At 32.1% G+C, this 248,060-nt stretch overlaps 13 protein-coding genes and 2 long non-coding RNA genes across 29 annotated transcripts; 9 read left to right on the top strand and 6 right to left on the bottom strand.

The window, feature by feature from the left end:
• The first annotated feature begins 2,735 nt into the window (after positions 1–2,735).
• Positions 2,736–6,898, top strand: LOC140047234 (ADP-ribosylation factor-like protein 3). Its single transcript, XM_072092125.1, has 5 exons — positions 2,736–2,778; positions 3,544–3,748; positions 3,977–4,083; positions 4,958–5,146; positions 5,512–6,898. The coding sequence occupies exons 1-5, from the start codon at positions 2,776–2,778 to the stop codon at positions 5,554–5,556; spliced, it is 549 nt and encodes a 182-aa protein (XP_071948226.1). The 5' UTR covers positions 2,736–2,775; the 3' UTR covers positions 5,557–6,898.
• A 344-nt stretch (positions 6,899–7,242) lies between these two features.
• LOC140047233 (ADP-ribosylation factor-like protein 3) lies at positions 7,243–11,434 on the top strand. The gene is made up of 5 exons (XM_072092124.1): positions 7,243–7,380; positions 7,998–8,202; positions 8,612–8,718; positions 9,034–9,219; positions 9,986–11,434. Exons 1-5 carry the CDS (start codon positions 7,378–7,380, stop codon positions 10,031–10,033), a joined length of 549 nt encoding a protein of 182 aa, XP_071948225.1. The 5' UTR covers positions 7,243–7,377; the 3' UTR covers positions 10,034–11,434.
• Positions 11,435–11,499: 65 nt separating this feature from the next.
• On the bottom strand, positions 11,500–17,489 carry LOC140046274 (isocitrate dehydrogenase [NAD] subunit beta, mitochondrial-like). Its single transcript, XM_072090854.1, has 10 exons — positions 17,361–17,489; positions 16,894–16,962; positions 16,466–16,608; positions 15,944–16,078; positions 15,409–15,541; positions 14,779–14,912; positions 13,822–14,071; positions 13,445–13,539; positions 12,850–12,910; positions 11,500–12,251 (listed from the first exon to the last, which is right to left on the bottom strand). The coding sequence occupies exons 1-10, from the start codon at positions 17,391–17,393 to the stop codon at positions 12,174–12,176; spliced, it is 1,131 nt and encodes a 376-aa protein (XP_071946955.1). The 5' UTR covers positions 17,394–17,489; the 3' UTR covers positions 11,500–12,173.
• A 306-nt stretch (positions 17,490–17,795) lies between these two features.
• Positions 17,796–21,567, top strand: LOC140046275 (uncharacterized). Its single transcript, XM_072090855.1, has 4 exons — positions 17,796–17,893; positions 18,792–18,968; positions 19,237–19,467; positions 20,046–21,567. Exons 1-4 carry the CDS (start codon positions 17,834–17,836, stop codon positions 20,307–20,309), a joined length of 732 nt encoding a protein of 243 aa, XP_071946956.1. The 5' UTR covers positions 17,796–17,833; the 3' UTR covers positions 20,310–21,567.
• Positions 21,568–21,862: 295 nt separating this feature from the next.
• LOC140046277 (ciliary microtubule inner protein 2B-like) lies at positions 21,863–27,082 on the bottom strand. Its single transcript, XM_072090858.1, has 7 exons — positions 26,854–27,082; positions 25,996–26,071; positions 25,413–25,593; positions 24,885–25,112; positions 24,330–24,510; positions 23,889–24,019; positions 21,863–23,570 (listed from the first exon to the last, which is right to left on the bottom strand). Exons 1-7 carry the CDS (start codon positions 26,943–26,945, stop codon positions 23,461–23,463), a joined length of 999 nt encoding a protein of 332 aa, XP_071946959.1. The 5' UTR covers positions 26,946–27,082; the 3' UTR covers positions 21,863–23,460.
• Positions 27,083–27,317: 235 nt separating this feature from the next.
• On the top strand, positions 27,318–37,149 carry LOC140047238 (transient receptor potential cation channel subfamily V member 5-like). The gene is made up of 14 exons (XM_072092138.1): positions 27,318–27,813; positions 27,907–28,080; positions 28,320–28,509; positions 28,912–29,065; positions 30,151–30,402; positions 31,013–31,171; positions 31,699–31,791; positions 32,661–32,765; positions 33,154–33,308; positions 33,822–33,931; positions 34,177–34,331; positions 34,876–34,992; positions 35,127–35,258; positions 35,527–37,149. Exons 1-14 carry the CDS (start codon positions 27,501–27,503, stop codon positions 35,773–35,775), a joined length of 2,358 nt encoding a protein of 785 aa, XP_071948239.1. The 5' UTR covers positions 27,318–27,500; the 3' UTR covers positions 35,776–37,149.
• Positions 37,150–39,736: 2,587 nt separating this feature from the next.
• Positions 39,737–47,815, top strand: LOC140046278 (uncharacterized). The gene is made up of 7 exons (XM_072090859.1): positions 39,737–39,755; positions 40,199–40,411; positions 41,566–41,709; positions 42,438–42,596; positions 44,666–44,815; positions 45,979–46,128; positions 46,292–47,815. Exons 2-7 carry the CDS (start codon positions 40,204–40,206, stop codon positions 46,810–46,812), a joined length of 1,332 nt encoding a protein of 443 aa, XP_071946960.1. The 5' UTR covers positions 39,737–39,755; positions 40,199–40,203; the 3' UTR covers positions 46,813–47,815.
• Positions 47,816–54,931: 7,116 nt separating this feature from the next.
• LOC140047235 (protein phosphatase 1 regulatory subunit 3B-like) lies at positions 54,932–58,347 on the bottom strand. Its single transcript, XM_072092126.1, has 2 exons — positions 58,215–58,347; positions 54,932–57,901 (listed from the first exon to the last, which is right to left on the bottom strand). Exon 2 carries the CDS (start codon positions 57,879–57,881, stop codon positions 56,952–56,954), a length of 930 nt encoding a protein of 309 aa, XP_071948227.1. The 5' UTR covers positions 57,882–57,901; positions 58,215–58,347; the 3' UTR covers positions 54,932–56,951.
• A 3,006-nt stretch (positions 58,348–61,353) lies between these two features.
• Positions 61,354–100,444, top strand: LOC140047237 (prominin-1-A-like). 9 transcript variants are annotated; one of them, XM_072092129.1, is made up of 25 exons: positions 61,354–61,535; positions 74,005–74,400; positions 76,240–76,304; positions 76,547–76,752; positions 77,828–77,951; positions 78,139–78,202; positions 78,580–78,675; positions 79,261–79,451; positions 79,923–79,994; positions 80,108–80,248; positions 81,056–81,153; positions 81,707–81,856; positions 82,312–82,435; positions 82,655–82,837; positions 83,448–83,609; positions 84,078–84,149; positions 84,647–84,733; positions 85,261–85,467; positions 86,179–86,268; positions 86,693–86,876; positions 88,967–89,056; positions 90,407–90,472; positions 94,891–94,935; positions 96,136–96,248; positions 96,631–96,747. In XM_072092129.1, the coding sequence occupies exons 2-24, from the start codon at positions 74,115–74,117 to the stop codon at positions 96,219–96,221; spliced, it is 2,889 nt and encodes a 962-aa protein (XP_071948230.1). In that variant the 5' UTR covers positions 61,354–61,535; positions 74,005–74,114; the 3' UTR covers positions 96,222–96,248; positions 96,631–96,747. The 9 variants fall into 9 exon arrangements, with proteins under 9 accessions (XP_071948230.1, XP_071948229.1, XP_071948233.1 ...); XM_072092128.1 differs by lacking the exon at positions 96,136–96,248 and having other exon boundaries at positions 96,631–100,444; XM_072092132.1 differs by lacking the exon at positions 94,891–94,935.
• Positions 100,445–100,616: 172 nt separating this feature from the next.
• LOC140047236 (MMS19 nucleotide excision repair protein homolog) lies at positions 100,617–112,601 on the bottom strand. Its single transcript, XM_072092127.1, has 22 exons — positions 112,515–112,601; positions 112,020–112,068; positions 111,770–111,873; positions 111,068–111,153; positions 110,590–110,734; positions 110,227–110,352; positions 109,958–110,106; positions 109,008–109,160; positions 108,506–108,644; positions 107,959–108,113; positions 107,349–107,635; positions 107,121–107,218; positions 106,864–107,004; positions 106,218–106,458; positions 105,411–105,513; positions 105,117–105,315; positions 104,596–104,711; positions 103,683–103,920; positions 103,062–103,312; positions 102,464–102,523; positions 101,464–101,564; positions 100,617–101,112 (listed from the first exon to the last, which is right to left on the bottom strand). The coding sequence occupies exons 1-22, from the start codon at positions 112,594–112,596 to the stop codon at positions 101,085–101,087; spliced, it is 3,051 nt and encodes a 1,016-aa protein (XP_071948228.1). The 5' UTR covers positions 112,597–112,601; the 3' UTR covers positions 100,617–101,084.
• Positions 112,602–112,810: 209 nt separating this feature from the next.
• Positions 112,811–118,403, top strand: LOC140047239 (ubiquitin domain-containing protein 2-like). 2 transcript variants are annotated; one of them, XM_072092139.1, is made up of 3 exons: positions 112,811–113,021; positions 114,828–115,064; positions 117,024–118,403. In XM_072092139.1, exons 1-3 carry the CDS (start codon positions 112,946–112,948, stop codon positions 117,410–117,412), a joined length of 702 nt encoding a protein of 233 aa, XP_071948240.1. In that variant the 5' UTR covers positions 112,811–112,945; the 3' UTR covers positions 117,413–118,403. The 2 variants fall into 2 exon arrangements, with proteins under 2 accessions (XP_071948240.1, XP_071948241.1); XM_072092140.1 differs by having other exon boundaries at positions 112,811–112,991.
• A 3,563-nt stretch (positions 118,404–121,966) lies between these two features.
• LOC140047252 (uncharacterized) lies at positions 121,967–162,764 on the top strand. 6 transcript variants are annotated; one of them, XM_072092160.1, is made up of 2 exons: positions 121,967–121,984; positions 160,441–162,764. In XM_072092160.1, the coding sequence occupies exon 2, from the start codon at positions 160,537–160,539 to the stop codon at positions 162,619–162,621; it is 2,085 nt and encodes a 694-aa protein (XP_071948261.1). In that variant the 5' UTR covers positions 121,967–121,984; positions 160,441–160,536; the 3' UTR covers positions 162,622–162,764. The 6 variants fall into 6 exon arrangements, with proteins under 6 accessions (XP_071948261.1, XP_071948260.1, XP_071948259.1 ...); XM_072092159.1 differs by lacking the exon at positions 121,967–121,984 and adding an exon at positions 123,829–123,911 and having other exon boundaries at positions 160,441–162,763; XM_072092158.1 differs by lacking the exon at positions 121,967–121,984 and adding an exon at positions 135,480–136,170 and having other exon boundaries at positions 160,441–162,763.
• On the bottom strand, positions 122,666–204,649 carry LOC140047254 (uncharacterized). Its single transcript, XR_011844919.1, has 3 exons — positions 204,140–204,649; positions 136,587–136,663; positions 122,666–124,754 (listed from the first exon to the last, which is right to left on the bottom strand). It is a non-coding gene; the product is annotated as an uncharacterized lncRNA (long non-coding RNA).
• Positions 204,650–215,789: 11,140 nt separating this feature from the next.
• On the top strand, positions 215,790–222,594 carry LOC140046281 (uncharacterized). Its single transcript, XR_011844752.1, has 3 exons — positions 215,790–216,268; positions 220,156–220,182; positions 222,217–222,594. It is a non-coding gene; the product is annotated as an uncharacterized lncRNA (long non-coding RNA).
• Positions 222,595–226,602: 4,008 nt separating this feature from the next.
• LOC140047241 (uncharacterized) lies at positions 226,603–246,681 on the bottom strand. Its single transcript, XM_072092141.1, has 7 exons — positions 246,493–246,681; positions 245,296–245,779; positions 244,966–245,183; positions 244,486–244,633; positions 239,605–239,760; positions 233,616–233,748; positions 226,603–227,459 (listed from the first exon to the last, which is right to left on the bottom strand). The coding sequence occupies exons 1-7, from the start codon at positions 246,579–246,581 to the stop codon at positions 227,242–227,244; spliced, it is 1,446 nt and encodes a 481-aa protein (XP_071948242.1). The 5' UTR covers positions 246,582–246,681; the 3' UTR covers positions 226,603–227,241.
• Positions 246,682–248,060: the final 1,379 nt, after the last annotated feature.

Raw genomic sequence — 248,060 nt, forward strand, 5'->3', positions numbered from 1 at the left:
TCTGTTATGTAACCTACAGTACAAACTACAAGGAACAATACAGAACATCAAAAACTAGCATGTTAAAAAGGCATGTTATTATTAGGTAGGCCTACTGTGTTAGGGAATGCCAAGATTTTGTTACAATATTACTATATTAACTAAATATATTTTATATAAAACAAATTGTATAGACAAATTTAATGAAGAACCATCTACTAACTGGATAAAGCCATTTAGGAAAAATAAAAAACAAGTTGATCATAACGAGTGGTTTTCAAAGGCCCAAAGCAAAACAAAATTCCATGCAAAACAACGTTAACGGAATATACTATGTATAAAGGAACCAAACCTTGAACAATATTTGTTAGATAAAACTAATTTTAAGAGTATCAATTTAAAATTTAAAGCAAGATCAAACTCTCTAGATCTTGAGGGTCGTAGAAAATCCTGGTCAAATCATAACACAGGATTATGTAAGATGTGTACAGTACAAACGAAAAAGAAACAGTAAACCATTTTTTATTTAAATGTCCTTCATTAAACTCTGTTAGACAATAATTAAGTATGTATCGGGATAATTTTAATCAGTGGACCTCAGTTAAAACACCACTTTATGCTAGACAATTTATTCACTGAAAATGAAACATTAGGAAAAATCTTTGATTTTTATTGTAAAACATATTTAATGAAAGCATGGGTTACTAGATCTACAATTTTATCAACATTACCTCTCTCAACTAATTGATTAATATAGTAAACAAGCTACAGACATCTCTATGAGGATGTATCTGTAAGTTTTATTTATTTCTTAGGCCTATCCTGTATTTTTGTTGTTCTGTTTTTATTTTTGTAGTTATATATATTGTACAATATACGTATTATGTATTTTCATACAGATCTAATTAATTAGTTTACATTTTGTTTTGATGTTATGTATTAGTATTTAGAACTTTGTGGCTTATGTTATTTGTAATTTTGTCTGTAAATTGGATGCACCATTAACTGATAAATGTGTGACGCCGATATAAAGATTAAGATTTTTTTTTCTCTATTTTGCTATGGATATTATATTATGTCACCATGATATTCCGAAATAAAAAGATAAATGAAATGAATGAATGAAAAGGTGATTCCTATGAATAAATAAATAAATAAAAACTATATAAGTAGGTATACTTACTTATTATATATAAAAACTAAACTAAACACTACAGTATAATCAAAATTAAAGCATATTAAATACTAGGCCTCTGTTATTCCTATCTGGATTTAAACACTTTAAATTTTAGTACAATCGGATTCGAAATTAGAAAATCTTAAATACTACAATACAATCGGAATTAAAACATCCTAAATACTACATTACAATCGGTTAAATTACCTAAACTCTATAATGTTGTGAAATATGTAAAAGAATGTTGGCAAATGCATTCTAATCGGCCCAATCCTATCGGTAGATAAATCATATTTTTTATTTTCTTGAACTAAACATAAATAAAACGAAAGAAATAAGGATTGATTTTCGAAAACATAATTGGTCTGACAGTATACATTAATTAAAGTAAAGGAAGTAGAGATTGTTAACAATTATTGATAAGTATCTGGCAGTAGTGTTTGACTAAAGCTAAATGGGTGGACATGTTGATCGTAGTTAAGAAGTTAAATACAAGGCTGTACTGCTTGAGCTAGGAAACTCGGTTCTTTGGGGTAAAGCAGGATATTTGTACTATAGAATGTTTATGTTTTACTAATCAGTGATGTTCTATTTGGGCATATTGTATATTGGGCTAGGAATATCAGTAAGGGAATGTAAGGGGGATAAAGACCGAATTGAGAAGGTGCTGGGTAGAGCGTGGAAAGTAATTGGTTTGTCTAGTATGCAAATGCTTGACTCCTTCTACAGCGAACAGCTTGCCGATGTATTCCATGCTATATTGGAAGACACCAATCATCCTCATGGCGACATTATCAGCTCCGTTTTACATTCGCTATTATAACGTTTTGATGCAAACGTTGTTCAATTAAAACATGTATTTCTACACAGAAACGTTTAAAAACGTGTTTAAAACATTTTAGAAAGACCAAACCTAAAAACATGCAATGTCAAACGCTGTGTTTTCTGGGAACAAAATGGTACAGATTCATTGACAAAATTATAATGTTTATTTGTTTTACTTATTACCTAATAATCAGTATGTGATAAATGTACTACTGTCATCTTTATTAAATGTACTACTGTGTTATCGTTAGGTAAATTATATTTTTTATTTGTAACTGGAATAAAAACTTTCTTTATATACTTTCTGTATCTATAAATCTGTAAAAATTATATAGAAATAAAGAGCCATAATATACTGCATTAACTTGAAAACTGACATTAATTCTACAGCATGCAGGGCGTAGTTGTTTTCCCTTTGTTGCTGAAACAACAAGAAAAACAAAAGAACAAAAGGAGCAGTATTTTAACACATTAACACACTCAATTAATAAATGGGACACCCCTATTTTCCCATCTTTTTATAATGGTATAGTCCATACAAGTCGAGGTGGCCGAAAACGGCACCTGATCCTTTACCTTTTATACAGCTTCGATTTCTGCTCTTTTTCTGGTAGGTCTGCTGTTGATGTTGGTTGCAACGTCACTTGTTTTTTAAAAGGATGAGGAATCATTGGAGCATGAAGACCATGCTGTCGTAAATTTCAACTTTCACCCGAAACGGAAATTACGTCATGCATAGTTACATTTGGAGACGCTGACGCCGATATTGAATATTTTTACAAATCATCATTGAAATGGTAAGAAAATGTAATTAAACATTAAATGGGTTTTAATTGCTTAAATCAAATTATAAATCAGCTATAGTAATCATTAACATGTGTACTTTATTTTTCTCTTATTCCTACGTATTGTTTTTTATACCTTTTCTTTAAAAATTGTGTGCAAATTTAGGCCTATCATCTCTCTGCCGGTTTATATTACCATCCTGCTTGGACTGCTGGGTGTATGTGTGGTGTGTGGTACAGTTTGAGAGTATGTATTTTGTTGACCAAAGGTCTGGACCAATTTTCTGCAAACTATGGCCCGCGAGACAAAAGTTTTAACGTTGTATTGTAATTTGTAGCACATTTTTAATTGTAAAGCAATTTGCAGCTTTCTTACATTACTACAAACATAACATAGGCCTAGGCCTAATAGTGTTGAGATGATGAAAACGAAATTGTGGTCAGTTAGAGTAATTATGTGCTCTGCGGATGTTGGCAAAAATGTTAGTAAAATGAACCAAACCACAGTATTATGCATTGATAATGTTTCGGAACTATGTGTGCTACCGGTATATGTATGAGATTTTTATTATTATAGCCTAGGCCTATAGGCCAATTAAAATGTTCTCATCCCACCATCCATGCCCGTACATCCCTTGTTTTATGAAAATTCACAATTTCTAGTGCCAGTGGGTTGTTTCATTCATAAACTTTTTTTAAATTCTTAATTTTGTTGATTTAAATCTTCTTAGAATTTTCAATTTCTGACCATATTTAATGAATGTTACCTTTCTACAGGGTTTATTAGGTTTATTAAGAAAGCTGAAGTCTGAGCCTGATAAAGAGCTGAAAGTGTTGCTACTTGGCTTGGATAATGCTGGCAAGACAACGATATTAAAAGCACTTGCTGGGGAAGATTACACCAAGATAACCCCAACTCAAGGATTCAATGTTAAAAGTGTATCCACATCTAAGTGGAAATTAAATGTCTGGGATATTGGAGGTAAACTATCACGCTAAGAAGTACTTCAATCATAAAAACACAAAGTAATATAGTGAAAAAACACACTTTCCATCAACTATTAAGTAGTAGGTAGAGCATTCAATGTCACATTACCAGAACACACAAATTACTTGTCAAAGCTACACACTATTCATTTACGTGATGATAGGTAAAGTTGTAATTATAAATGCGGTTTAAAATATTTGTGGTTCTTTTCTGTTTTTTTAGGACAACGGAATATTCGGCCATACTGGAAAAATTATTTTGAAAGTATAAATGTACTTATTTATGTAGTAGACAGTACAGATAGAGCAAGGATGGAGGAGGCTGGCTTAGTAAGTAAATCAATTATTATTTTGCTTCATAATATTAAAAAACAACAAATTATTACGTATTAGCAAAGCATGAACCAAATTTGAAATAACAACACACACAACTAAAGAAAAGTAAATTATTGACAATGTAACACTACTGTGTCAGGTAATGTAACATTACTGTGTCTGGTAATGTAACATTACTGTGTTAGGTAATGTAACACTACTGTGTCAGGTAATGTAACATTACTGTGTCAATGTAACACTACTGTGTCAGGTAATGTAACATTACTGTGTCGGGTAATGTAACATTACTGTGTTAGGTAATGTAACATTACTGTGTTAGGTAATGTAACATTACTGTGTCAGGTAATGTAACATTACTGTGTCTGGTAATGTAACATTACTGTGTTAGGTAATGTAACACTACTGTGTCAGGTAATGTAACATTACTGTGTCAGGTAATGTAACATTACTGTGTCAATGTAACACTACTGTGTCAGGTAATGTAACATTACTGTGTTAGGTAATGTAACATTACTGTGTTAGGTAATGTAACATTACTGTGTCAGGTAATGTAACATTACTGTGTTGGGTAATGTAACATTACTGTGTCGGGTAATGTAACATTACTGTGTCAGGTAATGTAACATTACTGTGTCAGGTTATGTAACATCGTGTAACATTACTGTGTCAGGTAACATCGTGTAACATTACTATTACTGTAACATGTTAAACTACCACATGTTTCTTTTCTACTTCATACACTTTTTCAAGAACATTTATGCTTCATAAAATTGGAAAACAACAAATTATTATGACAGGACATACAAAGCATGAAAAGTTTCTTTTCTATCCAGCACTTTTTTAAGAACATTTATTTTAATTTGAACAGGCGTTAAATGAACTTATAGAAGAAGAAGAAAAACTGGCAGGTGTTCCAGTTCTTGTGTTTGCAAATAAACAAGATTTGGCATTGGCCAAGACTGCAGCTGAGGTTTCCAGTGATCTTTTACTTAGTAATATTAGAGATCGTAAATGGCAGATTCAACCTTGCTCTGCTCATACTCAAGAAGGACTAGATGTGAGTACTTTTTTCAACGCATTAACTTCAATTTATTGCCACCGTATATCCTCTGGTAAAATCCCACCCTCCTATCGAAGTGCATAAAATTGGGCGGTTGGCGGGTGGGACTATACCTAATAATACCTAAACCCTGGTTCAGGAAAAAAAATGATTGGTAAGCATTTCTTGTAAAAACTCATCTACATCCAGACCAAAATTACAAATTTATTGATATTTGTCTATTAACAATTTGCAGTCTTTAGTTTGTTACTTCAATTGTAATTTTTAATTAACATAGTTATAATATTGTACATTCTTCATTTTAATACAGTACTTTAATATCTGTATAGCAATTTTGATTATTAATTTCCTCCTTGTTGCAGCTTGGAATGACTTGGGCAGTTAAGACATCATGCAGAAAGAAGTAGAGATACCAATGTACAGGTATATTTGAATCAACATTCCAACAAACTAGTAATGTCGCCCTCTATAACTGAGGATCATGTGTAGAGAGTATTATAGCCTAACTGTACCCTACTCATTGTTAATGCATAATCTTTAGCATTTTATTAATGCTGATACATATTTTATGTAAACAGAGGCTTCTCTTGTCAATAGAAAATGTCAGTATTAATGTAACGTAGTACAGTATAATATTATTACATTGTAGTATTGCTTCCTAAATTTGAGAATATTGTGTAACCAGGGAGGTATAAAATACCTCCCTTATGTAACTAACAGTTTTATATTTATAAGCTCATGCACTTTTATAAATTGGTTTCTAAATTGCACAAGTCAAGAATACATGGAGGTATGGTGGTCATTATATTAGCACAATCAACAGTTATATTTAAGCTGTGGAAGAGTTTAAAGATACGCTATGAACCTTGATATTGATATAACTTTTATATAATAACTTATTTATTCTATATGATCTGCTTGTTATTTAAGTACAGTTGCTACAGTGTTGTAATATGGTCTTGTGTGTATCGGGATCTTAATGTTTTTATTAAAAACTTTTATCAATAATTACAGGTATGATGATAGAATAACCAATCACAGTGTGATGGGATTTTAAATTGGTACGCTGTATAATTTGTTTTTTGGTATTTATTTAATAGCAATATATGGAAATAAATAGATGTCTGTAAAGGTTTAACTAGATATATTTTTTATTATCTATAAAAAATACTTTATTTTAAGATTAGCAAATTGTATTTAGACAATGTATTTTACTGTATTATTGTGTCTTCAAAGAATTTCATTTAGCTTCTAAGTTTTATGAATGATAACATTTCTTTTTGAAAGAGCTATAGTCAAACAAACTCAAAACGTTATCAACTGCTTGGTGACAACCATTCTGGTTGTCATGATTTCATCTGTTGTTTATGATGACATCATCACATCTCAACCATAAGACGTTAACCATAATTCGTTTTACTTTGTATATTTAGTACTGTGGATAAGTAGTCAACTAGGTTGCTCTAATAAAACACAGTTGTTTCATTCATAGTTCATAATGTTGTTTTTTCTTTTACTACTGTATGACATAAGTTTTCACAATTTTATAATAACAACATTATAACAAATAAACTTTTGCAGTCTTACACAATAAATGAACCTGTATAGCAAATTACTGAAAAAATGACAATGCTGTGGGTATCAGTAGCTGGATATATATATATATATATATATATATCTTTTATTAAATGTAGTAGACATTCTTTCCTAAATAGAAGGCAGCATATTTTAAATCATATTGCAAAATGTTGTAAAAAGAATGGGTTATGGGCCTAGAGTAGTATAATGTATTGTGTTTTGGGTACATTAAATAGTATGCTGACAACGGTGTTTTTTTTGTGTTTATTTTGAAATTAAATAGTTGCAAGTATAATTTACAAAGCAGGATATTCTAACCAAAGGGGCAAGACATTGATGTGCAATGGTAGTATTTTTGTACAACATGCTTTAATTTATATTACGTTATTCTACTGGTTACGTCATCTGCATGCATAATCCATGACGTCAATTTGAGAAGGGACGGCCCTGACAACATGCAAAAACTACAAAAACATGTCCTCTATGGATCTTCGTAATTTGTCATGCTTCAATGAATCTTGACAATCGATCGGCGGCGCGACGTAAATAAGTAGCAGAGTGATCCCTCTCAGAGATAACGGTTTACAATCCGTAGCGTAGGCCTACAATCTAAGTTGAATTTACACCATAAAGACACAGTTACATTAAAGATGGTAAGTATTTTCTGTGTTTATTTGCATGACTTGATATTGATAACCATCCTAATATACTTCAATTATTGTTCTTGACTTAGAGTTTCTTTTAATACTATATTAATTAAGTGTCATCCCAGAGCTTGCCTCAGAAACTCCTCCTAGGCCTACTACTCTAGTAGTAAGTAGTAGGTAGGCCCAGTAGTAGAAGTTTATAGAGGGCCTGAGGCCCAGTGATAGGCCTACTCAACCCTAACATTTTTCTATTAAGTATTTACTAGGCCCTATATTGTTGTTTTCGATTTTTTGACTTTTAATTCATCATTGTAGAGCATTTTGCTTATATGTCATTGACTCATTGTCATTTTTATCAACAATTGCCTTTTGAAATTATTGTTTTCCATTAAAATAATTAATATTAATAAATAAGAAGTACAAAAAGAACAGACAGTTCGTTGAGTAGTACTACTGTACTAACCTTAGGCCTATGACTAGATATAAGTCGTGTCTCATTCGTAGTAAATTTAAGTAGGCCTATATTAATTATTTAATGTTTTTCATGCTTTTCTGATGTAACATCTTTTTTTTGTAGCTACAATATTCAAAATGTGTATGCATGAATGTGTTTTTTTTTCTAGGGTCTTTTGGATTTATTACGAAGAATGAATGCCCAGCCTTCTAAAGAGCTAAAAGTGTTACTGCTTGGCTTGGATAATGCTGGCAAGACAACGATATTAAAAGCACTTGCTGGGGAAGATTACACCAAGATAACCCCAACTCAAGGATTCAATATTAAAAGTGTCAACACAAAAAAATGGAAATTAAATGTCTGGGACATTGGAGGTATCTTCATGTTTAAATGACTGACATTATTAACTGTCAAAATATCATCATTAAATCCTTAGATATCAGAATCTGTATCATATCATCAATTTATCAAACACCAGTAACTACCAACCACTATCATTCTTATAATATCAAATTAAAAAGAAATCATCTCATAACGGCTTGTTTAATGGGTTTTAATTTATAAAGCGCAAAAAAAGTCTTGAAGCTCTGAGAAACAATTGAAAAGAGGAGGTCAAAGTTTATACTGAAGATAGTATTGAGTTTACTGTATGCCCTAATTTTATATATAATAGTTTTATGAATAAAACTAAAGAGTGCCCTAACATCACCATTGGTCTGTCAACCAAACATTAATTTTGTATTTAAAATATTGACTATAAAATTATCTTAATTTGTAATTTAGGACAAAGAAAAATCCGTCCCTACTGGAAGAATTATTTTGACAACATTAATGTGCTGATATATGTTGTAGACAGTGCTGATACACCCAGAATGGAGGAGGCTGGCTTTGTAAGTGTCGTTAAAATACAAAATAAACTGGAACTAATAACATAATGTAAATTATTAGTGCATAATTTGATGAAAAGATATCCAAATTGAATGTCATACTGTGAATAATACTAAAGCTCTGTCTACACTATCAAACTTTATGTGACAAATGTGATGTGCCCATATATGGACATGATGATGTCATATCACTACCATGGGCACATCACACTTTTTTTTGACAAACTAGTTTGATAGTATAGAATATAATTAATTCACCTGAAAATCATACAAGGAATTGTAACAACATTTTTATTTTACATGTGTTATTATTTACAGGAGTTGAACGAACTTATATCAGAAGAAAAGTTGGCTGGTGTTCCAGTTCTTGTGTTTGCTAATAAACAAGATCTGCCGTTGGCCAAGAAAGCTTCAGATGTTTCAAAAACATTATTATTAACAGATATTAGGGATCGTCAGTGGCAGATTCAGGCATGTTCTGCCCACACCACAGAAGGACTTGAGGTTTGTATTTGATCATTAGACACAATCTTTTAAAAGGGACTGTAAAGCTCTGTCTGCACTTGAATACCTCGCAGAGTTAGGCAGACATCTAGACATTTTTTTTTTCTCTTTTGTGGCGTGAACCACCACCTTTATTCTTTCATATCATAATTAAATACATTACAAATAAATCGGTAATATCTGTCTTCATATGTTCTTTCTTTAATTATATTGTTTTCCGTTAATATTCTACATTTTTCTTTATATTTTTCTGCTCAAAAAAAAATATCAGTAATTTTTGTAAATTTTAGTTTTTCACATATTGTTTCTAATATTATCCTCCTGCTTTCATGGTTTGTTATTATTCACATTGTACACAGACAATATACATACCGTATTGTTTCATACCCTTTTAATTCATACCATTTATATACATCTTATAGACATTATATACAAAGATATAAAACAACGTTTAAAAAAAAAAGAAAAAAAAAAAAAACATCTAGACATTCTAAAATCATTCTTAAGCTCTGTCTACACTATCAAACTAGTTGGACAAAATTATGTGCCCAAATATGGTAGTGATATCGCACATCCCCTTTTTTTTGTGTCAAACTTGTTTGATAGTGTAAACAGAGCATAACAGACTAATCTTTAAAATATTGTTAACGTGGACAGCTTAAAGGCATGTGGCACAATGTGCTGCCACCTATCTTTGTAGCTACAATATGATGCCTACAGTATGTAGTAAATGTAATGTATATATTTTTTTTTTTTTTCTATACAGAAAGGTATGGAATGGGCTGTTACTACAACTAGTGCAAAAAAAAAGTGAATTACTGTAGGAGAAATAGAACAGTCGTGAAGAGAATATATGACAAAATAAAATCATCTTGAAACGCAAAAACTTGACTGAAAATTATATACTTTATGAAAGATAAGCTGAGAATTCAAATTGTTGCTGTAAAATCTTTAAAAAACATTCAACTTTGATACAGTACTGGAACGTTGTTTACAGATTTGTATATACACCTTAATCACTTTAAACTATAATGTGCATATTTTACAGGTTTAATTCAGCAGAGATAATTTAATGAATGAATGCTTTTTGAGGAACACTAAAAATGATTAAATATTTAGCCAGCACTCAAATTTAATTTATCAACAAATTGAACTAGTTCAATATAATATTTTCCATTCCAAGCTTTATGAATTTGTGTAAATAACAAAGAATACTTAAAACAACATGTTATTCCTGTTGTATTTTTGTAAAGCTTCTGCCAATTTTAATTGTCCATTAAGTAGCACCTTGAAATTATTAGTAGCGTACTTACTGTATTAACTGTGACTGTATGTTGCGTACTTAAAGAAATTAAAATCACACTGCACTACCTTTGCTAAAGCTCTGTTTACACTATCAAACTGTATGTGACAAAAAATGTTATGTGCCCATACATGGTGATGTCATATCACTACCATCTGGGCACATCACACTTTTTTTGTCAAACTAGTTTGATAGTGTAGAGAGATAAGAGCTTTAGAATAATTATTTCAGTAAATTCACTTTCATTTTGTGTATTTAAGTGATTTAATACTGATTTTTATGTTGTAGGAAAAACTATATATGTCATTGATTCTGAATAGTGGTGTTTTTCCAAAGTATAATAATATCTGAGACAAAAAATTGATTAATTGCTGCCCTAACACAAGCTATAATGCATCAAGCCCATAGCCAGGATTTCTATTTTTACAGGGGGTTCATTTTTTCAAAAAGGGCAAAATTTGCTACTAGTTTGGAAAGGGCGCTTAAGGGAAAAAACAAGGAATGGCCTATGGGGATTATAAGTAAATTAAAACAATGTCTTATCATACCATGGAGAAATAAGTTAGTTCTCCATGGTAGTACTCTACACAGTATTTAAACGTGTGTGCTGTGTATGTATAAGATCGGTCTTGTTATAGCTCTGTTAACACTATCAAACTAGTTTCATCAAATAGTGTTATGTTCCCAAATATGGTAGTGATATGACATCACATTGTTTTGTCACATAAAGTTTGATAGTGTAGACAGAGCTTAAGAATGTTAGTAATATTAATCTTACCCACCAGTAATAATAGATGAATTGTTATCAAATATAACATTCCATTAGACATTTTTTTTTGTACACTACTTTATAGATTATGTAATTTATTTATAATTTAAAAATTACCTTGCAAAAATGTTGATTAAAATGTGAGATTTTAATGTACAGTATGTTTTTTTATCATTGAATCACAAAATACAATATACAAATTGTTATTTTATGTACACTTTAATATTGCAGTAAACAACTCAAAATACAGTATATTAATTAATATACTTATAAAACATTTATATTACAATACAGTACAGTATATGACTTGAGAATAATCCCATGAGGCTAAACTTGGACATCCACAATGTAATCCGTGTGTAAGCCCCCTGGGATTATACTTGGTCTTACTTGGTACTACGTATTATGTAAATGTTTATTTCCGAGTGGAAACATTCACAGCACAAGAAACCCACTGTTATATTAACATTTTATTATACTATAATTAATTTATAATCTTTAGAACATATTTGACTAAATTGAAAATAACAATCAGCTTTTGATCACAATAAACATATTCATTAATAAGTTATTAATTAATGACTTTAATACAATTTTTATTTTTTTGTAAATAAATTGCATGAAATATAATTAAACATCATTCTGTTGCCATAGTGAACTGCTTTAAAATAGAAATGCAACATTTATGAAAGTCTAAAAATAAATTAGTTTACTGAAAATATTAATTTAATTAAGTATCATTGTAGTATTTGTATTAATGCATATCAAACATGTATAGCTTATGAAATATCACAACAAATATCTTTAACATTGCAAATAACATTCCTGCTTTTAATGGATTTGGTTGATTTGTGCGTTAACCATTAGCGATGATGAAATACTTTACATTTTAATACTGTTGATAACAGCAGTTGTAAAGTCTGTACTTGTAGCGTAACCACCTATGTCTTGTGTTCTAACCTAGAAATGAAATATAAATTATTTGTTGAATTCCTGCTGTAGTATAAAATATCACTACATTTAAAACTGTTATTTATTTATATTGGGTATTCTCTTCAGTAAAAATAACTGTTCTCCCAGAAGACCCAGTACACAATTCACAATAAAATTACAAAACAATTTAAAACAAACCAATGATACAAATACAAAAACTATAAAAAAAGGAATAAAATACCACCTCACCCACCCCACATTCTAAATTATCCACCATCTGTATACCAGATCTGAGTACCACTAAAAATAAATCTTCTTCTACTAGATTCAGTTCTAGCCTTGGGTAATAATAACTTACCATTAGAAATGAACCTGGTAGAATAATTATTAACATCATGATCTAATTTAAAACTTAATAGTTGATGGCCAGGAATTAACCACACAAGCATTAAAAAATGAGTAGATATCTTTGTTTTTTAGATAAACTTAGAAACAATCTTAGGGTTTACTTTTCTAAACATCCAAGATACCCCCAATTCCAAAATGCCATAAATTAAAAGGGTAAAAAGGTTCACAGCCTTGTCACTTCCCCCTTCCCCTCATCATTACAAACTATTTAATTTACCTTTCCAGCCTTCAGAACTCTCTCAACAGCATCAATTATTAATCTTGCATGGAAGTCTAAACTGTAGATATAAATTAAATCAATTCAGCATCACAAAAATCATTACTTTGTATTAAAATAATCAATTATTCCATACAACTATTGTTTAAATGATTTATACTTGTTCATATTCTGTATTTAATGTCTTCATAGAAAACAAAGACATTTTGGTTGTCAACAAATCAGATTAAAACGATACATATTCATAAATGGAAGAAAAAAATGACAAGTTTTAAAGAGAATATAAAGAGAAGATAAAAATCTTAAAAAGTTAAAATCGTATTGTTACAAATTACATTCTAGAGACACCGGTGTTAAAAATATGAATAGAGTTTGGCACAAACAACTTTCTAAAGCGGCATCGCACATTATGTGGTGGACTAAGTCTAATACCAGACCTATTTAGGTTATAAAACAGATTGTATGTGTGTGGAGTATAAGTTAAAATATGATGAAACTTTCCCACATATGTATATTGGTTAAACGTGAATGCAGACGACATTTATATATCAGGATGATATTGATAAAAAATAAAATGATTGTTAAAACTGCTTACTTCATATGTTTTAGCATATTAGCTGAGCATAGAAGCATAGCTGTGGGGTTGGCAATGTTACGTCCAACTGCACCTGTGAATGTGTGTCTTGCACCCTTCAAAACAAATACAGATTAAGAAGAAATTAAACAACATATTTTACACATCAAGACTATATTCATGTACATTCCACATACAACTTGTTTACATTTTTTAAGATACATAGATAGATATATCTTCCTGTATCACTAGCAAAATCTGTGATACAGAATCTTACCTTAACCTTTCATGATACAGGCGCCACATGTGATACACATACGATCCTGTATTATGGAATTTGCCTATAATACTGAACATATTTCCATACATGGAGATACAGCACTGACAACTATACTTACTGGTTCAAATATTGCATATTCATTAGAAAAACTCTCGCCTGGGACCAGCCCGGCACCACCGACCAATCCGACAGTTAAATTATCAACAATGTTGCCATAGAGATTAGGCGTTACCATGACATCAAACTGGTGAGGGTTAGAGACTAGCTGCATACAAGTGTTGTCAACAATCATTGATTCAAATTTAATCTTTGGATACAATTCTGAAACATCCCTACAACTTTCTAAAAATAAACCATCTGCTAGCTTCCTGTGAAGAAGAGAAATAAGGACAATCAAACGTAACTAATTCCGCTAGCTTCCTTTGAAGAAGAGAAATAAGGACAATCAAACGTAAATACATTGTTGAAATTTAATATAATTTTACCAAAGCTCTAGAGTTTATAGGGTTATCCTCATGCTCTCATCCTGTCATTTGTATATTTGTAATATTGTATTTGATGAATGAGCAAAAAAAAAAAAAATGCAAAGAGCGACAGAGGGCGTGCTATTTAGTATCTTGGCCCTTATTGGACGATACAGATTATATTAATTAAGCTTTATGGCCATCACAAATTTATTGAAAAAATTCACTTTTCCTGAAAATCAATAGACATAATCACTTAGTTTAGAGTTATTTGCAATAAAAAACAGGATGATCAGTTGAAAATTACGAACGTACAAAGCAAGTAATATGCTTTTTTATCATAATACTTAACATTCAGTTATTCAATTCAACAACATCAATAATTTCTATCAATGATAAACAATACAATAAAAAATGGTAATATATAATGAAACAATACAATACAATACCATTAACGAGGATCTTGAAAGAAGAAATTTCTTGTCATGCAAGACCCAAAAATGTAAATGTATGTTTATTGTTTCTAAATTTATGATTTTATGGCTGTGAGATGAGCCTTGTGTAAATACATAAAATAAACAACATAGCATTTATAGCACAATTTTACTTACATGATATTTGCCTTGTGTACTGCAGTGACTTTCTTTCTATCATGTTTAGTTGCATAATCAAAAGCAAATTTGGCAATTCTTTTGCTGTTTTCTCTTGTGATTACTTTTAAACATTCAATCACTCCCGGTACGCTCTGACAAAATACAAAAGCACATTTAACATTCTCTGTACTGAAATGTTTGTTTTGTTTTATATATTTAGGCAAATTGCCATGGATAACCAAAAGCGAAATCATTCACTATCCTTCTTTAAGGTGGCAATCCTATTCAAGAGAAACATACACAAGATGCTCTATAAATACAAGTCTTTAGGAGTGGAGTTGTAATTTGTCATTAGAAAATGACATGACAGGATTTGAACCCTGGACCCTTGGATTGGTAGCCAGAATTTGTAAAAATTATTTTTTCAGGGGGACAATACATCTTTAAGTATTGTTTATATTTATTTGATACAATTATATTAGTAGTTTTAATTTTGTTCTGGTGATACCAGGCTTAAAGCTTTCTTGAGCTTACTTGGTCTTCTCAAGGCTTTGTATCTTTTACCTATTACTTTGAATTAATCTGTAATTTATGTGATGAATTGGGAAATAAAACAAACGAATGAATGAAAAGAAAACCCATTCCTACCTCATGCTCCAAAGCACTGTACTCGCCTTCAATTTGTTCTCTGATAACAACCACATCTAGGTTACTATGCCTGTTTTTAATACCTGGCAAGGACTTGCATTTCACCACATTTGCAAATACATCTAATTCACGTCTGGAGAATAAACATATGTACAAGATAACATTTTTACCATAATTTATTAAAAAGGAAAAAAAATGGTAATTTTGCTTGTAAGAAATCAATCAGTTAACTAGATGATGTTTTTTGGGAATGGGCGATGATGATTTATTCTAATTGGTCAGATGTTTTGATTTAATATTTATTATACCCAAGAATTACTGAGCATTCAGTACAATTGCCATGAGAGCAAGGAAAAACATCTAACCAATTAACTTAGCTTAAAAATGCGAACCTAATTTAATCAGCAATGATGACTGTTGCTGTAATTTTTATAAAGTTCAAAGTTTTATATTTATTATATTTGTTTATTTTTTTGGTAAAAATATTGTGAATAAACAAACAAACAAACAATTGACAAACTCTCTACTGTTTTACCTGAGTTTCATGTTTAGTGTTTGTAGCTCTCCAGGTCCACCTGCTGGAGTATGGATGATTCCTTTAAGACACACATGGTTTTGCCTGAGTGATTCAACAACTTCATTTAACGTTGCTCCATGAGATTGCACTTCACTGAAAAAAAAAGCAATGCTTAAAACTAGTTTGACAAAAAAGTGTGATGTGCCCAAATATGGTAGTGATATGCCCAAATATGATAGTGGCATGACATCATCATGTCACATAAAGTTTGATAGTGTAGAAAGAGATTTAGTTTAATTGCTTCAGAATCAGAAACATTTATTGATCTCCTAATGGAGAAATTCATTTGCTCAGAGTTTAAAACATTAAAATATAAAAAGTTCTGTACATAATAGTAATTATGTACTATATAAAATAGATATTTCATTATAAAAATACGTATAAAAAGTGTAAAAACATATATAAAGATATAAAACATACTGTCCATACACACAATATTTTGCTAAGGAAAGAAAGAAAAAACAATATTGATTTCATTACCTGAGATGATATTCTTCAAAATCTACTGGTGCTCCAATTTGTTTGAAAACCTCTTTGACTGCTTGCATTAGCTCTGGGCCTACTCCATCTCCAGGTATCAATGTCACTGTCCTCCTTCCTTCTGACTTTGGTATAGGTTCAGTCTGTGTAAACATGGAGAAATTTATTTCTCCATGGTGTAAACAATTGGGTTTTTTCCTACTTTATAACATTGTATATATACTTCTCTTATTAATGCATTTTATACAAGATGTTTCTTGGGATTTTTTGCAATGATCTTATTTATAATAACAACTGTTATACAATGACATTTTTCTTCAGAACTAATTGCCTTATTATATGCAACTTACAAAATAGTATAGTAATACAAAAAGATCATTTGTTTTTAACATAAATAATAGTAATACATTTTTATTATTAACACTTACCACAGGATGAAATAATGCTGCAGTTGTAGATGCATGACAGTTTAACTCAAGTCTACTTTTCGATGTACCCTATAAAAATTAATAAATGACAATAAACATTGTAACAATTAAAAAAACAATCAATCAATCAATTGTCAAATATTAAAATATTGTTTATTATTTTATATATTTATATACTACAGAAAGAAAATGTAAGCTTAGTTAATTATAGAAAATTTGAAAATTTGAAGGTGCTCTGCCTACTTTAAACTTGGGCGTTTCTTCTAGCTAGACCTTCCTTGTGTAGTTTACTCAATGAATACGGATAAAATGGATGGGTACGAAAGGTATGGTACGGCATAAATAGCGCCGGATAGTTTGCCAGGTCAGGCTAGCTCAATCACAAAGTAGGCCTAACAAATACCCTAATAAAAGAATTATTTAGAAATGATTGCAAAAACTACCACCACAATGATGTTATAACTTACTTTTAATATCAGGCGACAACAGTTTCTAAGCATGTTGCTTATTAAATAATATAGTTTTCTTCTATCAAAATCAGACGGAACAAACCTCTTCTTTTTCTCCTCTTTGTATTTCTTCTCTCAGAGTCAAGAGATGAATTGAATTGAAGAGCCGAACGACAAGAGAGGTCGCTGTTACCAAAAGTCGATACCATTATATTGTAAGGTTGTTTAAAACGTCTGCAAATTTCTCTTACGACATTAAACTGTAAAACTACACATTTTTTATTAAGTAACAATAACACTAAATAGTCATAAAATGGCTTCATAATTATTTGTTAGGCTTAAATAGGTAACTGCACATATGGTAAATCTCTCTTCCAGAAAATGTGTCCTCATGGAAATAGTAATAGTTAGGCCCTTGTGTCGCGCTTGAGTGATTTCCAAAACCACATAAAAACAACAAAAAAGTAAAATCAATCAACTTAGTTGTAAAAATGTTACGCACAATTTATCGGATTGCGTGTCGATCTAATAATAATATTATTCACTCATTGGTAAGAAATTATTAATTAGTTATGACTGTTGTAGTTTTACTGTACTACATACTACTACCCTACTTATAATATTAATATAAATATAGACCTCTCTATCTAGCTAGGCCTAGGCCTATCTATGGCCAACAGTTCAAGTTCAATGAGTTCTAAGGATTAAGGGAAGGCATTGTATGACGTTAACTACGTCACTGACTACAACATACAACGTTTTTTTTCCTATTATATTATTATAACTATCAATACTGTATATGTTGTGGGTTCAACTGTCACATCAGCACTTTATATCTATCCACCTCCTTATCCAGTGTCATTATGATATTATTATTATTAATAAATATTAATTTGTACAACTAGGCCCTATTATACAATAGAATGTAATTTTTTGATCCAATGAACAACTTAAAGATGTATTGTCCCTTGAAACACAACAAATGAAGGTCAAAATATTCTAAATTTAATTTGCCATATCAAAGTAATAATAAAAGTCGAAAATTCGAGCCAAAAACAATAAGTTTACGTAATTAACAGGTAAATTAATTTGATTACATTTCGTCTAAAAAATCGTCACGAACGAAAGTAAACAAAGATTTCAAACCATGAGTATGCATTATGAGAAAGTGCTTTCACACAGATCGCGAGGAAGAGGAGAGCCAAACAAGCGCTTTGCATTATGAGATATGTTTTGATCGAAAACTTTGAATGGAAGTCAAAGTTATTTCAGTTAAATGATTTTTTTTTCGACTAATTTTTGGTGAAATTTAATAACTACTATGATACTTCAAAATGACCCACTTTTTTCGAAATCTTTTTTTAAATTTTTTGGACAATATATCTTTAAAATAACTAGACAGTACAATATAGTAGAAACAGGTGTATTAAAAAGTTTTAATTATTGCAGCATACTCCAGCACCTCTGTATAGATGTTTGAAAGACGTTTGTGCTGCTGGTCCATGGCGCATTATTGGTAAGAGTCGAGGAATGTGCAGCAGCAAACCAATAAGCCGTTACCCAATACCTAATAAGGAGAAGTTGGATCCGGATATGAAAACAAGAATGGATGAAGTTGAGGAAAAGGTCTATTCTTTGTATATTTACATTTTCTTAATGTTATATTTTGTAATTTTAATTAATAATTTTGTGTGTTTAGACTTCATAAATGATCTGTACTAAATATGCCATAAGTTAATATTCTGTAAAATGGTTATGCATCATATAAAAGTAGGTAACTTTTAGTCACAATTTTGTTATAAATTTTATTCAGGTTGATAAAGATATGCTAGTAGTAATACAGGCATTCCTTGTTACTTGTCATTCACAACATATACTTTATATACTTTTACAGACTAAGTTTGTACCAAATGTATTCAAAGCATTGGCTCACCGACCCGATGAGTTCCGTGCTTTCTTCGATTATTATGATGCTTTGATGATGAAAGAGACTGGTTCCCTTACAAAAGCTGATAAAGAACTAATTGTCATAGCAACAAGTGCATACAACAACTGCCAGTATTGTGTCGTATCCCACAGTGCATTGCATAGAATTTTTTCTAAAAATCCTATTATTGCAGATCAGGTAACTTTTATTTAAATTAGTAGCTCAAAAATAGAGAGTCTGTAAGATTATTTTTTGTAAATATATATTTAGGCAAATTTCCAAGGATAACCATAAGTGAATTCATTCACTATCCTAAAGGTAACAATCCTAATACAAACATATACACAAGATGCTCTACATAAAAACAAAGTCGTATTTACAAGTCTTTGGAAGTGTGGTTATTTACTTGATTTACTTGATGTTAAGACTTATGTCATTAGAAAAAAATCCTGACACTGACAGGACTCGAACCCAGAACCCTTGGATTGGTAGCCAAGCTTCATAACCACCAAGCCACAATTTATACATATTGCTCATAATTGCTGTGCGCATCCATACACATGAGGTATCAAAATATCGTAGGCCTACTAATACATCTTCACTTTTTTGTTATGCATCTGAAATACTGTATGTAATGAAGCATGGTACTGTATATGATAATAGGTAAATAAGATAGGAATCTGATAAAATTTACATTTTTTTAATATTGTCAAGTAATACACACAGAAAATTAACATACATACCAACAGGTGGCATTACATTTACAACTTTTGCAGGTGGCTGTTAGCTGGGAATGTTCTGACATAGATGATCGACAGAAAGCCATGCTGGAATTTGCAATGGTAGTTTGCAAATCGGAACCAGTGACTGAAGCTCATTTTGAAGCGTTAGAGAAGCACGGCTTTGATCGGGAAGATGCCTGGGACATTGGAGCTATAACAGCACTCTTTGCTTTGTCTAATAGAATGGCACATCTCACTAGTATGAGACCGAATGAAGAGTTTCACCTGATGGGAAGACTTCCAAAAAAAGTAAAGTAAAAAGATATTAATTACACAGTACTATGTTGAGGGTCTTAGGTTAAATGATTTGATTTTTTGCAATGCAGTACATTGAGAACCCCACCTCTGAGAACCCCACCTCTGAGGACCCCACCTCTGAGAACCCCACCTCTGAGAACCCCACCTCTGAGAACCCCACCCCTGCCAACCATTTTTTTTAAAAAAAGAAGAAAATCTAAAACATTTTGTATACAGCAGCAAAGTTGAACTGTCAAAAACAAAAGAAACACTGTTTTCCTTTTTTCTTGTCAATTAAAATCCTTGGGCGAGATCTGACCCATGATCTCCAGATCACTAGCCATCCCTGATCACCAAATTCAATGAGAATGACTTTTTTAGCAGTGTTATGTCAGAGTAGGGCATAAAATAGACTACTTTAGATATCTTATGAATAAAGATTTAAAAAGAAAGTCTTGTTCATCATGATCTCTCAGGTCATATGTTTTTAGGTGGTAATAAAGTGTACTAGTATTCAAAAATGTCAAAAATGGTATAGATAAACATTTGTAATCTTCATATTGTATTACAGTACAAAATGTTATAGGATTGTTTAATAGATTTAGGGTGAACTCACCTTTAGATGATTGTAACACAATGAATGCTGTATCTCTTAATTTTTCTGTACAAATAATGTATTGCATAATTATTTCTATTTATAAGCAAGATGAAAGTTTAAAACAGCCATCATAGAAAAATATTTTATTAAGACAAATTGGATTCATATAATGAAAGCTATAATCGTATCAAATTGTGAGTGTTTTTGCCCCTAAAAAAAGCTTCAGAAGCAAACCAGGGGTTGCAATGAAATTAGATAATTTATGTTTTAATTTGTGTAAACACAAAGGTTAAGCATCTTTTTTTTTAAAGTGTTATTTATAAAGATAAATTGGATTCATATAATGAAAAATAACAGTAGCTGAAATGTTTGCCAAAAAAGCTTCAAAAGCAAATCAGAAGTTGCAATTCAATAATGTTGTTTTAATTGTAAACAAAAAGATTAGGTATCTTTAAAAAAAAATGTTTATTAAATTGGATTCATATAATGAAAACTATGGATTAGCAAGATTGTGAGAGCACACAGTGTTTTTCCCAAAAGCTTTAAAAGCATATCAGATGTTAATTGCATGTAAACAAAAATATCATTGAAGTTAAAATATTATGAAATGATAATTGGGGTATAATTAATAGATAATAACATTTTCAAAATACAGTAACTGTGTTTTGACTTGTAATAAAATGCATATATTATCATGTATCGAGTTTGTGTACAATTTTATACCCATTTGGGCATCTGCACACCAAACATACACATTTTATAGGATCCTTAATTTCAGGATTTTCATAAAGCAAATAGGAAAATCTTGGGTTTAAAAGGCTTGGTCTAGAAACCATCATTTAAACCGAACGTGTAAATGTGACATTATGGCATAGATTTGATGAATAAATAGAGCTTTGGCAATATATGATTCAATAAGCATATAAAAACAATGTGGTTTAAAAAAGCATAATTTTATTTAAATCAAATAATTTCCTAATATAATAATTCCCAAAACCACTTATAATTTATAAAAATCAAAACACTGGTGTATTTGATTGTCTTTAGTCCAGTTGTAGGATTGTTTTTATATTTCTAGACTTAAATACCATCTGTGAATTAGTTTACTTAATTCTCCTGTTAAGTTTGGTGTACTGTAGTGATAACTATACTGTACACATCCACCAATGTATAGTCATATTTTAATACACTAAATTCTAAATTTTTCAGTGCAGTACAGAAGACTAGTTTATTTTAAACATATTTTTACAAAAAGAACCTGTCACACACTTAATATTAAATATTTATTCAGTCAAGCATGCATCAATTAATTTGCATATTCTAATATATTCTACACTATAAAGTGACATAATATATCCTTACTAACCAAATCATGATCAGATTTCGGTGGGAAGTAAATTATAGTTTTGCTCAATGAAATGACAAATTATGATTACAACACACTACAATGCATTCTGTTGTATTTTGCAAATACGCAAAGAAAACACTAAGAAATACTAAAGTTTGCTCAAATAGCATGTCACTACATTATATCATGGAATGTATAAGTACATTTGTATATGCTTTTTAATTGCATATGAACAACACAATATTGATATCAAAATTCACATTCAAATTGGTATCTAAAATGGATGATTTGCTAATAATAGTGGATTACAAGACTAGCATACATTGGTTAACACAGACAGGTATATTTGCTTTAATTTTGTCTGGTGATTTGGTATTTTACCTGTGGTGTAGGCCTATTATCATTGGAAGTGAATTAAGGTTGCTTACTAATGTAAACGGTATCCACCAATATCAACTAAATGCAGTTCTTGTTTGGTTTTAAACTGCACTACTCCTAATCAATAAAGTATATACTGTAAATATTTGCATATAAAAAGGGCTTAGTCAAACTGACAACAAAATGTGATGTGCCCATATATAGACACGATGACGTCACATCACACTTTTTTCATAAAACTAGTTTAGACAGAGATTTAGTAAACCTAACCACATGATAAGTAAAGTAAGGGGGTACATTTTCCTGCTGCTGGAAAGCCAAGCCACAAATAAGTTTAAAAATAGGGACGACACACCTGGATTTAGTTTATTAAGATCCCACAATGTCAGAACCAGCATACACCCTCTAGTCACATTACACATTATACACCCTAAAAAATGATTTGCCATTGACAAATACAACCTTATTAAAACCATGCAGTGGCTCAGTCTATACACAATTACATTTGATTGTCAGACAGCAACAACCCCACTCTCAGTGGCGTAACAGCTATGAGCACTCACTGGCTAAACCCTGAGCAGTGCCCAGAGGCATTAAAATATGTCAAAACAGGCTAAAAATGCTCAAGGCCTCCAGCATTGGAGGGCCACTTAGGGTTCCTATACCAGGGGCATATAGGCCTCTGCGTTATACCACTCCCCTTCTCAAGTACCCTACTGAAATATAAAAAGCTTGATTTCTAGAGAGGCATCTGATCACGATTTCTAAACATGGCACCACGACTGTGAACAGCTTATGATCAGCTTTGCATGGCAAGGTATATACCAATAATTAGTTGGTTTGTTGTCCTACACTGATTGAGTTTGTAAATACTTCCCATAATTGTATTGTTCATGAGCACAAACTGGAAGTGACCGTGATGTGTCTCCGTACGTTTGGCCAAAACGGTAACGCATTTCTAGAAAAAAAAAACATAATAAGATGATGCTGTTGGTTTAATTGTATGTAAATCAAAATGTAACCAACCAAAAACCTCATTAAAATGACAATAAATAATATCGCATGATTAGATTCTCATTATCCTGTGATCCACACCCACCCCCCTCAACAACTTTTTCAACAAAACTTCTGTACACTCAGGGGAAAAACCTTTTATTTTTGTTAAAAAACTGTTCATATTTGTTTCTATTAAATTTGAAAATGTAGTCTTTCCAGAAATACTTTGGGCCAGAATGGTTTTGGGAGAGTTTATTATAAAACTTAAGTTTAAACTTACGAGGTAAGTAGCCAGTGTACTTGGGAACCATTCCGATTGGCTTATATATTCTTCGCTGATTCATGCCTTGTTGATCGTCTCTGGTTGTCAATTGAAGACTTGCCTTAGCTTCACTATTAGATAATGTTGTGCTGTAGAGAAATATTACAGTTTTCATTTTGTGTACTATCTAATATGGTACGTGCGCAAATTAAAATGCAAAATTTGTTTTCCTAACTTAACCTTTTTAAATGCCTAACTAAATAGTAATCTGAAAAAATTGGGACTTTGAGAACAAATTCTATTTTCCGTCGCTTTCTGAACAATAAAACTTTGATTTTGATGAAAAGTTTCTATTTCATTAAAAAACAATTCTCATGCTCTGGCATTTAATACAACAGAACAATTACAGTGTACTTCATATATATATTGAATATGTTTATTTTCTTCTTTAACACTTACTTTGGTTGTAGCTGATTTTTAATCTTGGTTCGATGTAAAAGTGTCGAGTCTTGGAAATTACGTAGTGATTTTTCACACATTTCATGGTAACGTGTACCAAGACCCAATTCGGTGACACTTTGCCGTGGAATAAAGCCACGATATCCAGGCATTGGTGCCTCTGTAAATTTACGTTTGTCCTCTGTAAAAATGTCAGTAAAAAATAAATATAATTTACTTGTGAAGAAAACCTCATTAAATCTTGAACACTGTGTAATGTAAAAGTCAAGGGTCCTAGGTTCAAGTCCCGTCACATGTCAGGATTTTTTCTAAGGACAAAATTACAACTCCCTTACCAAAGACTTGTTTATGTAGAGCATTTTGTCTTGTCTTGTCTTGTCTTGTCTCCTCACCCTCATTAAATATGGTGTAAACAAATTTTATTTAAGCCTCAACCTAAATGTGGTAAGATGGCCAGTTCATTTTCATGGTACCATCATGTAATGCAATCAATTAAAATATTAGTACTTTGACAAATTGTAATTTAGATATCCAATACAAAAACCTTATACAAACCTAAAAGTATTTTTCCGGTGGGGTTTCTATCTCGATACTGATTCAGGGATCTGATAACAACTTTGTCTGACGTGACTGGCTGAAGTCTGTGACCTAGCGATACCGACTTTTTTAATGTACCTATCTTCTGATCATGGTTTCTTGTGTTATTAAAAAAATCATCGATACAAACGTCACAATCTTCTTTGTATGTGTTTCCAAATTTGAACGGCATTCTTGGTATATAACCTGAAATAAAGAATGGGCATATTAACATTTTTTCATAAATTATTTTAAAATGGAGCTGAAGCTCTGTCTATACTATCAACTTTATGTGACAAAAAAAATGTGATGTGTTCATATACAGTATGGACACGATGATGTCATATTAGTTACTACCATATTTGGGCCCATCACACCTTTTTTTGTCCCTAGTTTGACAGACAACAACTGGTGGAAGTCCAATGCTCTAACCATATAAATATTATAGTGCATGACTTTGCCCCATAAAATAGATATTAAAAATAATCAAGAATGAAAGTGACTAACCCATATAGCCTGGAACCATTTTCTCAGTGAGCTTGTTGTCACCAGTTGATTTTGGTAGCCTAAAAGGTGCATCTGATTGAGGTGTGTCATCTGGCCCACCCAGACCTAAGCCTCCGTATTGACGCTCTGGCTTGAAATCAATAGGCCATGTATCTGGGATTGTATGATGGTTTGTGTATGTCTGAAAACAAATACAGTATATGCATTGAGTGCAGAATATGTTTGGGCTTTAGCCTATATCAATCCTGGTTATTATTCATTGGTGGCAAAAAAAATATTATTTTAAAAAATTCATCGTCTAATGAAAATCTCAATTCAATTCCATTTAAAATATTTTATATAAAAGATTTTTGTATTTTATGCATAAATGTTATAAATTGATCGAATTGAGATTGTCAATATAAACGATTACTTTATATTACTAAAAACAAACCTTGGCTAATTTGCTTGTTGATTTTTGTAGTTTATGCATATGATATAATAAATAGAATTGAATTAAGATTGTTATTAAAATATGAATTTTGTGGAATTCGACCATAGAGATATCTCTATGATTCGACTAAAAAGTCAGCTAACAACAAACCTTGGCTAATTTGCTGGTTGCGTTTCCGTATGTGTCTCCAACATGGTACTTATACTGTTCAATGTATCCGTTATATCTGACAAAAAAATAAGCAATGTTTATGTTTCAATTTTAATATTTCTACCATTGCCACAGAAGTTGTCAGTATGTAGAATATAGGTACAGTATTACCAAGGCAACCTAACAGGATGCTGAGCTTGAAATAGGAACTCGTAACAGTTCTTTGATCTGGCTGCAACAAATACCAACAAAACTGAACTATACATATTCTGTGTGGAGTGCGGTTCCTGTTAAGGGGCGTAGAACTTATCCTGCCGCAGCCACAGATAAACCCTTTGATCTCAGGAGCTCAGCATCCGGTTGTTAGATTGCCTTTGGTATTACATACAGGAGAAAAAGTATAACAAGAAGAACTGAAATTAAAATTCTGCTAAATATACCTATATGTTAAAAAGATTCATTCGGTTGGAATTACAAATAAAATGTAATAGTAAATTATATCTCAACAGTAGGTTATAATAGTAAATAACGTATCACTACACTTTGAGAAAGCCAACTGATGGTGGGCGAAACTATTATAACCTACGGTTGAGATATAATTAACTATTACATTTTATATACCTATATGATTTTTATTGATATTTATGATATTATTTATATTATTTTTTAAATAGTACCTCAATGCTTAATAATAATAAATATATTATTTATTTTGAAACATCAGTAGTTAACCACAGAGCTTTACAAAAATGACCTGTACATGTTTCCATGGCACGCTTTACATGCAAGATTACATTACATTACGAAAACAATATAACACATGTTCCATGCTGGGTCTAAAAACATAATTCTACTTACCCTGGGACTTGAGTTCCTGGTTTAAGTTGAGAAAATTCCCTGCGGCGATCTATATTCCACGTCGTGGAATTTTGCATATCTGTGTTCATCATATTGAAGCAATATAGTTGATAGATAGACTTCCCAGAAAAATAGTAATAAACCACCGAGGCTGTAGTTTACGGCTAAATACACGTCTTTTATTGTGAATCACCGCACCACCAACCTGTGAACAACACAAACATTGCAGTGCTTGTTGTTGCTAAGTGCCAATTATTTGTTGCTAACGTCCTCTAATGATATGAATATTCATTGTTATCTACGACACTGCACTTAGAAAATTGGACACGTACTCGACCAATCAAAATCGCTTATTTTTGGCTCAGGGCACAAAGGGGCGGTACTTAGTTGAAATGTCAATAGCTTTTCTAAAATTCTGTATACGCTTGGTGAAAATGTGCATACTGTGCCAAGGTTTTCTATTATGAAAGCTATGTTGTATAGAAAACAGGAAAAGACACGATCGAAAAAATGGCCTAACGTGAAAACTGCGGTATGTAATAATACCGGTAATCGCTTACCCACCCACCTTTGCTGAAATTCCTAGACAAAGAGTGATAATGGTTTAGTAACCCAAAATAGAAATAGAGGACCGGTTGCAGGTCAAAATGGGGGTCACAGGAAGCTCACAGAAAGACGAAGATGACTCTGGAACCAAGCAGCAAATTGACGAAAACTCGACAGAAATTTACAGCCTTGTAAACTCAAAAGGTGGAGGCAGACTGGTGACCTTAGCCAAGAAGGCGATAGGGACTGGAAAATGGGATGAGTTTGAAGACACTATACGAAGTCCATTAGTACGTGCTTATTTATATGTCGGTGAAAATAAAAAGATACCAATTAAAACTCTTATTGAAATTCGACATAACACATGCTCAAGAAAAAGGGACAAGCTGATAACAGGAGAAAAAACGACGATTGGTAGGTGTAATTTTCTTTTCTTTTTCACCTAAATATTATGCACATGGGTCTATTCTTCAAACATTTAACCAATCAGAAATCACCTTGTTACAGGTGGTCTGTACAGAGAGCAATGCTGGGATGTTGATAAGAGAGGATCCGTTGGGGAGACAATTTTACACCTTTGCTTTTTGAACAAGACAAAGATACATATGGAATTAGCAATGAGACTTGTCACTGCTTATCCTACACTTATTAATGATATCTACACTAATGATATGTATTATGGTAAGTATTGTCTGAGCATTATAATAAATGGATACAAGTTTGTCATTTCCTTTTACAAAATTATTATACTTGCATGTTCCATTGATTCATGAATAATTCATGAGGCAAATATAATCTTGTATTTAAAATAAACATAATAAAGATTGTCCCCTTGAAAATTTTTTAAACATTTTTTTTTTATTATTGCTAATAATCATTTTTGAATAACTCAATAATTACTATTTAATACTTTGCACCAGGTGAGACCTGTCTTCACATGGCAATTGCAAATGATAATTTCAAGATGGTCCAATTTCTTGTTGAACACAATGCTGACATCAACGCAAGATGCTGCGGCCATTTCTTTAGTACGGAGGATCAACTGAAGACACGATACGACACTTATGACCACGAGCATGTGCAAATAGCATTGAAGACGGATTACGATGGGTTTGTTTGAGAATATGTAATGTTTAATTGCTTAGTATTCTAGACTGACAGTATCAATGATTCTAAAGTAAAAGGGGTGGAGGAAGGAGGGGCGGGTGGTATCTTTTTAATTGTAAATTAGTGGGGTGGGGCAAGGGACAGGATTTCTTCTTCATCAGTACAATGTATTTCTATCCCACTCAATTACTCTAATTAATTCTTTTCACTGTTCTTAATGGGAGATGGCTTAAGCCTGTGTATCGTATCATGATGAGTACTACTGCTGTATCTCATCTGCCACGCCCATACAATCATCTAAGTCATGGGAAAACTAGAATACAGACATCAATTTGTAACATTAACATTGTTAAAACCATTTTTTATAAGTTTTCACTAATTCACTTTTTTTGTCTTTTTTTTAAGGGCCAAATATTGGGGAGAGTATCCACTGTCTTTTGCTGCTTCTCTAGGCTTTACTGACATTTTTCGATATCTGCATGCCAAAGGTGGTGACATGAACGCTCAAGACTCTAATGGTAACACAGCTTTGCATATTGCAGTCATACACAATCAACTGGTACTTTTTTCATTTCAATTATTAAATATGTAAAAACTAATGATCGGGTGATTTGGTTGATTGGTGGAAAGACGGGCGGATCGCTATCTAGAACCCAATCTACAGTAGGAAGTAACATAAGTTGATATTTAGATTATTATAATATTTATAACAATTATTAAAGATGTATTGTCCCTTGAAACACAAAAAGATGAAGGTCAAAATATTCTAAATTTAAATTGGCCATATCAAAGTAATATTAAAGTTATTCACTTTAAGTTGAAAATTCGAGCCAAAAGCAACAAGTTTACGTAATTAACAGGTAAAATAGTTTGATTACATTTCGTCTGGAAAATCGTCGCGAGCGAAAGTAAACAAAGATTTAAACCACGAGTACGCATTATGCATGATGCTAATTAGGATTGTTTACAACTCGTTACGGTTGAGAAGGTACTTTCACACAGATTGTGAGGAAGTTTTATAATTATGCATACAGACTAGCCAAACAAGCATGTTTCATTATGGGATATGTTTTGATCAAAAACTTTGACTGGAAGTCAAAGTTATTTTTTTAACCAAAAAACGTCTGTATTTCAGTTAAATGATTTTTTTTCCGACAAATTTTTGGTGATAGTTAATAACTATTATGATACTTTAAAATGACCCACCTTTTTTCAAAATCTGTTATTTTTTTTTTTTTTATTAGTCAAAGGGACAATACATCTTTAACTAATACAGTACCATAAAGCTAGCAAGTAACATCAAGTTAAGTATATGCATGGAGGAAAATATAATTATTTTTTCCTCCATGGTATATGCTAAGTTTAGTATAAGTATATACTAAGTTTAAGTATAGGTATATGCTAAGTATAAGTATAAGTTAAGTATAAGTATATACTAAGTTTAAGTACAGGTATATGCTAAGTATAAGTATATGTTTAGTATAAGTATATACTAAGTTTAAGTACAGGTATATGTTAAGTATAAGTATATATAGGTATATGCTAAGTATAAGTATATGCTAAGTCTATTCAAATTTCTGTGGTTTATGTAATTTTCTGTTTTTACAGAACTACAATAACAAAAATAAAATATAATTTTTTCAGGAGATTTTAACGATAGCCTTTGAGCTTGGTGGTAACCTTGCAGTACAAAATAGACGAGGGTTTAGCTGCCTCTCATTGGCTGCTTACCTCGTGCGACCAGTCTTGTTTGAGCACATTTTGAATCTTGAGCGAGAGTTGGAGTGGAACTTTGGAACTGTTACTTGTGCAGCGTATAATTTAAACAACATTGACAGCATCAACATGGATGGCACACTGAACTCAAAGTCAGCTATTTATACAATCGCTTACAAGGTAACATTTTTTTTTAGGTTTGAATAACAAAAACATACCCGCAACAACACATGATGACAATCCATTGTATGAAATAAAAATAAAATCTGATTTCTTCTGTATTCTGTAGTATTCCATAAAGGAAAAAAAAAGATTGAAATATTTCAATAGTAATAGTTAAGCAACAACCTTATGCCGAGTACTGAAACTTATTTTGTCTTACATAAAGTTATTCATTCATTCATTTTACTTTTATTTCGGAAACGGCAACCATAGTTACAAATTCAATTGCATAAATAAGTTTAATTAAAAAGGCAGACACAAAAAGACACCGGTATCAGATCATCTCAGGATCTTCATCATTTTGTTATGGAGCCTAGATGATTCAAATGATGATACCATAATACATTCTATCATTTCATTTTTGATTGCTGACATTCACTAACAATGACAAGACAATTAAGCAATCATCTTATCAATATTCATGTGACTTAAGTGAGATTTTCCATTAAATACCAAGTACTTTCAGGATTTTACTTGTGTTTTATTCACTTGATATGAGAATGTGGAATTAGTGTAGGATGCTGGGTCTGTGTTACTCGGTATTAAACTCTACCTTTTTGTTCCACAGAGTGGTATGGATAGACTGCCAATGTTGAAAGGCCTTGTCTTTCACATAATAGAACAGAAATGGAAGACATTTGCTAAAGTGCACTTCATTTTCAGACTGGTTGCCTACATCATATATTTGTTGTGTTTTTGCACTTCATTTTATCTAAGAGCAGGAAAGGTATATATACTTGAAAGTTTAATTTACATTCACATTTAATTTGTTTCAAAACAGTGTACCAGAGGCATTTACACTAAGTACAGGATCCTGGGTTTAAGTCCCGTCACATGTCAGGATTTTTTCTATAGACAAAATCACAACTCCACTCCCAAAGACTTGTAATAATACTTTGTTTATGAAGAGCAGCTTGTGTATATGTTTGTCTTGTGAACCTCTGGGGGTCCCTAATGATCAGCAATTGCTGGATGGATTCACCCTCATTAAATATGGTTTAAAAAAATATATATATATATATCCATAGAAAATGTATAGGTTATTTTGAAATATCTATTACAGTACTCTATATAGTAGTACAGTATTACGGAGGATCACTCAACTATAATTCCTAAAGGCCATGACATTTGTGAGTGTGTTTATACTCTGATTGAATTTATCAAAATGTTGTGTTCCAATTTATCCTACATTGTACTTGAGCATGGGACTATACACTGTCATATACAATATTATTTTTAATTAATTATTAACAGGCTTCACAAGAATTTGCACAAGATGGTACAATGAACAATGAAACTGTTCAAGACCGTTGTTATATACTGCAAGCCGATACGGGAAAAGATGTTGTAAGTAACAACATTTATTGCTGTAGATATATTTCTGACCATGGCATGGAAGACACAAAATGATATATATATAATACAATTCCTTCTCAAACTTAAGTTATACATTTTCGTAGTTTTTAATCTTTCTCAGTTTGCTTTTTTTTTTTTTTAATTTGTCCTTATGTCTAATTTTTTGTGTGTATATATATATATATAGTATAAGCCAGCTCTTATACTATGACATTATCCAAATTCCTTCACTTGCACTGATGAAGGGCTAGTGTTGCCCGAAAGCTCTGCTAACTTTTCTGGCTGTTTTACTTATCGTTTTGATTTAGCTTTTCGCTTTTTTTTGTATATCCATTGAGATCCAGCCACTGATACCCACAGCATTGTCATTTTGTCAGTTCTTATTTTATTTGTATCTCCATTGAGATCCAGCCACTGATACCCACAGCATTGTCATTTTTTTAGTGCTTTTTATTGGTATCTCCATTGAGATCCAGCCACTGATACCCACAGCATTGTCATTTTTCAGTGCTTATTTTTTTTGTATCTCCATTGAGATCCAGCCACTGATACCCACAGCATTGTCATTTTTCAGTGCTTATTTTTTTGTATCTCCATTGAGATCCAGCCACTGATACCTACAGCATTGTCAGTGCTTATTTTATTTGTATCTCCATTGAGATCCAGCCAATGATACCCACAGCATTGTCATTTTTCAGTAATTTTCCTTTGGATTTATATATGTATGTGTATGTATATGTTAGAAACTATGTATTAGAAACTTAATGGCGTTAGGAATAGGTTTCTGCTGTGGTTATATTACTCAGTTTTAACATTAAACCTATATGTCATGAATGTTCAGTTATGTGTTCTTTTTCTAGGTACGTATAGTTTGTGAAACCTTTTCATATATAGGCTGTGTCTTTTACTTACTCTTTGGATTGATTGAGGTTAGGCAGCATGGAAAAGATGCCAAAATGTTTCTGGTAACATACTATGTTCATTTCTTTCAATCAATCAATGAAAAGTTTAAAATACTGACTAATAGTAAGATAGAGTTCATAAATTTATTAACCAGTACAGTTTTGTCTAGCTACCAGCTAGATGACGTCAATCAATCAAATCAAAATCAGATGAAATTGTTTTCACTGACTAAGGCTCTGTCTACACTATTAAACTAGTTTGACAAAAAAGTGTGATATGCTTGAATATGGTAGTGATATGACATCAGCATGTCAATGTATGGGCACATTATATTTCAGATAGTGTAGACATAGCTTAATAATGTTATACTTTTCCTTTCAATCATGTTAAACCGTGTAAACTGAAGAAAACATGACTAAAAAACTTCAATATTATCTTCATTTCTAACAGTTGAAAGCACCAGCCCGTTGTCTGTTCCTCTTCTCCTGTTTCTTGGTTCTTCTGAGTCTGTTTGGTCGCATTCCTCCATGTGCACCCCATTATGAAGATTCTCTTCTTATTGTTGCTGTTTTAACATCAGTTCCTTACTTTATGTTCTTTTTAAGGTAAACAAACTTTACAGAGTCATTATATTACTGCTTAGCTCCCTGATGCCGTTTAGGTACTCCACTGAGTTAGTACAATTGTTATCTATTAATATATTTAACTAAAAGACATTAGTTTAGGGCCGTATCCACCAGTACTGTAAGGTTTCAACCTGGCCACTTTTATACAGAGGCCTTTGACAACCCAGTGTTGTTGGATTTCAACAAATGAACCTAATTAATGCGTGGTTCCCACTAGTGATGCAACACAACGACGTAGCGCAATGTAGGGGATTTGACCAATCACAAGCGATGAATTATTCAACCTATCGCTTGTCATTGGTCAACTCATTGGTGTTGCGTCCTAGTGGGAACCAAGCTTTAGCAGCGGGGTACTGTTTATGTAAATTAAGTTATTTATGACCTTTGATTTCAATTCTTTCATTAATTTTGTGTTTTTCAATGAGTTAATGATGAAGTAAGAAATAATAAAATAATTAAAAATATTAATGTTCATAAATTATTTCTTTTCAGAGCATTCCCGTTGGTTGGTAAATTTGTATTTATCTTTTACAAGATGTTGTTTGGTGATCTCCTGACATTTTTGGCAATTTTTGTGGTATTTGTTATGGGATTCTCACAAGGTAAGACACTACTCATTTTTGTCATCCTTTGACTTTTGATGTCAGCCTGACAACAAAATTATTATATACTTTTGTAACCATGTATATTTGGTATGAATAATAAGCACATAAAAACGTTGTGTTAGAGACATTTTCACTACCTATGCCGTATCTCTTATCTCTCCTCTATACTGCCCTCATCGGCAAACTACCATCGGATCTAGATTGTTAGACAAATTAAAGAGTTTATTTAATTGTTGTTTCAGCAATGCATGTAATATTTGTTAGTTACGAACCAAAACCTGGAGACAGAGACTACCACATACTTCATTCCATTGTTGGGATATTCATTATGTCACTCGGTGAATTTGAAGATATTTATGACAAGTTTGAACAAACACAGCATCATATTATTGCTAAGGTAATGCATCCATATTAGGTGAACTATTTACTTTCAAGATATGATGAACGTTAAATATATATATTTTATAAGACCAGTTAAGATCGGATAATATGGTTTAAATAGAAATTGTAGCTTTGTTTTCTTTTATTTTTTATTAGTTTATGTATTTTTTTTTTCTTTTTCATATATAATGTTATATCTTGGGGTGGGTAAAACTTAAAGTCTTTATGACTTATATGACTCTCTCCCCCCCCCCCCCCCCACATAATCACTTCATAGCATTTATGTATGTATTTTTATTATATTGTGGAAATAAATTGAAATTGAAATTGAATATGGAAGTATATCTATATAACGTAGAACATGTCAAACACGGTTATATGTGTGTAGACATTATGTTACAGTTAGGAAGAGGAATGATTTCAGTCATTATGCCAAATGTTGAACCACCAAGGTTTCAAATAATGGACCACCCTTATTAAAAAGAAATACATATTTTATTTATACACTGATCTAGTTTTACTAATATTGCAGGAATAATTATTTTTGGTTCATTTTGTAGCTATTGTTTGCGGTATACATGATCATAGTTTCCCTGTTGTTGATTAACATGCTGATTGCAATGATGGCATCAACATTCATTAAAATTGATGAGGCAAAAAACGAATACCAAAGACAGGTTTGTTTTTTTAATAGGCCTAATAGAAAAAAAAGTTTAGGTTTAAACTGTTGGTATAAATACCATTTTAGACTCAAACCAATAACTGTGTGACTAAAGAAACAAAAAGTAACATGTATGTTACCTGTTTACAGTGGGCCCAGATAGTGTTGGTCATTGAGCAGGGGTTGTCGCTCCGTGCTCGTAGGTTGCTTCAAAACAAGTACTCAACTCCAATGTGGAATGGACAGGAAGGTAGAGCTATTGTAATGCGAAGTGAAAATGAGGTTCGTAAAATAATTCTAATATGATTTCTAATCATCATTTTTTCTTTATATGTGCTTTGTGCATACTGTACTTAATATATTGTAATGACTCCTGTCTGTAGTGGAATGTAACATTTTGTCATGTTGTTTGTGTATGGGTGAAAAAAGTGGAATAGTGATGAATATGTGTGTTCACACAGCCTTACATAACTTGATTTCTTGTGTTTAAAGGTCATGATGAATCTGTGTGTGAACAGAGCTTTACATAACTTGCTTTCTTATGTCTCAGGGTCATGATGAGTCATTGTATGTCAACTCAAAGTTCCTACACACCAAGAATACTCATCTAGAGTATAATGGAGATAAGTGGGTGATAAACACTGTAGAAGATGACGCACAGTCAACAGTCTCTGTCAGCTCTACCCCTGCAGGCCTGTCTGCCGACGACGATGAGCAACAACACTTTCCAGATTTCCCTTCATACAAAGATCCATTTGGTAGTCATGGAGGGATTATCAACCAAGCTTATATGCAGTAGTTCTTGAGTATAATAACACTCACCTTCAATACCGCAACCCCCACCAACCCCCAACCAAATTTAAGCTAAATTCGCACATATCCATTGTTAATATAATCCTAGTATAATTACCACCTATAATTTATAATTTTTGGCAAATCACAAACACAAGGCCCTTGGGACTATACTTGGTTATATACAAAGATAATAATATGATATTATGACATTATAGAAAACAAAAGTGGAATCTTGTGTTCAGTGAAATCTGGGTGAGCTTTTAATAGAAGGCAGCTGATTGGCTGATAAAGTGGCAATATATAAATTAATTTATGACAATAGTCTAATTCATAAGATGAATATTTTTATGTGTAAACAGGTTTTGTGTCATTTTAAGATGTAAAGTAATTTTAGTGGGATATTTATATATATAATATTAATATTTTTATAATTATAAACAGGGTAATTGTTATTGAATATTGTGTGTGTTTGGTTATGATAGTACTGTATAGTAAGTCTGATCAACTGGACTAAAGGCCCATTCACACTAGGGTGATAACGATCAACGATAAATAGATAACTAGCATGCATTTTTCTTTTCTTATAAAAAGAAAACAAATTTTCATCCTGTAACTATAGTATAACCATCTATGCTTCCTTTGATAAAAATGATATTTTCACATATCCAATCAAATGACGGTAGGATTGATAAATGATTTTATTAATCATGACGTCATTTGAATGGGTTTAAAAAATATATTTTTACCAAGCACAGCATAAGTGATTATCCTATAGTTCTAGAAGGAAAATCTTTCTAATTTCTTTTGTTTTATGTAAAAAAAATGCATGCTTATCTATGTATCGTTATCGTCCTAGTGTGAATGGGCCTTACTCTATTAATGCAGTGAAGTTTCTATATTCATGTCAACTGAGGTCATTGCTTTTGTTTAAATTATGTTACTGCGGGTTCATTGTTGGTAACATCAGATAAAGCATTATTTAAACTACAACACAGTCATTCATATCAATGATAGCAGACATAAATAAATTCATATCTTTGTATTTATAACAATAATCGTGGGCAGAGGGCTCTTGAAATATCATGCCATACTTTAAAGTTATCTTTGTATTGAAATATGTGATCAGATAATCGATACAAAGTCATTTATAATGCATTTAAGAGATTGAAATATATAATAAATTATAATATTAATAGAGATTTAGATTGCGATCCTTTTACATAAATGTTTATTTAAGATATATGTAATAATATGAATGATAGTCTTTATTATTTAAGCTTAGTTCCCACTGCGAACTCAACGCCAGCAAGTTGACCAATCACAAGCCTACCACGCAGAATCAAGTTTGCTGCTGCTGCTGCTTGAGTGCGCACGTACGTACACCTCTTCGTCGCGCTTTGCGTATTAAATAGTAGCTTACTTGGATAACTGAAAAAAGATTATTCATTGACACTTTAAAATAGTAACATTTTATTTTATAAAAAGTTATATGAAATTATACAGATTGTTATACGATATCTGAAAAAGTGTTCTTCGCTTGTCATTGGTCAACACGCTTGCGTTGCGTGTACGTCCTTGCGTTACATCCTAGTGGAAACCACGCTTAAGTTGCGCTTGCGACGAATGTGTCTACAAGTATACTCTGATCCGAATTGGCAGATCATTTGATGATTTGATAATTGAAAATCATTGGTTTACTTAATGCAAGGCTACCTAACAACCCTTCTTAAGCTTGGTTCCCACTAGAGACGCAACACAAGGACGTAACGCAACGTAAGTTAGTTGACCAATGACAAGCGATGGATTATTCAAACTGACGCTTTGGTCAACACGCTTGCATTGCGTTTACGTCCTTGCGTTACGTTCTAGTGGGAACCAAGCTTTAATTGAATTGACCAATCACAGTAGCCGATTGATTATTCGAACTGTCGGTTGTCATTGGTCAATTGTTTGCGTTGCGTCTTCGTCCGTGCGTATAGAAACCAAGCTTTAATCTCAAAACAATTTTACGGTTCCTGCTCCTCGATGATTGTTAGTGGATCCAGATCAAACCTGTTGTTAGACATTCCAGATTTAATTGAAGATTTTCCATCTAATGTTAATGATGTGCTAGTCAACTGGATGTCCGCCGGTTGCTGCTTATTTGAAATCCATTCCCAAACTCGCAAATTGTTATCCTGCTCTTCTTCGTCGAAAAGTCTCTTTTCTAGATTTTCTACCGTCAATGGACTAACTAATTCTAGATCACATTCCTCGTGGTCATACTGTTTTTCCCACGGAGCTAACTTTTCTCTTTTTTTATTCCGTTTATTAACATTTTCGCTAGTTCTCTGATCATCATTATACACATAAGCAAGATTATTTTTAAATCTGTAATCGCTGCTACTACTTGACAATACGTCACTTTCGTTTTGTCTGTCATAATCAAATGCTCCAATGTTTTGAGAAGTGCTTCGTAATCCGACGTTTCGACCATATAAAAAGTTAGACGGTTGAATATTGTTTCTACGAGTGACGTAGCTAAATCCTGCTGTATTTATACTATATTGTCTATCACGTCTTTGTATCGTTTGAAGCGCTGAAGAACGCCGAGGTTTTTCAAAGGCAGAATGCCCGACCGTCTGTGGTCTAGTTAAAAATCCAGAAGGAGAACTGTCATGATTTGCTGGTTGTAAATGTTTGCTATCGACTGGAAACGACGCACGGCGAAACCTGTTGTCAGGGGAGTCATCGCAGAATGTCAGACTAGAACCAGGTAAAGGTAACCGCGATGAATCAAACCTTTTGCCATTTGAATAATCCATATTAACAATGTTTACCTGATTCCTTGGATTAGTTATTCCAATTCGTTTTCTTGCTTCTAAATAACAACTTGATTCAGATAATCTTCGATGATGTGGCGATGACAGTTTTTGTTGAATTCCATTAACTTTTTGTCTAGATCTTATTGGTGGAAACAAAGTTGCCTGGTAACCACGTGACAGTTTCTTCTCTTCCCATTGTGGACCATAATCAACTGATTCCTTGTAAGGATACATACTGCGTAAGATACTGGATTATACATGAAAGCAAATCAATTGAAACGACAAAAACGACTCAGAGCACGAACTGTTTTGTGATCTTCACTCGCCTGCTGTTGCTTTTATCAATAGATACAAGAGTCTATTGATCATTCGAATGATTCGTGTAACATGCATAAACTGAACTTTAAACTAATAACGCTGAACCATTACAAACATTAAGTGTTGTTAAAGTGGGTAGTTTAAATATTGACCATGTCTAGTTAAACTAGACTACCGTAACCCACGGAATACGGGGCGTAAAATAAAATTTGTGAACCTAAAAACTAAAAAGAAGTATACCGATTTCCATTATTTATTCGGTTACATCGGCGATCTTAAATTAAAGATATAATTTTGTTTTTAAAGAAAGATCGGTAACTTCTAGATAGATAGAGTATTAAATGTTCTTTTCAGAAAAGTTACGATTGATCCATTTTAAAATGTGATAAACGGCTCCCCGTACTTAACTGAATTTCGTTATCTAGCATTTTAGTGTTGTCCTGTAAGCCTGGTAATAAGTACATGCATTACTACTATTGGAATCCCACGTACTAATCTAAATCATTGTATATTTTATGATAAAACAAATGGTGTAAAATGTGTGCATATGTGCCTAAAGCCTTTTAAATTTGACATGACACATATGTGTCTTACTGTTTTGTGCCAAGTTATTTTATAGGCCCAATTATTACCACTTTATAATTTAAAGTTTTTCAATGTAATATGTTGAATGTAGATATTATAGGCTTACTTTTCGTTATGTTTTTTTTTAACTGAAAAATATACGAAGATAATAGATTATTCATTTTCAGTATTAGTAGAGTGTAGTGTGACGTGTAGTAGCAGCTGCAATAATGTAAACTTTAGCCAAGCTATTGAGGGCGCTCGACCGATTCCGGGAGAACGTGTTGTCGTCGTGATGGTAAACAATAAGTTGTTTTATTTTACAAAGTGTAATTAAAGTAATACGATCAACGAATCGTGATGAAATGCAGTATTTTTCAAAAAGCCTAATATGTTATTTTTATACCTTACCTAGCACCAGGTCTATCTATGAACTAGCTATAGCGCAAAGCATTATAGAGGGCCTAGTTAGAGGCCTACCTAGCTAGGCTAGCAGCTGCCCGGACTGTACTGCCTGCAGTTTTTAGGAAGATGAGGCTAGGCAAGCAGGCCTAGGGCCTAGTCCTAGCTAATTTTGTAATATGCGGCTGAGATGGGTATGGCAACTGTGGTATCTGTACAGCTTAAGCCAGGCTAGATGGCCCGAGATAGCCCAGTCATACGTCTCCTGCCCCTAATTTTTAAAATTACAATGAAAAAGATTGGACATTGATTGATTGTGTTATGATATTTATATTTTAGATGAGATGGAGCTGCATCCAATTCTAGAGGCAGATGATGTACCAAACTATGATATGTGGTATGTGTTGTCTCCTCGTGGTGAGCCACCTAGTATGCGTGTTGGACACACATGTATCTTTGTGCCCGAAAACAAAGAATCTTCATCTAAACTATTGATTGTGGGCGGAGCAAATCCAAATGGATCCTTTTCTGAAACATATTTTTTAGACTTTAGTAAGTTGTCTTTAGTAAGCTCTGTCTACACGGTGTCTGATCATTTCGGCCGCCAGTCATTTCGGCCGCCGGTTATGGAATTGCCAAATTCATGAAACGCCAAAAAGGACAAAATATGTATTGTTAATTTCGGCCGCCAGAATTGTAATTATTCTTGAATATGTATGACACGCCATGTGTGTTTAAATGTTAATATTTTACTAGGCCTAAATACTGTATTAAAAAGCCGAATCGGTGGTCTTCAATTCCAGAAACAGCAGTGATATTATAGCGTGCACATTGCCATCACTACAGTGAATATTAATGATATTTTTTTAATAAGAAGGAGGTGATGCTGAAGTTTTTTTTATGTGCCAGTCAAAAACACTTGACTTGATTCATAAAACACATTTTTACAAAGCACACGCATCTTCGGGACTTGTAAAATAAATAAAAAAATAAACATTAAATCAATATTCATTTTGACCAAAATATTCAGACGGTAAAATACCGTAACTAATATAACTTTAAATCTATGCCTACGGCAAAAACAAAATGTATTTAGCCCATTGCACAACTGATCTCTAGTTTAAATGACCATAGTTCTCTGTGGCGTTCCATAGACTTGATAAAGTTATTTTTTTTCACTGTAATACTGTACAGTTAATGAGTTATTTCTGGCTATTTCAATTTGGCGCGCCATACCTGGCGGCCGAAATGATCATGCCATATTTTGTCCTTTTTGGAGTTTCATGAATTTGGGCGTTCCATAACCGGCGGCCGAAATGATTGGCGGCCGAAATGCACTGTGACCGTCTACACTATCAAACTTTGTGATAAAAAAAATGTGATGTGGCCATATATATGGACACAATGGTGTCAAATGTGTGCATATTACTATCATATTTGGGAAACCTTTCACACTTTTTTTGTCACAACAGCTTGATAGTGTGGATAGAGCTTTTCTGTAGATTCGGAATTGTAGGTTAAATTGCTTATTTTAAGGATGCTTTGATGCCTTTTTTAGTCCTATTTTCCCGGTCTTTTATTTTTTTTGTCTTAAGTGCATTGAGGCTTTGCATAATGTACTATATTAGTATTATTAAATAGTTTTTTAAGGTTAAAAATTCTTTTCTACTCTTTATTTAACTGATGGTGTATATTTCTTTTCATAGAGAAATATGAGTGGGACATACCAGAATTAAAAGGTTTACAAGCACGGTATGAGCACACAACATGGCTAACAGATAATAACGTATATGTGTTTGGTGGTGCTGACATGAATGGTAATCTCAATACTATTCAGAAACTAGACTTGGGTGAGTATGCTGATATTTTTATACGATATTTTTATGTGATAAGTGAGCAAATGCAATTTCCAGTTTATTTGGACAATAAAAGTTATCTGTATCTGTATCTGTTAAAATATGGAGTTTAAGCCATACTGGTCACAGCTGCGCTCCCAACAGTTTTAATTGATTTGGTAGTTAGAATGTTATTATCAAATGGCTGAGCGGTTAATGCAGGGGCGCAGTTTACCATTCCTAAAAGAACCAACAATATTATCAGCATGGGTTCGAGGCCAACTCGCTCCTAGTTCTGGTGGTGGAACTAGTCTTCTCGGATAAGGACTATAGACCGTAGGTCCAGTGTACACAACTTTAAAGAACCCAGTTCATCAGTCAAGACAAGTAGGGGGTTACCGCGGTAAACTATTTGATAGGACAGTGATTAATTTACTATTGCTAATTCTTAGCCACATGTGCCTAAAGACATTTTTTTTAAAAATATGTAATGTAAAAATAAGAATTAAGTATTAATATAATAAATTTATATAAGTTTATAGCTTTTATCTAGCCGACATTCGGGCACTGAATGCTTCTCAGTATTCCGTACGAGAGTGATGTGACACTTTTTTAATTGTTTTTAATTTATCTGTTTTTATATATCTCAGAGCAAACATAATGTTTATGTATATTTTATATGCAAATGACAATAAATGGTTCAAGTCATTTTCCACTGATAAATGAATGAATGTTTTGTTCAGATACTGATTTATGGACAACACCTGTCCTGTCTGGTATCCCTCCAAGTCCTCGCACCTGTCACGCGCATGCAACAGCTAATAATATGATGTATGTGATTGGAGGAGGTGAAACAGGTGCTGAACCAGTAGCTGACAGACAACTTCATGTTTTCGACTCAAGTAAGTCCGTTTGTGTGGGTTTTGCTAAAATCTTTCAACTTTCAATAATTTAGATCCTTCATGGTCTATGCTTCAAAGGAATATAGAAAGGAAATTGACCCTCCCTAAAGATACTGTTACAATAAACACATAAACTTCTATTTCTGTGTAGTGCAGTAAAACCCCTATTAAGGGGACACCTTCAGGACCCATCAAAATGTTACCTGAATAGAAATCATAATATGGTGTTAAAACATTAACGCACCATTTCCATTTGCTTCATTTTCAAGGGATACCTTGGTATTTTTAAAGGATACCTTGGTATTTTCAAAGGATACCTTGGTATTTTTAAAGGATACCTTGGTATTTCAAAGGATACCTTGGTAAAGGATACCTTGGTATTTTCAAAGGATACCATTCATATTTTCAAATGATACCTTGGTATTTTTAAAGTATACCTTGGTATTTTCAAAGGATACCTTGGTATTTTTAAAGGATACCTTGGTATTTTTAAAGGATACCTTGGAATTTTCAAATGATACCTTGGTAAAGGATACCTTGGTGTTTTCAAAGGATACCATTCATATTTTCAAATGATACCTTGGTATTTTCAAAGGATACCTTGGTATTTTCAAAGGATACCTTGGTATTTTCAAAGGATACCTTGGTAAAGGATACCCTGGTGTTTTCAAAGGATACCTTGGTATTTTCAAAGGATACCTTGGTATTTTCAAAGGATATCTTGGTATTTTCAAAGGATACCTTGGTAAAGGATACCTTGGTATTTTCAAAGGATACCTTGGTATTTTTTAAAGAATACCTTGGTATTTTTAAAGGATGCCTTGGTATTTTCAAGGAATAACTTGGTCTTTTCAAAGGATACCTTGGTATTTTTAAAGGATACCTTGGTATTTTCAAAGGATACCTTGGTAAATGATACCTTGGTATTTTCAAAGAATACCATTCATATTTTCAAATGATACCTTGGTATTTTCAAATGATACCTTGGTATTTTCAAAGGATACCTTAGTATTTTTAAGGGATACCTTGGTATTTTTAAGGGATACCTTCGTATTTTCAAGGGATACCTTGGTATTTTCAAGGGATACCTTGGTATTTTCAAAGGATACCTTGGTATTTTCAATGGATACCTTGGTAATTTCAAGGGATACCTTGGTATTTTCAAAGGATGCCTTGGTTATATTAAAGGATACCTTGGTAAAGAATACCTTGGTATTTTCAAAGGATACATTGGTAAAGAATACCTTGGTAATTTTAAAGGATACCTTGATATTTTTAAAGCATACCTTGGTATTTTTAAAGCATACCTTGGTATTTTCAAGGGATACCTTGGTATTTTCACAGATTTGTGTCATGGTGGTGATTGTGTTTAATCTACAATAGATTATTTAAAGCATTGACTTATTAGAAAGGAGGTGATTTCCTGGTTCCGTATGTTATTAAATTCCCAGTACCTGCTTCCTTCTTCTCACCATACTGTCATAATACTATAACACTACATGGCATTGACCAAGATTTTATGTTGGTACCTGTACTCACAAGATTGTGGAGGAAAGTTTACAAACCACTGGTACCTAATTATTACGAAGAATAAAATAAACTTTTATTATTCAATTTTCAATATTAAAGATTATTTATTATTTAATAAAATATAAGTGTAATATATTTTATTTCAAAATAGCGATTAATAACTGATTGGATAAGCAGAGGTTATGATTAATAACTGATTGGATAAGCAGAGGGAATGATAAGAGATATTTTACTCCTGGTAGAAAATAGAGAGATTCAATTTTTATTAAATACCTTACTATATTACTAATCTATTGGAAACAGATAAAATGAATGTTTGGTGCACAATAGACTTGTCTGTATTTATTGTCTTTTTTTATGTTTTTCCACCTGTTGATGTTTCGATTTTTGTCTGTAAGTAAGTAATATACGTATGAAATGCCATATGTGCCAAAGTAATAATCTTTTTACTAATATTAAGTCAAATCTCCGTCTGATTAGGTGTACAAGTACACAAATAACAAATTTATTTTTCATGTTTTTAACTTGTTTCTTAAAAGAAACATTAACATGGAGTCAACCAAAGACCAATGGAAAACCCCCAAAGGCAAGACATGGTCATGTGATGGTTGTTATTGGCAACAAATTGTTCCTCCACGGCGGAATGTCCCGAAACACTTTCTTTGATGACCTGCATGAATTAAATTTAAGTGAGTATTTTATTTCATATAGTTTCATTTTCATTTAATAAATATTGAAAATTATTTTAAGTAAGGATGGCCATTGAGTCGAAAGTTTCACTTTAATGTTTAACGTTATTTCAATACTGTATTGTCTGTATCTGTAAAAGAGCTGTACACCAGTCTCGTGAATAAATAAAGTTTTTACAGTATATATGTATATACACATCAGGCACAAAACCGGCTCAGCTACAGTGATTAAGTTCACTTAGGTTGACCCTGGTCTCCCCAATTTCAGTTTTTAGTCGCGTTGAAGCGACTCTATAGTTCACTATGTCGGTCGGTCGGTCTGTCTGTCGGTCCGGTATCACTATGCGTTTTATCGCTTTCTGACCTTATCTTGATATCAGTTTAATCTAGATAAGTCAATTTTTCACAGAATATTCCTTATGGCCAGGAATCGATGTGGTTATGTTTTCACGTTGCGTAATAAAAAATTACGCGGTCTACGCACGATTTAACGAAATCACGTTTGTAATCATATCTTCACAACCATGAATCACAATTAAATAAAATTTGGTACTCATAAATTTCAGGGCATAAATCATCATATGGCAATACAATTACGTGCGTAGCACATGTAACGCATGCGTACGCGCGCTTAAAATTTTCAAAATTTATTTTTCGATGAAATAAGAGTACGTTTCAGGCAATTTTAAGCGTTTACAAAATTGCCATGAGTGCGCAGATTTTTGCGCGCGTTAAATGTTGTTGCACACTCTTTTTGCCCGATTTCTGTTTTCTTGACTTACTTTTCAACTCAAAATTACGTTATACGAGCAAGTCAAAAGTGACAGGCTACGCACGTGTAAATTAAAAAAATATAACTGTTTTTAAACATTTCAACATTTTTAAACATGTTCAGTAATTTCGGTCAGTTGGTAGGTTGGTCGGTCGGTCGGTAAACACTAAGCACGCGACTGCAGCCATCTATATGGCCTTGTTTTTGTATTATGTATATACTCAAATAGACCAAATAAATGATGAAATGAAATGAAATTAATTCCAAACCGCCCGGTGCTATACTGAAATTTAATTAATTAATTTGAAACGATAAAGATGAGGAAATCTGTTAGAATGAGAAAAGTAAAATTTAATTAATCTGTATTCTAGCAATTTAAATTGTTATTTAGAAACACTGACATGGAAACAAGTACGTTGTAAAGGAGATATCCCATCAGGCCGAGCAGCTCATGCAGCCGTATCCTATGGCAACCATATCATCATCTCTTGTGGCATGAATCATACTGGTGCGATGGATGATTTGTACCACTACAATACAGGTAATTATAATAAAACAATTTTTTATTCAGAATCGAAATTTGAACATTCATTTAAATTCTTACTTATTAAAAAAATTTTTGTCTTGTTTTAATACTGTTTTCTTAAGTTCTTAAATTACTTGTCCCATAGAGGTTCACTATATATCTCTTTGATTGTCCATAGATACATCAAGATGGACAAAACTTAATATAGAAGGAGCACCCCCATCTTGTCGTTTGGATCATTCCATGTGCATTATAGAATGGAAGTACAAACAAAAGAAAGAAAAAGCAAATTCAGAACATTCCATTATGAATCAGGTGAATTCAGATTGTGCTACTAACACTCCTCAAATTCAAAAATTGACACTCAGTGACGATCGCATAAAAGTTGAGGATGGAACTGTTGATCAAGTATCTTGTGCCAATAGTGTGACGGAAAGTGACACAGAAGATGTCTTACCACAAGAAAATGCCTCAACTGGTGCTTCTGCAGATGTTGCCTCTTTCTCGCCACCTGGAGCTGCGGCGGCCAATGAAATTGATGTAACTGAGCAAACTATAGAGGGATGTGAAATAGTTTCTAATACAAAAGCTAGTTCGTTAGATGGCAGTTGTATGATGCTGCTTATGTGTGGTGGTATGGACACCCAAGGAGAGATCTTTGATGATACGTTAGTTTTAAGACTTAACCTACCAACTTGAGAGGGCAGTGGAAATCATCATCATAATTGACTAAATAGTGCCCTCATGATCCAACTTCAGTAATAGCGAATAAGGAGCATGAATTCTCATGTGAAAGAAATATGTCACAATTTTAACCTCTTTTCTTGTAATTTTGAAAGAAAAAACATTTTAAAAATAACCAATGACCCCCATTCCTTTAGAATCGGCTTGTTTTAAGCATGGGAGGTCAAGGTTCACTCAGCCATGTAGTCCATGTTTCTGAATGTTTTAGTCATATAGCTGATAAAAATATGCCATGTAGTAGCAATATATACTTCTGTATATCAATTGGTTACAAGTAGGTTAAAAGTTAAATACTATATTAGTCCTGTACTAAATTAATGGTAATTTAAATTAATTAGTACAGTTTTGTTTTGAAATTAGTGAAAGTGAGATAGGCTTTATATTGCACCCTGGTTTTGTTTGCAAATTTAAATTAATATGATTTGGAATGTTTTTCTTAATCACCAATTTTGTAAAGGTCTATCATACCATGTTTTTCACGCTGCTGCTCTAGCCCGCTACGTCCCATTAGGACTACTCAATCAGAAGCTAAAGCAAGCAGCAGTTATAGTTCTAAGGACAGACAGTTTTGTGAAAATGGAAACTCCACTATGATTTATTGATTCCAGCTGCTACAGTAGACCCAAAAAACGGCTGGGAAAGAGTCTATTAGGACATGTCATGCTAAAATTACAAATCCATATATTCACCGTCAGTGTCAGATATTCATTGAATTATTATCGAAACAGTCCATTAAAGTTTGTGTTTGTAATAGGATACTTCACAATTGAAATATCTAGGGTGATGAAGTGACCCCCAGATTTGACCTTAGCAATAAAATTAACTAAAGAGAAAGAAATTGAGTATTCACTTCTGTAACAAAAAATAATATTTATTCACATATAAAAAAAGAAAAGAAACCCAAAAACCATTGTCTGACAGACAATTTAAGTATTTGTTGCTTTAAATTACATTTTTTTCAGGTAAAATAACTATAATGTGACAATAAAATGACACATTCAAAAACATTTAAAATAAAAAATATTTTTCAATAAGCGAGCAGCGTTTTTTGTAAGAAATATTTCTTCTTTTAAATTGTTAATCTGATGTTTATCAGCTGACTGAGCTGAGTTAGTGTATTGACATCTACTTGGATTTCATACTACCAGCTGTTTGTCTCAACATGTGTCTACCACTTTACATATTGACAATGTGTGCTATATATCAGTGACTTAACTTGATCAGGCGACTTAACATATGATCCCAACTAGGTACAGACTTGGACTCGGAGTAAAAATAAGATTCAACACAAATAATATCAGTGGTATCTTTATCTTAATGAGTGTACATTCAATTTGGGCCTGAAACCTGTAAAGAAATCAGATTCATGAATTTTATTTCACCCCTTTTAGAAAATGAATTGTTCCATAGGCATACATGGTTTACTAACAGCTCCTCCCCCTGCACTACTTCATAACATAGTTGCCATTTCTGGCATTATTATGCTTTTTGGCATTATTTGGAGGCCCACGGCATCTGGCATAATGCCGCGGCATTATTTAGCCGTTTTTAGCATAATCTGGCATAATTTTGTGTTTTTTGAACAACCAAAAAAAAAATATACCACAGAACAAAAATAAAATATTTTGTTTATAAATCTTGCAATTTAATACATATTATCACCTTAGGCTTATACAATATCATATCGTACAAAACAGATCTTTTCGGGTTTTCCGTACAATAGTTCTTCCATCCTTTAGTTTCGGACTTAATCGACTCTTCGGATAGGAAGGCTGCTCGAAAACTACCGTGTGTGCGATATAGGCAGTACAACAAATCCGAAGAGGCTAGCTATTGGCCAATTATGTTGCTCTATTTCAGAGATCATGCAGGTTATTGGATCCCCACGGGTGTAGAGACAACTGAACGAAAACATTATGAAAGGGGTTTTGTTTTTTCAGTTCATAATTATAAGTGGCCGCACCCCTACCACAACCCTTAAAATGGCAATTTCCGATAACTTAGAAGCTCTAATTTTAAAAAGAATTTCTTCTTGAGAATTTGTTTTCCATATTTCAAATTATGTTCCATTTGCATCGTCGTAGCAACTATTTTCCCAAATGTTCTTCACCTCTCAGCCCCAGTAGTGACCATAGTGGGCGAGGTAATTTTTATTTCAAATTAAGTGCCATTTCCGCCCATCGAGCAGCTCTATTTTTCCAATTTTTTTAAAAAAAACCATGGTGGGGCATGAGGTCCTGGAGACACTTAATATATATTTTTATTTCCTATTTTAAATTTTAATTGCCATTTTCAAAACTATAATGGGCTAAGATCCTGAAGGTACTAATAAATATATTTTTATTTCATATTTGAAATTAAGTGCCATATCCGGCCATCAGCATTTTTCCCAAATTTTCTTATCAACCATGGTGGGGCTGAGGTCCTGGAGACACAATTAATAAATATATATTTTTATTTCCTATTTTAAATTATAATTGCCATTTTCTAATTATGGTGGGCTAAGATCCTTTCATATTTGAAATTAAGTGCAAAGATCGAGCAGCTGTCATATTTCAGCTCAAAAATTCTAAATTTTCATGGCTGTAACAGGTTTTTTTTGGGGGGGGGGGGGGACGTGGGTTGGTGTTGGTGTCATTTGCAATTACCATTTTCGCACCCCAGATATTTTTAGAATTATTAGTTATTACTCACAAAACTAAAAATATAACTTTTTGAACATCATAGGGATGACAATTTTAGGCCCTATTTTGAGTCAGTTGGGGTTTTACAAACGTTTATAAGACATACAACCGTTGGTGGCGCTGTTTAGGGCCACATTTTGGAGATCTGGCATTATTTTTCCCAATCTGGCATTATTTGAGACAGGATACGGCATAATTTAAATTTTATCGCTGGCAACGCTGCTTCATAATAAGTTCTGGCTATTGTATAACCATGGAGTAATAAGGTACCAATGGTATAACTATACTGTGTTATTACAACATTTAATAATTAAACCTTGAACCTGATTGCAACACAATTTTATTGCACCATAAAGGGTCCGAAAAAGATAAAAATTGATATAAGTATCAGTAAGTGTAATTAGTACACTTGCTGCGGTTTTAATATTTGCTGGCATCTCCTACATGTTATCAGTCTGATTAAATTTAATTATTAATTCAACGAAATTAAGTAACTTTAATTGGTTTAACGATTTAACTATGATCAAACAGAGATGATAAAAAACCTCTAGGAACAGAGTAAAGAATATGTTATGATAAATTGTTGTGTAACTGATAATCAAGCCATAAATGGTAAATATAGGTTGAGTAATTGTTTGCATTGCATAACTACACAAGTTATTCAATGGCTGTAGACAAAGGTATGTGGAATACCTTCATGAATAGACTATGGTGACGTGCTAGTTGTTTGTATGACGTCCAGGCTTGTGAATTATATTGTCTGATTACAAATCTTGGAACGTGTTACAGTTTGTTGGGTTTCTTCTATAGGCTGTATTTTGTGTGCTTTCTGTTTTTTAGTGTGAAGATTTTAGGAATTATTTATTAAATGTTATGACTTTAGTCTTTTCAGACAAACTTCCTGTGGCAAGTTTACACTAAAGCTATCAAACATTATGTGACAAAAAAAAAGTGCCCATCCATAGAGATATTATAGTTCATTATAATATCTCTATGGCCCATCTCATACCATGGAGGTGTTTATACCTCCATGATCATATCACTACCATATTTGGGCACATCACACTTTTTTTTTTGTCAAACTAGTTTGATTGTGTAGACAAAGCTTTAAGAAATGATCACTTTGTATTTTCAAGGAAAAATCCTTGGGTGTTTTAAGTACAAGGCTTCAGAAATTAAAAAATATATAATTAGATTTATACATCAACAAAATTCACAAAATTGTGAATGGAATAAATCATTAATAGACAGTAGCGGCCAGGGTTTTAATATGCTATCTTTTTTTGTGTGATATACTAACAAACTTCCAATCGCAGTAAAATCACTTCAAATTGTGGAAAACATTAAGTGGCTTTTTAATATGGTCCTGATTTCCTAATTGCATTAGTTTTGTGTTTTTAATCACATACCTGTTTGTATTATTAATCCCATTGACTGGATTATTGTTGGTCAGTCTTGACCACTCTGATTGGTCAATAGTGACCACATGCATCAATCATGCTTTTCCCATGCAATGTGCTCTCTCCTGCTTTTGTTTTATGTCCATGTGGCATTGTACAACAATAGCATGTAGGCATAATGCTTACATGCTATAAAATCATGATGATTTATTTTCACAGAGGCATTTTAAATAAGGCAACAATAGACCCACTACAATGCCACATAAGGACATGTTTAATTGTTTCAATAATTTGATATGAATGGATTTACCTCCTTGTTTTGTGAACAATTATATTACCGGTAATTCACTTCTTGCTTTGAGGAGATCATTTAATAGCTAATAAGCTATGATGTAACCATGGATTTCTCCATAATGTAAATAAAATGCACACTTAATTTGTAGTATTTTAAGTTCACATTTGATATTGAGTACAGGTATGCCAGGTAGTGTTTGATTGTTCACACTTCCGTTAAGGTATATTAAAATAGTAAGCAAATATTTTCCCAGGACATTCTGCAAAGTAATGAAGAAATCAAAGATAGGAATCTTCAGCATGATAAGGCATTATATTAAGAGCCTATAAGTTAAGATTTCCTTTATACAGATGTATTATATAGCTTAATTATTAATTCCTCTATCCCTATAGAATGTTGATGCCATGACTGGCTTTTTTTTGGTGTAGCAAGGACCATGCACCATAGTAATGTCTGGGCCCCCAGACATATCATGTTATTGTGACTTTGTCGATTTTGGGGTCCTAGGACATTTTTAATGTTTAATACTCTTGTATTCTTAAGCCGATTTTCCACTAGGCGAATTTGTTCGCGCGAATCGAAAGCGTCATGCTATGCGCATGCGTATTCAAGTTTCTGTCTGTCATACTCCCTTCTGCGACGAATTCTTGTTCCTTTGATTTTTCGCTTCAGCGAAATTTACTAGTTCGAATTGTTTCTACTTTTTGCGAAGCGAAATATCGCGCAACCAATCAGAGCTCAGGAAATGAGCTATGACGCTTTCATGAGCACTCATGCGAATCGAAATGCTCAGCAACCACGCGAGGAACATGAACGTCGCATCTATTCGCTTATGTAGTGGAAAGAGAGTAGGCGATTTTTTTCTCTTTGAAACGTTGGATTTGCGCGAACAAATTCGCCTAATGGAAAATCGGCTTTAAAGTTCACCGAAATGTACTCATGATTAAAATATTCCATTAATTACCGTTTATCATTTATTATATGTTGCTCATTTGCTATTGCAATGTCATAACAGTTGATTGAAAGAGATAAACTTTCCCCTTGTACTTACCGAATACAATGTGACTATTATTTTGGTTCAATAAGGAAGCTATATCCCACTAACAATACACTTTGTATAAGCATCCTGTTTCATTTTATACCTGCTTGGTCTAAAATATAATTTGGTAAATTACCAATCCTATAAACAGGCGCATTCTGTGGTGGGGCACACTCTGTGGTGGGACATATTCTGTGTGGGACACATTCTGTGGTGGGACATATTTTGTATGGGACACATTCTGTGGTGGGACATATTCTGTGTGGGACACATTCTGTGGTGGGACATATTCTGTGTGGAACACACTCTGTGGTGGGATACATTCTGTGGTGGGACATATTCTGTGGTGGGACATATTTTGTGGTGGGACATATTCTGTGGTGGGACATTTTGTGGTGGGACATATTCTGTGGTGGGACACATTCTGTGGTTGGACGCATTCTGTGGTGGGACATATTCTATGGTGGGACACATTCTGTGGTTGGACGCATTCTGTGGTGGGACATATTCTGTGTGGGATGCATGCTGTGGTGGGACATATTCTATGGTGGAACATATTCTGTGTGGGACATATTCTGTGGTGGGACACATTCTGTGGTTTGACGCATTCTGTGGTGGGACATATTCTGTGTGGGAAGCATGCTGTGGTGGGACATATTCTATGGTGGGACATATTCTGTGTGGGACATATTCTGTGTGGGACATATTCTGTGGTGGGACGCATTCTGTGGTGGGACACATTCTGTGGTGGGACATATTCTGTGTGGGACACATTCTGTGGTGGGACATATTCTGTGGTGGGACATATTTTGTGGTGGGACACATTCTGTGGTGGGACATATTCTGTGTGGGACATATTCTGTGGTGGGACATATTCTGTGGTGGGACATATTTTGTGGTGGGACATATTCTGTGGTGGGACACATTCTGTGGTGGGACATATTCTGTGTGGGACACATTCTGTGGTGGGACACATTCTGTGGTGGGACATATTTTGTGGTGGGACATATTCTGTGGTGGGACATATTCTGCGGTGGGACATATTCTGTGTTGTGGAAATTAGAATATGGAGCATCAATGGTTATCATTTCCTTATTTTGGATAGTACACATAGGCCTATATACAAAACAAAAAGAGAAAAAAATGTCACCAGGAAATGAATGGCAGCTTCTTCCACAAAATCTGAACTATCCTAAAATATCAATTTGCACCAATGCTGATGCAGGTTGCATTGTGGAAGTACATTAACTATGGTTTTAATTAAATTATTTAACTGCCAAATCCCACAAATCTTTGCTCAACACCCCAGTAAAAAGAAAACCTTGTGTCCACACATAAACTATGTTTCAACATTTTTAACTAGTTTAATTAAATATATTTTATTCTCTACAGATTTCTCTATCTAATTAGAATTATTGAAACATTTTGATATTAAAGTCTGTTTTTTTTAAAGTTTGTTTTTTCTTTTTCAAAATAATAATTACTTTGAATTTGTTTATAATAAATTCTTCACTAAAGTTTATTGTTGAGAAAAAAAAGAGATCTCTTATCAAGATCCTGTTCAAATAAACTTTAAATTTAATATTAAAATTGTTTCCGCACGGTTGGCGATCCAGAACTGTGAGTAATCCATCAAGAATTAGAGGCTTTAAAAGCCAAAGTTCCTCATCATATTATATTATTATGACAGCAGTTGAATATATTATTACCCCCTTAAAGCAATGGCCTTTACCATTTCTTTCAGTAAATATAAACAACAAAACCTCCCCTGCAGGTCCTCTTAAAAAAGTAAACACCAGTTGAAAGTAAAATACAGTACAATTATTTTAAAGGGACTAACAGTAGGTTTCTGGGCTCTCTCCCAACCTTCTTGTTTTGTAAAGGGGCCCTGCAGATTACTGTTATCTATACCAGTCTGTCTGATACCACACAATTAATATACAGCATGGAGATATAATTAGTTTACTGTAATGATTGTGTAATACCTAATGACTGAGTCTAACCATACTTTGCTGCAAACTTGGCAGGTAAACAGCTTGAATAAATATAATGGTCCCTGGACATTTGTCTAGGAAATATGCAAAACTGGTTTCATGTAACACTTTCGCAGGATCGAAAACAGATAGATGGTAACACTAGCAGTATAAACCATAGGTCTAGGTGAACCGACACCTAATGAACAGTGTATTGCATTGCACTCCAATTCAATAAATATTGTAACCCTCCAATATACAGTACTGTATTGGATTTTGGAGTCTATAGTATATTGAATAAGCAACCCCATATTAAAGATGTATTGTCCCCCCGAAAAAATTATTATTTAAATTTTTGTTGTTGAATATGCCATTTAAATGTCATATACAGTAATAGTTATCCATTTTGACCAAAAATTAGATCGAAAAGATTAAATTAAATCGATAGAAAAAACTGTAATTTAAAGCAAAAAATAGTCAAATTGGCTGCCAGCCAATGGATTTTTGGTTGAAATTAACCATTTATTTTATCATTTTATAAGAGAAAACATTATTTTTTCAATTTTTTTTTCTATGGAATGGAAGTGATTAATTTTATTAAAACTACAAAATAACCTATTCAAAGTCTGATTTAATTAATCTTCATTTTTTATTTTTTTGGGGGACAATACATCTTTAAGTATTTCCTATTGTAAACAGCATACTGTTAATAATAATAGTAAGTTGTATTTGCTCTCAATACATTACATTCAGTTATAATACTACATTAATGTATAATGCAGTCTGTACAATGTCAATGACATTATAACATTCACTGTAATGTGTTTTCACACTTAGCTAATGTAGCTTTTTATAAACCTGGACAGTCAGCATATAATTATCGTCATCATAGACAAAATTAGACCTGCAAGCGTTAAACATTATCCACATATAATAGCACAAACGAACTTTCTAATGTTCAAACTCTATTAATATGAGTGCACATCACTTATTAGACATAATATGATGGTTTTTTAAATGTCACGTATACAAAATTGAATTTTCCTCTTGTCCAATTTATAAGTTATCTTGTCACAGGTGCCAGGAATAATATGAAGTATTGAACATAAATGATGACCACATGATCTGACTCACGTTATATGGTACCTTGCACACATTCACCCACATCTAAACTCGAGTCGTAGAGTGTGGATATTTTGCGCATAGTCTATGGTTATTTTGCATATCATAGATCTGGATAGAAATTTATAAAATCTAGATATTTCAGCCAGTTATGTATGCAATTTTAACGAATGACTGTGGTACCAAGAAAGGTGTGCATTATGATTTTATGAGACTTTGTCTTTGAGGGGTGCGCAATTTGTAGCACACCTATAAAAGTTTCAGAAGTTACTCCAGCAGTTTAAGATATTTCCGTCTATAACAAAACTAATAAAGGATGCATGATTTAGAATTCTGTCCATGTGCGACAGGTAAATCCACACGACATGAATATACTGCTTATTGTAAATTATGCACAAATATAGACATATGATACAAAACAGATTGTTCTTAAATACAAATGTTTTTATCCTAAAATATTTATTGCTTCTTTCCTTAATTCTGTACATTATTATGAGTAAGTTATTACCATACTTTCTTCACCATTTAAATTCCATTCTACTACTGTACAATACAAACGAGAAATAAATTTTATCCTACAAAGAAATCAACAAAATAAATATTTAAATGTCAAATAATAGAAGGCATGATGACTACTTGTCCACATTTACAGTGAATTACTAAATTATTCTATTACATAATAATAATACAATAAAACAAAGAGACCTAATGAATTTGCTAACAAATAATTTTAAGTTAATGTTTTTGTAATTCTTTTAAAAATGTACATTTTTTTACTTCTTGTAGTAATATACTACTGTAATAGTAATATACTGTCATTAGTAGGGCCTAATTGAATTTACTGACAAAACCGCTATAAAACAGAATATTAAAAGAAACCTTTCTCTTTAGAAAAATCAACACAGCATATACCAGTATATTGATTAAAATTGCGTCTATTAATTAAAATTATTATTATACTAAACACTAGTACAATATATAGTATAGTAGTGGTAGTAGTAGAGGATCTGAAAACTAATACAGTTTATTCAGTGTACAAGGCTATCTTGGAAGCCTAACAAATGTGCGAAATCACAGTGAGTTTTAGAAATAACACAAGTAAAGTTTAAGTAACTGGTATAAGAGTAGGCAGTCAATTCAAAGGTGGGATTTAGTTTCTTTGTGCAATTTACAAAGACAAGGACTTATCATTTAGACTAAAAAAGTATTAACTAAGTAATTAGAGAAGTTACTACAGTTGTGTATGTCAAGTTTTTCCATTCACTAAAAGTTTAAAATGCAAAACAATATATATTAAAGATGTACCGCCTGACATGAAATTGAAGAACCTCAACAGTTCAGCAAAGAATAGGTAAAAAATGGTTGAACAGCATTTTGCCAACGTTTTGTTTGTAGATTTTATCAAAAGATAATAATAGTCGGTTAAATAACTTAAAAACTGTGAAATTACATTAAAAATTGATGCAATCTTTGGAACACATCAAGACAAAATGTATTAAATTAAATACTAATTGAATTAGTAACTTCTTACTATAGTCCTTCCTTACATCTTTTTGATTTATCCGATCAAATTCTTTAAAATCACCAGTATGGCCTTTCATCTTCTCCGATCCTCCAGTAGGAGAACGACGACCAATCAGCATTGCCGTCTAGACTGGTGTATGGATTTAAACCAATGTTCTCATCCGTGTTTGCACAATCTCCCAATTCCTCAGCCTTTACCCTGTAATTTAAACCATCATTATTATCCCAAAACTCACCCGATTCGCACTTGTAACAAACGCAGAATTCAAATCGTTCAATTCTTTGATTCGTAGGTACGTTAAATTGAAACGAGAATGTATCAAACTTGTCGGATTCGCTGCTATGAATAGAACTGCCGATCGATTGCACAAATGTAGCATTAAAGTCTGTGAACGATTTCCACCGGTCAAAGGTCGTGCGAAGAAACACTTTCTTCTCATAAGATATATTTTTTACTTTTAAAGTGCCCATTACAATTAAACTATCTTTCACAACAATATTTTCAAGACAAACATTTTGATGTTCCAATTGTTTCCTGAACTGTAAATAGTTTGAAGCGGGCTGGTCAAAACAAGGCACATATTTGTATGTAAATGAAGGCTGCGGCACAGCATCCTGCGTTATCATCTCCAAAACAAGTGGACTCAATAAAGGTGGAGTATCACTCGATTCTGACATAACTTTTACGCGTGTAAGTGCAAGTCCTTGTGCAAAACGTACTCTCTTCCCCTCAGTTGCTGCTCCTTTATTTTTTTTTAAAGATAATAAATCGGGAACATCATGACCTCGCAAACATGACCTTAATAATGGTCCGCTATTTGTGCGACTCTCAAAACTCGTCTGCATTGTTTTGGAAAGCGGCGCCATCTGAATGTTTAAGTCTACTTGTTTTCGATTAATATTTGCGTTGGAGAAAGTAGAAATTGGTGATGAACAACTTAATGTGGTCGGACTGGATGTCAGCAGCAGCACAGATTCAACTGGCATCTTCTCATCAACTGCACACCCTGTAGTGAAACAACAACAACAAAAAAAATTATAGTATTTACAATGTCTTGTCTACTTTAGTAGAGGTGGGTGGGTAGTATACCAACTAATTGCCTTGGCCCTTCAATCGGTGTGGAACATGGCCTAAAGAGGGTAGCCTAGCTAGTCTAGTAGGCTAGTACCCTACTCTCTAGCCTAGCCTAGAGGCCCCTAGTAGTAGAGTAGGCTCGCTAGTAAAATGGTAGGCACTTAGTAGGCTATAAACAGCACAGCTAGGCTAGATAGATCTGTAGTAGCATAACTAATAGTAATACTACTAGGCAAATTGCTTACCTTATTTGTGTTTGATATACCCTTACATGCCGCATAATACAAAATACCGGCTTTAAAAAAAATTTAAAATGATGGCCTGATTCTTTCGCAATCTACAGAAAATAAAAAAATCTAAAGTTGAAACAAATGACCCCTTTAAAAAAATAAGTGGATCATACTAATAATATTGAGGATCTATTAAAGAAAAAACATTTATATCTGTTAGATAAACAAACTAATAACATATGTATACATACATATTATATCCAGAAAATGTAAATATTGTAATTTTATATTATAAATTATATAAAATATCATTATTTTAAAACATTTTAAAACATTATTTTAAATCATCTACACAATCAAATAGTGGATACAACCCAATATGCAAAGCATGTTCACGTGTACTGAATGGATTTAACGAATCAAAAGAAGGAATACCTCGTTCCATCGTGATGTCATCGAACATTTCAACCAATCAGCGAGGTGAATTTCTTATAAGCAACCGTGGGTATTCCTAGCCTTGACAGATTTTTGTCCATGCCATGAGTAAATTATACCAACCTTGGTTCTACAGTACCATGAATAAAACGTAATCCATGGTTCTAATTTATTTGGCCCTAATACAGTACTACTATACAAAATCAAGTTCTACTGTTATTTTTTAATAAAGCAAAACTTCTAGCTAGTTTTTAATGTAAATAATCAGACCCTATTAGTATTCAGATGACATTTAGACTGATGGACAGGTGCACGGCATCAATGTAATACTAGTAATACAACAAATCAATTTGGATATACAAAAAATGATGAGGTATATTCAGAGCGTCATTCTGGCATGGCGACTGGAGCATCCTCTACTGCTCTACGGAGCGCCATATAATAGAAATAGTACTACGGTAACTGCTCAAGTGGCACCCAATCTAGCACCAAGGTGGCACAGTGATATAAAATGGAAATAAGTCACTAATTTTAATATCGTTTCGTAAGTTAATACACTGTGCTCAAGTTGACCCAATTTGGCGCCAGTGGAGCAGTGATATAAAATAGAAATAAAGTCCCTTAAGATTCAATCTTTTAGTATGTTAATACATTGTGCTCAAGTGGATCCAATTTGGCGACAGTGGAGCACTGTGATATAAATTAGAAATAAAGTCACTTAAGTTTCAATATCTTTTCGTATATTAATACACTGTGCTCAAGTGGACCTAATTTGAAGTCACTTAAGTTTAAATGTCTTTTCGTATGTTAATACACTGTGCTCAAGTGGACACGATTTGGCACCAGTGAAGCACAGTGATATAAACAACAAATAAGTTACTGAATGTTAATATCTTTTCGTATGTTAATTCAGTGGATCCAATTTGGCGCCAGTGGTAAAACACAAATAGTCACATACAAAAACATCGAAAAAAATACTTTTGAAAATACTTCAAAAATATTTCAAACTTCCAGGTATATAGGCTATGTTAAATATCGGTTACTCAATAAAAATTAGTTTCAAGCCAAATCAGTGATTTTAATAACTTGTCTAAGATAAATACTTATTTAGTGTCACCGGAGAGTGCAGCTCATTGAAATATGAAATTAAATATTAAGTTGGGGCAGAGCTAATAATGAAAATAGAGCCCAGAATTTCACTTATACTTATTACTATACATAATCAGTCACCTATGGTAATTATGGTAAGTGTTGACCGCGAATGACTAACAATACCATCTTTCCCACTACACCTGCACAACCATTGCATAACAACGCACGGCATACCAAACCGTTTCGTACACCTGCGATGAAAATATAAAATTCAATTTATTTTAAATTTGAGGGCGGAAAACATAACATTTACGAGATCAAATACAGGTTGGAAAAAAAATTAAATTTAAAAAAAAGATGTTAAATGTGCTCTCCCTGCCTCAGCACTAAGGCCCTGCCACAGCCTTTTGGGATCGTTTCCAGCACATCACCAGATGCATTGATGTTGTCGCCTCATGATGTGTGGTGGAAAGGGGACGTATAATTCTGTGAACCCCAAACACATTGGCCGCATGCCTTTAACTCTATTCCACCGACCAGCGTGGGAATCGAACCCACGACATACGTGTTGTCAACACGACGCTCAGGCGACTGAGCTATCTGGTCATTTTGGTTTTAACAAGGTTAATGTGATATTTATGATGAAATGATGAATTACGTAATACGCATATAAATAGACTATTATCAGCTGTTCAGTCATGTAGCAGTTTGTGGCCTAACGGGTAATGCTCAGCTTTGGGTGCTCTCAGCTCTAGTAGATTGGGTTCAAACCCCTACGAATATTTTTTTTAAAATAAAAAATAACTACAAAAATAAATAAATAAAATAATGAATATTGTTTTTCTTTTATTTTGAAAGAGAGATTTTTTGAGGGTTGTAAATGTCAGGCCTAAAACAAGTGGACCTTTTTTAAAATCAGAAACAAAGTTGCATGGCATTATTTTCCATTAAATAGACTGCCATAAAACCTCGAAAAGAAGCCCATGTGCTCCTTCATTTTAGTACTTTTGGGTGGGCTTCTTTTCCACATGAAGTTCTTTTCGAGATTACTTTTGCAAACTAAAAGATGGGAGCTGAAAGGTTCCCGGTCGGAACATTTTTTATTTACATGATTTGAACAATCTTCTAATGTAAAAATTAACAATATCAACATTTCAACTTTCAACAAAGCATATTGATCGAAACGTCAAGAAACTCAACAGTTTTTTCAGAACTAATATACGTGGTGTACCGCAAACTTAATTATCAACAAAGGGTTTTTTTTTCTTAAGTTTATTAAAATTTAGTGACTTTATTTCTATATACCACTACTGTGCTCAATTGAACCCAATTTGCCACCAGGAGAGCACAGTGTATTAACATACAAAATATATTAACATTCGGTGACTGGACCAGTTACCGTAGTACTATTTCTATTTCTGAAGTAAATAAAGGCATAAATAACGCTCCGTAGAGAAGTAGAGAATGATCCATCGTCAGAATGACGCTCTGAAGGAATAGGAGGAATATACGTACCTCAAATGATTATGTTATTTAAGAATGTCGCCCTCTGGGGGTTAAGGATACGGCTGCAAAATAGGCCTATTATTATCATCAAAGAGAAAAAACAGATACACACATACGGCGGACGGACGGAGAAAAACACGACGATCGATCTCATTTCTCATCATCACTTTCCCATTCAGCAGCTAAGTAGGAAGCCTAGATTAGAGAAGTTAAAGAGAGCTGGCCCCGTGTACTCTCTCTGTTGATTTATATATTTTTAGATATTTTATACGTTACCAAATTGAATCAAGTAGCCTACGTGAGGTAAGAACATTACTCTAGAGGCCTAGCTAGCTAGGCTAGGCTAGCCTAGGCCTAGGCCTATTTATACGTTGTCGTTGTAATTCAATTGTTCACACGATTCACACATCACAGACATTCATCATATTCATGGTCATGATGATGATATTATTGATAGGCTGGCCTAGGCCGGCTAGCTAGGCCGTGGGCCTAGACCATGACTACTAGCTAGGCCTAGCCTAGTACTACGGATTCCCACTAGCCTAGGCCTATTATTATTAATAATAAATCAGAAAGGCCTGCCTACTATTTAGTCTCAATTAATATTATTAGGCCTAGAGGCCTACTAGTACTAGTAGCAGGGAAAAATTTCATTTGAAAATTTTTTTTAGCAAAATTGCTAATCAAACTGATTTTTTAGTAAAGAAACATAGTTTTGTATTGTATTTTTTGCTACACAATTGTAGAAATGTGTAGCAAAAAGGTTGTTTTGTATAGCTTTTTGCTATGCTACACTGGCGAAATTATTCCCTGAGTAGGCCTAGGCCTAGGTAGGCAATATTATATACTTTTATTTAGCATTTATTACTAGGCCTAGAGGCTATGGAAAGTGTGTTATTTATTGTTTCGGCAATCTCAAAACCTGGGAAACATGAAATACGATCCATATTTTTCATAATATTTAAGTTGTTGTTTTATCGATAACGAAACCAACACACTGAGTGTGGAGTGCACTTACAAATGTTTTGACACGACATAACACATTAATTAATTTTAGTCATAAATTCAACACACTCATATAATATATACGGTACTGTAGTAATGCAATTTGTATCATTGTTTTATCCTAACTTTCAAACTCTACACTATCAACGATAGGCAACAGTTATTTAATATTAAAAAGTGCGTACATAACAATTTTTCTTGTTTGTTAAAGAAAATGAAATTTGCAACCATACAAAACTGTACATGTTAATATTGTTAGTTGGTTCTATATAATAGATTATTGAAAAATCTCTACCAACTACTATTTCAGTACCGTAATTAAGCCACTCTTATGCACACTTGAAAGCCTAAGTATACCTACTTATAATTGAAATGGTAGGGAGTAATGGTAGAAATATAGTATGGTCATTTGTTTAAAAAGTTGCTGGCTACTAAATACTTAAACCATAATTTTCAACTAATACTATGAACTGTTTTAATTACATTTTCATCTGTACCAGTAACAGTTTTATTGTGCAAGTTAAATTCTACTGAGTATTACTAAACTGTTATAATATAAACTGATAAGTCATTTTACCAATTATTCAGACATTTTTTATTTAAAAAAATTAGTTTCGATTTGGAAGTTGCTTTACTTTTTAAACTGCGGTATAATTTGGTTACTGTATATATTTTTTAAATGGTCAAAAATGTCATCAAATTTGCGTTTACAAAGTGTCCACTGAGCCAAGGTGTTTGATTTAAATAGTTAATACACTGATGGTTTAGTGTGGCTTCTCACAAATAAAGATTTCAAACCTATAGCTCTGTCTACACTTTCAAACTAGTTTGACAAAAAGAGCGTGATGTACCCAAATATGGTAGTGATGCCCAACTATGGTAGTGATATGCCCAACTATGGTAGTGATATGCCCCACTATGGTATGGTAGTGATATCATCATTTCCATGTATATGGGCATACATAGATAGTGTAGACAGAGCTTTACGTTCATGTTTACCGTTACGGTAAACATGAAACTGAAACTTCTTTTTTTTTATTTGGCCTAATAAATAAATGTTGAGTTGTTTTCAATTACAAGAATTGAAGTAAAGACAGGAGAGAACTTGTATTAACATTTCTATGAATTCCCATAAGCACAGGCTCAGGTGTTGAGTGATAAAGATCAAAATTAGCACAAGCGCTTACTGTTCTTGTGAACACTACACTACCAGCTGGTAAACTATTTTACAGAAAGAATTCATAATGCATCATGTTTTTTTTTTACATATAAAAAAGTAACAATTTCAAATTGTAGAGTAGTGTTTCTTCTACTGTAAATAAATGAAATTCAATTATTAAATTTTTTAAATTTACTCAATAAATCTGTCCTATATTGAGAAAATTGCCATGATCTTATGTCATTGATTACTAGCTGCAATATAGCCCCTTTCTCACAGATGTGTCTGCAATATACCGGTACAGTGCTGGTGTCGTGCCGGTATCGTTACCGGCATATACCCATTCTCATCGGACTATCGTGCCGGAAATATAACCGGTATATACCGGCTTTCTGTGAGAAAGGAATCGGGCATATTCGGCCAATAAAAAGTCTCTGACAAAATAATTATTGAGGGCGTCCTTTATTGTTATTATTTTTGTCTAGGGATCTATGGCGGCGGCGAATGTTAGGTTACAGATTATTATCTTCCTTTATAGCATATTTATGTAATACATGCTATGTACAGTATATTGTGCATATATTATACAGGTACAGCAATTAATTAGCCGTCAATCGGCAATCTGTAAAACACCTTAGAAGGCTGTACAATTTACAAGAGGCGACGAAGGGTCAGGCTAGTTAGGCACCAACAAAGAGCTATATGGCCTAGGCTAGGCCTGCTATAGATTATGCTACAAATTTCTTCTTGTCCCCTTATTTTAAGCAGCTCTCTTATCTCATTATCCCTCCAGTTCGACATTATTATTGTTAATTGAATTGAATCGGCGCCAAAGTGATACACTAATTGACCGCGCAAGGTGTCTGAAGCCTCGACAGGGAACCCCGGAATATAACGGCGTTACGTTCTCACAGAATGCCCGTCTGGCACTGCGGGGAATATCCCTAGAATATTACTAGGTCTAAAGCAGGTCATGTCGATGCCGGCATGGTGGCGGCATGATGCCAAGACGACCCGTTCTCACAGAAAACCATACCGGCATGGTAATGGTATATTCTCGCAATATTCCTGGCACTCAGCTCTGTGAGAAAGGGGCTTATGAGTATGTTTCCATACATGTTTGATCCCAAAAAATGACTGGGGTAATAATGTTCAGCGCTTAAGAGTTTTCACAACATTAGGTGCTATATAAATCCAGGATATTATTATTTTACTTTTCTTGAATAAAAATTGATTGTTTCTTGATTTAATCATACATTTCTATACTAATAGTCATTCTAGCACTTTTTTGCTCTTTAGTTTCTTTTTTTTACAATCCGTTTTCTTTCTTATATTTAAATGTTTTTTTCTTCTTATTTTCTCTTTATACCTAACATAACGTATGACATGTATGTAAAAACGCACCGTCCAGAAGAACGTGTGCCGCAGTTTTAAAGGCGTATGTTCAATAAAGTTTATTTTTATTTATGTATTTTAAGGTAATAATAATCTCAGCATTTTTAAACACAAATTTGTACAACTGAGTTCAGCAGGATTGAAAACTAATGTTATTTGATTAGTTAGTACTGTAACCTTCAAAGTATGGCTTTCATGTGACATCATTTTAACATTGTTATCAGGCCATTTGCTTTAATTCTAAATCGTATACACTATGCATGACACTAAGCACGAATCAGTGTGTACTTACTAACTTGTTTACTTTAGACAAAGTCTGCTGATTGAAAGAGAAGTGGAAAGTTTGCTTGCTGTCCTTGTTAAATGTGTCTTGTATTCAAAAAATAAAATTAATTTTATAATCGAAAAAATTCTCTGTCTTTCTAAATACCATGATTAAATTAACGTATATAATTCGGTAATAATATTAATATTATACCAAAATAATTTAAGTACAGTTTCGAGTTAGACATCATACACTCTGACAGTAGTTTAAGCCTGGTTTCCATTAAAATTGCTACAGCGTTTCCATTAAAATTGCTACATGCGCAGATGTCACCGACGCAATCGGGAAGGCTCCCTGATTCATCGCAGTCAAATCAATCAGTTCAACTTTGCCGATTGTGTTGGCGATGAATCGTATACGCGTACCAAAGAATATTTAGCGCTCGCGTACTAGATCCCCGATAAATTCTAGCGTTTCCATAGAATCGCTACGCTCTGTCGTGTAGCGATTTTATGGAAACCAGGTTTAGCCTTGTTTCTATTGATTTAGATAGTACATACTTTTATCATACAGAAAGTGTAATGGTTTACAATGATTATTTCTTTCATGGGTAGTACAAGGTTAAACATATAAGACTTTTGGTATTTTTAAAGACAGTATTATTAGAGGATTCAACAATGTTACATTTAATTATTTATTTTATAAAATTCATATTAAAAAGCATTGGTTTAAAGTAATAATTGTATAGTGTCATTAGAGTAGTGAAAGGAACAAATAAAATAAATAATAGTAAAAATAATAAAAACATCTTTTTCATGCCTAGCTTACCTGGATAAACCGACAATGGCCCTTTCTCCTCAAATAACAATAAATGAATTCTCATTATGTATAGGAAAAATAGTAACTTAAGAATTTTTTAAGCAGGGTTTTTTCGTTTTGTTTCGTTTATTTTCCACTTATTTAAATGAATTTAAGCAAACATGTATAATATATTTCTGTTTTAAATTTTGAATAATTCTGTATGCCATTATTTTATTGCATTTATTGTCCTTTTCTCCATAATTATTTATGTACAACTATTTAGCTTAAATTATTTTTTGAAAAAAAATATAAAAAATTATTATTAAAATTACTGTAAGTATTAATATTTTTACAATATTCCCTTATGCCATTGCTGGATAATATTAGTACAAGGATAAAAACCATTCATTTTAATACATTAGGGATTACAATAGCCTCATAAAATACAGATTTATTTAGCATATACTGTCTGTTGCTAAGTCTCTCTCCCATTTCTCTAGAATCGGTTTTTAAGTCACATCCTTTATATAATGACTGCTGACTCAGCATAGAGTATTTTAATGCAACAGGATTGAAAACACATTTGTTACTGATAGCTCTGTTAATGTTACTAAATAACTGATTCTTTGCATAACTTTTTGGTAAAAACCTCTTGTGACGTTGGCTCCCAAACTCTTCCCACCATGCATCGCGCACTCTATTTGCGATAAGCCGTATACTATGTAGTACTAATGATAGTAAATTACGTAAGTAGAGGGGGGACATTTATTTTTTCCCTTGCGATGTCACTGTTTGTTTGTTGAACTGTTCATCTTATTATCTTTTATTATATTTGATAGTTCATTCATATTGTTGGTTTTCAAGACAAAATTTGATCACACCCTTGATAAGTGACCGATTTGGCCGGTAAAGGGGAATTCCATTTTCCTAGAGCAATACTATTTATTACTATTGTATTTTCCATCCAGGGAGGATGATAAACATGATTATCTTTTTTTATTATCAATATCTATGCACATCATTGCATTGTAAAAGGGTACAAAGTGTAGAGTTTGATAATATATGCTTATTTAAATTGTTTAAACTACTGTAGTGCTTACTCAAAGTCAAATGTGACTGTACTGTACAACAATCCAGTTGGATTTTCAGTACTGTATCTAGGCACCACATGTGATACTATACACCGTATTACAGAATTTGTCTATGATACTGAGCAAATATTGACATATGTGAAACAACTCTAAGAATTGAGTACAGTATAAATAGAAAAAAATGTACCAATTTGTTTACATATCAAAAATATAATATGTACATTTAAATAATGAATGTTGTACAATAAATGTATTATTTGACAGTTCTATCTGTTTAAGTTATTCATGGAAGCGTGAAAAGCTCAACAAATTATAACATCTCAAGATACCATGGGAGGGTATAGTGATCTGACTGTTGAATTGGATCTGGCCCCAGTGGATTCAGTACTTGAAGTCAAGCAAACAATTTACAGCGAACTCACGTACAAACTCAAAAATAATGAATTAAATTTCTATGACTTTATTATAACATAATATTTTGTACAGTACAGTACATTGTACAGTATATACTGTAGTTGATTGATTTATTCGATATTCATAAAAATAGTTAAAATATACAATGTATTAAAGAGAATACCAGGATAACCCATTAAGTCGACAAATAAAAAGTAAACTTATTTCCAATGGGGTCCAATCCTTATTAACTGAAAAAGTGAGTGGTCAAACCTGTAGAAAATAAACAGCAAGAGCTATTTGTTATTTTTTAACTAATGATTTAGTAGCTCTTACCAGGAAACCGTGAGATTAGTGTGACTCTTCTCTTCTTGAATACCTTAGTGGTACCAGTGGCAGACCCAGGGGTAGCAATGGGTTGTTTCTTGGTAGTTCTCTTTAAAAAAGTAGATACAAATATTCTTCTATCGACTAAAATATTTGCTCCTCGTCAGTAGCCATGGCAACCTGGATCCACCCTTTTACTGTTTTTTAAAATATAATCATTAATAAACAATTTAATAAATGATAAAGAAATGAGAAATAAAAACTATGAATCTTCATTGCCAGATGAATACTTGTTGGAAACAAGTCAAAACGTCATTCATGAATGGTTTAACGTACACAATTATTATACAGATAAAAACTATGAATACAACAAGATGAGAACATATTCTATTCTACTGAGTATCATGCTTGAACTACTGTATGTAGTACATGAACCATGACTCCTTCCTATCTTGACAATAATACATTCAGTCATCATCACTTGGTAGGCATTTTTAACTTAAAGGATGGCAGACTGATTTTCAAAATTTGTATTTATTTAATAACTGTTTAAACTCAGCCATACAGATACCCTTTTCTAATTATTGACCATTTGGTTTTAACTAGGCCTAAATTAGTGACCACTTGATTTAAATTATTCTAATAATGACCCTTTTGTTGCAATTATTCTAATTATTGACCACATTGTAATTGTGACCACTATTTGACCTTGTAATTGTGACCACTGTTTGACCTTGTGTTTACCACTTGGTTTGGTATTCAAATTAGGAACCACTTGCATTATTCTAATTATTTAAATTAGCATCTAACTACTGTGACTATAAAACCTGAAGGTGGTCTTAAAATGTGATAAAACTAAGAATACTAATTATATTCTTAGTTTGCGGTTTTATTGTCAAATTATGCAGCTGCTTCTGCTGTCTCATTCCATAGGTAAGATAATAAAACTTCTATTTCTGTTATACAGTAAATAGCAGTAAAATGTACTCATCACATTTTAGCTATCGCATTAAACTTTTAAATATAAATTGTAGAAAATTATTTTTCAAAATTATTTTTCTCTGTGAATTGATGTGTCCCACAATTGTTCGTAATAAGTTTGTTTTGTTCATTTTCCTTGGACGCACCGTTTGACATAAGTACCACAGATATAAAAATGAGGGTTATTTTTTTATGTTTTTTACCCAGTAGGACAGTGCTACGTAGGGCTAGTGTTTAATTTACTTTTAGTAAATTTTTATTATTTTTGCTATTTACTTCGTGTAGAACATTTCCTTTAGGGTGGATTCAGGATTTTGTGATATGGGGTGCGAGAGAGACTCTACTACAGTACATACAGTAGGTTGGAACTGAACTACAGTACTGTTTGAACATTTTTAAAATGAACCTCTAGTTGCCCACACTGTTATATTAAAACACTCAAAAGCTAATTTCTGGATATTGTGTGTTTATTTTGTAAAATGTTAATACATTTTTTATCAGTATTTGCATTCTTTATTGATTGAATTGATTGAAATATATATTTATACTTGGTAACCTCTTTAGTCAAAGACTGGTCTCCCAGAGGGCCCAGTTGGTGATCAGTGGCTGCGATTTCCTAATACACTGGGGTAACCCACTACTCGTCTCGAAAGATGTACTAGGTTCTTTAAAGTGCACACGAGCTATGTGTGCACTGGACCTACAATTTATAGTCCTTACCCGAGAAGACTGTTTAATACAATAGTATTCATTTTTACTTTATTGATATGACTATGATTAAAATTCAATTTGTTTTAACAAAGAAAACTAGTTTGTTAATCAGTTGATTAATCCGTATGTTTTACCATCAATGTTCAGCTACTGTAGTATAGGTTCTGTTTCTACTCTATATTTCAAGCATCATACCTGATTCACTTATTTCGTCTTCAATTACTGAAATGTTTATTACTGCTGGTAATCATAAAGTATGCATACTTTGTAACGTTGCCAGGTTTTGAGCCGGAACCACTGAATTTATAAGCAATCAAATTAATATTTTACTCAAATTAAGTCTACATTTGTCAACATGCACAGAGACCTACTATTGTGTCATATACTGGTAGGTACTGTAGTTAACCAAGTGGGTGAGATTTTGATTTACACCTAATATGTCAAAGTTAAAAAGTATTAATTAAGTTGACTAAAAAAATTAAGTAGAATTCTAACATTATTAATTTATATTAAATGGTTTTTCAGTACAATAACATATGGGTGAAAATTAAATTAAATTGTGTCGACCGACGAGCGAAGCATTGATCTAGACCTACATAACAATATGGTTTTTGCTTCATTTTGATATTTATTTGTCGTAATTCTTTGTAAATTTATATTAATTTTTTTTTATGGGTGTTAAACTCATTTGTATTGTATAGTGTTAGTAGTTCATTTTTACCTACAGTATAACTATTTTTACTAAACTAACAATATAATGTCAACACAGCTTGTAGATTTACACTAAATAATGATAAAACAAGCCATCTTGCTTAGTAGTTTAAAGCAAGTTAAAATAATAACACCAAAACTGTGAGGAATAGTGTAGAGGCATGACCTAAACTTGTTCCAAGGTCATAGGTCATCGCAAATTGAAAGCTTGCCAATACCATGATAGTCTAAACATTACATTCTGTTGTTTTTCAGTACCTGTAGGATTTAAATTGAAAATGAAATGACTGACCGAATGTTTATAAAACGTGTGCTTATCAGATAAATAGAAAAATAGTGCAAATGTTCAGTTTATTGTCTGCAATGCTGTATACATTTATGATTATATAACTATAAAATAATAACTTATTTTGTTTTTTTTAAAGAAAGTTTTTCATGACCTTCAGAATGTGTTTACTTTAATAATGTATCTCTTACTAATTCTGAAATATCTATTAACTTTCATCGCTACCATATTTGAGTACATCACTCTTTATTTGTCAATGATTGTTTGATAATGTACTGTAGTACAGTAGTTCAATAATGAAAGTTTTTATAATTCTAAGTGTTTGTTTGATCAAAACAAATTTCCTTATTGGACCAATAAAGATTCTGTTTTGTATATAATAATTGAAGATCACAAAAACAAAATAAGACCGTGTTCAAAATATTGATATAGTTCATTGATTGTAAACCAGTACAAGTTTAACGTGTGTTTCAAGACAGTTTCGTCAAGCTACATATCAATACATGAATCGAAACCGGAGGAAAATGTTTTCTATAGTGTACAAAATTGTTGATTACAGTATATACAATAAGAACTAATTAAATAATAACATATTAAAACCATTGTTTTAATAATAACATTTATTTGTGACAAAACAAATGTGATGAGAGAGTTGCAGTACGAGCCAGTTATAAGAGTGACATACAAAAATTGATTTTCTTCCCAAGGAAGATTGAAATTACACATTTTATTTCACTCTTCCCTGGTCTTGCAACTATTCGCTTTAAACTGAAACATAACCTTGAGGAGACTTTCGATATTGTGAGTATTATGTTGTCTTTAACTCTCATTTTAAAAGATTATAATGTAATGTCTGTAAAAAATCACAATCCTCCACTAATCATGGAATGGGGTCAAGTTTAGGGTCAAGTCAAGATTAATAAAATCAGAATTTGAATAGGCCATTTTGTAGTGTTTTAGTTAATCACTTCCATAAAAAAAACAGCTAAAAAGTATTGTTTTCATTTTATCTTCTCAAAGTTACTCGCAATTGGGAGATGAAGGCAGATACTGGGAAGTCTTTATACCATAGTCAATAACTGAAATGCAACCAGTTAGCTATTGAAAAGTGACACTATTGCGTGAGGTCCCTTCATAAATATTGATTAAGCCGTATCACAATTTGATTAATTTTCTCGTAATCAACCAAATCATATTGTACTGGAAATTCTAGAATTATTTCTTTTGCCAGAAAATTAATGATATGATAATTGAAGTATGTACTGTAAGTGTGTTAAGATTGGTTTGAGTGGATGCCAATTTTCTGTAATCGTTTTTGCGACATTTTACAATTTATTTCCTCATTTCCAGCCTTAAATGCCTCCATACACAGTTAGTGTAGTGTAGCTTTAAAACAAATTTCTAACATAAACTAAGCTAAATTCATGAAATCTTTTTTGAAAAATTTATCTTGTTAAAAAATTAAATGAAGTATTATTTATCACTAAAGCACAAGCGACGTAATGCAACTGACGCACATAACACAACCGACGCAACGTAAGAAAATGCCTTTTCAATAATTGTGTTTTCCCCCACCTGCGTCAAATCAAACCTGCTTGTTGCACCTCAACATTAGTTACCGTTGCGTTCTAGTGGGAACCACGCTTAAGAGTTGTTATCATTTAATTGTGTACATATTTTATATGCTTTACTTTTAAAAATGAATTTATTATTATAGTTTTACAGTATATCTTTTCCTTCTCTACACTAAAAATGTGATGTGCCCATAATATAGACACAATGATGTCAGTTCACTACAATATTTGGGCACATCACTACCATATTTAGGCACATCACATTTTTTTTGTCAATCTAGTTTGTTAGTGTAGACAGAGCTTTGCATTACTGAACATCATGCATAAAATATTATATAAATTATTAAAATTTTTATTCCCAATTTGTTATTGTCAGATTGCCATAGTAACTGAATATTATTATGAATCAGATGTGACGTCTAATGACACTTTATTGTTAAAATATCAAAAAATTAATCTGGCCACACCCTTCATTCAATTATAAATTATATTGATATTTGATGCAATTCTAAAGAACATAGCCATGAATATATTATTATAAAGTGTACCTCTTTTTACTGTAGTAAAAATTATGTAATTAACTGGAAAATTATTAATTTTTGTTAAACCAAATACAGACACAAAATTAATGGTATAAATACTGTACCGTCCTTAGTCACATCTGTGTGTGTATTATTTGGTTATTTTTCAGTTTATTATATTCGGAACCAGATTTTATTTAATAATAATCTAATTAATGTCAACATATACATCTATGGTAATGTTGATATTATTATTTTATACAAATATGACAAGTTCCTGTTTTCCAGTTAAATTATATACAAATATATTACGATTAGTTCCTATTTTTATTAATTGATAGCATTGTTGTTATTAGTCATGTCCACTGTAGTGTAACATGATTCAATACACCATTGTATTTGCTAATCCATTGTATTTAATAATAATAATAATTTATTTGAACATACACTTTTATAACAAATGGTGACACACTTTGAATATAAAGGTGCGTTCCAGGCACGGATTTAGACGGGGGCTAAACACGCTTTAGCCTAAAATTTAACTTTTTAAAATAAAATAATGACTATTTTTATTTTTCTTGAACCTGACAGATCTTTTTTATAATTTATGAAATATTTACTAAAGTAAAACCATACCATACAATTCAAACTATAAAATTTACACCAATAATAATGAAACTAAACAGTACCCTGATATGTAAAAAACTCACCCTCCCCCTAAACAGTACCCTGATATGTAAAAAACTCATCCCTCCCCCTAAACAGTACCCTGATATGTAAAAAACTCATCCCTCCCCCTAAACAGTACCCTGATATGTAAAAAACTTACCCCTCCCCCTAAACAGTACCCTGATATATAAAAAACTCACCCCTCCCCCTAAACAGTACCCTGATATGTAAAAAACTCACCCCTCCCCCTAAACAGGACCCTGATATGTAAAAAACTCACCCCTCCCCCAATTTGGCCTCTACAATTCCCCATTTGTATGTTCTAATACTCTGTCATGTTACAAACTGTAGTAGTAATAGTATACAAACAATGAATATGTATATCATTATATCACTTGCACTGATGAAGGGCTAGTGTTGCCTGAAAGCTCTGCGAACTTTTCTGTTTTGATTTAGCTTTTCGCTTTTTTTGTATCTCCATTGAGATCCAGCCACTGATACCCACAGCATTGTCATTTTTTCAGTAATTTGCCTTTGGATTATTTATATATATCATTACAGAAATATTTAATCTGTTTATTTGCTGTACAGTACATCATAGATATTGACACAGTATTGTACAGTTTATAGCAGCAAATTACAGTTTAACAGAAATGCCAATACTCATTGTTTATTATCGGTATCAAATCATTGTTAATTAATCACCTTTGTTTTCTAAGACTTAGTAATAGTGATTATTAGTCATAGGTCAGGGGTTATTATTATGTATTTGTTTTGTTGATATCCTGGTATCATTCATTACTTACAGTACCTGATGCTCAAATCGTATCATATAACTGTTGTGTCCTATTTACTATCAATACCTCATTCTTTACCTTTCCAGATACCAAGACATTTATAAGACTGTGCTTAAAGCACTGGTAGTTAGAGGACTTACTGGACACTGGTAGAAAGTGTCACCGACGAAACATCCATCCAAATAATCCTGCCAATATGACGAACATGTATACCACCACCAGGGCCACCACCACTACCACCAGTGCTTTCGTATTCTACTTTCTCTTGATGTTTTTAAGTCAAGTTTCACCTGCAAACGCTCAGTGCAATCCTCTTTTAAAGGACGATGGTTCTATAAACTGGGACAGCTGTACACTGTCCCCACATGTTCCTGCAGGTGGTTTCCAAGATGCTGAGGACTTAAAGGATGATATACCCGATGGACTAGTTGATATGGCCAATGGATTTGTAGAATTTATACAAAGGAAGGGTCTTCCTTATGGTAAGTACAACCATTTTGTATCGCCTTCTACACCAACTTAATATGTATAACCCTAGATTCTCAATCTCTCCTCAATTCCTTATACCTGTAGATACCAAGTTCCCTCCCCTCCCCGCCCCCCTTTTATTTGAACCCAATACAATTCCCAACTTATACCTCTAATTACAATTCCCAATCTGTACCCCTCGCATTTAACAATCTGTTTCCTTCACAACTCCCAATCGGTACCTTTGCACCTAATTTGTTCCCCTCACAGCTCCAAATCTGTACTTTGCACCTAATGTGTGCCCCTTAATCTTAACAATGGTAAACCATTAACTTTGTACTTATAAATCAACTCGGTATAAATCAACATTTTACAAGACTCAATGACCTTTTATATGACCTTATTTACACTATGCTGTCACAGTGTTGTTAGGCTGGTTGTTATGATGTAGTATCCTAGTTACTTGTCGGCAACCACAATATCCTCATTAGGTCATTGGGTCAATATCAAACCTTTTAGCCCACTACACAAATGAGTCAAGCACTGACATGTTTTTGTATTGTTTCTCTAACACGCATACATTCAATTCAAATATTATTTTAGGAATATTTCTTTGTTTGAATTGTATTATGAGTACAAAAAAATGATTGATATAAGTTGAGTTTGACTAACACTAACAGTTTTATTATATTGATTATTAGCAAACAGTTTAAACAGTGACATTTTTTTTCTTTTTGCCACCATACCTACAGTGCCTAATCTTTACTGTTATTTACCATCTTATTAAAATATAATATAATAAAGTTTAATTATTGTTACTATCAATTAGTGAACAGGTGGCTCTCTACTTTAATGTTTCATTTTCTTAATTTATTTATTTTGTCTCGCTAGTTCTTCTAGGTTGTGTTTCTATTAATATTTTACCAATTTGATAATTAATAACAAAATAAAGTGCGCATGATCTGACATTACCAAACAATTAAGAAGCCAATCACAACGCAACGATTTGTTCTTAAAAGGTTACAAATTATCGCATTTATCCGATAATTATCCAAATTTGAATGAGATAATTATCGGTTAATTTTTCTCGCGTGCAAATGATTAAACCCCGTTTCCACAGGCAGTTTATCTGTAAATTATTGGTTAATTTTTATCTGTTAATTAACAGTTAATTTTTGACTGTGGAAACACGGCTGTAAATTTATTTTTATTTCTTATAACTTAAAAATAGTATAATACGATATGTATTTGTACAATCAATCATTCTTTTGATTTGAACCAATGTATATTTAAGTAACAGTAAACCAAGGCTGATATGACAAGCCTAGGCTGCTTAAAGATCTTTTGTCTTGTTTGGCCCTGATCAATATTCATAAATAATGCATTACAGGCTCTATGACTTCCTATTTGTTATGTTCATGTTAATACACGTTTTGTCTAATCATCGTTGAGGTTTTTAGGTGCTTTAATATTTGTTTTTTAAAATGGTTATTGAGATGTGTAATTATTAATTGGTAACTCCAAGAAACTGATTTTCCATATAAATTATTAATTATTTAAATTAAATAAAAAGATTTCAATCTTCTAAAATAACTTGAATTTAGAGGAATAAAACTGTAATGTACTACAGTACTATGTTAGATTATTATTTATTTTTATATAATGTATTGTATATGACTAAGAATAATAAATCCTATACCCAAGTATTTATTTAATTTATTTATTTGAACAATATTTTACAAAGGTGGTTCATCCAGCCGAAGCTAATCATTAGTATAATCCCACTTTCTAATTTAGATTAAATTTTAGGTGATAAGTTTGTTATAAAATACCATTTGATGGTTTTTTTTCAGAGGAAATCAGAAAATTAGAAGAAGATGATTTTGATAATATTAATTATCAGGATGCTGGTCAGGAGGTTTGTATAAATATGTTTGTTTAATAATACAGTTGAACCTCCGTGAGCAGCCACCTCCCTTAATAGCCGCACATTCAAAAGCCTGTTGGTTCTTCCTATCTAATTAATGCATTTGGTACCATTTTTTTTCATTTATTTATTCCTTTAATAAAAATTGATTTTATGAACTTCCATTTATTTCAAAGAATGTGCTCTATTTTACCTGTTCTGTATGGTAACCAATTATTTGTATAATATTTCAGCTGGCTGTATGGTATATAGGCATCATTGTATGTTTCTGCATTGGTATACTATTTATCATCATAATGCCTATCATCGCCTTGTTTTTCTGCTGCTGTCGGTGTTGTAATAACTGTGGAGGGAAACGGATACAGAAGGAAACAAAAGCTATGGGTTGCAAACAAGTTGTGTTTTCTTTGTTACTGCTTTGTATAACGATTGTTATAGGGTATGTTGATACTCTGTTTGTCTCACCTAGGCCTAACATGGAAAAACACCACATCAAACAATAGAATACTTTTATTTAATTACACAAAGCTCTATCTACACTATCAAACTTTATGTGACAAAAAAATGTGATGTGTGCATATATGTTCAAAAAACACTTATTTGTTCAACAGTGGCATTATACAGTATAATATATAGATGTGTACATAAATGAAAACATTAGTAATAAGCCATCATTTGGGGTCTTCTCTAGAAGAAATCAAGTGGGCATATCACTACCATATTTGGGCACATCACACTTTTTTGTCAAACTAATTTGATAGCGTAGACAGAGCTTGAGGCTAGTACCAGATTTAGTAATAGAAATAATTTTGCAATTCCCAAAGCTCGTACAGATGCTGGAAAATTTAGAATTTCTTTTAATGGAGCTCAACTTAAGAATAATTTACCCTTAGTATGTACCTCTTCTAGATTTAAATTCATAAATGAAGTTAAATCTTTACTTTTACAAAAATATTTATTTTATTTACTTTATTTCTTTTATATAGTTGTTGTGTCTTTCTGATTGAATTATTGTTGTTAGATCAAAATGTATGCATTATGACTAATTTATTCTTGTGACAGGAGTCAAACCTTGAATAGCGAAAACTATTTTTTAGAAGAATAGTGTACAGTAAAGGCAGAATCGCAGGGAACCTTAATCTAGACTAATGAGTTTTTTCCAAATCATTCCACATCTTGTATAATTAATCAATTTAAATTCAACATTTAAAGCAATACAATAAAAAGAGTAGTAATTTATGAGACCAAAAAAAAACAAATTGAAGACCCATAAATGAAAAAAAATAAATTTAAAAATCAATCAAAATCATTCAAACGATCTGAAACTAATTTAAATGCTTTTTTGGTCTAAATTAGTACATCATACTCTACAGAAATGTCAGTTCCAATCGAGTGCCATTTGAAAAAACAGGCAGAGGTATTGGATTTCACCATGTGACTAACAATTGCCAATGAAATGACAAGAATCTATTTAGGTGTGTTATAATGAAAATTATATTGTTATTTATTTAAAGGTTTGGAATGGCTTATAGCAACACTGGGAATGATTTTCTTACTACTACGTCATGGGATAGAACAAAAGACACATATGATTTGACGCTGAATGAAGTTGAAGCATACTCAAGTACAGTCACAAAAGTAAGCTTAATTCAAATAAACATTTCATCAATATACGAAGTATGCACAGAATAACTGTTAGACTCAATAGCCACATAGTTGCGTGGCACATCATGAAAGCGAATAGCCACATTGCACATTATTATCAACTTGGTTGGAAATATTAAACTTTCACGACATTTTTATATATAATTTTAATTAATTTCAGCAATTAAATGAAATTTTTGAGGAATACCAAGTTTTTGATAAAGAGATGCGGCAACAGATAGATGGTAAGTGATTATCGAAAATAATTTAAATAAATTGGTGATCTGGCGCTGAATTAGGCCAGGCTAAACAGCCATGTTTTTTTTTTAATAATGACTATTTTTATTTTTCTGCTACCCGACGGATCGTTTTTAACATTTAGGAAATATTTAGCCTTCCACCACCACCACCCCCCACCCCTCTATAATGCTGGATCCACCCCTGGTGATTAATATATTGAAACAGATGTACAGAAATCAATTTAGGAATATAGTACTAGCTGTAGAACCATCCTTAGGAGGACTCTGCTATTATTCAAGTGAAGCCCTAGTAAGAGGACACTTTAAAATCCAACATAGGGAAATACAGTCATGTTTTCATTTCATTAAACTTAATTTTGCAGATAGGGGAAATCAGATATACAAATTAACAGAACCATATTTAGAAGAGCAGTGCGGTTTATCAGATCTATATACCAGTTATGAAGAATTTATTAATGGTTAGTATTTCAATGTACTTTGTTTTTTCCTATCGACTACCGTTTGTTTTCTTTATTTATAATATAATATCGGGTCGGGAAATAGCAGAAAAGCTGATATATACTCTCAATACCAGAAAAGCTGATATATACTCTCAATACCAGAAAACCTGAATAGAGTACCTATCAACTTAAATAATCAGTATCGTAAAGTTGTGAACAAACAATTAAAAGGTATTAAACAAAATGATTATAGCATCTGTGATACCAAGCAATATAAACCATAATTGAAAGAGACCACTCACTTTTAAATAACAAACATATTAATTATTATTTTAATGTTTTATTCAGGAGTTTTCTGAAGCTATGTCTACACCGTACTATAAGAAATATGTGATGTGGATATATGGACACGATGATGTCATATCACTACCATATTTTGTCAAACTAGTGTAGTGTAGATAAAACTTTAGACTCTCGGTATATTTTGTATTGTGTAGTTTTTTCACCACTTTTCATTTTGTAGGCTTTTCTTGAATAAAATTGATTTGAAATGTTATTAAATTTGTAAAGTTTAAAATAAATTACATTTTTCTGATCTTGCAGCAATCAATGCGTCGTTGATTACACTGAACACAATGGAAACACTTCAAACCGAGATCAGTAAGGAATCTGCCGCATTGAGCAGAGACTTGAAAGATATACAAACTGCATTGAATGACGTGGTGAATACGTGTGGAGCTTCATGTAATGGAATTGATACAACACTCTTAGAGCTTAATACTGACCTCTCACAGGTACTTTACTGTCTTATTACAATGGACTCCCAATACCAGACTCTCTAAAAACCGGAAAACTCTCCCAAGACCAGACTTTTCTTGAGGTCCCAAAGGTCCTAAATTCTTTTTTACCATTAGAAACACATTCCCAATACCAGGCTTTACGGAAAACCTGACATATTAGGCCAGTCCAAAGGTGTCTGGTAATAAGAGAGTTGACTGTATTAACAATTAACAAATAATTATGTGATTTATTCACATTCATTTTTGTATGTTTTTGGCCTCTGTTTTTTACCCCCTTTTTGTCTTGATTTTAAGAAATGATCACTCGCGTCATTTGAGATAAGGCTATTTTTAATTCTTAATCCTCAGTTAGGTTAGGACGGCACATTTTTTGCGTAAAAATGTATTTTTAGACACAATCACATCACAGCCAATTATCTGCTAATACAGTGCTTATTATATTTTTTGTTTTTTTTCTTTCTTCAGCTACCCGATCTAAATAATGAAATAGACAATGTTACTAAAGTCTTAGAGGAAGCCGAGAAATATGAACAGGAGGTATATACAACATTTTATAGTATTTATTTTTATATGAATGTTGGAATATTCAATATTATTTCATTTGCCTCATAACACTGCAGCTGCTGATTGTGAATGTGTTGTTATTTTAGGCCAGAGATACTATAGACTCTATTCCAGAGGAGATAAATAACTCAACCAAGGACCAAGTGGATGAATTTTACAAAGAGCTTGATAATATCAATGATACTCTTGCAGAAGGTATTGAGGAAGTTGAAGATGTCAACAAAGAGGTATAAACTATTTACAGTTAAAGACTGCAGTTAAAGACTGCAGTTTTTCACAATATTAACATATTTATATTTAAAAAACTATAGGACAAAAGAGCAGGAGAGACAATTGTTAAAAGCTGGGCCGACTCTTCTGTTCGTCAGTCTTTGGTTACTTTTCAGTGATATATCCCTAAATAGACTATTTAAAGACACTAGACATACGCTTTTTGTTCCTAATTTAAAATCACACACGAAATTTTATGTAAAAATAAATACCATATGGACCTGATAATTTTTTTTGTCTTTAGAGGGTTAAAATGTGAAAATTAAGTTGTTTCTAATAATTTTAGCGGCCCGCTATAAATCCCAACATGCATCGCGCGAATTGATATTTTCATATTATGATGTGATGCACCAACTTTGACCGATCGCGTGAAAGTGTAAACAAATAAAAGAACCGTAACTTTTCAGCTAAAATACCAGGTCTTGCTCAATTTGTATTAAAAGATTCTGTCAAAAAAGGAAAGAATGTGACAACAGAACAACGTCCGGCTAAGCCTATACCTAACGTATTATGTTCGTACATTACCGTTCTTTACCAGCTAGGCCTACAATACTAAGCTAGGCCTAGGAATGTCTACATGAGAACTTTCGACGCAAGCTACTTAGGTAGTGCATTGTTTTTCTATTTTTAGCATAATAAACCTTAGAATGCACATTTAAGACAAGAAATTACCTGGTTCAATGTTTATAAAGTTATATATTATTTTCACAAAACGTCAAAATTGCAGGTCTAGTGTCTTTAACTATATGTTCTTGTTGTCTTAGGTTTCAGAATTTGTGGACGATAATAAGATACCAAAAACAAAAGATGAAGCTGACGGAGACATTAGTATAGAAGAGATGGATGAATACGTTGATTATGTGTAAGTACAATCATAACTGGACACCTTGGGCTGAGCTAATACATTTCGAAAGTCTGGTATTCTGAATGTGTTTTTAATGGTTAGAAAAGTCTGGTTTTGGGAAAGTATACTTTGTGAAACCCTTATTCAGGAGACACCCCGATTAATTTATTTATTATGACGTGAACAAGTAGAATATGTTTTAACAGTAATCCCTATTAATGAATCACCAATTATGAAGCCCCAATGTGCACCCTTATTAGGTTTCTGTATATATAAACTTTATTTACTCACGAGACTGATGTGCAGTACAACTTGTTCAATCAATATTGAAAAAAACCCACACCATGTAAATACGACAAAAAGATAGAAAAAATTGAAATTGAAAAAAAAAAATAAAAATTGATGACAAATATGCATGGCTGTCTATTGATGATGGCAATATTGACTTGTCTTCCCTTCCCTCTCTCTTGTCTATTCATGATAATTGTATCATGCTTTTGTGAGCAATACAGAAATAGTGTGAGTACTTACAACACATTTGCATAAACTGTAAATCTTTTCCTTTTGACAGAAAATATGGTTTTATTGGTATAACATGTAGTATACTGTTGATAGTAATGTTTAACATTGGTGGCATGGCAATGGGTACCTTTACTTACAGACGTGGTTCTCCAATGGATCGGTCCAAATGTTCTAACGCTGGTGGTAATGTACTCATGTTGTAAGTATAATGTTTATATATTATATGATTATTATATTGTGTTAATATGAGCCATAACTGGATAAACCAATAGAGGACTACAACTTCTAATGATGGCATTAGCCAGACTCTGGTTTTCGTGAGCCAAGGTCTGCCATCAAGTTAAATTCATGAAGAATTGTCTTTTCAAGAATTTGTTTCACACGCAACACAAGGACGTAAGCGAGTTGCAACTAATTTCACATATCATGACGAGCTAGGTTGCTTGTGATTGGTTAACTCGATGATGTTAGTTTATTATTGTGTATAAAAAGGGATACATACATTTTGTTGTGTTATTAGGTTTAGTTGTTGCTGATAAATATAAAAAAAAAGAAAAAAATGGATAAAATATATTGATATTTTTATGAAATTTTAAATAAAAGAAAATGTTCCAAGCCTCTATAATATGCTTTAAAATAAATTGTTATTTTCAGTGGTGTGTTCTTGTCCTTTTTATTTTTCTGGATCCTGATGTTTGTGGTCTCAGTGTTCTTTCTGATCTTTAGTATTAGTTACCAAGTTTGTGATCCATTACAAACCAAGGAATTATTTAGAGAAGTAAGTATTCATTGCATTGTTCATTGTAATATTTTTTATAGTTTTGTGGTACACTGTGTGTTTCCAAAAGAATATATGGAATGAGACATTAATGTTTCACTTGTTACGCCACAACCATCTTTTAATTATTCTATTTATAGAGTAAATAAAAAAGAACAGAAACAAATTTTGTTTTTTTTTAAAGAATTTACAATTGTAAATGTTGTTTTTCTATCACAGACGATAGACCAGCCTGGTTTCTTAGTTAATGGTAGTGAGGGCTCGTGGGTAGGAGAGACTCTGTACAACAATAAGTCGTATAACGTAAGCATTGCTGATTTGCTGGAAAGTTGTGAAATGAATCAAAGTGCCTACCACGCATTCCAGCTTCATTATCTGTTTGATTTCAATGATGTTTACAAGGTAAGAAGCTATTCTTAAGCTATGTATCTTTATTTTATTCAATCAAAACCAACAGCGATTATTCAACACCAAGAACATGTAACAATAAAATACCAATATGTAAAAACAAAACATATCAAACTATGTGTGACAAAAAAAATGTGATGTTTATATATGGACATGATGATATATCACTGCCATATTTAAGCATATCACTACCATATTTGGGCACTTTTAATGCAGAGCTTTAATAGCGTAATAAACTTGATAGTAGATTTAAAATCTCAGAAACTGAGGAAATAATTAGCAAAATGCAGGGTCACAGAAGGTGCACTATTTAATATTTTTATGAAAATTGTTGACAATATCTTGCAAACAAACCATTTAGAAATAAACTAGACTTGAAGTGACAAGTTAGTTATCCACACAACAAATGCCATGTGCACTTCATACATTAGAATATTGTGCATAGAAAAAGATGATGCCATTTATGACCTGTAGAAAAAAATATGTTGTTAGTGCAATAATTTTCTATATTTTGTGTCATATTATACAGTATATACCGTATACTATATAAATTGTACAAAGAAAGAATAATCAGATTTTCAATCTTGTTTGTGTGAACTTACAGGCAGTGGATGATTTAAGAGAAGAGGCTGACAAGTTGATAGATGAGGTTGAGTTGGATACCAGTGACTTTGAACTTATCACAGAAGAACTTGAGGATTCAGTCAACAAAATTATTGATGACTCAAGTTTAAATGAATTCAACATCACTGAATATCAACTACTGGTGTGTAGATCATTCTTTTGTTCAGTCATCTTTTTATTTATTACCATGATGACATAATATAAAAATAAAAAATATCTTAATCTAATAAGTCAATGCAATATAATGTTGCCTCCGTTAAAATACACTTAGTTATTTTTAGGAAATGTTCCATTGAATTTCAATTAAATATAAAGATCTTGTCAAATATGGGATCATGTCAAAATTATTCTACTGCAGTTACTGCAGTACTTATTTTTTGTTTGTTTATAAAATACAGTACTGTAGTTATTTTGAGGAAAGTTTGATTTCAAAAAATTAACACACATTCACAGACAATTTCCCAATCTTTTTAAAAAGTGTACTTTTGAAATTTCTAACTTGTGCTTATAGCCGGTTTTGCATATACTTTTTATAATTAAAAATAACCCAATATATTAACATTCAATTCAGTAAAACCTAAAAAGAATTTTTATATCTTATCTGCTTTAGCTTAACAAGAACTTAACAAGTGATTTGGAATCTTTCGCAAAAACATTAAATAATACAGCAGATAATCTTAACGTAAGTACAATTGTATTTTATATTACTTTAAGCTACAATTTTGTGGATTTACACAGATGAGCAGTAATGGTAATAAAAATATAGTTATACATTGTTTAAAGGTTTGCATAGCAAAGTAAAATGTTGATATAAAGTTTGCGGTACACAAGATATATTAGTTCTGAAAAGAACTGTTGAGTTTCTCAACATTTCGATCAATATTCTTTGAACGTCCTCAGGAGTGAGAATACAGAAAGTCAAGGAATATAAGCGAAATAGGGTGGGACTGGGATAAAAGCTAAAACAATAGCATGTTCACAGTGGGAGGGATTGAAACTAGCTATAGAAGAACAAATACAGTTATTTTCTGTGACCATTCTGTCGAGGATAGATACAGATTCTGTTGATGCTGTTTTCCACTTACCGTTACAACTCGCCTGTGTAAATTGGCATTTAGAGTCTATGAGGCTAAATTCTATGTCTGTGAAGTATAACATTAACTGTTCATGTTTTCACAGAATGCTACAATAAGTAACCAATTATACAGTATTTCACATGATGTTACTGAAGCCGATGAACAAGCCAAAGCAGTAGAAGCACTGATGGTAAATTTTAACAACTTTTGACATTTTTGATTTTTATATTCTTTAAAAGATTACACAATTATAATTTAAATATAATAAATATAAATTAAACTAGGATTTAACGCAAGGATGTCACTGTGCCAAACTGTCACTTGTGATTGGTCATATTAATTGCATTGCACGTATGTTGTTGCAGTGTATCTAAGTGTGACTCAGGATTTAGTTCATGCCACATAAACTGGACACTTTCAAACTGACGCAAAGTCTGGTTTTCAGAATGTATTTTTGATATCGAAAAGATTTCAATTTGTGCTGACCAACGCATAGTGGTGTTCTTAGTCACTTTGACCTAGAATTTGCTGGAACTATAGAGAAATAGGTAGCGAGGAAGCACATGCCTGGCATATGCAAAATTAATTAAAATCATGTTACTAGGTCCTAGCATGGATTTCTCCTAGGTAGTTAGAAATCGAAATTGGTTGCCGGGTTATAGGATGGTTGTTGGCTATCAAGTAAAAAGGTACTTTTATTCTTTACTTTTTTTTCAGAATGAATTGTTAGAAGAAGCTGAAACATTGAACGAAGAAATCATCGAAATACAGTCAACTGGGAATAAGACACTCAAAGCAGCAACTTACACTGAGTCCAAGATAAAGGAAAATGCAACGCAACAAGCTGTAAAGGACAGCACAAGTAATTACACAGACCGTCTTATTAAATATGCTGAGAGTTATGTTGATCACTTAACTCAGGAGGTAATGCTATGATATTATTATTAATAATAATAAGCTTTATTTATTCATGGACACTTAACTGTTTTTCAGTAAGGCCGTTCCAAAAACAAAAAAACAAATACAAAACAAAATGTATCCAGAAAAATGGAACGTAGAACAGACCTTAATTACTATTAAAGCAAAATATTTAAAAAATTTAAATGGAATAAAATAACAATAAAAATTGATAGATTTACTGAAACTAGTTACATTATGACAAGTTTCAGTTCTTGACTAGATTCATTGACACATTTTATTAGCTTCTAAGTACAGACAACCAGCAAAGACACAATATACTTAAGTCATAGATTGTTGCAAATTAAAAGCTTGGTTCCTACAAGGACTTTAAGCGCAATGTATGTGTTTTCACCAATCACAAGCAATGAATGTTGCTTTTCATTGGTCAACTTGCTTGTTGCGGATACGTCCTTGCGTCTACTTCCTTTCGTTGCGTCTCTAGTGGGAACTAAGCTTTACAATGAAGCCTCTTTATGATATATGTTTAATACACACAAAGGAAAAAGGTTTAAAATACTAACTTAACATCAAAGGAAAGGAAAGTTCAGTTATAGTAAAGGACGATACTTGATACAGTAGTACTATTGCATGCCATGTGACCCATAATCGTCCAATCAAATGGCAGGAACTTATTTAGGTGTTATATAATATACAATATGCACTTTTATGTTTCAGGTTGAGGATGATTTGGCACCTTGTGGGTCAATTAGCAACTTGTATAATTTATTTGTTGACACAGTTTGTGATTTTAATATTGATGCAATGGTGAGTGTAACTGTCGCAGAAATATGTTGTACCATCAAAGATATACATGTATATATATATATTTGTATTGTTTTTAAGAGGGCCTCTTCAAGTCAGCTGTACTGCTGTAGTACAGCTGTTACAGCTACCCTTGTAAAACAAAGTTAAGTAAATAAATACAAGTATTTTTGTGCTTTAGAAATATTTGACATCAGTTTTAGCCCTACCTTACCTAATCTCTTCAGGTCTCTTGGCCCATAAGGCTGCAGTAGAAATTTTCCAGTTGGTTCTATCAGCAGTGATTTGTTTTGCTTTGTTCCATGACCTCCATCCTAGCTATTATCTTTTCCACTATTCTTTGCCATGTTATTTTTAACAACCAGAAATTACTGAAAATACATGGACCTTTGAAAATACAGTAACAATCATTTTTTTATCATTTTAGAACACAATATGGTTCACATTAGGTTGGAGCATTTTCTTTTTTATACCAAGCATAATTTTTGCTGTAAAACTCGCAAAATATTACCGCATTATGGACGATGAATATATTGAAGTTCCGAAACCAAAGAAAAAGAAAAAAAATAAGAAAAATAGAGATGCAGAAACACCAGAAGAGGATGAAATGGGTAAATATTAAAATATGTTTTTATTGTTTACTAATATTGCTAAGCTAATATCACATGCTCTCATGCTCTCCTTAAACGATTCCCACGCAACACAAGGTCGTAAGTGTAATCCAAGCAAATTGACCAATGACAAGCGACAGTTCAGATAATCCATCGCTTGTCATTGGTCAAATTACTTACATTGTATTTACTACATCCTTGCGTTGAGTCTTAGCGGGAACCAAGCTTTAGCAACGTTAATTGTTTCATTTTGAATGGGTTAAAATGGTTTAAAGTATTTTATAAATATATCGTTTTTTTTTTTAATATATCAAGATTTGGATAGGCGGTTTTTTTTCTTCAAATTTTAAACTACACAAATCACAGTCAAACTTCAGATACAATATAGAAAGGCTGTTACTGACAAACACACTGCACAGCACTATTCTAAAATTGTCTTGGTGCATGTTTCTGCTGAGCTTTAAAAGATAGAATTTCTCAGCAGAAAGAGGTCCTTAAGCTCAAAACAAAAAAAGTGTGATGTGCCCAAATATGGTAGTGATATGACATCACCATGTCCATATATGGGCACTTCATTTTTTTTGGTCACAAAGTTGAATAGTGTAGACCAAGCTTTAGATATCATACAATTTGATTTCCATTGTAAGTAATTAATATGTAGTTTAAACCTGGGAGATATCTATCTGTCTTACTGTTGTTGTCATATTATTTTGATGTTTTTTTGTTGCTGCAATGATGCATAACACATGGTTCCATTTTCTCTCATTCCATCCAGTCCCTCTAACACACCCTCGTTATTAAGGTGAATATTTTGAATTATTGTTTGTGATGTTTTTGTTTTGTGATCGTAAATTAAGTGTGATCGTGTCGGATTTTAGTGTGATTGTGTTTTACACTGGTTTGCCTTGAGAATTCATTTTTAAATGAATGTTATGCTGATCTTGCCGACTATTCTCATAACATCTCAACACCATTTGAATTTTGTTTGCATTTTGGCACGTTAAACTAACAATAATAAATTTTACTAAAAACTTTAAAAAAAATTAACTGCTTAAAGGTGAGTATTTCAAATTATTTACATTAATAAATGTTAAGCTCTGTCTACACTATCAAACTAGTTTGTCAAAAAAGTCTGATGTGCCCAAATATGGTAGTATGGTAATATGACATCATCATGTCCGTATATGGGCATATTACATTTTTTTTGTCGCATAAATTTGATAGTGTAGACAGAGTTGATTGTATGTGTCACAATTTGATTGGTAGATGCAGAATGTGATTTTGAGAGACGTCTAAAAGATCTAGCAAATAGAATTATAGTAACGTGATTGGCCTGTTTGAATCACATGGTCTTCATTGCACAGTGCACATGACTTGGGTCTGAATATTGCTCTTGTGACCGCAACATTTTAAATATTCCTTTATTTGATAACAAAATGAATTTGATCAATTACTAATATGGACCTACTAGCTTGCTTTTTGCATAAATATAAATTTAAATTTGATTAACAACCAAAAATGATTTATTTTATTATTTGTGTGTTATTAAAACATTTCCATTCATTTTTATTTTGAGAAATTATTTATTATTATGATTATTTGTCTAATGATTTAGTACACCATTTATGCAGATAATTTTCTAATAAGAGTTCAGTAATAGAATCATCATTGCACCATAATACCTCTTTCAAAATGTGGTCTTTTGAATAACAGAATGACCTTAATGATTGTTTGTTAATTTCCTTATGTAGATGTAAGTATTTTAATATCCTACTGTCAATTGAGGTCAATTGACCCCCCACTCCGACCTTGTTGACCCCCCACTCCGACCTTGTTGACCCCACTATGACCTTGTTGACTTGCTTATGTTATTAATTAAATATAATATTAAATAAAAATATAATTAATATTCTTTATTCTTGCTGTATATTACTGTTTTATCTATTTTACCATAACTTTACTGCCTTTCTTGTGTTTATTAAATTCTTCATAACATAACATTCATTCTTCATAATAATAACCCTATTATAAGAATTCTTTTCTTGGTGATGGCGCTATTTACTCTACTTCTGTACGGTGTATGATTTCAGGGGCTGATAGCATACAACTGATGGAGAACAGTCGACGCGGGGCAACTAACAAGGATGTTACACCCTACGCCAACCCCCATTACAGACATGGTACAGTCCAATGCACTTTCACCTTTACTTAGTTTTTTAATGACTCTTTCATGATTTCAACTATACCATCATTGTTACCGTGGTTACATGGTATGAATACCATTTTAGCAACCATTTAAAATTTCTGTAATAATAATGTGTAATATATAATAATGCTCTGAAAAAAGGCTCTGTCTACACATGGAGATTTACATCTCCTTCGTCTCCACTATCAAACTTTATGTGAAAAAAAAAATGTGATGCGCCCATATATGATGATGATGTCATATCACTGCCATATTTGGGCATAGCACACTTTTTTGTAAAACTAGTTTTATAGTAGGAACAGAGTATAAATGTTTCTAACCGTCATTATTATATTGCACTTTATACAGAAGTATCAAATCATAGTTGTGTGACCTTAGACACCCGATATATTGAGTTGAAATCATGAAATGGCATTCTTCAACAGCACACTTGCTTATTTTGAGGTGTTGGTTTTCTAATATACTTTTTATGTTAATGTATATTTCTTGTATGTACTTCTGTAATAATTAAGCTGTATTGATGGCATTAGCTTAGTATGTTTCCTGTTCAAGTTTAAGCACAGTCTTAAGTTGCATGCAGCAATATAGTAAGAAAAATTAATTTCGATTATAGACATATATATATCAATATTTTTACGACAGAATTACCAAATTTGACACAAACGTTATCATTAATTTAGTTTAATAAATAAATCTCAATGTTTTACATTATTTATTTACTTTTATTTATTATAAAATTGTGTAATTTTACTTTAGTAAATTAGTTATTAAACCTTTTTATAATTACTATACACAGATAGTTGCATGAAAGCACTTCAGAATGATTACGATTTGTGAATCTTCTAATGATAAACTTGTGGATGCAGGCATTGATCGTACTAAAACTAAATACTGTAAACAAACGTAGAAACACAACATTAGCTTTATACGATTATTTTTTTTAATTTGTAGATTAATTTCAGGATTTATTTAAAAATATTAATTATTTGTTTAGGTGAATATTTACAAATGTGCAACTACAAATAAAACAAACACGTATGAAAAAAGTCAATAGGAAAGTTTACAATCAACACAAGCAATCTTATAAGCGGAGGTCAAAGGTTATGCCTCTGAATTAATTTTCCTAGGGTTTAGGCTAATAAAAAAAACTTGGTGTACATCACATTTTTTTTGCCACATAAAGTTTGATAGTGTAGACAGAGCTTTAGTTTGTAGACAGATGGCAATGGGCTCTTGAACCTCCGCTTATTAAACCAAATAGCGAGTGTTTTAAGGACCATTTTGCATCGTATATTGATTTTAGAAATTCATTGATTTGTTTCAGATTCACCGATTCTTGGATACAATGATCTAGGAGGAGCAGGAGTGCCTCCACCTGCCTACAATTACGGTGAGCATTATAACATCACTCCTCACACCGACTACTTCTAGCATCTTATATACATCATCTATTTCTTCGTTTGTCATATTCTTCGCGGTTGTATGCAATATCACAAGACTTCTTATGCTGAGCTAAAAATCTACTCAACCTTATCACAAGACTCCTTAAGTTGAGCTAAGATTTGCTCAACTTTATCACAAGACTCCTTAAGTTGAGCTAAAATTTACTCAACTTTATCACAAGACTCTTTAAGCTGAGCTAAAATTTGCTCAACCTTATCACAAGACTCCTTAAGTTGAGATAAAATTTGCTCAACCTTATCACAAGACTCCTTAAGTTGAGATATATTTTACTCAACCTTATCACAAGACTCCTTAAGTTGAGATAAAATTTACTCAACCTTATCACAAGACTCCTTAAGCTGAGCTAAAATTTGCTCAACCTTATCACAAGACTCCTTAAGCTGAGCTAAATTTACTCATCCTTGCTAACATTATTTTCCGTTTCTTATTACTATGTATCAAAGAGAAATATTATAAATGACATTAATTAACCAATTAATTATCATTTGCATATTAATACCGAAAATTATATACAATCTATTATCAACTAAATCTTTTATTTCTGATTTATTTTCTTAATAAGCTTTTTTTTAAATTTAATGTTGAGACTATACATTGAGGTAGTATGAACTAGAATTCTTTTGCTATTCAAACAAAAGTTCCAACCAGCTTCCTTCACTTCTATGAATTTATTCGTCCCTATACCTGCCTATACATCCCATTCTTTCCAATTTCCTTAGATTCAGTTATGTCCAATATTAGCAATTTACAACTTAATGTAGTTTTGTAATTAAGATTTCATTTTTGTTGGACCAATACTTAATGTAGAGGATGAAAGAGGATTAACTAACTTAATGGCTCTAACTTTCACTATTTTTTTACTTTCATGTAAAAATAATCAGAAATTATTCAATTGTGTAGTAATATTGAAAAACAAAACAAATGTAATAATTATTTCCAAGCTTTAAATTTTTTCCAAGATTTGTGTGCTTGTGTTTGATTTAATATTTTTTTAGTATTTTGTAATTAAATTTTATTTATACCATATGTATTCTACGTTTTCTAAATTAAATTGTGTAAAAAATAATATTACAAAGCTTTGACTGTAATTATTATGATTACATTATTGAAATTTAATTATTTTAAATAATACATTAGGGAGTAAGTAGAATGCCTGTATTTTTTTTTGTAGGTAAGTGATGCAAATAACATGAATTATTCATTAGCTATGTTATTGAATATGCATGATACGTGACCTGAGAATTGACCTGACTAAAAACGATCTTCATTGAGCAATCTGTCAGTCTGAACGACACATTATGTGTGCTTTTCATGTCGTTTCCAGGGCTGTATACCATCAGTAGATTGTTTCCTTTTCTTGTGACCACTTTACCATTTTATTTGTCGTGGCTATGGTACGACATGATTCAAACCCCACAAAGTCTGTTTTGATTTATTTTTATTTTTACAAAAGAGAGAGAGAGAAGTTATTTAGAGGGTTCGGTATCTACACTATCAAACTAGTTTGACAAAAAAAGTGTGATGTGCCCAAATATGGTAGTGATAAACCCAAATATGTCCATATATTGGCAATACCTACAATGAATAATTCAGGATTTCTGCATCTACCTACAGAGGAAACAACTGGTAAAAGTGACTTGACCCGAATGACCTTTTTAGTCCATTCTTAGTGTGCTATGTAAAGTATGCTTTTATTATAAATGCTTAAAATACCATATTTATGAATATAATTATTTTAAACTGGTGCTTAATCTTAGTAAGATGTCTTTCTTAATTTAGTATTACTATTTAAATTTAAAAACCATGATCTTTTCATTCAATTGTATTTAATGAACTATTTAATATACTAATATAAAATAGCTGCATCCAGTGTTTGTGAGAAAAAATTTCTAATTAAATTAATTATTTGTATATATTTATAATATTTATTATTTTTAAAATTTATAACAATTTAAAAGTTCTGGCATTTCAATATTAAAGCAAAGTACAGAATATTAATACAAAAACGAAATTATTTTATAAATCTTGAGTGAAATATATCTACTAATTTAAAAACAGCCAAAATGATATTTTTTTTCATGATTCATTCATTTTATATAACATAATATAATAGTGGTAATCATGTAAAAAGTTGATTATGACTAATTTATTTGAGGGTATTTTTAAACATGCTATATATAGATATATAAGTATATAAGGTTGTTAATAGACCAACATGAAAAAAGAATTCTAAATCTTTACCTTGATATGATATTGGTACTATAATGTGATTCCTGATAAGTGTTTTGGGGAAATATGAGTAAATAGCCTAGATACAACTTAAAGTAAATTGCAAATACTATCAAATGAGATATCTTTTTATTTTTGAAAATGAATATAATCTTATCCCATCATTTTCCCCAAATGTTGTACCCTGGGACTACAGGTCATATGCAGGAAGTACTATGAATTGTTGATAGTGACCTGTTTGCCATGGCGATTATAGTGACCTGTTTGTCATGGTGATAATAGTGACCTGTTTGCCATGGTGATAATAGTGACCTGTTTGCCATGGTGATGATAGTGACCTGTTTGCCATGGTGATAATAGTGACCTGTTTGCCATGGTGATAATAGTGACCTGTTTGCCATGGTGATTATAGTGGCCTGTTTGCCGTGGTGATGATAGTAACCTGTTTACCATGGTGTTAGTGATGTGTTTGCCATGGTGATGATAGTAACCTGTTTACCATGGTGATAATGATCTGTTTGTCATGGTGATGATAGTAGCCTGTTTACCATGGGGATAGTGACCTCTTTGCCATGGTGATGATAGTGACCCTTTTGCCATGGTGATGATAGTGACCTGTTTGCCATGGTGATAATAGTGACCTGTTTGCCATGGTGATGATAGTGATCTGTTTGCTATGGCAATGATAGTGACCTGTTTGCCATGGTGATGATAGCGATCTTTTTGCCATGGTGATGATTTTGACCTGTTTGACATGGTGATGATAGTGACCTGTTTGCTATGATGATGAAAGTGACCTCATGTTTCTACACTGATAGGTAATATAGCATATTTATTTGTGATCAATTCAATGTAGTTATATCTTATAAGGTCAATTATTAAAAATAAGTGTTGTATTTTGGAATTGAATTTGGAATAAAATGCATTTTTTAAATTTGGATTATTTTTGTTCAAGTCACACAATGCAAGAGTTTTATTAAAAGTGGTGATGATTGATGCAAAGGATTATTTGACAATCAAGGTGGATACAAGTTGTAAAGCTCTGTCTACACTATCAAACTAGTTTGACAACAAACTGTGATGTGCCTAAATATGGTAGTGAAATACCCAAATATGGTAGTGATATGACATATCATGTCCATACATCGGCACATCACATTTGTGTGTGTCTAGACAGAGCTTTAAGGTTCCTGCAAACATTTAACAAAAGAGTTAACTTTCAAACGATTTGGAGTTAGCAACTGAAATTTTTTGTGGTTCGTGATCGTAAAAATGTTTGCCACAGGCCAGATAAAAGATGGATGGTGGCTGTAGTTGGTAATAACAAACACTGAATAGTTTATTTTCAAATGAGTTATTAATAACTTTGGCTTCAATTACCCCGGAACAGTGATAATAATGTCAAGGTAATAATAACAGTGCATGATCCAAAAATATTGTTTTGCTTTATATATTTACAATTTGCATACTGTAGTTATAATACGATTTTGGTTTGAGCTTTAGTTGCTTTTGTAAACTGTATAGATATTATTACATTGTTGAACAAGTTCTATGTTCTTTGCATGTTGATAAATATAAAGTTTGTTTATGTTGTTTCATTACAAACAAAATTTAGAAATTATTTATTTTTTAGCATGTAGTGTAATTAGTATAAAAGGGTGTTGTTTGTTGTTGCTTGTATTTACTGTATTGGTTGCATTTGATCCGTACTAAATTTATCTGCACTGCTTTTGTTCATATTTTATTTTTCCCCTTTCTACATCTATATGTTTTTGAGAATGTAATTGGTAATTTGTATTAAGTCAAGTCTATATTTGAGCCTGATTCACATTGATTGATTAACAATTGTAAACAAATTGTAAACACAACAGTGGATATCGTTTGCTGTGTACAATTCATGCATTTATGAATTAACCTGTTATATGTCTTACACAAATAATTTAACCAATAAGGATTTGACCAATAAGGGTTTGACCAATAAGGGTTTGACCAATAAGGGTTTGACCAATAAATACTTCAACACTCTTCAACACTATTTATATTTTTAACTTTTTTTTTTATAAACATTACTTAATGGTTTAATCATGTTTTTGTTTACATATTGTTTATTTTCAGAGGACCCTCATTCTCTTCCTTACAGCCGTTTACCGGAATCATATGGTACACAAAATTCATTTTAATTTTTGTTTTTCGTCATCGGGGGTGTTTTCATTAAGTCCTTTAAGTTTTGCTTAGTGGTGTTAATTAACCTGCTGAAAAAGGGATAATAACAATAATAATTCATTATCATAATCATGAATTGTTTGTTTATACCTAGCTCAAAATATTCACAAAACATGGACATTGTTTTGAATATCAACTGTGCTATCAACATTTCACAATAATGCTTTTGTTATTTACATTCATGTTTTGGTACATTTAATACCATATAAGGCATCTCTGTATATTTCTTCTCCTTATATGGTCAATGGTTATGGTCTATACTCCTTATATGGTCAATGGTTATAGCTTATACTCCTTATATGATAAATGGTTATAGCTGATACTCCTTATATGACAAATGGTTATGTCTTATACTCCTTATATGGTGAATGGGTATGGCTTATACGCCTTATATGGTCAATGGTTATGGCTTATACTCCTTATATGGTCAATGGTTATGGCTTATACTCCTTATATGACAAATGGTTATGGCTTATACTCCTTATATGGTCAATGGTTATGGCTTATACTCCTTATATGGTCAATGGATATGGCTTATACTCCTTATATGGTGAATGGTAATGGCTTATACTCTTTATATAGTCAATGGTTATGGCCTATACTCCTAATATGGTCAATGGTTATGGCCTATACTCCTAATATAGTCAATGGTTATGGCTTATACTCCTTATATGGTCAATGGTTATGGCTTATACTCCTTATATGGTCAATGGTTATGGCTTATACTCCTTATATGGTCAATGGTTATGGCTTATACTCTTTATGTAGTCAATGGTTATGGCCTATACTCCTAATAAGTGTCTGTCTGTCCTCCTTGGTCAGTTGATGTATTTAGTCTTCATCTACCATCGCAATTTATTAAAATTTGTGATTTATTATTATTTATTAGCATTTAGAAAATAATATTCTTTTTGTTCCTGAAATGATAGTATAATATTTTTGTATGATTATTAAAATATTCATTTTCATTTCTACTAACCATTTTAACATTTATCATGCTTGCTATATTTTATTTTCTATATATATACTGTGTTATGCATCTGTTAATATCATGTATACATTTTCATTTTGTTTTAATCATAACTTGCATGTGTTTTTTTCTTTCTCTCACTATCATTTCATTTACAACTCACATAGACTCGGACGAAGGTGTTTATTTTCCTGTTGCAAATGGCATGCCAATGAGAAGGCTATTGTATTCTAGGCGTGGTGATAAATTATAAAAGTGTGTCTTTTGTCTTTATACACCGGTAACATATTTTATGCTTTTTTCTTTTATAAGAGGCAGAACTATTTTTTATTTTATAATACTAATTGAAAATATTTGCATAAACAAAATGTAATTACTGTTATCTGTGCACTCTCTATAATATCATTCATTCTCACAATATATTCTGTATACATTAGTAGTCAATTTTTTTGTTTTGTGTTATAAATTTATTTAGTTATATTTTTGGGTGAAGATAGGATCTTTCCCCATTTTAATTGTTTTAATACATCACCTGACACAACCCTTTTTCTAGTCCAGGTTCAGACTGCGACAAATTGGTTGAAAAAAATGTTCATAATTTTTTTTTTTTGATAAATTTGTCTGCCACTTTGTTTTATAATCAAGTTTGCTTTTTTTCACAGGTGGCGGACGTCGACCAGTGAGTGCCATGTATCCTTCCCATGGTGCCCCACCACCCCGACAGCCAAAACCACAACGTTACAGCGATATGTACGAGTATAATTACCAAACATCAGAGTACATGTAAAACATAAAGAAATTATGTTAAAGCTTTGTTTCCACTTGAACGTAATGACATAGGCCTAACACAGACGACCGTTCAGATCATACATAGTGTTGTGATTGGTCAAATTACTTACGGTGCGCTTAGATGGTTGTGTTTCGTCCAAGTCTGAACAAGGCTTTAACCATTCAACTCTGCTGCTGTATCATAGAGTAGAGTACTATCGATGCCTAGCTATTGACAAACAACTATATTTGATTGAAGTATTGAGCTGTTTTAAGTACATTTATTTACAGTCTAGATCAATACACTATCCAAAGCACAAAGGACAATTTACACGACGAATGGTAACGATAAGAAGAAAACTGGGTAGCTTGTTCATGTTGAATCTACCCTGAGGATTAATTGCCCGTCCGCTCTGTAAATGTTCATAAAGAATAACATAGCTTTCTATATTTTTATTACTGTTACCGCTCGTCTGTGTAAATTGGCCTTAAACACAATACATACATCAATGATATAGCTCGTCTGTGTAAATTGGCCTTAAACACAATACATACATCAATGATATAGCTCGTCTGTGTAAATTGGCCTTAAACACAATACATACATCAATGATATAGCTCGTCTGTGTAAATTGGCCTTAAACACAATACATACATCAATGATATAGCTCGTCTGTGTAAATTGGCCTTAAACACAATACATACATCAATGATATAGCTCGTCTGTGTAAATTGGCCTTAAACACAATACATACATCAATGATATAGCTCGTCTGTGTAAATTGGCCTTAAACACAATACATACATCAATGATATAAAAGATTGTCTTAGTTTTACTTTGTATTAATGTATTCATCATTATTTTTATAGAAGAGAATTTAAGAGAGCAAACTCAACGTTTGTGAAAAATTCTCTTTTATAATATTAGGATCCAAATGAAATTAATTATTTTTAAAGTCCATATATGTAAATATTAATTAATGATGCAATGATTTTTACCAATGTTTACGCTTGTAAGTTGATAATTTGTGTGAATAACGATTATTCTTGATTTTAAATAGTTTTTATCCAATCAATGGATCAATGAATGGATAAATAAGCATCAATAAAGTTTTTTGTTTTATGTAGATATTTTACCAGGGGTGTGCTAGACACCGTTTTGAGTTTTAAACATGATTTACTAGTAGATTAACTGTTGTACACATTATGTATGTATTCTAGTGCAATGGGTTTCATAGTGTAATTAGACAAATTAACATGAAACTCAAAACTTTATTTATTGCCATGACAACACAGCTCTGTCTACACTATCAAACTTTAGTGTGATGTACCCCATATTTGGTAGTGATATGATCATGTCCATATATGGACACATCATAAAGGGGATGTGGCTTGATCTCAATGCAAATAAAATAAGTAAAACCTAAATAAAAACTATAAATAAAACAACCAGAATGAAAGTGTCAACCTTGTGGAAAACACCATTCTTCCTTCATCAAGCCCATTTTACAGGATATATTAATATTTGACAAAAAATACCATAGCAACAATAAATGTATTTTGATTACGAATGAAAAACCTGGAGTGCAAATTATTTTGAGTCATTTAAATTTTCAAATTAAACCTATGTTTTCTCATTATTACTGTAGTCAAATAATAGAAGTACGGCCCAGAAACACAACTTTTCTTTCATAATTTGAATTTGGAAACACAGTAACACACAATTTTAATTTATCAATATACGAAATCTGTACCGTTTTTTGTTTTTTCTTTGCAAAAACACTATCATTAAATAAATACGGATTTGTATTAATTACAATTTAATGAATCCTTATCCTCAATATCTTCTGAACCGAGCGCTACGTTACTATATTATTATCTCTCTGTTATGTTGTTGAGTAGCTCGCCCTCTACTGTCTGTCGGTTTTCTGAATATTCAACCAATCAGAAAGCGTTTAGCAGAATTGTGTTTCAGGCAATCGACAGTACGTGGACGAACTTTGAATGGGTTCTTTTAAAGAAGGTTGTTGTGGAATAATACTATAGTAGGATGTGAATTGACTACAGAAATCATAAAGATCATTTACAGGCAGTCGGTAATACCAAACTTGAAGAAGAAGGTATGTTTATAAACCTAGACCTATGTCAAATAATGTTCTGTGAATAAGGGGGGACTTGGCGGCTTACATCTGGAATGCATGGTGCCAATTACAATGTAGGCCTAGCCTACGTTCAACGCTCACTAAATGTCTGGCCGGCCTAACTGTTTAAAATGTTAAAACATGTATAGGCCTAGGCAGACTTGGGCGATGTGGCTTTCGACTGAGGAGGCCTACACCCACTGGGTTCGAAATTTTATGTTTTCCATTAAAACGGTATGTTTCCGAACATAAACGTTTGCCCAAATTGGTTCCGAACCGGTCTGGTAAAAGCACCTAATTTATAATCGTCTTTGTATGAAATGAATACAACAGAATTGTAAAAGAAACTTGAAATATTAATAAGTTTTCCATTGGTAACTTCCGTACTGAAAATACTACACAAGTTAGAAATCTTGGTGTAATTCTGGATTCTAATATGACAATGACGGCTCATATTTCTAAAATTACGTCTGCATCGTCATATCATTTAAGAAATATTCGAGGCATTATAAAATACTTAAATCGTGCAGCTGCTAAGCAACTTGTACATGCATTTTTTAGTTCGCGTCTCGATATGTGTAACTCCTTGTTATTTGGTCTCAAAAAACAAAAACAACTGCATAGGCTTCAGCTCATACAAAATGCGGCTGCATGAGTTGTAACTAACCCAAATTTTCGCATATTACTGATAATACAGGCACCTTAAAAGAGTTACACTGGCTGCCTATTAAACATAGAATTATTTTAAAAATATTGTTAATTGCGTCCAAGTGAGAACCAAGATCTGTCTACACTATCAAACTACAGTAGTTTGACAAAAAAGTGTGATGTGCCCAAATATGGTAGTGATATGACATCATCAGAGCCGTAGCCAGCGTGGTGCAGACGACCGGGGTGGGTGATGACATTTTCAATTTTCATCACCCACCCAATTTCCCTGCACAGATCGTCATATTTGATAAAAATACCATAAATCTTCTAATTGTAACCCTGGGTTATTATTATAGATTGACTTATAAAGTGGGTTACTATTAGAAGGGGGGTTACTATTAAAGTGTGGGTTACTATTAGAGTGGGTTACTATTTTTTATTTATCAAGATTTACGGTAACAATATTTAAAGCATCTTTGCCTTGTCTGTTTTTAACCTCTGCGGCCTTGATCATCATGTCCATATACTGTATGGGCACACTATACTGTATCACAAACTATGTTGATAGTGTAGACAGAGCTTAAGTCATGAGGAACATCAGGCTTAATCCATTGTGCTAACTAATCAAATTTCCGAAAATAGATTCAACAGGACTTTAGAATGTTCCAAATGATTGATTCAACCCCCTATTAAGCTACGGGGCGCCGTTCGGGATATTACTATTTTTGTCGATATAATAAAATTAAGTTTGTATTATGTCGACAAAATGAGTAATGCCCCGAACGGCACCCCGTATTAAGCTATCAACGGGACAATATCTTTTTTGCATTACAAAAACAACAACAAAATGCAAAATTATTATATTCATTTAGATGGTTATTAATACAAAAAGGATCTTCATAATAATATTGTTTTGGCTTTGTCCAATGCATGACAGTTTCCATTGGAGATATTCCTACAGTAACGGGCGGGCGGTTATACCCATATATATATTATAATCCCTTGAGAAAAATATTTTTTATTTATGTTACACCCCTAAGCAGGCAATATCTATATAGTAATGTGAATAGCTCTTTACAATCATAAAATACACTGAATAATTAAAAATAAACGTGTAACATAAAGATTGTGTTCTGTTTCTTTATTTAGATTTACACTCTTATTATAAAATACACTAGCAAACAACCGCCTGACCCACAGACAAACTAACCAACAAGTCAGTCTATTGACTAGAGGTCGTTTTTTAATATCCAAACAAATTTGAGAGTACACACATATTCATTTGTGCTTTTGACAATGTTGATCTTTAATTCTGGTTTAATATTTCTTGACTGGAATTTTTATTTAAACGTGGTTCCCACTAGCGACGCAACACAAGGACGTAACGCAACGCAAGTGAATTGACCAATCACAAGCGATGGCTTATTCGCTTGTAATTGCTAACTGTCTATAACTTCGCTTGTCATTGGTTAAAACGCTTGCGTTGCGTTTACGTCCTTGCGTTACGTTCTAGTGGGAACCAAGCTTTAGTATACATTGTAATGTTTTCTTGTTCTTCATGACTTCAATTCCCCTAAAAGAAACCTAAGATGAAGAAAAAATACATAATGTCAATATCGTGTATGCAAAAATACGTAGCTTTTGAATTTCATGCACAGACATGCTTCAGTCCTCACTCGACAGTTTTGCTAGACTAGAGAAACAGATGACGACATTATGCGTATGTCATAGGTCATTGCAAATTACAAAGTTTCGTACATCGAATAAAAGTGGTGTTTGCGCCACAAAAGAGAAAAAAAAAATTTGTGTACATTTAATTATAGAGTTATTATACATTTAATTGTTTGTCGTTTGTTTTTGTAAATAGTTTTTTTTTTAAAACAATTTATTCAAAGTGATCAAGTTTTCAATTTTAAAATTATTATTATACACTACCATTTATTCCTTGCATTTACAACTTTTTTTCGCACCATCCTCTTTTTGTCATCTAAACATTTTCCAAGGAATCGTTTTAATTTCTCCTTATATGGAAAAACCTTAAAAAAAAACATTCATTATTCATTCATTCAATGATTCAATGTTCATCACATTAGAATATAATAGTTCTTTTCTTCTAATACAGATTGTCGCCCTGCACTACTATCCCTAAAGCCCTGCACTACTATCCCTAAAGCCCTGCACTACTATCCCTAAAGCCCTGCACTACTATCCCTAAAGCCCTGCACTACTATCCCTAAAGCCCTGCACTACTATCCCTAAATCCCTGCACTACTATCCCTAAAGCCCTGCACTACTATCCCTAAAGCCCTGCACTACTATCCCTAAAGCCCTGCACTACTATCCCTAAAGCCCTGCACTACTATCCCTAAAGCCCTGCACTACTATCCTTAAAGCCCTGCACTACTATCCCTAAAGCCCTGCACTACTATCCCTAAAGCCCTGCACTAATATCCCTAAAGCCCTGCACTACTATCCCTAAAGCCCTGCACTACTATCCCTAAAGCCCTGCACTACTATCCCTAAAGCCCGGAGCACACTAGAGCTATCGCCTGAGCCAACTGGCATGAGTAACACTTGGCTCACTAAATAATTTGCCGCAAACTGTGATCGCGTTCTATCGGACGCAAACTAAATGCTTCAGTACGCGATTTTCTGATTGGAAAATTACTAAGCTATACGGCACGTGCTGACATATTATAATAAATCAGAACATGTCATGCGCAGTGGAATTTTTTAGTAAGCTATCTGCTCACGTTCGGCGCACACTTGAGGAAAATGATGCACGTGCCAGTTGGCTATTAAATCATGTGGCCGATTTCTCACGAAATCCCCGACGCACACTGTGAGCAAAGTGTTACTCGATCGTGCCAGTTGGATCAGCCAATAGCTCTAGTGTGCGCCAGGCTTTACCAATATAGAGTGGAACAAAACTTACAATGTGATGTGGTAATGATGTCATGTCTCCTATACATTCCAATGCAGCAATGCGAACAACCTGTATAAAGAACAGCATATATATTATACTTCAGTAACATGCATATCTCTACAATTGTATGTATACCTAAATCTGTGAGAATAACTTGTCATGTTTTTTAAAAATATGATGCAATCTTGGAAGGTATAATAACAAACTGGTGTCAGGACAAATTATTAGGCCATAAATGTCTAAAATATGCAATAATAGTGATTTAATTATTTAATAATTAATAAATCAGATTAAAAAAAATGGATGTGCATGATCAATCATTACTGTAACACTGAGCACTATAAATGGATGTGCATGATCAATCATTACTGTAACACAATTCCCCCATGCAACAATTTGTTCTTAGGTTATAATCAAATTATCTGATTTGAATGAGATAATTATCAGTAAATTTTTCCTGATCTGAAGTGGTTAAACCCCGTTTCCACACAAACTTTATCGGTCAATTTTTGACTGCGGAAACACAGACTTAATAGCAGCATTTGTATGATGTCATGAGTGATGTCATGCATGATGTCATGAAAATGAAGGGTTTATCTTATCTTACCATAGAATCTTGCCGCTCAGCCAACTTCATCATCTGCATCAATAATGCATCAACATCTTTTGAAATAACCTGCGGTGCATCTTTTATGAGAGGCAATAATACCTTTAGTGTCGATAGGTTGAGGGTAGTGTCTTCACATAGTAAAGAATGCACCATCATTGGAATCAGGGGTGGAAGTTCACTTAATAGAACAGCTTTTGTAACATTTTGAAAAAGGTGCGACATTGCCTGTAAGTAGAACCTTTTACATTCTGAAAGAAACGAAAAAATATACAAATCAATTTATATTGAGCAAATGTACAGAATAGTAGAGTACAATGTTGTATCCATTTTAAGCTCTGTCCCCACCATCAAACTAGTTTTACAAAAAAAGTATGATGTGACCAAATATAGTATTGAAATGCCCAAATAAGTGTGATGTGCCAAATATAGTAATGATATGACATCATCATGTCCATATATGAGCACATCACATTTTGTCACATAAAGTTTGATAGCGTAGACAGAGCTTTAGTCTGTATTCTAATCTTGTTATGATGTAAAAAAAAAAGATTGTTCAAAGGAAATGCTTTAGATTACCAAATATGTACAATAATTTAAAACTAATTGGTATATTCTCACCATCCTTGGCCAACTGAAATCCAGAAGAAATCTTTGAAATAGTTTCCAAAAAGAAACGCTGGCAATACATAATTTTCACATTAGCGTGGGAGGCTGGTGTCAGCACGTCTTCAGTCAACACACATTTAAACCCTTCAGCTGCGATGTGGCCAAGTGCTTCATTTCCAAGATAGCTTATCATTGTAGATATAAACTCAGAAGCCATTGAGTGACCTCTTAACACCAATGCTTTAGTTATCTGAAAGTAGATAGAACAACATAAGCGTGGTTCCCACTAGAACGCAACGCAACGAAGCGACGTATCGACACAAAGTGCTGTAATGCGTAATCACAAGTGGGAACCGATGATACAACAGTGCTGGAAAAATTGCAGGTTTGATTTCAAGCAGGTGGGGTAAACACAATTATTGGAAGGACATTTTCTTACGTTGTGTAGGTTACGTCGCTAGTGGGAACCAAGCTTAAATTGTACCAAAATGTTTTTTCGTACAGTGAGAAACTTTGAGGATGATGAGTTACAACCCTATGACTGTATTCACCAATCACACTTAATTTAGATATTTCCTTAAATATATTTCACATAACTCAATAAATATTTAAGTATTTCCCTTAAATTGTATTCACTTAGATAGGAGATTTGTTTAAATTTTAAGCGTAAGTGTTTCCCTTAGCCTAAGTGTGAATGGTGAATACAGCCACTGGTCCTAGTTCACGATTGAACCTTGGAATTTGGGATTGGAAGGCAAGCATGTTAACCACCAAGCTACAGCTCCACTAATCTTAATCATTATTTTTCATTCAACATATTCTGTAGTCACACTGTATTAGACAAGCATACTACAGACCGTAGATCTCTAGCTAAAATATGCATTATTTAGCACATTATAATTATTAGACAAATACAATGTCATACCCAATTCCACGTTGTCATTGCTGTTAAGCTGTTAACTTCTTTATCTTGATGTGTCTCATTTAAAATCACCTCTAACCTTGACTTGTAACTGCTTAATATAGTTAGCAAGTCCTCATCTGAAATGGAATTATATGTTTGTAGATTATACTGCACATGTTGTATAGGAATATACAAAATACTATGATACTGTACAAGGGACATACAGTGCCCCTCAAGATGTAAATCCACTTTTGGGGATTAAGAGGAATATCCCTGGTACCATAATGATTTGGTTTTTGTTTGTTCTTCTGTGTTGTTTTTTTTATGTATGGTATCGAAATAAACCAAATCAAATAAGGCAAAACAGCTGTTTGCATTATAGGTTATATAAAAAAAACAACAGAAAATGTTCCTAGGCTTATGAAATCATATTGGGAAGTCACAGATACAAATTGTTGTCAGCATTTTCATGTGGGTAATATATTGTGAAAGAAATGTTATGGCACTTATTATGCTAATCTATTATGTGTTTCTACCACTACCTGATTGGCACTTGTTCAGTATAGCTGCTAGGCACTGAGCTGCCGTTGTTTGTGTGTAACCATGATCACTTTCTGTTGCCAATGTAAACAATTCTTCTCTTAATTCTGGCTTGATGAGTTCAATTGCATCTTTGTGTACAGAACAGACTGTTGCTAGGATAATTGATATCAACTGGGTTTGTTGCCATGGTGATTTAACCTATGATTAATCATTTCAATATCAATAGATATATTATGAGAGATATGTTTTGGTAAAGAGTATTTTGTGTTTGTAAACATGAAGAACATACTTACAGATAAAAGTTTGAGGTCAGGGTCGTCAGTCCTGAAGCCAAAACTGGTAAAGTCATTGGTAGCAATGCCTTTCAGTACACTTTTACTTAAATCTTCAGCAAGTCTGAAGTAAAATAACACACACACAAAACTTAAAACACTGAAACCAGATAGAATATCAGATAAGGAACTGGTAAAGAGCAAGTGTACACATCCGGCTTGTGTGCACTTGTATATCTTTCGGAAAGAGTAGGGTTACCCCGGTATTCTGAACAATAACACAAACAAAATTCCCACTTACATATAAAAAAATGTCTATATATATTATTATTTATTTATTGCCGGTCCGCCAGATAGTCTGATGACTTTCCCGCCTCGGCTGCTTTGCTTATATCTCAGATTATATCTTTTATACTATTGATCCTAGGAGTTAGTGCAGTTGATGACTGTTTATGAAGGGTGATCAGGTCATAGAGTTACCGGTAGTGTGGATCATGGTCGTCCTCTATACTTTTGTTGCTTACAGTTTTAAAAATAATAGTTTATTGCTTTATTGGCTGGAACTTGCAATCTGAGGATGTTTCCGAATAGCCGCTATCGTGATTCCAAAATGACCAATCAGATTGGTCTTGCCTTACACCTATCATATAATTTTATGTTTTTGATGTCTATATACAATATATTTAATATGAAATATTTAAAAAATTGAGTTGGGCGAACAACCCTACCAGTTGAATTGATTCGTTACAGATTTGTCCAATGTGTGAATGAAGTGGAAAAGGAACTAACAGTGACAGGTATTATTAAAAAACAAGAGATAACACTAACCGTACATCTAACATTTGTGATATGCTCCTAATAATCGATGTACAGTGTTTAACAATATTTTCTTGCATGAACAGCTCCGTTGTTTCTTCAGTAACTGTACAACTTCTCACCAATTTTTCAACCAATCGTGGAATTAATGACTTCAGGTAAAATTCAATATCTGCATGATTGTTATTTGTTTTCTCCACAATAACAAGTATAGATTGGAGTGAAGTAGATATGATGTTTTCACTGTCAAAATCTATTCAATATGAAATTGAAAACAATACAATTTAGATATAGATATAATAATTTAAAAAACTGAATTGTGATTATGATTTATAAGAAAAAAGAACAATGTATTAATGAAAATGATTAGTTCTTTTCTTTTTAAATCCTGTATTTTGTTAATGTTATTTTTTATACTTGTACTTAATTTATTTCAATTTTTCTTGTACTGTAAATAGGCCTATTGTTAAATCATATTTTTCCCTCTAACTTTTATTTTACTTACTGTACTATGGACGAACCTTCATTCAAGAAGTGTGCCACTGTTTTAAAAGTGTAGCTTCCAAATAAATTATTATTATTATATTGTTTAGAATCTTAACCAACTATGACATCCTAATCACAAAGATCAAAAGATCTCAATTTCATCACATATTACCTTTACCAATACTAAAAATATAATCCAGCAGTAATGGAATAATTGAGCGGATGAGGTCAGAGTACGTTGCTATAGTTGCAAGCATGTTTATAATTGATTCTGTTGATACAGGACTATTTTGATTTTCCATGGGAACCACACCTACAAAATAAAAAAACAAATATACAAATGTATAATTGTATTTTACATAGATGAGATTTATGCAAAACTTGTAATGTTTTGAAACATTTTTAAAAGAAATAATATAGAAAACTAACCAGTCTGAAACAAATTTGATAATTCTGGCATAAGCTTCATTTTAACCACATCAGAATGTTTAGATGACATGTTTGACAGTGACTGCGAACATTGAACTCTAAAATATACACAACAAAATGTGATAAAACTTCATTCATGCTTTCTCTAATCAATTTATGAATATTCATGTTCTCTAATCAATTTATGAAAATTCATGATACCTCTAATCAATTTATCAATATCCATACCTCACTGGTGTTTCATTATCATTGAAGAAACCTTTAATAAGATGCTCACCAACCAGATCAACATCTTTAACATCTAACAGTCCATTCAACATCACTAGAACACCAAATCCCCTAACCCCAATCTGTCGTAATTCTGAGTGCGAATCCTGTTGGATTTCGCATAATATAGTGATGATGTCATCCTTCATTGACACGGCCGGATGACTAACATCAGTTGTCAGACATGTATCCATGGTAACAGACAGAAGACCAATGATAACATCTATAATTTTCAGTTTAGTTGTTGCCTGGAAAAGAGTTGCATGATTTTGTCACAATGCTTTATAGGTAGTAAAGCAGGTTGCTTCACAACAATAATAATATCCTGGATTTATATAGCGCCTAATGTTGTGAAACCTCTAAGCTCTGAACATTACCACCCTGGTCCTTTTTGCATCTAACATGTATGTCTTGATCTAACCAGGTACCCATTTATACACCTGGGTGGAGAGAGGCAAACGTAAGTAAATTATCTTGCCCGAGGATACAAACAATGCGGCAAAGTTGGATTCGAACCGCGATCTAACAATCAATAGTCCAACGTCCAACACAATACTTGTGCCCACTTTACCTGTGAACTAAGCCGGTATTGCTCCAACAGTTGAGGTATAATAGTTTGTACAACCTTACAACATGCAGGGTCGGAAGCACCAGCTACTGCTCGTAAAAGAGCACAACATGGTTGAATTAGCCTCAGTTCAGGTTCTTGTATGAACTGCTTGCACTCTGGGAATCAAATATGCAATATGTTATACAAGTTATGTGTCATAAACCACTCTACCTTTTATTTATTTATTATTTTTTGTTTATTTATTTATTTTTTCAATTATTGTTTCTTTTTTTTGTAAATGGTGGTCTCTGCTTAAAGTCTATTGTTAGACCTATTTTGACCACCATCCACATTTATACTTAATTAATTAACTAACTATAAAGAAATATTTTATATATTATTATTTGTGGAAATCAATAAACAACAAACAAGAAAACAAACAAGTTAGTTATTCAATGGTCGAACAAATCTTCACTGTCAAATGGGAAACAAATATATGCAGTTATATACATATATATTTGTTAACAACTTGCTTCATTATCCAATGGGTTATTTTATCATATTATACCTCTGATTATGGTATCTAGCGAACTGTCAAGCGAGGCAGTTGATGAGTTATCAAATATCCCTGATGAATAATTCTTGACAACATGATGGAGGGACTCGAGTGCAGCCATCTCTATATCTTTGTTTACTGCTTGAAATACCTGCATTGAAATATATCAAATTATCAATCGAACGATCAATCAATCGTTTCATTTTTATTTTATTTTAACGATCATTCTAAGTTTTTAGCAGTTACATACATTTTGTCAAAACCTACAAGATATGTGAAATTGCAGTTTGATTATTCAGACACCAAGTAACATATATAATACTGTACTAATAATCAATATCTATTAGCCAGACAAAATTGGTACGTACGTAAGTATCACAAAACATAGGCAAGGGAAGAGGGAAAGCGTTCAGCCTAGGCACACCCGACGATGACAGGCTGACACCAAAAATGGCTCTTTATGGAGACAATAGCAATGGACATAACACCCTGTAAAGGACTTGTTGTACTCTACCTCTCTCCTACATGCTGACCATATAGCCTCCATGTAACCAGAAAATGACAAAGCATCATATGATTTAGCACAAGCTGTAAGTGTCTGGAAAGAGTCTAGTTTAGCACTTGGTATATCCGATGAAACTTTCTCCATTAACATTGGTAGACAAAACTGTACAGAAGAAATTCAAATTTATTAACATTCACCTTAACATCAAGGTATGGTTAAAAACAACATTTACAAAAATAAACAAAGATATAAAAGAAAAACCAATAATAAAAAAGTGACATCAGTTAATACAAAATATAATTTATATTAGCTATTTTCATGATAACTTAATAAAAATGTAATTCTTTATTGACCATTACCGTATGTTACAGTATTGTCATAGAAACCAAATAACAAACGCACAGAACAAAAACAAAATAAAAATGTTTACGCAAAAAAAAAATATATATACAAACATCAGTGCAAGTGAGTGTACTTGGACAAAGTAGATAGTATAAGTAGACAAGCGCTGCCTTAAGCGTGGTTCCCACTAGTGACGCAACACAAGGACGTAACGCAACGCAAGTGAATTGACCAATCACAAGCGATGGCTTATTCGCTTGTGATTGCTAACTGTCTATAACTTCGCTTGTCATTGGTTAAAACGCTTGCGTTGCGTTTATGTCCTTGCGTTACGTTCTAGTGGGAACCAAGCTTTAGTGAACTTCAATAAAAGAAATAAAGCTGATGAAGGGCTAGTGTTGCCCGAAAGCTCTGCTAACTTTTCTGGCTCTTTACTTTATCGTTTTGATTTAGCTTTTCGCTTTTTTTTTGTATCTCCATTGAGATCCAGCAACTGATACCCACAGCATTGTCATTTTTTCAGTAATTTGCCTTTGGATTTATACACAAACGTATAAATACAAAAGTTAGGTAGCACCTTTGAAGCTATTTTTTTTATTTTTGAGGAGTTGACTCACCTGAGCAAACTTTGATGTTGCGGACAAACATTTTCGTAAACCGAGGATGAGCTCTTGAGTGGTAACCCCATGTGGATCGTTTGGGTGCGGGGCAAAGTCAATTGGAAAATAACAGGAGGTAACCTCAAACAGTTCCTCACAAAAACGTTCTAAAGGATAATATACAATACAGGGTAAGGTATAAGATTTCTGCTTATCTCGTGATGTGAGTTATAGCCTACATTTTCTTCTTTTTTTATCAGAAGAAATAATTGTAATTAAATTCTTACCAAATTGAAAGTTCTGAATGATTATGGGGATACATCGAAAAACAATCATCAAATTTCTCGGGTCTTTCTCTCCATCCATTGCTTGCATATAACCATAAACAAAATCATTACCTAACTTTTTTAATTCTGAAAGAAACAAAATTAATATAAAACATAATTATGTAAAAAAGAATGTTCATAAAAAAAAGATTGCTTTTAGCTTCGGGATAGAATGAGGCTGAAAGCTGGCAATCTTTCATATTGTATACGACTTTTGTATTTTCAAAGTTGTATGCGATAGGGAGCTTGGTTTGTGTTTACTAAAAAGTATGAACTAATTTCATTATTTTTCGTTGTCATTAATGAATCCAATATCAACTTTACCAGTAAGTCTGGTGTCCAGAAATCTTGCAATGATGTTAAATACTGACCGACGGTCAACCTGCATTAGCGTTTGGACATGCACTTCTTTTAAAATGGCCTGTACAATTAACACTTCATCACCATTTGCAAGATACTTACAGTCACTCTAATTAAGAAAACAAAAAGATTATGAAAAATTATCCAATGAGGAAAACTATTGATATAATACGGGTCAATTGCTATTAATAGAAGATGGCTAAATTGCTATTAATAGAAGATGGCTAAATTGCTATTAATAGAATATGGATCATTTGCTATTAATAGAATATGGGTCAATTGCTATTAATAGAATATTGGTCATTTGCTATTAATAGAATATGGGTCTTCGATTTCTTCACACAGCTAAATATAGAATTGTACTAAATATTTGTGACAAAGTGACAGAAGATAAATAATAGATACAAAAAATTTTAACTTTTATGAATCCTCTTTATCTCACCAGAGCTAGCAAGCCCAATAATGCATGTGGAGTGACTGAATGATGATCCTTTAGCCTATCACAATAGAATGCCACAAGATGACCAACTACAAAAAATAATATTTATAAATTGCACAGTATACTTGTGTGGGTATCACCCACATTAACAATCTCTTTTTTTTTCAATCAGGGATTTGCACAAATTAATAGATTTAAAAGGTATTATATATTTGCACAATTCTTATAACTTAATGCACTTGTCAATTGTATGACCCACTATACGACCCCCGGGAGAGGTGCGTCATGGGTGCGTCATTTACAAATAATTACTGACGCAGGGGTGCGTCAAAAAACCTAGATGGTACGTCACATCAATGAAAAAGGTGTGTCAATGTCCGTCACTTTATTACCACCCACCATATCATAAACAACATGGCCACAGTGCGTCAAAATGGGTGCGTCATTGTCACCTAAAGGTAAGTCACCTTTTTGACGCACGGGTGCGTCATGGTATTCAAAAGTATGACGCACATCTGACAAATGACGCACCTCTCCCGGGGGTCGTATAGTGGGTCATGCAATTGACAAGTGCATAAATCATAGAAATATTTTTATATTGAACCTAAATAGGCACCAGCCTGAACTATCTCCATCAAGTATTAAGTGTAAACATTGTTCAGCCGTTTAATTAAAATCAATATGGACAATAATGAATTAATATACCTTCAGGAGTTGAAAATTTGTCATTGGGAATATTGTGCAATACTTCTGATAGGAATCTAGTAGCTCTTGCTCTGATGTCATGATCAGTGCTCAACAAATGTTGACTGAAGATAAAACCATATAAATGAAAACAATTAATGTAACTATATGATATGGATTTAAAAAAAAAAAATGTTTTATGTATATTTTAATTAACAACTCCATTGTTTAATCTCTAAATTAAAAAAAAAAGACAAATATCACTTCTTACCCCAGATATTCAATAAGAGTCAGTAATTTAATGTCATCGTTGTTTACACCTGAAACATACAAATATATAATACTGTATATTAATATTATTAATACATAATAATCAATACATGATGATGTGATGATCATCACAAAAAAAATAATTATAGGCCTATAATCATATCATAATGAGATATTATTATTAAATTATATTTATCAACATGAATTGAAAGAAATATATGATAATCATTCACATAATATTTACATCCTGCATTATTATACATATCTCTGCATAACAAAAACCTCTAAGCCTAGGCCGCATTGCTTCTCTACTATCTAGGCTAGTCCATGCAGTTCAAGTTTGTTCCCAGCGGTGACAGTGTGTCATGATGTAGCTTGATTGGCTAAGTAACGTCGGGGATAACGTTCTTGTGGGCCTAGGCCTACTAAAAGCTATTTAAAATTCAAAAGATTATACATTTATTAAAACTTAACCGTAACAAATAATTAAACATACCATTAGTTATAGTTAAAAGAGCACTTTCCTGATTTCCCCAAACATAATCTTCAATACTTGCCTGCCACACGGGCGCAGCCATTTTGTTTAAATTACAGGCTCAAAATTACAATAATATACATTTTAACAGTCTGTATATAGTAAAATTACATTTTTATTTCAGTACATTATAAAATATTTTATCTGTATTGTACATATTTATTATGTTTATATTAAATTTAATTCATTATATTTTGACAACAATTGAATACGCATTTAATAAAAACATTTTGGTGTCGTCATTCCGTGTCCTAATGAACTGTTTTGGTAGCAGAAAAATACAAATAGATTTAATCAATAGGCCTACTAGCCTAGCCCCAATACTATATGTAAAGAAGAAAAAAGTAACATCTTGATTGCTGGGATAACGGGGAGAAAACACCCATTTCAAGATGGGTGGCTGTTTCAGCTCATCAAACGATGCAGGGAATGGTCGAGGTGAATCTTCAGATGGAACCGTTGGTTCGAGTAAGATTTTCCACGGAGGGCCTGGAGAGACCCGCAGTGCAGTGAAATCCAACTGTGTCTGTTGTGTGATTTGGTGGTGAAATAACAATGGCATTCATTTAGTTGGGCCTAGGTCTTTAAATTGAATGTTAATATTAAAGCATATATTACACATGAATGTGTAGAACAACTGGATAAAATTCCTATTAATATTATTGCATGTTCAGCATCAATCAGAAATATTGTTTTTTATATTATTAGTGACAGTACTCATTTTTTTTTATTATATAAACTTGATTAAACATATTATTATTACTGATTGAGTGTGAGGTTACATAATTATGTTGTTGAGTATGTTGTTAAGTGGTGTGACCCCCTCTTCCTTCTGTGTATTTACTAACATCAATGTTTGCACTTATATTATAATGTTTTTATATCATTTTACATGCATTGTTTGTCTCGCAATATTTTTCATTTAATATAATATTGTTGATAATAATAGTTTAAATAAAGAGCTTTTGATTTGCTAGGAACTAGTTATGTCATGTTTAATTCATTGTGCGCATTCAGGGACATTGAGAGGTGGTCCCTCGCTCGAATCTGTGACAAAGTTTTTGCAGATTCTAATACAAATTCAAAACAATCCGAGCAAGCGAGTGGCTGAGCGGTTAAAAAAAATCGGCAAGGGTTAAAGCCTTACTCGCTTCATGATTCTAGTGATATGAATAGAGTCTTCTTAGATAAGGACTATAAACCATAAGTCCAGTGTACACATCTGGTTCATGTGCACTTTAAAGAACCTAGTACATCTTTCGTGACAAGTAGGGGGTTACCCCGGTGTACTAGTTCACACACAGCCACTGTTGCAAATCACTGAACCATAACTGGACCCTCTGGGAGAATAGTCTTTGACTGAAGAGGTCACCCAGTATAAAGAATAAAAAATAATAATCCGTATACTGTCATATGTCGTTGCAAATTAAAAGCTCTCTTATAATCTTGACAAAATTACATTTAAAAGCATAGATATACATATATTTCATATTTTAATGGAAATTTTCTACCATCCGTTCGCCACATAACAACAATGAACTTAATAAAAATTTCATAACATTAAGTTAATTACAATAACATTCAATTTCATGTAATTGGATTCTGTAAGTAAATGCAGTAATAATTTACTTAATTAAAACTATGTACTGGGAGGTGTATAGAACCAATGGAAGATGATATATATATTTATATAAAACATAAATAAATTCCTGACATTGGATGATTGTGGGTCACGTGATGTGTAGTAGTACGCACCATTGAACGGTCGTTTAATGCTACTTTTTTTAGCATATGGGAACAAAAATGTTACACAGACGAAAACAAATTTACAAAAATTACTGTGATTCATAACATAAAATACAACAGCGCCGCTATTTTGTTAACAATAACAAACATCTTTTATTGTGATTCAATCAATCTGATTCAAATGAAGGAATATATTTAGATGTTATATAAAACAAATAATGAATGTTTTATATTCGTATAATGGTACAAATATAATGGCATTGGTGAATGATAAAAGGTTATATTATGTCAATCTCCTCATGCCATTATTTGTACCATTACACTCATAAACATTCATTATTTGTACCATTACACTCATAAACATTCATTATTTGTACCATTACACTCATAAACATTCATTATTTGTACCATTACACTCATAAACATTCATTATTTGTATAATATTTAATTCTAATTACGTATTACTGTACTTTAACCCTTTTCAAGTTTAAATGTAAATATTACTTCATAAATATTTTTTCCATCAAGTGCCTATAGGACGAAATCAACCATTAAAGAAAGAAAGCCCTAAGTGGAAAAGTGATGTACCCCTCACAAGTGGACAGTTAAGGAGTAAACGTGATGAATTCTGGGAAACTGCACCATGCTACGAAGGCAGGAAAGAAATATGGGATGCTCTGTTAGGAGCAGCAACCGCTCTGGAAACAAATGATTTTGATTTGGCACAAGCTATTGTTGATGGAGCAAGTATAACATGTCCTAGTGGTAAGTTACCCACTACTTGTACATATTTTTACGTTCTCGGAAATATGCATAATACAGTAAATACAGTCATGAGATCGTGTCAGGTTCAAGACTCTCTTTCATACTGTAGTTAAAAGTTGTGGTTATGATGCTTGGCTACCACTGCAAGGGTCCTGGGTTCAAGTCCCGTCACATGTCAGGATTTTTTCTAAGGAAAAAAATAGAATCCACTCCCAAAGTCTTGTAATAAGACTTTTTTGTAGAGCATCTTTTGTATATGTTTGTCTTGTGAACCTATGAGGGTCCCTAATGATCAGCAATTGCTGGATGGATCACCCTCAATAAATATGGTAAAAAAAAAAATTTTAAAAATCGGATAAAACAGCAGACTAGTGTATATACAGTATGAAATTGCATTTTATACAACCCAGCACATCTCTTGTGAGGGAGTTATCAAAGTGTGGATAATGACGGTAAAAATGGGTAAAATTAGTGGTTTAAGTCCATGTCCAATGTCACGAATTAACACATACAGTAGTTTTAGCAGAGATTATACTGGATGCTATACCCATTGTTACAGGGGTCCTACCTTTAAATCTAGTTGTCAGTGTTATTGCAAACCCTGTTGCGAACGGTTCTTTTTCTAGGAACCAGTACGAATATTGAGCCCCCTCTCTGGCATGATCTTTTTCTTGTCGTCTTGGTTGTTCAAGTCCAAGGCTTATGCCATACAATTTTGATTAAACTATTATTTATCTATTTTTTCAACTTTATTACAAGGGTAGCTCCAACAGGCTACACTACAGCTGACTTGGCTCTCTACAGAAAATAGAACTTGAAATATAAAATTTACATTAAAACATCAATTTACATAAACATTTTCTTTTTTTGTCTTATGTAGGTTCAACCCACTTTTATTTCCTCATCAGTAAAAAAATGTTCATTTACAATATTAAAAATATATAAAATTCAAATATTAAAATTATTAAGTTAATATTCATGCAAAATAAAATATATATATGTAAAATATAATCATTAAAAATAAATGCGTATCTTTGAGAATGTGTTCAGCATCACTTCCCAAAAAGTTAGTTTGGTATATTTTAACAATTGAATATTATACTAAAAAGTAATACAAAAAAGTTATATTAAAGTTTAATAAACTTTAATTTAAAATATTAATCAAGTACAGTGCATATATTATTAGTTATTACCTTATATAGTAAGTAAACTTATGAGGTGCAAACTTAATTCTTTAAACTCTATAAATCAACCTTAAATCAATCAGTCTTAATATAAACCAGTAAGGTGAAATTATACAATAAATTCGAAACATTCAGTTTAACCATAAAACTATTTTATTCTAATGTCCTTGTAAACTTTATATTGTATAAAAAAAATCATGACATAGATTTAGCATGATTTAATGGTTATAATTATTTTATCTAGAATTACAGAATGTTTTAGTTTTACGTTGTTATTTATACACACTACACTAATTAACAAAATTTGTAAACATTTTGAGGTTTAGTTTAAAATGATTAAAAGTATCAATTTTTATAATAAATCCCTCAGATTTATCACACTTTGATTGACGTGGTTCCTTAAGGAATTATTTGGCAGAAATTAGAATCTGTTCACAATTTAACAAAGTGTCTTTGTGGTTAATAAGAATACTAGCTCAACCTTGGTACCAGTGGTAGTTGAAATGGACATGGTCAGTTTTATATGACCCTGGACATTCATTTCAACTTATGCACGTTTTTCAGTCCACTGGGATCTGCTGAATAACACTGAATAGATTGTTTATTTCAAAATGGATTACAAAAATAATTTTTATATCAACTGCATTTCTGCACAATTTTTTTTTTTTGGCAGTCAATTCAAACGAATAAAACAGAGGCGAACTTCAACCGTACACACTATTTCCCACCCAATGGTATAAAATAATAAATAATATATATATATATTTTTTTTCAGGATCACTAACAGACTGTTACGACGAGTTAGGTAATCGCTATATACTACCTGTATACTGCTTAAGCCCACCTATCAATATGGTAGATGACAATAGTGAATCGGACGCAACAGGGGCAGAATGCGACCCTGAAGGTGGCGTGGAGGCCATTCTTAAATTAAGACTTTCACTCGGTAAAGAAATCAAACTAAGTGTACGTTCCACTGATACAGTTTTACACGTGAAACGTCGCCTACAGCAAACCGAGGGCATTGACCCCCATCATCAGCGATGGTTTTACTCCGGTAAACTTCTCACGGACAAGATAAAAATCGAGGAGATTAAGATTCCTAAGGGTTTTATAATACAAGTTATTGTTTCGCAGGCTAATCCAACACCGGTTGATGCTTAACGTTGGCTTGTAGATCGAACACGACATCCAACGACCAAATCCCTTGAAAATACATACGTTTCATAAAAGTGCTTTTATAATTTTCATTCAAACAGCAAGGTTTTTGTGCCAGGTTTGCCCATCACATGTGTGACAGACAAGCGAGCTAACTGCCATAGTAGAATTAATTTTCACCAGCACAAATTATCTTTATTCTTTGTATTTCTTGGAAATGAACTCCATGAAACTGAAACTTTTTTAAGGTCATCCCACAATTATTTTCCTACTTTTTAAAATGAATTCTAGAAGCCAGATTTTCCAGGACATTTATGACAAGCCCAAGTTGGATTTTATAGAGAATGAACATGGAGATGTTATTGTATAGATACAACTTAGTAGCAAAGTTTAGTGGAAGCTGCAGGTATGAGTGAAGGCTTCTCAGCTCTCGGGGAAGGTATAACCGAGTCTGAACTGCTTCTTGTCTAGCGGTGGCCACCACCTCAGCAAAAACTAATTAAAGCCTGGATCCAGCCCAGATGTTATATTTGTAAAGGATTCCCTTTCTTGGACACAAAAATATATAAAAACAATATAAAATAAATTTTAGTTATTTTTTGTATGTTATTCGGTAATATTTGAGATAAATGTAAGCATTCAAAATTGCATAGATGCAAGTTTTTTGAATAAAAAAGAATATGGGGAATTAGTACTGAATTTTCTACTATTTATCCTATTTTATAAATTCCAAAATGACTAGGGATTTTATTATAAATATATATATATATATATTTTAATGTAATAATTTCTATAAAATAGGGAAGAACAATCAAAGCAGAAATTGGGGTTGGGCCCGAAATCGTTTGTCTATATAGTATTTCTGTGATTGTTTATTTTATGTACTCGTTTTAGAGGTAAATTTAGTTACTTTTACATGTTTTGAAAACATAAAATGGATTTGATGTTAAATGTATAATGCAATGTAAAGTGAAAAAAAAAATAAACTATAATATTAATTTCTGTATGATATGTATGTACTGTACTAATTATTTGGAATACTTGCATTGCAGAAGCTTTCCTCCAACCTGCTTAATAAAGATTTGGGGACAAGTTAAGCTCTGTCTACACTATCAAACTTTATGTGACACAATGTGACATGCCCATATATGGACATGATGTCATATCACTACCATATTTGTGCATATCACTATCATATTTGGGCATGTCACTACAATATTTGTGCACATCGCACTTTTTTGTAAAAATAGTTTGATAGTGTAGACAGCTTTAGGAAAATGGATGATGAAATTTTTTTTTTGAATAAGCTATAGTAAATTGGAGTATTTACTCATGACCTCTGACCTCTATCAGAGAAGCAGCCTGGTCGTCCTCCCTCACTCTATTCTGCGACAGAGAAACATTAATACCATCATGATAAATGCATGAATGATTTTTTTGCATTTATATTCAGTTCAGTGTGAGATAAAACATGATAGTGGAGAATTAGCAAGGGTGTGTGGCGCAGTGTGTTGTACTACTGATCGTGAGATCGTGGTTCGAATCCCACTCTTGCCGCATTGCTTGTATTCATAGGCAAGATACTTTACTTACGTTTGCCTCTCTCCACCCAGGTGTATAAATTGGTAACCGGTTAGATCAACACAACTTTGCGCTGATTACTAGCTGCATTATGGAAGTATGTTTCCATCGTGTTTAGTCTCTGTATAGTATAGAATTTAGGAGAGATAAACGATGCCAAAGACCACCATCATCAAATGTTGTACTTCTAATACGGTATTAACATTGATGGTCTTGAATGATTGTAGCATTTTGCTAAGGTTTGCTTAAGAACTAAGTATCCGTCAATGAAGTCCATGTGTCTTCAAGAACAGTAACAGTGATGCTACCATGGTTTTATGATTTTTTTAAAAATAAGACACAATTTTTCAATACACTGCATTTTTTGCTATTGATTTTTTTTTGTGGAGTTAAGTGCCTCCTCTAATTATTACTTTTCTTTATTAGTAAAGGTAGGTTTGCAGACACCCCACCGTTGCCATACCACACCTTGAAACATTTTTTCTGTCATCTTTAGTATCCAGAATTGCATCAAATTAATAATGTCACTTTTTATTTCATACCATATTTCACATAATATTTCACACACTGTAAAGATCGAGAATTTTTTAAAAAAACAGACAGGAGTGCTAACATATATTGAACAATTTTGTTTTAGCTGAGCATGTATTCCTAGCGCTTCCCTTTTATCAGGCCCTGACTGAGTTTAATAAATGATAAATTGCTTTTAATCTTCTAGTTGTCACAGCATCCCCCTCGGAGCCTCTGTCTTGTCCTGATTTAATACATATGTATCTCATTTAGAATGATTTCAACATTAAGTACATTAGTTATACATCATTTAGTTTTTAGTTATTTTAATCCATCTTTTATGGTCATTCAAATCGGTATTTACAAATTGTATACTGTTTTTAAATGGCAGTGAATTCAATCAAAATGTTCTTATAAAAACACTAAAATTTATGAATAGCGCCATCTCGCGTTCAATATTTTGAAGGTTAGGTTCTTTAAATTATTATCAGGGAGCTGATATTATAATATATCATGTAGTACTTAATATACTACTGTACTGTAAACAAATTAGGAGGAAATAATAATTACAAATTATGATATCGTCATTGTTCATTCATTTTACTAGTGCAGTTGCTTTAATGTTAATTTGTTTAATAATACATGATGGTTATTTTATGTGCGATATGTGAAATCATTAATGGGCTCCTTAAGTTGTTAAAGAAAAGGAAGGTGGCAAACTTTAATCCAGTAGCCTACATTTCATTGATAGCATTGAGTGATTAGATAAATTATGATATTCGAATTAAATTAGCATCCATCTGTATTTGAAATAAACAATTTTATTTTACATGAAGCTGACGAATACATCTTAATATTAATCAAATGCAAGTGGATGAATTTTAGACAAAAACAAACACATTAAACAGCCACAAACACAATAGAATGTTTTTAATATTTACTACGACTTGTCTTTTTAATGCAATGTTCAATGAACCTGTATACGTAAATTGACATTGTCGCATAATTGTTATAATTATTCGTAAAATGTGAGCTATATCCATTATAAATAGGTTTAACATACATCCATAAGCTATAAAAATTGACTGTAATATTTTGATTGACGTATCCGTCCTTTGGATCGATCATCACGTCAGCACCGCGTCATCTCACATTATCATTATTTTTATGATAACTTTTTTTTTGCCTTTATTCTCTCGTCATCATCATTGCACCGCTCTTCTCGCATAGTCTTCGAACCACACGAAATGACTTAATAAATCGCATGAAAACCGGGATGAAAACATGTTGTACGTTCCAAATTTGATTTTTTTTTGCAGTATCCGAGATCTCGTCTCCATAATGTAATTTTACCAAATTATAATTTCTTCCCCCAGAGCATACGCTAATTGAAACTACTCAAGAAGACCCGTAATGTTCCTCATTACTCAACCAGAATCAAAAGAGCAGGTTTCATTTATACGTATGTGTGTGGGTGAACTGTCCTTCACATGATAGCTTACATAATTAAGATAAATCATCATGTTTTAACGACAGAAGGATCCATAACATATTAAACAGTAAATGAACCCATGACAATGTTCTACAATGAAACAACGTATTACGTGACATCAAGATCAATGTAACTGATTGTGAGAAGCATGTGGTCAATGACGCCGGCATGAAGTAACACGTTTACGCGCGCGTAAATTATCCGCTGTATTATCAACGTTTTAACGCGCGCGTTGTTTATTAAGTCAAATTCTTTTATCAGAATCCAAATGATCAGTAAAGTATAAATTAATGTTCTGTGTATTGTTACTATTATTATTGTACTTTTTAAAAACGAACATTGTACTTATTTCACATTTTTTTCGCACTTCCCCCTTTTTGGAAAATGGTTACGTCGTGACTATATCGACGAGAATTTGGAAACATATAAAGTTATAACAACCATACTTTTAATATTACTCTCTCCATTATTTTCATAATAGTATTTTTTCATGAGTTGTTACAATATGGTAAAACAAGAGCCTGTTTACACGGTCGATTAAACAATTGATTAATAGTTGTGTTAGACCAAATATACACTCTGTGTCCAGCTGATTCGCTGTGATACTGAAGAGCAAGTTACAGTATCATCTCATAGCGACCCATCAGTTAATCTAAATTTAAAAGAACATCATAATATTATATGGTGTATCCACAATATAACTAGCAGCATACAGTAAAAGGTCGTTTGACGAACATCCACTAATCGGTAACGGACCGCGTTATGGAAATCGGCTCGTGTCATCATCATCATTATCATGAACTGAAATTCTGAATTTGCTGGGTGCTTGTTATGTGCAGAGACAATCTATCATTTGTTATATTAAAATCGTCGTTTGAATTACGATGTTCTATGCCGTCCCTGCAGCTGTACGTTCTAAGGCTAATTTAGGAAACGACTGGTCAACGCTGGCCTGGAGACCAAATCATACGAAAGAAGATCCGTTATTTACGAAGGTAAAAATATCAGAGTTTTTTTTTCATTTACAAATTATTTCTAAACGAAATAGAATATATTTTTCAACAAGATTTAATATCAATTGTCTACAAGGACATGTAGGGCCTAGCGTTAGGGAGATAAATACTAGAAATGATGTATGGAGGTCACAGTTTCCCCATGGAGGTGTATACCTCCAAAGCTTCCGCAATGTTGTGCGAACCCGGTTGCGAACCGTCGTAAATCCTTGTCTACACTATCAATCTTTATGTGTCAAAACAAAATGTGTTGTGTCCATATGTACACGATGATGTCATATCACTACCATATTTAAGCATCAATGCCATATATATATTTTTGACAAATAAAGTTTGATAGTGTAGACAAGGCTTAACGTACCATTTCAGTTTTTAAACGCGCGTACGTACCATTTTATCAATACGCATGTACCATCAGTGTTTGAACGCACATTGTAGGCCTATAACATTGTTTAAACTGTGTAACAACATTTTAGCTCGCCCGTTAAATTATGACTATATTCGTGGTATCGTATTGTGCCCTGTCTATCATGTTTATGTTTATTGTAAACATGATTTTTGAGTGACACTTGGCATGAAGCAAGATCATAGTAATTCAGATAAACAGAAAGCGTATTGTATTCCCGTTTCAAATACTAAATCGGTATTAAATATGAAATAATCCATCATGGTACACACAGCTGATGTGTCTCAGGTACTGTCTTGACACAAAACAACTATCATTTTTATGCAGTAGATTTCCCATAACGTTCGTCCAGGAGGCCGAGATTGTTAATCAACAACTCTCTGGTTCGTCTTTGGAATGGGAACTTATAAACATGATTTTGTCGTCATCAACATCATTAATGTCATAGTTATTCAATCAAATCTTTTATTTCGGAATCTCTGGTCGATAGAAATTTAAATTACGTATCCATTAATTAAAGATAAACATATTGTTGACAAAATATTTAGACCTGTTACGACTTACATGATAATTGATATGAAACAAATAGAATGCACACTGATTATCATCATTATCATGAGAGCGTGGAGGGGATAAAAACAAGTCGCACTCAATATTAATTTGATTATCATTGTTTAATAGATGTTAATGATGTGTTATAGCAAAAGGCTATTTATTAGGTGATGACTTGCACAATAATAAATAATTTTATATGATATTGATATCGGTAAAAAAAAGTGGTGGGTTGCAGAGAAAGGCAAACCTTGAACAGGTTCGACAACCGATCGTGAACTTTTAACAAATTACTTTAGTTCAAATAAAACATAAAAACAGTTTCCAAGAATCAATAAAAGCAACTTACATTAGCATTACATTAATGACAAGTGTACTACAACATCTCCACGTACGTCATTTCCATCAATTTCATGTTTCGTTTTCAATTTTAATTAATTAAATTATGAAAAATATTTATCAATAAAAACAAGCGCACACACATTATATATACACATTGAGCGGCATTTATTTAAGCATTCCAAAAATAGTGACATACACGCACAATTTTCGTTTTAATCTATCGTATAATTATGTAAAAAAATTAAATAAGGGTTAGTGTTAGAGACGAACAAAAAAACTATGTATAAACTTAATATGATAAATAGAGTAGGATAAATGAACGATTCATAGATTAATGTAATGAACATTTTTTGGATTGAAATTAATGAATGAATGAAAGGTATATCTAATTTAAAATAGCATTTCGGCTTCGCTGTGTTGCGGATAACAAATCGAATCATATTATTTGTTAAAATATTAGTAAGCTAGGGAGTCGACTTGCGCTGCTATGCCGCCATACTGAAATGACCCAACCTAATGCAAAAAAAGAAGATCGGGGAAGGGCAATGTCGTGTGCTTTGACCGATTCAGGAGAAATATTTGAGATTCTAGAAGACTTTTTTTGGTTGGGTAGGTAATTAACTATTTTGTCTATAATGTGCCAATGTATATAATATTGTAACATACGTTTTAAAATCTGAAAAAGCAGCAACTTTACAACTGTACATCGAATGTGGTCAGCATAGCTAAGCCATGTTGTAAGCGACCCATTATCCATGTAGGCTAGCTAGGCATAATGTCCACTTGGTTTTTTGGGTGGCCTTGTATGTGACCCGACATGAACTTGCACGCATTAGGCTTATGAAGATGGTGGTGTTCAAGGCCATTGCAGAAGCCGTGTTTTTTTGTTGGTATTTCGACTCTATTTAGCCTTTTGTTTGCATTTATAACATGCATTTTACAGAAATTAAAAGTTAAATTTGCTTTGCATACATAGCAGAGGAGTGAGTATTTAAATCATTAATGTAGGCCTAGGCCTAATTTAAATGTATTGTGTTCTGCATGATGATATGAAAAGGTTGTATGTATAGCCTAGTGTAGGGCCTGGGCCTACTAAGCCTAATTAATATGATGTAGGCCTACTGTACTGTTGCAAAGAATTTAGACCTAGAATGTGGAGAAACTATAGAAATAATTATATTATACTGTAATTAAGTTAAGTATGTACATTAGCAATTTCCAACTATATAAATACTTAATAAATAGGGTAGACTAGATAGACATGTATGTAGAGGAGGCCTACATAAAATATTCCACCAAATAAAAACACATTGTACGAAAACGGTTGTCAGATGTTCCAACGTAGACAGAAAATGGTGAAAAATCTCGGGCGAAACTATAACATTTAATTGAAATATACCTCCTGTTTATGTCATCAACATTATTTTATTTTCGTCTTTGAAGGCATTGTTTCTGAAAAACAAAAAGAGAGAAGTATGTTACAAAAAAAAATGTTATTATTTTTAAAATAAAGTACAAAATGTTGTTATAAAAATTCCAGTTACATGACTGAATGGAGACTTGCTTTTGATCCTGAATTATTCAAGGACAAGTTTGAATTTTAATAGTTTTATTTCATAATTTTCAAAAAAGAAAAAATAAAAGTTTACAGAGCAAATACAATACCGGTGGTAACTCTATAGGTAACGAATATCAAAGGTGAGAAAAAGTTGTAAAAAGAAAAACATTCTCTACTGTATGCAGTGACATGAACTTTCCGCAACTTTAGCTATTTTAATCAATTTTAATAGATCTCGTAAATCACATGACTTTGTTGAGGTGGCAGTACCCCCTAAATTTTTGTTAAAAAACATTTTCTGAAAGTATTCATGTTTACACACCAGACTGTAGCAGATGAATGGTTACAAAAAGTACATCTCCCTCCCCATCTTATGAGCCTTGTAATGTAATGTTGTTCGGTTTATATAGCGCTTATAAAATCAAAAGATTGTCCCAAAGCACTGAGACTGAGAGAAAAAACAAAAAGAAATTACAAAGAAAAAAGATGGGTTTTGAAAACTATGATAGCGGATGCATTTTAATAGGATCTTAACTTTCACTGGAGTATTTAATGTTGGAGTGGGTCAAACTTAAAGTCTGACATCCACATACAGTAACTGAACTCCTTTTTTCATTGTATATGTATGCAAGTTTATCTATTAACTAACTAGTTTATCATTATGTTAAATTGTATTAATATATGTTGTTACAGTATGTATTGTGGAAATAAATAAAAATAGAAAAAGAATATAAAAATAGATCCAATTTGTACTTTATTTGCACCATAGAGATATTATCTCTATGTTTGCACTCAATGCTGCCTTACAAGAAATGAACAGTAATGTTCTTCAGAATTTGTTTATTTAAAACAAATGTACAATACAGTACAGTACACACCAAATAAATATTTTTAAATAAATGCATGATAAAAAGTGCTATTCCATACCAGTAGTTCAATTCTTGCAATGTTTTCATAATATTATGGATAACAATTAAATACATGTGACTATAATTTCAGCATCTACAATGCCTATGTTTAACAACAAAGGCAACTTATGGGTGGTTTATATAGCAAGTATAGATTACAAGTGGCCATAATATATCTGTAGTAGTTCACCTAATATTTCAAAACAAAAAGCTGATTAGACTACTGTATCAATTGATGGTAGGTGCTAAGGTCAACCCTGCTGTAGCAGAATTTGTGGTTATATCTGTCTAGGTTTTTAATTACCTTCTTTTCCTATAATACTGACCTAATACACACTTGCACAAATTCTCAACATTTTTCAAATATTATTATAAATTTGCTTAATAAATCTTGGGTAATCAGTTTTTTAATGAATATTTTTTGTAAAATACCAACAGTGACAAATTCACTGAAGTTCAAATCATGATGTCTTGAGACATACTTTTCTGCCAACCCCATGATTCAGGTCGGAGATGTTTAGCTAAGTACAGTAAGACTAGAGTTTGATGTACCCTGCTCTGTAGGCTAGTAATTACTGTAAGTAAATTTGACTTTGTGTATGAATACCTATTGTTATAAGATTAGTCTAGTGGGTTGTCCCCTGATTAGGCATTTTCCAAATGAGGTGTTCAAATGTTATCTAAATTATATTATATTGTTTGAAGATTTGAATGGGGAAATCAATAATATGTTGTAGTAGAATAAAGTTTTCGGCACACCACCATGTACAGTGTACAGTAGTTCTGAAAAGAACCGTTTCGATCAATATACTTCAATCGTCCTCAGAAGTGAGAATGCAAGACTGTTTGTCTAAATTAGTTTCTTAGGCTAAAAAAATAAGAATGATTGTCATGTACTAAATAATGTGATGCATACATTATGTAATGCAAACATTTGTCAATTTTTTACATTAAAAAATAACATAAACATACATTCTTCTCATTTCTATAGATTTTGGAATGTACATTTTAAAAATATTTCTTAATTGGCAGTGTTTATGACCGTACTGTGTAGAGGCTGAAGAATTTTGTGTGCTAGCTAACATGTTATATTGTGACTGGGTAACTTCCTTCCCATTCAAATAAGTAGATCCACTAATAAAATATAACAAGGTCTGTGCATTCACGAAGCACTGAACTGAATCATCATGGCAGTATTCATTCTGACCATTATAGGTCTAATTTGGCTCTGATGACGACAGTTTACTAACTGTTGTTTTACATACTGTACATAAATGACCAATTTTGTTGATATGATAGCTAAGAAGTGAGAATCTTGTCTATGGTGAGTTAACATTATTAATATTGTAGCATTATACTTTATTAGTATTATTATTATTATTATCAAAATTTATAAATCGTCAATTCAAAGACCAAGGTACAAAATATAAATAAGGCAACAGAAGAGCAGTGTTTAATTTGTGGGGGGAATGAATTCCAGAAGTGTGGGCGCTGCAAAAGAAAACGATTTATGACCAAAGGTTTTAGTAGCTATGCGTGGAACAGAGAGTAAAAAAATCATCAGATAATCTAAGAGTCCGTCCAGCATTCAATTTCAAATGTTCTAAAAACTTATTATTTTACCAGTTTTATTTGTTTTTAAATGTATTGTATTTTGATAAATAATTCTATGTAGTTTACTGTAAGTTCTTTTGAAGTCAACAGACATATCATGTTATGGTGACTTCGTTGCTTTTGGGGTCCTAGAACATTTTTCATGCCGAATAAATAAATGAAATGAAAATTAACTGTTTGTTTAAAATGTTTTAATAATGCATTAATAGGTATCAAAGTTGATTAAACCTTTTACTGTGCTATATTATACCTACATAATTGTCTTGTATATTAATATCTAAATGCAAATTAATCATATTCATGTTATTGCAATCTTCTATGTTATTGCAATCTTCTAAGTTATTGTACTGTAAAAACTAATTACTTATTACTGATAATACATTAATTAGCATTTACAGTAGTACAATAGAGGGTCTACCCTGCTGTATGCGGCATTCATAAACCATGGTATTAAAATTGTTTTTCTTTTTCATTCTATGGCCCACTCATTTTTACAGAAGTATTATTTTCTAATGATAATAGAGAGAAATGGCGAACCGGCGTCTAAAATCCGAGTGGGTATAAAATCATAACAAACCGTTGAGGGCGGCACATTTCCTATGTTTATACACGGGAATATGGCGTCGTCTAACCAATGTTGTTGCTGTAACGCTCATAATTCTTGTTATGTATAAAAGTCATCCATCATTCATAATCATATTCCTAAAAATATCTCATATCTGTAGGTCTACATTAGACTAGGCCTATAATATTATAGTAGAATGGTGTTATCAAGTATTCATTACTGGCGATAGCCCCCTGCAGGAAGGAAGCATCACTAGCCACATAACAAAATGGCAGTTGTCAAGCTGAAACTAATGCTAGGCCTACATCTACTAGAGATGCTCTATTTAGTCTTACTACCTAGCTATGCTAGGAGAGGCTTAGCAGCACCCTAGCTAAAGTAGTAGTAGTAGTAGTACAGTATGCAATAACGAATTTCCAATATTATTATTATTATGATTATTATTATTATTATTATAATAACCGATAATCCGTGCTAGGCTCGAGTACTCGAGGTACTACAGCATATACAGGCCAACTATCTAGGGCCTAGAGCTGGGTACAGTATATAACAAAAACGCGTCTTAATTCAATCCAAATTAAAATAAAATATGTTAAGATTTGCCCATATAACATTAAAATCGTTAAGGGGTTGCAAAAAAAAAAAGATACTGCTATTATGTGTGTTTTAAACGTTCTTTTCTACCTACTTTTTTAACTCAACCCATCGGAATTTCCCATACAAAAACATGTGGCGAAATGGTTTGTTTACAATCTATACCCACTCGGTGAAATTTGAGTGACGTCATCGCGGTTCGCCATTTCTCTCTATTGACAGCTACAGGAGTGTTACTGAATACAGTACTGATGCTTTGGTCCATCATTATATTATATAACAATAGACATTCTTCTTTTGGCTATTATGATTACATTAAAGAATATTCTAATGTATCATATTCCAGAAAGCACTCAAAGATCATGAAACATTTTTTGAGGCTCTAAATGTTTAATATGTTTCTAGTCAATATACTTGTTTGTACACATAGTTTTTGCTGTTCAAGTCAGAATTATAAAAAATTAATATAATAAATTGTACGTATAGAACAGGAAAGCGCTAACAATTAATAATATTAAGAATAGTCAATTGTATTTAACTCCCTGACACAAAGCTACTCCACAGTAGTCAAATACAACTACAACCCTGTTGGTGCAGTACCCGCTGCTTACTTGGTCTCGAATCTAACCCACTAGCCATCAGCGCAAGCTTTCGCCAGGCTACTTTTTTCTGAAGTATTCTCAAATGTACTTGGTATTTAAGTACAAATTACGTCAGTGTAGGGCAAAACATGACCAAGAATAGATTTCATAATTTACTTTCAGCTGTCAAAAGGGGGAGGAGTTTGTTCCTCAAATGCTACCACGTGTATCAGCTGCTTTATAGTGTAATGTAAAATGATGTTCTTCTACATCATACACTGTAATTTATTTAGTTCGGTAACATACAGTAAACTATGAAGTTCATTTAGCGGACACATAATATAGCCTACCTTGCCACGTTTGTAAGGAAATCATATACCAGCTGCTAAAAAACTTACTCACGAACATGGTTGGCTACGAGCACAATCAGGAACTATTATGATTAACATTAAAATATAATGTATCATATTACAGAAAGTACAGTTTATGAAAGGTCATAAAGATTTGTTGATGCTTAAACATTTTTTTAAAGTTTTAAATTAATATATTTTTGTACGGGTCCTTTAATTTTGGCTTTCATTCAATACATACAAAAAAAAGGATAATCTATTGATAATGACACTATACTTCTTCAAATGCCAAGGTATTATACAATGTTGGGTATTAATACAGTATTCTTTATTATTTCTATTGCTAGACAGATTATTGTTTTTGTTGTTATTCAAAATATATTAAACGATTCCTAATATTGCAGGATTTAGGCTACTGTAATTTGCTATGAAATAATCTGTCATTAAACGTCCTAATGAATAGATTTAAAAGGTTTAATGTAAGTATATGTTGACTTTATCTTGTTTGTTTAAAAAACAGGATATAGATATAAAAAAAAATTGTGAAGAATTTTTCATGTAAAATTATCTTGTTTGTTTATAATAAATCTACTACAACTATTTAGGCAAATATTGTGTTTTCTTTCTATTTGAATGAAAATTAGAAAAAGTTTTTTTAGATTTTGTGTTTTAATACTTCTACAGCAATTAGATTTTTTTGAGAATGCCATTTTAACTCACCGGTATTTATGTTTCATTTTTTTACAATTTTGTTTTGAAAAAATGGACATAATTTTTTTTAAACAATTTAACACAGAGCAGAATGCTAAATACCAAAAAATGTTAATAATTCAAAATAGTTCAAATGAGGAAATAAGACTCTTTTCCTTCTTCCATGTTTACTTAGATTTAATTAACTGCTAATTAACTCCACTAATGATGTTATCATTTGACCCTCACATTGATAACAATTTATTCAAATAAATAATTATTACCTGTATGACAGATTGAAATCTATGTCGTTCTTGACTGTTTAAATTATAGATTTTTTTCTTAAAGGATAATATTTTAAAATGGATTTATTTGAAATTTGTACCAATCAACATTTTATGTTCAATAAAGGAAAAATGAATTGTACAGAGTGAATATTTAATTTAAAAATTATATTCTTTAGTGGCTCCTTCTCATTTACAAACATATTTTACATGGATAGCATATACATTTTTGTTCTGATTGTTCTAATAGACCAAGGGTATTAACTATGAAATTTGGGGAAAATTAAGGAGATCATACACTTACTCAAATATGATAAAATACTGGATACCAACCTCTTGTGTCAGAATTTAGCATAATTTAGTGGTGGAATTGTACACTCAATCTTACAGGTTACAAACTGTTGATTGAACTTTACTGGGATAATTAATAGTCAGTATAAAAAAAAAAAAACCTAATGTTTGAATTGTGAGTAAAAACCTCAATAAGTTCATAAAAAGCTCTTAATAATCATCATCATCAGTATTAAAGTTCATTGTGTATTTAAAAAATATAAACAGTGTATTTTATTTTAAAGTTTGTAATTCTTTTTGCCAAATAAACTTAATTTGAACTTCAAGGCCACAATAGTTGATTTTAAGTTCATGAATAATAGATCGCAGTGAATGGAGTTAAGTACATACTTGTTCTAATTATTTAATGATTCACATTCATGTTAAAAGTACATTACTCCCTCTTGAAAATAAGATTATTGCTTTATCTTCTGGTGTGAGCACAATTCCCATAGTAAGACATCCTAATCGGAAGTGAATTGACAGCTTGATAGTGATCCTTTGCAACACATGAATATTGCATCAAAACATTTTGAATGGGAGTTGTGGGATTTAAGGAATAGACATTGGGATTAAGGACATCTCACTGATCCCATGTCTTGGTGCAACTAATCCCCTGTGAATGGGAGTAGTAGGCTTTGAGGAACAGATATTGGGATTAATGATGTATCACTGATTCCAGGTCTTGGTGCAGCTAATCCCCTGTGAATGGGAGTTGTGGGATTTGAGGAACAGATATTAAGATTAGTGACGTTTCACTGATCCCATGTCACTCTCAGTGTAGCTAATCCCCTGTGAATGGGAGTTGTGCCTTGTATGCACTATAAAGAACCCATTGCATCTTGTGGAAGAGTTCCCTCGGTGTACTGGTTCATATCTCAACCCTTGTCGTTTTGGTGAATGGCTATTATCAAATGACTATTCCATCTTTGTACCTTATTCTACAGCAACCGTGTGTATTGTTCAGGTTTAAAGGTTAATAAAAGATTAATACATACAGTAATACCAGAATCTTTTTCAAGTGCATTGTTGTCAAAATGAGATTGCAAAACCACATCAAGATAGTGATCATTAATGTCATGGTTTATTGGCCTGTTGTTGCCTTTGTCATTTCAAAAGGTTATCATTATCCTTTAGTTGTTTGGCAAATAGCTTTGTGGGTGATTTGAACATGTTTGTTTAATTATGAAACATGAAAAGAGAACATTCAAGCGAGTTTTTTTGTTTCTGAATCTAGATCACATATTCCCAGTGGTACAACATTGTCTCCAACTAGGTCACATAACTGCTTGACAATTGCTGCTCTACTACTAACATCAATTTTACTCAAAATAGATTGCTGCTTAACTAGGATTTTTTTAGGTAAATATCAAAGTTCCCTGAAAGGCCAATATGATAAATGGTTGTTGGTTGCTATAGACATTTTTATCTGAAAAATACTTTGTATAACAAATAATTTTGATTTTGAAAGCTAAATTAAATAATACATGGTTTGAAATTATTTTTGTTTGTTCAAAGTTAAAAATGAATGTTATCAAATTGTTTTATAATTTTGTAGATTTGGATTTATTTGGAAAATTGTAAATTTGATTGATATAGAAATGAATTAAATGTGAAAATTAAACTACAGTACAGTTTGTTTCATAATGTTTTGTAGACATAATTTCATAGTCACCATATTGGCTTGCGAGGCCTTGTGTTAGTATAATCTACGCTCGCGCTAACCGCTCGCCAATTCGCCAATGGCGACTGGAGTCTCCATTTGGCGAAAATAATTATTGCCTCGTTCGCCAAATTGGCGAAAATACATTTCCAAGCCTAGGCCTAGCCTGGTCGGCGTGACTTCTATGGGAGCGAGAATTCGCCACACTTCAGTACTTTCTGACTCGGGTACACTTTTTACTACCACAGCATTTTATGTGACGACGTCACGATCGCCGTGTTAATTTTTTTAGTTCTGTTTAAACATGCGCAGAGCGTGCCTCGATGACGTTTTAATGACACACAGTTAATGTGATTGGTTCGTGGCCGATCGTCGTCGACGTGATGATGAGCGAATAAAAGGGGAAGTCCCTATTCTTCGACGTAGAAAATGAACTTCAAGAAGAAAATGTAAACAGAAACATGTGGACGAATACTTCCGTAAACGAGGCTGTTCTGTTATATAAAAAGGGGAATTTTAAATTTAACAAAGTAATTACCTCAATAGACAATAGTATAATGTTAACATGTTTAATTTTATTTCCCTTTCGATTATTCTAACCGAAAGTTGCGCTTTAAATTGAATAGCTAAGAAACAACGTATACTACAACGGCAACCCTGGCCAAAGCGCGTTTCGGCCGCCTACATAGAATGGGTTACGGCCGCTGCATAGCAAATTCAAAGCTTCTTAAATTTCTGCGGTACATTTCTTCCTAACGTACTTGTTTTATATAATAGATTGATAAATATTCCACTTATTAAATAATTTAATAAATCGGTAAAGTTGACGTTTCGAAGCAAATATTCCATGATGAGAGGCGACATTTTTCGACATGCCTCGTGTGCGGCGAAGGCTAGTTCAGAAAATGGAACAGTCCACTGCGGGGGTTATCCAATCATTAATTAACGCGCTAATACATGCATACCATGCACATTGCCTGGGCGACGGTAATTTAGTAATAAGCGGAGAACTGAATCCCCCGTAAGGAAAATGGTAAACACTGATATTTATGGTAGGGATTATTTTTTTCAGTGGTTGGTCTTGTTGGTTTCTTCGCACCAGGTCCACGCAAAGTCAAATAAAACGATGTGGTTTATCAAACAGAAATATAAATTAGCTTTAATTCAATACTAAATTAGCCAGATTTTGATAATGAGAAAGACTCAAAAATTGAATTTTTATCGTTAAAATTGACATATGAGGCGGATGTACATAATAATAATAACCGATTTACATATCAAAATAAAGAGTATTTAAAGCCTGATAACATGCAACAAAAATTACTCCACCACCTATTATGGACCTCGTGCGATCGGGTGCGAAAATGGGTAGGTGTTTTCCAAAGTTATTTTTAGCGCGCAGCTTTCGGCTCGCCGGCTTTTGTACCTCATTTTTAACTCGCGTTTTCTATTAAAATATTTAATAAACATAGATTAAAAATATATAAAAATAATCCCTTAAACAAGATCTTTCCAGGCATATAATTTTTATTCTCATGGGTACATAAGAAATAGTATATTTTTAACTTCAAAGACACGTCACTTTTTTGAAATTTCACGAACGTGTTAAAATCGCGGTAACGAAAATCAGCTTCATTGGGATACCTAATAATAGTATAAATGTAAAAGAAGTAAAATAACAAACAAATACATGCATTATTTATTTGATAAACATTTTTGCGAATTTTTATGGTTTTTTAAATTTGGCTAAAGGATTTTCAATTTGGCTAATGTTTTTCAAAAACTTTCGCCATTTTCGCAAACGAAAATTTCTAATCAATATGGTAAGCATCTCTAAAATGATGATACCATACTTACAGTATCTCTAATATTATGATATCATAAGGTGAGTCCCGTATTCATTCTGAACGTAGGGGAATGAGCTGTTAGGAGCTCATTGTACTAAGCCTCAGCATTATGTGGTAGGGTGGCCAGTTCCTTTCCACGCCGCCTTTTTTCTCCCTAGTATTTTCAACCAGGTACTCATTTACAGCTGAGTGGACTGGGAGTTGTCGGGAATTGAACCCAGGTCTATCTGTATGACAGTCAAGTGTCCTAACCACTCGGCTATCCAACATACATATTTCTAAAATTATGATAGCATACTTATTTGTAAAAGTATGACTTTGTTTGATGTTATTATTTTTAATGTCTGTATTAATCCAGTGACGCTCCTTTGAAATAGATCGATAAATTGCTGTTTAATGTTAGTGATGATTTTGAAATATTTATTTTAAGCTCATTGTTTTACTGGTATATTTAGACTATCTGATCAATAATGACAATGTCGTGTCCACTTATTTGTGTACAGTATGTGGCGTTATTAAACTAGTAGAATCAATCATATTGATTTATTAATTGTTTCAAAAACACATTCTTTGTTGCATGCAAGCATTTATGATATTAATATATTATAGTTGTACAATGAACCATGATTCTCTGTCATAATTCCATTGGCCGTAAATTTGGTGAAAGTTTATATCAATAACAAAAACCTATTTTAAGCTTTTAAATTGTTAAATGATTTTCTCACTTTTTATAACAACTCAACCTGAAATTCAACAGATATGACGTGAAAATGTGCTTTTGCAGTGATGGAGCCAAGAGAAATAAAATGGTCCGGTTTTCGCAAGAGCGGAGAATAATCTATGTTCAAGCCTCTGGGTTGTCAAAGACCTTTGTGAAAAAGTGGTCAGATTGAAACCTTACCAACCGTACTGGTGGCTAAGTTCCCGGTTTGGGTTTGCCATTAATTACAATCTTAATCTTAATTAATCATAATACAATTGTAATTGTAACGGATCCCATTGTAACATACACATTTAGTTTAGTATACTATTTTTGTGGCACAGATACAAGGGTTATTCTATAAATTTTAGGGGACACATTTCACTCCCTAAGCCTTAAATAAGACTGAGCATGATAAATTATGAAATAGTTTATCCATCCTGTAATTTGCAAGTTACTCACTGTTGGATGCGTATGGAATAAAAAAAAATAATAAAAATAGTAAATCCATTATGCAATCCTTTGTAGAAAACTGCTAAATCATTAAATGTTAGCGTAACAGCGTAATAAATGGTAAAAAGTACAAGAGGTAACCTGTACATTAAGGTTGTCATGGAACACTGACCCTTTTCAAATTGATCAATAAATTTATTGTTAAATAAGTAAACATGAATATGTTTAATGACCCAGAATATATTCAGGAAGGCGTCAGTAATAATGCCACTACCCACATTTCATACCTGAACATTTTGTTCCATTATCAAAAAAGAAAAATAAATAGTATTTCATTACAGTGAGTAAATATTTGATCAAGCGAATTTGTAATCATTAATTGAAAATGTTTTTCATGGATTGTGTAATTTGTATGTTTGCCCGAGATCCGTTTAACACACATGAATGTGTATTGACCCAGAATTGATGTGACGAACACGTAGGGATTGGGAATAGGTTTATTATAATGATGACATATAGGAAATGTATGCTGTTTTAACCTATCTTAAAAGGCCTTTGGCAAGTTCCAATTCATTCTCTATCCACCTGTTGTAATACTTGATTATTATTACTGTGCTTGGTAAATAGTTTATTGTACAGAATACAATTGTTCGGTTTACTATAGAGGATCAAAACATTCTTGAGATTTGAACTCCACCTCAGGAGCCGTGGCCTTTGTTTGCTATTGTTGTGTATGTATTATTTTTATATATCTCCATGTATGTTGATCTGATCAACAAGTGTTACTAACTTAACTGACTAACTAATAATAAATGATTGAAATATACAAGCAACAACATGTATTGTAAGAATACTGTTTGTTATTATTAAAAAGCATTTAATTGTATCAAAACTCCCCTTTTACCAATTAAAATGGGTATTAACATTTTTACCAGATTGTAGTTTATTGTAATCTTTGTGTTCATGATTTCAGCAGATTTTTTTTTAAACTTCTAGAAACTTTTGCCATTTAATTAACTGCTAGAACTAGTCTAATGTAAGATACTGTACCTCCATGCATAATCAATACAATTATTGTTAAATGTTGTATAACAATAATATAATAATTAACTCAATTACTTTATTTCATTTTTTAAACAAAACTTACTATGATTGTTTTATACATCAATTTGGAATCTTCGTCATCTCGTTGTCATCCATGTCAACCGAAAGTGATTTACATATCTGTGAAAAGATATTAATATTATCATTCTTATTGATGTTGACATGTACAGTAGTAAACTACAATTAAAACCAAAATGAGTGGCTAGTGTGTAAAAGTAGAAGATGGATTCATATTTTGATTCCGTATTTTACTTGGCTATCCTTTATAAAGGCCAAGGCCGGTGTTAATGTTGGGGGATGGTTTAAAATGATCTAAGTTAAGCCGGCTGTATGCACCTCAAGGGTAGATAAAAATGATCAGTAATCCGGGAATTAAGGCATGAATATCACATGTTAAGCGTTGTTACTGCCCACTAACTTAGCAGAGAATCAACTAATTCTTAGGATTTATTACGTTTTACAGAGAATATGTTCAAAGTAATTTGTGGTTTAATTTTTTTCCAAAATATGGTTTTATCTTGTGTGAATATGACCAAAAAGGACAATAATTTAAATATATTGTTATTGATGCGGCTTAATAAAAGTAAATAAAATTCCATAAGAAGAATTGTTGAATTTAAGGGACAGTCTCAAATGTGTTCCTCTCGTATTATGATATTTATATACATTGTCAGATATTTCAAGTTTGAACATTGTGACTCAGAATATTATATAGTATTTGAAATGCATTTGCCTTGGTAATGTAGATAGCCCACTACAATATTGAATTTTGATATTATTTTTCTTCTTGCAATCATATTCTATTAAAAATAAAGCAATAAAAAAATTATTTAATTTAATATGCTATTTTAATATCACATTATAGGTATTCACTATTCCAAAAACTGGATGGATAAATCTATTTACCTGAAAAAAATGCAATTTAAAGTAAATTGTCGGTCAGACAATGGTTTTTGGTTGAAATTAAACGTTTCTTTTTCAAATAATTAAAATGAATAACAAAATGGCCTATTTAAAATCTGATTTTATTAAATATTTATTTTCCATATTTTTGGGGACAATACATCTTTAAAGTTTTACAACAAAATTGCCAATATGGAACATACAGTATGAACTAATAAACTTTAAGAAGATCCTGAAATTTATTTTCCTAATAACAGTAATACAACGTAAACGAACATTTTCCCACTTATAAATTTAGACAAAATTACTTGAACCTACTGTAACATAGGATTCAACATGCTCTTTGATCAGTACATTTAAGCTCTATGTACACTAAAAAGTAAGATATGCCCAAATATGGTAGTGATATGACATCAGCATGTCTATATATGGGCCAATTACATTTTTTTTGTCGTATACAATTTGATAGTGTAGACAGAGCTTTAGGCAAAATAAAAATGAATCGTTAGTTTCACATCCCCACTACATGATCTTTTACTAGATAGCTTCTGTTCTTTAAACAAATGGCAGTATTCAGTAAAAGAATTCATCAATTCGTTGCAACTCTACTTTTAAACTATTATTCTCATGTTTAGAGTAACGAGATAGCAAAGCCTTTCAATTCATCAGAAAAAAAATCCTGGATGTGAAACAAACAAATGTTTTTATTTGTTTCATGCAATTTTAATAAAATGCTATTTAACAATAAAATTTGAGAACTATAGCAACTATTGTTGTATGATCAATATAATGTATGTACATCGACAATAATAAAACGGTTATTACCATTTCACTGGAGGATAACAAAGAAAAGAGGCGGAGGTTTGTATGTGGTGCCCTTGACATACCTTTCTGCCTTTATCTCGTTACGAAACATGATTAATTAATGCAGTTTCGTGCATCAGCAAACACATGCTGATTATTCTTCGTGTTGCTCAGCGATTTATTTCCGCAGGTTCGTACATTCAACTGAATAGGTTTAGTGAATGCTTCAATTTGTTTACGTAGATTATCACACTGTGAAAAAATATGATGGTAAGAATCATGTGTTTTATTATGAATCATAACTATATCAGTATATTTAAAAATAATAACTTTTCGCTTTTTTTTTTGTATCTCCATTGAGATCCAGCCACTGATACCCACAGCATTGTCATTTTTTCAGTTATTTGCCTTTGGATTTATATTTTAAAATAATAAATAATGTATTTAGGTTATTCTATTAGGTTTGAGCGTTTGCACTGTGAAATCTGTAAAAAAAAGAAATTTTTCACAAAATGTCAAATTTACAGCAATTTCTAATTTATTAATCTTCTGTTAATGGTCCTAATTGTAATTTAATTAGGAAGTTTTTATAGGTTTACATAGTTTACATACAGTACTCCAATGAAAGTACTGTATACAAACAGGACTGATTTTGGAACATAACGTCATCATAAATGTGTTTCTTTATTGATGATAGATTATCATATCATGTGAATATTCTAAAATCTTTCAGAATGTTGTAACTTCCGAGTCCATTGTACTTTTTTTCAACCTATAGATTTAGATAAATAGGGTAAAGTGCAAGTCACTGAAGAAACTGAGCATGTAAAACATTTATAATTATTTTATATAGCATTCTGTATAGCAACATAATTTTAGTGGTTATTTTACGATTAAAGAACAATAAGTAACATATATTATTAACAATTTGCAACCGCTTCTAATGGCATTTATATAACAATTTTATTGATTTATACTTTAAACTATTCATTGTGTTTAGCTTTTTATATTATTCAGAATTCCAAATAATGGCCAGTTCGTGTTGTTAACATTACAGTAGTTGTCATCACAATTACGTTTTCATAATTTACATCGTAAACAATTTTTAGCGATGTAGTAAAATAGTGTTTTTTTGTTACAATTTTTACGGTTTTCAATGTTTTTTATATCGAAAATGAAGAATAAATTGTTCTCTATTCAATGCTAGATTCTATTATGCTATTTCAACCTTGATAATTTCAAATATAATATTGAAGATGACATTAGTCATTATTGTGCGCTTTGGAATAGCCTTTAGTTAATACTAAATTTGTTAAAACATTCACCGATACATAATTATACGTACGTTTCAATAATTTGTGGGAAATTGAAAGTTTAATTGATGTGAAAATTAAGAATGCAAAACATTTTATATATGCTTTTGTGACAACATTATTGTTGTACAGTACTTTTAGGTAACATGATAATGATTTATTCACATACTTACTATAAATATCACATTAACGATTAACATATCTGATCTTTATCATGTGACATTTGTATGTTTTGTTAATATTTATACATACACATGTGATTCTCATGGTCACTGAAGTGTGACCGCCCACGTTTGATGCCCAGGGTATGATATCAACAAACTTCGTACTTTGATTAACCTTTCCAGAATTACATTTGTTTTTCTTGGATAGTAGAAACAAGCTTCCTTGCCAAACATTAAAAATAATGATGCACTTTTAGTATAACTGTTGTCATGAATCATAGTAACTCTGATCCAATCCAGGAAAGGGTTTTACGAGTAAATTATAACAAAAGTCCGAAATCCCAATAATACTTGTAGTGGTGGTGAATCTATGATTTTAAAACTGATTGCCTAAAATTGTGAAGTTAAGTGTCGAGTCTTACTCTTTTTTCTTTTACATCTATTTTCTTTAATTTTTTGCGTTGTAATTTTCAAAATTTAAGGGGTCAGGGAATGCTAGGTAGAGAAATAGTCCAAAGTTAGGTTTTCTGTAACATGGTTAGAGTTTATCTTATTGGTATACATAACCTTTGTACTGTTATTAACGGAGATAGGTGATGGATGAGGTAATATCTAGTGTGCCAGTTGGTAAACAACATAGTTAGTACTCACAGATGTGTGAATGCTCATATTAATTCATGTTTGCCAACTTGCCGCGGATATACTATACTTATCCACTTTCCAAATTATAAAATGATGAAGATTTAAAGCATCGAAGAAAGGAAAATAAAGTTCAAAATTTGTAAATATATATTAATATTATATATTAATAATAATATAACAACTATTTTATTTAAAAAATTAATGCAATTACTATTACTAAATTAGGAACATCCAATAATAAAAAAAACCCTTACAAGCAATTAAACTCAGTGGTCTATGAACTTGAACTCATTTGGAGGTCGTGTGTTCAGATCCTGCCAGAGAATCACTTTGGTTTTCCAAATACAATTATCAGAGTAGGATAACATCTTGAGGAGCAATTAATTATTACTGTACTGTAAATATAAGATTACATGATGGTGTGTATTCATTGGAGTTGAGTTTTAGTTTAGGATCTGCATTATTTTTTGTTGCTGTTTCTAACTGAATACTCGACATAATAATACTAGAGACTATGATGCCATATCAAATTATGTTAACCTAATTCGATTATGAAAGCAGCATTTTGAGTGGGCATAAATTCTGTATTGTATTCTATGCAATATGATGGTTTTTAAATATATTGCTATTATGTATCTTTATAATGAAATTACACATGAATAATAAACCTTTGTAGAGTTTGATGACCTTTTGTTGGAACGCTACGATTCACTGAACAATTGCGCAAATAATTTTGTATGACAGGGACGCCATTGAGAGGCTTTTTCGCGTGATATCATTTTTATGGGAATGTAGCTCCTGAACAATAACAACATTACAGGGTGTGATAGAATTTCAACAAAGACAATCATTTGAAATAGAAACAATTGAACTGGAACCACATGTATAATACTGTAACATCTCTACATGATTTGATATCTCAACATGTCGTCAAGAATGACTGAATTACATAAATTATCAATGAGAACAGATCATTTTATCCACTGTTAGTTACTTCATAGCAATACCATTTCTGGTATTTTAAACAGTACCTTACCAGTACATATAATATTAATACAGTATTTTAAAATCTGAATTTTTAGTACATGTTTCAGTAGTATCAAGACTGAACTTAATGGTCCATATATTGTACTATCAAAGTTTAATTGATTTAATTAATTTGATAACAAGAACATAGATTTAAACAGCAGCCCAAGAAATACTAATATTCCTACCAGTGTGTTATTTCCTGCAAGAATTTATTCTGAGCAACAAATTTATGTCAACTATTTATTTCATGTGGGAGTAAGCCTGTGGAGAAGCATCCTGTTTGCCAGATCGTGGAGGAAATGTGCCTGCCAACTTTAAATGTATTGGCCTGTACTTCCTATGAACTGTTGGCCTCGTACAGTAGTATAATTAGTAAAGTCATACAAATCTAAATGTTTTAGACAAACATTGAAGCAAGGGGACAAATGTTATACAATATAGACAACCGCAAAGCAATGGTGACAAACATGATTCAAGATGGTGACAAACATGATTCAAGATGGGACAAACATAAAGCAATGGGGACAAACATAAAGCAATGGGGACAAACATGAAGCAATGGTGACAAACGTGAAGCAACGGTGACAAACGTGAAGCAATGGTGACAAACATGAAGCAACGGTGACAAACATGAAGCAATGGGGACAAACATGAAGCAATGGTGACAAACGTGAAGCAATGGTGACAAACGTGAAGCAACGGTGACAAACGTGAAGCAATGGTGACAAACATGAAGCAACGGTGACAAACATGAAGCAATGGTGACAAACGTGAAGCAACGGGGACAAACATGAAGCAATGGTGACAAACGTGAAGCAACGGTGACAAACATGAAGCAACGGTGACAAACATGAAGCAACGGTGACAAACATGAAGCAACAGTGATAAACATGAAGCAACGGTGACAAACATGAAGCAACGGTGACAAACATGAAGCAACGGGGACAAACATGAAGCAATGGGGACAAACATGAAGCAATGGGGACAAACATGAAGCAACGGTGACAAACATGAAGCAATGGTGACAAACATGAAGCAACGGTGACAAACATGAAGCAACGGTGATAAACATGAAGCAACGGCGACAAACATGAAGCAATGGGGACAAACATGAATCAATGGGGACAAACATGAAGCAATGGGGACAAACATTAAGCAACGGCGACAAACATGAAGCAATGGGGACAAACATGAATCAACGGGGACAAACATGAAGCAATGGTGACAAACATGAAGCAACGGTGACAAACATGAAGCAACGGTGATAAACATGAAGCAACGGCGACAAACATGAAGCAACGGTGACAAACATGAATCAACGGTGACAAACATGAAGCAATGGGGACAAACATGAAGCAATGGTGACAAACATGAATCAATGGGGATAAACATGAAGCAACGGTGACAAACATGAAGCAACGGTGACAAACATGAATCAACGGTGACAAACATGAAGCAACGGTGACAAACATGAAGCAATGGTGACAAACATGAAGCAATGGTGACAAACATGAAGCAACGGTGATAAACATGAAGCAACAGGGACAAACATGAATCAATGGTGACAAACATGAAACAATGGGGACAAACATGAAACAAAAGGGACAAACATGAAGCAACAGGGACAAACATGAAGCAACAGGGACAAACATGAAGCAACAGGGACAAACATGAAGCAACGGTGACAAACATGAATCAATGGGGACAAATGAAACATGAATCAATGGTGACAACATGAAGCAATGGTGACAAACATGAATCAATGGGGACAAATGAAACATGAATCAATGGTGACAACATGAAGCAATGGTGACAAACATGAATCAATGGGGACAAATGAAACATGAATCAATGGTGACAACATGAAGCAATGGTGACAAACATGAAGCAACGGTGACAAACATGAAGCAATGGTGACAAACGTGAAGCAACGGTGACAAACGTGAAGCAACAGTGATAAACATGAAGCAACAGGGACAAACATGAAGCAACAGGGACAAACATGAATCAATGGGGACAAATGAAACATGAATCAATGGTGACAACATGAAGCAATGGTGACAAACATGAATCAATGGGGACAAATGAAACATGAATCAATGGTGACAACATGAAGCAATGGTGACAAACATGAAGCAACGGTGACAAACATGAAGCAACGGTGACAAACGTGAATCAATGGTGACAACATGAAGCAATGGTGACAAACATGAATCAATGGGGACAAATGAAACATGAATCAATGGTGACAACATGAATCAATGGTGACAAACATGAAGCAATGGTGACAAACATGAATCAATGGTGACAAACGTGACGCAACAGTGACAAACATGAAGCAACAGTGACAAACATGAAGCAACAAATTTAGTACATTATTATTAGTACAATTAAATTGTCCTTGGATAGATTGCTGGTATTATTAAAAATTGTTCGCCAAGCAGTATCAAGATATCATTTTATGCCATTTACATTTAGTATAAACAACAATGTTTAGTATGAGATTAACAGACAACTCTAGTGTACCCTCAACAATATTATTTTTTTTAATTGCACCTATTAATTTTTAATTTATGCGATGTGGTTCAGTTTAATGTACTTTAGTACATTTTTGATAATCCAATAAATTTGAAAATCTAACTTTTATTTTAGTCTCTGACAATTCTCATTCAATTAAATTAATTAATAAGTGACCTATATTATTAATTGATATTAATTATATACACAGTTATAAAAGCAGTACCAAGAACATTTTTAGGAAACCATTTTCTGATATTCTTTCATTGGTAGAGGTATTTCCACAACACAATGTTATGTAATACAATGTTACAAAGACAGTGTTATCATACTACCAGCAGTACTGTAGTAGATTGTAATGATATAAGATAATGATTATTCTATGCTTAGATTAAGATTCCAAATGTTGGGACATTAATAGGAAATTATCATTGTTGCTAAGATAAGATAAGTTAATTATGTAATAACAGTGAAAGGAGAATTGAAACAGGAAGTCGTAAGACCAGTTCCTAACCGCAGTTTGCAACTTAAAAGCCTCAAATGTTATTTAGAAATTCAGGATATAAAATTAATACTTGTTCTGGAAATGAAAAGTATTTTTCCTGCTTGGTGGTATAATTTATGTGTTTGTACAGTATGTAGCAAGCTAGAAGAAGGTGTAGTTTATGCAAATTGAACATGTTTGACCAATGAGTTGGCTGAACTGTGTATTTTCACTTGACCAATCACAGCTGCCAGTTGTGTATACCAGTTGAGCCAATCAGAAATTAGGTCAAACAGGTGTGACCAATGAACAGTTAGTATTGAATGTAATGTCCGAGGTATCGAATTAGATGCATGTAGATGACATAGGTATTGGATGGGTTTTAAACATGGTAAGAACATTGTTACCAGTATTATTTTTAATAATATTTGATATTGTTTTTATTTCCCAACAGATCCTGGAGTTTAGTCATAGCTAATTTAACATACTCAGATATATTAATGTTTATTCTTATATTATATTATTGTTCATTAAATTTGTAATATTTAATATTATTAATGGTTTTTTTTTCAGGAAATAATGATTTACTCTACTACAGTATGATTTATGTTTTTAATATTAGGAACAATAATATATTGTTGTAAAATTCTGTGTTTCTAATTCATGTTTTTTTTTCAAGTATTTTCTTAAATAATAAAATATGTGGTTCGTTACATCTGGTATGTTATATTACTGAATATATTTCTTGATATTCAGAAATCAACTAAAAATGATGAAATTTTTTCTGAGTACCTTTAGTGATATCATCAAATAGCGTTGACTCAACTTAACTCACTTTGTATTTAAGTACGGTCACTCACCTGACACAAAATGGTATAATAGTCACCATTAGATAAATAAAATGAATGACACATAGCAACATACTGCTATTTCGCAATAAATGTTGAGAGTGCGTATGTTTCTGGCTAAAAGCCAAATTTGATGTACTTATTCAATCGTTAGGAGCCCCTGTCATTACTACCACCATCAAACAATGACATATTCTCAATTTTAATTCACATTCAGAAATAGGATACACGTTGTTTGTGTTCCCATAAATAAACCTCTTGATTTTGTTTGCTATTGTAGTTGGAAGAAACGGATAATTTCTGATATCAAGTTTTTTAACTTAATTTTACATATGATTTATTTATTTATTTAAAAATAATTGTTGTCAAAATATAGTGGTGATATGCCTAAATATGGTAGTGATATGACATCATCATGTCCATATATGAGTACATCACATTTTTTTGTCACATAAATACTAATAGTTAATAAAGTAGACAGAGCTTTATACAAATGCTAATTAATATAGCAATTTGTTGTAGGACAAAATATACCGAGTTCTCAAATAAAGGGTTTGATACTATACTGGAATTACATTAAAAAAGTGATTTACCAAATTCTTGTGTCTAAATTTAGTCACAATTTTGGGGATCCGATTATACTAGATACGACAATCATTCATAATTCATCCTTGAATTTTCAGAAGATAATTTTCTCATGTGCTACGGAAATAAGATGTTTATATAACCACAATAATGACTGGTAAATAGTGGTAAATGTGGAAGTACTCTCTAGTGAACATTGAAAGTAACAGGATGTTACATACCTTTGATGACATGCTTCTGCCTCGGAACAATACATTATTAAACTTTCCTGATTTACTCGTGTGTTATTCAACAATAGTGCAAGCATACATTTTTGTGTACTTTAATTCAATAACAACAAAAATAAAAAAAGTTTGCACGTAAGGAAATAAGAATAGCATTATTCATGAATACCGTCATTACATTTGTTATGCTTGACTCGATGAATAAAATGTGTTATTATATAACCCACTCACTTTCTTTCACCTTGTGTTGTAATAGCGTTTCGTTTTTTATTCCTTAAAATTGAAACGACAAAATCTTAAGTATAAGATTTATAGATTTACCGTAACACAATACACCCACTCTCACTTTAAGTTATAACTTAAACGTTCGACTCGGCCATTTGACCCGCTCAACTCGGCCATTTGACCCGCTCAACTCGGCCATTTGACCCGCTCAACTCGGCCATTTGATCATGCTACATTAGAAGAAGAAATTCACCATTTATTAGTTTGTTTGAAAACATTTATGTGACATTTAACAATAAAAACACACTTGTGTAAGGAAGGAATATCGGGTTACAGCGTTGTTTACCATCAGAAGCCAATCATCGTAATTATTACATTAATAATACGAACATTGAACCCTGAGTCATTGTGTTTGCATTTAAACAACATCTTTGTGTCGTTAAAAATGTATTTCGAAATTCTGAATACAACAACTCATCGTACCGAGAAAAATAACGCATTGTATCAGCTGTTAACATATTTTACAACATGACCACCTTCACCACATGCCTAATTAGCATATCAGGTGTTCAAATATTGATAACAATAGGTTTCTATCCCAATAGCATCCTTTAGGCAATTCTATCTGATTGTGGGGGTCAATGTGCTTACAATATTTAATGGTTAAGTACTGAATGTCCTCGTGAACTTGTTGATGTGGTTATATATTCATGTTTTCATTCATTTCAATTATTAACTTCCTTCACATCACAAGTGAACTTTAAATCTATAACCCTTTTTGCAATGAGATTTATACATCCTGAAAAGAGGTAATTTTGGCAAAATCGTTTACTCTGTTGGTTGTTTTAGAAAGGTTAGTTTAAATTTTGTATTTGTATTGTATAAACACTTCTTCATCTCTCCCCCCCCCCTTTTCTTTTTCTTTCTTCCCTCCCTCTCCTTCTTCTCTCCTCTCCCTCTTCTCCCCTCTCCCTCTTCTCACCCTCTCCCTCTTCTCCCCTCTCTCTCATCTCCCCTCTCCCTCTTCACCCCTCTCCCTCTTCACCCCTCTCCCTCTTCTCCCCTCTCCCTCTTCTCCCCTCTCCCTCTTCTCCCCTCTCCCCTCTCCCTCTTCTCCCCTCTCCCTCTTCACCCCTCTCCCTCTTCACCCCTCTCCTCTTTTCCTCTCTCCCTCTTCTCCCCTCTCCCTCTTCTCCCCTCTCCCTCTTCTCCCCTCTCCCTCTTCTCCCCTCTCCCTCTTCGCCCCTCTCCCTCTTCGCCCCTCTCCCTCTTCGCCCCTCTTCCTCTTTACCTCTCCCTCTTCACCACCTCTTCTTTTTCCTCTTCTCCCAATCTTCACCAATGTCCCAGTGATTTATTCTCCTCTTCCAATTTACTTTTAAAAAATGTTGATAATATTTATTGATTTATGTTTGCATGTTTGGATGCTTTAAGTGTTGGTGTGTCATGACTTACTGTATAGCGACAGTGGTCCTCCAATATCTCTTACAATGTGATGTTTTTAAATGTTAAAATAAATAAAATAAAATGTTCCATTTCATTTATTCAATTCCTTTCCATAGTTATGAACAATCATCTTAATTTAGAGTCTTTTGCTAAAAAAATTTTTTTTTTACTAAATTGAGAAACTGAAAGATTAATTATTATTCCTTCACATAATTGTAGTTTGTGATCAATAAAATACATTTAATGCCTGGGTTATATGAGATAGAAACATCCAATTACGTATTTGTACGAGAATTACTTTCATTAGTAAACCCAAACCACATTGCTGAATAGATCTAATGACAACTTTAATTAAAATTCTTCTGTTGGCAATACAGTACACTGTTTATGTTCAACAAAAACACATTTTCCATATGTTTTAATTATAATATTCTATTATTCAAGAACAACAATAATATTACCTTGACACTGCACCACAAAGGATAATATAAATTATATTAAAAAAATATACATATCATTCATCAAATTGTATAAAATAATTTTTCTTTTTTTTTCAAAGGAAAAATACAATTTGCATGATAATAGAAGAAAACTTGATTGTTTATTGAGAACATTAAAACAAATATAATACAATGCAATTTTTTATTTAATGGCTTTCCTGTCCATTCATGATTAAAACCTTGCCTTAAATTATCAATTTTATCACTTCCCATTAAAATCCTCCAAAAGCTTAGGATGAGGGCTTGGCTAATTTTATGATAAAAATTAAAAATTAATAAAGAAAATATAAATAAAATGTATATCAGTAATAATGACTTGGTTTAGTCATATACAGTATTATTTAATTATATAATTTAAATAATATTATTTTGAGATCCAATCAAAATTATTTAGTATCATCATGAACATTATTTCAATAAAGAAAATATAAATACAATGTATATCAGTAATAATGACTTGGTTTAGTCATATTTTATTATATAATTTAAATAATATTACTTTGAGATCCAATCAAAATGATTTAGTATCATCATGAACATTATTTGTTTTATGAGAATATATAATGCTGAGCTTTTGGTTTAGGCAAGGGCCTTAGCCTCACAGTAGGTTTATAAATTATTATAACCAATAATAACAAAAAAACAAACAAAAGGATCACTCCTAAACAACTACGTCACAAAGACATTATTTTCAATGTATATTGAGCTTATAAAGATTATTATATTAAAATTAACTCCTACTAGGTCAGGATACACCTTATACCATTTCCTAACATTCAAGGTCTATAAAGTGTTACCTTCAACCTATGAAATGCTCTCTAACATTTCGCAATTACGCACTGGTTATGTTTAAATAACATAGTATAAACTGACTTCAAATAACGAGAGGCAAGCCATGATTTAACCTTTCGATCTTTATTTTTATTCCTGATAATGATAAATTAAAGATTCAAACGTTGAATCATGCACTGCCTTATGTTATTTGGAGTCAATTTCTTTTATCAATTTAAATTCACCAACAAAGTTGGCCTAGTTACCTTTCCTTAACTGGTTACATTTATCACGCACTGAATTTAATATCTGGTTTTTTTTATGCACGATCTATATATGCTGCAACATTAGCCTAGTTTATACACACATATGTTGTTATGTGATTCATAAATGTTCCTATTAAACCAAGCTATTAGACAATCTAATTTTGAAGTACAATATGTATGATTGCATACTTTAATGTCTTAAGTTCATGACATGAATGTTATTTTCCAAAGCTAACGATTTTGATATTCTTCAATCGTAATGTGCACTGTCTTAATCCTTTTTTTTATTTGATGACCAATTACTACCCACATAGATGTTTTATTTTCATTTCATTAAATAGAGAAATGTGTTTCTTTTATTCCAATGAGGATATTTTTCTTTTTTCCCATAAGAATTTTTTTCTTCTTTCAGTCCATGAACAAAATTGATTTAATTTTTGATTTATGAAAGAAGTTCTTTTGATTTATGGATGGTTTTTGTTTACATGTACAACATAATTTACATAGGTCTTCTGATTATGAATGGACATAACAAATTCTAGGTCGTTTGTTATGTGTGTTGAACCTCTTTAATCATTCAAACAAGAGGCAAATGATGTGCAGATGAAATTCAAGAGAATATTAGTATAATAATAATGTATTTGAGGTGTTACGTAGCGGTAGACGTTACCCCGGTCCATCATCTCTTGTACAAATAGGTTTCGTAACAGCTTTTATCCAACGACATATATCGTACGAGAGTGATGTGACATTTTGTAATTGTTCTTGTTTTTTTTTTTTTTTCTGTTTTTGTATATAAAAAAAACATTATTTTTATGTATATTTTATATGCAAATGACAATAAATGGAAGTCTGATTATATTTTCGTCCAATTTATTAATTACAATGATAACTTAGGTAAAAGGTTATTCATAAATTGGTTACATTCCTTCTTTACTAATTTTTCATGTTTGAAAAATATTATATGTATATCATTCATTTATTCAACAATATGTAGGCCACTAGCCCAAATAAATAATGTAAGTAATATTAATAAATACATCTTAATTATGAGTAGTAGTAGTTATACCAAGATATTACTTTGTTTTTAAGTAAAAAAAAGATAAGTCTTCTCAGGTTATTGATTATCTTTTCCGTTTGTTTTTTACTGCAACTTTTATCTCCAATAATGTTGGTATTCGTGTTCCCGCCTGTAAATTAAGAAATAAAAATGTCCTTTGTGTTCCCTTTAGTAGTCAATGTTCTTAAAAATGGTTACATCAATAGATTAAGTTTATCTTATAATTGTTTAGTTCAGGCCCATCCCCAAATTTACATTTTTAATTCCAATCTTTATCTTTTTCATCGTAATTTAGGTGTTTATTGTCTCTGTATCTGTTAAACCAAACTGTAAGTGGCGGATGTGTTTCTGCTGCTGTTTCTGGTTTAAAAAAAAAAAATAAATAAATAAAAATTCAACATAAACTATTATAACAGTATTTGTATTTATTTATTCAAACTTTTAGGAATTTGTAAACTAAATTATTATTCTAAAAAAAACATCTGGCTATCATATCAGGTATGTTGTCAAGATAAATTATGTTGATATTTTGAATAAATTTTTTATAATTTGGTAATTAAATGTAAAACCATATGTTAAATTCAAGGCTTTTGGAACAAAAAAACTCAATAAAAAACATCTTTTTATACGATCAACTCTTAATTAATTAAAAACATTAAACCAGGTCATTCCTTGTCTTAAATGTATGTTTTGTAGTAAATTGTGATAAAAAGAGAGAAACGATGCACATTTTTAAACGTTTACAGATAAAAAAAGTTATCTCGTATAGTATTTATTTAAACATTAAATGTAGTTTGTGACTTTAAATTAGATCTTAAAAAAATGGGAAAAAGATACCAATTTGTAATTTGAGTTTTTAAATGTGGCCCTCTGGAGGTGATAAAATTTCCTCAATATGTCATGTGACCATCAAATTGATCAATCTTCCTTGACGAGTTAAACTCATGAATATTAAACCCACAACAACATAAGACCTTTGACCATGCTTGACCAATCACGGACAACATATAGAGAAGAAAGCATAGAAATATTGTACAATAATATAATCAACAGTTCATTTTAACATAATTTGTGATTGAACCACCATTAGAATAATATAATCTTCTTCTACATATTTTTTTTATTTTACTAAAAAAATCGAAATTGGTTCTTACAATAGTATAAATTTGAATTATTTTATACCAAACATTTTTTATATTTGGGAAATTTCAATTGCAATGGCGGCCACTACTAGCAATTCAATGTGTATGTTGTATTTTAAAGATAAAGAAAAGATGACACATTAAACTGTTGTTATCCCAGCAGGGTACAGCCCACTCAAGACTAGAGAGGAAGAAATATTGCTGGTACCAGTACCCTTTGAATGTGTTCACTAAAAATACATTGACGGTGAATATTTTAGGGCAAATCACTATTTAATCTATGTTTTGTTTGCTATGTTAGTATAACCAAATTTCTATGAATTAATCTTGATTTTGATTCTTGAATACATACATGTATACCACCCTGTGAATATGTTGACTAAAAATACATTGACGGTGAATAGTTTAGGGCAAAATCAACTATATTATTTAATCTATGTTTGCTTATGTTAATATTACCAAATTTCTATAAATTAATCTTGATTATTTAATCTATGTTTGCTATGTTAGTATAACTAAATTTCTATGAATTAATCTTGATTTTGATTCTTGAATACATATACATGTATACCACCCTGTGAATATGTTGACTAAAAATACATTGACGGTGAATAGTTTAGGGCAAAATCAACTATATTATTTAATCAATGTTTGCTTATGTTCATATAACCAAATTTCTATTGTTCTTGATTTTGATTCTTTAATACATAATGTTTACATTATTGTTACTGGTACATCATTATGTTATTCTTTAATAATAATAATTAATAATATATAATAATATAATTATTCTGATTATTTAAATGACTATAAACATACTGTACATTAGACATCAGTGCCATGTCAAATATCTTTTTTGTTCATGTTAATCAAATACCTGCAAATTAATGTATACTTAATTTTAAATATTTAATATTTATTTATACATTATTATTACTATATTGTGTTTCTTGATTAGCGATTAAATTAAATTCTGTAAATATACAATTTATATCCCTGTCATGTAATATATGTCAACAAATATTTACTCTGCTTTTCTCAATCAATGTTAATCAAAATTTATTTAATGTTATTCTTGAATGAGCTATTTATATTTGAGAAATATTAAACAACAGTACTGTATATCATTATCTAACTTTCAAGTGTTTTCCATATAATTGAAGATAGTTACAGTATTAATACATTAACTGTAAATGAAAACTTATTTTCATTAAAAGTTGATCAATTTTTCATTAGAAACTTGTGTGTGCTACAATATTATTACTATATTATTACTATAGAGATGTTATGATAAAAATGTATTAGAGTATGTCGTTGAATTCTACTAGCTTTAGATGCCTAGCCCTGACTTTTGGGTTCATAACATTACAAGTAGAAATGTGTTTCTGGAGAGGAGAGCATCCGCTTGTTGTCATTATTACAGATGAACTTTAGTTGTAGTAATATAGTAGCAGGAGAGCATGCTATTAAGAGTGTATTTATTTATTGCCAGCTTACAGTTTAATACATGAATTGTTCTAGAACCAGAGTTTGCATTTTCATGCTTGATTTATTGTTCATTCGTCGTCGTCACTGCTGTATGGCTTGAATTGAATGTAGTTTGGGCGGAACACATCATGCATGTTGAACAGAGTACGCATGAGCGAACTCCAGTTAAGGTCAGGCGGTCGTGGCTTTGGAAGTAAGGATGACCTTGGCCAAGGCTTGTGCTTTATAAACATCACAAAGTATTAGGACATTTAGGTCAGCCGTATTGAAGTAGTTCTTTCTACATTGAAATCACAAGCCAGGCATGAAAGCTTCCATAGATATTATATGCATAACAAAAGGCCCGGCTATGTGACTAGCAATAGATCGCAGCTATGCTATATCAATCACTTGTACAAATACTTTGAAGAAACTAGGACATATGTAACACACTTGTACTCTCTTGGATTTGTATACTTCATTTATAGGGGGTAAGAATTTAATTACATTTTTTTTAAAGTATTGACTCTATACCATTGAGGATGTTACCATCATCATGCGCTATATTTAATATATGGACAAATATTAAATTTCCAGTTAGTATATACAGTAATATAATTCTAGAATAATCATACGCTAACCTTTTTAATCTGGTAGTGTGAATGTATGCAGTAGTATTTATTCAGTGAAGTGTACACATAGCTGCTTAGTTGTACTATTGGACTTGTGGTTCTCACTGTGAGAATAGGAGTTTAATATCTAACATTAGGTTTCTGCGTGGTGTCTTTACTGACTGTGACTAAAAATAACTCACATGAGGTACTTCTATTGGCCTGATGGCAGTACATCATATCTATGGTGAATATTAAAACTTTTAGTTTTATACTAATAGGACAGGTATGACCTATTAAATATAAGTCATTAATAGTTTAATAAGTATTTATTTTATATGTAAAATAATGTGATATTTATACTACTTATGAAAAAGTTTTTTTAGTAACATTAGTAGTCTATTTTATATTGTACTTGCATTACATACCATACTGTATGTAATGTTTCACATACCAATTTATGAATATATTTATAATTTATATATATTTATAAATATTGATTAAATAGAACAAATTACATTGTTTAATTGGTATATTGTATAAAAAAGACTGAAACAGAATGTTACTAGAACAAATCTAGTTTGTTTCACCTTTGTAATTATTTAAATTAAGAATATATTATAACTGTGGGTTAAAGGTTCAACCATTATTTTTTCCTCTATGGTTCAACAAAACATAAACTACTTTTGAACCTTTTACCCATTGCTACACTGAAACCAGATGAAATTGTTTACACAGCTTTACATACTATTTTTAACATAATTTGGCTGTATTGAATGCAATGTGAAATATACAAACATCTCTAAACCCATGATTGAAAAGGTTAGTTTTTACTAATTATTGGTTTGAAAAAAAGAATATTTTCAATATATCTCTAAACCCAGTCTACACTATAAATGTAAAACCAGACAAAATATCATAAAACATTATTATCTAAAAAGATCAATTATCTGCAAAAATTTGTCTTTTTGGTGGTATATTCTTGAATTAAAAAAAAGAAATTTATATATAAAAATAAATAAAAATAAAAGTATACTGTAGATGTAAAGGCAGACAGGAAGGCAGAGAGAATTTTTATTTTTAAAAGTTTTTTTGGAAGGCAATCAAATTTAGAACCATCATAAATGAAATGTTATAAAATATTACTATCAAAGTACGGTACCATATTTTATTGAATAGTGAGTGAGTGAATGAGTTATATTTAACAGAAATATATTATGATAATATTACAACTATAATGGAATAATATTTAAAACATTATGGTTTAATGTATTTGGAAGTTGTTATGATTGAAACAGTGAAAGCTAGTATTGAAATATCTGATAAATATGCTATACACATACAGTATTATATTATAACAGATTATACTATAGTACTGTAGTTCACAGTTTAGGATTATAATGTTATTGTTTACAGCATTATAATGAAATTGTATGAAAAATGCTATAAATTCTCTCAGTATCTATTCTAATGTAAATCTAGTGTGTTTACAGTATAGTGGAGGAAATGAGTCAAGTGTACGCAGGAAAGAGGGGGCAAGTAAATATATAGATATTTTGGGTTTAAAACACAGTTAATGGTTTCAACATATTTCTTAATATACTGTTAAGTGTTCAATGTTTCCATTTAGATTCAAGATTAAAATGGACAATCAAGAAATCATTTAATTTAAATATGAATATGATTGATAAACACAGTGAAAACACTATTATAGTGCAGTGGTGGCGCCAGCGGGGGGGCCGGGGGGGCCAGGGCCCCCCCGTCGGGGAAAGCTGGCCCCCCCGTCGGGGAGTATTGGTCATATTTGACGGGGAGAAAAATATGATCATTTCTTTTCTGGTAAAAAATAAAACCATATTAAGTGTACTACTATATATTTTAAGTAACTGCGGCATTCCATTTTTGACGTACGTACGATATACTGACAGCGAAGTAAACGGTATGATGTGGTACGCATTTGTCTGGCGGTGTCTCTTTGTACGAATCTTTCATGGCTCACTGCGGTATACGCGTCGACATACATCCAGGGACCAAAATGTGTATTTTTCAGATTCCAGGCGAAAATCGAAAATTTATTTGCAACTACGCATCGACGTACGTTTATACAGGGATAAGGGTACGAGTTATGTTCTCACGGTTCAGTTTACGAATTGTTTCAATTTACCAATAACCCTTGGTGTACCGCGTATATGTCCGCTGTCGGTTGGTTGGCCCGAACCATAAAACAGGGTCTGGTCACGTTTCTTTTCGCGCATAAATCTTGATCTAGGGTAGGTGGGTGAATAGGGTGGCTAGCCACCTCCCTTAATTCTAAAGGGAAAAAAAAGATGCACCAAACCCATGACCGTCGCTAGACGCGGATTCGACGTACTTGACTCTTTTTAAGAAGAGTAGGCTAGAGCTATAGTTGTGTAAATAGGCCTACATAGTGAAATAACTATTTATGAATTCAAGAGTCTAAAAAGAAAACGCAATTTAAAATCTTCGGAAAATACCCACAACTGAGTTATTTTCAAAACACATGCACTCCCACTACCAGCATCACGTTTTCTTAGCTCGCTCCTCGTGTGAATGCTGACGTCATCACTCTCCAAAAAATACACCATTTTCCGCCCTGGTCCGTGTGCAAGCGTTAGCGTGGACCTGTATATTTACACCCCTGTACAGAGTAGAGTGTAATATCGTGAACTTTTTTCTCGCGTATGAAGGTTTTTTATATAATGGTATACAGTATAAACGATAAAAAAAACGATAAACATGATGTTCTTTTATTATTATTTCATAGGCATAACATAAACATGAAATGTCTTGTTCTATGTACACGGCCGAAAAAACGGCATTTTATTGATTTGTGTTATAGACACGGCGATTACGGCAATCATCATTGTATACGGTACTAAATTACATTGAGTTATTCACCCGGCTATAGGGTATATATCTGAGGTTAACAGACCACCAAAGCACAGTCGTACACTAAACACATGCACTATCGAGGCATTTTCGGATCAAAGTTTATTATTAGTTCGTCGAAAAAGATCCGTATTAGAGTATTTAGGAAAGATTTATTTAAATTTACATTATTATGTGACATTGTTATTAAATGTAATGGAAACAGTTGCTCTAGCCTATTAAACAGTGTGTACGCATCTATTTTTTCAAAATTTTTTGAGGCTCGGGAGGGGGAATACCCCCTCCCAAACCCACCCCCGCTTTCGCGCGTACGGCCCCCGTGGGGGGATTCGGCCCCCCCGTCGGGGAATTTGGCCCCCCCGTCGGGGAAATCCTGGCGCCACCACTGTTATAGTGTTGTTTACAGTGCATTCTATTCATTCAATTTATAGGCATAAATAGAAATTCCCCCCCCCCCCCCCCCCCCCAAAAAAAAATTAATGGAAATTACGAAAATAGTGAAGATATTATTTTAAAGGAAAATTGAATCTAGACTCTTTCTGTTTATTGCTTAGTTAATACAGAATTCTGTTGCTTGCCTAAAAAAAAAATTATATTATATTTTTTTTTAATTTGTGTAAGCGAATTAAACTCATATAAATTTGTAATTTATCCTAACTGAATCCAGTAATCTTTCATTAAAAATGTTCTTGTAAAATTCTTTGGATTGTACTGTACATGGTTGAATTCCTAATAATATCGTTATTGTGTATCTCCACTCATGATATTATGTAACATTAACATGATATTAAGATAAATTGTTCTAAGGTACCATTATAAAAAATTATTCTAGGCAGCTGGCTTTAGCTGATAATGAGTTATATCTATTATAAAAGCTTTTGTTTTATTGCAGAAGTAGTAGTACCTTCACCTTTGACCTACTTTTTTTATAGCTCTTCTAACTTTCTAAATACATAGCCAATACATGCGAGTAATTAAATTACAAAATAAATAGTTTGAAATAGTAAAGTTTTTTTTTGTTTCACAGTTTTTTTATGACAGGTTTGTCATTGATTATAATTATTTGAGATTCACTCTTCTGTGATGGGTTCCGTTTTGGGCAGTTTGCCAAATTTTAATAAACTATATTTAATATTTGTTATTATTCCTAGTACCCTTTATTCAAGTTAATTTTGTTCTAGTATGCTTATTCAGATAAGATAATGGATAGTTTTACACATTTTTAATTACAGTACATTTCTGCTAAAAAAATTGACATGTTAAAAAGTTAAGTTGAATGCATAATTACATTTGTTTCTTTATTTCCGTTAATTATAAATAAATTGATTTGTAAAATTAGATAAATTAGCTTTAATTGGAAAAGTCCAGTGAAAGCAACACAAAATCTGTGAATATTATTTTAAAGGGATCTTATCTATATAATCCAAAAGTCAATTTCAATTATAAATGCAAACAAATACTGTGGTATCTGCTCAACATTTACCATTTATTATCACATAACTTATCTACTGATTTCTATCTATACACCATTTATTCAAGTCGCATTCAAAATGGTATGCCAGATCAATTACATCTAAATTTGTTGCTATAATCTCAGTATCATTATTTGAACCACAACCATATTAGGGCCTGTTTAGACCTACAGATTTACTCTATGCTTTCGTATTGTACGCGGCGTACAACTCCGTAGGTCTGAACCAGGAACAGATTAGCGGAAGCCACCTCTTACGACACTGATCTTTCGTTCGTTAGGACAGCTGACGCTACAAGATGAATGCCACTTACAATACGAAAGTCATGCATCAATGATTTTGACCTCTACCGGTATCCAATCAAATTTGCCCCTGTATACCAGATATTCGCCCCCAAATCGGTGAAGCTTTAGTTTCAAATGAAGGCGTTAGTTAGGAATATCTGAACACTTTACTGTTACGACGCTAATTATAATATGACATTACTTACGAAAGCATAACTCCCTGGTTCTCAACATACCTGTAAACTAATATTGATACTTAAAGGAAAGGAACACCCTAATATCTTACCTAACTATTATAAAAGTAACCCTACCAACTTAATATTCAGCACAATTTATGTTTAAATCGGATTTGTAGTTTTCTAGTAAACAGGATTTTAAAGCTGTTTTCAAGACATTTGAAAATCGCCATCTTGTGCTCATGGCAGCCTGTTTGTGACGTCAGATACGGCCGACGAAAATTTTAAGATTCGCGGTTGCATTCAGCGCTTCTATTGGCTAAGCGAATCCGCTAATATGATTGGCTAATAACGCGACATGCGGTCATGCAGGACGGCGATGACACGGTATGAGCATGCGCTGGCTTGGTAAACAAACCTTCGATCGATCTTTTCTTCTGCAAGCCAATTCGTAAATCTTTCAGCTATTGTTAATCTATTGTTACTTTTATTGCCTAGCTGTTTCAAACGGGATTTGGTAGGGGAATTAACTGGCAAACCTTCGAAACGGAGGCTGTTGGTTGACGATGCAGTGTCTACTTTATTTTCGTTCAACACGAGTTCTAGGCCTAGTAAGGCATACAGTACAGATACACTGGCCGAAAGTACACCATTCTTCGACGGCTTGTTATGCTCGAGAATGTTCTTCTTCTCTTCTTTTTTCCTCATCAGCACGACGCAAAACTAACTCTCTTTCTGTATATTCTGGTTCCAAATTTTTTGAATTATAAAAACTCCAAGCCATATTCCGAAAATATTAGGTATGTTAGGCTATTTAATTGATTTTATTTATGGTTATATCCCGCACTTCCATATTGAAATACTGTACTAAGACGATGGGCGCTTGGATTTGCTTGAATGCGTCCACCTAATCTGACGTCACATAATTGCTCTTAACCTGTCAAAATGGCGCTGTTCAATTTCCGATATTTTGTCGTTTAAAAGTCTATTTTTTAACTAAATTGCTTACTATTGTACCTTGAACCATTGTAATCATGTTTTTATTACATTTATCTATAAGCACAGTGGCACATTTAGCCCAGGGTGTTCCTTTCCTTTAAGTACATAACATGCTGCTAGCACCAGAGAATCAAAACATCTATTCCATTCACAAAAACTAAAAACCACCACCAATTTCATTTTTCCATGAAATCCTCCTTAGTTTATATCTGAAAGTTTGTTCTTAAATAACCTGTGTACAGTATCCCCTGCCAATTATTTCTCAGGTCAATTCGGGTCTTTTGGAGCTTGCTAAAAATCTAGATGGATAGCCATTAAAAACCAAATAATATTTTGGGGGGGGGGGGGGCTCATAAAAACCTGAAACCATTCACCAAAACAAAATTAATTTTTTTTTTATGGACCGAGCTTGGCATTCATCCTCGTATTCAAGTCAACTTCTAACCAAATTTCTCTGACTGTTTGTATCTGCCGAGCTTGTTTCTTTGTATTCGTACATTAAAATATGAGACCTTTGTATTCCTTGTTTTGCTTCAGTACTACTATTGAGATTGAATACAATATAATTTTCTATAGCTTAACACTAGGTTCATATGTTATGGATGAATGAACATTATGAGTACTTATGTAACATTGCAACACCAAATATGGGCAACGAAGAGTAAACAAACTATTATCAATATGTTATGGTCCTACAATACTGTACATTTTTCTCTTAGCATCAAGAGTTATTTAATGTGAAATTTTGTAATTGTATATTCCGAATTTATTATTGTAGTTTTTATAGATTTCATTTCAATATTTTTTATTGTAATACAAACGTTATTAGCTATGTGCTATTGTTTTTGTAATTTTATATATACCGTAATAAATAAATGTAAAATTTTATATTTGTGTGTCCAAGACAATAATTGGTGATAAACATTTTTAAATTTAAATGACAACATACAGTATCTGGTCTATTGTGCACTTTTCAAAACTAAAGAATGATGTAACATGCATGATAGTTCATTGGCATTTTATATTTATATTCTTTACGTGTTTATATCTTACAGGCTCATGTTGGAGTCCGAGAGGTTGATACCTTACGTTATCTCCCTCCCACAGTTCATCTACCTCATGCTAAGCACAGAGCTTTGTGGCACCCCTGTATGGAGGAACGAAAAATGCCTAGTACAGTACAGCCCCTCAACGACGAAGAATCACCCATGGATGGGGTTGCTAGCGACACAACAAAATTGAAGGAAGAACCAGATATTATAAAAGTGAATGGTGATGCACACACTGAAATCGAAGAAGACGTTGGGCATGATGAAATCCCCGACTCGCCGTCAGGGAATGGCGAGGCTTATCAGTGCAAACTTTGTACCTTTATTGCGCCGTCACCTGCAATATTAGAGGAACATAGAAATGTGCATCTTGGACGTAAACCGTTCAAGTGTGACGAATGTGGTTTTGCAAGTGCCTATCAAAACACTCTACTGCAACATATGCAGCTCCATCGGGAAAACATACAAAAGGGACCGGATTCTCCGTCGGAAGAAGAGATGGACGATCATAGCAGCACGAACGGCAATGATGCTTTACACGCTCAGGAAAACATGCAGAGTATGCTAGAGGCCTCCGAACAGGATGGCATGGTACGTGGTGATAGGCAACCCTCTGTTTACCAATGTAAGTTATGTACATATATTGCTCCAACTAAGACGCACCTTAACGAACACATGAATGTGCATTCCGGCAACAAACCATACAAATGTTTGGTTTGTGGATTTAGCAGCTCTTTTCGTAGCAGTTTGATGCGCCATTTGATTGTTCATACGGGTACGGCTAAAATGTTTAAATGCGATCGATGTTTGTACCAAACGCCGTATAAATGTAACTTGGTCACTCATCGTAAAAAGAAGCATCCTGAGGCAATGTACGGTGTTGATTTTGGATCATTCCTAACAGACGACATCAACACCAGCAAAATGACTAGTCCGTCAAAAACTATGGATATAAACAGTATGTATACGTCACCTCTTACGACTGTTTTTCCGGGCGGAGTAATGACAAACTCGGTTGGTGTTAATCGAATCGGTAATGTTTCGCCCATTATTGATCCTAAATATCAACATGCTATTGATTCGCATCACATGTTCAATCATTCTGGTTCTGTGCCAAACAGCACATTGAACCAAAACTCTTATTCTCAGGATTTACCAATGCCCGATGAAAGCTCTCGGACATCGCCGGGTTCGACAGACGGCTATACGCTACGACAAGGAAACCCAACAGTTGGGAGCACAGCTTCCCATACTGAATCTACCTCAGGAAATACTACTGGTCACAAAGACCAGTCCCAGGCTATTGACTTTTCAAATACGGCACAGTTAAGTGCAGAAGATAGTTCAGCTGCAAGTGATAATAGTGGACCCATAGTGTCTGATGTACAGTCTCTTACAAGTAGCCCTGGTGGAATTACATCGCCCATTCTATCCCCATCTGATAACATTCCACCCAATACAGCCACTTCACCTTCAACCATAAACGAAATCTCAGTTATTACCCCGTTGCAACTTCAACAGCAAAAATCGTACGAAGAAATGTTAGAGAAACCATTTGGTGCAAAGAAACGAAAACGCAAGCCGACGCCACTTCCTGCTACTCTCGGGAAACGTTACACAATGGAGATCAATAGGGAGCGGGAAGCTGCGCTGGCGAGAAAAGCTTACGAAGAAGGACTAACCGGAAGATCGGATGGCGATGTCCCATACTTATCAGCAAGACCAATCAAATCACGTATTTTACCAGCAAATGCATTTATTACTTCTACCTCAGGAAATTTAGATCATACAGATCCTTCAATTCAGGCTGCTTCAGACGTAACAAATACCTCAACATATTCACTCGGGAAATCCTCGGAGTACCGGCATGGCTCCGAGGAATCGTACTACTACCGCACGCACCAAGAGAAAGGGCCCACAAGCACTCAGGTTAATCATTTCGGAAAGAGAACCGTCGAGACTCAGACAATTCCAGGTGGGGACAATGACGGCGAGAATTCGGCGTCGAAACCCCACATACAGACGTGTCCTTACTGTGGTACAATGTTCCCGGAACAGGTTATCTACAGTCTACATATGAGTTGCCATGGCACCGAACATCCTTTTCAATGTAGCATATGTCAGTATGTGTGTCGAGACAAAATAGAATTTACGTGTCATATAACACGAAGTCAACATACAAGATAATTTAATGTGCCACTAAATATATTTTGAATAAATTTTACTATTTGTTTAATCGATAGTTAATTTAAACAGAATGGTTTTTATTTTCTAAATTTTGTACCTTTAGACTTTCCTTTTTTAGTTTACAAGATCTTAATATTGAATTGTGCAACTCGATTATTCCTAATGATTCTGAAATGTAGCAAATATTATTGAGTTGATATAATAAATTAATAAGTTGAGAAGAAATATTATATAAAGAACTTATTTTTATTTAAAGGACTGTTATCAAGTTCACAATTGCAATTCTTAAATTAAACAAATTTTAATATTTCCCCACGCATAAACATAAACCATTCTATTTATAGATATTTTATTTATATATTAACCAATCAGGGTAGAGTAATAATAATTTGATTGGTTAGTTATCATTTTTTTGTTGCAGAACATTTTTATTTTTAATTATTTTTCTTTGTCAGCTGAGTTTTGTGCCTTTCTGAAATTGCAACTAAAAGTTAATCATGTATTGTATTGACAATACATGATGATATACATATAAACATACAATGTTCATGTGTATATCTTATATATGTATTATTGTAGGTTGAGAATACCTACACACATATCATTAATGTGTTTGTGTATGTATAACATATATATAGTAGAACCATGCAATTACAGCATTAAATTTGCAAAATCTTTTTTATTTGAACAACTCGCCAACTTTTTGTAATTGCAGTTCTACTATATATAGGTACACATACAAGAGGCATTGATGATTATGACATCGTGTCTAAAACAAAAAAAAAGAAAAACGAGAAATGTCGATATTGAAAATTTCAAATTTAAATTATTTTTTATTGTAATTTTTTAACTTGCCTACCTCAATGTATAAAACTTGTATGTACCTCAATATTAATACCAATATAACAATACTATTATATTTATATAGTATACATGCTAATATATTAATGCTAAATATAACATAAATGATACTATGTTTATGTGGCATACATGTTCATTCTAAGGTAGCCAAGAATACTACTATTTCCATGTTAAACTGCTAAAACAAAATAATAAACATTTCTTACATATCTGGTATTTACTAATAGTTTGTCCTACTTCCCTTTAAAATAGCAAATTATTTTTGGGGCTATGTTGATTTGATGACGACAGTGTACAAGAAGCATCCTCGTTAAACATCTCTAGCCTAATAAATTCACTAAAACACTATTTACTTTTGGCTATACGTATTCACAATTCATGAACACTATTGCTCCTTTTGGCTATACGTACTCATAATTCATGAACACTATTTATCCTTTTGGCTATACGTACTCACAATTCATGAACACTATTTATCCTTTTGGCTATACATACTGTCAATTTCAGTAATGTCTTTAAATGCCCCCTGGAACCAATTATAACTTTATGCCTCTAATTAATAAATATAAAATTACTAACCATTTTAATTCATATGAAATTTACCCAATTGAAACAGCAAAGGTTTTTTTTTTATATTCACTGATTTTACAGATTATAAGACATTTTAAATTAATTGAAAGAGAAAAAATTGATAATGTTTTGACCTCTCTTCTGCTACTTACATTGCTTATCACAGAATCAACACAATTTCCTGGGATATACTTGCTTCCTTCCGGTATAATCGTCAAATAATAATAAAAATTGTTTCAACTCTAAAAATGCTAGCCTATACCCCATGTAACCTCCTTTTTTGATTTCTTGGTACCGGTACTCGCATAAATGTTTTTTTTTTTTTTGGTTTTTTTTTTTACATTCCGTTAAATACCAAACTAATTATAATGTAAATTATTTAATAATCAACAAATGATAAACTATTTCTAGGGGTGTCTTTTTTTAGCCTATGTTTTAAAGCATCATATTGGACAGTTGCCTATATTTGGAAATTGTAGCCTATATAAGATTTTAAACACATAAATTCTTCGCACAAATATAATATATTATGCATTCATTGTACAGTAGTATTGACCTCATGTAAAATGTGAGATCTGGCAAGGGACTTAAGTTGACCTGGACTTGTGCTTAGGGTGACCATACAGTCGGCGGCCACACGCTGGCTGTATTACGCCTAATACAATCATATTCACCAACCACTTGGTAACTAGCCTTCAGGCCAAGTCTCTAACAGACAACTTGACCTTAGTCTGTTAAAGGTATTATGCTTTTATTGCCCAGAGTTGACCTCTGCTGAGGCCTTTGTCCAGGTGTTAGGGGGTAAAACTGAATGGAATATTTTGACCATTCTTTTTTATTGTTCGGTCAATTACCCTTGGTTTAAAAATAGTTTAGAAGTCACTGCAATTATTAATTATTATTATTATTATTATTACAGTTAAATAACTTAAAATAATATTGACATTTATAAACCCTCTAGATGTAGTTTAATAACCACTGTGCTTTTTAAAGAAGACAAATATTATAGTTTTTGAAATAGTTAGTCTGGTTTATGAAATTGTTAAAAGCTATGTGTCATATCTTCTCACACGTGACAGACGCCATATTGCAAATATGCAATCTTTCAATTCCAATAAAATGGTAAGTTAGAAAGAATAATACCATGTTTGTTAAACATTAAATGATTAAAAATTTCAATTTACCAACATTTCTCGTTTTTCAAATATAAATTATAGATTTCCGTATATGATTTGTAAATTGGGTTTTTAATAATTGGTGGTTTTATTAGGGCGTGTTAAAAACGGGTTAAAATACAATTTATGTTCTGAAATTTTTTTTTTTTAATAATGATATTCTAAAGCTGCATCAAGTGTACAATTGTGTAATTTGCAGATATGTTTTATGTTATAAATTTTATTTTTAGAAAATGTTGCAAATAATTGAGTTTTAGAAAAAATTAATTATAATGGCAGTGGATTCTAAACCTGTATAATTCAAAATATTATTGGTGTTGGGCAAAAAAATAATTTTTTTCATAAAACCAATTTTATTAATGGGTAGTATAAGGTTGTCTAACTTTTATGTTACCATTCAAACATACATAAGGATGAAATTGTTTTAATTTTTCATTATTTTAATATTGGGACAATGTCCAAGGACATCTCAGTATAAATAGCTAAGCTATATTTAAACAACTCTTGCAAAGTAACAATAAAAGTCTTTTAAATGAAAAGTAACAATATTTTAAATTGTTGAGAGAGAAAAAGGAGGAAAAAATGAATAATTTAGTTTTTTTGGGTTATTACAACTATCGCAAAAATTATCTCTGTGTTTGCGGACAAACAAGTCTAATAATTTGCTAACATCTGAATGAACAGCAAGTGAACTATATCAATGTAAAAAATTCCATTAGTTGGCTCATTATTCTAAATATTTTTTCTAATATAAAACTCATTCCATGTTCACACCTCATAATTTGAATGTTCTCAGTATTTTTCTCATAATTGTTTATATTCACGTTCATTTCGTCTGAATTTACTGTATGCAAAATCCTTGTGCCAACGGACTTTGGTCTTGTAACTAGTTTTTTATTGATCATATTAGCAAACTTACATAGAAATCTACCTCTTAAAATCAATTCATGGTGTTAATCATGATATTAATGCCTGGTAAAATAAATATTTAAAAAAAGCAAATATTCTGGAAAAAATAATGGTTTAAAATACAAGTGCCAAATGTATGTATATCATTGCCTACAATTATTCATGTTTAAATTGATTTTTGATAATAAAGAAATTTCTGTTTTAATTGAATATTATGTTTGATGGCAATTAAAAAATTACTTTTTTAAGTTATGTAAATTGAAAAGCAGTTCTACATATAAATTCTGGACAGTCGGAGTAGATGTAGTCTCTAAAAGCTTGTAATTTGTTGAGTAAACTCGCAAGTGCATTATGTTTTTGCATGGTTGTTCCTAGCTAAATACTAGCTAGTTGTATATATATTAATCGTCATATTCTTTTCAAGTCTATTGTATGTATTCATAGACTATTGTTCAGATATTTTCTCATTCTATCTTGGTGGTGTTAAAGGTGTGTTACTGGGTTGTTTTTTTTAGCAGTAAGTTTGGGTAATGGGGGTGAATGTTTTAAAAAAAATTCTTTTAAAGCGAGTATTTTGTGAAAAGCCTTGCAATATGCGTGTCAAACCACTGTGTTGTCATGTGCTTTGGTTGTTCACCTGTTGCTTATTTGTGTTTGTGAACTTGTAAATCCAAAATGGCCTTCTTGCATTCTTTGTTTCTAAGAAACATCAATTTAAAAAAAATTATAATTTTACAAAATTGATATTTAGTTATATTTTTCAACTACATATTTTCATTTTTTTTGTGGGGGAGGTTGGGAAGGGGTGGGGTTAGTATTTGCTTGGATAATTTAACACAAATTTAAGCGTATATATACTTGGTTATATTTTTTTGGTAAGATGTTATTTTGGAAGACAGCAAATATTCGATGTCTGTTGTCATTAAGATCATTGTTAAAATTTAAATAACTATAAATATGTTCTTAGTGTTGGTATTACAAAATAGATAATTGTTTTATTATTTGATTTATTTAATAATTAATGTAATTTTTTGGTACGTTGCTAAGAATACGAGAATGATTGTTTTATTTTGCATCATTGTTTGAAAGGGAGTGAATTTACTAGGAGTAATGGATGCAGAATTATTAAAACTCCACATAGTGGATTCGCAATGATAAATTTTCCCTAACATATCTACCTCATTTGTACAAAAGAGAAGCTCGTTGTTGTATAATAAATGTATTGTGAGTAATAGAGTAAGTAAATATTAACTGAACTCGAGGTTTCGTTTGTCTTTCTCTGCGTTTAATCTTTACATTTTTTAAAATTATAATAAGTAATACAGGATTTTAAAACCAAACAAACATGGATAGATAATTTTTCAAAAACGGTTTCTGGGAAAATATATATACCTCAGAAATGTCACTTTATTTACCTCGATAATTTCTAGAAATATAAAGGAATATGGGTCATTATTTAGTAGTTGATCTTCACATTGAAGATTTTTGAAAATTTTAAAAATTTTATTTTAATTTCAATAAAAAATATTAAGGAGTTGTTTTTATATAGTAAGTTTATTAGCAAATTCTGAAAGACAGATGAAACCAAATAATATCGACGATTCAAATTTTATAAAGAAATGATAAAGAGTACTGAATAATATAAATCATTTCTATAGTGAGATCAAAAACTAGTATTATTTTTATTGTAGAAGTAGCTACAAAAAGAAAACTTATGATTTGAATCATGGATATTTTTAAGGGCGTTTAATGTGTTTAGTGTTATAAGAATATAAGAACTTCTTTGTAAGCTCAAAGTATTAGTTTTTAGACTTTAAGCGTAGTGCCTAAGTGGCGTTATGCTACAATTTATCTACCTCAGCCTAATGCAGTGTCTGCACACTGTAAAGGTATATTTTGTGAGAAAAAAATAAATAAAGTCAGAAGTATAGGTGTTAATATTTTATTCTGAATACTTTTAGACACAAATAAAGAGGTACAGAGAAGAAGTTTATAAGTTTGTACATTATTTGTATTGGTTGCCATACCGACGTATCATATTGTAGCCAGACAAAAATAACTTTTGAGTGATTTCTGTTTTTTTTTTCTTTTTGTCTTTTCTTTGATTTTGGAAAGAAGCCTGAAATATATGACAATACTGATGATAAGGGCAATTTCTTGTTGCATTTGTCTTTTATTCCTGTTGTCTCTATTTTTACACTTTTTTTTGCGGTGCGTGTCATCAGTGGCGTATCCAGTGGGGGGGGGGCTGGGGGGCCCGGGCCCCCCCTGATTTTGTGTCCGTCGGCACATCATCGCGTCCGTCGGCAAACAAAGGTGCCGGGAAAAAAATAAAGTTAGGCAAATAAGAATAAACTATTATTCTGACAATAATTGAACTGTAAACATAATTCTTTTGAGTGTTTGTTTATTTACATATCATATCAGATCCCTTCAGATGATGGAGGTACCTCCATGTTCAGATCAACTATTTTTTATTTTCATTACATCTAACCAAACACGTAAAAAATGTGGTCAAAATATCTTATCATCTAGCACGTACGTACGGCCGTACGCGCTAGATTGTTTACTCAAAAGTCTTTGAAGAACGGTCCGGTGACCTTATCCTATTCAACCTTGTTTTTGCAGTTGAGCCTCTCATGACCAGGGATTTGTATGTCTTCCTACGCTAAGATTATATAGTTCCACATGCCATGTGCTTTTTTTCTCGTAAGATATATTTATTATAAGTGCCAAAAACCCGTTTTTTTCTCGATATGAGGCCTTTATTATTCGAATTTTTTAAAGAAAAAGCACACATACCATAAAAAATATCCATGAATTTCATTTTTGGAACAGAATATTCCGTGAGGCTCAACTATAAAACCACCATTTTGTGATATGATGTCATCGTAAGCCAATCAAAGCTGAGCTTTCTCGTGATTGGCATTGTTCACGGTTGAATGATTTTGGATTCTGGCTGATTTGATTGGTGGATGCGAATCACCCGCAGCGGAATGTTTTCTCTCGCGCGTGCACTAGAAGTTGATAATACGGTCTCTCTGATCGTTACTACACAAAATTAGAGCAATGAATTTGTCCGAATTCCGTTAAGTAAACAACTTCATATATTTTATAAGCATTTAATAACATGTTTTATTGATATTTCCAATGGTGATATATAAAATAAATTACTAAAAAAACGTAATTATATGTAATTATTTTAACCAAAAATGGCGTAGGCCTAGTTAATAGAATTGCCGACTGGGGCCGAAAAATGTTTTACTTCTTTCGTGGCTAAAAACGATAATTTTCGGCGATGTTTTAGACCCTATATTTCGAAAACTACAAGTCAGATTTCCTAATTTTTTCTTTATTGTAATATGAATGCAACATACTAACAGATAATGTTGGTTTGGTTTTAATTTTGCATCGTTATCCCATATAAGACAATATGACTATGCAATCCTAGAACCGTATATTGATCAGGTGTATGTACAGATAATGACACTAATTTTGTCGGCAAATTGGCAATTCCCGGCCCCCCCAACTTCAAAATCCTGGATACGCCACTGCGTGTCATGCGAGTTTGTTCCACTAAGAAATGTTGATTTATTCAAGAAACTGACAGTGGAATAGGCATTATCTAGCATGGTAACGCAAACCAGCGGTAAATATGCTCAACTCATGACGATTGTTGCGCCTTTTTTTTTGGAAAACAAACCCTCTGTAAAAATCCTGGCTTAAGATTATAGCCTTACATTAATTCCCCAGTGGCGGATCCAGGATATTGAAATAGGTGTGCCCAGGGCCTAAAAATAAAGAGCTGAGCTTGTGATGTCCTATCTTTTGCATTACGATTTGCGTTAGAATTAACTGTAGGGGCATGAATTAAAAACATATGCTTGTACACTGCTTCATTGCTCCTTGGCACGTGGCGCAGCGTGTTGGACTACTGATCGTGATATCGTGAGTTAAAATCCAACGCTAGTCGTATTGCTTGTATCTTCATTAGGCAAGACAATTTACTTACGTTTGTCTCTCCACCCAGGTGTATAAATGGGTACCTGGTATAATTGCGCTGATTACTAACTGCATTATAGAAGTATGTTTCCATACATCGTTAATTGGGGTGCTTACAAGTTTTGTGCAATAAGCGCTATATAAGAATGAGGTATTATTATTGATTTAGAAGGGATTTTATTTTTATTTTTTCATTTATTAAACTTGATCATTGCACATAAAAAAAGCGAAAAGAAAGGGATGAACAGGTGACAAGCACCTCTATCCACATCCCCCCTTAACATATACATAACAGGTGACAAGCACCTCTATCCACATCCCCCCTTAAAATACACATAACAAAACAATAGTATAAATATAATACTTTTAATTGAACTTCTGCATCAAATGTAGTTCAGATATGTTTACCTGTAACAGGTGTATATAAGTATTTCCACGAAAATTGTAGGTTTGCCAAGATCTGTGACTGATGACTGGCTTCCAAGAATTTCATTACAGTATGTGTTGTTTTACATGGATGAACATACTAACACATAACAGTTGAAATATAACTAAAACATCATTGAGTTTTGAGAATCATTTCCTCAATATGGCATCATATTCTTGTTACAACATTAATGACTGTTTAAAATAAATGTAAAATGTAGTTTATGATGTTATAATAAAGGTCTTTGAATGTGCAAGATTCTTCCACAAGAGACCTACAATGTTATTCTGAATTGACTACATTTTCAAGCATTATAATCATTGTCTTAGTTTGTAGTTCTGCATGTATAGTATTACCAACTCTTAGTAATAACATTTTCCCCTCAGGTGGTATTGTATGATTTTTTCATTTTCTGTTAACTAGCTTCCACTATGCATTATTCACATTGCTGAATATAACAGTATAATTTAAGTAAATGCTGATTGCATTAAAGCATTGGTAGGATATATTTGATTGTTTAGTAAATATTTCAGTTTATAAGGGCAAGGTCATTTGCTTAGCCTCTTATCTTTAATTTCAGCATTTCATGTTCTATTCATAAAAAAGTTGACCGATAACAATACCCATTATTCAAAACAACCGGAGCATAGCACATGAAAAATATTCATGCGGCAAGACATTGTACAATGGGTTTTTGGATAGGCAAATGATTGAAGTCATTTTAGAAGAGACTATAATGTTCAAAATTTATCAGACTAGTAATAACTACATCCTTACACTAATTCATTTCAACACACCGTGATGCATTAATGCTTAATTCAAAATATTTTTGGATGAAATTTGTGGAATTCTACTGTAATACTGTTACTATAGCCCCTTTCTGAACAAATGGCCGGTAATACTCCTGATCATGCCGTTATTGTGCCCTATCTGAAAGGGTCGCAAAATGACCGTATACATCTAGTAATATTTGGTACTATACCTGCATTTTTTTTTATGCTCGCATTTATAGTATTTTATTGCGGTTAATTTAAACATTGTGCAGTCACATGTATTGCATAAAAGATGCAGACATTGTTATTGTTTTAGTTGGACTGTTTAAAGTGGCGTTCTACAGGTTATCTTCCAGTAGAGACAATAGGTGAATTTGGGATATATGCTGTACATGGTTCTAGTAATGATATCACCTCATTAGTGAGAAAACAGTATTGCATACTGATTTCTAAACTAGTTTGACAAAAAAAGTGTGATATGCCTAAATATGGTAGTGATATGCCCAAATATGGTAGTGATATGCCCAAATATGGTAGTGATATGACATCATGTCCATATATGGGCACATCACATTTTTTTTTGTCAAACAAAGTTTGATAGTGTAGACAGAATTTAACATGAAGTAGCTGCAGCCCCCATACAGTACATTATTGTCATTTATATAACACCCATATAAATTCCTGTCATTTGATTGGACGAATGTGGGTTACATGGCGTGCAATAGTACGCACTATTCAACGATCGTTAAATAGTACTTTTTGAAACATTTTTGTGTACGAAAAAAAAAGGTCTAGATGTTATATAAAACAAATAATGAATGTTTTGTATTCGTGTAATGGTACAAATAATGGCACTTGGTGAATGATGAAAGGTTATATCAACTCAGCTTTGCCTCGTTGATATAACCTTTCATCATTCACCTCGTGCCATTATTTGTACCATTGCACTCATAAACATTCATTATTTGTATACTATGTGCTTTGACTGGCTCACTACAGTATGAATGAACATACTTCTCCAACATCACTTTTTTTTTGTCCTAAATAAAGGTATATTCCCCCAAAAAGTACCTAATCATGGTAGCAACATCTTTCTAAATATAGATTCATTACTTGTACTGGAATACTCTATATACAAAAGGTATTGTTAAATAAATGCCGACTCAACCTGAATTTCCACTCAAGTGCACCCATGTACAATGTGAAACTATTTTCGATCCCCGGGGAATATTTTCAAACAATGCCATTGAATTTATATTCTTTTATGTGCATATCTGAATTTATGATGGGGAGCATAGTTTAAGCATTCAGTTTGGGAAAAATGAAATCAACCTGAATAACAAGCCATGATTTTTAATCATTCAATCATCCGAAAATAAAAAAAAAAAGGTTTTTTTTCAAGGTTATGGGCCTGCTTCAATGAGTTCACTAACAGTGTGTATTGTAAATGTAAATCCACATTCAATCTACAAATCTTCTTGAACTTACTATTACCCTTGACAAATTATGATGCAAGGCCAAATTAAGATATCAAAATTGCTAGGACCAAATGAGGGTGAGAGATCTCCCCTTGAAAATCTGAAGAAAAAAATCAGTATATTTATAAGTTGGAAAAGCTCTCGAAAAAATCCGTAAAAGCAGCAGCTGATATAAATGTTTTCAGCTTTAGGTTTGGGTCTTTTTGTTCATATATTAATGTGAATTTCATTAATAACCATTGAAAATGTTATCTTCTTATTGTTAAGTGTTTTAATAATTTACGTATACATATTGGTTGAAGTTGAATTGAATGGTGACACTATTTTCATCTGTTAAAAAATTGTTCTATTTTACAAATTTTTAACAAATAAAAATATAGCTATTCAACAAACATATAACATTCATTGTGTTTTATAACGTACACGCCTTTAGTACTTTTATTCAATTTATCTGCTGCCTCTTCCACCTAGAATGAGAAACAGTTACAAACCTCAAATTTACAAAAAGCTTAGCATGTAGTACTACCCCCAATTGCGAGAATTGGGAGAAATTAATACATAGCACATAATATGTATGTATCAACCAACCAAACAAGGTTACACTTAGGTGTGTTATGTTAATAATTAGTATTATATTTTTAGACATCTTGTTATGTTGGGTATTATTTTACTTAAACAACTGTTTGAAAACAAAAATGTTTATTTATAAATCAATGGGAGGAGTACAAAATGTAGGCTAAAGCAATAATAAGTAGGCCTATTCTATAGAATAAGTAGGCTAATAATATTATTAGTATGACATAGTGATATGCTGGTAGTAGCAGAGCTTTGTACTCTTGGAGTGCAAGAACCTCAGAAATGAATTTTCCACTTTTTTGAAATGTAATTATCATTGTGAAGGTTATTTGTTTATTCGACCATTATGGTTGAAGGTTGGACAATGGCCATAAGTCATGGAATACTGCTCTATTGGTCACCCAATCAATTTTTATTGTGTGGGTCGAGAGTTTTAGTAGCACTGTGCTGTTGATAATTAATGTTAGACCTTTTCAAATATATTGTTGAAATATAATGAATATGTTTTGCCTAGCAATGTAAATTTTCTGTATTATTTTGTATTTTTACGTATAAATGTTTGTTGGTATTAACCTTCAAATCCGACTTAACATAAAATGTTTTCTCTACTACTAGTATTATGTATAATTATGGTTTTGTTGCAACAATTTACACTTTTTTTTTAGTTTTGATTATGGAATCTGATAAATAACTAAGATTACTTTTTCATACTTAAACGAGTAAAAAAAAATGTTGCAAGTTGAATATTAATCTTATCTAAATAATCTGATTGAACATCAGATACCAGCAAGAACTAATCTGCAGAATATTACAATAATTGAGTTTATCATATGTCTATATATGGACATTTCCATATGTCTATATATGGAAATTTCCATATGTCTATATATGGACATTTTTCAATTATTTTTACATTTTGTATTCACCCTCTATTTATTTAACAAATTATTTTGTTCATTTGTGAAAATATGTTTATGATGGGAGATCCAATAGAATAAACAAAACATTGATTATAAAATAATTAAAAAGAAGAAAACTTTTTTGTAAATTTCTATGAAACCGAGTATGAACGCCTCCCCCTATCGGCCGTTGGGTGCACTTAGGTCAACAAGATTTATTATGTTCATTTTACATTTTACTTTCAGAAACCAGCTGAATTGCAGTAAGACATTTTAGAATTATGATTTGTCAAGGTAAAGACCCTCAATGCATTAACATCTGACCCAATTCAATTTGAAATGTTTCCTCTTGGGCTTTCAGATTTTCTTTTACATAAGCCCCTTTTTTCACGAGTATGATCGTGGTAAATTAATGATTTATTGTTGAACTGGAATATTATTTTTTATTTTAAAATAATAATTATGTACATAAAAAACGAAGAAAGTTGTCCTGGTTTATTATTTTATATTTCAACTAAATTAAAAATGACAATTTGCTTTTAACATTAAAAAGTAGAGGGAATTGGGAACTTAATGGGGTTGTGGCAAAGTGTGTTGGATGTTGGACGTTGGACTACTGATTGACAGATTCGAATCCATTGTCCTCCTTGTATCAATCCTTGGACACTTACGTTTGCCTCTCTCCACCCAGGTGTACAAATGGGTACTTGGTAAGGTCAAAACACAACTGCGTTGATCACTGGCTGCAACATTGTGGAAGTATGTTTCAAGACGATCCAAAAAACAGAGGTATTAATGTGGAGCGCTCAGAGGCTTAGTACATTAAGCGCCGCTAAAATCATGTATTATTATTATATGAATAGTTAGATCATTCCAAATGTATGCCGAAACAGTTTTCATTTAAAGCTGACTCATTTATACACGTTTTTATATTTTGTCAATAAGGTTAAAAATGATTTCAACAGTATGGTATGCTAAGATTTATATACCATTAATTTATTAAACATTTAAAACCACATGTTGCCCTAAAAACGATTTTATAGCTTATTATGAGTTTAACCTCAGTAAACCTAGAATATGGATAGGGCAGAGATGCTAAGGACGGAGGCTACAAAAATTATGAAAATTAAATGATTTTTGTCCTTGAGCATAAATTATATAGCATATTGTACATAGCCAGTTTCCTTATACCAATATTAAGAACAAACTAAAAAGTGCATTCATGATTCAACAACTTAGGACCTCGAACTCTAACCTATACCGAAAAAGTTTTAATCCGAAGACTACGTCTTTGGCCGTATCACCTTGATATTTTATAGGTGTTATTCTTGCAATTAAAATGCTACTGTACGTAACCGACCGGATGTAACACATTCTTAAATTAAAACGACAGTTTTGATTTTACAGGTAACGTTAAGTAGAACAAATATTGGCGCCCTCAACACTGTTCCATTTATCATTGGTGCACTTTAATTGAACCGATTTATTTACGGTTGACCAGGTAATTGAACGCACTTTTACTAGTGATATCATTATCCTCTTCATTCAAGTAAAAACCAACTATATTTTGAATCAATCAATTTACATTTGTTTCGAGCAACGATAACAATGTTTTTCAAAAATGTTATTCAGTAAATAAATCATTTTTAATAACAAATCACAAACACGATAAAATGAATACAATGTGGTTTCAAACAAACAATTATTTTTGCTATGTGGTAGTAATAACAATGGAATAATTGAATTTGAATATTAATAATGGAGTTAGAAATTTATGTTATCTGCAAGTCTATGAGACATATTGATATAAAGTTTGAGGTAAACCACGTATATTAGTTCTGAAAAGAACTGTTGAGTTTCTCGATGTTTCAATCAATATGCTTTGATAATCCTCATATGTGACAAGAATAATTTTATTCTTCTACTATAGATCCTCAATATGATGTTGAAATAAAAATAGGGATATTACGTACACTTGTTATAACTTTTATTACACTCTTGATCTGTTATGTTAAAGGATATGTTTGTATTAAAGATATTCCAAGATGAAGGATAAAAGTATATTGATCGAAACGTTGAGACACTCAATAGTTCATTTCAGAACTAAATATATGTGGTGTATCGCAAACTTTATATCAACATTTGATTTCGCCATGCAAACCATCAAACCATATATATGAGACATATCTTATGCTCCTATATTTCTCCACGTTGCCTTGAGTACTACTTTGGTTGAGAATACCAGCACTATTTACATTTTCAATTTTATTTGCCATATTTTTTATTACAATGTAAATGGAACTTGGAGCTTTTCCACCAAGCTCACAAGCTTTCATAAGGCCCATTCACATTTAGGTATTTAAGCTGGCGATATGAAGCCAACTTGCCCCGGTAAATTAACCTGAATGCGCCCATGTATGAATACACTCATGTAAATCTGTATAAAAAAACAGAGCAACAATTTTTTTTTTAATATTTGCAGAGATGGTTAGTTTTGATGGAGGCTCTTATTGTGCTAAGGAGAACATTATACTTTAAACATTATTGATTAAATAAATGTAAATTTATGTTATTTTCATTTTGAATTATTCATAATTTCATTAATTTGTGGTTTTTTTAATGCCATGCTTCTTACATTCTCCAGCTGTTTGTGACTTCCTAGCCTTTTCCTGTGACTGTATGATATTATGTATATTTATCATTATGGCAACGATACTGAGTCATTTAAGCAAGTGCTTATTTTTTGTGTGCTGTTACATAAATGTTGCAAAAGTTTTGTACTTTACTCTACGTAAAGGTGATTGACACCGAAAAAATATTACCCACAATCCAAGGTTAATAGTATTGTTAAAATGTGTTCACTTATCCATTATCCGTATGTTCACCTTTGTTATTGCATAACACGCTTTCATGTAATGTAATACATCCTTCAATTACATTTAAATGATAAAGTTAGTTTTAATGTAATTCAAGAATGTTATTTTACGTCAATCCGCGCGTGCTTTACGTTTCAGTATGTAAGGATCTTGACATGGAAATGAACTATGCTTAAAATGAGGTCAATGGGAGAACCTTGCAATGCTTACGTACGGTATTTCGGTGTCGCCATAGTCGTGTTAAGTATTGTTCTCAAACTCATTAATGAAAATGAGCAGAGAGTAACAATCATGAAAATTGGAATCTATTTTCATCAGTCATATGTTATTCATTTAAGTATGTTCTTAATTGGTTAGAACTTCATTTGTATATTCATCATCATTTGTGTATTCATAATGAGGTGTTTTCCAATTTTTGTTCACATGCCCATATTTGGAGGAATTCGTTCATGGGAAGGTTTTTGGCTGTGACCTAGAATCTCTAACCTGCCTCACTCATTCACATGTTTTAGATTTTATGATTTTATTACATTATTTTGAAGCCATGTGAATTTAATTACATTGTATACATTTGTTACATTCTAACATACCCACTTGCACGTTTAAAGCCTCTCGTCACAAAACATGTATTTTCAAAAAATATTAAACGACATTTAAATTTATTAATGGAATTACATTAAACACCCAGATTATTCTACCGATTGGAGTATAATAATAAAGATATAAAAAGCGTGAAGTGAGGGCGCCAACAATTCTTCACCAATCAAACTCATGTCCACCATATTTAATTTGCGATTTAATTTGCGGTTTAAAAAGGCGGCTTTCTGTCATTTGACCTTCGGTGCGTAGTTGCGTTCTACAGAATATTAAAGACCATTCACCCAGGTGTATAAGTGGGTACTGACGAACACTGGACAGTAGCATATTACTCAATTAAGGACAAATTTGAAAAAATTCATATATCTGTAAATAAATTTACATAAAAGATGTTTACTACCATTATAATACACATTTTATGATAATTTATGTTTCATGCATTTTAATCAATATACAAAAAATTGTTTTATTGATTTGTTTCGCATTATAGTTAGGAAAAATGAATTAATATCCAAAATTATTTTGTGGAAAACTAAAACATGCGGTTATTAATAAAGAGGCGAATTCTCACTACTTTCACAGCGACCAACCCAACTTTATAATATGTTGTTCCTAATTCAAGGTAAAATTTTATGCGCATTTGAATGTTCTACATTATAATATTTTTTATGCGACTTATTAAAGAGTTTGATATACGATTGTCCTGTACAACTTCATTAGTGTTATCCGTTAAAACGTAATCATGACGACGTTGAACGGTAGGAACATTTATGGATTTTTGCCTTGGGGCCCATTTATACAAATTAGTTGGATTTTTTAGCTAATGCATTAACTATATAGCAAAGTAGCTATGATATGGTATTTTTGTTGAATTAGACATTTTCAAGTCAAAACAATATTTATATGGTTTGGAAAAGTAGTTTGACCAGCAAATATTAATATTAAATAGTAAAGTAAACACTGCCATGTTCTTTGGACTTAAGGTTAATGCCAACAAACATGAAATAACTGTGTTTGAGTTCACAAAAAGTACAGAATTCTTGTCACAATACAGTTAGCGTAGGCCATTTATTGTTATACTACCCCCGCTGTTTTAAAAAGATTTAAACAGGGACACGATTATTACATTTACAATAAAATTACCGGCATAAGTTAAATAGAGATGTTTTCATTTGTATTGAGCTGGTGACCTTGAGTAGAAGGGGTCACAAGAACGTTGAACTTAATGACATTACTAAGTCAATAGAATGTATTTAAACTTTAAACCTCTTGACCTGATGATGCTTATTAGTTGCTGGGCTACATGCTACATGCAAAATTAATAATTTGGAAACATTAAACAAAATTTTTGTTTACTACCACTTACAATTTGTTTATAGTTTTTATTGGTAATTTTTTTTAGTTATTTTTAAAAAGTTATTTATAGAATTAAAAATATGATCTATAGAAGATAAATATTATATATGTATATTATTTCAACAGGTTGATGGAAACCGTTAGAGGGCGTACATCTGTAGATCAGTGATGTCGGAACGCACATGTGAACCGACGTTCGTTCGTTCCCAGGGTTACTACATGAATGGTTAGAGTTCACGAACAGTTTAACATAGCACCACAAGGATGAATCATTTAAGTAAGCTGACGTCAAATTTGTAAATATTTTGTTATTCCAATTATTGATTATTATTGCATAATATTGATATTATTTGTGATAAATGATTTGAAATTGTTTAATTGATTGTTATTTTATTTTCAAAACTAAGATGTTTTCTTTTTCCCCTCCCCTGTCATAAATTTTCCTTCAAATTATGAACCAGCACTACTATTCATTAATTTGGCTTATTCTTATTAAAAATTCAGTTTTATTTTGATTGCTGGTCTATTTGAAGTCATATCTTTGACATTCTTTAACATTTTCTCTTAAAAAGCACTAACTTAGAAAGGAACAGTAGCTTGGTGGTTAATTCCTTCCAATTTCAAGGTCCGGGTTCAATCCATGAACTATTACTATTACTAGGTTGTTAACATAACATAGTGAGTGAGTGGCCGAGCGGTTAAGACAGTGGAACCGTAATTACGTAGCCATAACATCGGTTCTGGTGGTAGAACGAGTCTTCTCGGATAAGAACTATAAACCGTAGGTCCAGTGGACACATCTAGCTCGTGTGCACTTTAAAGAACCTAGTACATCTTTCGAGACGAGTAGGGGGTTACCCCGGTGTATTAGTACATCACAGCCACTGATCACCAACTGGGCCCTCTGGGAGACCAGTCTTTGACTGAAGAGGTTACCCAGTATAAATATATATCTCAATATTTCAACATAACCAGGCCTATACACAAGCTTTCTTTCTTGGTTTTTGTACTTATATTACATGAATGAGTGGATAAAGCATTATTTAATACTGTATACACGTACAACATTGCCTGCAGATATTCTTATTAATATTTCTAACTCAGAATTTGTTATGTTGTTGTTTGGCACAGGTCCAAACAATGATGAATATGAACTCAATCATTGGAAAGAGCGAACTATATGGGATTTAAATGTTGTATTCATGTGGATTTCTAATTAGTATTTTTTGTCCAAAAGAATTAGAGCCAGAATAGAACTCAGGGTCCTACTATTTACAAGCTACAGTGTAACAAAAATAGACTTGCTACCTGATTTACACGTAACAATGTTCACTCACCTATGTACTTAGCTACTGGGCATATACAATTAAGTCACCCCTGGATATTTTGTTTAGTGATATTTATTGCTCAGGAATTCCTAATCAAACTTTGAGCTAAGATACGGTTGTAAATATAGAATTTTTGGTACATTATCTAGTATTTAAGTATAACAAAATTGACTTGGTTAATTGCTTTTTTAGTAAAATTGATCGATACACCTGTTGGTATTATATACATTTGTTTAAAACAGAGCAAAAAAACCCTAAAAAAACCAGATTGCTTGAACACACCTAAATGTTTATGTTTGATTATCTATGTACTATGTATGCGTACCTAAAAAGTTTATCAGGTAGTCCTTGTATGTACCAGAACGTTTATCAGATACTTGTTCTATATTACTGTCTATGTGGGTGTTAAAATTTGTAAAAAGTATGTGAAGCAAATGAAATCAAATAATGTATAATATAAAAAAGAGCTGGTTCACATGAAAAATCTTTTTGACTGCATTCACACATTAACATCAAATTTAGAACACACAACACAAACAACAAGTCCATTACGTCCATTTGGGCAGAAAGTTTTGCTAACATTGCATTATTTATAGTATAAATACACGAAAATGAAAAAAATAACAGTCTTGTTGAGGAATAAACATTCATAAAAAATGTTGATAATGAACAATTTCTCAGTTAATATTTGAAGTTAATATTATTTTATTATTAGTTATTGAAAACCTGTTAAAGAACAAAGATGGGTTTTTAAAATGTATAATGAACTTTGAACTTATATGTGACATGATTGGCCTATGTTGAGCATTAATTGCAGTGAATAGAAACACGACAGGAATTAGGTGTTGGGTTATGTACTGTGGTCTAAAATATGCTTCATGCTGAGATTACAAGTAAAATACATCACTTATGTTCTTCACAAAATAATAACATTACCATTCGCTGGGCACTGCATGACGAAAATAATATATGAACAGCGGTAACCGTACTGAAGTGGTAAGGCATCACAGTCAAATGGTCAAATTTGCGTTTTTAATGACCGTTCTCTGTATTTTATGGAAACATAATGCTGTGTACTGGAATAACATAATAAAATATGATATAAATTAAGTTTGAAACTTTCTACCTGGGTTTGTTTTTAACAAAAAATGTCATGAGCTAAGTTAGTTAAGTTGCAGACACTCTCGTGTTATGGCGCATTGTTGATGTAGCAACCCCTTGACCGATTGTGTCGAATAAATAAATAAAAAAAAAAAAAAATGAAGTCTACCATCACTTCCACAGCTAATCTCTCGTTTGAAAACGGCACATTTGACTTAAAATTAAAATGTATTTTTGTTTTAAGCAATTTAAAAGTACTGTTTTTGCATCCCAGCTGCATTTTGACTGTTATTGATGAAACAAGTGATATTTTCTTTATTAAATACTAAGAATGATTCCATACAAATGTTTGGTTTTTTTTTCATAGTGCTTAAAAAATAAACATTTTAAATGTTAATACTTGAATGTTTTTATATCCACAAAAATGTACTAAACGTAAAACAAATAATAGGTTATGCTCGGGGCATAACATTTCACATGAGCGCCCTCTTCATATATTATGCGGAATCGTTTTAACGACTGGCCTGGAAGGCTCATTGGTTACATGGTTATTTTTTAAATGTGTTAGAAATAGGACATGATTTACTGTGACATGACCTCAACATGATTTTTAACATTAAGGAACTTTTTATAGGAAATTGTCCCCTTCGGTTAAGACATTAATCACTCAAATCATAGCAATGAATCGATGATTTATGTCGCATTCCTTAACATTATTTGATTAATTTAAAAAAATGAACTCTACCATGTTTTGTACATTATGTTTGACGTGACTAAAAATACTTCCTGTATAATTTGACCCTATTCAGTGACCTGCTTTAAACAATGTAGGCCTACTAACAATAGCAAATCACGGTTTCTTCTGTAATCAGAATGTTCAAAGTTTACAGCATCGCGCCCCCATACTGCAACTTTTATGGATAGTCAATTACAATATCGTCATGGGAAGATCAAAGAGTGTTGGGCTTTGGCTAAAGTTGAATAAAGTTGTTAATGTTCCTCAATGTAGCCATTGGTCGTAAATATCAAGAATTTATATAAATAAATATGCACAGTCACTGACTTATTCTTATTTAGCTAGTAAATGTTCATGGTTATTTCCATTTTTTGTGCGTTCTTCACCTTTTTTGTGCATTCTTTAAAATTCTCTAAAAATAATTTACAATGTTTTACCAGAATGTCTCAATCTTACATCTGTGGAATAACTTAAATAATGATTTGAAAAATTCAAATACTGTACCCTTAAAATATTTATGTGTAATGTTCTAACAAAAATGTGTCCTTGTGTTGTTGTTGTTTTGTTTACTAACTTTATATTTAAAAAAAAAATTTAACCTTGATTTAAATGTTTATTTCAATAATTTGAGTTACAATGTTATACAGCCTCGTGGAGGAACACCTTTCTGGTGAACAAGTTTTTTCCGTTGCAAAAATAAAGATATTATTATTATTACCTAACGTCACTATTTTTTTAGGAAATAGTAATAGTAAAGATGTGAAAATTGCTTAGCTGGCCCTACCAGTTGTTGTTAAATAATGTTATGTTTAAATTCAATTGGAAAGCATTGTTTATAGATAGGACAATATTTTACCAACAAGTAATGTACACCTTTGCATATTAAAGATGTATTGTCCCCTGAAAAAAATGTTAAAACATTTTTTGTTGAATATATCATTTTAATGTAAAATGATATTTATCCACTATGACCAAAAAATTGGATCAAAAAAATGCCAGCCAATGGGTTTTTGGTTGAATTTAACTATTTATTTTGAGTGAAAACATTATTTTTTCCAGTTTTTTTTCTACTACATTTTTATTAATTTTCATGTTTTTTGGGCACAAGACATCTTTCAAATAACTAAATATTTTCTATAAATACAATTAATTAATTCAACATTTATTATGCAATATACAGTTATATATAATATATACATTTGCCAATAACGGTTTATTTAAGTTTATTGTCCACATACTCAGACAGGGCTGGTCTTATTATATCTATATAACCAGAATAAAGTTAACATTTAATTTAAGTAGAATCACTTTAGATATCAGTCAAGCCTCAGAATATAACCATATGTTCAAAGGTAAAATAATAATTAATAATAGGCCTATCAATTATGTTGACCTTTTTCTATATATTGTCAAAGTTCATTGACATATTCACATGTAATAAATGTCAACATACAATAGTCATATGTATTGAACGAACTGAGCACTCATTGGCCATGAATGTTACAATGCTGGTATTAGGTCACGATACAAGCCACATTTGGCGTCAGTATGCTGGAATAAATAATGTATCCATTTTATTGTATGATACCTTACAAACTAATCATAATCGCTGTATTCTGATGTGAACATGCAGATCATAGGCCAATCGATGCGTCTTAACCCGACATTAATATTATTATGCCAATCGATGCGTCCTTACCCGACAATTACATTATTATGCCAAGCGATGCGTCCTTACTTGACAATAATCCACACGCATGTTTTGTTGATTTGATGCCAAAAATATATTCCTTTTTGAGTACAATTAGAATAGCAAAGATACTGTAAACAAAACATAACCTAAAGTTAAGTATCTACTCCAATGGGGAAAACACAAACTCCTTAAAAACTGATAAACTTTCACATACAATCAGCGACCCGATGTCATTTGAACAATTGATATGAATAAATGACGTTAACAATGTTAAAAGTTTACAGAATTACGCCCCCTATGCTGTAATTCCAGTATAGACATATTCAGTTATAATATCATCAAGGGAAGAGTACATCAAGTTTAAGTTTCAAAAGTCACGTTTTAAGTTTTTGAATGTGATTATTCTTAATTCCTTAGTTACAAAATAGGCCACATAGTTCAGGTCTATGTGGTATAAAAGAATGTTTAACTTTACTTGCTGTAAATGATTGAGTATAATATGTCATCAAATTCTTTAATACCCATGTTTTGTTTCTACAAATATAGCTAAATAAATGTGCATAAGTTTCCCCTTTTTACTCATTTATTTTTATTTATAATTAATACTTTTTTATACTAAATTCTGTAAAATAATTATTTTATTATTATCTTTGTATTTTGGTCAATCCTTTCTGTGCAATAACTTTTTTATCTGAGCTCTTACAAACAACTTTTACAATTGTTTTTTTCTTTAGTCTAATAATTTGTTTGATGATTTTCTATGTTGTGATTTTTATGGTGCTTTTGTGTTGTTTTATATTGTGTTTTTTACTCCTTGGTTGTCAGAATTTTGGGTCACCATCAATAAACATGGTTAAAAACAATTTATTTTTAATGTTTCTACTAAGGATTATTGTAAATTCTCTTCTGAATACATAAACGATTACCACTAAGCCATTTCAACAAAATATATGAAATATTTAACAAAGGTTAATATATTTACATGTTTGGATTTATTATGATTCCAAACTTTTAAAATTAATTTTTTGAGATAATTGATAGTAAATTAAAGTATAATTATCAACATTTTGATAAATATGGTAATTAATTCAGTAGATATTTTGCCTAGGAGACAGACTTTCTTAGCGACATTTTTTTGGAGTACAAGATAAATAACTACTGGGTTAAAATACCTAATTGATATTAAAACCAACTTTTGAATCGTATAGACTAGGTAACTGGTAAATGTATTTATTATCGTCCTCAATCTTTACTGGCTGAAATTCGGAGGTGACCAAACAAGAAATTATGAATATATTAAATGAGTTATTGAATAGCAGTTTGCTTACGTATTTGCGTCATGTCATTTATTTACAAATGAAGGGTTTCTTTCAAATGTCTTCTGGGTTATTAACCTACTTACTCTTCTATTGATTGCTTTATTTATTTAATTGGTTTATTGATCGTGATAGTTTTGTTTCATGTTTGTACCAGATTGTTCAAGTTCAATAAACCTCTAAGTTGCCTAAATGTACCAACCTTTCCTATTACACGCAAAATTAAAAAAAAAACAACATTGATCATAAATAAATGTACATTGCATTGTTATAGTACAAATTAGCTACCTGACATTCAATATTATTTACTCTCGTCATATCAAACTAATCGTTTCATTATCTACTGTAGTCACACTTGGATGGAGAATAACGAAGTGTTCAACCAACCACATTATGATACATCAAACTCCTCCAATTGTTGTTGTACACAATAAGATTAAATTCATTAAATGCTAACAATTCCAGAAGCCTTAAATATCATAACCCCACACAGAATTAACCAAAAGTAATTTGTTATTTTAGGTAAAATAAATGAATGAATAAGACAAATAAAACACATCCTGCTATAAGTTTGAACATGTTTATTTCTAATAATTTCATTTTTGTCCCAAATTTTGATTTATGTTATTAAAATTTAAGTAGTTGTGTCCCACTTTAACAAATAAGTGTAAAAATCACATAAGGTTTTTGCTTTTTTACAGTATACTCTAGATTTTAAAACATTCACTGGTGGTCAATTTTGAACCCTAGATTTTACAGTAGCAACTTGTGCGGTCAGCGGTGGACCCCAGATTTTACAGTGACAACTGGTGCGGTCAGCGGTGGACCCCAGATTTTACAGTGACAACTGGTGCGGTCAGCGGTGGACCCCAGATTTCACAATAGCAACTGGTGCAGTCAGCGGTGGACCCCAGATTTTACAGTGACAACTGGTGCGGTCAGCGGTGGACCCCAGATTTCACAATAGCAACTGGTGCGGTCAGCGGTGGGCCTCATATTTTACAATAGCAACTCGTGCGGTCAGCGGTGGACCCCAGATTTTACAGTGACAACTGGTGCGGTCAGCGGTGGACCCCAGATTTCACAATAGCAACTGGTGCAGTCAGCGGTGGACCCCAGATTTTACAATAGCAACTGGTGTGGTCAACAGTGGACCTCAGATTTGACAGTGACAATTGGTGCAGTCAGTGGTAGACCCTAGATTTTAAGGGGTGCTACAGATTGACTACATACCTATGATGGAAATGAGGCATGGAATATGTTAAGGTAGGCTTATTTTCAATTACCTGGAATGTATGCATTGATCAAACTGGAAACATTGACCTATGAACTCTAATAATCTATATACTTTTTTTTGACTAAATAAAAGTTGCCAAACAAACAAAAAACAATTTACTAATAATAGCAATTCAAATTTATAAATGAAGATTATTTTGAAGTCTTTTTGAGGTCTTAGTAGTCTGTTATCACCATGACAACAACTTAATGTGATAAAAATTATCTTTTTCTTTTCTTTCTCTCGGATCATAATTACATTGTACATTTTAATGTATTTGTGATCTTGTTTTTGTACGATACCACAATGATAGAAATACAAAACAAATATTTGTTAAAGGAAATAAAAACGGAATCATATTTAATGATCTAAAAACTAAATCCTTAGAGTAAAAACAGAATATATTAATCATTTATTACTCAATAGACTAATTTTCTGCTAAAAAAAGAAACATGAAAGTTGCACAAGAAATATTTTTTTGTGAAAGACCGTGGCTCAGACCTGCCACAAAAATGTATATTTATATTTAGCAGAATGACATGAGTTAGTAACTTTTCTCTTTTCAATGCAAATTGTCCAAAGAAAATCAGCCATGTGTGAGAAAAGCATGTCAGAGTTAATTTCCTGCAGTCCATCGACTAAGCCATCAATCTATTTGTCCTTCAAGTCAACCATCCATCCATCCATTATTCATCAAGCTATTCATTCATCCTAATCTCTGCATCTCTTAATCTTTCTATATCTGTTAATCTATCTATCTTCTAACATGAATCCTTGTTGCCTACAGAGTAAGTCAACCTCGTAATCTATTGGTGCGGGTTATATGATCTTCTCCCTAGTCCATCCATTATATAACCCATCAATCAATATTGATGGACATTTTATGTATGTTGCTTATTTGCATAATTCCACCATCCATGTGTATAGATATCATGTAGCACATTATTTGTTAATCATGCATTCAATATCTTGAATAAAGTGCACTACTTACAATAATGACATTTGAGGCTACAAACTCGCATTTTACATTTGCTTATTTGCATAATTACATGTGTATAGATATCATGTAACACATTAATGAATTTTGAGGCTACAAACTCGTATTTTACATAATGTGGCTTATTTGCATAATTACATGTGTATAGATATCATGTAACACATTAATGAATTTTGAGGCTACAAACTCGCATTTTACATAATGTGGCTTATTTGCATAATTACATGTGTATAGATATCATGTAACACATTAATGAATTTTGAGGCTACAAACTCGCATTTTACATAATGTGGCTTATTTGCATAATTACATGTGTATAGATATCATGTAACACATTAATGACATTTGAGGCTTAAAACTCGCATTTTACATATGTTTCTTATTTGCATAATTACATGTGTATAGATATCATGTAACACATTAATGACATTTGAGGCTTAAAACTCGCATTATACATATGTTTCTTATTTGCATAATGACATGTGTTATAGATATCATGTAACACATGAATGAATTTTGAGGCTACAAAACTCGCATTTTACATAATGTGGCTTATTTGCATACTTTACATGTGTATAGATATCATGTAACACATTAATGAATTTTGAGGCTACAAACTGGCATTTCACATAATGTGGCTTATTTGCATAATTACATGTGTATAGATATCATGTAGCACATTAATGAATTTTGAGGCTACAAACTGGCATTTCACATAATGTGGCTTATTTGCATAATTACATGTGTATAGTTATCATATAACACATTAATGCCATTTGAGACTACAAACTGGCATTTTACATGATGTTGCTTATTTGCCTAATTCCATGTGTATAACTGTATAGTTGTCATGTAGTGCATTAATGACTTCAAATATGATTTCTAATTAATATAAATGTATAGATATTACATTTTTTCCTGTGTCATACTGATGATTCATATTGTCGATATTCATTTCAAGTTGCTCTTTGTAATACCGTATATTTACATTTTCATTTTCCTTAACAATCAAATTTTCCAAATGTTTTATGTCCGAATTCTAAATTGGGGCGCAAGAATATACTCAAGCACTGGGCTGTACTCGGTCAAATAATCCAATTTTAAAGTTGGTAAAACCAAATTGCGAATGGCAAAGAGACAGAGCCATGTGTGTTGAATTTTTCTCTATTATATTAAAATGCCTTGGGTCAGTCTGATGTACATCCTTCCTACAGTATCATTCCACTTCATTTCCAATAAAATCTTACAATTATAGATATAATTATGGAGATGGATTGACTGCCTTTCCGATTTCTATGTGCTTGTAAAAGTAACTTTATTTTATTGTATTGATTAATCTGTGATTGGTAGTGGTAATAGTCAATGGTCACTTGTGGCTTGATATTGATTTCTATGGTCAATAGTCACTTGTGGCTTGATATGGGTTTCTATGGTCAATGATCAATTAATGGATTTTTATGGTTAGTGGTCACTGGAATGTAAATGATTATTTGAAAACTGTGATCAATAATTTTACACAAAACAAAAATATAATTGGCACATTCAATTGAAATGATTTAATATAACCATTAGATAATTACTTAAATTTCCTTTCAAAAGGATTGCTGCAAATTGGATATTGTTATAAGACAACAATCGTTCAAATGTTTACACAAATCATTAAGTTGCTGATTGCACGAAAATAAAATGATCACAAACAGAAGGACATGTCAGCTTTAGATAATAACTGTGATTTGATTTGCAAAATCGTGAAAAAAGTTGTATTTAGGGATGTGAGAATAAAATCTGTTAGTATCCAGTATTTTGGACAAAATCATCTCTTGAAACCAAATGAAATTTGTCTATCTGTTGAAGAATGCACTTACTTTAAATGCTGTGTTTTCAATTAAATCATCTCCATTAGTAAAATGTACATAGTCACTTAGAAATTAATAAGTACTAATTGGTTTAAGTTCTATCTGATCATAATATAGGAAGAAACAAATTATATACAACAACTATTTACAAATGTACAAATTAGAGCCACAATTCAGAGTACTAGTGGATGGCGACTAGCTTTCAAAGAAATATATTTCGAGTTTATATACATTTCTGGAAATTTGATGACCAATTTTGTCCAAAAAGTTGTTTTTAAGTACAATTATTGTTAGCGCTCACATTTTAAATTATTCTCTTCCTTTTCAAATATTTAAACCATCAATATTGAATTCAATTTATTTTGGATTTCATATATATATTCCAATACAAACAATGGGACTCTGTAATGTATTTTCTCCATTTATTCAATTAATATTTATATTCCACATAATATTGTTTTAGAATTATTCTCTAATTGGAAAACAAATCTGCCAAAATCGAACACTAATTTAAAGTGGTCTAAAAAACAATCTACCCTGCAGACTTTTGTCTTCCAGAAAGATAACTTTGTTGACTAAAGTTAGTATGTTATCAAAATATGCTTAATGAAAGAATATTTGAATGACATTTAAATGAAACTGATATAAACGCACAAGTACCAGTAAACATCAATTGAAATCATATCATATTTGATCAGTTTAATTATTAATCAAAAGAACATCTGGAAAATTATATTTACTTTAAAGTATTAAATTTCTAGAATGGTCAGCAAAGTACCATTATATTGTATTATTAATGATTTATAATTAGTAAAATGATATTATGTTTATTATTAAGTGTTACACCATATGTTGTGGGAAAAAGTTACTGTTGCAGATTACAAAACAACCTGAATGTCCAGTTGATGTTTACAATATTAATAATAATCAATAATTTGTTGTTGCTATTGTTGTCATTCATTCATTCATTCATTCATTTATCAGGTCAATATAGTAAATGCGGGCAACTTGCTGATCATCTTCATAAATGTCTTCCATTTAAGTTTATTTTAATTCCAACAGTAGAACACAGGACCCAACATGTTCTCTTGATAGTAGGGCCGTAGCCACCAGTACGGTTGGTAAGGTTTCAACCTGGCCACTTTTTTTAAAAAAGAGGCCTTTGAATACCCAGTGACTTGAACAGAGATTGTTCTCTTTTCTTGCATAACCCATACCACTTTATTTCTTGTGGCTACAACACTGTATAGGGGAGGCCTAGTAGTAGGGTGTCTCTTGTGGCTACAACACTGTATAGGGAGGCCTAGTAGTAGGGTGTCTCTTGTGGCTACAACACTGTATAGGGGAGGCCTAGAGTAGGGTGTCTCTTGTGGCTACAACACTGTATAGGGGAGGCCTAGTAGTAGGGTGTCTCTTGTGGCTACAACACTGTATAGGGGAGGCCTAGTAGTAGGGTGTCTCTTGTGGCTACAACACTGTATAGGGGAGGCCTAGTAGTAGGGTGTCTCTTGTGGCTACAACACTGTATAGGGGAGGCCTAGTAGTAGGGTGTCTCTTGTGGCTACAACACTGTATAGGGGAGGCCTAGTAGTAGGGTGTCTCTTGTGGCTACAACACTGTATAGGGGAGGCCTAGTAGTAGGGTGTCTCTTGTGGCTACAACACTGTATAGGGGAGGCCTAGTAGTAGGGTGTCTCTTGTGGCTACAACACTGTATAGGGGAGGCCTAGTAGTAGGGTGTCTCTTGTGGCTACAACACTGTATAGGGGAGGCCTAGTAGTAGGGTGTCTCTTGTGGCTACAACACTGTATAGGGGAGGCCTAGTAGTAGGGTGTCTCTTGTGGCTACAACACTGTATAGGGAGGCCTAGTAGTAGGGTGTCTCTTGTGGCTACAACACTGTATAGGGGAGGCCTAGTAGTAGGGTGTCTCTTGTGGCTACAACACTGTATAGGGAGGCCTAGTAGTAGGGTGTCTCCCTTTCTAGTGTGTCCGCTCAGTAGGATGTCTCCTCATTTTCAAAAGGAAATTTCTCCCCACCACCAACTCTCTTTAGAAGTCTCTTTATTAAATAATAGTATGTTCAAATATAACCTACTTTTGCCATGTACCACAAGGCATTCATTTATCATTCCTCTATCCATCCATCTCATATAATTCTTTTGTATGTGTAAAAACCTGTCATCCACATGTAAAATTATGCAAATTTGCAGACCACATCATCTTTTATGATATAAAAACATATTGGCAGATTTACTCTTTAAAAAATTAAACAAACATCACCTAAAAATAATCAGTGTCCTTGAATAAATGTGAATATTTTAATGTCTTTTAATAGTTGAAATTTCACCTCCTTATTGAAAATTGATCGTTGCACTATTTATTATCCAAAAATGGAAGACATATATTAAAATAAAATCAATAGCACATATAAATTGTTTATTTGTTAAGTTAATAATTACTTGGGTGGCAGTATAAAATATAAAATAACACTTTATATCGTGAATTACCATCTACATTTTATTATATGCATGACTAATTTAATTACTATGTATCTACGCCTAAGCATCGTATTCATAGATAATGAAAAAAAATTGAGACCGGATGGACAACTGGACGATGGACAACTGGACGATTTAAGATGAGAATATCAATACCATAATTCTAAATTGACTTGAGAACAATAGGAACTTAGATGATGCAGCGGTCAATATGACAACAAAGGACACATTGACCAAACCTCAGGCTAATTCATTCTTTTTAAAATATATAAACAAAATTATGACTGTGATAAACTGATAAAATACTTTTATTGCAACTTTTATGTTGAATTATACAAAAATATATACTTATACTTAAATGAAAATATATCATATCCATCAACAATAAAAATCAAATTACATATGCATATATTGCTAGAAAATGTATACAAATCTACTTTAAAAATTCATATATTTTATGTTTATTTACCAAATCAAACCAAACGGCAAACCTTGCCACTTTCAAGATGAATTTTGCAACATAAATACAAATAAAAGATATTTTAGTTGTAGTAGGAGAGCCGACATGGCAACCTTGACTCGATATTCAGCAACCATATTTTAGTTATAAGTTTTGACTTTAAGAAATGTTTTTGTTCTAGAACTATAGGATAATCATTTACCGTATGCTGTCTTTTTAAAAATTCCAATCAAATGACGTCTTGATAAATAAAAACAATAAAATCTTTGCATTAATTGTCACGATATATTACTCTTACTAATCATGACGTCATTTGATTGGACGTGTGAAAATATCATTTATATCATTTTCATCAAAGGAAGCATTTATTTATTTATTTATTTATTTATTACGGTATATATAAAATTACAAAAACAATAGCACATAGCTAATAACGTTTGTATTACAATAAAAAATATTAAAATGAAATCTATAAAAACTACAATAATAAATTCGGAATATACAATAGAAGGTTATTCTATAGTTTGAAAATGAAAGTTGTTGTTATATTTCTTTTGTTTTATGTATGAAAAATGCATATTTGTCTATTTATTGTCTATCATTATCATCCTACTGTAAACTGGCCTTAACCTACTGGCTTATCAGTGTGTTATACTTCTGGTGGAGTCAAGTCCCACACCCCACCTTTTATCCCTTATTTCCCAAATGCATCGCAATCTTCAAAAGTGATAACCCACAGGCTATATTTGAGTTACTAATATTATTAATTGAGACTATTGGTTTTCCCAAATCCTAAAGGAATTCAATCCTTTAGTTTTATTCACAACAAAGGACTATACATATTTATCCAGTCATTTCAGTCCTTGACTGTCGTTTTGTAATATATTTTTATATAAATAAATAAATAAATAAATAATAAAATGAGCTTTTGGAACCTAATATAATAAAACCCCATGTTTTAAATATTTTTTTATAACATACAGATATTGATCACTTATTCTCAAAATACATTTTTTCGAAATATAAATACAACCATTTAAACTTAATTTACCACAATGAAATCATTGGCGTGAATATTTTCAAGCTAGCAAGTGGATTTTGTTTCCCAGTTCACTGAACTATGTCTTTTAAACAAAATATAATAGAAAAATCATACAATCTTTTCAAGACCTGATTTGCGTTGAACTCTTGTTAAGTCACGCCCACTTTTCCCAAATTACATGTGTCCAATTACTTAGATCGTTTCAACATCATAACATGCAATATTATAAACGGCCTTGACAATTGTGTTTAACATTACAACATAAAAAAAAGTTAAACTTACTTATTTAGGCCTAAGTATTATAACACATTTAAGTGTATCCGCCATTTGATTGGTTTAATTTGTATCATGCGCAGTAAAGTACTTTTCTTCCTTTTTAGCGATAGAGGTACTACAGATATTGCATTTATGTGATTTTTATAAATAACTTTTCTTCACTATGAATACATTCCGGGGTTCCTGTGCATTGTCTCGCTGAAATTAACCTTTAATCATTTTAATTTTTGAAAGTTGGGTGAGGGAGGGGGGGATGAGGCTGTTGGCTTTAATCTGCATAAAAATATGTGAGAAAATGTTTATCATGTGAGTAGTGACTGTGGTATTTGAGTTGCCCATAAATTATGCTCAAATATCTGTATCGTAAGCTCATAATTTATACAAACATTTAGACATAATGCATTATCATATGTTATAAATATTTATATTTGTTGAGTGTACTGACATAAAAAACAGCTGAAAAAAACTTTATATTTTGTGAATATATTATGGGATTGTTTGTATGAGTTACATAAAGATGTAAAGTTACATATTGCCTATGCAGCACCATAACAATTAGTATTACTTTGATTTTATTTCTATAGTATGTATGATATATACAAATTTATATTGCAATATGTTCCACATATTGCATATATCAATATGTACATTTAAATTGATTATATTATTGCCTCCGTACATATGTCATGGTTATTTATTGTTTGGGAAAGTAAATAATAGAAGCAATGTAATGTAAAATGAAGTTTATTTCAACTAATAATTATTGTATAACATACTTATATATTTGTATACTAGAACTGAGACCCTAAGCCAAACGTTTAAGTTTGTTATGTTAAAGTTATATTTTGTTATTTAGTGGATAAAGTGAATTGACATCCTAAATGAAATAAACAGTAATATATATATTATTTATTCAAGATTAAATAAATACCAGTGTTATCAACAAATCTAGATAATGATTATTATTGCTAAATATTTAGATCTGTAGGCCACGCCCTGTTTGTTACGTGTAGAATGACAGTACACGTCGACGTCCTTGGTGAAAAACATAATACCAACTAGGATTTAACAACCATTCAACATGGAAGCCTGGGAATTAGAGTTCAAACGCAGGCCAGCATTCAAATGTTAAGCTATCATATGCAAAACACTGTGAAATCCAATTTTGTATGTGCATTCATGCAATAAGTACTGCTCATTCGATCCATATTATTACAATAGTATGTTATGCAGTTGTGGTACAAAAACAAATCCGATGCAATGAATAACATATAAATTCATGATTAAATTATCCTGTCGATAATTAATTTCAGTACAGATCTAATTAGTTAGGTTATAGAATGTATGATTAAAATTAATGTAAATTTAACACTAAACAGTCAACAAATTATGTATTCGGTTATATTTCCACCTGTTGGTAATTTTGTTCACATGAACGAAAATTAAGAAAAACATTTTCGAAGGTCAAGGGGTGGGGAAATGTGTGCTTCAGTTGGTATATTCAGTAATGATAAAGTGAGTGACAGTTTTTACGTTACCTTAGGGAGTCATTTTATGAATGAGTTGTAGAAGTTAATGCGCGGTTTCAACAGCGTTTGAGCTAAGCTTCACTGATCATGAAGATATAATAAACATCTATGTCATTCACATAATTAAGATGACACGCATATTCGACACAATGATTCTTAGAAACTGCAATTACTTCATTCACTTTTTGTTATTGGAACGCTCTTCTTGAATTACATTATATATAATATGTAGTAGTTTTCGACACTTCAATTCACAATTCATCTGTACTTTACTTAAAACAGTATCATGACAACAACATACAGTGTTAACACCTTTCCTACTACTTCACCACCATAATATTTTTTGTTCTTGGATCTGCTTGCAGCACTCCCTTGTGATTTGCAATTTTATAGTATAAATAATATAAAACCCTCTGATTAAATTAAAGTAATGTTTTGTTTTTTAAATCTTGAAGCAGAGATTTGAGTTCACCTCTGAAAAAACTTTCCAAGTAATGTATTACCTCGTTTTTCTTTGCAAACATATTATAAAATATTCTTAGAATAACAAAAAATTTTAATAAAACCTTACAGAAATTATTTTATATTTTGTTTTGTGTTGCAGCTAAAAGTTGCCCAGCAATAACCGGTTAAATGGCGTTCCAACACCGAATTGAATGGGTATTTTGAATGGGTATTTTTAACCGGTTATTTTGCGCTGCCTTTTAACCGGTCCTGTTTCTGCTTTTGGTTGGAGTTAAATTATATACACCCTTTTTAACCGGTTATTTTCATGCAGCAGAAACAGGACAGAAACAGAAACAGTATATCCTATGAAACATAATAATGTATATTTATAGATTTAACCAGAAAATAAAGCTTGTTTTTTTGTCGTTAATTGTTAATTTAGATCTGCAGATGATTATTTACTTAATTTCAAATCATAATTAATATTTAAAAGTCATCTCATTAGTATGTGTAGTAGGAAGATAAATATAATATTATTTAATGTCTTTAACTTTCATAGCAATTATTATGAACGCATTTTCTATAGAAATAAAAGATGAATGAATATTTAAATGCCAGTTAATTCATTTGCTGGTAGTAACACATTGTTATAGATTTGGTATATTATTAGAGGACTTTTCATCATATAAATAATAATTCTATTACATCTATACATGTACCGTATTATTATAGTATGAATCGTGCTTTTACGGGTACAGAATACCAAATATGCACATGTCATTATTTTTATGTTCGGTTTGGCTTTTTGATCTTTCAAAATTCAGAATTCAAATTCAAAAACTTTTATTGTCCAATTTCATACACAACACATACAATTGGAAATGTGTCATTTGATACACTAACTTAAACTAAGACTTAATGTATTGTGTTGAAGCCGCTATTGAAATGATAATGAAACTAGAATCAAAATCAAATCAAAGGTTTATTTATTTTAATCGTTACGGCAGTTATAAACTAAATTACTTATATTTGTATCTATAATAATAGTTTAATATAATTTTATGTAGTTAAGTTCTTCTGGGGCCCCAGAGATATCATGTTATAGTGACTCTGTTGCTTTTGGGGTCCCAGAACATGATGTCGAATAAACAAATGAAGTGAAAATAAACATTTTTAAAGGGCCTGTTTCTATTGAAAAATAAAAAAAGAACGTTTTTTTGGAAACCGGTTTCGGCTGTTGTTTATAAATAAAGATCGCGTTGCAGCTCAATTTTTACTCCAGTAAAACCGGTTCCGTCCATGTGCGTTCGTTATGAATGACGTCATTATATACACCACAATGCAGTTCGTTAGGAGGAAGTGTGATTGGATCGAGGTCATGTTTACTTTTTTTAGCATCATAGCACGATCCCCAAGAAATAGCATCCATTTCATAATAGAAGGGGGAATTATAACCTGAAACGTTATTGTGGTCCTTGGTTAAAGTATACGTCGCACCCTCTGATATTGTCAAGTTGAACTCGTCTAGCTTTCACACGCTTTACAATATTCTTAAAAACATGTAGGCCTAGGCCTACCTACGCGAGTCTTCCGACTCCCGACAAGTCCCCTCATCTTCTTCCCATCACATATTTTTTACGAACCTCGTAATGGCATCGGTCAACATTTTTTAGTTAAATAAAATACTCACTATCTAGAGAAATAAAAATGACTTAGGCCTAGGTCCTATCGCGCGGGTTTGACTGCAAGTTGACCGCAATCGTCCCAGTGCAGCAGACTGCAGAGTTCAGGTTTTGGGGTCAAATTGAGACCGTGATTGTGTTGCAGCTAAAAATTGCTCCGCGGAAACCGGTTTCAGAACGGTTCTTTGCGATCGAGACCGCAATCAATTGGGGTTTTTGAAACCGTTTTTAAGATCTGTTCTTTTTTGTGGGGACCCATTTCTGCTGGCAAGAAAAAACGGTTCTTGAAAAGAACGGTATTCAAAACCGTATTCTCCGCTCTATAGAAACAGGCCCAAACAGTACTTGTAACTGTAACTGCAATTTAATTTAGCATCTTGGCTATAAATGTAACATATAAATTACAAGAACAACAATTGAGGTATTGCTGAGTAAAGCTAATCTAGAAGAAAGTATCATCAAATAATGATCTATTGCATGTAGGGAAATCAATCGACTCATGTGGAATTATCCAGGTTAATCGTTATCCGCTTAAGCCGCTCAAATTCCCCAAAGTTACATTTTCGCCCTAATCTGATTCCCTCATTCCTAATGTCTCTCTTCTTAATTGGGTTTTAAAACAAGAATTGAGAAATGACATCATTAAGAATAAAATACAACTTATCTTGGATATATGATGGGTATTTTCCCATGCAGCTGATTTTAACAGAGAACTATATTTGGGTGTAATATGCGAGCATTAGGAATGAATCAATTGATATTTGGATCACAATCATTTTGGATAACATTATCACCATGATTTTATCTGGCAGATTAATGACATTTTAGACCTAGTGTTTATTTGACTTTTTGAAAATTATTATTATTATAATATTTAGAGAATTTTTTTTTGTTGATCCAATACTTTGTACTTAAGCTCTGTCTACACTATCAAACAAAAACAATCAGACAAAAAAATGTGATGTGCCCATATATGGACATGATGATGTCATATCACTACCATTATTTGGGTACATAACCACCATATTTGGGCACATCACACTTTACAACATTTTACAAACACTTGCTTTCTTAAGTAAATTGTTGATCTTGGTTACAGATACGTAATCTCAGTGTTTTTGAGGGCGCTGTGTTTTTTCTCTGCGACATTCACTTGGTCCCCTGGATTGTATTTATCATGTTATAAACATAATTTTGAGAGGTTTTTTTGTGGTATATATTTAAGTTGTATTACATATTGTAATACAATTTATCATATACAGTAACAATTGTTATGTTGTTTAAAAAATATTATTTACCAGCTCCATGTATGTAAACAATTAGAAAGTGGAAATAATTAAAGGCAATCAAAAATGAAACTAAAGTTTCTATTTTGATTACAAAACATTTGTACATTTATTATTTATTTATTATCTGAAATATGATAATTATTTTAATATTATTATTTTTGTTTGTATTAATTTGATACTGTTTTTTGTGTTTTTTTCCATTTAAAATGCCGCAATGACCAATTCAACATTTGCTGATCCACATTCAACTAACGCACCTTAGTAATATAAGTTACAGAACGTGATAAAACTTTAGCCCCAGGCGGAACAAACTAAGCATAAAAAACTACACAAATCAACATTGGTGCTGAGATGATATTTGATTGTTGGTGCATTTTTTATTCTGTTTGTTAAAAGATCTATTGAATTTGATAGAATAAGAGACCCATGCTGGCCATGTGTTAACAACGTCAAGGCTATATCACAATAGATACTTCCCAGTTCATTACCCTTTTACAAAACTCAAATAATTTTATTTTTACAGTATTTTAAAATATTTTATTTGTCTATATTTTAAAGTATGATACTGAATGTTTAACCTTATTTAAAATTCTAAAAAAAATGCATAAAATTAATATATAGCATTAATTTTACATAAATTAACAAAAAATAAATTTAAACAATTTTAATTGTATACATTTAAAGTAATTATCAATTATTCTTATTTATTTGTTTATTTGTATTTCAGATCATAACAAAAAAAAACCAAAAAAAAAAAACCTTACACTTTTTATAAAATTGTTATGCAATGGAAATAAAATTATAACAATAGAAAAATGTAATTGACAATGATTGCTGTCTATATAACCTACTAATATATAAGATCTCCAGGCCAAAGTTGATAGCAAATAGCCCTTGACACGCGTGGTGTCAAAAAAAGAAAGGCATGATAGCCGGATCTATAGTTAATTAAATGTTCTTCATTACACTCACATTGCATAAACTTTGTTTATACAATCCTGGTTACTATCACAATTACCCAAAACACCCGTAGGATAAGGAGAACTCGGTCAACACCACATGATAGTCTACGTTTGAAGGACGTTTTCGCTGCATACCATATATATCTATGCTTCCTCTGCATTCCACATATTTAAATCACATAATTTTATCTATGTTTGAGAAGAGTACCACGCTGGCGTTAATGAAAGTCCCGCAGATTTAAACAAAACTTTCAGATTGTCCTCGATCTTGAAGTTAATTTTTCAGATTAGATATTAAATCTGTTAATCATTGGAGAGGTTAAGTTGATGGTCAGTGGAACATTACTTGACCTCATTACAAATTCCGTTTGACCATGATTTAAAAATAGCTTTATGAAGTGTAACATAATGTATATCAATTAGTCAGAATGGTAAAACAACATAAGTAGCAAGTGGCACGCAATATGCTAGTAAGGACGTTTTATTTTTATCAAATGAACTTTTCTCACGTACATTGATAATTGTTCATGCATTTAAATTTGTTTTCATAGTTCGCGTTTGCCAATGACCACGATAGATCTATTCAGAACTGTTTTGATCATAAATGGCCGATTTAATTAATCTTTTTACTACAATTTGACTTCAAATTGTTGAAGTTTTTTGTTCAATATTCTGAGACTGTGAAGTATATATATATATATATTATATTATAGTACGTTGTATTTTCGTTCATTTATTTACTACATGAAAACATTTTTGTAATATATTTGTAAATTTATATTTTAAGTTAGGGTGCCACAGATTAAAAGCTTTGCTTGCTTGTGGTTACCCTGTTTTTCACACTTTATTGTACTTAATTTTTTTTAATTTATATTTTTATGAATGTTGTGTGAAAAATAAAAGAATCAATCAATCAATCAATCAAATTAACAAATGCTTTTATGCTTCTAATGGTTTTGTCCTTTCATGTACTATTAAAGGAAAAGTTGAAATAAATTGAAAAATACATGATGAATTGAAAAGAATAATTTTTGTACACATATATAATTGATATTAGTATAGCTGTAGTAGTCCATTGATGTCCATTTACAATTTACCTGGGCTGTTTATTCAAATAAATACAGTAATTGAATTATAGTTTTATAATTCAAATAACCACATTTGTAATATACATATTTATTATGTTATTAGTTTATTGACCCATAAACTATAGAATAATAAGTTGTTCTTTCTATTTATATCTAATTTTATATGATAATATAAAGTCAAATCAAATTTGAAAACTGCATAGTATTATTATTGATCTTATAGTAGTGGTTTTTATTATGTTTTTAAATTACATATTGTCAAAATAAATTAAAATTCTTAATACGATGTTGTAATCTATTTTAATAAGCTTCAATTTGTGATGACCTATGACCTATGTAGTTAATAAAGTCGTCGTCCAGCTCTGTAACTGAAATATTTTATTTAATACTGGGCTACCGCTTCAGTCAAAGACTGGTCTCCCAGAGAGCCCACTTATGATCAGTGGCTGTGTTTTACTAGTACACCGGCGTAACCCCTACTCGTCTCAAAAGATGTACTAGGTTCGTTTTTAAGTGCACATGAGCTATATTTGTACACTGGACCTACGGTTTATAGTCCTTATCCGAGAAGACTCGGTCTACCACCAGAACCATGGAGCGAGTGAGCCTCGAACCCTTGCCGATTACGGTTCCACTGTCTTATAAGATTATGTAACTCATGACGATTTGTGGATAAAAGAACTGTGAGCTTGTGAAGTCAAAATTTAATAGTGGAACATTCATAGAATAATCCCAACACATTAAAAGTAATTCTATAATTTAATAACAAAGCCAAAATCAAGTGTATATTAATAAATTAAGTTCGTATTCACAATCATTAAAGTTTTACAATGATGCATTCAACTGTAGGAAATGTTCAGAAAATCAATCCTGGTCATTTTTTTTTTTTTTGTATGTATATGTACTGCCTGTAACAGACAAAAATGAATATCTTAACCTTTTTTTTAGAAATCAAAACATGATAAAGACAGTCCATATACAGTCAACTCTCTCTCCACCCTTTAGCTGGCCTAATGTTTGGGAGCTTTCGATTTGCCTTGACCGACGACCTAACTAGGTCAGGTCAGTTGATGTGTGATCGGTTGTCACCTGGACCTAGAAACCATCAAACTTTGTTGGGGTGGTGAGTGAGGAATCATGTCCCAATATCCCCGCATACCTACAATGAATTAAGGTGATATTGTGTGGTCGTCAGGGGTAACGAAGAACACACCTCTGATGACACTTCCTGACAGGGAAATTAAAAGGTCTTTCACACCTGTTCCGGCACGGTTCCGGTCCGACGCCGGAAAATCCAATTGAATGTCAATGTTTTGTTTTTACGCGGCTACGCGCATAACGATTGTCGAATAGCTGTGTGGAGCGTCGTGAAACCATTGACGTTCGATTCTCTGGACCGGAACCGTGCCGGGACAGGTGTGAAAGACCCTTAAAAATGTGTGAACCTCAAGAAAATTCTTGGGAGAGTATGCGCTTTTCAGAGAGAGTTGCCTGTAGTTTAGCGATAATCGGGATAATTAATTGAATGATGTGATAACTAAACAAACGTGTTGCATTTGGTGTAGAAAGAGATTGGGGATAAAATACAATGTTATTCATGTATATCAACAAATGTAAAACTATATTTGAAATAGGAGGGGAAACATCAGCATCTTCAAATCTGTATTTACTGGGAATGTTTACTAGCTGTTTCACACAATTTATGTCTTTTTAATTAGCATGTGCTTCATCACAAATTAACGGATTTGAAAATGGAATGTTAGCCACCATAAACCTATATATAGGAGAAATGTAGCTACAAAAGATTGTGTTAACATAACATAACATACATTTTTAATGCATTTTCATAGTTATTCACCTCCGCCAAGGAGGTATGTAATCGATCGCGTGTCTGTTAGCAGGATTACTCAAAAATTTATTTCAAGATCTTTACCAAAATGAAAATACAGATAGAATGTGTTCAAGGACCACTCCATTAAATTTTGGAGGCAATCCAACCTGCTAGTGTTAAAAGATAGGACAGAATTTTCAAAAGCGGGCGAGCAGTCTTAAAGTAACAAGTAAACTAAAATTGAATTTTTACAAGAACAAATTGTCCAAAAAACTTTTTTGTACAAGAGGCAAGAGTTATAATTTGTAATTTTAAAACACAATTTGATTTAATGTACAGGTTTTTTGATACGAGTAGATTTAAAAAATGTATGTATGTAATGTTTTCAAATTCACCTGTTTGTTTTTAGCGTTGCTGTTCTATTGTTAGTCTCAACTGAAACTATTGTTAGTTGAAAGGACGGTTACATAACCTTTACATCAAACTCGCATACACCACTCAGGCAGCGCTTGCCTGATATATCTATCTATCTTGTCCAATTGTACCTTCATTTCCACTGATGAAGGGCTAGTGTTGCCCGAAAGCTCTGCTAACTTTTCTGGCTGTTTTACTTTATCTTTTTGATTTAGTTTTTCGCTTTTTTTTTATATCTCCATTGAGATCCAGCCACTGATACCCACAGCATTGTCATTTTTTCAGTATTTTGCCTTTGGATTTATATATATATATATTTGTCTAGAGAAATCTTATGTAGAAGAATTTTACAGTAGTCAGAGGTATGCACTCTTAGAGGCAATTTTTTTTTTCATCCATGTGAAAGATAGCCGAACTACTTCCTAAATATAACTAAACCTAGCCATGTAAATAACTAAATTCTCACTATAAAGTAAAAGAAGCAGCTCATGGGATTCGAACCTTATACATCGACATGTAAAGTTGATAGTCTTATCTATTCGACAGAAATCGTTTGAATTAGCGAATTGTAGTTAGCTCAATTCTTACGTCACATCTTATGGATATGACATAAATATTCATGTTTATTTTGTGATGTTTCACGAGGGGTGCCCAACTTATGTACGAAAAGAAATATTGCCTCTCGGAGTGGCTTTCTAGTTAAAATTGTGTTAAATTGCAGAATTAAACATATTACCGCTTCTATTGAATTTGTTAGATGGATGCAAACTATTAAATCATACAGCTAAACATAAACAATAGCACTATATTAACATCACAATAGCCTCTCAAGTAGAAATAAATGGAATAATAATAATAATCATTAGAATATGTTATTTTAAAGCAACCAATTATTATAGTTTGAGAATAAATGTTAATGGTTATTCACCATTTCAAACTTTTATATGCTGGCCACTTTAGGCCCTTGTGGTTATGTTATTTATTCTGTAACATATTTAAAAATAGTAAATAGCTTAACCGTTAAAACTCCCTGGTTTAACTCAGACGCAGAATATTACCGTAATCAAAAACATGTTTTGTTTGTAGTGTTTCCGCATTACTTTATCTAATTAAGTGTTGACGATAACAAAGTTTTAATATAATAGTACAAATGTTACAGGCCTATTAAAAAACATCAAATGTTACGTCATACAGTACCTGCATTTTACCAGGAAGTCATGATTATTCCAAATTGCATATTGTGTTGCGTCCGTGACCCACATACTATATAGAGCTGATTGTTCATGTGCAAATGTCCTATTCCTGGATCCTAGCCAATTGTACACTGTCTAGACAAGCAAAATATAGGCCTAAACATCCAAACATAGAAACGAGAAAGAATTTCAAACCGTGATATCCTTGTAGAAATACATGCACGCTACTCAAACCATGTTATTTCCTGGTCTTAAGCTAACTATTTATCCTTCGTAGCATAACAATTTTAACATCTAGGCCCAGTGTCCCAAACGTGTCTCACAACTCGGTAGTAGTTCAGTGCCCTTGCTGAGTCTGCAGACAACAAAGTGTTGTCGATGCTTATTGGTTCAATTGGTAAAAAAAATACGAGGGTTAATATGCATTCGGGATCCAATTTTACATACGTTTTCGCATGTAAAAGTACCACCCTGCAGACTCGTAAAGTATGTCGGTAAGAGATTATATGAAAGAGAAGGGATCAACCCCTGGAGCCCTTTGAATTCTGGGACTCCCCATCATGCATCTCGTATTTCATTTTTTTTAAAGGAATACTTTATTTCACATGTAAAAAACTATGTGAGGATCTGACGTACTTGGCGCTATTTTTTTAGAAATTTTATTAACCAGGAGAAATTAATTTTAAATCTATTGCGGTAGAATTGGGGTTTTGAAACATGAAACCATACTACCAGGAACTTCAGTAACATTGTCAGTGGAGAATCCAAGATATTTAGAAAGCGAGAAAGACGTTAGGGAAGGACAGGTGATATAAGTTTCCTTCTAAAACCTGAAGGCGGCTCCTTCAAATCTGCTCATAATTTTTGTTGGAGTGGTAATTTGCGACAGAAGTTGTTGGCCTCTTTTGCCACTCCTTGGCGCAATCTAGCTATTTTTATATTGTTATGTTTGTATAATTGTGTTTGCCTAAGTTAATAAAATATATAAATAAATATAATTGTTTGGTTTCTATTCTGCCCATCTCAATAGTGTTCTTGATCTGCATTAAATATATATTGCTACATAGTGTAGTGTATTAGTACTGATACTGATATAAGAAATTATGTATCATGGTTATATTGCAAAATAATATATATAGATATTTAAGCGCAATCAATTTTATTACACTTGCATCAATCTCATTGGTTGGTGAGATTAATTATATGCAGATTATTCTAATATTTAGCCAATCACAAATTGATATGTTTTGCTTTTAAAATCATATTGTTTTTGAACCTATGCACTTGTAATGCAGTGTAAAATCATCCAACCCGTCCATCCTTCAATCCATCCATTCCTCCATCTATTTTGCCAACCCACATCCATCCACCCATCCCCCCATCCCATCCGTCCACCCATCCTATCCATCCATCCCTCCAACAATTTCATCAACCCACATCCATTCGTCCACCCATCCTATCCATTCCTTCATCTATTTCGCCAACCCACATCCATCCACCCATCCGTCCACCCATCCCATCCGTCCATCCATCCAACAATTTCATCAACCCACATCCATCCGTCCACCCATCCCATCCGTCCACCCATCCTATGCATCCATCCATCCATTTCGTCAACCCACATCCATCCGTCCACCCATCCCATCCGTCCACCAACCCATCTATTATCATTGTGCAGAAAATCCATAAATGTAAATGCTGGTCTATTATATATGAATTGTTTATTGTGTGACCTAGAAATAGTAGAAGTATAGATATATATTTTGAAATGTTTCCAAAATAGATTTTTGATTATACATTATTATGTAATATTCAACCTTCTATGATTAATAAGCAAGAAAGTCTGAGATTGTGAAATCTAGAAAGAACTAAGTAAGATTAATCCTTGAATCTCATCTCGATTATAATAAGAAAATCTTGCCTATTAATTGTCCGCAACGCTTTAATTTCTAAAAACAAATGAATTTGGCAAAGTACGTCACCTTGATCAATCTACTATATTAAAGAAATTGGACTGGTCAAGCATGTCATGGACGGGAAGTATGCTCAATCCATTTGAAATTGACCAATGCACTATAACAACATAACAGGTCGTTTGCACGCTCTTAAATTACATATTAAAAGTACAAAGTTACACCTTTGAATTGCTGAGTTGTAAAGTGCTGGTCACATCATGTAACATGAGATGTAAATGAACTTGAGAGAAGCAGGCCGGAGTATGCAATATTGATGTGTATGCTAACGGTCAAACAATAGCTCACATAGATATGTGCTCTCTTGAATAACATGATGAATGCCTTTGAAATAACAAGATAGAAATTTAATACCCAATGTAAATATTGATGCAATCTTTACAATCTGTAGTATGACCTTCAACATAGATATTCTAGATAAATTGTATTTATTTATGAAAAATACCACTTAGACCCTCTGCTGCAAAATACCACTTAGACCCTGTTTCTGCTGCAAAATACCACTTGGACCCTGTTTCTGCTGCAAAATACCACATAGACCCTGTTTCTGCTGCAAAATACCACTTGAACCCTGTTTCTGCTGCAAAATACCACATAGACCCTGTTTCTCCTGCAAAATACCATTTAGACCCTGTTTCTGCTGCAAAATACCACTTAGACCCTGTGTCTGCTGAAAAATACCACATAGACCCTGTTTCCGCTGCAAAATACCACATAGACCCTGTTTCTGCTGCAAAATACCACTTGGACCCTGTTTCTGCTGCAAAATACCACTTGGACCCTGTTTCTGCTGCAAAATACCACATAGACCCTGTTTCTGCTGCAAAATACCACTTGGACCCTGTTTCTGCGGCAAAATACCACATAGACCCTGTTCTCCTGCAAAATACCATTTAGACCCTGTTTCTGCTGCAAAATACCACTTAGACCCTGTGTCTGCTGCAAAATACCACTTAGACCCTGTTTCTGCTGCAAAATACCACATAGACCCTGTTTCCGCGGCAAAATATCACTTATACCCTGTTTCTGCTGCAAAATACCACTTGGACCCTGTTTCTGCTGCAAAATACCACATAGACCCTGTTTCTGCTGCAAAATATCACTTGGATTTGGACCCTGTTTCTGCGGCAAAATACCACATAGACCCTGTTTCCCCTGCAAAATACCATTTAGACCCTGTTTCTGCTGCAAAATACCACCTAGACCCTGTGTCTGCTGCAAAATACCACTTAGACCCTGTTTCTGCTGCAAAATACCACATAGACCCTGTTTCCGCGGCAAAATATCACCTATACCCTGTTTCTGCGGCAAAATATCACTTAGACTCTGTTTCTGCTGCAAAATACCACTTATACCCTGTTTCTGCTGCAAAATACCACTTAGACCCTGTTTCTGAAATACCATTTAGACCCTGTTTCTGCTGCAAAATACCACTTAGACCCTGTTTCTGCTGTAAAATACTACTTAGCAGAAACAGGGGTATTAAAAATATGGTATACAGTCAACTCTCCCAATACTGAAAACCAAAAACCCTTCCAATACCAGACTTCCAAAAAATTAATTTTTACCATTAAAAACACATTCAGAAACTATACTTTTCAGTAACCTGACATTTGGCCAACCTAAAGATGTCCGGAATTGATATAAATCTATATATCGTATGTTATACCATATTTTATTAATGATTTTGAAGATTATGATGATGATGATGAAGATCATGAAGATGGCGGTGTTTATATATTTGAGAAAAATAGTCGAATTATACAAATTTACAATGAATTATAAAATGATTACAAAATAATTAACTTAACTATGAATACGATAGGGTACCTAATGAGCAACGCAGGAAAATAATTGAAACATTTAAAATCAGATCGTTTAGAACTTTTATCCATTTACACATTAAATTATATTTGTTATCTTGTTGTTTTATGTTTTGCTTTTGACTTCTAAGGGTTGTTTCAGTGTTTTTATTATATTCTATCAATGATTTACTGATGATGTTGTTGAATATGCTTTACATTAGTATTATTAACCATATACCCACAAGGGACATAAAACAACAAGGTTTTAAAATTGATTTTTTAAGATACTATATAACCACCCAAGAACAGAGTGTGTTGGAACAAGGTTATAATATGATGACGACGTAATTAAAGTTTTACAACATTCACTAGCCATAAATAGTTATCCTTTTTCTGAGGTCACTCATTAAGTCAAGAAAATATTGCATTATATGGATAAATCAAACAATCAATCGTTCAATTTATATAGTTGGTTGTGTTATACCATTCATAGTGCCAAATACTGGGAAGTCTGAAGGTCTGCAGTCTACGCTAACTAGTTTGACAAAAAAAGTGTGATGTGCCCAAATATGTAGTGATATGGCCCAATATGGTAGTGATATGACATCATCGCGTCCATATATGGACACATCACAGTTTTTTGTCACATAAAGTTTGATAGTGTAGACAGAGCTTGAGACAAAGTGGATCCAGGATATTTCACACAGGGCAGTGCTAACATAACATATTAAAATCATATTATATATTAATAATTATATTCAAAAATAGATACTATATGAAAAATAGTTCACAATTTTAGTAGTCGCCTCTGGACCAAGTAGTAATTTTCACACTTGTACCATAAAATCTACATCCACTTCTGTAAACATTCTATTCCCCCCTCCCACACATAAAATGATATTGTCTAGGCTACTTTGCCCACATTATTCCCCTGGAAAGAAATGGAAACTTTATAAAAAAATTAAGAACATATATACTTGTTATTCCACCAAAAAAGTCTCCTTCCTACTCAGCTACCCACCTTCGTCAAGGGCAATTGAGCCATCAAATTATCCCACACATTCACTGCCTTTTAAAAATTGATTGAAGATTTTGTGGTTAAAATAAATTAAATTCTTGAAATTTGTTGCTTTTACAAATTCATAACAGATAAGTGCATATAGTATTAATTAAAAACTTTTTTATGAATATAAAGTATAGTGCTATAAAAACTGAGGATTTTTTCAATTTTTATATATTATTTGGCAAAATTATAAGTTAATATTAATCAGATAATGTTTATTTCACATTAATGTTTTTATAATAATTTAAAGAACATAGTTTTATTGTGAAATTGATAATATAACACAACAGCTTGTAGGTGGTTAAAATAACGTGTTCATCAGCGTTGAATGTGTTTACGGCAGCTCAGGTGCAAATAATAGCATTGTTGACGTCTCTTGAGAAATGCATACCTCAGGCTCTTCTTCAAAAGAAAGTTTCCCAATAATATGACCTGATTTCTTGTAGGTCGATTTCTCGTTGGACATTATTATAGGATGTTAGCTCATTCGATCCAATTGACCCTGCACTTGAACATGCGTTGCAATATGATCCCTGAGCTAATATGTTTTATCAACAGAAATGCACTTTATCTATGTATAATGTGTGCTGATGAACCGCCCTACATACTGACCATTGGTCAGATAGTCCAGATAAGATAAATGACTTAGGGCATATTTACTTAGCAGTTGACCTGGTCAATAATTCCACATTGAAGTAGCATTGAATGATTTGTATGTAGTAATGGCATTACAGCACCTGCCTTAATAATGAAAGAAAAATCTTTTATCCTCAAGAATGGAAACAGGAAATCTTAAGATACTTGCATCCCTTGTGAACCTATGACATGGTCACACTCTGGCCAAAAAAGTTACACAAACACATTTAGAATATTAATAATACTGGCTAGAAACAAATCTCTTGTAATCTCTGTACATCATGAATATGTTGAGTCATAAAAAAATGACTTTTAATTTGCCAATTTTGTACCCAAAGCTCTAGAAATGAACAAAATTATTTTAACAAATTTAAGGAAACATATAAACACATTCATTTATAACTACAGCATTACCTTAAATAATATTAATAATATTAATAATATTAATAATATTAATATGTATTGGTTATTTATATATATTTATATATTTACATTATTATATATAAATCCAAAGGCAAATTACTGAAAAAAATGACAATGCTGTGGGTATCAGTGGTTGGATCTCAATGGAGATACAAAAAAAAACGATAAAGTAAACAGCCACAAAAGTTAGCAGAGCTCTCGGGCAACACTAGCCCTTCATCAGTGCAAGTGCACTACATTATAATATATAGATATAAAAAGTTAAATAATTACTATAACACATCAAATAGTACAGTATTCATTTACATTTTCTAAGGTTAAGCTCTGTCTACATTATCAAACTAGTTTGACAACAAAAATGTGATGTGCCCGAATATGGTAGTGATATACCCAAATATGGTAGCGATATGATATCAACATGTCCATATATGGGCACATTACATTTAGTTTTCACATAAAGTGTGAGAGTGTAAATAGAGCTTTTTAATATAAACAAAATTTAGCTTAAAATTTCCAAATGTTAATTAAATTCCTGATTCTATGAATAACAAAAATTCTGATCTTGTATTCAATCTTTAAACCATAATAACATGCATACGCTTGGATTTGTCAACATAAATTATGATTAAATAATAACATTCTAATTTAGCAGGTGACCAATATTTCGCATCCATTTCGGTTCTTTTGATGTCATTTTAAAATGTTTCAATTAAATTATTTAGAAATATAGTACATTACTCTAATTGTTGACCTAATTTGCTGGGTCATTTTGATGTCATTTTTTACATTTTGATTTGACAGCTGTGGAGATGAGTCATTTCCCAGTTGTTCATCATTTTTCATGTACAGATTCTACTGAAAAACGACTTTGATTTAATTTTATTTCGTTCTTGGGAATAAGTTGAAAGTTATGCGTACTACTAAAAATAGAGATGACACTAAATATCGTATTGCCAAGATAGGATTCCAATTAAAGATGTATGTCAGAGATAGAAACATGCAATTAAATGCAGGAATGGATGCTCCCAATACTTTGTATGTCATAGTTCAATATTATTTTACAGCCTTTATTTTTCACTTTTTATTAGCGTATTCTAATTGTTTGCATAAAAAAAAAAATGTTCAAGGCCGTGCAATAATAAAGTATTTGGATGCTCTCCATTTATATGTTGTAGTTCAATATATTCGCAGCATTTATTTTCCACTTTTTTAAAGAATAAAACATTCATGAAGGCCATGCAAAAATTACAAAATTTGTATGTTTCTTAATTGTGTCATTTATATATTGCGTTTTTTCACTTTTTATTTGACACATCACATTAATTATATCGCTTAAAATTCGCAAAAAGCACAACCTTGAGATACTGTATTTTTAGCAGAGAAGAAACTGATGTCGAAATATTTAAGATTTTTAAAAGCAAGCTACAGTTTTGTATAAATATGTTTTTTATTGCTAAATAGGGGCAAAAATAATCACCAATTTGGTTCCAAATCACCAATTTGGTTCCAAGATTAATAGAGGGAGACTGCACTGCAAACACTGCAGTTTATTACAAAATATGCACTGACTACAATTATATTGAACATTCTATTGTTGCAGACAGATCAATACGTTTGTTTGCTACTGTTAAAAAGTAATGAGGTATTATTAACAATAGCAAGCTGATGCTTAATTACATTTAAAAGGTAAACAATAGCCATGGCATCATATATCATTAACATTGTTATTTTGCTTCATTAATGATGATAATGGCGAAAATGATATGTACACTGCCTTTTTTTTTCTTGCGAATGATAACAATATTCCAGCGAGTACTCTATTATTAGTATATTTTGAATTGTTCATCATGCAATCAAAACATATTGTTACACTTATTCTTCTTATTTAAGTGTTTTGGAATTGTTGTTGTCTTGTTTTGCCTTGCATATGCTTGGTTCTCCAAGCTGTGACCTGGCTTGTTGGTAACATTGTATTTTATTTGAAATAAAGGATGATTTGACGACGATATCAAATGCTATACAAATAATGAATGTTTATGAGTTCAATGGTGAGAATTTTTCAATAAATACTAATGTTCACATTCATATGTTTATATTTTAATGTTCACATTCATAAGTATGTTAATATACACATTCATATGTTAATGTATTAAACATTCATATGTTAATATATTCACATTTATATGGTAATATTCACATTCATAATAATGTTAATGTACACATTTATATGTTAATGTAAACATATGTAAATATTCACATCCATATGTTAATGGTAATTTAAATGTTCACAAGCATATGTTATGTTCACATTGATATGTTATGTTTAAATTCATTTGTCATTGTTTGTTATTATTTTTGATTGATTGAAATATATTTATACTGGGTAACCTCTTCAGTCAAGGACTGGTCTCCCAGAGGGCCCAGTTATGATCAGTGGCTGTGATGTACTAATACACTGGGGTAACCCCCTACTCGTCTCGAAAGATGTACTAGGTTCTTTAAAGTGCACATGATCTAGATGTGTACACTTGACCTACGGTTTATAGTCCTTATCCGAGAAGACTCGTACCACCACCATAACCATGGAGTGAGTGAGCCTCGAACCCCTGCCGACGTTATGCCTACGTAATTACGGTTCCACTGTCTTAACCGCTCGGCCACTCACTCAAATTTTAATCAATACATCATACATAAAATAGGTTGGATACATAAATAACAGTTAAATGATAAACAACAGGAAAAAAATAGGAGAAATATATGAACATGAATTCAGGACAACACAATTAATCCTTACAAAACAGTTTCCATTGGGGTCCGATATATGTTAATATTCATTTTTAATGTTCACATTTATATGTTATGCGCTTTCATTTGTCATTTATGTGTCAATATTCATTTTCAGTGTTCACATTATATTTTGTTAGTTTGATTTAGATTTTAGAATATTTGCACCGTCCTTCTTAGATTTTATAATGCCCGTCACATGTTACAGGAGACTCATAAGATTGCATAAATAATTAAAGCACTAGGTTTTTTCTGAGAACACCCTTAGGAAAGAATACATAACTAAGGTATTGAGTGAACACATGAATATGTCGGCATGCTCACTTTAACTTTGACACAATTAGGTGAACATATTATCATGGTTTTTCTACATAGTCAATAATTTTTAGCTTTACTGATTTCATAATGCTGATAACTCATGAAATATTTGTGTGATGTTTTTTTACTAGATTTTGTCCTTTTGTTACTTGCGATTGTAATAAATTTTCCTTGCATGTATTTACCACAAAATGCATTATTCTCAAAAACATAATTGTACTCATCATCATTGTACACAACTTTCATTCTTTCACTCAAACAAAAGCATCAAACCGCAATTCATGATTGCAAATACAAAGCTGTTTTCAAATCCTATGAATAAAAACTAAAATCAAAAAGTTTTCACTTTTTTAAATCTAAAATATTTGATGAACAAAAAAAAAATATGGTTAAATGATTTAATACCACTAAACTAACTAAATATAAATTCACTTTTGACTTTTGCAAAGTAGTATTTTCTAAAGGTGTTGTTGGTCCCTGGGCATTTTAAGATACAGTTGATTGGCCAGGGGTCAAGTTGATTGGCCAGGGGTCAAACTCAATGCCTTTAATTAGGTGCACTTCTTGTTACTACTTTCATTCAGTTTCTACTGATTGATACATAATACATTTTTTTTAAATTTAAAAATTAATTAAAAATAATAAAATTAGTTTAAATGAATGTGCTGCTTTCCACAACATTTTTTTATTTGTCCAATAGAAATAAATTTGCTTTGTGGACACCATATATCATACAATATAACATTATGGTTTCAATCAATAAAAAGCTGAATTTTTTTCTTCATTTTGACAGAAAAATAATAGCTCAAATAGTATTTACATTACCTTGGTATTTTTATATTTTTAAACAAATAATTGAATAAATTTTAACATTTTGTGTGGTATGTTGGTTAAAAAGATGGTGTAAATTATGTATGATTTTCATAAAACCTATCATGTTTTATGCTTAAAATGAAAGTGTTCCAATTGGTTGTTTTTATGAAAATTTTGCATAATAATAGAACAATAGTTAATTAATGAAGGTGCAAAGTTTCATTGAAATAAAACAATTAGAATACCCTTTTGCTAAAGTCGTAAACTTAGATTAACCCTGTTTATTTTGTTGTATTTGTCATTTCCTCTTTAAAAGCATTTTTCTCAAAAATACTGATTGTAACAGCCAAAACCTTAGACTGAGATCTATGGAAGTAGACAAGGTATCAAGATATTTTTTCAGCATTTTAAATCTTGGATTATGTAGTTTCAGTATTTGTGAAAATCGCAATTTTGAAATTTCCGACTTATGTCTGATTTCCCTTGCCACATATGTCACTTGTCTCATAAGTATGAGTTACATATATAATTCATTGCTGGTTTTGCTACATTTTGTTATCCACGTTCGTAACCGAATAACTTGGAATATAGACTATATTTTGGTGACTGGACCTTAATATAGACAATATTGATTTCATTATTATCATTAGTCTAATATTGATCACTCAAGGGATATGATGTCTAGGATTTGTAGCGAACTTTCAATTTGCAATGACCGACGACCATCAGGTCAACTTAATGTCGCCGATCGTTGCCTGGACCTAGAAATGATCAAAGCTATGTTGAAGAGCGAGGAATCTCAAACACTAACTGAAAAATGTATTGTAGATGGAGAAGTATTCTATATATTTAAGCTTATTAGAGTTTGTGATTTTTTTTTCTGTTGGTACGTAAAAAAAAAATATGGATGAAATATTTCCGTAATAAAATTAATTTAATGTCCCCGCATGCACACAATGAATTAACATGGCATAGTTTGGTCGTCGGCCAATCAAAATCTCTATTATTATTATTATTATAAGTATAGCCTACAATCTTCGAAGAATCCTGAAAAGAAAAATAATTTAATTGTCTTTTTTCGAAAATAAAATCCGGTCTTTCCACACCTAGTTACATTTTAAGATAAGAAAGCTTAAAAGGAGTGTCCAGAGGTCATCTGTCCAACCTTAAAAAAAAAAAATCATTTAGATATAATATAAAAGACTGCCATAGCAATATCCTGGAGTACATCCACATTGGTCTAATACATGAATTCACAAAACAGATGCAATGTTCTTAGATTGACCGCAAGTGAAGGTCCAAGATTATCTCATTTTTCCGTTTGATAGATCCTTCCGTTTTCCTGGGTTTTCCTGGTTGCAACCAGGTTCATTTGTTATGTTATGCCAAAATAAGTTTGAAAAAAAAAAATGTGTTAAACGTGGAGTAAAGCTGCCTTAAATGTTTATACAATATAGAAAAAAACATGACATGATGTGAATGTTTTAAATTTGTTGCCCTTTTGTTATGAAAATCCTTGTTTCGTTGTGCTTTTCTTTTTCATGTTTCTAGTAATATGCAAGGAAATAAAAGCATGAAAAAAAGTTAAATTCTTACTTAATATTTATAATGAATATTGAATGATATTGATAATTAGCGAGTTTTCCAACTTTTGAGGAGAAGAAATATTACTCTTTAAAAAAATGTTTCTCCATAGCCTATAACATAATGATACTTTCCATTCTTAATTTTCAATACCACTGTTTATTAAAAAAATAACAACAACATTTAAACAAGTTTACAATGCATTAACATAATTAGTTGAATGCCAGACACATCAAATTCTAGTTAACGATTTATTTTTAAATTACATTTACAATATTGTTTTTGATTGGATAAAAATCAGTGTCCTTTGACATCATAGTCTGGGTATGTAGTAAAATTTTTGTTGGATGTAAACAGCATCGTTGAAAACACGTCTAGTTGTAAATATGCAACTAATGATGTAGCTAAAGCATCGTAATCTTAGTGTAATTGTCAGCACATTTTGACGTTTTACATTATTTTCGTAATAAAGTGCACAGGAAGTACAGTAACTTTGAGTTTGGCCTGCTTGATGTTGATTAATTATAATGTTGAAATCATCATTAATGTATTGCAGTATTTATCAAATACTCTTGTGTGTTGACGGGAGAGACAAAAGGTGTAAATGAGAAAACATGATTGTACGGATGACTTGTTATTATTATGAGTATTATTACAATTTTAATGAAGGATTACTACTTTGATTGAATATTGATTGAGGATGCGTATACAGAGGATTAATAATATAAAATATGGTATGTATGCATTAAGGGTACAGTATTTCATTCTATATTATAATTCAACAATAATTACGACAGAGACCATACCATATTGCCATTTGGTGTTGTGCCCTTATTAATGATAAATTAATTAATAAAGCTCTGTCTACACTGTCAAATTAGTTTGACAAAAAAGTGTGATGTGTCCAAATGTGGTAGTGATGTGCCCAAATATGGTAATGATATACCCAAATATGGTAGTAATATAATGTCATTGTGTCCAGCATATATTGGCACATCACATTTTTGTGTCACATAAAGTTTGATAGTGCAGACAGAGCTTAAGAATGTTATATGAATCTAAATGTAGAATTCAAATTGCGTGTTAATACATGTCGTCAATACGGCTTAAAGTTGTCAGGTAGGCTTTACTCAGCCATGACTATTCAAGTCCAAGTTATTAATTATAAAAGTACAAATAGTCACTTTTCTTTCTTGGATAATGATTAGGTACTGTGTGGCTAATAGGGAGGTTTCGCAACCTTACGAATACGATAACGAAAACGGATACTTCACACATTTGTGAAACTTTTGAGCTGATCCCCATTTCATATTCGTAAAGTGTATTCGTGTTGACGGATATCACCAGTCATATTCGTAACTACAAAACGAGTATAGTTTTTGATCTATTTTTTGCACATTTTGCATTTGAATCAGGAATGATTCATGATTATAATATAATTATAGATTTATTGAAAGTAATTTACTAAAGTAATTTACTAAAATGCCAGGTCAATTTTGATAAATAGCAGTTTTTAAAGTCCTCACTCGCTTTGATGTTACGCTAGGCCTAGGCAGCCAAGCACCAAGCTACACGTACCTCCTGCACTTCGCTCAAATTTACCACAGTCATATTTTGGATGGCACCCTCAATATTTTGTTGCCATGCGTAACAGATTTTTACTGGCTTACGAAAAACTAATACGTGTGCATGACATATCCGTTTTCGTTATCGTATTCGTAAGATTGCGAAACTTCCCTATTAACAGAAATGAACTAAACAAAACATACACTAAACGTAATGAATCTTGAGCAGAACCGTCAGCTTAATGGGAAAATTTATTCATTGAATTATATAAGCACATCCATGACTGTATACTGCTAATGATATAATGAAATATTCACTCACTCACTCAAAGCATTTTAAAATATAAGTAAAGTGTTGCATTGAAGTTAAAGAAAAACAATGTTGTAGGTATAATAGGAAGTGTAAAAGTTCAAAGTAGCACTTAAACCGATTTAAATGGGAAAAAGATGTGACGTTTCACAAACATCGTTAATCAAACCTGCAAACACTTAACTAACACTATTTTTATTTTTCTAGTAGACATTAGTAATATTCATTTAATATACAATAGTTTCTTTTTTTCTTTTTTTTTATTTAATGAGGGTGATCCATCCAGCAATTGCTGATCATTAGGGACCCTCAGAGGTTCACAAGACAAACATATACACAAGATGCTCTACATAAACAAAGTCTTATTACAAGTCTTTGGGAGGGAGTTGTAATTTTGTCCTAGGACTTGAACCCATGACCCTTGGAGTGGTAGCCAAGCATCATAACCACCAATCCACAACTCCACTCTGACCCAAATGGTTCCTGTGTAGCTTCAGTTGTACCCATGCCGTGTAGAGCCAAGAACACTCCACAAACCAACTCTCAAAATTCCATTATGAAGTTACACAAGCGTTATGTTCTGATTTTCTGTCTCTCAGTAAATCGTAAAAGCTGCACTGAATACCACTCGCATACGCCATCAATGTCATCTATCATAATATCGGGAGACAGGGTACTTAGAATATTAACAGAAACCCAATTAGCCCAGTTTATATAACTTTTGACTGTATTCACTGACTTTTTGATAGTGGGTTAGTATTAGCAAATATACTCCATTTTACAAGTACAATTCCCAATGGTACATAAAGCTAAAAAACTCATTAACTACACATCATTACATTAAAGTTAACAACAACAAACCATGACTAATTACCTGGGAGATTTCCATGGATAATAATACATCACCGATTTGTCTTATCTGAAAAATAAGTTTCTACTCATGATTGTTAGTAAAACTAGAACATTAATGTATTAAAAAGTGTTAAGCTCTGTCGACACTATCAAACTTTATGTGACAAAAAAAATGTGATGTGCCTGCATATATGGACATGATGATGTCATATCACTACCATATTTGGGCATATCACTATCATATTTGGGCATATCACACTTTTTTTCTCAAACTAGTTTGATAGTGTACTGTGTAGATAGAACTTTACACTACTGTCAGGGAGTGTATATCAGAAGAACAAGTGATTCTCCCTGTAATGCATGAGAGATGAGCTAAAACCACATCCCTCTTGTCTTTGTCCCTTTGTTTTGTGTCCCAGGCAGACCCGACTAAAGTTCCTATATATCTTTCTGGGATCCTGGCTTCTTCCTTTTCCCCCCAGATTTATTGTTATTTGTATATGTTTATTTTTTATTTATTCCATTATTGTTTAAATCTAAGATGAAAGTAAATAATTATTTTGAATTGAATCTAAAACTTGGTTCCCACCAGAACGTAACGCAAGGACGTAAACGCAACGCAAGCGTTTTAACAAATGACAAGCGAAGTTATAGACAGTTAGCAATCACAAGCAAATAAGCCATCGCTTGTGATTGGTCAATTCACTTGCGCTGCGTTTACGTCCTTGCGTTACGTTCTAGAGGGAACCAAGCTTTAGTACAATGCAAGCTACCAGAATACAAGTTATTTTCTGTTAAAAATTTTCACGCTAGTGTGTAGGAGGTGTTAGGCCTATAAAGAAAGAATTTCCCATCACATTGCAAATGCCTACAGTACCCTCTCATTCGTGACTGTAAATATTATTTGTATGCATATATATTACATTATGTTTATTCACATAATATTGAAGGTATACAATACTAAGAATATAAACATATGATATGTGTACAGATCATTCAATTTCATTTATTTTGGTTGACAACAAACGTTTGGTACTTCTAAAGAGACAATGAAACTCTATATCTTAATCCAGAAGCTCAAATTTTACAATATATACAGTGTAGTTTATAATCAATATAGTCATCCTACAAGTTATTCTGTTAAAATTTGTCATGCTAGTGGGTGGGAGGTTTAGGCCTATAAAGAAAGAATTGCCCAATCACATTGCCTACCCTCTCATTCATGACTGTAAATATTATTTGTATGCATAACTACAGTTTATGTTTATTCACATATTGAAGGTATACAATACTAAGAATAAAATATATGATATGTGTACAGATCATTCAATTTCATTTATTTTGGTTGACAACAAACGTTTGGTACTTCTAAAAAGACAATGAAGCTCTATTTCTTAATCCAGAAGTTCAAATTTTACAATATATACAGTGTAAAAATTAATATTCGTTTGTTCATAATCAATATAGTCATCCTACAAGTTATTCTGTTGAAATTTGTCACGCTAGTGTGTATGAGGCGTAGGCCTATAAAGAAAGAATTGTCCAATCACATTGAAAATTCCTACCCTCTCATTCATGACTATGATGTTATTTATCAAATCAAATTGAAATTATTTCGGACTGATATTGATATTGAATAAACTGTACATAATTTACAACAACAGTTTACATTGACTAAAAAAACAAGGGTTCATTGCATTGGATGCATATACATAATATTAATATTCCCAATAACATCTATAAACAGTTACAGGCATTAGAAGAAATTATAAAGTACTGCCCTGTGATATACTAATATTATATAATAATATATATATAAATATAATTGGTAAATAAAAATGAACAATAACTATAGTTATGGGTAGCTGACTCAACTTTTATGTTTTATTTACAGATGTGACAAAAACAAATGGAGAATACAGTAAGTTATTAAATCAAATTATTGGCAAATATTCTGTAGTTGCATTTCAGTATACAACGTGTTTAGAAATTCTACATAAGATTAAATGTATAAATTTGCAGCCACTCCTCTACATTTTCGTTTAATCTTCTGAGGAAGTAATACAAGATTAATAACCCTGGATACATCGCCATCGCTAAGCCTCATTATAGTCTACAACGACTGATGAATTTACACAGACAATACAACCTTAAGCATGCATTAATCAGTGTCAAATGTATGTATTATAATTATTTTTTTTTAAATATCTTAACAATACAATATTTTACTACTGTTTACTGATGAAAGAAATTAAAATGCCTTAATGAATGTCACATGTATTATAATTATTTCACTTTTAAAAGAATGTAACACAAAAATACAATTTTACTACTGTTTACTGATGAATCTACACAGACAATACAAGCAAATTAGCAACAATTAAAATGCCTTAAAGATGTATTGTCCCTCCCCCCCCCCCCCCCAAAAAAAAAAAATAAATAATGTTTTCACTTGTAAAATGACAAAATAAATGGTTAAATTCAACCAAAAACCTGGCTGACAGCCAATTTGACAATTTTTTTTTTTAAATAACATTTTTTCGATCCAATTTTTGGTCAAAGTCATTAAAATGGAATATTCAACAACAATTTTGTATAATTATTTCATTTTTAAAAGAATAAAAAAACAACAATATTTTACTATTAGTACTGTTTACAGAATCTACACATCTAACAATTAGCAAGAAATTAAAATCATAAATTAATGTGTATTATTGTATTATTTTATTTTTCAAAGAATGTAACAAAAAATACAATATTTTAATATTGAAAACTTTTGAATTTACATATACAATAAGACTATCAGCATAATGCAACAATTGGAATGTATTATAATTATTATTTCATTTTTTTTAAATGTTTGTAAAAAAAACCCCAATATTTTGAAATTGTTAACTGGATTCTTTTCATTTATGTGTAATTGCTGGTATATTGGCATATTTAATGATGGGTTTAATAGCATTAATGGATTGTTCTTTATAGCAATAATAAACTTGGACATTATACTACAAATGGGCATATGTTTTTATTGTTAATATTTATAATGGCCGGTCTTTGTTATAAATTCTTATTTATATAAATCAATATTTATCTGAATACAATTATGTATGTAACTATAGCATGATAACATCACCATCTTTAAACGTTAGTCGTTGTTAGACATTGCGTGCCCCGCTTTATTTATTTATTTATTCTTTCTTTTGACTGGATTGCATTTTCAGTAACGCAGTACTGCTTTTGTCAAAATGGTCCAGTTACAAGTTTAAAAGTAAAGAAAAATGATAACACATAAAAATACAGAAAGATAAAAGCATAGTAGGCTTAATCTAAAAGATATATACAGAACAGTTAAAAACAAATTTTCTACATAAAAAAAAAATAAAATGTAGCTTGTGTTCCCCAATCTGTATGTTTTTGAGCAAGCATGTGTATAGATCCATGATAACAATGTAATATAAATATTGTTTTGTGTCTCTGATTTTATTATTTTGATAAAACAAGAAGAATTTAGTTAGAATCAATTGCACACAAAACCCTTTACTATATCAATATCATTCCTAGAAAACTAGGTTACCACGAAATATCCTTGTGTAATAGTAATACCTATGATGCTTTCTAAGAATCACAAATTTGACCTTGTGGACTGGAAATTACTTAAAAATTCACTTTTATATACTATAGTCATGTTCAGACAGCCTTACGTCTGAGGTAAAGTTACATCAAACATCAAATTATACGTGAGTGTTACTTTTGAAGAGCGTCCACACGATGCTTAATACACTAAAACAAGAACGCATACTTGCGAACTTTGAAGTAATTGTGTCTACACAATGCTAGTTACCAAACGCGTATCATTATATTTGTTGTGGATGCTGAAGTAGCACATTTAATGCTGAGACATCTCAGAAGTAGTAAGAAAATTATGTAATGTAACAAAATTATTTTTTTCTTCAAGGTGTGTATTGGGTGAATATTTAAACAGGTGAGTTTCAAGGTTATAACAAGGTAACCAACATATTTGACTTATAGAAGAAAGTAGGTCGTCCCAGAAAGAGCTAGGTCAAGTCAGGTGAGAGTGAAGATACATAATTTTTTTCCAGCTGATACTTGGATGTATTTTCCAGAGAAACAAGAAAGGATTGGAAGGAAACAATACATTTCTTTTTTAAAAATAAATATAAAACAGTGTCATTTCCATGAAACATGAAATGGAAAAAAGGAGTCATAATGGTTAGTTTAAAAATAAAAAGTCATTTTTTAGTGATTCATTCAGTTCTATGTTATCTAAATTGTTGGATTATTATTTATTATGCAAGATGTCTAGACAATATAAATGCTCAATTTGGATAAATTTGAATGATATACATTGTGTATATTTAGGTATAATAATACAATAGTAAATAAATAATTTTTAAATAGATTTTATTATTAATATTATTAGTTACCAATTATTATTTTTACATATATAGCATAATAATTAAATGTAATAATTAATACTTTGTCATTTTCGAATCTTTATATTTGAATTAACTGATTACTATATATTATAATGTGCAGAAGACATTGTTAGATTGTTTGCCCATGTCATTTTATGATATAGCAGGTGGCATGCGCATACACTGTGTCACACAGTGTGTTTTGCCCATTGTATTATATAAAATCCCTGTACATAGTACAGGGATTTTTTCCCAAAAATGGCAAAATTTCAACCTTTTTATTTCCTACATTCTAGTTATTATATCGTAAATTGACATGCGCAGACACACATAATGTGTTCTGTGCATATTACATTCTAGTTAGTAAATTGACATGCGCAGACACACATAATGTGTTCTGTGCATTTTCTTCAATATTGTACACATATTTTAAAATGTTGATATTTGGCCAATTTCGAAAAAAATCCTTATTTTCGAAAAAATGACCCTTTTATTTTTTGACATAACTAGTTACTATGGCTCTATAAGATGAGGATAATACAATATATGGACATGGCAATATTATCGCATGAATTTTAAAAAGTGGATATTTTGATCATTTTTTGAAAAAATCCCTGTAAAATTTCCAAATAGTTACTATAGCTCTATAAGATGATGGTAACACAATATATGTGCATATATGGCAATATTATCACATAAATATTGAATTTTATTTTTCGATAATAATAATAATAATATTACAGGGATTTTTTCAAAAAAATGACAAATTCTCGAGCTTTTTATTTTTCGATAAAACTGCTTACTATAGCACAATTTACATGCGCAGAACCCATTATTCGACTCTGCGCATGTTTATTATGCTATAGTAACCAATTATGTCAAAAAATAAAAGGGTAAAAAATCGGCCATTTTTTGAAAATTTCCCTGTACTATAGTACAGGGATTTTTTTTTAAAAAATAGCCAATTTTCGACCTTTTTATTTTTCGATAAAACTAGTTACTATAGCACAATTGACATGCGCAGAACCCATTATTCGACTCTGCGCATGTTTATTATCCTATAGTAACCATTTATATCAGAAGTGGTTACTATAGCACAATCGACATGCGCAGAACCCATTATTCGACTCTGCGCATGTTTATTACGCTATAGTAACCATTTATGTCAAAAAATAAAAGGGTCTAAAATCGGCCATTTTTCGAAAATTTTCCTGTACAGAGATTTTTTCAAAAAATGGCAAATTTTCGACCTTTTTATTTTTCCATAAAACTAGTTACTATAGCACAATTGACATGCGCAGAAGCCATTATTCGACTCTGCGCATGTTTATTATGTAATAGTAACCATTTATGTCAAAAGTGGTTACTATAGCACAATTGACATGCGCAGAACCCATTATTCGACTCTGCGCATGTCTATTATGCTATAGTAACCATTTATGTAAAAAAATAAAAGGGTCGAAAATCGACCATTTTTCGAAAATTTCAGTCATTTTTTTTGGATCAAACACGTATGGAAACATACTCCTATAATGCAGCTAGTAATTAGCGCAAAGTTGTGTCTTGATCTAACCGGGTACCCATTTATACACCTGGGTGGAGAGAGGCAAACGTAAGTAAAGTATCTTGCCTACGGATACAAGCAATGCGGCGAGAGTTGGATTCGAACCTCGGTCTCACGATCAGTAGTCCAACGTCCAACACACTGCGCCACACGCCCTCACTATATATTTAGATATTTAGTACAGGGAAATATTTAGAAAAATGGCCAAGTTTCGACCCTTTTACTTTTTGACATAACTAGTTACTATGGCTCAATATATGGCAATATTTTCGCATAATTATTGAATTCTAAAAAGTGGATATTTTGGCCATTTTTTGAAAAAATCCCCATACTATAGTACAGGGATTTTTTCTTTAAATGGCCAAATTTCAACCCTTTTATTTTTTGACATAACTAGTTACTATGGCTCTACAAGATGATGATAACACAATATATGGCAATATTATCGCATAATTGTTGAATTTATTTTTTTTAACATAACAGGATATTATATCATATTTTGGCATGCGCAAATTTTGGCCATTTTTGGAAAAAAAAAGGGATTTAAAAAAAAAATGGCCAAATTTCGACCATTTTATTTTTCGACATAACTGGTTATTATATTGCAGAAGCACACAATGTTGTATGGTCAAGATAGGCTCGTAGGAGAACCGGCTTTCATTATGGACGTATATAAATATAGCCATAACTATACTGTAGCGAAGACCAGCCAGCTGCAGAACAACAAGAAGCTTATTGTTTTCATCTTAATTATTTTTTTCAGTTATTTTGTAGAATATTAATCAGAATGAATATTACATGCATAAGAAATTCATTAATCATTTTTAATAAATCGCAAATCCCTGTTTTATCCCTTATCATTAACCAGTGCGTAATAAAATTCATCACCAAACTTCAAATTCATTATCATCTGACCATTTGAAAATTAGATTGAATATTGTATTTTGTAACCGATGGAAACACAACCAGATTTTACATAAACAACTTTCAACTAGCAGAATCCTTTGCTCTTTCTAAATAAATTACTTTCATTTTAATTGATGAGAAAAACAACAAAAACCAAATGTAATTGGAAACAAGGAGGAATTATAATAAAGTATAAAAATAATATATTGTTTGAAGGTTTGCATGCCGAAATCAAATGTTGATGTAAAGTTTGTTAAGTTTGTTCTGAAAAGAACTGTTGAGTTTCTCAAAGTTTCGATCAATATTTTTTTATCGTTCTCAGTATAAAATTAGTGGGAGTATAAAAATAATGTTCAGTTTATACAGCGAAAAATGCAGGCCGCCTCTAAGCACTAACAATCAACAGTATGTCAATGCATACCAAACAAAATAACACAATCTATTTTCATATCCTATGTGTACAACTGTGTGAGTGAGTGAGTGGCCGAGCGGTTAAGACAGTGGAACCGTAATTACGTAGCCATAACATCGGCAAGGGTTCGAGGCTCACTCGCTCCATGGTTCTGGTGGTAGAACGAGTCTTCTCGGATAAGGACTATAAACCGTAGGTCCAGTGTACACATAGCTCATGTGCACTTTAAAGAACCTAGTACATCTTTCGAGACGAGTAGGGGGCTACCCCGGTGTACTAGTCCACACAAACACAGCCACTGTCACACACAGAAACTGTGCAATTGGGACTGGACCGTTTTAGGTGTTTACCACCTGTTGGTCCCGATCCTTCACTAACAGTGTTAGTGAGAAGTTGAATAAATAAATAAAAATTATGTCTACACTATCAAACAAACAAAAAAGTGTGCTCAAAGTGTTCAAATATGTTAGTGATATGACATCATCGTGTCCATATATGAGTACACCACATTTTTTTGTCACATGAAGTTTGATAGAGTAGACAGAGCTGTATTTATAATCTTTGCACAATAACAATATTATTGATGGGTGATACTAATATTTGTTTAATGATTGAATGTTTCTAATTTTGTGAATACCATGGTAGTATTAGTAGCCTTTGAACTATTGCATTAAAACACGTTTCATCTATGTTCAGAATATAATTATTCAATGTTTTCACTTATTACACGCTGTATGCAGCTAATACAAACAAAATAATATTGTCTGAAAACATTGATTGCGCAATGACAATGTAACAATCACACCAAATTGTTGAATTTGAAAATGCGTAGTTAAGAGATGGGTGCAATACTAAGATAGTTTGCCAAAAATTGAGTTTATTTTTAATTTTAAAGACAAAATGTAAATAGAAATGACACCAAAGTAAAGAAAACACTAGATAATATAAAACCTAAATAAATTCCTGTCATTTGATTGGACGAATGTGGGTCACATGGCGTGCAATAGTACGCACTATTAAACAATCGTTTAATAGTACTTTTATATTTTTTAGTGTACGAAAAAAAAAACACCAAACACCACATATTCATAATATACACATTTAATAGGGTAAACATTGTTCAAGACACTTGATCTATAATTATATTATCAATAAAATATTTGAATAATTGTTTATTGAGTAATTTCAGAAATTTTGCGTTTTAAATATTAACATTTTTAGATATTTATCTCAGCACATCACATGCTTTTTATCATGATCTTTAGGTATAAAAAATAGTATACTTTGAACTTTAAATTACCAAAATATCTCCCCCACCAAAACAACTTGATCAACACCACCTACTTCAACTCAATAAAATCTAATTTACACTATTTGTATATTTTTTCTATTATATATTATATATTTTTTATAAAGAATTATAATTTCTAGTCCTTGGTATATTGCTTTGACATTCACTTAGATTTATAGTAGACTTTTTAAAAACGCTGCTGAAGTCAATTTGATACTTATACATAGATTTGCTCACTCATCTTCACTCAAATACAAACCCACACCTACCTCTATTCTTCAAATATCCCATAATTCATCATGGCAATCATTTCATTGCACCATGAGACTAAAGTATGCCCCCCCCCCCCACCCTCATCTCCTCTTTTCCTCTTATTCATCATGGCAACGATATGCACGAATAACATCACGTATAGGTGCACGGCACATCGGACAGTTGTTACCTTGTGATTTTAACTTGAGACCACAACATAGACAGACACACATGTGGCCGCACTGGTACAGAACTGAATCTATCGACTTCTCAAGGCAGATAAGACAGTGTCCCTCATTGGCTGGTTGAGTAGCACTTTGAGGCAAAGTTTCTGTTCCTGCAAATCAAGAAATGAAGTTTTTATTAAAGCCTCAAATACACTAGACTTTCTTTCTCTTATTAAATTGACCAAGAAAAGTCTAATCAGAATACTGGCTCCCTCATGGTATAATGAACCAAGTCAATGGTTACTTTTACCAACTACTGCCTGCCCAGTAGAAGTTATCATGGTCTTGGTATACTAACCATGCTAAAACTAAAAGTCCAATCTTAACACATGACCTTTACCATGCGAGTCAATCATAGTTGTTAAAATCATGATTAAATTTTGGTAAAACCATGGTAAATAAAACTAACTGCGTAAAATGATCAAAGTGTGAACAACCAATGACATGTTGGGTATTGTTACTTTGGTTAAATTTAACATTTTTCAAGTCCAGTGCGAACAAGACTTTTAAAGACCCATTCCCAACAATTGTTGATATTTTGTAAAAATAATGCATATGTTACTTTAAAAACATTAAACCATGTCATTTCTTGTCTTATATGTACGTCTTATGGTAATTTATGATAAAAAGAGAAAGAGAGAGAAACAATGCACTACCTAAAAGTAGCTCGCAGTGAATGTCCTCTAATGTACGGTCTTAGGCCTAGCCTAGCTAGGCTTAGTTTTGTATACTTAGCTGGTAAACAACAGTAACGTACGGAGACTGTGCGCTAGCTATAGGCCTAAAGTCTGATGTTGTCCTAGTTGCTGCATCAATTGTCTTCCTGTTTTTGCCAGAATCCGTAATACAAATTGGGAGAAAATTTACGATTCTTCCATTTATTTTGGCCTTCATGATCAATTGTAAGTAGGTGAATCACAGAAGAAACTAAAATATCAACCGCGCACAATGCACGATAAAAACGTAGAGAATAGGATTTAATCATTTGTTAAAATGGAAAATCACTAGTGACCAACATTTAAGTTTATATATTCAGTAGTTCATACACTCCCACTACAGTGTCACTTTCAGGCATAAAAACGATTAATTCAGAAATAAAGAAAAACCTTAATCCAATTCAAAATTTATAAATTAAGTCTCATATTTTAAAGAAATGTCAAAATTGCAACATGTAACAAGAATAATTTACAAATTCTAATAATCTTGACCATTAATTTGATCTGCAAATTTAATTGATGGTTGTCACGGTAATGCAGATATTCTAGCTCACGTCCGAACTTGTTTTTTTACACATACTGTACAATGATTGGGTATGGCCAGTTTGGATTTCATCCAGCAGGGCTATGAATGACCCCATAACATTTAAACTGGTCAGTAGCAATATATCAAGCCAACTAGGCATGAATGAAAGTGAGCCAATATATTAGGCTTATGAGTTCGTAAGGTTATTAAAAGCTATGTTATTGAACACTAAGAGGGCACTGGTCATTATTTAATAGATGACCTTAAAAATGAATGATTATTTTGAGTTGGAAATAAACAGATGGCTGCAAATTTATGCAAATAATTATCTTACATATATTCAACTTGCGAACTTAATAACTCATAAATGATGAGAAGACAAAAAGAGAAATTTTGAATATTAATTATTATTTACTAATTGATAGTTTACGAGGTCACATTGCATTTAATTGACCTCCAATGACGTACAACTACATGATCAGAGCAAAGCATAAATAAACAGAATCCATATTTTTAATGGTTATCGTTATTATTGTTATATATCTAGTATGTTTCATCAATAGATTCAAAATTAACAAAAAAACATGGTAAATCAATACATAAAAAATTACAATTTAACCTAAAAATATAATTCACCATATTTTCATGTTTAAAGAGACCAATAGTTGATATTAATTTGAGAAAATATAACACTCAAGTTATGACTCACGACCTCCCTTAACTGTGCCTAAGGCAAGGTCATTTTGGCCATCTAATAACACAAAATGCCTTAATCTTCATTTTAATGTTGATTTTTTTTCTCAGTTTCTTTCAAAATATCCCTGCATTCACTCAAAAGCTTTGTTTCGGATATTTTATCCAATCAGAATATTCGCTTTTAAATTAAGTATTGTCCTGCTTTGTTAGTTAGGAAAAATTGATTTCAAAATGTATTCAATTTAAAAAATAAGAGAAACGTTTCTAATCCCTTTTGCATTGGATTTTAGCATTGTATTTGAACAAATTTAAAATGACAGACATTGATTCTGTATACAGTGATATTGATGATAGAGATATAAAACAACAATGATGGCTTCTCAAACTTCTCCAAACAAATTAGTTTAAGTTTGGATTCAACTTTCTTTAAAACCATATACCTTTAGCCTAAGTTAATGGTATACAGTACTCTAAAGTCAAGTTACAAATGAATTAATCTTTTTTATAAATGTTATCTAATGTATGATGCTTGTGAATGTTTTGTTATTTTTTTCCATATTTATGTTGAGGAAAACAATTTTTCCATTTGTATATTTTAGAACAAATAAACTTTTATTTGGATTTGATAACTGAAATCGACCGTTCTCTATATCCTCACTCGTGGAAACTTCCAACAATATTAATATTGTTAATTACAAATGTCCTTTAGGGTTAAATTTGTGCATTTTTTAAAGTCTAGACCAGACAATTTATGGTTTATTTTTTTCCGATTTAAAATTGTTTCTGAAGTTAATATGAAAAGTTTAATCTCATACATTCTTTGTTTTAAAGGTAAGCTCACAACAGAACAGCTTTCCCTCTTTTTATTATTAATTTAATAACATTCATTTAATATAATATCGTATGGGAACTGATGGAGTCCATTACTAAAGCACGTCGTTCAAGGTATTTCTGTGAGCTATGATTTCACAATGACTGTATTTGTTTCACTTTAAGAAGAAACTGAAGTAATAAATGAGAAAAATGATATTAGTGTCTGCTGCATGGTCATCTTTATATTACCATTCAAAAGAGGTTTTAAAAAGCGCGTTAAAATTGATGACATGTGAATCAATCCGACATCTGCTACGTAGATGGCCGTAATTAAGAAAGAGTCGTCACGCCTGCACAATTTGAATTTATCTTTTAATGAGAGGATACATGTGATTTATAAATCAATGTCATTTATATTTTGAGTGATTATGGATCAGTACCTGCATTTGGAGCAGCTAATGTTTTTTTTTTTTTTTTAAATTACAGTTTCAGAAGGAAATAATGTCAAATTAAATATAAATTATTAATAAATTTACTTAGTTAATTCTTATGCTATCAATTCTCATCAAGATTTTTTTTTATATTGATTGGAATCTTATTTAATTTACAGTTATGTTTCTACAGAACTGTATTCTCTTTAAGTACTTGAAACACCTGGTATAAAAAGAAAAACTTAAGAATGTGCTGAGGTTGACACTCATTTTTTTTTGTACCATTGCATCAGCTATAATTTATGCAACATTTGATCTTTATATTTCTCACATTTTTACTGTATACTAAAAGTCCAAAATAAATCAAAGTCATTATTCTCATTTAGAAAGAAATAAATGTTTTCTTGAATGAATTGAATGAATAAGTCAAAAATATTAAATGTGAAAGCGTAATTTTTTGCTCAAGTGAAGGAAGAATGAGTAAAATAAGAATCACAAATGAATGAATGGCAGACTACTATGATACTCCTCCTCACTCAAGCTTGCTGAATGAGATAAAAATTAACTTGAATTTAAACTTGACAGTTAATTATATTTTGAATAAAACCAGAGGTTCAAGTCATGCTCGATTCAAGGGCTGTCACGTAGAATCAAATGTGTAAAACACGCAAATCACATACACAGGTCGTCGAATCATGATTGATAGTTTAACGCGTTTGTAAAACCTTTTACGGGTAAACATGTGGTATTCAACGGTAATAAAACTTGGCAACGGTGATGAGCAGTGAGAAATGTTCACGTATTAAAGCACTTTGACTTTGGGATGTTAATCTGAGTCTAAAACCTTATAGTACAATCAAACCGGATTAATGTACACTTTTGGGCAGTAACCCTTGCTGTTTGACAATAACAAAATACAATAAAGTATTAGCGGCCAGTTGGTTGACATTCCACAGTAAAAAGAAAAATACTGGTTATAATTATTTTTAGAAAGATTGAGTACTTTATGACTTCTATATATGTAAGGGTCAAGGAAACAGTTGACCCAAAAAGAATACAGGAATAGTTCAATACACTTTTAGCAATTTAACCACAGGGCTAAAGATTTACAACACTTTTAGGTAACAGTAAAGCTGACTTCCCCCAATGGGATGGGTTTTATGTAGTTGACCAGTCTGAAATCAGTAAATGAAAGTGACCAGGCTCCCACGATAAGTTTAGCAGCTGCATTTCCTGTCCGACATCAGGCGCCGGTCAATAAGGGTATAATGTCCAATATCGTAGGTCAATTATGTTAATTCCTGTATGGTTAGATCATTAATCTTGGCCAATGTCCAGTGTTTTAGACTTACTGGGGCCACATTCCATAAAAGATGTAAATGTTCATATCCCTAGATAGTTATTATAAATCTTGATATTGCAAATTTCAGAACGCATTATATGGCATTACAATACTTTAATGTGTATACATCCGGGATCTAATGATATGTTAAATACAGTGTTATTGCACGGTTTGTCTTTATAAAATGTTCCAGCGAAAATGTGTGGTAAAAATATATGAAAAGGAACATTATTTATCATTTAGCAAGATTGGCACTCAAATTCTCTGGATTGATGTTCTTAATTTTTAATATTATACTATTTTCTATCTTCAACTGTTAGTTATTATTTTATTTTAAACCACAATGAAATCTAGCAAGCAATATCATTTTGATAAAAAGAATTAATCATGAAATGGTCATTTGGATGATAATTTATGATAGCGTGAGGCTTATGTGTTTCGGTGCATGCTAGATAAATGACATGCATATTTATGAACAACAATGGAGTGAATATATTTACTTTTTATTTTATCAGTAACACAATTTAGAACTAATACTGGTCTAAAAAAATCTGCAAACCAAATTAATATTTGGTTAACAAATACTATGTCGTCTTTCCAATTAACTTAATGAGATCATGTATTTTATATGGATTTAAGGGGACATCATAAACAAAAGTGATTTAGAAATTAGAAATAAAATTAATTATGAGGTCAGTTGTATGAAATTAAATTTTACTAAGCACCATAAGATATTAACAATTAGTTTAATTTTTGCATTCACTTAAATTTCGCAGTATAATAATCTAAATCAATTATATTATTATATACAGTAAATATTTAGGGGAAAAAATTAATGGTAGATAAATAAATTGAATGTTAAAATTATAGGTAGGCTATTAAATGGATTCTAATTCTTCAGAAATAAATAAAAAATATTTATCAATAATATGAAGGTAAGAATTCAAAAACAATAACAAAATGAATTGTTTTAAAAAACCTTGGGTGTAAATAAATATGGATCCAATTAAAACAAAAATTTGATCAAAATATTAAAATTATAACGATATAATTTTTTGAATGATTAACTTTAAATTGTAAAGATTAAATCAATTGAAGGACAAACTGCGAATTGTTTCTCAAAAATTTAAACAAAAAATAATTAATTTAATTATCAACAAATTTAAATAATGAACCATTGAAAAAGTAGGCCATTATTTATGATTAAACTGTTAAAAAGTAGAAATAAAATCAATAAAAATAACAAACAATAAAAAAATATAACAATAAAAAAATATTATCACTACGGCAATGACAACAAGGACAAGATACAATGGGTCAATATAATATCATTATTATTTGTAAATATTAGAATAAATGCTAAAAGGCAGTTTTTGAATGAATTCAATAAAAGATTAACTTGTTGTATGTTTATTTAAAAATTAATTCAAATTGATTGCTTGATTTGAATTTAAAATTGCCAAACTTGATTCTTTTTTGTGTACGTGTATGCAAATTATATTTTTATTTATCATATTTAAAATTATTCTTAAGAAACAAAACATAATAATGTTAAGACGTTTTTGTTGCAGGCATGTTGATATGAATTTACTAGCCTAACCATAGCAGCTGACATGCTCAAACTGCATACACTTCGCCTAGAGAAAGTATCTACAATTTACGGAAGTTGGAGGCTAGGCTATAAATCAGTCTCCTTTTATTTCCCTTACCAATCACCTAAGAAATCTAGGCCTAGTACATACCTGAACGACCGGTCAAAGCAGCTGCCACCTCCTGACGTATTGCTCGTTGCATGTCCATTTGTAGGTCAAAGGTCAATTGTACCATATTCTTCAATTCCTCCATCTGTCTTCTCAACGATTCAAATTCTAAACTCTGTAGAGAAGGAAAAAAAGAAAACTACATCAACACAAAGTATTTATAAATGAAAATATCATGGTGGGAAAATCACGACCATATCCCGATATTGAAAGACAACGTGGTGAACCGTTCATAGCTAGTACAAGTACTGGCAACCAAACTAAACTTAGAATAACTTAAATTTGTCGTAGGCTCTGGTTTCCAGACAGTATAACTTGCGGGATTCACGTTCGAATAAGTGTTTATTGGAGTAATGGGGTGAAAAGATCAAATCAAAGGTCTGAATACCAGACAATATAGAATAAGTAGAGCACAATTGAGACTGTATTGTCTGATGGCTATAGTAATATTTACCTCCCAGACCTATTTTGATTGGACACTTTAAAAATGTATACCCCCCCCCCCCCTGAGTAATATAATTTCATAAAATGAATAACATTAAATTTACATTTTTAGTACAGTATGGTAAAATACAATACTAACTAACCACAAACAAAAAAATGTTTTTACAGTAAGATAGGTAGTCCTATTTGAGTGCATTTACATTGCCGTACGTGTTAAAAGTACAAATTTATGATATTTGACATAATCCACGTTCAAATGTCATATTCAATAAAACTCTATACTATTTAATAAAACATTGAAGAAAAGAAATATTTAAAAAATCTAAATCAAATATTGATTGAAGACTTTAGCTAGGGGCAATGGTGCAGTTACATCTGATGTTACAGTATAACAAATAAATTATACTATAAAAATGAACTTTTAAATTTACATTATTTCAGATTTGGAGATCAGATCTTTGTTTTAAATAACATTATGTGGAATTTTAAAGCCTAAACAATATTTCAAAATTAAAACAATAACAATTTATTTGAATAAATGTTTTCTTTTTGTAGATAATGCAACTTTTCTAGAAGTATGTTGTCATCTTTGTAATATGTATTCATACTTGATCTAATTTACAGAATTTTGGACTAACGCAATTCTATATCTAAAATCTGTTTTTAAACATTTATTTGTTTCTTAGAAAAATTTGTAAAATTAACTTTCAAAATCAAATAACAGACAGTTAAATCGGGAAAATACAATATGAGTCATGATCGTCTGAAAATGGATAAACAATCTTGAACAACAAAAATGATGAACAAAAACAAAAAACTATGATTTTATAAAAGATTAAATGGTTAATACACATATTACAATAATTCTAGCTGAAAAATTTGCACAAATTTCTGAAAGAACTAAAACATAAATGTTTGTTGTAAACTTACTACACAGTAGTAAAATCAACTGGATAAAAATAAAAAAAATAAAAAATTGTTGTTGTAAAATTGTGTACTGATAATTTATGCAGAATTTAAAATGTCGTGATCAGTAGAAATGCTGTCAAGCACGTGTCAATAAATTGATGATTGGTCTGCAGATGGTCACTGAATAACATGCTAAATTACAATATTTTACTATACAATGACAAACTGCAATGTAGCTATGGCTTATCTATTTTTTTCATATCATTAAGAAGGTCAGTTTTAACAAAGAGCCTAATCTTATCTTAGTTTCCTGAATGGACATACATTGTTTGACTCTTCCTTTGCTGGATTCAGTATTCGATTCGACCATAGGGGCTGGCTTGGGAATTATGTTAATGGCCATGTTGGACTTAAAACAGTAGAAGGACATTTATTAATAACCACTCAAGCAAGAAAATAAAAAAAAAACTACCGATTGTTCGGTTGAAATAGAGATCTAGTTAATGCAAGTTGTTCGCTAATAAATAAGCAATTTTTCTGAAATTTCATTTGCAATGGACAAACCACCTTGGCGCCAATGATAACTGCAATTGCGGCCAAGGACGTACGGTGACAATGATGAATATGCATTAGAAAAAACCGAAGAAACAAACGAGCAGAGAAATAAATGACTTCATAAATGAATGGGTAAAGTCAGGTCCGAGTGAATGAACAAAATAAATCAATTATTACAATAATGACCTTTCTAAAATCTTCTAATAATATAAACTTTGTAAACTCATTTGACCTAAATTTTTACCATTTTCTCTTAATTTGTTATCATAAGGAAATGATTAATTTAAATTTTGTTCAAATTTACGCCACCTCCAATTAATGACCACAATCCACTTTATACAGATACTGTATAGTGTGACACTAATAAAAAACCAAAACCAAACCAAAGGTACAGTCAAATCTCTCAATTACCAGACTCTCTCAAAACCAAACCAAAGGTACAGTCAAATCTCTCAATTACCAGACTCTCTCAAAACCAAACCAAAGGTACAGTGAAATCTCTCAATTACCAGACTCTCTCAAAACCAAACCAAAGGTACAGTCAAATCTCTCAATTACCAGACTCTCTCAAAACCAAACCAAAGGTACAGTGAAATCTCTCAATTACCAGACTCTCTCAAAACCAAACCAAAGGTACAGTCAAATCTCTCAATTACCAGACTCTCTCAAAACCAAACCAAAGGTACAGTCAAATCTCTCAATTACCAGACTCTCTCAAAACCAAACCAAAGGTACAGTCAAATCTCTCAATTACCAGACTCTCTCAAAACCAAACCAAAGGTACAGTCAAATCTCTCAATTACCAGACTCTCTCAAAACCAAACCAAAGGTACAGTCAAATCTCTCAATTACCAGACTCTCTCAAAACCAAACCAAAGGTACAGTCAAATCTCTCAATTACCAGACTCTCTCAAAACCAAACCAAAGGTACAGTCAAATCTCTCAATTACCAGACTCTCTCAAAACCAAACCAAAGGTACAGTCAAATCTCTCAATTACCAGACTCTCTCAAAACCAAACCAAAGGTACAGTCAAATCTCTCAATTACCAGACTCTATCGAAAACCAGAAACTATCCCAAAACCAAACTTTCCTTGAGGTTCAATAGCTCTAAAATCATTTTTACCATAAAAAATGTTCAGAATACCAGATATTCTAGAAAACCAGATGGGCCAATGTATGGTATTGAGTTGACTGCCCTACAATGTATGTTTACTAAGTGTTGTTATCCACATGATCCATGTACTTGCGTGCAAGAAACACAATAGGCAAAAATTGTTGGTGAAAATTACAATAACAAATTCTAAACCCTTTTGTTGGAAGTATTTAACAACTTCGGAAAGAAATACACCTTGTTTTGCTTCAGTGGCTTTTCCTATTGTGATGAAATTTTAATGGGTTTTCTTTCGCTTTAGAACTTATGGAATAAAAAAGAAATATGTTCACATTTTATCTGTGTCAAAGTAATAAATGGAAATAATAAAAAAAAGTACATTGGATTTTCTTCTTATAAGTTTGTGACTTAAGTATAGTAACCTAATTTGTCAATGTACAAGAAGGATAATGCGTAATAGTGGAGGATTGGCAAAATGTTTTATGTAGTCATAACTCACTAGAGGGCAGCAAACACATATTAAATGCAACATTTCACTTATTAGTCTCACTAAGTTAGCAAGGCCATAAAAAGTGCTTTCCCTTGAATCCTTGACTTGTGGTTAAAAAAAAACTGTAATAGTCAATCAATCAATCAATGAAATGTCAAAAGGGGTGTTATGGTTACTCAATGTTGGGTAACTTAGGAATGTTTTGGTAATTGTTTGCCAGGGGGCTACACCTGTTCAAATTAGACATATGAAAATAAGTTGTCATAAATTAACATATCCTACTTATTATATTCATAATTAAGGTGATTTCTGAGAAATTATGTAGGTGAAAGGTCAGGTTTTAGTCAAACAATTTAAAACCAACTATATATCTAAACATTCATGAACCCCTAAGCTACTGAAAAATATATTACTTTACGAAAAATAAATTGGAAATACCATAAATGTGAAAAAAAATCCCAAATTTATTTTGGGGGATAAAAGAATGAAAATAATTTAATCTCTAAATTTATAATCATTCCTTTAGAGATTAGAATGTGATAGTTGTGTGCAAAAACCAGGAAAATTGTTTTTCCAAGACATTTCCATTATGGCTAGTGGTCAACCATACCAGGATAAATCATTGGCCCATTCATACTATAATATAAATATTTAATTGAGGATTTTTTACATGTGATCAAAACAACAATGAGTGATGGTAGATTTCTCATTAATTAGTACATGTTGTTTATTCGAGTTGCTGTGAAAATGACTTAGCCAAGAAAGTGGTCATTATCTGAACATTTTGTCCTACTAAATCTCTCATTATTAAAGTAATGTAAATAAACGAAGATGCCTCAAATTTAAACAAACTAAATCATTTAGAATGTTGTATTTTTAATGGCCTGTTTCTATCTTTTGAAAAATCCAAGACGGTTTTCTTTGAAACCAGTTTTGAACATTTGTTGTTAAGAAAAATCATGTTGTAGCCAATTTTTACTCCAGATAAAACCGGTTTCACACTCAGAAACATCAGAAGTGAGGTCAAACTAAAACTGCTCCATTGGGCTTTGTTTGTGTAAGTAACCATTTTAAAATTAGTTCATTTGTGTTTTATTTTCTACTCAATGGAAACATACATCATGTTAAATATAATTATTCTAACACCAAATACATTTCGTTTGTCTTGTAATGTTTTAAATTGTGAAGAAAATCTTTCAACTGCATCCTTTCAGGTTTAATCTATCATAAAAATATACCAATATCTAAATTATTTATGTTGTATTTTCAGTATGTCTAAGTTAATTTTAAATGTATAAACAATCTGTCCTGTTGTAATTATGTTGTTCTAGTTTAATTGAACTGGTCACTTTCCATTAATTGTTCTAGGTATATACAATTACATGATGTTACAACTTTCACCTACAGTTCAAATCCCATTTTGGATTGGCACCTAGCTGACTGCATTTTACATTTGGCATATTAACAATTCCAAAGTGCTTGCCATTTTATTACTTGTGATAAATTGACATGTTGACCGTTTGCTGCAGAAAGCTTAGTCACATGACCAATCATTTCCTTACAATGCACTATGATTGGTTTCCATGGCTTAAGCAAAAACTAATGATGGCAGTGTTTAATAAAAATGCTCTCTATCAAAACTATACAGTCATACAATCCCAATACCACCAGACACCCTTAGGCTCATATGTTTTAGTTTTCAGGGAAGTCTGGTAAATGAATGTGTTTGAGTAAAACAGGAATTTGGACTTTTGATTTAGACCTCAATAAAATCTGGTTTTGGAAGAGTTTCCGGTTGTAGAGTACCCTATGTAACCAAAACGATACTGGAGACGAATACCACTATTTATTTGTTTGCCCCTTACTTGTTGTCATGCGCCAGATATATATTCAAAAGTATTATATTACCCGCCAAAACAGAACCGAAATGCACCATTTATTTAATACTAGATCCAAAAAAACCTCTCAAACTTAGCTAAATTGATTCAAGAAATTTTGTATTTGTTTAATTAGATGTTGCTGTTCGATATATAAATTATGTATAAGACCAAATATTTAAGTCTGGAAGGTTGAAAGAATGTTCTAAAGAAATAAATAATTGTTATTGCCAATTATTAGGAGAGTTTGTGTTTTCAGTGTTTGTAATATTTGAATATAAAAAAAATATTCTGTATGTTGTGTTAAAATTGGTTTAAAACATCACAATGGATTAATTTTTAAATAGGAACTAAAATGAGTGTTTTCCATGTTAGTGATGGGTCAAATATGTAACTTTATCCTCTCATGAGGGCAGTATATAGATTATCAAAACTGTTACCACATAAATCTGCTTAAATTTGTCAGAGCAGAATACATGATGAACAGTGGAGTAAATAAAACTCTGCGACAGTGGCAAACTCATTCATCCAGGTATTTGGTACATATTGATTAGTTTTGGATCTTTAAAAAAATTTAACTTACAGGCAGTGTTGTTTCCTCCCGAGGGTCATTCTGTGGACGTGGAGCATTGATGCCTAAATGACGGAAATCATTGCGTTGAATTCGTCGCGATGGTCGAATTGACTGTACAAATTCTGAAACACGTTGGCCATCAAATTCACCATTAGCCAGTCGATCCTAAAAGGAATATATATAAATTATTATTATTCACTATATGTTTTAATACTGACCTAACAGAGTTATCATGAATACATGTACTTTAAGATACTTAATATTTGAATATAAAACGTACATACAAACATGTTGGACAATTAGTTATTCAATTCAATTCACATTTATTCACGTCCAGAAGACAAAACTAACAAAAAGAAAATGGCAAGTGATAATAAAAGAAAATGGATGAAGGCAAATCCCAAAAAGATTTGAATCTTATGACGGGATTGCCTTTACAAATTTATTAATGAGTGGCCAAGCGGTTAAGACAGTGGAACCGTAATTACGTAGCCATAGCATCAGCAGGGGTTCGAGACTCACTCGCTTCATGGTAGAACGAGTCTTCTCGGATAAGGACTATAAACCGTATGTCCAGTGTACACATCTAGCTCATGTGCACTTTAAAGAATCTTTCGAGACGAGTAGGGGTTAGCCCGGTGTACTAGTACATCACAGCCACTGATCATAACTGGGCCCTCTGAAGAGGTCGCTCAGTATAAATAGATAAAATATTTCAAGGTTTGTGGTTCCAAAAAATAAGGTAAAGTTAAGAATCCCTCGCACTTCAGTAGATATGCTACAACTATCTTCTGGAGTAATAATAATAAATGTTGAGACATTCTCAACCTCCATTTCATTTTTAGAAAAACACATGGTGTTCATCAAACCTTATTTATTAGCGTTAAGTCGCCATGAAAACCTTTAAACAAGATTGAATGTTGGACAGTATTTTTCAAATTGTATTATTTTAACTTGCAATAACAACAAAATACTCTCACAATTGGACCAAGTCAGAATTTAAGAGTGTGACAGTTCGGCCACAAGATAATTTAACAGGAAACCACAGTAAAGTGGTCAAAAGCCAAAACTAATAGTAAAGTCAGTTTCACTGATATGGCAGAGTGCACTCGAGAACTGACACTGGTGAGTATGTAAGCCATTCACTTCCTGTTTGGTTATTTTAATAAAGTTGAGTTGTACAATTTGGTACACGCTTGCCAGGTCTGCTAGAGGATTTTTTTAACATCATGAGGAATCAATTAGTTACAATGATCATAAGAAATAAACAAGAGACAAACACAACTGGGAATTGACATTGATGGTAAAAACATTTGCAGAAACAAAACAATTTACTTCCATCTAGTATGAACTTTCAGTGACTCTGCGCGGTAATTATGCTAAACAAAATGATTTACTTAATCCAAGTACGTACTCTTATCCTGTTGAGGTAAACACTTTATTTACACCTAGTATGTACTCCATCGTCAAACTAAACCATATACTTACACCTAGTACGTACTATATCGTCAAACTAAACCATATACTTACACCTAGTACGTACTATATCGTCAAACTAAACCATATACTTACACCTAGTACGTACTATATCGTCAAACTAAACCATATACTTACACCTAGTACGTACTATATCGTCAAACTAAACCATATACTTACACCTAGTATGTACTCTATCGTCAAACTAAACCATATACTTACACCTAGTACGTACTATATCGTCAAACTAAACCATATACTTACACCTAGTACGTACTATATCGTCAAACTAAACCATATACTTACACCTAGTATGTACTCTATCGTCAAACTAAACCATATACTTACACCTAGTACGTACTATATCGTCAAACTAAACCATATACTTACACCTAGTACGTACTATATCGTCAAACTAAACCATATACTTACACCTAGTACGTACTCTATTGTCAAACTAAACCATATACTTACACCTAGTACGTACTATATCGTCAAACTAAACCATATACTTACACCTAGTACGTACTATATCGTCAAACTAAACCATATACTTACACCTAGTACGTACTCAATCGTCAAACTAAACCATATACTTACACCTAGTATGTACTCTATCGTCAAACTAAACCATATACTTACACCTAGTATGTACTCTATCGTCAAACTAAACCATATACTTACACCTAGTACGTACTATATCGTCAAACTAAACCATATACTTACACCTAGTATGTACTCTATTGTCAAACTAAACCATATACTTACACCTAGTATGTACTCTATTGTCAAACTAAACCATATACTTACACCTAGTATGTACTCTATTGTCAAACTAAACCATATACTTACACCTAGTATGTACTCTATTGTCAAACTAAACCATATACTTACACCTAGTATGTACTCTATTGTCAAACTAAACCATATACTTACACCTAGTATGTACTCTATTGTCAAACTAAACCATATACTTACACCTAGTATGTACTCTATTGTCAAACTAAACCATATACTTACACCTAGTATGTACTCTATCGTCAAACTAAACCATATACTTACACCTAGTATGTACTATATTGTCAAACTAAACCATATACTTACACCTAGTATGTACTCTATCGTCAAACTAAACCATATACTTACACCTAGTATGTACTCTATTGTCAAACTAAACCATATACTTACACCTAGTACGTACTATATCGTCAAACTAAACCATATACTTACACCTAGTATGTACTCTATTGTCAAACTAAACCATATACTTACACCTAGTATGTACTCTATTGTCAAACTAAACCATATACTTACACCTAGTACGTACTATATCGTCAAACTAAACCATATACTTACACCTAGTATGTACTCTATTGTCAAACTAAACCATATACTTACACCTAGTACGTACTATATCGTCAAACTAAACCATATACTTACACCTAGTATGTACTCTATTGTCAAACTAAACCATATACTTACACCTAGTATGTACTCTATTGTCAAACTAAACCATATACTTACACCTAGTACGTACTATATCGTCAAACTAAACCATATACTTACACCTAGTATGTACTCTATCGTCAAACTAAACCATATACTTACACCTAGTATGTACTATATCGTCAAACTAAACCATATACTTACACCTAGTACGTACTATATCGTCAAACTAAACCATATACTTACACCTAGTACGTACTATATCGTCAAACTAAACCATATACTTACACCTAGTATGTACTCTATCGTCAAACTAAACCATATACTTACACCTAGTACGTACTATATCGTCAAACTAAACCATATACTTACACCTAGTACGTACTATATCGTCAAACTAAACCATATACTTACACCTAGTATGTACTCTATCGTCAAACTAAACCATATACTTACACCTAGTACGTACTATATCGTCAAACTAAACCATATACTTACACCTAGTACGTACTATATCGTCAAACTAAACCATATACTTACACCTAGTACGTACTCTATTGTCAAACTAAACCATATACTTACACCTAGTACGTACTATATCGTCAAACTAAACCATATACTTACACCTAGTACGTACTATATCGTCAAACTAAACCATATACTTACACCTAGTATGTACTCTATCGTCAAACTAAACCATATACTTACACCTAGTACGTACTATATCGTCAAACTAAACCATATACTTACACCTAGTACGTACTATATCGTCAAACTAAACCATATACTTACACCTAGTATGTACTCTATCGTCAAACTAAACCATATACTTACACCTAGTACGTACTATATCGTCAAACTAAACCATATACTTACACCTAGTACGTACTATATCGTCAAACTAAACCATATACTTACACCTAGTACGTACTCTATTGTCAAACTAAACCATATACTTACACCTAGTACGTACTATATCGTCAAACTAAACCATATACTTACACCTAGTACGTACTATATCGTCAAACTAAACCATATACTTACACCTAGTACGTACTCAATCGTCAAACTAAACCATATACTTACACCTAGTATGTACTCTATCGTCAAACTAAACCATATACTTACACCTAGTATGTACTCTATCGTCAAACTAAACCATATACTTACACCTAGTACGTACTATATCGTCAAACTAAACCATATACTTACACCTAGTATGTACTCTATTGTCAAACTAAACCATATACTTACACCTAGTATGTACTCTATTGTCAAACTAAACCATATACTTACACCTAGTATGTACTCTATTGTCAAACTAAACCATATACTTACACCTAGTATGTACTCTATTGTCAAACTAAACCATATACTTACACCTAGTATGTACTCTATCGTCAAACTAAACCATATACTTACACCTAGTACGTACTATATCGTCAAACTAAACCATATACTTACACCTAGTATGTACTCTATTGTCAAACTAAACCATATACTTACACCTAGTATGTACTCTATTGTCAAACTAAACCATATACTTACACCTAGTATGTACTCTATTGTCAAACTAAACCATATACTTACACCTAGTATGTACTCTATTGTCAAACTAAACCATATACTTACACCTAGTATGTACTCTATTGTCAAACTAAACCATATACTTACACCTAGTATGTACTCTATTGTCAAACTAAACCATATACTTACACCTAGTACGTACTATATCGTCAAACTAAACCATATACTTACACCTAGTATGTACTCTATTGTCAAACTAAACCATATACTTACACCTAGTACGTACTATATCGTCAAACTAAACCATATACTTACACCTAGTATGTACTCTATCGTCAAACTAAACCATATACTTACACCTAGTACGTACTCTATCGTCAAACTAAACCATATACTTACACCTAGTACGTACTCTATCGTCAAATTAAACCATATACTTACGCCTAGTATGTATTCCAGCCTGCCGCGGAAGTTGCTTTCAAGCGTAGATGATACCAGCTGTTGTTGAACTAGATTGCTAATGTCTGCTATGAAGTCTTCTCGTCGGTTTGTGTCGAGATTTACAACTGGAGAAGGATTTTGTTGATTTCTAGAAAACAAAAAGAAGATTATTAGGGAGGTTTCGCAAAGCTACGATAACGAAAACGTCACACACAATCAATGTGTCTAACAAACAAGTACATACGTACATTTGCAAACATTACTTGCTATGCTAAATATTTGTATATTTGTTTGTATTTCATGATTGATATAGTACAGGAATGCCTAACTCAATTCAGTAAAAAATTAAAAATTGAGGGCGTAGTTCTCGAATAAATTAAGATATTATAACATAGGAGGCGCTATATACATTTTCAATTTATTGTCTCACACATTGGCCAATAAAAAAAGTTAGTGAAATTTATGTAAATGTAAACTTACTCATTCCTAAGGAGCCATGGTCTTTGAGGCAAGACTCCTGATGGTGCTGGTGGTTGGGTTGGTGGATTCTGTGACTGTTGCCATCGCTGATGTGGTGGTTGCCATTGCTGCTGTTGTGGTTGCCGTTGCTGCTGTGGTTGCAATTGTTGCTGTGACTGTTGCCAATGCATAAACTGTTGAAATTGCTGTTGCTGCCAAGCTGCAAATTGATTCTGTTGCTACGTTAAAAAAGACTTTAATTAGAATTATTGGAATAAATGACACCAAAAATATTTAAAAATTAGACTATTTTACTAATTAGTCCAGTCAATAAATTCAAAGTCTACTTACTGGTGACCCTACGGCTTGATTTGGTGCTGAAAAAGGTGTTGGCTGCAAACCGTTCAGATTAAAAGGTGGTGGCTGTGGAATTGCAAACCTAGAATCTGATTGTTGTGAGGTCACACTAGCTGAAGCCTCGCTTAATGTTTCAACTGGCGAGAAATGCTCTGCCGCTGCTGCTGCCATGGCTAGCCCAGCCACTCGCAGTCTTTGAGCGCGCTCCATCTCTTGATCTTGTCGGTAAACAGTTCCACGCACGACACTCTCTAACTCTTGTCTAAATTGCATGCTTCGGAGTAAGTTTGAGACAGGACGAGATTCAAAAAGACAGTCGATGTCCAAGACCACATTCTCAGGTCTCTCACATTCTTCGTCAGAAAATTCATCAGGTTTAAAGCGCTTAGCAAAGAATTTTTCAATATTTTGCTTGTTTTCACCTTCTGTAACAGGTTTATCGCCATGTTTTATCTTCCTAATTTCAAACATTAATTCCCTAATATAAAAATAAAAAAATGAAAGGCTCTGGTGTGTAAATACTTTATTAGATTAGAAAAAATAATTACATGGCTACAGTATAATCATACTTTGAGGTAATTAAAACTTATTATATTGCAATTATTAGTTGCGAAAGAAATAACACGTCCGACTACTTTAGAGAACAAGATGGAGAGTAACTTTTATTCATGAAGCATTCTGGGAACTAAGAACTATAACTGACGTCATACAAACATATTAGATATAGATATGCGAGATATAGATATGCGAGATATAGATATGCGAGATATAGATATGCGAGATATAGATATGCGAGATATAGATATGCGAGATATAGATATGCGAGATATAAAAACAATAAAAAAGTATGCCTATAATGATGATATACAGACTACAGTATTGAAACATAGTTTCTGACTGGACCAACCCCAATTAAAATAATTGTCAAGGTAAAGACTGCCCTCTATAGTGAGGAGCACAATGTAAGAAAGCAATAGTAATAATACCATTATAATTATAATTTTGCTATAAATCGAAATTAATAAATTATTTATACAGCATATAGCCTTTGCTGTGGCATACATTCACGAACATTGCCAGTACGACAACCGGCACTTACGGCGCTCCATACATTTAGAGCAGTGCAGCAAGATTGTCGTAATGTATAGAATAGCCCTACTAGACTTAGTTGGTGCTTTAGGCCTAACTTACCTGCGCTGTTTTACAAGGAAATTGTCTAAGCTGGAATTTCCCTGTGTTACAGCACTACTCTCTATGTTTCCATTTCCACCTTCAGCCATTTTATATTGCTTTTAATTTATTATATGTCAAATAACCCGACTAGAATAGCCTACAATCTTCCGCGAGAAAAATGACTGGAACTGTGGAACATCACCGTGCGCGAGGTGGTCGTTTGTTTATATCTGCTGTTGCAAAGATGATATCACCGGTACTGATTGTGATTGGTTGACGATTACCTCATGTATGGGTCATAAGTTAGGCACACTCCTATTGGTGGAAAGTGAGTCACATTTTTATTGTTTCATCGTGACTGAAATTATAACAGGTCTAAAAATAGTAATGACACCAAAAGTATAACAAATGGTTGACCGTATACCCAGAAAAAACGGATATATCGGCATCCTGTATCACCAACTACACCTACTAATCGAGGCTGTTAATGGTAAAACTTTTAGAAACTATATCTTCATCATTTCTTTCACAACATTGATTATATATACATAGCCATTGAAAACTATCAATGCAATCGACCAGAGAAGAGGGTGAAATCCGTCCAAAGTTGTCACATAAAGTGTAGTCAGAGCATAAGGCAATGTAAGACTATCATAACTCAATACAATTTAAAGAAAGTACAATAAGACCAACACTCTAATGTTTACAATTGTAATTCACTGTTTTATTAGCATGTCCAAATGGATGGGATAGATTCTCTGGAAGTTGCTATCACACACGGTACAGCGACGAGGCCGTCGATTGGAGACGGGCAGCAAAATACTGTGAAGGCTTGGGCGCTACATTGCCGGTCATGTCATCATTAATTGGACGATTGTGGGTAACATGGCGTGCAATAGTACGCACTATTAAACGATCGTTTTAATTTCGTGTACGAAAAAAAAAATCTTTTCGCGTTTAAAAAATATATTTTGTATATTATTGCTTTTGAAATACAACAGCGCCACCTATTTTGTACTTTCGCCGCGAAGATTAAACGTTATAACATATGGTTTACGCGATGGGGTACATTTTTGGAGAGATATATGTACTAATTTAGATCAAAAAGGCATTTAAATTAGCTTTAGATCGTTTGTAAGATTTTGATTAATTAATGGGAACATCTCTACAAGACGTGAAATCGTTGGAAAAAACATAATTAGCCTAGATGAGTTGCAGTTTCCTGTCAAAGTTTCGTATTTGGTATCGCTGCCTTTCTGTCAAGCTGCTAGGCCCAGGCCCGTTAGTAGTAGGCCTAGTGCTAGGCTTAAGATTGTTTGGTCGTTTGTTGACATAATTAACACCACAGTAGGTAAAAATAAAATTCATAAATATATAATATTATTAAAAACCAAATGTTTTAATCAATGTGAATCAAATGTATGCCTTGGTTAGGCCTACCTTTTATTTGATTCAAATGACAGGAATCTATTTAGATGTTATATAAAACAAATAATAAATGTTTTATATTCGTGTATTAATGGTTCAAATAACGGCATTTGGTGAATGATGAAAGGGGATATATCAACTCGGCTTTGCTTCGTTGA

This window comes from Antedon mediterranea, chromosome 4 (genome assembly GCF_964355755.1).
Source record: "Antedon mediterranea chromosome 4, ecAntMedi1.1, whole genome shotgun sequence".
Lineage (NCBI taxonomy): Eukaryota > Metazoa > Echinodermata > Crinoidea > Comatulida > Antedonidae > Antedon > Antedon mediterranea.

Excerpts from the sequence above, each read along its gene's own strand:
- LOC140047252 (XM_072092155.1), top strand. The coding sequence starts at position 144,749 with ATGCATGTAGATGACATAGGTATTGGATGGGTTTTAAACATG. Across the intron at positions 144,791-160,440 it reads TTGGATGGGTTTTAAACATG|GCTCATGTTGGAGTCCGAGA; the intron begins GTAAGAACATTG and ends TATATCTTACAG.
- LOC140046277 (XM_072090858.1), bottom strand. The coding sequence starts at position 26,945 with ATGATGAACACAGATATGCAAAATTCCACGACGTGGAATATAGATCGC. Across the intron at positions 25,594-25,995 it reads CAACCAGCAAATTAGCCAAG|ACATACACAAACCATCATAC; the intron begins GTTTGTTGTTAG and ends ATTTGTTTTCAG. Across the intron at positions 24,511-24,884 it reads CACCGGAAAAATACTTTTAG|AGGACAAACGTAAATTTACA; the intron begins GTTTGTATAAGG and ends ACATTTTTACAG.
- LOC140046275 (XM_072090855.1), top strand. The coding sequence starts at position 17,834 with ATGTTACGCACAATTTATCGGATTGCGTGTCGATCTAATAATAATATT. Across the intron at positions 18,969-19,236 it reads TGGATGAAGTTGAGGAAAAG|ACTAAGTTTGTACCAAATGT; the intron begins GTCTATTCTTTG and ends ATACTTTTACAG. Across the intron at positions 19,468-20,045 it reads ATCCTATTATTGCAGATCAG|GTGGCTGTTAGCTGGGAATG; the intron begins GTAACTTTTATT and ends CAACTTTTGCAG.
- LOC140047234 (XM_072092125.1), top strand. Across the intron at positions 3,749-3,976 it reads AAATGTCTGGGATATTGGAG|GACAACGGAATATTCGGCCA; the intron begins GTAAACTATCAC and ends CTGTTTTTTTAG. Across the intron at positions 4,084-4,957 it reads GGATGGAGGAGGCTGGCTTA|GCGTTAAATGAACTTATAGA; the intron begins GTAAGTAAATCA and ends TAATTTGAACAG.
- LOC140047241 (XM_072092141.1), bottom strand. The coding sequence starts at position 246,581 with ATGGCTGAAGGTGGAAATGGAAACATAGAGAGTAGTGCTGTAACACAG. Across the intron at positions 244,634-244,965 it reads CCATGGCTCCTTAGGAATGA|AAATCAACAAAATCCTTCTC; the intron begins GTAAGTTTACAT and ends TTTGTTTTCTAG. Across the intron at positions 239,761-244,485 it reads GGCTGGAATACATACTAGGC|GATCGACTGGCTAATGGTGA; the intron begins GTAAGTATATGG and ends TATTCCTTTTAG.
- LOC140047236 (XM_072092127.1), bottom strand. The coding sequence starts at position 112,596 with ATGGCTGCGCCCGTGTGGCAGGCAAGTATTGAAGATTATGTTTGGGGA. Across the intron at positions 110,735-111,067 it reads TATTGGGCTTGCTAGCTCTG|AGTGACTGTAAGTATCTTGC; the intron begins GTGAGATAAAGA and ends TTTCTTAATTAG. Across the intron at positions 104,712-105,116 it reads ACTGAACAAGTGCCAATCAG|ATGAGGACTTGCTAACTATA; the intron begins GTAGTGGTAGAA and ends ATTCCATTTCAG.
- LOC140047235 (XM_072092126.1), bottom strand. The coding sequence starts at position 57,881 with ATGCCAGTTGAATCTGTGCTGCTGCTGACATCCAGTCCGACCACATTA.
- LOC140047233 (XM_072092124.1), top strand. Across the intron at positions 8,203-8,611 it reads AAATGTCTGGGACATTGGAG|GACAAAGAAAAATCCGTCCC; the intron begins GTATCTTCATGT and ends TTTGTAATTTAG. Across the intron at positions 8,719-9,033 it reads GAATGGAGGAGGCTGGCTTT|GAGTTGAACGAACTTATATC; the intron begins GTAAGTGTCGTT and ends TATTATTTACAG.
- LOC140047239 (XM_072092139.1), top strand. The coding sequence starts at position 112,946 with ATGGGTGGCTGTTTCAGCTCATCAAACGATGCAGGGAATGGTCGAGGT. Across the intron at positions 113,022-114,827 it reads AGATGGAACCGTTGGTTCGA|TGCCTATAGGACGAAATCAA; the intron begins GTAAGATTTTCC and ends TTTTCCATCAAG. Across the intron at positions 115,065-117,023 it reads AAGTATAACATGTCCTAGTG|GATCACTAACAGACTGTTAC; the intron begins GTAAGTTACCCA and ends ATTTTTTTTCAG.
- LOC140046278 (XM_072090859.1), top strand. The coding sequence starts at position 40,204 with ATGGAGCTGCATCCAATTCTAGAGGCAGATGATGTACCAAACTATGAT. Across the intron at positions 41,710-42,437 it reads TATTCAGAAACTAGACTTGG|ATACTGATTTATGGACAACA; the intron begins GTGAGTATGCTG and ends TGTTTTGTTCAG. Across the intron at positions 46,129-46,291 it reads TTTGTACCACTACAATACAG|ATACATCAAGATGGACAAAA; the intron begins GTAATTATAATA and ends GATTGTCCATAG.
- LOC140047237 (XM_072092128.1), top strand. The coding sequence starts at position 74,115 with ATGACGAACATGTATACCACCACCAGGGCCACCACCACTACCACCAGT. Across the intron at positions 77,952-78,138 it reads ACTCAAGTACAGTCACAAAA|CAATTAAATGAAATTTTTGA; the intron begins GTAAGCTTAATT and ends AATTAATTTCAG. Across the intron at positions 78,676-79,260 it reads TTATGAAGAATTTATTAATG|CAATCAATGCGTCGTTGATT; the intron begins GTTAGTATTTCA and ends CTGATCTTGCAG.
- LOC140046274 (XM_072090854.1), bottom strand. The coding sequence starts at position 17,393 with ATGCTTAGAAACTGTTGTCGCCTGATATTAAAA. Across the intron at positions 13,540-13,821 it reads AATATGCAATATTTGAACCA|GGTGCAAGACACACATTCAC; the intron begins GTAAGTATAGTT and ends TTTGTTTTGAAG. Across the intron at positions 12,252-12,849 it reads GAGTTCTGAAGGCTGGAAAG|GTTAGAACACAAGACATAGG; the intron begins GTAAATTAAATA and ends TTTCATTTCTAG.
- LOC140047238 (XM_072092138.1), top strand. The coding sequence starts at position 27,501 with ATGGGGGTCACAGGAAGCTCACAGAAAGACGAAGATGACTCTGGAACC. Across the intron at positions 27,814-27,906 it reads AGGAGAAAAAACGACGATTG|GTGGTCTGTACAGAGAGCAA; the intron begins GTAGGTGTAATT and ends ACCTTGTTACAG. Across the intron at positions 33,309-33,821 it reads TACTTTATGTTCTTTTTAAG|AGCATTCCCGTTGGTTGGTA; the intron begins GTAAACAAACTT and ends ATTTCTTTTCAG.